Raw genomic sequence first — 288358 nt, 5'->3', positions numbered from 1 at the left:
ACAGTCTTTAACCTCTGCCTGTGGGAGAGAACACGCAGCATTTGCCTTGCTGTGCCCAACTCATTTCACACATTGTCTTCCAGTTCTATCCATTTGTACTACAAATGAGATTTCATTTTTAATGGCTGAATAATATTCCACTGTGCATACCTACCACATTTAGCTTATCCATTCATCTGTCAATAGAGACGTGTGTTAATTCTATATCTTGGCTCCTGTGAATAATGTAAGGATTGCAGGCACCTCTTGATACGCTTATTTTTCCCTTTGGATTCTACCCTGGGAGTGGAGGCAGGGGCATGCTTTTCTAAGAGTGGTGTTTTTGCCCTAGGAGCTGAGTCCTCTGAGAGGCGACGGTGTACTTACACCTTTTTGCCTCATTTCCTTGAAACTACACTTTACAGGCAGGGTCACAGGATCAGGGCCTAGAATCCTCAGTTTACCATACCCACATTCCATCCCCTGGTGATGGGGGGTCAGGGAATCTTTTTTTTTTTTTTTTTAAAGATTTATTTATTTTTTGGTGCAATAAGATATACAGAGAAGAGGAGAAAGGCAGAAAGCTCTTCTGTCTGCTGTTCATTCCCCAAGTGACTGCAATGGCTGGAGCTGAGCCAAACCGAAGCCAGGAGCCTCTTCCTAGGACTCCCACACGGGTGCAGGGTTTTAAGGCTTTGGGCCATCCTCAGTTGCTTTCCCAGGCCACAAGCAGGGAGCTGGATGGAAAGTGGGGCTGTTGGGATTAGAACCGGCACTCATATGGGATCCTGGTGTGTTCAAGGCAGGGACTTTAGCCGCTAGGCTACCATGCTGGCCAAGTCTGTTTTCAAACTATGTGTGTCAAAAAATTGAAAAAACAGTTCAATCTCCCATCTGCTGTTTCACTCTCCATATGCTCACAACAGCCAGAGCTGGGCCTGAAGCCAGGAATGTAATCCAGCTCTCCCGCATGCGTGTCAGGCCCCAAAGCACTTGGGTCATGGTCCTCACCTACTGCCTCACAGGTGCATTGGCAGGAAGCTGGGCTGAGACACTCTGCCACAGGGAGCAGGTATCCTGAGGAGTAGCACTCACTGCCCTTCCCAGAGCCTCTTCCACTGCAGTCACTGGGGTTGCTGGAGAAAGGATGTGAGACGTTAGTGGGGAGCTGCTCCTGGGCTCAGTGCAGACTGGAGAGGGAGCCCCATGTCCCCAGCTGCACCAGCTCAGGGGTTGGGGGAATGAATGTACATTCAGTACAAATACCACAGACTCTCATTTCTACCGAATTCCAGTAGATTCTGTGGTAAACATTTCTTCCTACAATATATGTCACTGGGGCCACTTCCAGAGACTTCAAATGCTTGCTTTAAAATGTAGATTTCATCTTAGTTTCATCTTGTTACTTAGGGTACAGGTTCATGGAGCTTCCGGTCATGTCTTGCCAGAAGCCCATGTCTTTTATTTTCATTGTTGATGTCATTCTAGCATCATATTTTTCTCTCCAGTCATTGCTATTTAAGTATCCCAGGAATTACATGAAATGGCATTATGAAACATATTACATTTCAGAATACCTGTTCACTTTTCCACTAAGAATTTGAGTACAAAGGCTTTCAGATTTTTACTTCATTCTTGTTATTATAGTTTGTTACACTGTAATCGGGTCATGTTGATAATATTTCTATCCAAAGAACTCAGATTTTTTGCGCCTTTGAATTGCTGATTTTCAGTAAATTCTCAATAAATGCTTGAAGGTTGGTTTCTGCTGTGGGGTTTGGTGAGTATTCCAAACAGCTACCTATTGCTTAGGCTGTTTGACTCTTTTACACCTTTGCTTCTCTTGGACTTTTTTTTTTTTGAGATATATGGCCTCTGTCATTTCTGTTCATTGTTTTGTAAGTAAATCTTCATAAATATTGTATCTTCACTGTGAAATAGACGATTTTGACCTAAATCCTGTCCAGTTAGCAATAATGCGCACATAAGTTTCTAATCAGTTCATTAACAATTATGTTAGGAGTACGAAAACAAACATTTGTCCTACATTCTACTCTAGTTCTTTTAAAAATCAAAAACCCTTTCCGGTTTTACTTTTACTCAACAGCTGCAAAAGAACTACCCACGGATTCCATGGAAGGAGAAGATTTTGAGAAGGAATTCTCCTTTCTGAACAGCCTCCCGAGTCCTGGTTCTCTGAGCCTGGGGGAACTCAGCCCGGAGTGCCAGGCTGCCTCTCTCGCCTCCCCGGAGTCCTCTGCGGGGTCTGAGCCGGTTGCCCACTCATCGCAGTTCCTTCCCTCACAGCTCTTCGATCTGGGCCTCCATGCTGCTGGGGCGTTGAGCAGTAAGTACCTATGAAACACTGGGAGGTACGAGTGTTACTTACCCTTGTGGGGCAGAAATGTGTGCTTGTTACTGCTGGCATCAACAAGATCAGTTTTAGCTTCAGTACTACTAGATAAAGTTGCTGTTACATCAATCGACTGGGAGAAAAAAAATCAAATGCCTGAAACGAGCGGTCTGTTGCCACCTCCCATGACCACCATGTTTTTCTCCCCAGTGTCAGGGGCAGAACATGTCTGCCTGCCTGATCATCCTGCCTCGAGCAAGCGAATCTGTGTTCCCTTCCTGTGGGTTCAGAGTTTGACCATCTCCTGACGCTGGCTCCAGGGAAGCCTGTGGGCAAGGACTGTGGGAGGCCACTGGGGTGGGAGTCTCTCCACTCTCACATCCTTGCTTACCAAGATACCGAGTTGATTGCAGACCTTCTCTGAGCGTGCCAGCAGCCTGATGTGCAGTTATCCTTGGCTTCTGTCACAGTGGCACACGGCTGGCTCCATACAAAGATCTCAGTTAAACCACCAGCCAGATTTGCTGGACAATTTAAAATAACGGACAGTACTATTTAATAAAGAAGTACCCCAGTTAGGATCAGGCAAGTGTTCAGCTATAAGTGAAACTTTAGAAAACTTACTTTAAAAAAAAAAAAAATTGGGCCCAGCGCCGTGGCCTAGCGGCTAAAGTCATCGCCTTGAACATGCCAGAATCCCATATGGGTGCTGGTTCTAATCACAGTAGCTCCACTTCCCATCCAGCTCCCTGCTTGTGGCCTGGGAAAGCAGTTGAGGACTGCCCAAAGCGTTGGGACCCTGCACCTGTGTGGGAGACACAGAAGAAGTTCCTGGATCCTGGCTTTGGATCGGCATAGCATCGGCTGTTGCGCTCACTTGGGGAGTGAATCATTGGATGGAACATCTTCCTCTCTATCTCTCTTCCTCTCTGTATATCTGACTTTCCAATAAATAAAAAAATCTAAAAAACAATTTAATAAATAAAAAGATTAATTTATATGACAGAGAAAGGGAGGAAGGGAAGGAGATCTCCCGTCCACGGACAGGAATCCAAGCACTTGAGCCACCTTCGGCTGCTTCCTCAGGACATTAGCATGAGTTGGGTCAGAAGCCAACTGAGTCAGAGCAGCTGGAGCTTGAACTGACGCCCACATGGGATGCTGATGTTGCAGGCAGTGGCTTAGTGTGCTGAACCACAGCCCTGGCCCTGAAAACATTTATTGTCAGATGGCATATCAATGATGCCATGGCTGAAAAGTTTTACAAATGGATTTACTGTCCACTTCTCTTTCTTCTGAATTTGCCACATGTCCAGTAGCACTGGACTTTTCTTAGTGTTTGGCAGTATAGTATCGATAGCATTGTGTCTCCACTTGGGTCCCTGTCTGAAGGATATTTCTTCCTAACTGCTGAGGCAAGTTGCAAGGCGGTATTGGAGTGCCTTGCTGAAGGCTGCCCGCCAGCCCAGCAGAGGAAACTGCAACCTGAGCCCCACCTCCTGCCACAGGACCATCTTTTGTCCTGGATACAGGCCAGAGGTGAGCTGCCCTTGAGTTAGGCTGTTTTGTCATGTGCACACCCAACTCTTCTTTCTTATTTCTATTTGTTCATTGTTACAAACAATGCTGCTTTTAAATTATTTTTATTGGAAACGCAGATTACAGAGAGAAAAAGAGACAGAGGAATCTCCCATCTGCTAACTCTAAGTGACTCTAAGTAACTCCCCAAGTGGCTGTAATAGCCAGAGTTGAGCCAGTCTGAAGCCAGAAGATAAGAGCTTCTTCTGGGTTTCCCATGCAGGGGCAGGGTCCCATGGCTTTGGGCTGGCCCCCACTGCTTTCCAAGGCCACAAGCAGGGAGCTGGAAGGGAAGTAGAGTAGGTGGGACATAAACTGGCATCCATATGGGATGCTGGCACATACAAGGCAGGGTTTAGCCACTGAGCCATCAAGCGGGGCCCTGCAAAATGCTGCTTTAATTGTAATCATGCATTGGCATTTTTACTTGGTTGAATTATTTCCTTGAGATAAATTTCCAGATCTAAGATTACACATGCTTACAGGTCTCCACACTTTCTCAGCTTTAGACCTTTTCCTTCTATATGTTTCCATTTGTAATTGTTTTGTTTTCCAAGATAGTTGAAGTTTCATTTTGTTTGAAAGGCCAAAACTTACAGAAAGAGACCTAGCTTCTGGTTCACTCCCCAGATGCCAGCAATAGCCAGGCTGAGCCAGGGCTGAGCCATGCCATAGCCAGATGCCATAGACTCATTCAGGGTCTCCCACATGGGTGGCAAGACCCAAATACTTGAGCCCTCATCTGCTGCTTCTCAGGGTGCACCTTGGAGGAAGCTAACTTAGCAGCAGAGGCGGGACTGGACCAATGTCTGTCTAATCTCTCACTGGGATAAGATACATAAATGGAGACAAGTTTACATTGTTTTATACCTGAATACTATAGAGACTCAACTTGGCACAGAGACTAAAGGACTTTGATACTTTTTACATTTTCTCGTTTTCCTGGTGCTGCTTCTTAACAATGGATAATCTTCCTCCCTCCACCAAGGCTGGCTCTCCCAAGAGGAATCAGAACTTCCTCCTCTGCACATGGATAACCAGCCAGTGCCTTCACAGAGTCCAAAGAAATCAGCAAAATGTAAGTATTTGTTTACTGCATCTATGTATGTATATATCTAAGAATTTATTTGAAAGGCAGAGCAACAGAGAAAGAAAGATCTTCCATCTGCTGGTTTACTCCCCAAATGTGTGCAACAGCAGAGGCTAGGCCAGGCCAAAGTCAGAAGCCTGGAATTCCATCTGGGTCTCCCACATGGGTAGTAGAGGCCCAAATACTTGGGCCATGTTCCACTGCTTTCACAGGCATGTTAGGGAGCTGGATCAGAAGTAGACCAGCCAGGATTCCAAATGGTGCTCATATGGGTTTCTGGCATTGCAAGCTGTGGCTTAACTAGCTGTACCACAACACTGGCCCCCATGTTTGTTCTTCCAATATTTACTTATTTGAAAGTTAGAGAAAAGGAGGGAGAGGGAGAAAAAGGCTAATCTTCCACCTACTGGTTCACTTCCCAGATGGCCCTAACTGCCAGGGCTGGGCCAGGCTGTGGCCAACAGTCTAGAGCTGCTCTGGGCTTCCCAAGTGGGTTTAGGGGCTCAAGCATTTAGGCCTCCTTCTGATTTCCCGGTACATTAACAGGGAGCTAGATCATAAAGTGGAGCAGCTGGGACTTGAACTGGGATGCCAGCACCATAGGTGGTGGCTTGACCTAGTATGTCACAATGCTAGCCCCCATATTTCTTTATAAAAGTCATTTAAAGTTAATTCTGAAGATCACTTTATAATGTTCACTTATATTGTCCAAAAATATTTTTAAAATGAGTTTTTACTAAAATGATACCTAGGGGCCAGAACTGTGATGTAGTGGGTAAAAGCTACCACCTGCAGTGCCAGCATCCCATATGGGTACCAGTCTAGGACCTAGCTCCCAGCTAATGCACCTGTGAAAGCACCAGAGGATGGCTCAGCTGCCTGCTTGAATCCTCAGGTACAAGGTTTCTCTCTATTAAAAAAGTTATGTCCGGCCATTTCTCACCATGGAAAGCACTGGATAGAAATTATGAGCTTGTCTTAGTACACTAAATTCTATGCTGCAATCTTCTTTGTTATTTTGTGTTAAGGTCTGTTGGTGATGGGTGCCATTTGAGATGGAAGATGTTTTTTTCAGGGTAGTATACCTGTTGTTAGAGTGCAGTAGACACTTAAGGATGGTTACTATTTTAGGCATACCATTCAGTAGTGGTTAGTATGTACACACTGCTATGACACACATCTTCAGAACCTTTTCATCTTGTAAATCCTAACTTCTGTACCCATTAAACCACTTCTTTTTATCCCCTCCTCTCAGCCATGTAGCCACTCTTCTACCTTCCCATCATCTTGATTACTTTAGATGCCTCATAATAATGAAGTGATGCAGCATCTGCTTTTTTGTCTGGCTTCTTTCATCTGGCGTAGTGTCCTCCAGGGCCACCTTATAGAATGACAGGTTTTTCTTAAGAGTGAATGATATTCCACCGAATGGGAATACCATTTTTTTTAAAATAAAGATTTATTTTTCTTGGAAAGTCAGATATACAGAGAAGAGGAGAGACAGAGAGGAAGATCTTCCATCCAATGATTCACTCCCCAAGTGAGCGCAACGGCTGGTGCTGTGCCAATCCGAAGCTGAGAACCAGGAACTTCTTCCAGGTCTCCCACACGGGTGCAGGGTCTCAAGGCTTTGGGCCATCCTTGACTGCTTTCCCAGGCCACAAGCAGGGAGCTGGATAGGAAGTGGACCTACTGGGATTAGAACCGGCGCCCATATGGGATCCCAGTGTATTCAAGGCGATGACTTTAGCTGCTAGGCCACGCTGCCGGGTCCAAGAATACCACTTTTTGTTATCCACACATAGACCTCATTTATGAAATATTCTTTACATTTTCTAGGCTGGCATGGCTCAGTGGGTATTTGGGCCACTGCACTCACAGGCAAGACACAGATGAAGCCCCTGGCTGTGACCTGGCTGTTGCAGCCATTTGTGGAGTGAACCAACTATATCTTCCTCTCTTACTCTGCCTTTCAAATAAATAAACCTTTTTAGAAAATAAACTTAACATAAAGTGAATAGATTTCATAGGTCAATTCTAAGAACATAACAATACTTTCCTTTTAAAATCTGTATGCACTTGAAGGCAGAGTTAGAGCAACAGAGCATGCTTTCATTAGCTCATTCACTCCCCAGATGACTACAACAGCCAGGGCTGGACCAAGCTGGAGCCAGGAGCTTCCTCTGGGTCCGCCATATGGGCGGCAGGGCCCCACCATTTACGTGACCTGGGGCTCATGTCGCCAGTGTCACAGGCAGCACCTTACTTTGCCATGCCACCGTGCCAGTCCTATGACACTTTACAAACACAGCTTCTCTACTTAAGAGTTCTACAATTAAGACCCCAAAATTACTGTTCCACAGGAATACGTAAAAGGGTTATAAATAATCATAAGTTGTCAATTTTGATCACATGGTAACTTTTTGTTTATAGTCCCTATATTAGCTACCATGAATCAGATCACACAATATTTGTCTTTGGGGGTCTGGATTATCTCATGGAGCCCAATGGTCTCCACTTGTATCCATTTTATTGTAAAAGGAAGAATTTTATTCTTTTCTGGCTGAGTAATATTCTATCCTGTAAATACCAGCTTCCTTATCCAGTCATTAGCTGCTGGACATCTGGGCTGATTCCATGTTAATGTGACTGTTTGCTCGAGGCATAGGGTACAGATAACTTTTACATTGATTTCATTTACTCTGGGTAAATCCCCAGGAGTGGGATAACTGAATCATATGGTAGGTCTGTATTCAGGTCTCTGAGCCCATGCTATCCTCTGTTACGGTTGTACTAGTTTATATTCCCCTCAGCAGTGGATTCGAGTACCTAGTTCCTCACATTCTGGCCAACAGAATGTTTTTTTTTTTTTTTTTGATTTTTGGGTGATAGCCATCCTATTGGGGGTGAAGTGAAACTTCATTGTGGTTTTTACTTGCATCCATCCTGAGCATTTTCTCACATGTCTATTGACCACTTAAATGTCATATGCCTGTAGGTATTTGGCCCATTTTTTTTAAAGATTTATTTTTATTGGAAAGTCAAATATACAGAGAAGGAGGACAGACAAAGATCTTCCATCTGATGATTCACTCCCAAAGTGGCCATAACAGCTGGAGCTGAGCTGAAGCCAGGAGCCCAGAGTTTCTTCTAGGTCTCCCATGTGGATGCATGGTCCCAAGGCTTTAGGCTGTCCTTGACTGCTATACCAGGCCTCAAGCAGGGAGCTAGAACTGGCACCATATGGGATCCCGGCACATGCAAGGCAAGGAGTTTAGCTGCCAGGCCACAATGCTGGGGCAGGGGGAGGGGTAGGTTGGGGAGAGGCCCATACCTGAATCTTGTGTGTGCCTTGCAATACAGGGTTCGACACAATCTGTTGCCCCAATCAGCTCATGCACGTGCTGGTGGTTCTAATTGCTGGGTCAGTTCTGCCTCCAACCCTTCCTGCGACCAATGGGTGTTGCGGCCCAGCCCAATTCTGCTCACCACACACCTGGTCTTCACATACGCCAGTGGGAGTGGCTGCCTAGTCAGTGACCCGCAATAGCCCCAACTAGGCCCCTCCCCTGGTTCCTGTGCTTGCCCGTATGTACAGCAGAATGCTCCAGTCTGTCCCACATCACATTCAGCTCTATTTGTCAATAGGCACTGATGCCTAGTACAGCCCAACCAACCCCATGGTCTAGCCCACACACACACGTGCCAGTGGGTATCACTCTGTCTAGCCATGCCTGCCCCAGTCCTGGTTCTCATGCTCACCAGTCAGAGTGGCAAACCAAGAGGGAGGTGCCCACTGTTTCCTTAATGGGCTTACTCCCAGATCTTGCATTCTACAGGTGGTTCTGCAGTTTGACAGAATTTGGCCCCTGTGCCAGCATCTGCCAGCTGATGCTGCGGCTAAGTCCAACCAACCCACACCCATTCTGACTTATGCATACACAAGAAGGAACAGTCAACCCAACCTAGCATTTCCCCAATCCAGCTCACATGAGGACAACAGGTATTGTAGCCCTGCCCCGCCTGGTTTGCCCCCATTCCAATTTATGCTTTCCAGTAGTAGTGATCCAGCAGGGGATCCCCTCATAGTCCTGCCCTCTGCCGGGTCTCACATGTGCCAGCTGGGCGCTGCAGCCCAGTCTAGCATGGCCTGCCTCACCTCAGCATTTGTCAGTGGGTGCTGTAGCTTGACCTACCCCGGCCCACCCTCAATTGCAGCTTATACTGATGGGGGCTACAGCCTAGCCTAGCCTAGCCCAGCCAGCCCCAGTCCTGGCCCTCATGTGACCTGGGTTGTTATGACCCAACCTGGATTCACCAGTGGGTGATATGAACTGGCCCAGCCTGGTTGGCCTCTGGCCTGTGCCAAATGTATGCTGGTGGGTACCATTCCCTGGCCTGGTCTGGTTCCCAATTGTGGTTCTCTCACTTACCTGCAAGGACTGTGTCCTGACCAGGGAGTTTCCCAAGCTCCTCTACCCAAACTCCCAATGCCAGATCTTGTGCATACTGGTGGGTCCATGGGCCAGCCCTACTTAGTCCACCTCCTTTCCTAGCAGGAACAATAACTTTTCCTGATTGGCCTTCACCCATTCCAAGTTTTACTGTTGGGTGTTACAGCTCTGCCAAGCCTGATCCACACCTGCTCACAAATGGCTCAGCAGAAGCCGAGACCTAGCCTAGCCTGTCTTATACCTACCTTGGTTCTCACGAACAGAAGTTGGTGCTGGATTCTAGCTCAGCCCAACACACCCTAGAACCAGTTCACATGTGTGCCTAGGGATGCTGCAGCCATGTCCAGACCAGACAGCAGCCCCCCCATTCTGGCCTTCATACTCACCAGTGGAACTCACAACCCAGCCAGGGCATCCCCTTAGCTCATCCCTGGAACATGCAAACCAGTGACAACCGAGCCCAGCATGACCTGCTCTTCAGTTTGGTTTCTGCACTTGCCAGTGACCTAAAGTTTGCTTGGCCCTGCCTGGTCTGCCACCTTCCAAAACCAACCCACTCATTTGCCATCAGGTGGAGCTACCCTGACCAGCTAGCCTGACCCCAAGGCCTGGACCACATATTCACCAGCGGGAGCTGTGACCCATAGGGGAGGTCAGTGTGGTGGTCAACATGTTCCATGCTAACAAGCCCTACTCAGGACTCCACGTGGGCTGGTGTATCAGTCTGTCCCATACAGATCTTCCAGTCTTTCCCTCCCAAACCACCAGGTATCATTCCCCTCACTTACCTGCAAGTACAGTGGCCCTGACATCCATGTACAGTGGCCTTATCCATGGATGTCCCTAGGCAGTAATATCCCTGCAAGAGCCTAGCACTTGCTGCTTGGGTGGCCACCTGGTAGAGCCCAGCGCTGCTTTGTGCTGGGCTGAATTTGACGACCACTTGGCAGCAGTGGCTGGGGTTAGGGCCCCAAGCATCGAGTCCAACCTGGCTCAGATGCCCCCTCAGCCGCCACACTGACAGGAGGTCCTACATCCAAGCCCTGAGGACAAACTCACCTGGCCCTCAAGATGGCAATGGTGGGTGGAGCCAGGGATCCCGGCTGCTGAGTTCCCCTCAGTGTATTTGCTGTGAAGGGAGAAAACTCTCAGGCCCAGGCAATCCCCAGATTTTCCCACCGTTTGGTAGCAGTGGCTGGGGCTAGGGCCTGAAGCATGGAGTCTGACCTGTCTTAGATGTCCCCAGCAGCTACCACACTGCTGGGAAGTCCGTCCATCCATGCCCTGAGGTCCAGGTTTAGATTCTTGTTCCACTGTGAGGTGGTTGTTGTAAGAGGAGTAAGGGTAGGGGTCTTGTTTCATACTTGTGTATATAGACATCCAATTTCCAACACTATTTGTTGAAGGGACTGTCTTTTCTCCAGGGTGTGACTGTAGCTCATCTATCAAAGATTAGGTGGTTGTAGATGAGAGAATTTCTGGAGTTTCTATTTTTTTAAGTCTTATTTATTATTGAAAGGCAGATTTACAGAGATGATTTGCAGTCAGAAAGGTCTCCTATCTGCTGGTTTACTCGCCAAGAGGCCACAATGGCCAGAGCTGAACCGATCCCAAGTCTAGAGTTTGTTCTAGATCTCCCATGTGGTTGCAGGGTCCCAAGGCTTTGGCCCATCCTCCAGTGCTTTCCCAGGTACATAAACAAGGAGCTGGATAAGAAGCAGAAGAGTTGGGGCACAAATTGGAGGCCATATGGGACTCTGGTGTTTGTAATGGGAGGATTAGCCAATTGAGTCATGCTGGGGCCCTCTGGAGTTTCTATTCTAGCCATTTAACCCACATGTTTGTTTTTGTGCCAGTATCACATTGTTTTGATTATAACAGCCCTGTAGTATGTGTTGAAATCTGACCTCAGATTTTGTTTGATTGCTTCAACATGGGGGTCTCATGTTTCCATGTAACTTTAGAATAATTTTTCCTCAATCTGAGAAAATATTTGCCACTTATGTATCGGACAAAGTCAACAGTGGGAAATATGCAGCCTTCCAAGTTCAGGGCTGCAAGCAATAGGGCTGACCCCCATGTTTGCTGTGGACCCCCTGCTACTGCCATGGACTTATACCCTCAGGCCACTGTAACCAAACACAGGCAGTGCTGGTGGGCATATGTACAATGAGCCAGGGCCACCAGTTTCCGCTTGGCATCGTAGCAAGTCTAGATGTTCCATCCACAGGCACAAGCCAGAGGGCATGGGCCATAAGGATTTGCTTAGTGATGTCTTACCAAGCTGGCCTTGAAAAGCAAAGCACAGTACTGTATTCACTTTGGCACCCTACTCTCCAATGGTTGTATACCTTATCCTGGCTGCCCTAGGGTCTGCTGGGAGCTCTGCAGGTGCCTTCCCCACTAGGCTCCAGCTCTGCGGCCTGTACCAGGTTTTTGGCTGTGCCCTTAGGCTCCCACGGACCTCGTGCTCACCCCGAAGAATTAATACACCCACTGTGGATCTGGGTCATGGTTGCCTGTGCACTAGGCTCCTGAGTTGGCACCCCCAGTCTGTTTTCTATAGGACTGTGCTGGCTCCACAGTTCTCTCAAGGGCACTCACCTCAATACGCAGCTGTTTTTGTTCTTCGCATTTTCACTATGGAGGAGGTGAACACTGGGCACCTCTATGTGGCTGGCTTCAAAGGTCCCTGTTTATTCTCCGGTATCCTGGTTTAATAGTCACATGGTCATTGCTCTACAGGCAAGGAAACAAGAGCCTCTGACCTTCAGTGACGTGTTCAGGATCACCCATTAGTATCACCCAGGACCCAAGGCCAGAACTTGTTGTGGGTTTCGGTTCCTCTATTTTCGGGCACCCACTAGCAACACTAGACACCAGCTCTGCCCTTTCACTTTGCCGTGGTCCTTGAGCCCAAACCTCAGCCTGCCCCTTGGAATTGAGGGATGTCTGGCTGAGGGCTGGAGCCAAGATAGCCTGGAATGTGGAGTTTACTCACAGAGACCCTGAGTTGTTGAACTCTTTAGGGTGGGCCTGCCTTCAGCTCCACCTGGTAAGTCCATCCCTCTAGTTCAGGTTGTCTTGTTTTAGTCCCAGACCCCAGTGGCCCCCTAGTCTCTGGGATGACTTACTCTGTGCCACAGCACAAGCTGATGCTGCTGAGCCTATGTGCTTGTCTGGTCACAGAGCAACACGTGGACTATTGCTACTGAAAGTTTTCCCACCTCCAGGGAAGGGTAAGAAGGGAGATGAGAAGGATCTGGCTACCAAGAAGTTGGGTGTTTGATGCAGTGGTTAAAGTGCTGCCCAGGATTACAGAAACCCCACACCAGGATGCCTTGTTTGAGTCCTGATTTCTCCACTGCAATTTAGCTTCCTGCTAGCACACACATCTGTCACTGTCACCCACGTGGGTGACTCCAATCGAGTTCCAGGCTCCTAACTTTGACATGGCATAGCCCTGGCTGATGCAGTCATTTGGGAAATAAACCAGATGAAAGATTTGTCACTTCTGCTCAAAAACATTAAAAAAAAAAAAAAAACACCATATGGGAAAGATGAGAGAAAAGTAAGCCAAACTAACAGTGAAATGGGATTGTAGTAAATACAGATTTTATCCACTGCATGTAGGAATGTAATTTGTTACTTGGTAGAAAGAGGTTATTTTTCATTTTTAAACATTAGCTGAAAGCCTTAATTTTTCTTTTTGAAGATTTTAAAGGCAGAATTGCGGAGAGGCGAGGATAGATCTTCCATCCACTGGTTCATTTCCCACTTGGCTGCAATGGTCAGAGCTGGGACAGTCTGGAACCAGGAACTTCTTCCAGGTCTCCCACTTGGGTGCAGAGATCCAACCACTTGGGCCATTTTCTGCTGCTTTCCCAAGCACATTAGCAGGGAGCTGGAACTCAAACCAGTACCCTCGTATGGGATGCTGGTGCTGCAGACAATGGCTTTGACTACTATGCCACAGCCCCAGTCCCACATTTCTAAGAAGACTGTATTACCTATCTTTTCATTTTCAATCCAGGTCCTTTCTCAGAGCTGTATGTAACAAAAACACAAGGTGGGCACATTAGCTTTTCAAAATTATCCTTAAAGGGGATTGTTTTATCCTAAATAGAATGTTAACTAACAGTTTATTACTTTTTTATTCAAAACATGTACTTCAAAATTACGACAAATTTTAAAAATGACTCCTTATTGTATTCCTTTCTTTTCTAATAGCTTCAAACAACGGGAACCAAGACATGTCAGCCTGGTTCAGTCTGTTTGCAGACTTGGATCCACTTTCAAACCCAGATGCTATTGGACACTCAGATGATGAACTCCTTAATGCTTGACTGAAATGATGCCATTTTCATGGCTGGAGACTTCACTTTTGCAACATTACTGCCTTTGTGGAAAGGAATTTCTATTGTTACTCCCCTCACACACAGTGTTTGTAAATGTGACACCTCCCAGGCAGCTTTAGACAGATGGTATGGACCACGTTGAATAGCTTAAGTGCTTCTCTAAAAGCCTAAATTTGAGGTGTTGATATGATGTGGAAAATATTAGAAATTATTGAGTGCAATACTTAAATGTTTGTGAAAATGACAGCTAGGAGTAATTCTGTCAACAAGGAGTTGAAGTTATTTCTTTGGAAAGTCTTTGTTTAGGGTGTCCAGCTGGTGTTGAGAATTCTATATGTGGATAAATAATAGCATGCAAACAGGGTTGCAGTTTAGGGGTTATTTTTTAAATAAGTAGGGTGGGAGGATTTTTCGTAGTTGAAAATAGCACTAGAACCAGACCAGCTTGTCTGCAGCTAGCAAAGTACAGTTAAGATTTGAGCACTCGGAGTGCTATGATGAATCACAAAGAACTTTGTAGTTTTCTCCAGCTGGAGGCTAATTGTAATGTTACCTCTCATTCTTGCAAAATCATGGACATTCCCCAATTCCATTATTAAATTTGTATGGGGAGACAGGATAATTTTCTAGCCTAGCCTCAGCAGAAATGAAAGGGGGGAAATATTGTTCTCATAAGCCACAGGAATTCCCAGTAATATTCAGGATACGTGCGACTGTCTCACGCCTGGTTTTTCATAGACTGCTACAGTCATATGCAGAACATGGTTCTTCCTGAAGTGGCTGACAAGAGTATTCCTGAAATTACCTAGCAGCTTCTCTTTGAATGGTGGCTGCCAACAACTTACCCTTCTAAGGTAAGGGTTTTGCATACATACTCCATATTCCTTGGGTTGACTGGACTCGGAACACTAGGCAGTAGAGATACAGTAAGCTGTACTTGGATCAACCAATGGGACTGTCTATGTGTGAGGGACCGCATATGGGGCTCTATTTGGTTACCCTTTCAGGATTGAGGATGGTAAAGGACCGTAAGGAAGGCTGTTTACTGGAGTTAGTAAAATTATCTACTGTTACACACAGACATCAATCATCCATTTCCCCCTTACCCACCTTTGATGTTTGAGCCAGTTTTCTAAGTTTACTTTTGTTATCCAGTACATTATTGTGATAAGATGGCATGTCAACTCAATTGTTCACAGGAGTTTCCTGTGTTCCTATTTCTACAAACTTCTAGAAGAGAATCTCTTGGAACATCCAAGTCACTGCATATAGAAAACTTGTTTTAAAAGGACCAGAGTAGATAAAATCTAGTCCATCTCCCATCCACAATTATCTGGCCCACAAACTCAGAAGTCATTTTTCTCAGAACTGTCTAAACCTGTCTAGTCCTGCATAGGCTAGAAAGACCTCATGTGAAGGCCAGAAGTATGGATTCAAGAAAAAATAATTTTTTAATTCTTACAGTATTCGTTTCTAAATTTTAACTATCATCCCCTCAGACGGCATTTTAAAAATCTTCATTTCTGTTTAGTGGTGTTTTCCCAGAATGCAATCTTGTCATTGTTCTGCCCAGATTCAATCATTAAGTTTATGATTATGGGTCATGATTGAAATTCCCACCACAAGTGACTCTAGTGTTTACCTTCAGGTGTCTCAGAATTGCTACCTTTATGTATTGAGTATAGGCTGTTTTTTCTTTGAATTAATGCATTGGAAAGGGTATCACTGCAAAGAGATTTGTTTGTCCTTCACATTAACATAAAGCAGTCCCTAGGACCTGGCAGTAGGACAACAGTGGTAGTTCCAAGCCAGGGATGTGAATACAGGGCTACGAATGGGAAGGAGTTCTACCCTCCTTTTCCTAAAACAAAGGTCTCCCCAAATTGAAACCTAGAGGGGATCATCCAGTTCTTAGTTTAACATGTCTCTTTCAACAGAATATGTAGTTTCCTATGTAACCCAGAAGTGATTCTAACTGCCTCAGCAAGTCTAATTATAACTTCAAGTCTAACAGCATTTTTGAAGAGCATACTGATAACTCATTAACAGTGAGGGTAACCATTTATATTTTTAGTTATCTGAGGCTCAGTGACAGCTTAGTGATCAGAAAAAAATTCTGCTCTATTATGCCCATGCTACTAACACGGGAAACTAAGCGTACATTCAGGAGGGGTAAAGAGAAAGAACAGGATTAGCATGTAAAAGGCACAAAGCAGCTGCAATTCATCTCAATCGAGATCATCCATTCAGTCAGAAGCAGATTAATTGTCCTGAACCAAGAAGAGGGAAGAACAACCCTTTCAAAGTACATAGGTGTTCCATCTTAACATAAAAACTACCATTGTCTTTATATTCAGGAAGAATGCGCTGAGGCTTAGTGAAACCTCAGAAGAACTAAAATTTGCCCTTTTCTACTGCCACTTATAGCAGGAATACCAAGGCAGAATAAGATTAGTGCACTACTGGTTTTCGAAATCTTTCTAATATCAGAGCTAAATTCTGCATTAAACTATTTCTAAAAAATTGATTTCAGTATTTGCACACTGCGAAGAGTTTCAACTGTGGATATTTACCTCTTCTTAGAGATCATTTAGAAATGTAGAGGTCTTACAGTGTTAGACCAAAGGAAATTTCAATGTGCTCTATTTTTGAGTCTTTTAATAAACATTGCAAGAGGGCATAACATTTGCTTCCTAATGTGTTCAATATAGATCTATTATTCTACTTTTCACAAACCTGTGTTTTGCCTAGGGCCACAGTAGCAGGAAGGTAGACTGACGATGCCTCAGGATGAAGGCAACGGGCATTTGATGTCCACTTCAGACTGACCTGTTCTCAAGGCCCTCCCAGAAGGGGACTGCGTAAGAATACAGCGAATAACCACATATGTGTTCTGTGTAAATAGTTTTCAGTAACTAATACAAATGATTAGCTACCACAGTTTTGAGGCAGCAGTAATCAGTGTAGCTGCATGTTCCAGAAGCAGGAGGAAGAGGAGCACCCACCTTGCCCTGTAGCACTGGCAGGACTCTGAGCTTCTTTACCCCATGCAACGAAGCAACCACAGAACATTGGATTCTAGAAATACTAAACAATAGGATTTCAGTCATCCTGCAAGCAAGATTTGCTCATTGAAAATACACAGCAGTCAGCTGTTTGCATAAGGCAAAGAAACCCCACAGAACAGTTGGCGAGCGTGGGTCACAGCCAGAGATCCCATGTAAAATGCCTTCTTCCATCTTTTATGTACCATGTTAGACTCTAAACACCTCAATAAAAATTTGGCATCTAAAGTTAAGACATGGGTAAGGAAGCCATTCATTGGCTGAAGAGCAAGTATAAAAAAAGTGCAAAAAGGATGTAAAGTTATGGTTGATCAATTTTACGATTCTGAGGCGCATGTGTTTACATTTGTCTTACCTTTTACTTTCAGACTGTCTGTTTCAAACTTCCGCCACCCCCCAAGGCTGTGAGCGCCTGGCCTGTGTGACAAAGGGACCCCGGCCATTAATCTCCCTCTAGACAGTCCCGGCCATGAGCTGTAGCATTTTACTGCACATTGGAACTCTGCTCACGCGTTGTGTGCTTCTCTCCATGTGGCTCACCGCTGAGCTCAGGGCCTCCCCTCAGGTCTCTCCCCTAGCAGGTAGTGACTTTTGTCTCTTCAGAACCTGGATGTGTAATAAATGTTTTCCCCCAGCGCTTCTGAGTCTCCCCTTGCGGCTGCATGTCCTTGACCATCATTCAAACATACCACAAAATACCATGTCTTTTCCCCAACTCCAAGTTAATAGCCTCTAGAACAAAAATCAGCCACAGCTTTAACATACAGGAACTGCTAGCATTACATATTTTTTTCTTATAGTACCTTTGGGTACACATGTGGAGTGTGGTCAAGGCAGTTTTTACTGTCCTCTCACTGACAAGGACATGCCAAGTTACTGAGAATTGTAAACATTACCTTAAGTTGTTCCCTTGGAACGTCAGCTAGAAGACTGGGTGCTTCATCTAATGGTGGAGATGTGCCCAGTGCACACTGGGGTTCCTGGGTTTGCCGGCTCCAGCTTCCTGCTGATGCAGATCCAGGGGGTAATGGCACTGAAGCTCCTGGCTTAGGTTGTGGTCTCAGCCCTGGTTGTTTGCAGCTACTTGGGGATTGAACCAGAAGATGACAGTGTTCAAGTCTCCAACACATGGCTTGGCGTGGGGAGGGAATAAAGATCCAGCAGAGGGTGGTGTGGGGCAGAGGATCAAGTTACTGTAGTGAATCGGTGTCCCAGCTCAGAGTGCCGCTGTGAATCCTGGCTGCTCCCCTTTCTAATCTCGCTTCCTTGGGAGCCTGTCACCAATGTGAATGTCCAGATGGACTCTTGGACTCCCGGGTTTGACCTGGCACAGCTCTAGCTGTTGCAGGCTTTAGGGGAGTGAGCCAACAGATGCAAGATTTCTGTTCTTTCACATAAGAAAGTACATAGAAACAGGATACTTTCCAAAAATCCACCAAAAGATGTCAACTCTAGCTTCTCTTAAAAGATATGCCTGCTAAATTAAAGATAAAATTTTTAATTAAGTTAAACTTAATTTTTGCAACTACAGCAACATTAAAAACAAGAAATTTTGGTGAGGAATGGTGTCTGACCAGCTTCCTGTCTTCTGTCCCTTTAAGCCAAACTACAGCCCTTGTGGAAATGAAGGGAACCAAACAGGGGAGGGGCAACAGTAGCCAAAAGATATGAGTTGTAATTATACTAATGCCTAATTTTTAATGGTCATTTGAAAAGCAGAGTAGGGAGGAGAGATGGCAAATCTTTCTTCCTTGTTTCACTCTTCACACGTCTGCAATCCAGATCTACCACCGGGGTGGGCAGCAGGACCTAAGCATTTGGGCCAACTGCTCCCCCTTCCCAGGTGGGTGCATCACCAGGAAGCAAATCAGCAGCAGAGCAGCCGGACTCAGGACTGTGCATGGGATGCCAGCATCACAAGTGGCAACTCAAACCCCTGTGCCACAGTGCCAGTCCCTGACAGCTGCATTTTAGCAGTGTTAGGGGAACAGGATTAATAGCAGTAAGGCTTAGTGGTTATGTGTGAGTTCTACTCAGACTTAGTTCAAACACATACTTTGATAATTCCCAAGAGAATTCCAATTTTGTTATCTTAAAACAGCAGCACTTGGATTCTAGATTTACTGTAAAGACAAGAATAGAAATGACATGTTGGGGCCCGGCACAGTAGCCTAGTGGTTAAGGTCCTTGCCTTGCACACGCCAGGATCACATATGGCTGCCAGTTCTAATCCTGGAGGACCCACTTCCCATCCAGCTCCCTGCTTGTGGCCTGGGAAAGCAGTCAAGGATGGTCCAAAGCCTTGGGATCCTGCACCCGCGTGGGAGACCTGGAGGAGCTCCTGGCTCCAGATTGGCTCAGCTCCAGTTATTGCGGCTGCGTGGGGAGTGAACCATCAGATGGAAGATCTTCCTCTCTGTCTCTCCTCCTCTGTATATCTGCCTTTCCAATAAAAATAAAATCTATAGTGACATGTTGGGGTTGCACAGTGGCTTAATGCGCTAATCCTCCACTGACAGTGGCAGCATCGCATATCAGCATCAGTTCTAGTCCTGGTTGCTCCACTCTGATCCAGCTTACCGACTGGGAAAGCAGTGGGGGATGGCTCAAGTCCTTGGGCCCTGTACACACACGGGAGACCTGGAAGAAGCTCCTGCCTCCAGATTGGTTCAGTTCGGGCACCGTGACCATCTGAAGAATGAACTAGCAGATGGACGATTCACTCTGCCTCTCTGTAAATCTTTCCAATAAGAAATAAACATTAAAAAAATAGTGACATGTGAAGCACTTGACATTTGTGTAAATAGTCAGTTTTCATTATGCTTTCAGCTTAACTCCTTGATTACAGGCCAGAACACATGCTGTGGGAACACATTTCCTGACTGAAACCTCTTGGCTTTCTGACAAAATGAATAAACTTACCTGGCAACACACAACGGAAGAAATGCTTACATTCAGTCAACTTGAAGTTCAAACAGGTGACTTTCTGCCCAAGGTATCATGACTGTTCAGCAGCAGAGCCAGAACTAGCAGCTAAATTGTGACCCTAACTCAAGACTTTTTCTCCACTGAATCATCCTAGTAATCTAAAACATGGGGGTAAAAATGAATTGCTATATTCCAACCTACATTTTAACCACCAGAGCTTTCCTGATGGTGTTCTACAAAAGAAAACGCGTTAGCAGGACTAACACAAATGAAGATATAAGATCAGAACTTACGGGCAGAAATTCTGTTTGAGAAAGGCTCCAATGCCAGAAATCTAGTTCTCTGGGTTTTCCTGCAGATACTACTTTTTTTTTTTTTTAAAGATTTATTTATTTATTGGAAAGTCAGATATACAGAGAGGAGGAGAGACAGAGAGGAAGATCTTCTGTCCATTGATTCACTCCCCAAGTGAGCGCAACGGCCGATGCTATACTGATCCTAAGCCAGGATCCAGGAACTTCCTCTGGGTCTCCATATGGGTGCAGGGTCCCAAAGCTTTGGGCCGTCCTCGACTGCTTTCCCAGGCCACAAGCAGGGAGTTTGATGGGGAGTGGAGCTGCCAGGATTAGAACTAGCGCCCATATGGGATCCTGGGGCATTCAAGGTGAGGACTTTAGGCCACGCTGCCAGGCCCCAGATACTTCTTGAAGGGAAGCAAAACTACCCTCTTTAAAGACTCCAGTCTTACTTATGTATTAAGATATCATACCAGGTGCTGGTTTGGGGGCACTGTGGTTAAGTTGCTACCAGACATGCTTGCTTCCTATATGGGCAACGGTTAGAGTCCTGGCTGCCTACCTTCTCATCCAGCTCCCTGCTAATGCGCCTGGGAAGCAGCAGAGGATGGCCCAAGTGCCAGGGTTCCTCTATCCACGTGGGAGACCCTTCTGCCTTTGGCTGGTATAAGCCTAGCTTCTGCAACTATTTGAGGAGTGAATCAAGTGGATGGAGTATCTCTCCCTCTTTTCTGAACTATGCCCTTTAAGTAAAGTACATCTTTAAGAAAAAGACACCAGCCCAACCTAAATATAGAATTTCTCATATTATTTGGTTATAGTCCTTCGAAATACTTTTACCTTAAAACTTGCACACTTGATAGGTCACAAATAATCTGCTTATATATGAATATGATTTCTATTCTGCCTAATTTTTATAAGAAAGTTGTTGCAACAAATTAATTCAAAACCCTAATTGTTTGAAAAAATATTAAAATTACAAAAGGAGGGCAGGCATTTGGCTTACCTGTTAACACTTCGCATTCCAAACCAGGGCACTGACTCTTCCAGCTCTGGCTCCTGATTCGAGCATCCTGCTAACACATTTTCTAGGAGGCAGTGTTGGTGACTGAAGTAACTCAGTTCTTGCTTCCACGGGAGAGATCCAGATGGTGTGCCAGCTCCAGCTCCAGCCTGGCCAAACCCCAGCCACTGGTCAGCATTTGAAAGTTACCCAGTGGATGGGAACTCACACTTTTGTTGTTCTCTGAACCTCAGCCTGTCAAACAAAAGTTTAATGGCGGGTGGGAGGGAAGGGAGGAGGAGGCAGCATTGCGGTGCAGCAAAGGCTGCAATGTGACACAACAGCATCCCATAGAGGTGCCAGTTCAAGTCCTGGCTGGCTCCCTTCTGGCCCAGCTCTCTAATGTGCTAAAGGCCCCTGCGCCCATGTGAGAGACCCAGGTGAAAAGCTGTGGCCATTTAAGGAGTGAGCTAGCAGATGGGACAGTCTCCCCCTCTCCCTATGTAACTTTGACTTCTAAATGAATAATTAATAATACAAAAAGATACTAAGACTAATGGTATGATCATACCGTGTTCTAATTTTAAAAAGATCTTTTAAAGCATTCCTCATCTTAGCAAGGAGAACTGGTATTTGAAATGCATTAGCAGGGAAGTACTATGAAGAGGACACCACAAGTATTTCACGTATTTGCTCCTCTCTACCTCCCGGCAGGAAGGAAGGAGCAAGGGAGAAAACCTTACGAGGCAATCAGTGCTTGATGGTATGTCAAACTGTAAATACATAAACATCTACACACGCAGACACACAGAAGTCATCTTTAAACTCTTGTTAACCTTTTCCTTCAGATTTCTTTTTTAAAATTTAACAAAGTAGTTTGAGGACCAAATTACTGGGGTTACTTTTCTACTCATCTTCAGATGTGTCTTTCCCTTTCTAAGTAATGACAGAACAGATGTCCTTGGGATCCACACCTAGCTCTGAGGTGTGGATTCAATGAAACCTTCAATGTGGACAACTGTCCTGCACCTAAGCCACTGAATGTCAGACAGGAAGACTATGGCTCGTAAGCAAGAATTAACAAGAGAAAAAATAATTCTCTTATGTACATTAAAATGAAGTGATGACATCAGCCAAACCATCTCTAGCTGTGAAGGACTATATATTCCTTGTAAACAGAGAGATTGCTCACTGTGCTACTTAGATTCTGTTTGCTTAGCATTTATCACACAACCACAAAGATCAATTATTTTCCATAATAGAGCAAGTAAGGGATGAGAAGCTTGGTGCTTAACACAAAAGATTTTTCTATGTATTTCTGAAAAATAACATAGGAGGGGTCTTCAGAAAGCTCACAGGAAAACACTAAGAAGAAACTATGTATGGGTCTGGATGTTTTTACACAAAAATAAACATTTTAAAAATTTCACTTTCCATAGACTATTTGACTCAACTTTATGCTACTTAAAAGTATTTTCAACTCAGAAATATCTAAAGAGAAATGCAATTTGAATATGAGACTAATCATTAAATCAACGAAGACTCAAACACAACATCCCAAAACTTGTGGGATACCACCAAGGCAGTACTAAGAGGTAAAGTTATTGCAATTGGTGCATATGTCAAGATAAACAAGTTAAGTATACACCTGAAGGAACTAGAAAAACAGCAAAATAAGGCCAAAAACAGAAAAAAATTAATGAAAATAAGAAACCAAATAGAAAGCAAAAGAACAATACACAAAATCAATGATTCATAAAGTTGGCTCTTTGAGAAAATAAACAAAATAGACACCCCACTGGCCCAACTGATCCCCCACCCCCTACCAAAGCAAGAGAAAACAAGAATAGCATCAAAGATAAAAGGAAACATAACAGACACTGCAGCCATGCAGAGAATTAGAAATTACTGCAAACAACTATCTGCCAATAAATTGGAAGACCTCCATGAAATGGATAGGACTCCCACCATCTACCAAAGGTTAGCCATGAAACAACAGAAAACCTAAACAAACCTATAATGGAGACAGAAATCAAATCAGTAATGAAAGCCCTCCCAACAAAGCAAGCCTGGGTCTAGATGGTTTCACAGAATTCTACAAAGCATTCCAAGCAGAGCTGATCCCAATCCTGCCTAAACTCTTCAAAACAATAGAAGGGGAGGCAATTCTTCCAAACTTGTTCTATGAGGCCAACATCACCTTGATACCAAAATCAGATAGAGAATCAACAGAGAAAGAAAACTACAGACTGATATCCCTGATGAATAGATGCTAAGATCGTCAACAAAATACCAGCTGACAGAATACAAAAACACATCAGATTATTCATCTGGACTAGGTGGGATTCATTCCTGGCATGCAGGAATGATTTAACATTTGTAAATTGATAAATGTGATACATCATGTAAAAAATCTGAGGAATAAGAATTATATGATAGATGCTTTCAGAAAAAGCTTTTGATAAAATTCAGCATCACTTCATGCTAAAAACTCTAAATAAGGCAGGCATAGAAGAACAATCCACAACATAATCAAAGGAATATAATGCCAGCATCATATTGAAAGGGAAAGACTGGAAGCCTTCCCACTAAGGTCTGGAACCAGACAAGTTTGTCCACTATTGCCACTACTTCTTAACATATTATTGGAAGTTCTCACAAATGCTATTAGATAAGAAAAAGAAATCAAAGGAATTCAAATTGGAAACGAGGAAGTCAAGCTATCTGTGTTTGCAGATAATATGATCCTATAGATAGGAGAACCAAGAGACTCAATAAAGTGCTGGAACTTTCACGAGTTTGGAAAAACTGGCAGGGTACAAAATAAATGATTAGAAATCAACAGCCATAGTGTATGCAAACAACTCCAAGGCAGAAAAAAAAACTAACCAGCGTTGTACCCTTCAAAATAACAGAGAAGAAAATGAAATACCTGCGAGATCTCTATGAGGCAAACTACAAAACAAAGAAAAGAAATACAAAATGACCTCAAAAAAGTAGAAAAACATATCATGCTCCTGGATGGACAGAGTCAATATCATCAAAACGCCCATATTATCAAAAGCAATATATACTACATTCAACATGATTCCAATTAAAATAACAAGAACATTCTTCACAGAGCTGGAAAAAAATGACAAAAAAGCTCATCTGGAAACATACACACACACAAAACAACCCCACCAATATCCAGAACTATCCTGAAGAATAAGAACCTAGTGGGAAGAATCACAATCCCAGACCTTCGGACATACTATAGGGCAGTAGTTATCAAAACAAACTGAAACTGGCATGAAAACAGAGGAAGACCAAAGAAGGAGAACAGAAACACCAGAAGGGAACCCACACATGCACAGCTATCTGACCTTCAACAAGAAAACAGAAAACAACCCAGGGACAAAGGAAGGACTCTTTAATAATGCTGTTGGGACAACTGGTTAACAGCCTGCAGAAATAAGAAGCAGGACCTGCACCTTTCACTATACACAAAGATCAAATCTAAGTGGATAAAAGATTTAAACCTACACCCAGAAGCTATCAAATTTCTGGAAGAAAAAGCTGGAAATACTCTGCAAGATATAGGTGTAGGCACTAACTTCCTAGAAAAATCACCAAAAGCAGAGGAAATCAAGACCAAAATATACAAACAGGACTACATTAGGCTAAGAAGCTTCTGCACAGCAAAGGAAATAATAAACAAAGCAAAACAGCAACCTACAGAATGGGAAAAGATCTTTGCACACTACAAGGGAGACAAGGAGTTAACTTCCAGATTATACAAAGAACTCCAGAACAGCCATAACAACAAAACAAACCAGTCAAGAAATGGGCAAGAGAAGTGGGCACTTTTCAGAGGAACAAATCCAAATGGCGAATAGGCATATAAAAAAAATGCTCAAGCTCCCTGACAATAAGAGAAATAAAAACAACACTGAGGTTCCACTTAACTCCAGTAAGAATGGGTCGGGTCACACACAGAAAACTACCAACACCACCTGCTGGAGAGGTTGCGGGAAAAAAGGAACTCTACTCCACTGCTGGTGGGATTGCAGGCTGGTGCAACCACTAAGGAAGAATACTTAGGAAACTGAAAATCCCACCTACCATATGACTCAGCAATACCATTATAGGAATATATCCAAAAGACACAATACATGAGAAAGCAAGCTGCACCCCTATGTTCATACAGCACAACCAAAAATCACAAAAACATGGAAGCAACCTAAATGCTCATTAACAGAGGACTGGATAAAGAAACTCGTTCATCTACTCTATAGAATACTACTCAGCTATTAAAAATAATGAAATACAATTGTTTGTGGCCAAATGGGCACCATGCTAAGGGAAAGGAGCCAATCCCAAAAGGTCAGATATCATACTTCTGCCCTACTGTAATATAATATGAGGTCAAATCTAAAGATTTTACATGTGAATTTTACCTTATTGCACTTCCTAGTTATTGTACCTTTCATAATAAGATCTTGTGATGTAATTCATTAATCAATCATCCATAAGAGACTGATTGTAATCACCTGAGATTATTCCTGTTATTGCTACTGCCCATAAGTATCAAAGGATCTGGTCCTTATTATATTTTCACTAGTACCACATGGGACACAGCTGGCATTTATTCCTACAGGAAGATGTTGGACACTCCTTTTCACCACCCTAGCATCACATTGACACCTTTGGTACATGTTCACCAACTTCATGGGGATGAAGGTTCATTTTTTCTCCCCAGGGTGGACTGTACCTAAGGGAATGCATAATGAGAGTGTGGCGGAAATGAATATGTTCATAAGTGGAAGCAGAGAGAAGTATGTCCCCACGCATGCAGTACAAGGATGGACCGACTCAACAGCGAAATGGCTGATAATCTCCTACACTGTTGGGAGACACCTCAGTGGCTGTTCGAAGGACTTGTGAAAATTCACAAAAGACATCCATTTTAAGACTGGAGAACAGTGAGGAGGGGAGAGAACGTGGGGAGGAGGAAGGGAGACCCCAGTGCCTATTAAATTGTGTCATAAAATAGTAAAAAGAAACAAACAAAAAACACAGAAAAAAACCCAAGAACAGACTTTATTTGTAACATAAAAGTTCTATATTCTTGTGAGGCAGCAACACGTGTTCAGATACAGGGAATACATAAGTACATAGTAACAATATCTATCACCATCAGAAATGCTGCTTTTTGGGAGAATTTTGTTAGAAAAACAAAATTTTAAAAAATTGCATTTAAAAAAGATTTATACAACTTCAACAGAGATGAAACATGCAGTTAAAAAACATAAATTATATTCAACAGGACTGTATAAACAAAATATTGTTTAGGACTGCTCTGCTTCTCATTAATTAGAGTAAAACTTAAACCTTAAAGTGCAGCGTTAAATATCCTTAGCTTTACTTGCAAATTCAGCGCTTCCATTGGTCTGGTTTTGAGAAGTCAAAATTTTAAGCATTAAGGAATGAGTTTTAATTTAAGAATAGTAAGTTTAAGAGTGGCAACTTAGATTTTCCTTAACTGTAGAAAATCTTGACAAACCAGTCCTAATCTTAGACATAAAGACTATAAATCTCCTTTTTTAATACTATCTAGTGAAAGCCAACCACTAAAAATGAAAACGGAAAAGAAAAAAAAAATAAAAAAGCTTTTCGTGTTGCCAGACACTCTACAGTTAGCAACAGCACCTTCTAAAAGACTGATTTGGTCTGCAGTCATAAGTATAAACATTTAAAATAAAATGAGGAATTCAGTTGGAAAATAATTTGGCATCTGTGCTCATATTTAACTAAAAAGGGAAAACTGGTATTTTAAAAAATGTAATTGTTCACAAAAATCCATGACAAGTAATAGACTTAGTCATGATCACAAACAGTTAATTTATTTAAGTTGTATCACTACAAGGAAGAAACAGTTTTAAGGGTAAAATATAAGTAAAATTGACAAAGTGAATAACCAGAGAATAGCTCCTTTTGCCAAGATACATGCCGGTATTTTTAAATTGTGATGAAAGTAATTTTATTCAAAATTTTTACAAATTTAAATTTTTTTTATCTCCTTACAATTTTCTACAGAATAGCAATATTATGGAGTATAATTTTAGAAAATATTATGCATTCTCTTGAGAAAAACATCTGGGGACTAAGGGTTCAGTAAAACTGCTCACTGGACCTATGACTACTCTCTTTTCAAGGCCATGGTAAAGCTTATACGCTTAGAACTTAGCCCTTCGGCACCGGCCAAGTTGTACCTTGTACCTTTCATTTTCTCAATTCTCAGGCTCAATCTCTCTGAACCCAAGGGATATATCTGGTTGCCATACAAGTTCACACATTCTCCTTATAACCACCTATCAGACTGCAAGATTGCACACAATAAGTCTGCAAGTTTTCTTTCATCCATTCTGATTTTAAATCACTTTAGCTTAAAGATACATAAATTTGACAAATGCAAAAACAAAACAAAATGGGAAAATCTGTTTCCAAAGCAGGATTCTAGTTCTAAAACATCCTGGTGACTATGGAGTCAGCAAAGGAAAGGAAACCCACACAGTCAGGAATACAACCCTGACTTAACAGAACTCAAGTAATCGAAACAAAACAAAACAAACAAAAAGCCCTGGGTTCTGAGCAACCTTCTCCACTCACACCAACTCACCTGACCTCAGTTTTACTTTTTCTTCTGTACTGGTGACGAAGGAGAAACTGGGAGGTGAAGTAGGAATTCCCGAAGGTAGAGCAAAGAAGGCCAAGAAGCCAGGCTCTCCAAATACCAATCAGAAACTGCAGACTCAAAGTAAGTGAGCTTTTAACTAGTTTAGATGCTATGTTAAACTAGTTCCAAGTAAACTGGCTTTGGATGGAAAAGTACAAAAATTTATCAGTCCTACCAACTAAAACCTGATGGGATTTTTGATATTTGAATTTACCTGATTTACCTAAATACACCATCAATTTTTAATTTTACAGGGTATGTTTAAAATTATTTTGCTGCTTTAAAGGTGCATCAATATAAGAAGTCCTTTCAAAAGATTTTTCTTCCACTAAATTTTCCTTAATGGAATATTTTTGGACAAGTTGATGCATTAATCTCCAAAACATGTCCCTTTACAAGGATTTAAAATTTTTTTCTGCCCATTATATGTATAGCAAATTATTGCATCATAGGTTAGAATATGGTGTTTAAAGGATGCCTTTTTAAATTAACACTTCTGAAACTCATTTCTTATAAGACCCACTCCTTAATTTCACTACTACCTATCCAGAAACAAACACTACTGTCACAAGATAATGGCAGTGATTTGCACTAGCCAAGAGTCCAAATCCAAAACTGTCTGGGTTTTCAAGTGTGTCTGTTGTTTTATACCCCAAACCTTTTCTCTCTTCCCCAGTGTGTGGACTATAACGGGGTAACTAGCAAAACCTGTAGGCAAGAAATTTTGGTGTCAATCACCATCAACAAAAAGTTTCAAGGTCTCTGGCTATGGATCACTATTCAATGGATTACACTCCTGGCGAACTACTAAACCTGACCGACCGTATCCACAAGACAAAGACATCACGAAAGCGAAGGAGCAAATCCATGCACAGCCATTGTAGGATCTCTGGGGCTATGATACAGTGATGAAGGGTGGAAGGATACCTGTGGCACAGGAGGGCAATCACGTGATTTTCTTCACACAAGGCCGAAGGGCTCCTTACTCCTAGCTAACAAGCAACACTAGATAGTTTCCTTTTTGGCTCATTGACTCTTAGGCCAATTCCAAAATGGGTGAGAACATATTAAAGCACTTGTCTTCAGACTATTATTTTTCTGGCCACATAGTGAAATGTGTACAGGAGTCATGAAGAAAATAGCAGTTTTACAAATATTTCACCCAGAGCACAAACTTTTGACATCAAAAACATAAATCACATAATGTACGAATATTGCTTTTCTTTTTTAAAACTCTTAATATATACTTGTTTGATGCATTTACCTATCAATTCTTGTTTGGGAGAACACAGCCATGAGATGAAGACTGCTGGGGGAAATGTCAACAATCCCTTTGGTCCCAAGCTGCACACATGTAGGAAGGGTTACAGGAAACAGAGGCCACCAAGGAATCGTTTGCATGTCTTGTTTGCTACGTTTCAGAAAATGTAACATTGGTATTATAAAATAGTCGTTTTCATATAAAAGATGGTTCTTGCAGCATCATTCACCTCTCCCTTCAGAAATCATGTTAACAGAGATCAGGTTCTGTGGGTTTATATTTTCTTTTTCTCCAAGAAGTCGAATTTGAAAACAAAAAAACAATGTGACACTGTCCCTCCAAAAGTAAAGGATGAGACACTCTTGTTTGATTTTGTGGAAGCTCAGGCTGAGCGCTGAGGGTTGGCCTTCATGGGTGGGACAGAGCTGTCAGAGGGGCTGCTTTTCTTCCAGGAGCCTCACCGTCACGTCACTGCTGACTGGGCGCTCACTATCCCATCAGTCAAGCCTTCTGAGGAGGTTCAGTTTCCAGATCAAACGGCCACCTGGCACCGAGTCCTACCCTTCAGCTTCCTCGATGGGTTCTGGTGGGGACAGCAGAGGTGCGGATGGCAGAACCGTACTTGTTCCTCGAGAGACCCGGTCTTGCTCTGTGTTTGTGGATAGGGAGGCCACAGCGATAGGCTGAAGCAGAGTGGTGGTCATGCCAGTGGTGACTGTCAGGCTGTGGCCAGAGCCCTTGAGGGTAAGATCCGGTGTGGGGAGGAGTGGCTTGAGGATGCTGACGAGGCAGAAAGCTGAGCCACTTTTAGGAATGAAATTCACCTTGTTTTTGTCAGGACAGTAAAAAGCTGGGATTTCGTGAAGTTGTTTTGGCCTAAACATAGAACAGACAACCCCATACTTTTAAATCACTCAACATTGGAAACACGCTTTTATTTTTAAAAACAGGTAACTTACAGAAACATAAAAGGAATAAAAAACACATACTATAGAAAAAAATAAGTATCTCCAAGTGCAGGGCACCACTCCCTGTTGCAGCATTCAGTTCCCTCAAGAATCCCAGTACCACACAAGTGAATCAGAGTTGAGATCTAAGACAGCCAATAGGAATTGAAACTTCCTAAAACAAAAGAAAATCTAGATACTTAAAGACAAAAATATGTTCCACTATCACGGTGTGTGCTATTCTGAAAGAAGACAAAGAAATCAAGGATATACGATGTCCGCCTTCTGCTAAATTCTACCATTACATGACTAAATGGGTAGGTGTGTAGGTGTGGGTTTTCTTTAGGGCTCTTGAAAGTCTCTTTGAACCAACTCTAACCATGACAGCTGAGTAACGTAATGTAAATGGAAAATCAAGATAAGATTGTTCAGTCACATGAGGGAGATACAAATTGTTCAGTCACATGAGGGAGACACTAAATTAAGTTAAGATAGGAAAACCTGAATAAATCAAGACTTAGCTTATATGAACATATGACAAGAAAAAATTATTGTTCTCATCTCTCTCAGTAACAATTCTGGTAAAATCTAAATGTGCCATGTCCATACTAGACTCTGAGGTACAAAGATGAAATAAACCACAATGGGGAGATGGACCGACTCTGTAACTCTTATAGGGGGTTACCTGGTGGAATACCTTTCGATAGAATTTGTCTCTTCTGTAATCATACCTATTCTATGCATTTAAGATCCATACGCTTTACCAGGCTGCCAGACCTGACCAGGGCATAACAGAGGATAAGGGTTCTGGTTGTGATGACAAAGCTTTGTGAGAGGTTCAGAGGCAGCAGCAGGGAGTGGGTAATCTGGCATAAGAGGAAGAATCTAAGAGAAAGTGGCTACCCCAAGACACCAATCTGTGAACCAAGTTGAAGGCTGAGTAACAACAGACTCAAGGAGTGGGCAGCAAAAGGACACCTTGCATGCAGACAGTGCTCCGGCTGCCAGCTTTTATTAATGTAAACACTACCCATGGACAGCTTTGGCAAACACAACTATTTAAGAACAAAGGAAAAGAGCATCTTTGAGTTATGTTTTCCTTGTCCCGTATTCTTTCTTGAATACAATGGGAACTTAACAGGCCAAGGACTTGTGGAGCCATGAGTACATGCAGGTAGACAACTGAGAGAGGAATACATGTCTATTTTTATCATCCAACAGGATGGTTTTCCACTCCTTAGAAAAGATAGGAAGCTGAGGTTATTTTCTATAAACAATGCATGAATTTTCCTTTTTAGATAGATTTACTGGAGACAATTTTTCTTTTTTAATTCTATTTTTTTTATAAAGGGAACAAATTGTATTTCTTTTTTTTTTTCTTGAACAAATTGTATTTCATATATATAGTTTTATGATACTTTTCATCCTTCCCCCACCCTCCGACCCTTCTCTCTCTTTTCTTATTTCTTAATGTTTTTATATTAGGGAGACAAAAACTCAAATTCTTATACACCCAAAGGGTGTGTTTTTAATGCAATAATGAATTCATTTGAGGTTATCTTACAAAAAAATGACTCTAGAAACTGGCTAATAGATTTTCAGGATGGTATGACATTTCTTGAACACAAAGAAACTCTCTCATTACAATAAAATTCTTGATATGGAAAACATTTTCCAATGACGGGATTCTAGAAACTGCTAAATTTCCTTGCTGTTTTTATGAAAGACTAGTAACATACCACATGCACAGTAATGTAAACAGTAATAGGCTGAGTAATGACCAGGAGCAAGAAACAGAACACCAGAAGTAAGTAACGCCAAAAACTGCCCCTGTGTCCTCTTACAGTTTCTATCCTAGCTGACCTAGAAGAGTCACTCTCCTAATCTTTCACAGCTGGCTTCTAGGAACATACTACCCAAGAACAACAGTATCTGGCCCTTCGAAGTATTCTGTACAGTTAATCACCTCAAAGTATTCTCCAAATTAAGAACCATACATACAAAGAGGGAAAAAAAATTCCTGAGAACTAGCTAATACTTTTGTCTTCTTTATGCAGTTATTCTGAAGGACTATGTCTCAAAAGAAATATACTACTACCAACAAAATCCCAATATTGCAAAAAAGGCCTTAAAAACCAGGAATTTAAGGTCAAGGAGCTCATCACCTGGGATCAAGGTGTCATTACAAAGGACTTAACCAAGTACAGATCATACGGCTATGTTGTGTGCTATCATCAAAAAGAACACAAAGACTGAAGCACAAAATCTGGTGTTGTCCTTCCTGAGTTTAAACCTAACTACTCCTCCTTCTCTCAGGTAAATAGTTCATCTTGAGAAAACAATAGATTGCCCTTCCCTCCCATCGCCCCCCCCCCCCCCCCCGGTGGCCCAGGTCAAAGTTATTTCTTCAAATCAAAAGACATAGAAAAATAAAAGATGATTAAACAGGGCAGGTGCCACAGCATAGCAGCCTAAACTATATCGTGCACCAGCTTCCCAAGGGGGGCACCAGATCAAGTCCTTTGACTACTGGATATGGCTCCCTGCTAACATGCCTAGGGAAACAATGGAGAAGGGCACAAATGCTTAGGCCTCTGCATCCATGTGGGAGACCTGGAAGAAGCCTCTTGTTCCTCGCTTCAGACCAACAACGATCTGCCCGTTGTGGTCATTTGGGAGGGTCAACCACTGGGTAAAAGATCAGATAAAAGATCTCTCTGTGTGTTTCTCTTTTTCCTCCATAACTCTCCCTTTCAAATAAACAAATCTTAAAAAAAGTGATGATTAAACAACAAAAATTTTAAGTTAGGACCAAGAGCTTCCGTTCTATTAATGCCAGTATGTCCAGTGGCTTTTGCTCCAATTTTGTCACAGTAGGGCTAAAAGAGAAACTAATATTTTTATGATTTTAAGCAATTTGTTTTATTGACAGAGGGCTATAGTTACCACTAAGAACAACTTTAAGGGTACTACTCCTGTTAATTAATTTTAGAATATAATTAAAACATTAATAGGCTTCTGTGTTAACATTTTATACACCAGCATAATTTATAATAAACATTGTATTAAAAAAGAATAGTTTGTCTTCTAATACACCAATGTGCCATAAAATGTGTTAAGGCTTACCTTATGTTCCTTTTACCTGTATCTGTTCATACACATGCCTGTCTTACCTTCCCTTCTTTTAGACACAACTAATGTGAAGTAGATAGCTCAGATTTAGTCCTGAGAAATTATCTAAATTCAGCAGTGTAAGCCAGACTGCAGGACACCAATCCATGTAACAAAACTACTTAATTCAAATTGCTTTGAGTCAATCAAATGACTGCATGACTTTATACCTAGGTAAATGTCACCTGCCAATGAGAAGATCAAAGCTCGATAAAGGGTCCATTGAACCAACTGATTTTCACTTCACAGAATGATCCCATTTCTTAAAAACAATCATGAAAAGACCTAAGTTACATTTTAAAATTAAGCCTAAGACTTTCATGAGGTATTTGTTAAAGGTGTGGAACCCAGGATTGATCTCCCTATCAAATCATTCACCAGGCCTGGAGTGATGCCAGGGAATCTGCACTTGCAATCACTTTCCCAGTTGATTACGATGCCAACGGTCCAGGGAACAAACTCACAGAAATACGGGCTCGAAGTTTGCGCTAGGTGGCACCAGCAGAAACTTACAGGCTGACATGGTGAACAAAACTAAAATAAGCAGTTGCTTAAACAGGAGCTTTCAACTGAAGCAGAGGAGAGACCAACAGTGAAAAGATAGCTAGAAGAGAAGCTGAAGAGATTCAAAGACAATGTTCTTTGTGTGGTAAGATTATGCAGAATTTAGGTTAAAGAAAAACTGATAAGACATGAAGGAAAAACAAGAGGCTGCCAGAGGCTGCCATCCCTGAATTCTCTTCAAAATGCTGACAGTGGAAGAAGACAAACTGTGTGACCTAGAGAGCAGGCTGGACAATATCCATTTCTATCTTAGGTTTCATAGTAAGAAGCAGTCATAAACATGGGTCTTACATTTCTAACCACCGTAGGTTGCACTGAAAACACTATTACCACTGTTCATCCCTTAATTTGCTCTATCTTACACATAGCTCCAACCTTGCGGTTATTGCTTGTAAAGCTGGGAGCTATTGTTGTTGAAAACAAGCTGGGTAGAGTCTGAGTGAACTGAGAGTCTACACTGAGTGCTGATTAGAGAGTACTAGCCAATGGAAAAATGTGAGTACAGAAGATCACATCCTAACAGCACCAGATACTTTAACAGTTATATAAAGTAATGGAAATGGTCCCTATATTTAAAGAAAAAATATAATTTTTAAGTCAATTAAAAAGGAGGCTGGGGGGAAGGAAACATTATTTTTAGAACTATATTTATGAACTATATTGAACCTCTTAAAAACAAAGATACAATTTAAATCTAAATCAAAATAAATAACTAAATAAGTGATTTGAAAAACTGGAGACCAAAAGCAGAGGCTGAAGGGGAAATGATTCTTGCCCGAGCGCACACAGATTAGGCTCTGAGGCCCATCTTCAGCAAACACACTGTGGAAATCAACATGTGACCCTGATAAGACAATGTTCAAAAATGACAGCCACAGGGATACTACGGGGACAGGTGAGGAAATTTAATAACAACTGGGTATTAGTAGATACTGTACTTAGTTTGGATTTTCTTAGGTATGACAATAGCGTTGTGGTTACCCAGGAGTACTATGGTTAACTTTTAGCAGTAGTGAAAAAATGCTAACAATGTAATCAGAGTGGCAACCTAAAGGGTGATACTACATTATGGTTCCAGCTTATTTTAAAATTCACACGTTTCCTTGGGTGGGGGAGGGATACTTACGAGCATTCTTCAAAGACTTTGACCCTTTCGCAACCTTCAGGAGGCTCCCTTTTGAACATGTAACTGTTGTTAGGTTTGGGTGAGGTTGCATATTTAGGCAAAGGAGAGTTGTTCCCATTCTCTGCAAGAAATAATACACTGGATTACTAAGAAACACTCCTCCACATCAATCACACTATATTTAACTGTTCCTGGCCTCTTCCCAAGAATTATTTGAGGGCAGGAAGATTGTTTTATTCAACATCCTCCAACAGCTAACACAATTCTTGGTAAAGAGGAGGTAACACGTCTTTGTTAAATAAGTCATGTGAACAAAATATTTTTAAATTCTTTTTCACTTAAAATTATCATTACCTCACTTAATCCTCGTACTGAACAATGATCTAGCGGCTGTCTCATTTTTATTTTTTGTTTTTAAGGTTTATTTGGAAGGCAGTGCTACATACAAGGAGAGGAAGAGAGATGGAGGGAGGAAGAGGTAGGTAAGCATGTAGGTCGGTCTGTCTTCCATGCTTTCATTTACTCTTCAGATGGCCAACAAACAGGGCTGACCCAGGCTGACGCCAGGAGCCCAGTCCCCTGTGCAGCTAAGTTTCCTACGTGGGTGGTAAGGGCCCAAGTACTTGAGCCGCCTTCTGCTGCTTTGCCAGATGCACTAACAGGGAGCTGGATAGACAGTGGAGACCCCAGCACTCAGATGGGATGTTGGAGGTGCAGGTGGCAGCTTAACCAGCTGCAGCACAAGCACACACAGTCATCCTTCACTTCAGTACAAGGGTTGAAATGGTTCTTCATTACTTACAATGAACGCTTGGCTTGGAATTTGTTCCTCTGGTTATAATCTATGCTCCAAGTAGTCAGAGCCCTGTATACCAAAGAATTCACTTTATGAATCTCCCCTTACTCAAGGGAGTGTGGGGGAGGATAATTCTGATTTTCTTAAACTTCTTCAAAGCCTGATACTTCCAAAATGTTTCCAAATGAACTCTACTCAAGGAACATTTATTTTAATACTTTGGTTCAACACTGATGTCATCAGTTTACACTATATTAACCTAAAATTCTTGTTATGTTATATAACTATCCTAGATTTTCAGTTATATCAAGCGACAAATTCTTTACTGCCAGCAGCGCTATGTTCAATTTTCTTACAACGTACATTAATAGAGGCCAGCCAGTCACTCATCTCCTAAAGTCATATGCAGCAGTCCACAAAATCTACTGAGTTCTAACAGTGTAAGTTCTAACAAGTATAAGGAATGGGAAACCAAGAGAGATTTTTAGTAGCCATGTTTCATCTGACAACAAAGGAAGGAGAGAGGGAAGAGAAGAGGACAGGGAAGGCAGGGAGGAGCCAGCACTGTGGTGCAGAGCGTGAAGCTGTTGTCCATAATGCAGCATCCCACAGGGGCTCTGGCTTGAGTTCCTGCTGCCCTGTTTCTGATCCAGTTCCCTGTCAATGTGCCTGGAAAGCAATGGACACTGGCCCAACCACTTGGGTCCCCTTGTAGGAGCTCTAGTTCCTGGCCTGAGCCTACCTCAGCTCCAGCTGTTATGGCAAGCTGGGAAGCCAACCAATGGCTAGAAGGGTTCTTTTCTCTCTGTCCCTTTCTTTATTGCTTGACCTTTCAAATAAATCAATACATCTTTTTTTTAGGAAAAAAACAAAAGGTCTGCTGTTTACAGCTGCTCAAAATCTGTAGTGACTTCAACAACTTCATTATTTCAGTGATTTAGGAGATTACAGTATCAGTCATCACCACAATGGGGCATTCTTGGACACTCAGCTGATCCACAGATAAGATTCTAAATAGATGACTGCTGAACCCAGCTCCACAAATCAGAAATAAAGGTTAATAAGGTACATAAATGCCCATCTTTTACATCAGGTTTCCTATGAACAGTAGTCTTGTATCAATGCAAATCAATAAATCCTATCAGAAATCTCAGAAATAGATCCCCAAAAACACTAACTTGAAGTCTTTGTGTTCAGTTAAATATTAAGGTAATAAGATACTTTTAAACAAGACTTAAAAAAACACACACAAAATGTTTTGCAGTACAAATATGCACATCATTTATAAAAAAATGTTTTTAATAAGGAAGCTGTATTAACAAGTGCAAAAAATATGGAAATAAAAGCCCATAAATCCACCCAACTAGACCACCACCTGAGTTTCACAGTAAAACCTACTATTCTGTACTCCAATTTTTGTAAACCTATGTTTCTAACACATTACCCTAGCAGCCCACTTCTGCCAGAATGAACGATACAATAGGTGGCAGTCATTCTTCTGAGAACAACCCCAGCACAGTACCTTTATCCCTGGGATCAACAAGCAGGTCATCAGCTGAACAAGGACTCTCCTCACTGCCTTCGTTAGAAATGGTGAGGAATGACGTGGGGGACACCGACTGAGAGCGGCTGCTGTTGTTGCTCCCCTTGTCCGCCCCGCCGGGAGTCTGGGTGTCGATGCTCCGGGTGCTGCTACTTCTCTGCACCAGTGGGGGAGGGGCACGGTGCCCATCTGGAATGTCTTGTGGCTGTAAGAGATGTTTCAAACATCAATCTACTCACCACTGATTTCAAAATTCACCAACAATGCACCCAGTCAACCTTCCCCTGTAGTGCCAGGGCCTCACAAATTAGAAATTGCTCTATACCTACGAGGTCTTTGTGCTTATTACTGACATACCGCTGTCTAAACTGATTCCTCTTTGTGTGGGAGTGAAGACCAAGCGAAGACTTTGTATTCTGCCCACTATCACTGAAAGTTTAAAAGAAACCTAAAAGGAGAGAAAGGTGAATCACAGCAGTGCTACGCGGAAATCGAGCAATGCCTGTGAGGCTCACTTAGCAGGGGAACCAGCTCCCTGCACACCTTGATGTACGTACCATGCTCACTCCATGGTGCAGAAGAAACAGTGCTGGGGAGCTATGTCTTCTCTAAGCTAATTCAAGCTTTTATCTTGAGGAGAAGGATCTTACACATCAGTAAAATACCACTTCAAACTCCCTAATTCCTCCCTCAGTGAATGGAGGCTTAAATAAATGTACTCTGAGTCTTTCAAGCCTGAAGTAGTTTTTCTCATTGTTTTAATGGGAATCACTGTTATGCATATTCAAATTAGGAGGAGGGATAGACTGAAGATAATTTCTAAATGCATTTCATGATTATACAGCCTGGCATGTCAAGTAAAACCATGAGTAACTGACAAACAACGAGGAACAAGTAGACTCATGGTTACAAGATGTCTGGTATCATACAATTTCCCTCCCATCAAAATGCACAAGCCAGCTCTGTTACACGTAGTCATAGCAAATGAGAAATACACCACCTAGAGTAACTTTTTTTAAAGCAAAGAATTTCTGTCTAAGAGCTGAGTACATGTTAGAACAGCTGCTTCACTGAGATGCAAAGGGATGAAAGCTTTTCAATCACTTGCCAAGGTCAAAGTTTTTCAAGACAGTTAAATTTTCATTTTCTTTTAACCAGAAGGAAGAAACCTAAGTAAATATGGAAAGCAGAATTGTGAATTAGAGTTCATGTGTGAAGCTGATTTTAAGGTGAGATTACTTACTATTAGCTGTTCTTCCTTTTCCCCAGTCTCTTTAATTATTATTTCTATCTCCTGGTTCAATCCTTCCACACTGTTCCGGAACCGGGAACCTGTTGATTTGGCGATGGGAATTACTGGAATAAGTGTACTCTTTGGAACAGGAGCCTTAAGACAACAGGATGGAGAAAAAGGAAAGAAGAGATTTAACATTGTCTTTTATTTCTCTAGATTGAAGCATACTTACAACTGGCTTAAACTCAGGGCCTGGCGCGGTGGCCTAGTGGCTAAAGTCCTCACCTTGAACAATCCCAGGATCCCATATGGGCGCCAGTTCTAATCCCAGCAGCTCCGCTTCCCATCCAGCTCCCTGTTTGTGGCCTGGGAAAGCAGTCGAGGACAGCCCAAAGCCTGGGGACCCTGTACCCATATGGGAGACCCAAAGGAAGTTCCTGGCTCCTGGCTTTGGATTGGCACAGCACCGACCACTGCACTCACTTGGGGAGTGAATCATCAGACAGGAAGATTTTCCTGTCTCTTCTCCTCTCTGTATATCTGATTTTGTAATAAAAATAAGTAAATCTTTAAAATAAAAATAAATAAAAACTCAAAGGGGCTGGTTCTAGCAGCAGGCTGTACACTGCCATCCGTGTGCACCAGTTCAAATCATAAACGTTCTGCTTCTGATTTATTCAGGAAAGGAAACTATAGCCTTTATTTTTTCCCTTTTTCCCAAGGCCTATCTACTAAAGCCCGATTATATAATACAGGAAATAACCTGATTTTCTAGCAAGATACTATAATAACAGGTAAAATATGCATTAATAGTTATCTGCTCATGTCTAAAGGTTCAGCATGCAAAAAAAAAATCTTACATACAGTCCTGTTGTCAGGCATTAAATGTGGCTAGCCCATACTTCAATTAGGGAGGTTTCTGTGAAAGACCTTGTACAGAAGAAGGTGGACAAGTGGATTAAGGCCTCTAGTTACTTATCACTAGTTTCCTTGAATGAATAATCTTGTCACCTGATAAAGAACTTAATGTTAAATTTGTGTTTCTCTGTTTTACTTTCTGCTCATCTGCACAACTTAAGGGGAAAAATTAAATAACACAACAGTGATGCTTAGAAAAGACAGGAAATGTGAGTCAAAAGCCCAGGGGAAGCCCTGCTTTGAAAGTCAGAGTACTTCTTGCCAGCTTATTCAGTGAGCGCACCTGTAATATGGGACAGGAAGTGGTGGTGGCAGGGGTCCGCCTCACAGTCCTGTGGATAAAATGAGAAGATCCCTGCCCTATCTTGTATAAGCTCAGAAAACAGTAGCTATAATTTTTATTTTCTACTTGCCACTATTTTTTTCTTAAAAACACTTTAGTATTTTTCTATTACTCTTGTATTTTAAGTTTTTTCCCCCAAATCCCACTTTTCTTTTACATATTGTGTCTCATAACTAACCTTTTTTCTTAATTTGAAGGGCAGAGTGTGTGGGAGAGCAACTGAGTATATGCAAACTAGCTCCAACCTGCTGGCTCATTCCCTATATGCCCATAATGGTTAGGACTGGATCCAGTTCCACAATCCAGGTATCCCACACTGGTGGCAGGAACCCAGTTCACTCTACCATCACTGCTGCCCTCCATGGTCTGAATTAGTACAACAGTGGAATCAGTGGCTATAGCAAGGAATCAAATCCAGATTCTCCAATATGGAAAACGGGCACCGTAAGTGCTAAGCTAAATGCCTGCCTCTCCTTCCCTTTTCTAAAATCCATGTCTCCTGAGATGTAACAGATTTAACCTGCTGCCTGCAATGCCAGGATCCTGATGGTTGAAGTCCCACAGATTCCCTGCTTCTGATCCAGCTCCCCTCTGATGCTTTTGGGAAAATAGAAGACCCTACACCCATGTTATAAAAAATTAAATTTCTATTATAATCTGTAATCAATAACCTATAAATTTTCAGCAATATGAAGTGGTATGCAAAATAAGAATGATGATGTTTTTAGAAGATAAATGTAGAATTAATTTACCAATTTACAAATAGAAAGTTATGGTACCTGTCCCATATATTTACAAAGCTCTGATCAGCCCTTGTGTTTCTTCTGGTTTTTCCTTTCCCAAAATGAAAATATAATTGTGTGTGTGTGTGAGAGAGAGAGAGAGAGAGACAGACAGAGAGCCCTCTCTCTCACCAGATACTGACCCCCACATCACCTTAATCATCGATGTCTGTTTTACAGAACTGGGTGGAAATGGCATACTGAGGACGCTAACATACCCACCCTTCATTTTACTTTTCCTTACAACCATTTAATAGGCTTAAGAAGCTATTTAAATATAATCCAGAAATGTGGCGACCCAGGAAAATTGAGTATGTCCATTACATTTTTACCCTGAAAATAATTTTTAACTACTACTATCTTCCTTAATGTAAAATTAAAAGTTTGCACTGAACAAAGAAAAACAGAGTTCAATCACCCAGTGCTAACAACTGTTAATCTAATAAATACTCTTCTATCCGGGTATTTTCCTCCAAAAACACACATTTCTAACCAGAAACAGACTGTACTGAGTGCTTCATATTTTCTGTTTTTTACTTCATATCAGATCTCTAGTATTTATCCTTTAACTCTTTTATTGATTATGTCATTTGTATAGCTGCATAGCATTTCTGCAACATGGGTACATTACAAAATAAATGCACCACAGAACAAACAATTTCCAACTTTTTTTCCCCAAAAAGTCACTATGGACATCTTACGTAAACAATTGTACATATAGGTAAACACACCTTTAGGGTAAATTTCTGGGTTAGATGAAAATCCTGGCCAAAAGAACAGGAAAGATTTCTCAAGACTTTCATAATTTCAAACTGAACAGTAAGATATTTCACTCCTCACTTTTTTTTTTTGCCAGATCTATATAAAAAACTTTAGCACTGACCATTAAATTTGCTTTTAATGTCTGCTTATTTTTACAGACTAAAAACCATCTCATCTCTAACTTCTGTAGTTGAGCATAAGTGAAGATGATTTTCCTCCTCTTTATTTTTGTTTTTAAAGATTTATTTATTTGAAAGGTCAGAGTTACAGAGAGGGAGAAACACAGACATCATCCATTGGTTTACTCCCACTATGACCAAACAGCTATGGCTGGGCCAGGCCAAAGCCAGGAACCAGGACTTTGGTCTGGATCTCCTATGTGGGTGGCAGACACCCAAACACCTGGGCCATCTTCCTTTAGTCTTATCAGGCCGTTAGGAGGGAGCTGGACTGGAAGTGGAGCAGCTGGGACTTGAACCTAAATGGAATGCCAAGGTCACAGGCAGTGGCTGTGTTACAACACCGGCCCTGATGGTGAATTTTTTACATAATTAGTATCATTTGTCCATTTTATAGCAGGGAAGGGGACAAGGAAGACTTGCTTTTCCCTTAATTGACTTGAAAGAGCTCTTTATAGTTTACATATGAATTCTTCATGTTGTACATATTGAAATTACATCTTAATTCTCATTATTCAAATTCTAACTGGCTTAAATGTTGTTCACAGTTATTTAAAGGGCATTTCTGGATCTTCTGTGAGGACAGTAAGATGAAGTATCTGCTCACCTTTTTCTTAGACATTCAGACATTTGCACCTCAAAATCCATTCAAAGGTGTGTCTCCACAGCTACATATCAGCTAAAGGTTAAACTGTTTCTAAATGAAGTAACAGGGGTGGGTATCAGAGCAGGGTAAGCCATCATCCACATGCCTACTGGAGTGCCCGACTGAATTCTGGCTCTTCTGCCTCACAGCTATACACCTGGGAAGAAGCGGATGGCTCCAGTTTAGGATTCCTGCCAGGCATCTGGGAAATCTGGCCTGAGTTCCAGGCTCCTGGCTCCAGCCTGAGCAGCCTTGAGTATTCTGGGCATTTGGGGAGTAAAGCAACAGATAGAAGATTTCTGTCTCTTATTCTCCTTTCAAGTAGACTAAAAGTAACATCATATTTGATTTTTAGTACTCAAGTATGACTTTGAATGATTAAACACTTAGTTTTAAATTTCTCATACTTTGATCTGAAAATCTGCTTGGTGTTGACAAGTTGTTCTCCATTATTCATGCTACTGACACATTAAATAAAAAGTCGGAAAACAGCTAGGATTAAAGAGAAAATACAGCATAAACAAGGCATAATATGATATACCATAGAATCATTATAAATCATGCTTTTATGACAAACTGAACAATGCAAACAAAATCTTAACACTGAATGTTAAAAACAACAAAAGAGGAACATAGTCTTACAAATAAATGCACAAACTTATTTTTATAAAATAAGCAGCAATTAATTAGTACCTAATATATGCTCTCTCTGCTCTTAGTATTTCACATTTTTTAATTTACTCTTACAGAAGATTTTTAAGATCTTCTGAATGACTATATATCCCAGTCCGGTTTTTCATTAAAAAAAAAAATAGCTCTGAAAATCCAACTAATCCAGTGTCCCAGATGGCAGCATATATACTAAGTCCCAACAACACTAGAACTATAAATGCTACCAATATTCAAACTAGTTAGTTTTTATATACAGGTAAAAGTGGAAAATCACATAATTTTACTATTTTTTATTTTCCCCAATTTTTTTGAGTACTTTCCTATCCTTTGATAATCAGGAATTCTCTACAGTGAATCAGTCACTAACTTCAATAATTCAGAATAATATTTAATATGGTCTTGAACTGATGTCTTTTTTGCCTTGATAACTGTCTAATTTCCCTTAAAGTAGTTCAGCCCCACAGACTTAAACCTGAAACAGAAAAAAAGATTTCTTCATTGTGATAAATGTAAGTAGACTACTTTGACTCAAGTCTGGGGGTAGCTCCGACTGGGCTGCATTTCCTGCTGATGTGCGAGAGGGCCAAGTGTGCGTTGGGTAGAGTTGGGCTAGGCTGCAACATCCATTGGTTTGTGTATGAGGTGGGGCTGGGGACAGAACTGACCCAGTAACTGCAACCAACATTTTGTGTGTAGGCTGATGTTGGTGATAGACTGAACCAGGCCCTGCACTGGCTGTCACACACAGGAGTCAGGCTGGGGTCACTTTGGAAAGGTTTCTTTGGCGATGCCCTCAACTGAATCGCTGGACTCAGAACCCCAACCACAGTGAAAAATCACAGGATCTGTGGTCTGACTGTGGAATGCATATGTCAAAACTGGGTCTCCACAGTTGTTGAGGCCTGTGCAGTGGATGGCATGACCATTTGCTCCTGGGGGACATGACAACCAGTTCATTGAGGCTTGCAGAGCATGTCTATTATCACTGAGGGCAGAACAAACTGGAAATATCTGTCAACCCAGCTTTAACAGTGAGTAACTGGGTAAGTGGAGACTCTAAGGTGGACTATGGTCAGCCAATGGACCTTGGAAGAATTTCCTCAATCTTGGAGGAATGAAATCAATAGCATCTCATAAGTATCAAAACTTCTTAAGCAGTACCCTTGGAACATGCTCCATATCGGGGACCCTAGCTAGGCTGACATCAGGTGGCCATCCCCAATTCCTGGGTACTGATGCAGTTAGGCTGCTGGACATGGCCCTCTTCTCTTCTCCCCCACTTTCCCAGGATACAGAAAGAAAAAGGAAATTGGAGTCAGTTGTCTCATTCACCTTTCTCCCATTCCTCGACCCTCCCCACCCAAATCGGTGGTTCACATGGGCATGCATCCCTTTTAACTATGTAAACATCAAAAAGAAAATGAAACAAAAAAATCATAAAACAAAAAACACAGTCTCAAAAGACTGTATGTTGCATTTTTCCATTTATAAGACAGTTTCAAAAAGACAAGACTAAAGTGATGGTTAGAAGATGTTAGGGATGGTGAAGAGGACAGCAAGAGGAAACCACAATGGAATTCTTCCTTGAGTGTGGATGGGGTAGCATAGTCTGCATACATGTTAAAATGGACAAAACTGCTTATTACACACACAAAAAGCTAATTTTACCTTATGACAAGAAGACATAACAAAAAAACTGATGGGATCATATTGGATCATATCTTATCTGCCTAAAATAATCTCTTTAGTTCTGTGCCTGGAAAGAAACTACTAAAAGGTCAGGTGTTACTGTTTTTTAAAATGGTCCACAAACAAGTTAGTACCCAGTAACCCTGACAATGTTATATACTTGTTACATATGGCAATCAACTGAGTACCAAGCAGTTTGAGCAACTTGCTTACTTTTGAAGTTCCTAGTCTTGACTTCTACTTTCACACTCAAAGCCAAATACTTATCTCACTCCCCACAAGAACCGACAGCATCCCGGCACTAGTTCATTCTGTGACAATTAACAAGATGAGAAGGACAATACCACCATTCTGGACCATTTCTCTTTCTGTATTCTTTGCCATGATCCTCACTTCCAGGTCCTCATGCCCCAATTTCACAAACATAGTGACATAATATCCAAGAAACTCACTGAACTGGCTAGCTGCCAGGAGTTCTCTATTTCCCAAAGATTTTCACTAACACCATTTCATCTTCACCATTTTATTTCTTTCTCAACGTGAGTAAAACCCCACTGTATAATCTAATGTGCATGGAAGCTAATGTTGGACTTTGGTTGCTGTTAGGAGTCCAAAGAAGAAAAGAGACTCAAGGTGGAGCAATAGAAAATGGAAGAGGCAATAGTGGGGAGACAGGGAAAAAGAAAGCTCTCTCTCCGACCAGTCTGGAGTGGACAACACATAACATTTCTGTCATGCAGCCATCCCAACTGTGTCAGAAAAAAATGAGATAACAAAAAGATGGCACAGTCTTAAAGATTTTGGAATTTTAAAAAATGATTGATGTGTTTGAAGGGTAGAGCTACAGAGGCAGAGAGAAAGGAGGAAGGAGACAGAAATGTCTCCCTAAATGGCCAATGGTCAGGGCTGGTCGGGAAGCCCAGAGTTCAATCCAGGCCTCCTACACTGTCAGCAGTGGTCCAAGTACTTCCCAAGCACATCAGCAGGGACCTCGACAGAAGGCTGAGCAGTGAGCACTTCGCTGTGATATGGGATGTCAGCACTACAAATGGTGGCTTAACCTGCCAATGCCAGCTGCTCTGCAGTTATCAGTACATGAACTACACAAAGAAGTTTTTTTTCTATTTCATACTGAGTGGTGATGCTTAGTTCTAAAAATGTTTTTTCTAAATTTTTAATAGAAAGGCAGAGAAGTAGTGACAGAGATCACCTATCTGCTGGCTCACCCCTCAAAAGGCTACAATGGCTATAGCTGAGCTGACCCAAAGCAGGGCTCAAGGACTTGAGTCATCCTCTGCTGCTTTCCCAGGTCATAAGCTGGGAGCTGGATCAGAAGCGGAAAAGCCAGGACACAAACTGGCACCCATATTGGATGTTGGTGATGCAGATGGTGCCACCTCATCAGCCCCTAACGCTCTCTTATAATGGTCACAAAGCAACACAAGAAGTAATAGCTTGCACTAGATGCTGTTCCCAGGCTGCTTTCAGCTTTACCTTTTCTAAAGGCTGAGTTACAGAGATGAGAGGGAGGAGCCTGTGAAAGGAATGCATCAGGGATAACTATCACTATTGCAAATGTTACACCTTTTTGGATTTTAAAATCGTAAGAATTAATAAATTTGTCTAATACAGAATACCTAAATTCTCCTGTCATGTTAAGACATACATACATAGGGCCCGGCGTGGTGGCGCAAGTGGTTAAGGTCCTCGCCTTGCACGCCTGGGATCCCATTTGGGAGCCGGTTCTATCCCGGCAGCCCCGCTTCCCTTCCAGCTCGCTGCCTGTGGCCCGGGAAAGCAGTCAAGGACGGCCCAAAGCTTTGGGAACCTGCACCCGCGTGGGAGACCCGGAGGAGGCTCCTGGCTTCGGATCGGCATAGTATCGGCCCGTTGCGCTCACTTGGGGAGTGAATCATTGGACGGAAGATCTTCCTCTCTGTCTCTCCTCTCTGTATATCCGCCTTTCCAATAATAAAAATAATAAAAATAAATCTTAAAAAAAAAGAAATACATACATAAACACAGCAGTATTTATAAATGTACATTGTTGATAATGTCTATTGTCTTTCAAGGTGGAGAAGACACAGCCTAACACTGGATTAGAAAATTGCTTTCCAATGTAATTTATAAGGCATCAAGTATTTACTGACACGTTTATCTGTTAAAGCAAAGAAAAAAGAAAGAAGGGGGTGAGGGAAAGGAAAAAAACCAAGCAATTTACTCAAGTCCAACACACCCTTTAGATAAGTGAAACAAAGGTTGAAGCACAGGTCATTTAGCAATAGTAGCATAATCAGGGGAAACGATCTATTAGGGTGCACTGGAAAGATGTTCACTAAATATAACATTATTATTTCAAAACTAGAACGTAGCCAGACTTAATGATTTCACTTCTGCAATCATTTTGCATTCTAAAATACCAGAAAACATCACAAATGATTATACTTAAACCCTTATCATTTACTGAATCATAAGGAATTGAACAGCAAGAGTTAATTTTTCCTATATAAGTTTCTGGAATAAAATGTATACTTCTAAATATAAATCACTATATGTAAATAACAGTGAGTCACCAGATTAACCATAAAAGATAGAAAATCTAATTGTGAAAAGGTAAAATCTGCTTATTTTCCTCTTAGAGTGGGCATTGTGGCAGACCACCATTTGGGAAGTTGATCCCACATGGCAGTATCTGGCTGGAATCCTGGCTATTCCACAATTCCAAACCACTTTCCTGATGATGCATCTGGATGGTAGTGGATGATGGCCCAACTAGTTGATTCTTGTCAGCTACATGAGACACTTGGATGAAGATCCTGGCTTCTGGCTTTGGTCTGGCCTAGTTCTGTCTGTTGTGGACATTTCGGGACTCTCTTTGTCTTTCAAATAAATAACTAGATCAGTTTTCAAAAGAAAGATGTGTGAATTCTTAATGGTTCTGCTGTTAAGCTTCCTTCTCAGGCCAGGCATCAGGGTATACTAAATTAGGCCACAACTTGGGACACCTGCATCCCATACAGAGTGCCAGCTGGTATTCCTGCTACTTTGCTTTTGACACAGCTTCCTGATGATGCATCCTGGGAGACAGTGGAACTTGGCAAATGCCTGGGTCTCCGTCTGCCATGTGGGAGACCCAGATGGAGATCCAGGCTTCTGGCTTTGGCCTGGCCCAGCGCTGGCTATTGCAAGCATTTGGAAACTGAACCAGCAGAGGGATTTCTCTTTGATGCTCTACCTTCCATAAATATGCAAACACTAAAAACCAGAGCAGACAAACAAAAATCCACCAAAACTCCGATAAAATTTCCCATTTGGAAAAATCAAGAAGGATTCCTGTTTTCCTAGTATTTGATCCCTTCCACCCATATTAAATCTTTGGTAGATTCAGCCAATTAAGGTTTCTAATTAAATGTGTCATCATTCAAAAGTTTTATTTTTCTATAAATTCCACATATTTCTATATATATTAAAGAACAAAGTCTGTACAAAAACAAAGAACACCCACAGAAGGTCTGGTGAACACTGACTCCCCTAAGATCAATCTACATTGTAACTTAAATGTCTGTTTCACTGTTTCAAAATGTATAGTTAAGACTGTAGTTTAATACATACTGAATCAGGAAAGACAGAGGATAATTACTGGAAAAGTGCCTGAGTAGAGAAAAGAAGTCTAAAGGTTGGTGAAGGATAAAACTCTCTCAATAGGCAAGTAGGATGGCAAAGGTTTGTTTAGCAATTCACCAAATTCCATGAGAGAAAAGTGAGCCAAAACCTCTATTATGACTAAAGGGAGGTGAAAATTTATGTTTAGAATGATTAAGAAGAAACTAGCAGCCTGGAAAAAAAAATCCAAGTACTTCCCAATCTTAGGGGCTTTTGAATTAGGCTAGGCCTGGCCTGCGCAGTACTGCCATGGTACTTCCTGTCCTGTCTCTGCCATTTCATTTCCTGCAATTCCTGTTCTCAGGAGCCACCTCCTCCATTATTTTAAACCACAGTTAAACAACTTTTTTTAAAAAAGATCTTTCTATTTTTATTGGAAAGGAAGGTTTACAGAGGAGAGACAGATCTTCTGTCTACTGACTCATTCCCCAAGCAGCTGCAACGGCCTAAGCTGAGACGATCTGAAGCCAGAACTTTCTCCAAGTCTCCCATGCGGGTGCAGGGTCCCAAGGCTTTGGGCCATCCTGGACTGCTTTCCCAGGCCACAAGCAGGGAGCCGGACGGGAAGTAGAGCAGCCAGGACACTAATTGGTGCCTATATGGGATCCTGACTCATGCAAGACAAGGATTTAGACACTAAGCTATCACACTAGGCCCACCTTTATCTATTTATTTATTTATTTTAAAGTAATAGCCTATGTGCCTATTCTTGTTTTCTAGATGGCAATATCAGGATCAGTATTTCCTGGACTACCAGACAAAGACTCCAGTACAAAGCAGCAATTTTAGTTTTTTAGAAGTTTTATATGAAACAGTAACACATGTACAGAATAATAGAGGGAATGAGGGAAAGAAGGAGCGGGGAGGGAAAAGGATAGAAAATTTTGGTCTACTGGTTTAGCCTCCAGATAGTCACAAAACTGAGGACTAGGCCAGGCATAGCCAGGACTCAGGACTCCATCTAGATCTCCATGTGAGTGGCAGGTGCCCAAGTACTGGTGCCATCTTTCACTGCTTTCCCGGACATATTAGCAGGGAGCTGAACCAAAGGTGGAAGAACTGGCACCTATATGGGGAAACTAGCACTATAGGTAGCACCATAATACTGATCTTCTAATTTTAATTTTTTACAGTGTAACTAATGTGGGACAGAAAGGCACGAAGTTAGTTTATGCAAGTTGGCATTCTTGCATCATTGCAGTGAAAAGATGTCTCTTTGACGTCAATTTGATAAGCCTACTTTCTCAGGATGCACCTGTGGCACCCAGGACCAGGGTTCAGGCTCAGGCTCAGGCTGAGACTCCATACTGTTTGCATATCCAAAGGTGCAAGGCAGGACAGAATTCTCCCTGCCTCAGATGCACCTTCCAGCTTGCACTTTCTGTGATGGGCCTCACTCAGAGGTACTGTTGTGGCTTGCACTCCTTCCACTGCTGGAAGGCATGTGGACATTCTGGTCTCGTATGCTCTTCCAGCACGGAGCTCACACAGACCTTAACCCACTCTCAGATATACCCATATACTGCTTTCAGTTTTTTCCAATTTATGGGCGATCCTCTGACTCACTTATGTTGCGTTTTTCTGTGTGGGTGGCACACACTCATGTATGAATGTACATTTGTTCATTTACTGCCAAATAAACTCTGTTCCTAACTGCATGTGATATCAATCTCCATTTAGTATTTCTACCTCTGCAGGAGGCAAGAACTTGGATTAAAAATTAACATATTCATTGCCAACACCACTATCAGCCTCTCCTTCCTCAGATGAAGATGGAAACTTTCCCTTCTAGCTCACGTCCCTTTGCTCTTACCCTTTCCTAAGCTACTATAAACTAAGCCATCATCAGGCTGGTTAAAGAAGTAAAATCCTGTGGCAAGGCTTTCTTGCCTGAGACTGAAAAATAGTCAGAAAACACCTGCAGGATCCTTTCTCACCTCCAAATTCTGCTTATCTGGTTATAAAAACGCTGGCACTTCCCACTCTTCTTTTAACTGACATCTGAACTTACTCCTCAGTCAATTCTGAAATGTACTGGCTCCATTTTCTAACCAGTCCATTTCCTGAAATACTCTTAAAACTAATACGTTTTAAGCATTTGAGACTGTCATTTTTGGAAAATCTTTCGGTAATCTGCAGTCTTTATGGCTCCCAATGGGCAGTTTCCCTAAACTTACAGGAAGAAAATGATGCAAATAAATTAAAAAGGGAATTCTTTTATACTGAAATAAATCCAGCATATAGCCAAGAAAAAGATCTTTTGTTAAATGGTGTCTGCATACTACTCCACTACCAATGGAGCAATACTGCTCCTCAAAAAATACCATAAATCTGATAGATTAAAAGATAACTTCCTATTGAGAAATAGAACCTAAATGCCTCTCTCTGGGCTGGCCATACTGATTTGACTGACCAAAAGAATACAGAAGTAAGGGCCCACTGCGGTAGCCTAGTGACCAAATACTCAATCCCATATGGGCAAAGGTTCGTATCCCTGCTGCTTCACTTCCTTTCCAGCTCCCTGCTTGTGGCCTGGGAAAGCAGTTGAGGGTGGCCTAAAGCCTTGGGACCCTGTAGCCATATGGGAGACCCTGAGGAAGCTCCTGGCTCCTGGCTTTGGATAGGCTTAGCTCCAGCCATTGCAGCCAGTTGGGGAGTGAACCAGTGAATGGAAGCTCTTTCTCTTTGCCTCTCCTCTCTGTAAATCTACCTTTCCAATGAAAATAAATAAATCTTTTTTTAAAAAAGTGTTTTTTCCCATTTAATCCTCAGGACAATACAATAAATAGGTATTGTCACAGAAACAACTGTAGAGTTTCATACTTCCAGCAGGTGGTCCCGAGACATGGAAGCAGAAAAAGCAGTTTAAGCTACTTGGACAAAGTTCCTATTAGTTCAAGATCTACAGGAGATAGGTTTGGTTACACTGGATCAAAAACAGACTTGTGCCTGGATCATGCTTGTATTACTGCTCACTGTAATATAACAGCATGCTAAAATGACACAGCTACTCGCTCTCATGAAAGGGAACAGATCACATATAGTTATTTAACTTGCTAATTCCAATCACATTTGTAATTTGGTTTTGGTAGACATTTTTAGTAACAGCTTTATTAAATGTAATTCACAATACCATATGATTCAATCCATTTATGTGTCAACTTTTCTTTTTCCGGTATTGAAGAGTTGTGCAGCTGTCACAATCTCTGAATTCTACCAAAGAAACCTATTTCACCACGAGTAGTCATTCCCTATTTCTAAACAACTTTCCAAGCCTCAGCAACCACCAGTCCACCCTGTCTCTGAGGGTTCGCCTATTCCAGACATTTCCTTTAAAAATGGAACCATACAGGGTGTGTCCTCTCACGTATAATTTCCTCCACTTAGCATGCTTTCAGGTTCATCCATGCTTCTCCATGTATCTACATCCCTTTCTTATTAATTCAAATAATATTCTATTATACAAATAAGCCACATTTTATTTACCCATTTGTCAGCTGATACATGTGTGGGCTGTTTCAAAGTTTGGCTACTGTGAATACTGTTACTATGAACGGCTGTGCCAAAGTTTTTACATGGGCACATAGTTTCAATCCTCTTGGATAAAACTAACACGAAAGTGCTAAATCACACGGCAGTTCTTCATTTAGTCTTTTGAGGAACTGTCAGATTTTTCCCCAAAACTACTGCTTCAATTTACATTTCTACCAGTAATAATTATACACAAAGGTTCCAATTCCTCCATCTCTCTCCTAATGCATGCTATTATCTGTCATTTAAATCACCATTCTAATGTGTGTGAAGTGGTATTTCATAGAAATGTGAGGAAAACTATACTGGCATTATGTGCTTTTTGTCTTAAAAAACTATTAAGATACTCAGTGCACTCAAACATTGAGTTGGCTTTGAGTTCCCAGAGCTCTTTTGTACAGTCCAGATAGAAATAAATACCTTATCAGATCCATAATTTCTAAGTATATAATCTTCTAGTCTGCAAGTTGCCTTTTTTACTTACCTGATTGTGTTTTGTGAAGCATAATTTAGATGAAGTCCAATTAATATTTTAAGCACCAGGGGGCAGATAGTCTGTCAGAACTACTCAGTTGCATTGTCGTAGGAAAGAAGCCGCAGATAGTACATTAAAAGTCAGAGTGTCGCACTGTAGTCAAACATTATTTACAAAAATAGGGTGGCCATGCTCGTTCCTGCCTTATGATCTTGATAAATAATCTGAAAGTTGTAACATTAAGCCCTCTATGTGCTGCCTGTATCTCTCAAGACCTTACTGTTGAAACAGAAAACCATCTAGACTTCTCCCTCAGCCAAAGCATCACAGCCAACTTCAATGTGGTTAGAGATATCCTCCCTACATGAGTCCTACTAGAGGACACAAAGGAGTTATAGGCTATTTCCTGCCAAATGATTTTTTTTTAAATATTTTTATTGTAAAGTCAGATATACAGAAAGGAGGAAAGAGAGAAGATCTTCTGTCCACTGATCTACTTCCCAAGTGGCCACAAAGGCTGGAGCTGAGCCGATCTGAAACCAGGAGTCAGGAGCTTCTTCCAGGTCTCCCAAGCGTGAGCTGGGCCATGATCAACTGCTTTCCCAGGCCACAAGCAGGGAGCTGGATGGGAAGCAGGGTATGAACCAGTGCCCATATGGGATCCCAGCACATGCAAGGTGAGGACTTCAGGCACTAGGCTATCATGCTGGGTCCCTGCCAAATTACTGTGAGAGACCAGTTTAATTATTCTCATTATCTTCAAGTAAGGACACTAAGACTTTGAAAGACTCTGAAACAGGCTCTGCTCCACAGCTAATATTTACATCTCTGTATTATTCAGACTCCAATATATTATTAAACTGATGAAGACAAAAATATGGCAAATCAAAATATACAATTAGCTATACCTGCTAGAATAAACAGAAGTATCATTCTGTAAATACTCTTTTTAACGAAGAAGATTGCAATTCAGTATATAATTCAGTACAGAATTTACAGTTTTAAATACTCTTTTGGACATTTTTTTGTGCTTAACAATTATCTATGAAATAAAAAATCCCTTTCTTTTCTGGATTTTGAGGAATCCCTGCTCCTACCTGACTCTGGTTAATGGCTGCATGGTTGCCATGGAACGGAGACTGTCTTTCTTTATCTCGATGATGTCGACTGCTGTGTTTACTTCTCTGCAACTGCTGACGTAATTTTGCAATCTGAAAAAAGAAAAAACGAATGTAACATTTTCACACTACATAAAAACACACTTCTTAATTAGAACCAGTACAATTTCAGCCTAATTCCTTTGATTTTAAGAATCAAATCACAAAATCTGATTCAAAATTTACACACATACACACGTATGCCTACCTCTTTTTTTTTTTTAGATTTATTTATTTTTATTGGAAAGTCAGATCTACAGAGAGGAGGAGAGACAGAGAGAAAGATCTGTCCGCAGACTTTAGCTGCTAGGCTACAGTGCCAGGTTCCATCTACGTTTTAAGAAGAAACAAAATTATGGGACTTGGTAGCCTAGTGGCTAATACCCTCACATTGCATGTACCGGGATTCCATATGGGTGATGATTCATATTCCAGCTGCTCCACTTCCCTTCCAACTCCCTGCTTGTGGCCTGGGAAGGGAGTGGAGTGTGGCCCAAAGCCTTGGGATCCTGCACCCATGTGGGAGACCAGAGGAAGTTCCTGGCTCAGCTTAGCTCTGATCGTTGCGGCTGCTTAGGGGGGTGTACCAGTAGACGGAAGAGCTTTGTCTTTCTGTAATCTGACTTTCCACTAAAAATAATAAATAAACCTTAAAAATTATGTCTCAACATTATAACATTATTGTCATTCTTGCAGCTTCCCAAGCACTAAACGTATTGGAAATTTTCAGCATTTAAAATAGACTACATTGGGCCCGGCGCAGTGGCGCAAGTGGTTAAAGGTCCTCGCCTTGCACGCCCGGGATCCCATATGGGCGCCGGTTCTTATCCCGGCAGCCCCGCTTCCCTTCCAGCTCCCTGCCTGTGGCCTGGGAAAGCAGTCGAGGACGGCCCAAAGCTTTGGGATCCTGCACCCGCGTGGGAGACCCGGAGGAGGCTCCTGGCTTCAGATCGGCATAGTATCGACCCTATCGGCCCGTTGCGCTCACTTGGGGAGTGAATCATCGGACGGAAGATCTTCCTCTCTGTCTCTCCTCTCTGTATATCCGCCTTTCCAATACAAAAATAATAAAAATAAATCTTTAAAATAGACTACATTACATCTTTCAGAGTTTGAAAATAGTAATTAGTCTCTCATTGCCCTTACTGTAAATTTTTTAGATTCCTTTGTCAAATATCCAATCTTTAGCAGCTCAAAATACTGAGTATTTATATATCAAGTCAAGCAATGAAATACATTCACAAATTCTTGACATACTAAACATAATTTAAAAGAATATCCCGTTATCATTCCTTTAAGGAAGAGTATGCATAAAATACAAATGGTTTAAATGAGGGGCAAGGAAAATTGTAATCAGAGTATAGAGCCAAAATCAACTTGGTTAAGCTAAATTACTGAATTTCAGAAACATTACTAAATACAGGAAAATAATAAGCATAAATATGTTGCATCACAACAATATTTTTAAGTCTAGTGTTTTATGTTGACAAAATATAAACTCTTCCAACAAAAATAGGACAAAGACACATTAAGTAATGCATGTTTTCCTACTCAAATCTTCATTACACCAAAAAAAAAAAAAAAAGGAGTGCTTTTCTGTTATTTTGCTGCCATCAACTTGAATGAATCAGCTAATTAAAGGATCAAATTCTGCACCCTTGGGCGTGCGTCTCTAACCTCCTTCAGCTGGTCTGTGCTGCCCCAGGATGCTGAGCGCTTGTGTGATCCTTTCTTCTTCTCGGCGTATTCTTCAGCCCATGCACTCTCTGTCTATAAAGGAAAAAAGAAGGGAGGAGACTTTTAATAAAATTCATTTAACAGTATTTACAGTATATTCTGCTATCATAGAGACATTCTCCCTTTTGGCTGGAATCTCCAACTTCCAGTAGTTCTCCAAGATGATGAACACCAAGGTAAAGAGGAGAGGTGCCTGCCACTTGTTGTCCAGGCCTTTCAGGAAACATGGAGTTGTTCCTTTGACCACATGCATGTGTGTTTACAAGAAAGGTGACATTGCAGATATCAAGGACATGGCTACTGTTCAAAAAGGAATGCCCCATTAAGTGTTAACCGTGGAAAACCTGGAAGAGTCCACAGTGTTACCAAGCATGCCGTTGGCATTGTTGTAAACAAACAAGGGCAAGATTCATGCCAAGAAAATAACTGTGCATACTGAGCATACTGAACACTCCAAGGGCTGAGACAGCTTCCTGAAAAGCATGAAGGAAAATGATTTGAAAAAGAGGGAAGCCAAAGAGAAAGGTCCCTGGGTTGAATCCCAGTCTGTCCCCCTAGAGCAGCCCACTGTGTCAGAACCCATGGAAAGGAGTCTGAGCTGTCAAAGCCGACTCCCTAGGAATTCATGACAAAGTAAGTGTGAAGGAAAAATAAAAGTCCTCTGGACCCAAAAAACAAAAACAAAATAACATTCTCATTGCAGAAAAATTAATCAAAATATTTAAAACACAAATTATAATTTTCCTAGTGTTAGTGAATTACAATGACCATTTCAGCATGTTTCTGTCATTTCTATTAATAATAAAATCAGCAATTATTATTAATACATAATCACATTCTACCATTTCTTGAACAAAGTTAAGTACTTGCATAGACATGCATGCCTACATGCAATAGCGGACATTCTTACATTCTTACTGAACACTGGACATTGTACTTTCATATATTTTCTCTGATTTAGTACATAAAATGTTGCACATCATCTGTAGATAAGGAAACCACAATGCAACACAAGCTGCCTCTTAAGTCTCTAAGTTACGAAGCAGCAAAAGCCAAGGAATAAACCTAACACTACAGAGTTCATCATTTTAACTTCTAAACTAAGTAGTCTTGTTTAAAGAATACAGAACATAGCCTTAAAAAATGCTAAGTTTTTAGCAGTTACACCATATCCAATATTTTAAAAGTTTATCAAGAGCGGGCATTGTGGCACAGCAAGTTTAGCTGCTGCCTGTGCTGTATTCCATACCAGAGCACCAGCTGAGTCCCAGCCACTCTGCCTCAGATCCAACCCCTAACATGCGGGGAAAGCAGCAGAAGATGGCCTAAGCACTTGGGGTTCCTGCCACCCACATGGAAGACTAATGGAATTATGAGCTCCTTGCCCGGCTCTGGTTATTTCAGCCATTTGGGAAGTGAACATCCTTCTCTCCCCCGATTCCTCTGTCACTCTGCCTTTCAAATAAACAAATACATCTTCAAAAAAAAAATGCTTACAATTAAAATAGTGTATCATAAAGAACATGTAACTGAATACTTGACCATGAAAATATGCTCATCCCTTAGCTATCAGAAGAGAAATGCAATTTAGCAATTTAGCAATTTAGTTTAGCAATTTACTAAATTTAGCAATTTAGTAACATAAACCCTCCTATATTATTGTTAAGAGTGTAAACTAGTAAGCTTTAATGGAGGAGGATGCCGTGCCTGCTGTTCAACTTGTAAAGGCACAGGCTATTTGATACGGCAGCCCCTCTTTTGGCAATTTGTCCTGTATTGCACAAAATATAATATTTAGATATCAAATGACAATACTCCTTTCAGCTCTTTTCCTACAAATAAGAGATTGAGACAATGTAAATAAATTGGATTTGTCTAGGTTTGAATATATACATTATGGCATATCTTTACAACAGAATCATTTGCAGCTATAAACAATGATTAACAAAATTTACAATGTACAGATAGAAATCATATCCACAATATGTTGCCAAGTAAAAAAACTTGAAGATATAGGTAGTAACTGCCTACTTACAGGGCCACTAGAAAAAAAATGCGAATCACCCCTGGGAGGATATACGTGGTAGCAAATGGAATTGCTGCTAAAAGTTGTCTCCTGTACCTCTTTTTCCAGATCTAGAAAGCAGCCAAGCTGGAAGGCAGCTCAGAAGTTAGTTCTGATTTTATTTTTTAAGGATTTATTTATTTTTATTGGAAAACCAGATACACAGAGAGGAGAAACAGAAAGATCTTCCATCCAATGATTCACTCCCCAAGTGGCCACGACGGTAGCATCTGAGCCAATCCAAAGCCAGGAGCCTCTTCCAGGTCTCCCACGCGGGTGCAGGGTCCCAGGCCTTTGGGCCATCCTCAACTGCTTTCCCAGACCACAAGCAGCAAGCTGGAAGGTGAGTGGAGCAGCTGGGATATGAACGGGTACCTACATGGGACCATGGCATGTGCAACGAAAGGATTTTAGCCACTAGGCTCTTCCGCCAGGCCTGCTTCTGTACCTCTTAATATCTTACACTACCTGAATACAGAGCACATTCAAAACAATACAAAGCACTGAACTATCTTTGACATAGTATAATTTTCATTCTTAACCTACCTATCACCAATTACTAAACGGTCTTGTGAAGTGAAAAAGAGGTTTTCCAGAATCAAGAAACTGAGAGCACAATAGATCGGTGCTCTAAGTCTGGATATCTATAGCTAAGACAACTCCATTCTTTAAGATTTGTTTATTTTACTTGAAAAGTTGGGCTTATATAGAGAGGATGGAGATTTTCCACCCTCTAGTTCACTTCCCAAATGGCCTCAACAGCCAGAGCAGGTCTAGTCCTGAGCCGGGAGTCAGAAGCTTCTGGGTCTCCCACAGGGTATTGGGGGGGTCCAAGACCTGGGTTGTGCTCTGCTGCCTTTCCAGGCCATTAGCAGGGAGCTCAATCAGAACCAGAGCAACTGAGACTAGAATCAGCATCTATATAGAATGCCGGCACTGCTTGTTACACCATCATACCAGCTTCCAGGAGATTCCATTCTAATAAAGATCCTTAAATTCCAAATCAGAGGCAGGATAATTCAATCAACGTCCCATCCCTCTATATCTTGTTAAATCCTAAACTCTAATTTCAGTTTAAGGCTACCATCTGATGTTGTATTAAGTCCCAGAGGTGACCCTTCTTGGTACTTACCATTTCCCATACCAAGGTCCATAGCTCTGTATATAACCTTAAAACATCTGTCACAAAAGCCAATATAAACAGGACCAGAGTGCATAAAGTATAAAACTAAAATCAAAATCAAACTAATGACTAAAATAATCATGTATTTATTTGAAAGAGCTATGTAGAGGGAGATCTTTCATCAGCTGGTTCACTTCCCAGACCATGTGGCCAACCCAAAACAAGGATCCAGGAGTCTCCTCCAGTCTCCCCAGTGGGTGTCAGGGGCCTAACACTTGGGCTATCCTCTGCTGCTTTTCCCAGATCAAGGACAGAGAGATGGATGGGAAGTGGAGCACTCACATGGATGTCAGCATCACAGGCAGTGGCTTTATTCACTGTGTCATGATGCTGCTCCACAAAGTAATGATCATTCTTTTTTTTAAAGGTTCACATATATATGTATTTTATTTGAAAGGCAAATTTGCAGGGAAAGGAGAGATACAGACAGAGATGTTCTATCCAATGGATCACTCCTCTCCCCAGATAGCTGCAACAATTGGAACTTGGCTGACCTGATACCAGGAACCCTCCATGTGGGGGCAGGGTCCCAAGGCTTTGGGCCATCCTCCACTGCCCTCCCAGGTCATACTCAGAGAGCTGGCTTGGAAATAGAGCAGTCAGGACATGAACCATCATCTATAGGGGGATGATGGCACTGCAGGTAGGGCATTAGCCTGTTACACCACCACCACACTGGTCCCAAAGTAATGACCTTAATGTAAAAAAAATTTAAATCTTAATGAACACGTTCTTGGAAATATGCAGCACAGTAAGCATGGTTCAGATCACATATGTTGGTGTTAAACACGTTTAAGTCACAGTTAAATCATGTAACATTTTTGTCATCTTAGAAAAGGTATTTATCTTATGTGAACTTTAGCTTCTTCATTGACAAAAAAGGAAAAACATTATCTACCTACTAATATTGTAAGATGAATCAAAAGACTTAGCATATATGAGATAATTTTAACCTATAACAGATTTCACAAACTTAGAAGACATATAAGCAATGATACAAAAATCAGATATAATTCTGTACAATAAAGATATCTGAAAAGGAAATAAGAAAAAGTCCCATTTAGAAAGTAACCAAAAGGAAATACTTATGAATAAAAAAGGAGTATAGAATATGTAGAATAAAAACTGCAAATTACTGATGAAATAAATTTAGGAAAACAAACATAGAAAGGAAACAGGTTCATTAATTGAAAAACTTATTGCTAAAGTATTCATATTATCCAAGTCATCCATATGACCTACAAGTTTAATGCAATCTCTATTTAAAAAATTGAATAGTATTTTTTATAAAATAGAAAAGCCAAGTCCAAAATTTTTATGTAGGACTACAAGAGATCAGGAACAGCCAAATCAATTCTAAGGAAGAACAAAGCTAGAGGCATCATACTCCTTGATTTAAAAATATATTACAAGTGGGCCCAGCGGCATGGCCTAGCAGCTGAAGCCCTCATCTTGAAAGCGCCAGGACCCCATATGGACGCTGGTTCTAATCCCGGCAGCTCCTCTTTCCATCCAGCTCCCTGCTTATGGCCTGGGAAAGCAGTAGAGGACAGCCCAAAGTCTTGGGACCCTGCACTCGTGTGGGAGACCTGGAAGAGGTTCCTGGATCCTGGCTTCGGATCAGCATAGCATCGGCCGTTGCGCTCCCTTGGGGAGTGAATCATCAGACGGAAGATCTTCCTCTCTGTCTCTCCTCTCTGTATATCTGACTTTGTAATAAAAATAAATAAATCTTTAAAATATATATATATACATATATATGTATGTATGTATATATATATATAACAAGGGATGGCACCATGGTGTAACAGGTTAATTCTCTCTACCTGTGATGCTAGCAGGTGTCAGTTGGAGTCCTAGATACTCCACTTCTTATCTATATAATATATATAATACTAATACTTTAAATATATATGCTTTAAAATATATGTAGTATATATATTACATATAGTTTCTATATTTAAATATTGTATTACATATATATCCAGGAACAAAAGAAAGAGATCAGAAAATAAACTTACACCTTTTTTGGGGAACTGGTCTTTGACAGGGGTGCTAATCAAGAAAGAACAGTCTTTTTTTATTTTGATTTATTTATTTTTATTAGAAAGGCAGATTTACAGAAAGAAGGAGAGAGATAAAAATCATCCCATCTGCTGGTTCATTCCCCAAATGGCAGCAACAGCCAGAGCTGAGCCAATCCGAAGCCACAAGCTAATTCCAGGTCTCCTACGTGGGTGCAGAAACCTAGGTACTTGGGATACCTTATGTTGCTTTTCCAAGCTACAAGCAGAGAGCTGAATGGGAAATGGAGTACCTTGGACATGAACTGGTGCCCTTATGGGATCCTGGCACTTGCAAGGGGAGGATTAGCCAACTGAGCCATTGTGCCAGGTCCAGAAAGAACAGCCTTTTTTTAACAAACAGAAAAACTGGATATTCATGTGCAAAAGAAATAATCTGGATCTTTATACACAGAAATCAATTTGAAATGCATGAAACACTTAAACATAAGACCTGAGTCTGTACACCTCTAGAAATAAATACAAGGTTTAAGGGTCATGTCATTGGTCTTTCAAATGAGTTCATAGACATATGAAAAACAAATACACCAAAAGCAAAAACAGACAAGACTGACTGCATCAAATTCTAAACTTCTGTACAGCAATACATAATATGGGGGCTAGCATTGTTGCATAGACATGCAATGCTGGTATCCCAAATGGGTACCAGTGTGACTCACAGCTACTCCACTTCCCATCAGCTCCTTGTTAATGTACTTTGGAAAACAAAGGGAATGGCCCAAAGCAGTTAGGCCTCTGCCACCTAAGTGGGATATCATGATGAAGTTCCTGACTTCGGCCTTGCCCAACCCTGACCACCTTGGCCATTTGAGGAGTAAACCAGAAGATGAAAGATATCTCCCTCTCTCCTCTCTGTTGCTGCCTCTCTTTCGAATAATGTATCTTTAAAAATGAATACTATGTCAAAACTATGCTTGGATTTCAAGATTTTTTGTGTGTGGAATGAAACTTTAAAAAAATGTATTTATTAATTTGAAAAGCAGAATTATAGACAGAAAGGGAGAGACAAAGCTTGCCATTCACTTATTTGCTTCCCAAATGGTCATAACAGCTGGTGTTGAGCAAGCGGGAGCAGGGAGCCTGGAACTCCCATGAGGTGCAAGACCCAACACTTGAGCCACACATGCTGCTTTCCCAGGCACGTCACTGGGGAGCTGGATTGGAAGTGGAGCAGCTAGATGTGAACTGGAGCCTATATGCGATGAAAGCATCACAAAAGGCACCATCTCACCAGGCTCCCAAACTTGTTTTAATTTTCCTACAAACTTTTTTTAAAAATCTCTAACCTTTATTCTTTTAAGGGAATGAACTGAGTGGGGAAAAAAACCAAGCATGAAATAAATACAAATACAAACTATTATTGGCTAATCGGTTTATAACCACAACTAGTACAGAATGCCCTGCACAAAACACAATAAAGGCTCAAACACTGAAGCATTCCTTGGCAAGGCAGTCTCTGATATTTGGAATGTAGGCTGCAGTTCTTGTTTTTGCATGGATCACTGGGTTTGTGGCTGAGTCCATGCTTTTAACCAGATTTGAATAGGAGAATGGCGACCTGGCCCAGGGAGAAGCAGATGAAGTGTTTGGTTTCATTTGTCACATAACTACCGAAGTTTTTTCCCACAATGCAGTGCCAAGTGGGGTTGTATTTCTTGTCAAACTCCTTATTGATGGGGGCCTCAATATCCTTCTCTATGTTATATTTCTCCAGTGTTTGAGTAGCGCACTCCACTGAATCCTATTGCTTCTCTTCAGGCATATCCGCATTTTGATCACTGCCTTACAGTCGCACATGGTTACCATGGAATTGGGGCTGGCTGACTAAACCTGTCTCCTGGGGAAGGTGCTGACACTGCTCAGCTCAGGTGAGATGCTGCATCCTCCCAAAGCCATGGCGCACTTAGGTCCCTACAAACGTTTTAAACGTACTTTGTACATTAAGCAGTTTCCACAACTCAATAGCTAAAAAGCGAACACTATAATTTAAAATTCATTAAGGATGACTAGATTTTTCTCTGAAGACATACAAATAGTAAAAGAGTGTATGGAAAAAGTGTTCAACACCACTAATCAAGGAAATGCAAAAGAAAACAAAGCAAATGTCAGCAAGGACATAGAGAGACTGAACACTATCAGTGAAGACACAAAATGGTGTAGCCACTACACAGAATCAGGTTGCACAAGAAAATAAAACCTGTGATTTCTGAAATTACTGCAGAGCTATAATAATTAGAGAACACAGTATTGGTATAAGGACTGACATGCAGACAGATGGACTAGAACTCAGACTAGAAATACACATTCACATTTGTGGTCATCAACTGATGAATGGACACATAAAATAAGTCATATTCATGCAATAAAATGTCATTCAGCCCTATAAAGAAATGAACTGATGATGCAAGCTATTACACAAATCATCACACTGACTCAAAAAAGCCAGAGAGAAAATCACACACTGTATGATGCAAGCTGTGTCTAAAATAGGCAAACGCATGAAGACCGCTGTAGAACAGTGGCAGCCAGGGACTGAACAGTGGAACAGAGAGTAGAAAGAAACTGCTAGTATGTTTTGGTTTTAGAGAGATGGAACTCAGGACTCCAATCAGCACCCAGATATGACACAGGGTGCTGGCATTGTAGGCAGCAGTTCGCCACTGGCCACAGTGGCAGCCTCACAAGTTTGAAGATTTATAAGAGTTACCTTCAGTAATTCATACCATTAGTCTCCAATTTATTAACATTTTTCCATGTCTGATTTTAATTGTAGATCATATCACAAAGTTTCTGATTCACCTTTTCCACAAACTGGAAAAGTACAAGCTCATAAAAGAGAAATCAAAATCTATCTATGGTGGTAAAAAAAAAAAAAGTATCAGAAAAATAGAGGTTCCAAGAGAAAAAAAATCAAGAATTCAAACAATAAAACATAACTGGCTTATGCCTAGGAAACACACAAAATAAGCATGAAGGAAAAGCAGACACTAATCCCAACTCAAAACTGAAGATACTACGGTAAGACCTCTCTTAGGGAAATAAAGCCTAGGAGATTAAGGAAGTTGAAAAGAGAATTCTTTTGGGTAGAGAATCCCAAACTACCCAACCACATAAGCATACTATACTTTTTTTTTTTAGCATGCTATACTTTCTCTCCCTAACTTTGCATAGTAAGCAATTACAAAATGTATCCTCTAGAAATGAGTTTAAATTAATTAACACTTCTATGTAGGAAGGTGATGCTGTACACAAAAATTTTTACAAAAACATTTTTGGAAGGCAAAAATAATAAACAGATTTAAAAAGTGAAGGCTGAGGATTTGTGGGGAGCAGGCAGTGGCTGATGACAATACAGTTCTGTAAAAACTATAAAGCAGAAATGGACAATCACTCCACAACCTGTTCCACAGATCACCCCTGCTCTGCGGGGTTGCACTTGTACAAGGACTCTCAGGCCTTGGACACGAGAACAAGGAATGGCTGCCAAAGACACAAGGGAAAAAAAACAATGCTACATTTTTGCAACCTTTGCATCAAATTATAATGATAATCACACATAGAAAAATATTAACTATTCACTTATTCTTTTTAATTTTTTATTTTATAATATAATTCCAATTCTATAGGTTCTGGGATTTTATTCACTCATTCTTACAGCCAAAGTAAATGGGGAGGTATGAGACAGGACAGGGGATAAGATTAGTATCTCTAAAAACGTATTCCCATATTCCTAACTTTTTTTTATATTCCTAGCATTTTTGATGTTGCCCTTGTGCTTTCCGAATCCTCCTCCTCCTATTCCCTTACATCCCCCCAGGAGCTGGCAAAGGGAGTGATACATAATTGTTTCAAAATGAAGATACCAGGGCTCAGAGTGGAGACAAGATGTAACTTGTCAAAGGCCTACAGCAACGTTTTAGAAGCAACATCTGTAAAACAGGACAAGGTTTCTGTATTTTTGTATGGCTGGACTGCCTGGACAAGTTCCAGGCCACACCCTAGGGCCAGAAACTGCTCATCAGTCTCAGTAATCCTTTTTCCTGAATGTTCTTAAGCACAATATTCCAGGAAATTAACAGCTATTGATTAAATTACACAGGAAACTGAACCCACCTCTCATTCTTTTTCTGACAATTATTTAAGGTAATTTTAAAAATAACACGCATTTTTAAAATACCATCATGTACCATACCCGGCTTCTTGTATATCTCCTTATTCAGTTGTCTAAAAACTCTTTAAAGAATAGGTACTATTAGCTCCTCATACTTTTAAATAGCAGAGTACACATATCTTCAAGTACCTGGAGTCTAAAGATCACAAACAAGCACACCATAAGCTCAACAGCATTAGGTAGGGAAACACAAATCAAATCACAACCATCTACTACTGCATATCTACCAAGATGATTACCAAAAAAAAAAAAAAAAAAAGGCGTCCATGTTATAGAACAGCAGGGTTGCCACCTGCTAGTGCACTTAGGAAAGCAGTGGACGATGTCCTGAATAGCTGGGCTCCTGCCATCCACATGGGAAACTTGGACAAAGTTTCTGACTGCTGGCTTTGGGCTGACCCAGACCTGGCCACTGCAGTCATTTGGGCAGTAGACCAGCAGATGGAAGATTTCATTCTGTCTCTCTGTATCACTCTTTCAAATGAGCAAGGTAAACATTTTTTAAAAATTAAAAAGGCAAAATGTGAAAGATTTATATTATCTGAAGAGAAACCAGGTAATTCATGAAAAACAGTGAGTACCTAGAACTGTGTCACTAATGAAAGGACATCTCGGCAAAGACGGTGCATTTCTTTACTAAGCTGTGTCATACCATTCTTTGGGCCCTCTGCTGGAAAAGCAGAATCAAGTCTCAAACAACGCCTCTGAATTGTTCCCTCTAGTAGTATAGCTGTAGGACAGTACTGTACCACGCCTCTGTGAATGTAAGATAACTTGTACTTGCTTTATGACATGTAGTAGTGACTGTGCTCTATCAGAACTCTTTAATGATGCTACTCTAGAGTGTATGCTTTCCAGATGATGACTGAGAAACTAATTTTAAAAAAATGGTGCCAGGTACCACAACCATAACAGAACTTTGTTGTTTTGGGGTGTTTTGTTTTTGTTAATGGAGTGTTATTTTGTTCAGACGACTGCAGAACCTGGAAAAGCTGTTGCTGACATTGATACATAACATACTGCTATTACTGATCTTTTTATATATATATATACATACATATAATTGAATTTTTGGAAACTAGCTGTGATGTCAACTTTGAGAAAAGTACCCAAGTTTACCATGTTGAGTTGGCATTGTACAGAAATTAACAGTCATATTGGTCTAGAAATGTTAAACTTAATTTTTTTTCCATTTGTACAGAGATAACACAATGTATTAAATATGTAAAGTCTTATCTACATGGGTTTGATTACAGAACTAATAAAGTATTCTCTAAATAATGAAAAAAATAAAAAAGTAACAAGGGTCAGCATGAAACTTCAAGCTGCTGATGAGGATATAACTGTGACAGCTTCTTTAGTCTAAATGCTAAAGGACCCAGCAATCTTACTCCAAATGTGTCACAAGGAACAGAGCACAGTGATTCGTACGGATACCTGCAGCACTGTTCACAAAACAGCCAGGAGGGTAGAAGCAGTAAATCAATGGGCAAATAAAAGCAGGCATGTCCATACAGTGGAATATTATTCAGCCATTAAAAAATAAAGTTATGGCAGATGAACTTTGAAAACATTACGCTAAAGCACAGGAACACATAAATTACATGATTCCACTTACATCAAATACCTACGCCAGAAAAATTCATGAAAACAGGAAGTAGAACAGATATAGGGGAGAGGGAAAATAGGTGGAGTTGGGTTTCTACTCATTTTAGAGAATGAAGATTTAGAAATAGTATCAATGGTTGCATAATAGTACTAACATAATGCAACTAAATTGTGTGTTTTTAAATGGTCAAAATGACAAATTTGAGTTATACATAGTTTACCATAATTTTTAAAGAGACTTGACTAGTATACATTGACACTGGGTAGGGAAACCCAACATCAGCCAGTAAGAAATTTGGATTTTTGACTAATCATGCTTATGACAAATTCAGTTAATAAAGAAGGAAGCCAGCACAATAATTGAAAGACTAGAATGCCCAGCTACCACTGCACTGTTCTTCAGAGATTCAACACATGGTCTTTACAAGATAGATCAACAACGTGCTCTTGGTATGTTTTCCCATTACCAAACTGGAAGACATTTAGAAAAAGGTGAAGAGCATGGGATTTATATTTTATCAATAGAGTCAGAACTAAGTCCAAGCAACTTGCTTAAAAAAGGCTTATTTATTGAACTGTTCCCACAGCTTAAAGGGCTCCCACTGGATTGCATGATAGTATATTCCTCTTAACATGACAAAGATCTGAGCCCACTGAGTCTGAAATTGCAGGGGAAAATTAAAGAGCATTGCACAAATATTCAAGGAAAAACTGCATACAAATTTAAAAGTGCCATGTGGATTAAACAGAAAACAAAAAGAGATTAAATTCATTTCCACACTCTTACAGTAAGGAGAGCAACACTACAGATTTTCAGTAATTGCAGAGCTTGAATTACTAAACAGTTTTGCAGAATTCTGGTTTAAAAAGTTGAACTTTGAGGAAAGATCCATTATCTCTGATAAGTCTACACACTTACATTTAAGTATTTGCCAGTGAAGTATAGACCACAAATTAATCTCAAATCCCACACATTGGTCTTAACCGAAGGACTTGGTTTCAAGACTATCAGTCAAAAAATAAGTTAAGATCACCAAGAACACCTGGAATTTTGGAAACCAACATGAAAATTCAAAACCACCCTAAACTGTATTTACTAAGCCCCAAATAAAGACATTCTTTCAAAACCTTCTGGGCTAAGAATCCACCAGCCCAAGAACATTTCCAAAAGTTCTCAAAAAAGGAAATAAAAGGTTTCTACTTTGGTGGGGGGAAAAAAAAGTAGGCATTGTATATATAGATTTGTACATTTGAAATATAAACCAAGCAGCACCCTAGCTGATTTCCAACAATCAAGAATCTTCTAAATCTGTAAGTGCTTTTCATTCTTCAATAGCAACAGAGACAATAAATATTCATTTATTCCTTTGCAAATATTCCTTGAGCACTTATTCCATCAGGTATAGTACCAACTCTTGAAATGGAAACACAACAACAGACAAGCCAGTCACAATTTCTTTTATAGGGTTCATTATCTAGTTAGTATAAAACACAATTATATTAATAATTCATTCCAACTGTTGTGGCAAATACTCTTAAAAAAACTACAACAAGCTAACATTTGTCTTCCACTGGTAGTACTAACGCAGACCTCAGCTTCCTTGCCTGTGAAACCAGGAATGAGATCTGAATGATTTCAAACATTGTTTAATTAAAAAATGCTAAAATTATAAAATCTTGCTTCTTGGGATCCTTTTCCAGGATATTGATAGAACCTCTTAGCAGTTTAATATACTCCCCACCTCCCAAGACTTCTGTAAGGTTGAATGGTAAGTAGTCCTTATTATTAGAAATCTAAAGTTCAAATTCTGCATGTTGGGGCCGGTGCCACAGCAGAGCAGGTTATAAGCCTCTGCCTGTAGCTCCAGCATCTCACATGGGTGCCAGTTCAAGACCGTGCTGCTCCATTTCCAATCATTAGCAGTTGTCTGATAACAATATAGGAAACTAGCTCAAACCCAGCTATTTTAGCCATGTGGTGAGTGACTCAGCAGATGCAAAATCTCTTTCTCTGTAATTCTGCCTTTCAAATAAAAATAACAATCTTTCAAAAAAATTCTGGATGTTAAGTACATTGTGATGTTTAAAACTGATAGAGAACAGCGGGGGAAAATCAGACTCATAAATTATCTCTGTATGTATCAAAACTACTTTGGGAATAGTTTAAAATGCACATTCCCATTCTCCAGCTGAGATCTATTTTAGAATATCTTAAGGTAATGAGGCCAGCGTTGTGGCATAGTGGGAAAGCCTGCAATACTAGCATCCCATACAGGTGTTGGTTCGTTATACCTTGATTACTTTTCATCAAACATCCTGGGAACCTAATGGAACATGGTCCAAGCACCCGGGTCCATGCTACACACATGGGAGATCCTGTCTTCAGTCTGGCCCAGCCCTGGCCACTGCAGCCATCTAGGGAGTGAAACCAGTGGATGAACGATCTGTCTCTTCATCCTCCCCTGCCCTCTCTCTCTGTAACTGACTTACAGATGGATATAGATGGATGGATGGATGGAAAGGAGAGGGAAGGGGAAGTAGAAAAGAAAAAAGGGGGAGAGGAGAGAACAGGAAGGGGAAGACAGGAGAGAAGAGGAGGCTGTAAAGAAAAGCAGACTGAGAGCAGACGGCAGGAAAAGGGAAGAGAGAGGAGGGGTAAGGCAAGGAGAAAGGAAAAAAGGAAGGAGGAAATCTGTTGTGTCATCCACGGAATCCGCATTTGGATAACTTCCCGGGAAATTCCAGTGTATACCAATGCTCTAAAAATCTGAACACAGAGTAGAAGAAATATCATGAGAAACAGTTTTAGGATAAAACACAGATCAGAACTGTAACAGACTTACCTGTGTGGCTTTGTCCCTCATGCAAGGTGTGACTTGCACGTGACTGTCACGAGGCCAGTGTCCAGCAAGGTATGGAGCAGCAAGTGTATCCAGGGAGGAAGTGCGCCGGATAATACTGGAGGGGCTTGACGAGGGTGGTCGTGTTTTGTCACCTGGATTTAAGACAAAGGCATTTATTTAGAAAAGTAGGTTAGGAAGAAAATAGAGTAGAAACTAAACTTTAAATCGTGTTTAAACTTTCTAACTTAAATATATAAAAAATAAGCAATAAAAAGAAACAGCCATTGACACAATTGAGAAGAAAATGAAAATTAAAAATGTTATTAATTTTTATGGGCAGGCCTTTAGCTCAGCACTTAAAATGCTGATTAGGTTGCCAGCATCTCTTATTGGAACGTGTGGATTGAATCCCAGCTCCACAGCTAATTCCAGCTTCCTGCTAATCGGCACACTGGGAGACAGCAAGTTATGGCCCAAACACTTGGGTTTCTGCCTGCTAAGGAGAGATGTGGAGTGAACTCCAGGTTGCTGGCTTTGTCCTGCTCTAGCCCCAGTTCTTGTGGGCATCAGATCTCTCAGTGTCTATCTTTGATAATATGCGTAATTCCAAGAAAGAAAAAAAATATTCAAAGAGAAATTATTTTCCAGAATTGATGAAAGAAAATAATCTTCAGAACAAAACAGAATATAGACACATCGTGGTGAAAACGTAGAACTCTTAATATAAAGTGCAAAAATCTTACAGAAGAGGACCAAAAACTAATTCTCATCAGTAATAATAAAGGACAAAACACACTGATGAGCTTCATGTAGCAATGATATTTTAACTATCAATCTAGAATTCTATACTGTTATTCAAGACTGAGGGTAGGGGCCAGCAAAGCAATGTGCCCAAGCAGGGTGAACCACCACCTGCTACATAGGGATCCCCTATGGGTGCCTGTTTAAGACCCAGCTGCTCACAATCAATCCAGCTCTCTGTGAATGAGCCTGAGAAGGAAACTGAAGAAGACCCAAGTACATGGGTGATACAGCAATGTTGGAGATGCAGATGAAGCTCCTGGCTCCAGTCTGGCCCAGTCCCAACTACTGCTGACATTTATGGAATGAACCAGTGTATGGAAGCTCGGTTATGCTCTCCCTCAAACTCTTTCAAATAAATAAATCTTAACAAGCAAACACTTTCATTCAATGTAAACTTTCATTCATAAAGACTAGAAGATTGATCAAGCAAACACATTCCACAGAAGTTACTTCAAAGAAGGTATCACAGGGGTCAGTGCTGTGACGTGGGACAGAAAGCTACCATGTATGGCAATGACATCACACATGAGCATTAGTTTGAGACCTGGCTGCTCCACTTCCAATTCAGCTCCTTACTAACGGCATGGAAAAACAGCAGATGGCCCAAATGCTTGGGCCCCTGTGTCCATGTGGGAAGACTCAGAACAAAATCCTGGCTTCGCACCCACCCTACTGCAGCCACAGCAGCAAAGTGGGAAATCAATCAGTGGATGAGTACACACACACACTGTAGCTCTGCCTTTCAAATAAATTGTAAAGAAAAAAAAGTACTACAAAAGGAAACTAATTTAAACCAAGCAAGAGTGAGGTGTAAGAAGTAGAACTGAGCAGCAAAGACAGGTATAAATAAACCAATAATTAAGTACTAATAAACAGTGAATACGAAAGTGACAATAGTAACAACTTAGAAATGAAAGTGGGGATGGCACAGTGATGCAACAATGCACTGATCCTCTATCTGTGGTGCTAGCATCCCATTTGGGCACCAGCTCATGCCTGCTACTCCACTTCCAATCCTGCTCCCTGCTTTTGGCCTGAGAATGCACCAGAGGACAGTCTAAGGCCATGTGGAAGATTTGGAAGAAGCTCCTGGCTCCTGATTTCAGATCAGCACAGCTCCAGTCATTGTGACCACTTGGGAAGTTGACCAGCAAATTGAAAAATCTGTGGAGGAACCTGCCTTTCAAAAAAAAAAAAAAGCCCCTGACTCTCCTAAAAACAGAAAATGAAAATACTAGTAACAGCAGGTTAATTGCAGAGGATGACCACAGCAAAGACTAAGAACCTCACGACTCTAGGAAGGATTTGGCTTTGACACTAGCTCTGAAAACACCGTGAACCTACACCAAAACTCAGCTTCCAATCACTCTTGGTCAACTTTACCCTAATGCTCTCCAGTCTCAGGAACTTTTCAGTTGTTTTCCGATCTTTCAAATGTCCTTAATCATGGTAACTCTATTATTAAAGGCGCTGTGTGTTGTGAGAAACACTGAAGCAAGGAAGAGAGGTCGAATCTTGAGAAGTGGACAGAAATGACCTTACAGAACACACCTGAAGAGATAGAAAAGCTCATGGAAAGAGGAGCCAATGATAAGAGAGAAAAAGAGGAGAGAATGTGTTTGATGTTATATGTAATCACATCAGAGGCACACTGTTTACATTCAATGCAACTTCAGAGCTTAGCTCCTAATCATCAAACCTCTTCATATTGGTGTGCCACTGGCTTCACAACTGTGCATTCTCTGAGACAGACTGCATTTCTAAAGCAGGGCACTGCAGATTTGGGTTGGTGGCAAGGGGTGAACAACATGGCAACATGGAGAAGTCATTTGTCTGCTGTGGCATAGCCAGTTAGTGGTACTACTAAAATGTTTCTCTGTTCTTCCCACTGTATTTGGTTGGTCTCTATCTGGTGCACACTCACATTACACCTACGAAAATTTTACCCATGCGAGAAGCAAAGTCCTACTTTCCATTCTCAGTTCAATAGGACATAGGTATTTATCTCAGAGCAGGCTCCAACATATAACATTTCTCAAGGTATGAGTCAGCACAATAAAATCATTCTGGCATCCTCGTTAAAAATGCATAGTTTGTAAGGCTTGCACTAGTGCATAGCAGGAAGCCTCTGCTTGCAGTACCAGCATCCCATACAGGCACCTGGTTTGAGTTCCAGTCACTCCATTTCCAACTCAGTTCCCTCCTATTAGCAGCATTAACATTTTAAAAGTAACAGAAACCTTCAACAGCGACAGAAAACTAACTAACACAACTGCCCCATGGTTACTTAGAACCAGCCCAAAAGATGGAAAGAGTAATTCAAAATATTCTTGGGAAAATGGTATTAAAGGATGACAGTGGAGAAAAGTGAGAAATGTATGCATACCCACAGCTCGAAGGAGCTCTAACAAGCTTTAAGCTTAACACACTACACCACATGGCCAACCCTCACTTAGTGGGGCCAGCATTATGGTAAATAGGGCCGCTGCCTGCAACACTGGGATACCATATGGATGTCAGTTTAAGTATCAGATGCTCTAATGGACCCATGTGGGAGATTCAGATAGAGCTCCTGGCTTTGGCCTGGCCCTCTCCCAGCTGTTAAAACCATCTAGGGAGTGATGCAGCTGAGGGAAGATCTCCCTCTCTCTGCCTTTCAAACAAATAAATCTTTTACAAATATATCTATATTGTGACACACACAAAAGTACATTAAGGTCAAATTTTAGTGTCCACAATAAAATTCTATTGGAATACAGATATAATATTACGTGTTATCCTTGACAGCTTTGTGTTATAAAAACAGAATTAAGCAAATGCAACAGAGACCACCTTTTCTGGTTGTTTCACAGTTTCACACAGCTGCTCAGCATGCTACAAATAATACTGACAGTTATGCCACATATAACTCACGTGAGTGCAAGTCACATTCAAAGATAATATGTAAAACTCTCATTACAAATCAGTATAACTGATGAATCTTTGCAATTGATTTGATAATGACATTAAACCAAAATTAGGCTAAAATTTTTTAAAGATTTATGTATTTTATTTGAAAAGCAGAGTTAAATAGGGACAGAGAAAGAAAAGGAGTTTTCATCTGCTGGTTCAACTGCTGGTTCAACCCCCAAACGGCCAAAACCACCAGGGCTGGTGCAGGCTAAAGCCAGTAATCAAGAACTTTTCCTGGGTCTCCCCACGTGGGTGCAGGGGCCCAAGCACCTGGGCCATCTTCCACTTCTTTCCCAGGCCATTACAGGGAACTGGATCATAAGTGGCACCCTCACGGGACACTGGCATTACAGACAACACTGGCCCCAGCAAAAGGCTTTTCTCTTCTCATTAGAACTGCATCACACACACAAAAAGGTTCAAAGTTATATTTTAAAATTTCACCAATTAAAAGTATGAAAATTGTTTCCTATGTCATATAGTATCTTTGTTTTGGTTTTTGGCCTACAAAATCTAAATTTTATTATCCAGGAAGTCTGCTGACTCCTACATTTTACATAGTATGCCTTTATGTCATGCTTTCTGTGGTGGAAGAATGGTTTCTCTTTTGAGGAGTAGGGCAGGGAACCCCCAGGGATGAGACCAGCTACTTTACACTTAATTCTGACAGAGGCTTTAAAATATAAAACAAATGTACTGCACTACAACCACTGTTGTCCATTTGACGGCAAATACCTTGGTTTTCATATATGCATATGAACACTTTTGATATTTCTTTTCTAATTGTATTATGTTATTGTCTTCTAAGAGTATTGCAAAGTTGCAAGCATAAAGGTCGAGTTGTAGCTATGTGAGCCACACAACCAAAGATCCAATTCTACCAACACAATAGTTCCAAGAGCAGAGGAGCTGATAATTAGTACCGCTGTTCAGATAGGTCTCTGACACAATATGCTTTCAAAACGGCACAACTATTTCACCAAAATAATGCTTATTTGTTATACATACTAATCATCTCTCCATCTAGTTTTCCTTTTATAGTGCAATGTGACTCAACAGAACACAAAATGCAGCACATACAGGTTTTAAAAAAATGTGCCCATATTAACTGGGCCACGTGAAAAGCAATAAATATATGTTTATGATTTTTCCTTTAACTAAAAAAAACCCGTTAATTCCTTCTGGAAGAACCTCAAGAAGACTGTTCTCAGCAAGGAGGGAAAATACACACATAACTTGGTAAACTATTCAACTAAAATCAAGTTGCCAAAAGCAATTCTGATACAGTACTTGCACTTCCCTTTCCTAAATACAAACAGTTGCTGCTTCAGTTGTCAGCCAGGGCACTCAGACAAAACTTCATAAAACCTCTAATGTTAAGGACTGTTTAAAAAAAAAAAAAGATTTATTTATTTGAAAAGCAAAGTAACAAGAAGACAAGAAAGATGTTTCATCCACTGGTTCACTCCCGAAAAGGCCCAAATAGATGCAGAACTCCATCTGGGCCTCCAATGTCAGTGGCAGAGGCTCAACTATGTAAGCTATTTTCTGTTTGTTTCTCAGACACTTTATCAGGCCAGGATATGCTGGCATTGCGAGCAGAGGCTTAACCGACCTGTGCCACACAACACTATCCCCAAATTTTGAAGACTTAATTATCCAAAATTTAACTTCTCAATCATACTTCCCCTGATTATCAGATTATTATTTACAAACTTAAATGGAAATTCAAGAGTGTTACATATGGTCAACATGGTCTCTTGTAAAAATACTGAATACTTTCGAGCCCGGTGGCATGGCCTAGTGGCTAAAGTCCTCGCCTTGAACATGCCGGGGGCCCATATGGGTGCCGATTCTAATCCCAGCAACTCCACTTCCCATCCAGCTTCCTGTTTGTGGCCTGGGAAAGCAGTTGAGGACGGCCCAATGCTTTGGGATCCTGCACCCAAATAGGAGACCTGGAGGAAGCTCGGGGATCCTGGCTTTGGATCTGCACAGCATTGGCAATTGCGCTCACTTGGGGAGTGAATCATCGGACAGAAGATCTTCCTCTCTCTCTCCTCCTCTCTGTATATCTCACTTTATAATAAAAATAAATAAATCTTTAAAAAAAATACTGAATACTTTTTCTTTTGAACTTCCTTCTGGTAACCTACTTATACATTACCAAGGTTTGTAAACCAGTGCTAAGTCCTAGAAACAAAAAGTCACAGCCTGCCAAAAGAACCTACAGTCTACACCGAATGTGGCATCATTCCACTTCAATCTAAAATTTTCAAACTGACAGAATTTGGTGTCTAATTGTGAGGGAAACTATAGGAGGGAAGGGAACCTTGAAGAAGCAAAGATGACTCAAAGTTTCCCAGCCCAAGTGAACAAAGGCTACATTTACAATGAAGCCTAGGGAAAGACAACAGCTGACAAGATCCTTCATGATCTGGCTTTCCAAGTCACCTCTCTGCCTAAATTACCTTCAGTTCCTAACAGTATGTGCCCTGCCCTTGTATCCCTCCGAGGTCCTTTGTCTCCGTCTAAATCTCTTTGATTTGGATAATTAATGCTTAAACTCTCAAAATTCGGTTCAGATATTATCGCATCCTGCAGAAAAACCTCCCCAAGCCCGAGAAACTCATTAACATTTGGGTCAAAAGCCCTCCTGGGGTCCGGCGCAATTGCATAGTGGTTAAAGTCCTCATCTTGAACACCTGGGATCCCATATGGCCACTGGTTCTAATCCCGACGGCCCTGCTTCCCATCCAGCTCCCTGCGGGTGGCCTGGAAATGCTGTCGAAGACTGCCCAAAACCTTGGGACCCTGCACCCGCATGGGAGACCTGGAAGAGGCTCCTGGCTTCAGATTGGCTCAGCTCCGGCTATTGTGCTCACTTGGGGAGTGAATCATCGGATGGAAGATCTTTCTGTCTCTCCTCCTCTCTGTATATTTACCTTTCCAATAAAAATAAATAAGCAAATATTTTTTTAAAAGCCCTCCTGTGTGCTGCTGCTGCTGCAGCCTGGCTTACTATGTTGGCAATAGTCCCTTGGCTGCTTCTACACTCTGTTACAGGGCAATTTTATACACTGGTAATTTTATTTTCCCCCATCCCATTGATTAAGACAACACCTGAAATATAGGAGGTATGTCTTAAATGGCCAGTGACAAAAAAAAATTAATTTTCTTGGTTAACTAAGATCATTTATATTCAACTGAGGAGAATGACAGGAGATACAGAAAATGATTTTGAATGTGTCTTCTATCAACAAGGATAGCTGTGTCTGATAGATTTTAAAAATTAATTCTAAGTAAAACAACAGTTACAATTTACTTGTTCAAAAACCAATTCTGTAGAGAGGCTAGGCTAACTATGTACAGCAGGGTGTGGCCCTGGGAACTTGAGTCAATGCCTTGGGCTCTGGAACACAGAGCTCTCCAGCCAACAGTACCAGTTCAACTGGTTCCCAGGTAACTTGAGCAGCACTACCACAGCGTCCAAACCATGGCCCCAGGTGTTACATTACAGAGGTTCTCCAAACATTGCTATCAAAGTGTCAGAAGCATTTGTAGAACTTGATTAGGTACTGGCTGCAAGGCTTTATTTTCTATTATCCATAAAACCAGCAAACTGGAGAGAGAAAAATTAGACATATTCATGAATTCAGAAGGAAAAAACTTTTTCACGGATAAAAATGATATTCAATATGAAGAAACATAATAGGACAAAAAATTCCCAATAAGCCACTATTCAAAGATAACACTCTGATGCATATTTATTTGGAGAAATCTGTCTGCGCTTACATACACAATTCCAGAAGAATAATGTCCCAAGAGGCATACATCACTTAGTGTTGAAAGGAAGAAAAGGGAGCATGTCAAGGACTTCTTTTTAAAGATATATTTATTCGTTTGAAGGGCAGAGTTAGAGTGAGAGACATCATCCATCTGCTGTTTCACTTCCTAACTGCTCACAAGAGCTAGGCCTAGGCCAGGCCAAAGCCTGCACCTCCCAGGTGGGTGCAGCAGCCCAAGCACATGGGCCATTCTCCACATCCTTTCCCAGGCACACTAGCAGACAGCTGGGTCAGAAGCTCAGTGGCCAAACTCAAATCCCTATTGGATGTCAGTGTTGAGAGTGGCCCCATCCACTAGTGGATAGGCATCACAATTCAGCCCCATATTGACCAGTATTTTTCAATGGTGGATACAAGCTATCTCTTCACACACACCTCCCATTTTTTTTTAAGATTTATTCTTATTGGAAAGATAGATTTTACATGCAAAAGGAGAGACAGGTCTTCCATCTGCTGATTCATTCTCCGAATGACAACAATGGCCAGAGCTAAGCCAACCCAAAGTCAGGATCCAGGAGCTTCTTCCAAGTCTCCCTTGTGGGTGCAGGGTCCCATGACTTTGGGCCGTCCTCAACTGCTTTCCCACGCCACAAGCAGGGAGCTGGATGGGAAGTGGAGCAGCCAGGATATGAACTAGTGCCCACATGGGATCCTGGCATGTACAAGGTGAGAATTTAGCCACTAGGTTATTGCACTGGATTCAAGTATCATTTTTTATACCTGTTTTAAACTGTTTTTGTGTTTATTCTGCTTGGAATTAAACTTACTGAATCAGTAGTTTTATAAAGCTGGAAAAATGTGCAGTCATTGTTGTCCTCAAGCTTTTTTTTTTTTCAGTCTTCTTTCCTTCCTTTGGGAATACGATACCCATATAATTCTGTAGATCCCAGTGGCATTAATTTTTTTTTTCAGTCATTCCATGTTTAATTTTCAGGTAATTTGTATTGCTATATCTTCAAGTTTACTGATATTTTCCCAACAGGTAAGAAGATGTTATTACCTGGTATAAATCCTACAGAAAATTTTTTAATATTACACTTTTTAGAAATTCTAGTTAGCTCTTAATACATTTCCTTTCTCTTCTCATCACATTCTCATTTTCCTTTAAATATGTAAACAATCTGAGTACTTAAAGAACTACTTTAAAGTTCGGGGGTTTTTTCCCTGATTTTAATATCTCAATTATTTTCTTGGCCTGTGACCTTTGCGTTACTTTCTTCTCACTATACTTTACAATTTTCTGCTTCTAGTAATTTTTTATTGGATTTTGGACACTGTTAAGTTTTTCAACACTTGGATTATTTAAAAATCTTCCTTTAAAGGTTGTCGGACTTTATTTCAAAAGTGAATTAAATAACCTGTGGACCAGCCTAATCTCGAAAAACTGTTTTAGTTTTTTTTTTTTTAAGACAATTTGAAGATGATCCTTAGTTTAGCCTGATTTGATGCTTCTACTGAGCCACTCGGTGTTTCTGCAATGTCTACTGCATATCCTGGGTAGTCGAAACATTTATTACTCTGGTAAGCTCTGCGAACTACTCGACTTAGAACTCCTCAGACATCCATCCTGTCCGGCCTCACAGAGTTTCACAGTACACATGCACGCTCTAACCACTCCTTAAAAAGGGCAGCTCCATGCAGATTCCTAAAGTGCTTCTAGTGAACAGATTTCTGCTCTCAAAATGAACAGTTCATTGCAGCCACTGCAATCTCCCTAAACAACAACTCAACATCGTGCCCTGAGATTGTTCCTGCTAGCACTGTGCTCTGAAATGTGATTTCTGGCAGAAATCCAGAACAATTAGAGGTCATCTTACTTTAGTTCCCCTTTCTCAGAAGTTACATTCCCATACTACTGGTTCAACATCCAAAAGTGGCTGTCTGGTCCATTGTTGTCCAATCTTTTCATTGTTTACTGTAGAAGGGACTATTTCTCTACCCTGGCCAAAAAGAGAAGTCTGAGCAATCAAGTAGTCATATTTTAAATCCAACCAATTCTTGATGTATCATCCAAAGTTATCAACAAATCTTTCTCAAGTTAACTTATTCATGGAACAATTTTCTAAGCACCAAGGGCTATATAAACAATGAAGAGAAAAATGAAATAGCTAAATATAGCTAACACTCACTAAGCAATTAATACTCCTTAGGAATAATGCTAATTCTTTTTTTTTAAAAGATTTATTTTTATTATTTTTTCATTGAAAAGGCAGATATACAGAGAGGAGAGACAGAGAGGAAGATCTTCCGTCCGATGATTCACTCCCCAAGTGAGCGCAACGGGCTGATACTATGCCGATCCGAAGCCAGGAGACTCTTTCGGGTCTCCCACGCGGGTGCAGGGTCCCAAAGCTTTGGGCCGTCCTCGACTGCCTTCCCAGGCCACAGGCAGGGAGCTGGAAGGGAAGCGGGGCTACCGGGATTAGAACCGGTGCCCATATGGGATCCCAGGCGTGCGAGGCGAGGACCTTTAACCACTTGCGCCACCGCGCCGGGCCCAATAATGCTAATTCTTTTAAATGCAGTACTTCATTTAAACCTTAGAACAACTTTTTTTCAGAGCTTACTTATTCTCATTTTATTTAAAAGGTAGTGAAGAAAAAAGGGGAAGATACCTTCCATCTGCTAATTCACTCCCCAAGTGCTCACAAAGCCAGGAGGCCAGAATTCAAACTGGAGCCCTCGACATGTTTTAGTTATCACCCAGTACATACTATACTATATGCAGCCCACAGTACATGCCAGCAGGAAGCTGGAACTGAACTGGAGCTGGGACTTGAAAACAGGCATCCCAACATCCCAACTCCAGATGAAAAAGGTGAGGCTTAGGAAAGTTAAGTTACCTGTCACATAATTCAACAAAGGCATGAGTATAAATCTCTTCTTAAAACTAGAATCTGACTGGGGCTAGTGTGGAGGTTTAACAAGCTAATCCTCAATTTGCATTCCATATGGGCAATGCTTCACGTCCTGGTTGCTCCACTTCTGTTCCAGCTTCCTGCTTACGGCCTGAGAAGGCAGCAAAGCATGGTTCAAGTCCTTGGGACCCTGCACCCATGAGAGAAACCCAAAAGAAGCTTCTGGCTTTGGATGGACTCAGCTCTGGCCATTGCAAGCAATTGGGATGTGAATCAGTGATGGAAGAATTCTGACCTTCTCTTTATTAACTGGCCTTTCAAATAAAAATTAATTTGGGGGGGCCCGGCATGGTGGACTAGTGGCTAAAGTCTTCACCTTGAACATGCCAGGATCCCATATGGGCGCTGGTTCTAATCCCAGCAGCTCCACTTCCCATCCAGCAACCTGCTTGTGGCCTGGGAAAGCAGTCGAGGACAGCCCAAAGCTTTGGGACTCTGCACCCGCGTGGGAGACCTGGAAGAAGTTCCTGGATCCTGGCTTCAGATCGGCACAGTACCGGCCGTTGCGCTCACTCAGGGAATGAATCATCAGACAGAAGATCTTCCTCTCTGTCTCTCCTCCTCTCTGTACATCTGACTTTCCAATAAATAAATAAATCTTTAAAGAAATTTCACAATAAAAATTAGCTTAGAAAGCTAAGAAAAGAGGAGCAAACACAGGGCACATTAATAATTTTAAAAATACATTATTATTTTATTGGAAAGCTTCATCTGAGGGTCTTCCACGTGGCTACAGGGCCCAAGCAATTGGGTATTTCCTGTTGTTTTACCAAGAACAGCAGCAGGGAGCTGGATTAGAAGTTTGAGCCAGGGCTCAAACTGCACAGCATTATATGGTATTACAAGCAACAGTTCAACCAGCTATACCATGAGGCAGGTACCTCAAAGAGGTTTTACGACTGATAAACTTCTCCCAGTTTCCACATGCTCCTGGGCTATTCTCATATTTCTACATACTTGTTATGGTAGCACCTCCCTTTTGGATACAAAGTCTGTGTTAGCTATTACTGCATGAAGTTACATCAAAATTTAGTCACTTAAAACACATGTACTTATTACCTCATAGATCTGTTGGAGGAGGCGGGGAATCAGGAACACCATGTCATTGAACTGGCTGTCTTTGACTCAGGTTCAACACAAGGACACAATCAAGGCATAAGCTGAACCACCGTTAACGATTTAAGTGAAAGAAGATCTGCTTCCAAGCTCACTTACAAGGCTGTGAGGACACTTCCAGTTCTTTCTGTTTTTGGCCAGACACTATCCCTAACAACAGGAGTAGGAAAAGCAAGTTGTTATGTTGACCCACAGAGTGGGAACCTGGGAACAAGCAAGAGAAAGGGATAGCAAAATACAAATAATGTTGGTAACCTCAAAAGTGACATCTAATCAAATTTTGCTACATTTTAAAAATTAGAATTGAATCACTACAGCCTGGCGTGACAGCCTAGTGGCTAGATCCTCACCTTGCACACACCAGGATCCCACATTTGGTGTTGGTTCGTATCCCGGCTGCTCCATTTCTCATCCAGCTCCCTGCTTGTGGCCTGGGAATGCAGTGGAGGATGGCCCAAGACCTTGGGACCCTGCTCCTGTGTGGGAAGACCTGGAATAGGCTTCTGGCTTTGGAATGGCTCAGCTCTGGCCATTGCAGCCACTTGGGTAGATCTCTCTGTCTATCCTTCTCTCTGTAAATCTGCCTTTCCAATAAAAAAGTTTAAAAATCTTAAAAAAAAAAAAAAAGAACTGAATCACTAGATTCTGGTCACAAAAAAGAAGGTACTACACAAGGGTATAAACACTGAGAAGTAGGACCTATTGGGAGCCATCACAAAAGCTGCCCACCAAAAGAGGTACAATCAAAGCACTGAATATCACAAATGAGGGGGCAACCTAAAGCTGAGGAAATACTCAACAGAGCCTCAAGGACACAGATGACTTAACTCTTAAAAATGGCAATCTAACCCTGATGGAACAAAAAAGGGCATGCTGGAGCAGCCATTTATTTAGCCCACCATTAAGATACCAACTGAGGTGCCTACATTCCATATAGAGGTACCTGAGTTCAATACCTTGGGTGCAACTCCTGACTCAAGCATCCTGATCATGTAAAGTTGAGGAGAATCCTGGGGGAAAGGCTTCCCATGTGGGAAACCTGATTTGAGTTCCCAGCTCCCCACTCAGGTCTAGCCTTTCTGAGCACTGGGGGACCAAATGAGCAGAAGAGTTCTTACTCTCTCAAACACAAAACTTTAAAACAAATGGTAAAATAGGACTCTAGAAACTGCATGTATCTTTATAATGCCTGAAACAAAAAGAACTACACAAAACGATCATGGCGTGGCCAGAGGGGGTTGTTGATGCTATGGCAAGAATTTTGAAGGCAGTAAGGGACAAGAGAGAAACTAAATCAAGCTCCTCCTGACCCAGCCATCCAACTCCAAGTCCAAACTCCAGCTCCAAATCAATCAAGAGCAAGGAGTCTCAGGATCCAAACCACAGAAGACCTTCCATTATCCTGTTAGGGAGGTCCAACACACACCCAGAACAGCCCTAAGTAATCCTTGGATGATCCTCCCAAGGTGGCAATATGGACACCACAATTTTGACTGTGTTGTGTGTAAAATGTCAAGAGCACCACACAGAACACCTAGCCAAGTTCACACTGAAATGTCATGTGCTGAGGGAGCAGAGCCAGAACTCCCGGCTGGGTATAAATCACAGTGCCATATGCTGAAAAGAACTGCTATGCTTGCCCAATCCCATCCGAGCACCTGTTTAGTTCCTGCCAGGGAGTCCGTCAGTAGGACCTCTGCCCACAGGGTCTCTTCTTGTGTTCAAGCATAAACTCCCAATAAAACTAATCTAAGTAGCATGTTCGTCTCTGACAGTTTCTATTTGCAAATGACCCAAAGAACAAAATGACAATCAGAGCTGTATTCAGAAGAGGTATAAATGGAGAAGAGAGTCAGGAAGATCTGTCAAATGCCTATTGCAATAAGCCAAGTCAGCAATGCAACCAGAACTAAGAACAGGAACTATTTCAGAGCAACTCACAGGTCCACAGTATTGGGGTTCTTTTTAGCGGTGTCTATACGTGCTGTGATCATGCTGAAGGGAGAAGGAACAGAGGTGCGGCAAAGTTAACAAGAGTGTGTAATTTGAAACCTCCAGACCTGGTTCAAATAGAACTCCATCAGTAATACTGTCACCTGCTTAAATTCCATAGTTGTTGTGAATTCCTTTCACAACGTATGTAACATAAGTGGGGTTATATGAGGATTAAATGGAAACATATACACACAAAGCCCAGACACTGTAAACAGTATTTAGCATATATATGTCTGTTAAGGCAATTAGGAGATAATCAGTTCAATTTCAAGCCCACAATTTTATATAGTTGCAGGATATCAAACTGAAGTGTATTGGGCAGTGTTATACAATTAGTATGTGTACCAGAGTGTGTCCAGGGTTTTATGCCAAAAGGACAGATTCAGAATTATTATACATATACAAGTTAAAGTCACAGTGTGTAGTTACTCAAGCTTAAGATAAGTAACTGAATAGACCCCTAGGAAACAAGAATACTTCCGGGACCTAAAAAGAAAATCACAAAAAAACGCTGTCTCACTGGATTGCTGAGAAGTTTAAACAGAAAACATCAAACACCTACCATGTTAAGAACACAACATGTCCTTTCAAGAGCTATTTCAATAAAGCCAAGTCATCATGCAGAAACCAGCCTGGGTAATCTTAAACATGAATACAAAGTTAAGTGTTAGATACAATCTGTCTAAGAAGGTTCTTTATAAAAGGGAAAACATCAAAGAAACGCTGTAAGATAGAACCAGGGAAGAAGGCATGACTAGCTTTTTAATTCATCACTCTGGAGCAGGCACTTTTTTCCCAGTAAAAAGTAACCTAGGAAAAAATGCTTTTCTTTAATCATTATTGCGAAGGCAGATATACAGAGAGGAGGAGGGGAGAGAGGAAGATCCTCTGTCCAATCATTCACTCCCCAAGTGAGCACAGCGGCCAGTGCTATGCCGATATGAAACCAAGAGCCAGGAACCTCTTCTGGGTCTCCCACACAGGGCTCTGGGCCGTCCTCAACTGCTTTCCCAGGTCACAGACAGGGAGCTGGATAGGAAGTGGAGCTACTGGGATTAGAACCGGCACCCATATGGGATCCTGGTGCGTTCAAGGCGAGGACTTTAGCCACTAGGTCACTACGCCGGGCCCAAAAATGCTTCTTGATGAAAAATTGAACATACACATTAACCAACTAAAAACAAAGTTCAGGAGCAAGTGTTATGGCTCAACAGACTGATCCTCCACCCTGTGGTGCCAGCATCAAATACAGGCACCGGATTGTGTGTCAGTTGCTCCACCTCCAATCTGCTTATGACCTAGGGAAGCAGTAGGGGATGGCCCAAGTCCTTGGGACCCTGCACTCACATGAGAAACCTGGAGAAACTGCTGGCTCCCAGACTTCAGTCAGCTCAGCTCTGGCTGCTACAGCCATTTGCGAAGTGAGCCAGCAGATGAAGGACCTTCTCTTTCTTTTTGTAAATCTGCTTTTCAAAAAACTGCAATCTTAATTAAAAAAGGTTTTTATTTTTTTTAAAGATTTATTTTTATTATTTTTTTTTATTGGAAAGGCGGATATAGAGAGGAGAGACAGAGAGGAAGATCTTCCATCCGATGATTCACTCCCCAAGTGAGCGCAACGGGTCGATACTATGCCGATCCGAAGCCAGGAGACTCTTCCGGGTCTCCCACGCGGGTGCAGGTTCCCAAAGCTTTGGGCCGTCCTCGACTGCTTTCCCAGGCCACAAGCAGGGAGCTGGAAGGGAAGCGGGGCTGCTGGGATTAGAACCGGCGCTCATATGGGATCCCAGGCATGCAAGGCGAGGACCTTTAACCACTTGCGCCACCGCGCCGGGCCCAATAAAAAAAGTTTGTACTCCCTCAGATCGTAAGTATGGAATTGCTCCTTTCTGTGCTTCTGCTCTTTTCTTGCCTGACTTTGTGGTACAGAGGGTAAAGCTGCCACCTGTGATGCCAGTGTTCCATGTGAGTACAAGTTCCTGGCTGCTCCACTTCTAATCTAGCGCCATAATAATGACCTAGAAAAGCGCCAGAAGATGGCCCAAGTGTTTGGGCCCCTGTCACCCATGGTGGAAACCCAAATGAAGTTCAAGTGGTGGCTTCTGCTTGGCCCAGCACTGGCCATTGTGGAAATGAATCAGCAGATGGAAGGTCTCTGTCTCCACGACTCTCCCTCTTTATAAGTCTTCCAAAATAATAACTTTAAAAAAAAATTTTATTTCTTCTTATTGCAAAGTCAGATATACAGAGAGGAGGAGAGAAAGTGAATCTGTTGATTCGCTCAAGCGGCTGCAATGGCTAGAGCCTCTTCCGGGTCTCCCACACAGGTGCAAGGTCCCAAGGCTTTGGGCCGTCCTCGACTGCTTTCCCAGGCCACAGGCAGGGAGCTGGATGGGAAGTGAGGCTTCCAGGATTAGAACCAGCGCCCATATGGGATCCCAGCGCATGCAAAGCAAGGACTTCAGTTGCTAGGCTATTGCGCCGGGCCCAATAGCTGTTTTTTTAAAACAAATTTACTTTCAATAGTAAATATGTTACTATAAGTCTTCAAAGACTGCCAGTAAAGGAAAAACAAAAAGTAAACAGAATTTGTTCATTTCAAAAGATACTTTAGAATCTTAATATCAGTCAATACATTTTTTTTTAAAAGATTTATTTATTCTATTGGAAAGGCAAATGTACAGAAAGGAGGAGAGAAAGAAAGGAAGGTCTTCGTCCAATGATTCACTCCCCAAGGGCTATAATGGCCGGTGCTGCACTGATCTGAAGTCAGGAACCAGGAATTTCTTTCCGGGTCTTGCACGCAGGTGCAAAATCCCAATGTTTGGGGCCGTCTTCCACTGCTCTCCTAGGCCACAAGCAGGGAGCTGGATGGGAAGTAGAGCAGCCGATTTTAGAACTGGTGCCCATATCAGATCCTGGCACATTCAGGGTGAGAATCTTAGCCATTAGGCTATCGCACCGGGCGCTCAGTACACTCTTCATTCTGTGTTTATTAACATCCACACCATTTGTTTCAACTTTTTCTCTCCCCTCTATCAGAAACTTACCTTTAGAACCACCTGCCGTGTATGTCCAGGGAGGTAAATTACAAACATTCTGAAACTACCTTCTCTATTCATCCTCCAGGGGTGACTATCTTCCACGACATTTCTTTCACTAAACATCCACTGAACAGCTACTACAGATACAGAAATGAACAAATGCGGACGGTCCCTTCCACTGGAGAACTTATATTTTAAAAGGGAAAGTGAGATCATCATAAAGATAGCAAATGATTCCACAGTAGACACTGAATAAACCTGGTATTTTTTCCCTGCTACAAAGTATATTTTCATTTTTTTAACTGACAAAAACTATGTGGTGTGCATCAGTGTTTTTCATATAGGTATACACTATGGAATAACCAAGTCAAGGTGATTAATACATGCATTACCTCTTCTACTAACACTTTTCTTAAATCTGTGATCTTGACCTAGCCATTTGAAAAGCACTACAGATTCCTCAGCCTACCTTTACAACCCTATTGCCCTTTCTGTTCTGTTTCCGGTCATCTCCTTTTTAAAATGTATCTCTGAAGCTTTAAATAAAAGCAAGCATAATTCAAAAAAGGCAATCACTAGGGCAGGTGTTGTGGTGCAGTGGGTTAATGAGGCATGTGAAACACCTGCATTTCACATGGGCTTCACTGAGTCTGAGTGCTGCCTCCCAATCCAACCTCCCAGTAACCCACAGCACGTCAGCCACCAGGCCACCTGGGAGAGCCCTGACTTGGAGGCACTTGGGGGATGAACCAGGATGTGGACAACGTTTGTCCCTAACTCTATGTCTCATTCTGTCACTGTGTTTTAAGCGGGTGAAAATAAACACTAAAAAAAACAAAACAGGGCCCGGCGGCATGGCCTAGTGGCTAAACTCACCTTCCACGCACCAGGATCCCATATGGGAGCCAGTTCTAATCCCGGCAGCTCCACTTCCCATCCAGCTCCCTGCTTGTGGCCTGGAAAAGCAGTTGAGGATGGCCCAAAGCTTTGGGACCCTGCAACCGCATGGGAGACCCAGAAGAGGTTCCTGGTTACCAGCTTCAGATTGGCACAGCACTAGCCATTGCGATCACTTGGGGAGTGAATCATCAGATGGAAGACCTTCCTCTCTGTCTCTCCTCCTCTCTGTATATCTGATTTTGTAATAAAAGTAAATAAATCTTAAACAAAACAGCCATGAAAAGTTACTCACTGACTAAGCAGCTTGCTGGCTGCTCTAATCTCTTCATAATAAACTCTGAAAAGTATGACACAGGTTTCAGACAAGAATAATGCAACCAGGCTTAGTAAAACACTCTGGCCTTTTGCAGGCAGTAACTGATTCTGGAACGGGCACACCACCCAAAAAAGACGCTCCCTAAAATGTATCTGGCTGGAATTGGTACAGAAGAAGCCCTCCTATTTCTGGAGTTTTGTAGATGAAAAATGGGAGTCAATAGGGCCCGCCATGATAGCCTAGTGGCTAAAGTCTTCACTTTGTCCACACTGGGATCCCATATGGGTTCAAGTTTGTGTACTGGCGCCACATCTCCCATCCAGCTCCCTTCTTGTAAACTGGGAAAGCAGTGGAAGATAGGCCAAGGCCTTGGGACCCTGTAACCATATGGGAGACCTGGAGAAAGCACCTGGCTCCTGGCTTCAAATCAGCTCAGTTCCAGTTGTTGCAGCCACTTGGGGAGTGAATCAGTGGATGGAAGGTCTTCTTTTCTGTCTCTCTCTGTATACCTGACTTTCCAATAAAAATAAGTAAGTCTTTAAAAAAAGGAAAAAAAAGGGGGAAAAAATGGGAGTCTGAACTAGCCTCCAGCACTACTTCCTGTTGTGTAGACAAAATCCCTGCACTAAAAAGTACATACCTGGAGGGCAGAAAATAAGCCTCACTTGTTTCCCAGCCAGTGAAACAGTTCCCACCATTGGAAACATACTCAACACCTGATATATAAAAAGGTCAGAATGAGGCTGACAGAGTCATATAAAAGATCAAGTAATTAAGAGCAAGTATCTTGGGCCCAGAATGGTGGCCTAGCAGCTAAAGTCCTCATCTTGAACGTGCCGGGATCCCATATGGGCGCCAGTCCTAATCCCGGCAGCTCCACTTCCCATCCAGCTCCCTGCTTGTGGCCTGGGAAAGCAGTTGAGAATGGTCCAAATCCTTGGGACCCTGCACCCACGTGAGAGACCTGTAGGAAGTTCCTGGATCCTGGCTTCGAATCAGCGCAAGCACTGACCATTGTGCTCACTTGGGGAGTGAGTGAGTAGACAGAAGATGTTCCTCTCTGTGTATCTGACTTTGCAATAAAAATAAATCTGAGTGAGAGAGGGAGAGAGAGAGGAAGTGTCTTGAAAGCATCCCTGTGGAGTCCAGCAGCGCCCGGGTCCTTAGGTCCACCTGCACAGTGGGTGCCAGGCCCATGAGCACCAGGGGAAGGGGATCTAACAGGGTCTGTGTCACCTGGCTCAGGTCCTTGGGTCCTCCCAGAGGGCTTGACGTCCTCAGCAGAGGAGACCAAGCAGTGGATACACATACAGAATATGGCAGTCCATTAGAGCTTGCAGAGAACATCTGGTATCATGGAAGAGGGAGAACAGAGCAAATCGGACATCTACCCCAGCCAAACACTGACAGCAAAAATTGGGGCAAATGGAGACTCTGAGGTCAACTATGTCAACCAATGGACATTGGAAGGATTCCCTCATCCTTCGATCAGCAAGATCAACAGCATTTCAGAACTATCAAAACACTTGGGCAGAACTCTTGCAGTGTGCACCACATCAGGACCCTGGATTGATGCCAGGTGGCCGTTCCCCATCCCTGGATAATGGGGTGGTCAGGAGGCTGGGTATGGCTTCTCCCCTCATCTTCCCATATCCCCCAGATACAGGAAGAAGAAATGAAAAAATTGGGAACAATGATCACACCCACTTTTCCTTCCCACCCTGATCAACAGTGTAAACATCACTAAAACTAAAAATTGAAATTAAAAAAGAAAGTATCCCTGTGGCTCCATTTGTCCATGTCTTATACAGACTTCCTCAATTCTGTCATTTTAGTTAGCTTAAATTGGACTGTCATTTGCAATCAAGAGTCTAGAAAAATATCATCTTGAACTTAAAAAGGAAGAATACAGTTAACTGGATAAAGCAAGCTGGTACTTCACCACTTTTTCATTTCTGACTCAATCCAGCGCTCAAGGCTAAGGATTTCAAAGAGCAAAAGGGAAGGTAATAGTCACCCAGCATTTTTTCAGGATGATTCAAGGAAATAACATGCCTAAAAACTTTATTTAAAACATGAGGCATATTTTTTCTTAATTGTGCTCTATTTTGACCAAAATATCTCTGAGGACAGTTTTCTATAATTCAAGTTTGACTCAGCTAACAAAAAGTTAACTTCCAGAAAACAATTGGGAAAGTTGGAGATGGGGAGCATTTCTGGCTCACCTCAAAATAAGCAAATTTATTCCTACTTTAATTTACAAAGCTAGTCTTTAACTGCACTTGTAACAATAAACAAATGCACAATTTCCACACTACATGGGACTGAAAAACCTGTATGATGTATATATACCCACCACACTCACTGCATGACTGATCTAGAGGAAATACGTTTTTTTAAAGATTTATACATGTGGCACATATTTATATGATGTGGCACACACTGCAAGAATTCTGCCCAAGTGATATATATATATATTTTTTGATAGACAGAGAGAGGAGGAGAGAGAGAAGAAGATGTTCTGTCCTCTGATTCACTCCCCAAGTGGCCGCAACAGCTGGAGCTGAGCTGATCAGAAGCCAGGAGCCTAGAGCTTCCTCCAGGTCTCCGACATGGCTATAGGGTCCCAAGGCTTTGGGGCCATCCTCAACTGCTTTCCCAGGCCACAAGCAGACAGCTAGATGGGAGGTGGGGCAGCCAGGACACAAACCTGCACCCCTATGGGATCCCGGTGCAGGCAAGGTGAAGACTTTATCCACTGGGCTACCATGCCAGGTCCAAAAATGTGTTTTTTAAAGATTGCAGCTTATTCTATAATTACCACTACTGTCTTTTTAAGATGTTTTGAAATTTCTTACTAAGTAATACGATAATATTTATGTTTACCAAATCAGGAAGTAAACTTAAGAGGCTTAAAATATTTCCATCTAAAATACCATTTTCCAATCAATTATACCAATTTTTCCAGATCATTGTATTAATTTTTCTTTTTAGATGTATTCATTTATGTGAAGGTTAGAGTTAGAGAAAGGAGAGAAGAAAGGGAGGGTAGAAAACAGAGAGGGGAGCAAAGAGAAAGAGAGGGAAAAAAAGAGAAGAGAGAGATCTTTCATGTACTAGTCTGCTCATTAAATGGCCACAATGGCCAAGGCTGGCCAGGCTGAATCCAGGAGCCAGGAACCTCATCTGTCTCCCAGCTGGGTAAGGCACTGAAGTACTAGGACCATCTTCCGTCTTCCCAGGTTCATCACTAGGGAGCTGCATTGAAAGTGGGACAGCCAGGACTTGAGCCAGCCCCTAAATGGGATGCCAGCACTACAGACACAGCTTAATCCTCTGTAAGAACACCAGCCCAGACCACTTATTTTCTATGCTTCTACCAGAAGTCATGAGTGCAAAAAAAGCATTAACTTCTAGATTGTAACAAGTCTAATTAGGTATTCTCTCAAACACCTTTCTTTCTGAACTAGTATAATACTTATTCATAAGAGGTATCTGATATTGGCTAAATTATATTACACAACACTGTCGACAAGATTTAAAAACATAAGCCTCAAAATTAGACAGATATAAATGAAAATCCTACATTTAGATCTTCACTGGAATAAATTACCTAATTCTAGTTGCCTAAGTGTGCTCATTCATTAAACAGAAATAGTCTGATTTAGAAGCATGCCCCCAGTACAAGAAGCATGCAAATACTACTTCCTTTCCTTTCTGATCCTTGACTGATTTTTAACATACAGAATTTGATCCAAAATTGGCCACAGATCGCACTTCAGAGAATATTTTTTTTTAAGATTTATTTATTTATTGGAAAGTCAGATATACAGAGAGGAGGAGAGACAGGAAGATCTTCCATCCGATGATTCACTCCCCAAGTGAGAGCAATGGCCGATGCTATGCCGATCTGAAGCCAGGATCCAGGAACTTCTTCGGGGTATCCCACACAGGTGCAGGGTCCCATGACTTTGGGCCATCCTCGTCTGCTTTCCCAGGCCACAAGCAAGGAGCTGGATGGGAAGTGGAGCTGCCGGGATTAGAACCGGCGCCCACATGGGATCCCGGGGCATTCAAGGCAAGGACTTTAGCTGCTAGGCCACGGCCACCAGGCCCGAGAATATTCTTTTATAAATAAATAATTATGGGGGCAGGTGTGGCACAGAGGGTTAAGCACTGCTTAGAACGCCGACATTTCCTATCACAGTGCCTGAATGGAGTCCTGTCTGCTTCTGATGTGGTTTCCTACTGATGTGTACCCTGGGCGACGGCAGGAGACAGCTCGAGCACTTGGATCCCCATCATCCATATGAGAGACCTGGATTGAGTTCCAGGCTCCCAGCCTCAGTCTGGTCTAGCCCCAGCTGCTGTGGGCATTTGGGACGTAAACCAACAGACAGATCAGTAGGCCTCTCTCAAGGCCTTTCAAATACATTAAAAAATAATAAAGTAAAATAAAATATATCCTTATGTCATAAGAGAATTATTACTGTATCTCCTTTAAAAAAAAGAACAGAATTCTTTTTAAAAAGACATTTGCTGGTATGGTTCGGAAAATAATTTATGTGTCCTCAAAAGACGCATGTGTTAAAGTCCTGATCCCCAGAGTCTCAAAGTGATGAATTAAGGATGGAAGTCAATCATGGTATCTAAAGGTGAGGCCCAAGAATGTGATTCGATTGCTCAGATGAGCCCCTATTATCTAGTTAACTGCTATACACACACACACACGGATGTGAACAATGTACTCCCTGTATCTGCTCCCTGTCTTGTACTTTCTTCCTCACATGCTCACACCCTCAGAGGTCCATGCAATCATGGACAATGAACCTTCAAACTAAAACAGAATAAACCTTTGCTTCCTATGCAGCTTCTCTCAGATATTTTAAAGTAACCAATGAAACCAATACACTTCCTAAATGTTTTGATTTTTTAAAACTAATTTTGAATGGCCGGAAAGTCAAAGCCCAGAGCATGCAGTTCCATATGGATCTCCCACGTGGATGTGAGGGGCCCAAGGACTTGGGCCATCTTCCACTGCTTTTCTATGTATGGTAGCAGGGAGCTGGATCAAAAGTAGACCAGCCAGGACTCTGGTCAGTAGCCAGATGAGATGTTAGCATTTCAGCCATCAGCTTGACAGGATATGCTAACAATAATAATTGCAACTCTTTGGTTCTTAATAAACCAAAGTTTACACATATATGGTAGTTCTATATAACAACATTAACAAATGTTCCTCAGTAGAATGCTTAGGACCTGTTTTGATCAGACAGTATGCTATGATTTAATAGAGATTTTACTTCTGTACTCTTATCTACCCCAACATTACCCTGTAGCTGCACTACTACTTTCTGTGGTTCAGCCACTCATCAACGCTTTCCTCACCAGCCAATATCCCTGAAACCTCAACAGACTCAAAGCTAACAGAAACAAGAACACCTATTCAATTACATAATTTTCTAACTTATAATGATCATGTTTAGACTAAATTATCTAATGGGGCCAAATGTCTAACATTCAATTTGAGAATTACATAAATATAAAACAGCATCTACTCAGCCACATGTAGAATAAAACCTTGACAACTGAAACAATATGTTCCCACCTGGAAACCTTTATGCTTAGTGAAGTAAGCCAGTCCCCAAAGAACAAATATGTTCTGATACACGACAGCCAATACACAAAGTGTAGGTATAGATACATGTACACACATATGCACATATATCCACATTCATGAACTGTGCAAGAGAGCAGCACATCAGGAAGCAAAGGTGCTATGGAGTACACATCTCTACTTCTGAACTAAGTAGGATTCCCAACGAAACTTATAAACACAACTCTATGTTATAACACCAGATGATTTTCCACCTTTGCCTGTACTTGCTACATCATGAAACCATTTAAATATCAGAAAGTTAAATTTGAAACTTGTATTAAGGGACAATACTATTGTGGTAATACAGGGGGAAAAAAACCACAGGATGGGAAAATGAGAAGGGGAGGGAGAGAGATGAATCCCGTACCTACAAAAATGTACATGGAAAACAATTTAAAAATAGAAGAAAAAATAATATCAGGGCAAACACTGCACCTAACAGTGAATATTTAAGATATCAATATCTCCCTATGTATCAGAGTACATGAGTTCAATTCCTGGTTCTGCCTGCAATTCCAATTTCCTGGTTAGGCACACCAGGGAGGTAGAGGTGGCTCACGTAATTGACCACCTGCCCCTCAGTTGGGAAACCAGAACTGAGTTTCCCAGCTCTGTAACTTAGGATGTAAGCCAAACAATGATTGATTCTCTCTCTTCCACGTACACACCTTCTCAAATAAATGAAGGATGTTTTGTTCAAAGATATTCTGACAAACCCTTCCTCTAGATAGAATTTTTCCTTTCACTATATAAAACTGGATTAAAGAACAGAATAACATCATTTATCTTATGAAAACAGAGAAAACAAATACACAAGGCTTTCTTGGAGCTACTTCCAAATTATTTACCAAAATAACCCAAATAAGGTTTGGAAGCAGTCCCATATACATTTTTACTCTATTTTTAAGTGACTTTTAAAAACATTTAACTCCACTTTAAATCACTGCCATAATAGAATCCTTATTAGCCTTTTTTAAATAACAGAAACAAAATACGCTATTTCAAAATAATCAAACCAGAAGTGAACAGAAAGTGAAAATTACATTACAGAATCTCCCAGTGGAAACTCAGCTAACAGAGTCCCGCAGACATTTCAGAATTTAAGTGTACACATGTACAGTCAAATACAATTCTTCTAGAAAACTGATGTAGCAAGCTAAGCTGTGACTTCAAGCCTTTTGTCCTTCCATTGTCACATGGGGTTACGTGCTTGTGATGGACATGTACATACATGTCTGTGATGTAGAACACCAATAATTTTTTACTAATAATATATTTTCCTTAAACCATACGTAAACCACTTCTATACTTTTTCAAATTTTCATGCTTAATTTGCTAAAAAAAATTTCTTTCCCTTCTGTTTCAATTATTTTTTAAAAGATTTATTTTTATTGCAAAGTCACATGTATATACAGAGCGGAGGAGAGAGAGAGGAAGGTCTTTCTGACGATTTACTCCCCAAGTGAGCACAACAGCTGGAGCTGTGCCAATCCGAAGCCAGTAGCCAGGAGCCAGGAGCTCTTCTGGGTCTCCCACATGGGTGCAGGGCTCCAAGATTTTGGGCTGTGCTCAACCGCCCTCCCAGGCTACAAGCAGGGAGCTGGATGGGAACTGGGGATGCTGGGATCAGAACTGGCACCCATATGGGATCCTGGCATGTTCAAGGTGAACTAGGTCACCTCACTGGGCCCTGTTTCAATTATTTTTAAAGTAGAGTTTGAACTAAAAACCTAATTCAAAACTGACTATATCAAATGCTTTCAACCTAACCATGGTCAAACGGTTTCCTTTATATCAACTGCTATTATGTTTATTATGGATATATGCTATTATAATAAAGTGGACAGATAATATATTAAACATGGAGCTGGTGTTGTGGCAGAAGAGGTTAAGCTACTGCCTGCAATGCCAGCATCCCATATAGATGTTCGAGTCCCATCTGCTCCATGTCTATGGCAGCTCCCTGATCATGCACCTAGGAAATCCTTGGGTCCCTGCACCCATAAGGGATACTGGATGAAGTTCCTGGCTTTTGCCTGACCCACCCTTGGCTGCTGTGGTGATCTGGGGAGTGAAATAGCAGGTGGAAAATTTCTTTCTAACTCTCTCCTTCAAATGAAAAATATAAATAAATCTTCAAAATGTATATGTTGTACAAAGACTTTTATTCTTCCATCAAATTTTATGCAATAACAAATTTTGCCTAATGCATTTAACAGCTTTGTTATTGTGATATTTCTATCAATAACAGTCACAATGAACAGGTAAATATGACACTTTCTACTGATTTCTTAGCTGAGAATTTCTAAATTGCCCTGGAAAACTTCCTGTTCTAAATCCTCAGGAATACATATTCAATATTATACCTATGGATATTTTATACGTCAAAAAGATTTTCAGATATAATTGCTACTAAGTATAACAGTTAACAGTGAGCTCATTGAAAAGGTGAACAGCCAGTGGGCATAATCTAACTACAAGTGTCCTTTTAAAATGTTTTCTTGGCTGGCGTGGAAGAACACATCAAGAGAGTGCATGTGTAATGTGGAGCTATTCCAGGTGCCAATGACATGGCAGAGTGAGTGACAGCACCATGTGCAATCCCAGCTGCTCCACTTCTGATCCAACTCCCTGCTGAAGGCCTGGGACAAGCAGCAGCAAACTGCCCAGGTACTTGGGCCTCTGTTACCTAAATGAAGATGCTCTTGACTCCTGGCTGCAGCCTGGCCCAGCTCTGGTCTTTGCAGTCATCTGTACAGTGAACCAGCAGACAGAAAATCTCCCTCTTTCTTTCTCAATCCTCTGTTACTCTTTCAGAGAAGTGAATGAATCTTTAAGTAAGTAGAGACTGATTTCATCACTGACTTTGAAGATCAGGGGTGAGGGCAGGTGGCGTATGGAAAAGACCTGAGAAGTTTCACAGTCAAGAATGACCCTTGACTAACAGCAAGAAAATGGGTACAAGCATCTCAGTCTCACAACTTAAAGGAACAGCATTCTGCCAACAACACTAATTAATGTGAAGGCACAGCCTCTTTAAAGGCTACAGAGAAGGGCTTAAGCCAGCTAACACATGCATTTTGACTTCTGAGAACCTAAGCCTGCTGACCTATGATGACAAGTTGATATGGAGGGTTTTTAATTCAGTTTATTTTACTTTTATTTAAGAAACCAAAGCTTTGAGACCTAAACTAAGATTTAGATACTGACTACTGCCTGAGTCCCAGACTACTGAGAGACACACATACAAGACAGATACAAAGGCTTTGAGAAACAAACTGACATTAGTACCACCACCCAGAGAAGGTAATGTAGTCTGGTGTGTGGCCTAGTGGCTAAACTCCCTCGCCTTGCACTCCCTGGGCTCCCATATGGGTGCTGGTGTCCCGGTGTCCTGCTTCCCATCCAGCTCCCTGCTTGTGGCCTGAGAGCAGCAGAGAACGGCCCAAAGCCTTGGGACCCTGCCCCTGTGTGGAGACCCAGGAGAAGCTCATGGCTCCTGGTTTCAGACTGGCTCAGCTCCGGCCATTGTGGCCACTTGGGGAGTGAGATAGTGAACAGAAGACCTTCCTCTCTGTATATATATCTGACTTTCCAATATAAATAAATAAGTATATGGTAATATAATACAACCTGAGCCTGACTGATTTGCTTGCTCACAAGAAGAAACTTCACATTTCCAGATTACTTTCAACAAGACTTGGATTCTCAAGTTCAATATTCAAAACATCCAAACAGCTATGATCACTTAAATTGGCAATTAGGATGCCCATATCCCATTATCATCGTGCCTGGGTTCAGTTCGTAAGGATGCCCGTATCCCATTATCATCATGCTTGGGTTCAGTTTGCAAGGATGCCCGCACCCCATTATCATCGTGCCTCGGTTCAATTCCTAGCTCTGGCTCCTGACTGTAGCTTTCTGCCAATGTAAAACCAAAAGAAAGCAGTGACGGCTCAAGCAGCCGGCTTCCCGACATCAAGCAGGAGATGAATATTGCATTCCAGTTTTTGGCTTCAGCTCTAGTCCTGCCCCAGTCAACTGGAAGAATGAACCTGTGCAGGGGAGTTTACTCTTAAATAAACAGAAAGTAAGTAAAACATGGTAACATTAACCAGATCTTTAAAAATTTCAAGTAAGAGACAATAACCCTAAGATGACTCAGATGTTAAAAATTTTTACCAAATTCTTTAAAGCAGTTCCCTAAGGTAAGGAAAGCACTGAAGAAATTAATGAAAAGACAAAAACTTTCCCAAGTAAGAACAGAAACCATAAAAAGCAAGAAGGGGCTAGTGTTGTGGAACACTAAGTTAAACCACTGCATGAGACACTGGAATCTCAGAGTGTCAGCACAAGTTTCAGCTGCTCCACTTTCAATCCAATTCCTGCTAATGCATCTGAGAAATCATCAGAAGATGTCCAAGTGCTTGGGCCCCCGTCACCCAGGTGGGAGATGAGGACAGAGCTCCTAGCTGCTGGCATCAGCCTGGTTCACGTCTAGTTATTGAGGCATCTGAGTAAACAGAAGGCATCTCACGGATGGCACAGTGGCATATTAGGTTAAGCTGCTATCTGCAGTATCAGCATCTAAAATGGGCAGTTCAAGGCCTCGCGGCTCTATTTCTACCACAGCTCCCTGATAACGTGCCTGAGAAAGCAGTAGCAGAAAGCCCAACTGCACTGAAGTGGGAACCCAGATGAAGCCCCTGGCTTTAACACCATCTGAGGTATGAAGCAGCAGGTGTTTTGTTTTGTTTTTATTTTTAATTATTTTTCAGGAAACGCACATTTCTAGGGAGCAGGAAAGACAAAGCTCTTCCATCTGCTGGTTCACTCCCCAAATGGCAGCAACAGCTGGAGCTGAGGTGATCTGAAGCTAGGAGCCAGGAGCCTCCTCTGGGTCTCCTACATGGGTGCATGGTCCCAAAGACTTGGGCCATCCACTGCAGCTTTCCCAGGCCATAAGTAGGGAGCCGGATGGGAAGTGGAACAGCCAGGACATGCACCGGCATAACGAAGGCTGAGGATTAGCCTGGAAAGCCATGGCGCCAGCCCCGGAAGACTTCTTTCCTTCTGCTTCTAACTCTGCTTTTCAAGAAAATGGGTCATTAAAAAAAGAGAGAAGATATTCCTCTCTCCTTTCTCTCCTTTCTCTCTCTCTCTCTCACACACACACACACACAAAACTTATTTCACCGTTAATCTTTCTTAAGATTTGAAAAATGTAACAAGAGTAAAAAATCGCTTGATGGATTCACTAACAGAATGGATATGACAGAAGAAATAGTAACAGGAGCCAGCTCTGTGGCACAGCAAGTGAAGCCCCTACCTGCAATACTGACATCACTTATGAGCACCAGTTAGAGTCCTGGCAGCTCCATTTCCAATCTGGCTCCCCACCATCACACCTGAGAAAACAGAAAACAGTCCAAGTACTTGGGCCCTACCGCCCACATGGGAGCATGAACAGAGCTCAGGTTCCCGACTTCCCCCTTGCCCAGTCCAGTTGTTGCAGTCACCTGGATAGTGAGCCAGAAAACCGGAAACTTTCTACCTTTCAGATAAATAAATTTTAAGACGCAAAAAGAACAGAAATCATTCAACATAAACAAGAGTGGAAAATGATTGGACAAGACAGAAAAAACCTCAGGAATCTAGAAATGAATATCAAAAAGTTCACGTCACTGGAGTACCATTAAGGAAAAAAAAAAACAGGCACAGGGACTAAAAAAGGGAGAAACAGCTGAAAACATTTCAATTTTCATGAAAAATATAAATTTATGGATTCAAGATGCTCAGTGAACTCCAACAGGATAAATTTATGCTTATAAATAATCAAACTGCTAAATACAATGGAATACCAAAATAGTTGAAGAAAACATCACATTTAAGAAAACAATGGGGCCCGGCGCGATGGCGCAGTGGTTAAGGTCCTCGCCTTGCACACCCGGAATCCCATGTGGGCACCGGTTAGCTCCCTGCCTGTGGCCCGGGAAAGCAGTCCAGGACGGCCCAAGGCTTTGGGACCCTGCACCCGCGTGGGAGACCCGGAAGAGGATCCTGGCTTCGGATCAGCATAGCATCGGCCATTGCGCTCACTTGGGGAGTGAATCATCAGACGGAAGATCTTCCTCTCTGTCTCTCCTCTCTGTATATCCAATGAAAAGATAATAAAAATAAATCTTTAAAAAAAAAAGAAAACAATGATTCCAATGACTAGATTCTACATCAGAAATTATAAAATTCACAAGATAATAAATGACATTTTGAAAAGTAAAGAATAAATCCAGAATTTTAGGGGACTAGTATTATGGTACAGGTTAAACCACCTACTTAAAATGCTAGTATCACCTACCAAAACCCCAGTTACACTTCGTGCAACTCCACGTCCAGTCCAGCTGCCTGCTCACACACCTGGGAAGGCAGCAGTTGGGCCCTGCCATGCGAAGGAGTCCTGGATGGAGCTCCAGGCTACTAGCTTCAAACCAAACCAGCCCTGGCAGTTCGGGAAGTGAACAAGCTAATGAAAAATCTGTCTTTTGCTTTCTGTCATTCTGTCTTTCAAATAAACAGAATTTCATGAAAAAAGAAAATATTCCTAAATGTTAGTGCACATTTTTAAAAGCTTCAAAATTAATGAATAAAATTAGAACAGAAAACCCCATTTGAAAATTTCAGCAACTCCTCCTCAATAACTAGATAGAAAGTCAGCAAAGACCCAAAAACTACCATCAATCGACTCAACCTGACATTTATCAATCACCATCCAATGACAGAATACAGAAGGGTATATAAAACATTTATCAAGTACATCATGTCCTAGGAAATAAAACAAGCCTTAACAAATTAAGAAGAAATTAAATTATACAAATATTGTGACTGCAATAAAAAATAAAAGCTACCTAGAAAAATCGTAAATACTTAAAAATTTAACAAAACTCTTCTAAATAAGCTGTAGATCAAATAGCCTTAAAGAAGTATTATCAACAGATTTTAAATGAACGTATTTAAAATGAAAACAACATGTCAAATTCTGGATCTAAGCTAAAAAACCTCCTAGAGAGGAATGTAGCATTAAATTCTTCTAATAGAAAACTACTCAAACCACTAATTTGAACTTCTATTTGAGAAACCAGAAAAAGCACAGGCTAAATTCAAAGTAAGTGGGAAGAAAAAATAATAAAAACATGAGCAGACATCAACAAAACAGAAAAATAATGTCATGAAGCCAAACACTATTTAAAAACAAAACAAGAATTGTACATGAGGAGTCAGGACCATGGCGGAGTAAGCTAAGTCTCTGTATACCATATGAGTGCCAATTTGTGTCCCAGCTTATAGTCTGGGAAAGCAGCAGAGGCCAGCTCAACTCCTGGGGACCCTTGCACCCACATGAGAGACCCAGGAAAGGCTCCTGGCTTTGGATCAGCTGAACTCTGACCACTGCGGCTACTTGGGGAGTGAACCGGTGTACAGAATAGCGCTGTTTCTTCCTTTGCTTTGTAACTGCCTTTCAAATAAAAAATAAATCTTTGAAAAAAATTGTACATGAGTATATTATATAATGTCCAAATCAGGATAAGTGTATCTCCTCAAGTGATTACTTTCCTTTATAGTGAAAATCATTTCTTCTGGTTTTAAAAATAGAATACACATTTATATAAATTTTTAAATCTCTTATATCATTCCAAGTTGAAAAAAATTTATCTGTGGTTCCCCTAGTGTGTAATAACACCAGAACTCCTTACTGCCATCTAATACAACTTAGTACCCATTAACTAACCTTTCCCCATCTCTCCCTCTCCTCTCTACATCCTCTGTTAACCACTGTTACACTCCCACCTTCCATGAGGTCAATGTATTTCGATTAAATGAGTGAAACCATGTGATACTCATCTTTGTGTAAAAGTTGGTTCTTTGACAGGTCTATAAAAATAATTAGCCTCTATCTAGACTAACAAAAAAGACAAATTTTAAAAAATGATTTCTTCATACTTATTTCAATTTTTTAAAATGACAGTGTTGGCCAGCGCAATGGCCTAGTGCCTGGAGTCCTGTACTTGAATGCACTGGGATCTCATGTGGACACCAGTTCTAATCCCAGTGGCCCCGCTTCCCATCCAGCTCCGTGCTTGTGGCCTGGGAAGGAAGTAGAGGATGGTCCACAGCCTTGGGACCCTGCACCCACATGGGAGACCCAGAAGAGGCTCCTGGCTCCTAGCTTCAGATCAGCTCAGCTCTGGCCACTGTGGCTACTTGGGGAGTGAATCATTGGACAGAAGATCTTCCCTCTGTCTCTCCTCCCCTCTGTATATCTGACTTTCCAATAAAAATAAATAAATCTTTTTAAAAAATGAGAATGTGTTATTTAAAAAATTGTCTGCTTAAAAGGGAAAGTTATAGGGAGGAAGAGAAGAGGCAGAGAAAAAGATCTACCCACTGGTTCACCTGTGAAAGGTTGCAATGGCCTGGCTGGACTGCTGGCCATGAGCCTGGAACTCCATTCAGGCAGAGACCTAAACATTTGGGACATCTTTTTTCACCAGGGGCATTAGCAGAGCTGGATCAGAACTGGAGGATGTCAGGACTAGAATCAGCACTCACAAAGCATATCTGCACTGCAAGCAATGGCTCAAGCCCCCTGCATTAAAATGCTGGCCAAGACAAATTTTGTCCCAGTAATTCGAAATTTGTCTTGACACCAGCTCTGCAGCACAGTGGATTGAGCTACTGCTTGAAATGTTGGCCCCAAGACAAACTGCCAAAAAAACTGAATAAAATAAAGGATGGATACTACAACAAATTCCACAGAAATTAAAGCAACAGCAAAGTGGGGCAGGGGTTGATGAAGAAAGAGAGAAAGAGCATTTTGAGTATTTTAGAATTTTACCTATAAAAAACCATGAAATTTGCTTTCTTTATGCCAATAAAAATTTTAAAGATATAATACTTGAAAGTTCTAAACTCTGGAACTTTGGGAATATGTGCTTAGCATAATATAAATAATGCATATGTACAACTGGACTGTCTGAACAATCCCCCAAAAATAACGGAGGCCAGAGTAATCCTGATTATGAATCCTGATAAAAGCAGAATTAAAAGAAAAATATTATTATTAAGTGATAATAGGGTTAAGACTTAACAACCTCCCAAACAAGGATAAGAAATACTGCGACTTTATGTCCATGAACATATCAATGCCTTAAAAGACACAATCCAGGGCCCGGCACAGTTAAAGTCTAGCAGTTAAAGTCCTCACCTTGAAAGCTCCCATGTTCCACATGGGCGCTGGTTCTAATCCCGGCAGCACCATTTCCCATCCAGCTCCCTGTTTGTGGCCTGGAAAAGCAGTGGATGACCACCCAAAGCCTTGGGACCTTGCACCCGCGTGGGAGACCCAAAAGAGGCTCCTGGCTCCTAGCTTCAGATCAGCTCAGCTCTGGCCACTGTGCTTACTTGGGGAATGAATCACTGGACAGAAGATCTTCCTCTCTCTCCTCTCAGCATATCTGACTTTGCAATAAAAATAAATAAATCTTAAAAAATTAAATCTATGGAAACACATTCCTCAAAAATTTGAAAACCTGAATAGTCCTGTATCTATTAAATAAACTGAATTTACATTTACGTATCTTCTGACAACGATACTACAGGTTAACATGGTTTCACTGAGGAGATTCTTGCAATAAAGGAAACAAAACTGTCAAGGTTATACAACCTCTTCTAGAAAATAGATAAAAAAGGGAACCCGTCCCAACTCATGTATGAGGCCAGTGTTACCTTCATGCCTAAACCAGAACACAATTATTACAACTCATGAAAATAGATGCAAAAAATGCTCAACAAAATATTAGCAAAAAGTCACTCTGAAAAGTTGTCAGTTTCTTATAAAAACAACCAGCCAGAAGATAGAAAATCTCTGTCTTGCCCCTCTCTCTGTACCTTAACTTTCAAGTAAAATAAATAAATCTTTTTTTAAAAAAAGTAACAAATCAAGGAAAAAAGTTACCAAGATTTATTTTTTTAAATAATTGAAAAGAAACTACACACACACACACACACACACAAAATATAACCATTATGAAATGATTTTACAGGAACAACTGGATACAGCCCAGAAGATCATAGTATAACAGCCAGTAAAATAAAAATATGGAAAAATAAAAACAAAAATATGAAGCTTTAAGAACACTATATTGAAGGGGAATAAAAATGATAATCCTTTCCATTCTCTTCTAAACTTCCAAAATACTATTATTTACTTACAAATATTAGGAGTTCTAGTATACTATGTCCCAAAAGTTTATGGCCTACTCAATATGCATGAGGAATATAACAGTATTTATGAAACTAATTAATAATATTAACAAGTACCTAAGGCAGTTCAAAATCTGTCATTATGATATTCTCTCATCTCCCTCATCCCTCAAATCTAATTAGTTAACAAGTCCTATCACCTGTTTCTCAAATAAGCCTCTATCATTTATATTACAACCATCCTACTTCAAAGAAATTAATCCTGAAAATAGTAAAAATGACAGTAAAGACATACTTTTCACAAATTTTTAATTCTAAAAGGTTAACCATCTAAAGCAAAAAAAAAAAAAAAGTAGCGCGGTTTTTATACGGTTTGTAACAGTGAATGCAAAGTCTTTGACAATGATAGTAGAAAGGATGACAGGCAACAAATAAAGTCTTAATATGAGGTTCTAATATGAAATATTAGATACTTTAGAGGTACAGAAAACCTATCATCCACAGAGCTCTACTTGACAGCACTGCTCTAGGACCATCACTAAGAGCTAACAATGAATAAAAACTAACAGTGGAGATAAAAAAGGAATTATAAAAAAATTAATTCCACAGGAAAAAAGGAACAGGCTTACTGAACTCAACTATGAACTGACAAATTATTTTTAATGTTATTTATTAATTCATTTTTTAAAGATACATTTACTTTTTATTGGAAAGGCAGACCCACAGAGGAGAGACAGAAAGATCTTCTACCCACTGGTTCACTCCCCAAGTGGCCTAATGACCAGAGCTGAGCTGATCCCAAGTCAAGAGCTAGGCGCCTACAGTGTGCCCCAGGTCTCCCACATGGGTGCAGGGTTCCAAGGACATGGGCCCATCCTCAACCACCCTCCCAAGTCACAATCAGGGAGCTGAATGGAAAGTAAAGCAGCCAGGACACAAATCTGCATCCATGTGGGATCTCGGCATGTGCAAGGCAAGGATTTAACCACTAGGCTACCACGCTGTGCCCAACATAAATTCTTAAACAATACCTGGCACTGGAAAGAAAAATACACAAGGTTCAACCAAAAAAATTACATCTTTAATACTCTGTCCTACAAATAAATTCATATTAAATGCAAAAAGTACATATAATATTCAACACAATAAAGATATCCAAACGCACAGCCCATAATCAACCCAGGTGCATAGTTACATATGTATGAGAGGCTTCAAATAATTAAGGAATAAATGAAAAGTTAATGCAAATTTCCCACCAACCTTTGACGTCTCCTATTTTTGTGCATTAACAGTTAACTGAAATAAAACAAACACTGAGCAGGATGTCTCAGAAAGACAAACAATGGAAGGATTGCTTGTATTCTCTATGATCTGCAATTTTAGCAGGTACTTTAAAAAAATTACCAGACTTGAAAGGCAGAGAGAAAGAGGAAGAGAAAATGCAGAGAAAGGGAACTTTCCATCTGTTGATTAACTTTCTAATGGCCACACTGGCAGGGGCTGGATCCGACTGAAGCCAAGAGCTTAAAACTTCAAGATTTCCCGTGTGAGCAACCAAGGCCCAAATATTTGGGCGATCTCCTGCTGTTTTTCTCAGTGCCTTATCAAGGAGTCAGACAGGAAATGGAGCAGCCAGGACTTGAACCGGTATCCATACAGGACACTGGTGCCACGGGAGGTGGCTTAACCTGCCCACAATACTGCTCCCAGCATGTATATATTTTACCTGCAAAGCTAAAAAGGGGGTGGGAAAGGAATAAAGAAAATGGGAGAGAGAAAGTGACATTCCAGCAGGCAGAATGATCTGTGTTGTTGGTCACTGGGGAATGAACTATCCAATGGAGTGTGTTCTCTTTCATACCCCAACTTTCAATAATACCTTTTCAAGTTTTCCAGAATGTTTTTTTCTCTAACAGGGAGATAAAATACCTCTTACAAGTTGTCTAATCAGCACATCAGTGTGCTGGGATCATCTCCACTTCAGCTCCAGCTTCTGGCTAGTGCACCTGACCAGCAGCAGATGACAGTCGCATATTTGGATCGCTACCACCCACGTCAAAGACCTGGTCGGAGTTCTGACTCCTTGGCTTCAGCCTGGCCCAACCAGGATGGAAGACTTCTCCCTCTCTTTCACTTTGCCTTTTCAAAACAACACTTAAATAAATGTAACAGAAAGGAGGAATGATCAAAGAAAAGTTCTCCAAAATGAAGAGTCTAGGCTGAAAAAACAGCCATAAAGTAATCAGCATGCTGAATAGGAGAACACCTCACACAGAACTTCCAGAGACAACATGCACACCTGCTCATTCTATTCAAACAGCTGAGAATCAGTGCACTGTCAGATTTTTGGAAAGCCATTCTAGAAGGTAGAAATTGAGGCTCTTTCAAAATTCAGCAGACAAATCATTTCTAACCTAGAGTTTTAATTCTATATTCAAACTGTCAAGAGTAGACATCCACAGACACTCAAGATCTAAAATTAAAACAGAAACCTATGTTCCCTCTCTCAAAGCATTGAGGACTATTTCAGCAAAACCAGGATATTCCAGAAATCAGTATATCTGAAACAGAAAAGAGGTGAAGGAGAGCCCAGCAAAGTTCAATGACCCCTACTAGGGTACAGATTTACAGATCAGGGGCTGGTTTGAAGTGGAATAAACAACTCCAGAAAGGATGCTTCTCTGAGTGGGAAAAACTGAAAAAAGATTCAGGATGTTTTTAACTTATTTATACATGTATTTGAGAGGCAAACACAGAGCAAGCTCGCACCTGATTTCCCCAATATCCAAAGTGCTAGGACTGAGCCAGGAGCACAAATGCAACCCAGGCCCCTCCTGTGGCAGGCCCAAAGGGCTCCATGAGCCATTACTGCTGTTGCCCAGGGTCTGTGTCTGAAGGAACAGAACTGGCACTCCAGGGTGGACACAGGCATCTTAATCACTAGCCTAAACACTGATAATGTTTTTGCCTAGGAAACTTTCCATTACCAAAAGTGTAAGTATGAAGTTGTCCTCCATAAAAAAAAATGAGGCAAACAACAACAACAACAAAAGAGCCATTTTAACTTCAAGGAGCATAAAAGTTAAAAAGGAAATTGAACTGTCTATTCTGCTGTAAATACTTAGCCATTATAATATTAATACTGATTATCAAAAGGAGATTATAACCACAATAGGACAGGATGATAGAGTTAACCCTACATGTTCCATAGTAGGAAGTCACAAAATAAATACACACAAACTGAAGGAAAACACTTCCTGAAGCAGTAACAGAAGTGTGTGGTTCAGAAATGTGTAGGCAAACACCAAAAGAAACCCCAAAGAGCTGAAGTGGTGGTCTCTAAGTAACAAGAAGTACAACTATAGGATGTGGCAGAAGAAAGTATCATTTGCTTACACATCCAGTGCCATCTGACACTCTCAGTTATGTGTATGTACCACAATAAAAATAAAATTTTAATGCAGAAATATGGTATTAACACAAGTATTTTAATTTTTTCAAATAACTTGGAGACGGAAGTAGCCGACTTTCTCAACTTCCTATCTTTCTACTGCTGAGTAACCTACCACACCCTGGCCACACCCTTACACCTTCCTCTACAAAGAGGAAAGAGTACTCTTAGCTGTCTTGGAGCTGTCTGAAGCTCCATCATGTACTCGAGCCTACGGCCTCTGGCATTTGCTTGCTCTATCTTCTCTTGCCATCTTCTCCTGACCTTGCTGTTCTCCTACAAAACTTACCCATATACCTAAAAATGTGAAGTGTCCCCCCATCTTAAAAACAGGAACCTCAGCACCCTTCATCCACTTTCATTTCTTCACTCATCACTTTGATTTGTGTCACCAACATGCTACTTAAACTGCTTTCTCTTAGAAATGATCAACTGACCCAAATGTGAAATTCAAAAGCCTATTTCTTCCAAGCCCAGCCTACTTGCTCTCTTTACAGCACTTTTACCATCTCCTCGATACACAACCTTACTTTTGACATTGTCAACATTTTCCCACCACTTCTACACTGACTTCTTCACTGACTTCTATCCATGAAACACTTGCTTACTGCCACAGTTCTTTAGTTTTCTCCCCATATTATCTATCCTAGTGATTAGGCATTTCAAGAAAAACTTTGTACACAAATGGCATGAAGCACATGTTAAACGAATGCTTGCTGGACTCTTTTTATTTTACCCCCAATTCAAATCATATCCCTAAGCCCTAAAACTAATTGCCAAAACTTACAACTGGATTTACTAATAGCAAAAAATAAATATTTCCAAGGCTGAACTCGTTTTCCTTTCCCAAATCTGCTCTTCCAGTATCATCATGCAAACTCCCATGCTTAATTAGGTCTCCCTTTCTAAGTCGCTGCATTCCTCAGGCTACCAAATCGGACTCTTCAATCTCTTAGCCATTTCCATCATCCCCAAATTCAGGTGCTCAATGTCTCCATGAATTACTCTCCTTCAGTATCTCCCACCTCAAACTCACACGCCAGTCATCCTAAATATGTTACATGTACATACATACACTCTTCTCATTCAAGAACATAAATACAGGCCCTGACACGGTGGCCTAGCTGCTAAAGTCCTTGCCTTGAACATGCCAGGATCCCTTTTGGCCACCAGTTCTAATCCCGGGAGCCCCACTTTCCCATCCAGCTCCCTGCTTGTGGCCTGGGAAAGCAGTAGAGGATGGCCCAAAGCCTTTGGATCCTACACCTGTGTGGGAGACCCGGATGAAGCTCCTGGCTCCTGGCTTCGGACTGGCGCAGCACCAGCTGTTGCACTCACTTGGGGAGTGAATCCTCAGACAGAAGATCTCCCTCTCTGTCTCTCCTCCTCTGTATATCTGACTTTGTAATAAAAATAAATGAATCTTTGGAAAAAAAAAAAGATAAATACAACTAATAATAAATCAGCTTTCAATGTCAAAATTCTTAGATGACAATGATAATATACAAAAATAGCTTTAAATGACAGAGTTCTTTCCCACACGTTATAAGAAACCTATCTTTGTTTTGGCACGCAGTTTCAGCAGCCACCAGTGCCACTGGCATCTCTCTAACATTAGTGTCAGTTTGAGTTCAGTGCTCCCCTTCTGATCCAGCTCCCTACTAATGTGCTTAGGAAAGCAGAAGAGGCCCAAGTGCGTGGGCCCTGCCACTCACGTGGGAGACACAGATGAAGTTTCAGACTCCTAGCTTGCACCTGATCCTGCCTTGGCCATTGCAGCCATCTGGGTAGTGAATTAGCATATAGAAGGTATCTATCACTTTACTCTCATTCTGCCTTTCAGAGGAAAAGCCATACAGGACTAATACGATATGTATGTTTTATACACCTCTAAGTTCCAACAACAAGTTATGTTCCTTCCTTTTCAACCCAAATCAAATGCTATTTCCTAGGAGAAATTCTATACCTTTCCTTACAGAATTATTCACTCTCAGGTGGGTTAAATCACTCCCAGTGTCACTCCAGTTTGTCCCTGGAGTTCCTAGTATTTGTTAACATCTTTGTACTGTAGAGTTAACCACAGACACAATAGTTCAATCAGAATTGAATATATTTAAATGTAGAACTTACAAGGATCTACTTTGCTCAGCACAATTCTGACAGACATTTGGACAATCACCAAGTAGGAGCTCACTATGACTTTGTCTCTCCAATAAATAAGAACTTAGAAGTGACTTAGTTGCAAAACAAATAAAACTAATTTTTTAAAAAAGAAAATTTCATATAATCAGCCAAATTGAGATCATACTGGCAATTTATTACACTAGTCACTAGGAACAGTAATAAGAATTAATAACCATTAGCTAAATTCCATACACAGCTACTATGTGCTGAATAATTTCTTGATTTTTTTTTTATCATTTGGCCCCTACCATCATTAAGTTTATCATCATCATCTACTTTTTTTAAAAAGATCTATCATATATTTATTTTTATCTGAAAAACAGAGAGAGAAAGGGAAGAAAAAAGGAAAAGAAAGGAAGGAAGAAAGGGAGGAAGGGATGGAGGAAAGGAAAGAAGGGGAGACAGAGAATCTTCCCGCTGGTTCACTCACTAAATGGCCACAACAGCCAGGTCTGGTCCAGTCCAAAGCCAGGAGCCTCTCCAGGTCTCACATGGGTGCTCGGACCCAAGGACTTAAGCCATCCTCTGTTGCTTTCCCAGGCCACAAGCAGGGAGCTGAATTGGAAGTAGAGCGGCTGGGACATAAACTGGTCCCCATATAGGCTGCCAGCAATGCAGGCAGAAGCTTAGACTACTATGCCATGGCACTGACCCTATCACTCAATTTATAGATAAGAAACATAAGAAAACTATTTGTCTCCCCACTCAGCATGACTTCTAAGTAGCAAAACATTGGTACTAAACAGACTGTCTACCAAAAACCTGTTCTCTTCACCTCTATGTGATTATATTTAGATCTCCATTTTAAATACATCTGACAATTTACTGAGGAAAGGAATAAAAGACACAGTCAAATAAAAGGATAAAAGGTCCAGTTTCCTTTTATAATGATTAACCACTTTGCTACGGAGAAATGGCAGGCCCTAATGATAGAGTGTTGAAAATATCAGAGGGGCTGGCACTGCATCTCACAAGCTAAGCCAATGCTGTCATCAGTTCAAGGCCTGACTGCTCCACTTTTGAGCCAGATCCCTACGAATGTGCCTGGTGAAGCAGCAGAAGACAGCCTAAGGGCTTGGTTCCCTGTGCCCATATGGGAGATCTGGAAGAAGCTGCTGGTTATTTCACTATTTGGGGAAGGATTCAACACATGAAAAATTTCTCTCTATGACTTTAAAATAAACAAATACATATATAATATTTAATATTTTTCCTATAGTTTTATTGGAAAGGTAGATCCACAGAGAAGAGAAGACAAGAGAGAAAGATCCTCCATCTGCTGGCCCACTCCCTGCAATGGTTGGAGCTGAGCTGAATCAAAGCCAGCAGACTCCTCCGGGTGTTCCACATGGGTGCAGGGTCCCAAGGCCTCAGGCCATCCTCCACTGCTCCCAAGACCATAAGCAGGGAACTGGATGGGAAGTGTAGCAGCGTGGACACAAACCAGTGCCTACACGGAATTCCGGTGCATGCAAAGTGAGGATTCAGTCACTGAGCCATTGCAACAGGTCCTAAAACAAATCTTTAAAAAAAAAAAAAGATCTGCCAGAAATGGTACTTGGACTACATTATACCAGCCAAAAAAAAAAAAAAAAAGTTGTAATCAGCCAATGACTAGCTAGCTCTAACCCCATAAATAGAAAGATACCAAGCCCTCCAATTTAAAGACTTTGAGATACCGGATTCCCTAACAAAGATGAAAGATCCAGCTTGCCCAATATGAAACCTAGAAGGGAGCACTTAGACGTAGGTGACACTTGAATCTGAGTCATGTGAAACTTACAAAACTGTATGAGGTAGATTCTTCTACACTACATAAGGATTTTAGATTTCACTAAGACTATAAACCGTGGGAGTCAAAAGAGGAATCCGGTGATTACAAACACTTTCACATTTAGTCGTACAAAACAGCAAATGATTTACTTCCAACATTGTGCATACAATCAAGAGTTGACATAAAAATACGTGTCCCACCCCTGCATGGATGGTCACTAGAGTGAAACAAGCAGACACTGCTGGCAAGAAGGCGAGCAGCTATTCACACACGAGTCAGATTTCATAACACGAGTTTAGAGAGCTGTATTGGTGGCTTTTTTCTATTATTTGTGGGAAAGGGAGAAAAAAAATCAAAGATGACAACTGATTTTATATCAAGAATATCTCATGAAAGGACGAATCTCAGAGGACAGAGCTTTGAAAAACATGCAAAGTAAGTGTATGAAAAGCTTGAGGTCTCAGTCAACAGAGACATTCTAGAGAAGAGCATCTTCCAGGTCAGCGCTGGGGTCAGCCCAAAGCCCAGCTGCTCTGCTTCTGATCCAGCTCCCTACTAACGTGCCAGCAAAGGCACTGGAAGCCAGACCAAGTCCTTGGGACCTTGCCATCATCTCAGTGGAAGACACGTGTGTCACTCCTGGCTTCAGTCTGGCCAATATCTGGCTCTTGTGGCCATTTGGCGAGTGAACCAGCAGGCTGAAGATTCACATTTATTTTTCTCTCATCAGCAGATGGAAGATTCATCCCCCCTTCCCTGTTAGCCTGCTTTTCAAATAACACATGCACACATCTGGAAACAGAACATCTTCCATTAAACTTTGTCAATATTCATTAACCCAGTTTGTACTGGGCTTCTCTGCTTTGTCTCACACAACTAACAGCAGAGCCAGAATCTGTCACCATCCTGGGAGCCCCACTTCAGCAGCACTTCCCTCCCTCCATCGGACACACTTTCCTGGCTCCAGAGCGTCAAACACAAACTGAAGCCATTTTGCTTAGATTAAAGAGTTGCTTCCAAAACTAAGCACACCTGGGCCCAGCACAGTAGCCTATGACTAACGTCCTCGCCTTGCCCACACCGGGATCCCATATGGGCACTGGTTTGTGTCCTGGAGGCCCCACTTCCCATCCAGCTCCTTGCTTGTGGCCTGGGAAAGCAGTCAAGGATGGCCCAAAGCTTTGGGACCCTGTACCCACGTGGGAGACCAGGAGAAGCTTCTGACTCCTGGCTTGGGTTGGCAGAGCACTAGCTGTTGCGGCCACTTGGGGTGTGAATCAGAGGACGGAAGATCTTCCTCCCTGTCTCTCTCCCCCCTCCTCTCTGTATATCCGACTTTCCAATAAAAATAAATAAATCTTTAAAGAAATAGAAACTGAGCACAACTAATTTCAGTGTGCTCTGTTATTTCTCAGGTTCTCCTAAACCTTCCTTGAAATAAGTTTCAAGTAACATCCATCCTCTCTCCATTTCTGAAATCACTGCACCTGATGTACTTTTCTGAAATCACTGCACCTGATGTACTTGGGAAGCAAGGACTGGGCTCACTGCCTGAGGTTCCCAATCACTCCACCTGCAAGACTAACAAACTCCCACAGGCAAACCTGTGTGTGGGTACAATTAATACATAAACTACTCGGTTCTTTCATTGGATTTGGACAAGACAAATTTTAGCCCCTTTTCTCACAATCAGAATTTCTGTCTAGGTACTCCTTTTTGCATGACTCCACTGGAAACAACACCTCCATTTAGAACCTGTCCCAAGAAAGCAGCCAGGCATACAGGAAAATAAAATATGTATCAGATCCCTACAAAGAGAGAGAAAAACTCTGGCTTTTGTTTTCTCACATTCGAAACAACAACAAAAAAAACAGTGAAAGAGAAATACTCCCAGGCCCTAGGCCAAATTTCACAAATCTTCCAAAGCAATCTTGCCCAACTTCTCACTTCTTGTACCATTGAGGAAACACAAACCCCTTCTTCAGTCTCCTCGGCGATCCGAAATCGGCCCCGAAAACAGTACTTTGTGGCCCAGAAATACTCGGCCGCTGACATGAGCTCTACCAGCATCAAGCATGTCATTAAAACAAAGTGACAGCCACTCCTGGCCTCACCACCCCCACCTGGACCAAGAGAGAGCAGGCAGCACCCTGGGTTCCTGAGTTTATACTTAACGCCGACCAGCTGCGTGTCCCCCACCCCACCCAGCACAAGGTTAGCGGTGGAACCTCCACGGTCAGGGCCACTGGTGGGGCTGCGGGCGAGGGGAGGGGAGGGGAGGACAGGGGTAGGGGAGGCTTGCCAAGGTTGGGCCACACCGCCCGGCCACGCTGCCTGGCCACACTGCCAGGCCACACTACCTGGCCACACCTCCGGCCACACTGCCTGGCCACACTGCCTGGCCACGCTGCCCGGCCACACCGCCCGGCCACACTGCCCAGCCACACTGTCCGGCCACGCCGCTGGCCACACTGCCCGGCCACACCACCTGGCTACACCGCCCGGCCACGCCGCCCGGCCACGCCGCCGGCCACACTGCCCAGCCACACTGCCCAGCCACACCGCCTGGCTACACCGCCCGGCCACGCCGCCGGCCACACTGCCCAGCCACACTGCCCGGCCACACCACCGGCTACACCGCCCGGCCACGCCGCCCGGCCACGCCGCCCGGCCACGCCGCCGGCCACACTGCCCAGCCACACTGTCCGGCCACACTGCCCGGCCACACCGCCTGGCCACCGCTCGCTCCCAGCCCCGCCCCCGGCCGCCCGGCTCCGCCGCAGTCCCCGCGCGGCCGCGACAGCGCACGCCCTGGACCCCTTCCCGCAGCCCTCGGCACGTACCAGCTTTGCAAACCGGGGCGCTCGGGCTCCTCTTCTCCGGGGACACTCGGCTCTGCTCCGGGGACCTCCTCCGGTGGCGGACCCGGGCTGGGGGTGGGGCCGCGCTCACCTCGCCGGTCCACAGGTGGGTGGGCGACGAGGAAGGCGGCGACGACGACGACACGGTACCCAGCAGCGGCGGCGGAGGCTGCGGCCGAGGGGGGCTCCCTCGGGCCCCCGGCGCGGCGCCGCGCGTGGGGCTGGTGCCTCGCGTGGACGTCACGGACGCGCCCGTCTGCGTGGCCACCGTGGGGCTGGTGCGCGCGGCCGTGCTCCCGCCGCCGCCGCGCGTGGGGCTGGTGCTGCGTGAAGCGGTTCGTGGGGCCCCGCCGCCGCCGCCGCCGCCTGAGGGGCCTGAGGCGCCGCCGCCACAGCAGCCGCCGTTGTTGTTGCCGCCGCCGCCGCCGCCGCCGTTGCTCCGCGTGGGGCTGCCATGTTGCTGCTGCTGCTTCAGCTGGAACGGAACCGTCGCCCTCATGGGCTGCAGGCGGCTGCCGGCTCCCCCGGCCGTGGCGACCGTACTGGCCCCGACAGAACCAGCCGGCGTGGGGGACCCATTGCGCCTCACTCGCTGGGACATGGTCCCCCTCCCCACCTCCCACTCCCCAGTGACTGGGCGAGACGGAAGGCGTTTGTTGTTGTTGGGTTGCGAGGGGAAGATTCTCGAAGCCGGAGGCAAGACCACCCCGGCCCCGCGATGGGGTGACGAAGCCAGACTCCGGGGTGCCGGGGGGTGGGGGTGGCGAGCAGCGGGCCGCGGCCAGCAGCAACGAGGTGGTGCAGCCGTCGCCGCCGCCGCCGCTCCTCATCAACAATAGTGTCTCCGCCGCTGCCCCCGCCCCTCGCGGGCGTCCATTGGTGCAGCGTCAGCCGCGCTCGAGCCGCTCCACCGCGCCCATTGGTTGCGAGCAGCTCGGGTCCCGGACCCCCGGGGCCTTAGAGAGCCAGGGTTTGCGCGGAGACCGTCTGCTCTTTAAAGAGAGAGACCCGCCCCCCGGGGGGGAGGGGGTGCGGAGAGGACGCGCCGTGCGTGTGTGTGCGTGTGTGCGTGTGTGTGTGCGCACGTGAGAGGGCGCGTACGCGCGGGGCTGACCACGCGCATCTCCTCCTGCATCCCGCACGGAACCCCGGGGGACCCAGACTCCAATGGGAATGTCTGAAACCTTGGCACCCATAACTCCTGGCATCCGCACACTACTGTTACCACGTACGCGCCTCGCCCTCTGCCTTTGCCCCCACCCCTTTTTGATCTTTTTGTTCTGTCCTATTCCATCTACCTGTGGGAAGGGCTCCAAAGAAGAAGAAACCTGAATCAGTCTTATTGACAGGTTACACCCCCTCTCTTCTTTTTCTTCTGCTTGAAGCTCTCAGCTCTCAAGCTTGAGAAACTCTCAGCTTCTCAAGCTTCTCTTGTGGAGAACTCGATTTTAGGCAACATCTGCAGAGCCCACCTACCAGTGCTATTGTCCACCCTCCTGTATGTAGCTCAGGTAATGGAGACTCTACTGCTTCACAATTCCCTGGCACCTTGTAAAGATGTCTACTACTACCTTATGAGTCGGCAGGCTGCTATAGTCTACAGACGGTTTTATTTGGTCCTCGTGATCACTGAGATATACCCAAGCAATTTCCCGCCCCCTCCCCAGCCCCTGTGTTTTTGTGTTGAGGAGGGAACAGGTCTTTTGTGTATGGGCAAGGACTCAGAAATGTAGGCGGTGACCCTAGTTCTAAAGGGCCACCCATCAAGACCAGAAGACAGACCCATACCGACACTCCTGCTGCTCTGCGATTAATTTCCTGTCCATGGTCTCTTCCCTTCACCCCTTTATTAGGTATGCATACTAGACGGATTCCATGCTGCACGAATGTGGGAGTGGTGGGCAAGGGATGACTCACCAGGGACCTACAACTCCTACTGAGTCACTGAGCACTGTGGCAGAAAGCCTAGGAGAGCAGGAAAGAGGCTGTGATCCCAGACCCACTACTGACTTACTCTTTGACCTTGGGTACGTCACTGGCCATTTTCCTTATCTGTAAAATGCAGTTAAGCATAGCATCCCCTACACAGTTGTGATTAATTAACCAAAGGTTAAACGAGAATGTGTGGAAGGCGCTCAGCAATTCCAGCATCTCCACGTGATTCAGAACCCACCATCTCTGCTCACCACCTGTGTGCTCTCTCCTCCTCCCTCCTACACAGAAAGAGGTTCCCAGCCTTTAGCCCTAGAGCTTGCTGTAAGTTGTCTGAAGTCTTACAAAGACTTGACATGGCCCATTCACCACAACCCAGAGGGCAAAACACCTTTTCACCAGATAGAAACCTACAGGAGGCCGCTGATACCATTCACACAGCTGGATCGGGTTTTAAACAGCGCCTAAGGGTCTGGCTTCCTTGTTGCTGAAGTCATCGCCTTGGATCCCGTTTGGGAACCGGTTTGTTTCCTGGCTGCTCTGCTTCTCATCCAGCTCCCTGCTTGTGGCCTGGTAAAACAGTCGAGGATGGCCCGAAGCCTTGGGACCTTGCACCCACGTGGGAGACCTGAAGAAGCTCCGGGGTTCAGATTAGCTCAGCTCTGGCCGTTGCAGGGCCTTGGGGAGTGAACCAGCAGATCTTTCTCTCTGTCCTTCTCTATATCTGCCTTGCCAATAAAAAATTAATAAATAGATTTTTAAAAAGAAAGAGAAAAACAGTGGGTTAGAGAGAAGAATTGCCTTTAAACAAAGACCTGGAAGTTGCTTGGGGCACTTTGGCTTGCACCACATAGGAACTCATTACATATTTACTGAGTTAAACCAAACTGAGTATGGTAGCTCTACTGACCCAGGCGCTCTGGTCAGTTAAAGGGCTTTCACATTTTCTCACTTGAAGAATGGGTTTTCATCAGAGAATTTTGTCCCATCAAACAGTTAAAATGTCTTTATTTCAATAAAGATGTATGGTGAAGATAGTTCACCTTTGGCCTCCAGTTGTGTTTCTAATAGAAACTCAAATGCTATAGTTTCAGCAAATACTTCTTTTTCATCCTACTTGACAACTGAATTCAGCTTAGAAACTAATGAGCCTAGTTCAATTGAAGCAGGTGTTAACCATTTCAGCTTTCCTTGTAACAGGTGATATTTGAGCTGACTTGTAAATTAAAAATTTGAAAGAATGAAATCATGAAAATATGCTTATTTAAAAAAAAAACCCTCTTGGACACCACATGACCCTTCAGTCTGCTTTATGATTTAGTGGTGCTGGGGAAAGCACCATTTACTCTTGCCCTTGACTTCATTATGTGGTATAGAATATCCAGAGTAAACAATGTGCATGAAAGTGATGCATTGGTCTTTAGCTTGCTAGTTTATCTATGAAGAGAGTCCCTGTATTTCAAGGATGAACAGAATAAACATGTCTCCCTCTGTTTTAACCATGCTTTTCTTAGGATATAATTCAAATTGTCCATTTCCTCTCCAGGGTTGGAATGCGACTTTAGGAAGTTGCAGACAAGAAGCAGCATTTCAGAAGTTGTTGCTGCATACTGAAACTCTGCAAGACAAAATGACAGATAGGCTTGTTTGTCTTGTGCTTCCTCAACCCTACATTGAGCCTGTGGGGATAAGGAATGAGGGGTTTATACAGCCAGTAAAATGAGACTTACTGAAATCTTACATTCCTTTCACTCTACAACAGAAAGAAATCAAATGATGCATCTGTTATAGCTACAACACAATACAAAAATTTTATGCATTGTCAGATATTAAAGGATAAAAATATTGACATGAAAATATGAGGATACATTTAAAAGTTCATGGAAAAATAGAATTCAAGGGTATGTTTATTTTGGTGCCAAAAAGTTTTAAAATAATATATCATTTCTGTGAACTTTCTGGAGACCTCTCCTTGTCTTTTCTTTTTCTTCCATTTTTATGGCTGGCAGACAGTGACAATAATGCAAAAAAAAAAAAAAAAAAACCATGAATCTCCTGGCTCACTCCACAAATGCCCACAACAGCTAGGATTGGGGCAGGCCCAGGCCAGGAGCCTGGAATTCCACTTAGGTCTCCCACACAGATAGCAGGCGTTGAAGTGCTCAAGCCATCAACTGCCACTCCCCCTCCACCCACAGGAATTCATAGGAAGCTGAGATCTGAAGCAAAGCAGCAACTCATCCCAGACACTCAGATGTGCGATGCAGCATCCCAAGTGATGATTAACCGCTTTTCCAACTGCCTATCCCTAATTCTCTCTCTCTCTCTCTCTCTCTTTTTAAAATATATTTATTTAAGCGTTATCAGAGAGGGAGAGAAAAGGAGATTCTTCCATCTACTGTCACTCCCCAAATAGCTGCAACAGCCAGGGCTGGGACAAGTTGAAACCAGACTGGAACCAGCAGCTTCATCCAGATTTCCCAAGGGCTTGCAGGGCCCCAAGTACCTGGGGCATCTTCTGCTGCTCTCCCAGACACTTTAGCAAGAAGCTGGATGGGAAAAGGAGCAGCAGGATTTGAACCAGAGCTTGCTCATATGTGATTCTGATGTCACGTGGGCAGCAGCTTAACTCACTGTGCTACAATGCCAACACCCCAAAATAGTCATTTTTTTTAAAGATTTATTTTATTTTTATTGGAAAGGCAGATATACAGAGAGGAGAGACAGAGAGGATGATCTTCCATCTGATGATTCACTCCCCAAGTGAGCGCAACGGCCGATGCCATGCTGATCCGAAGCCAGGAGCCTCTTCCTGGTCTCCCACGCGGGTGCAGGGTCCCAAAGCTTTGGGCCGTCCTCAACTGCTTTCCCGGGCCACAGGCAGGGAGCTGGATGGGAAGCGGGGCCGCCGGGATTAGAACCGGTGCCCATATGGGATCCCAGGCGGTGCAAGCTGAGGACCTCAACCACTGCGCTACCGTGCCGGGCCCCAAATAGTCATTTTTAACAAATGATTGGGGAGTTCCCCTCCCCTCAAGAAATTTTTATGTGAAATTTTCCAATAAAAAGTGGAGAATTACCAGAGTTTGAATTACTGAGTGGTATTTCATGTTACCTCACTGAGACTTTCGTCTTAGACCATTTGATTTAAACCTCCCAAGCACCATCCACTCTCTCTCTGGTTATGCCTGGGCCACTTCTGCTGGCTCCCTCTCAGTCTGAAACGGTGAGACTACTTCAGGATCCAGGTAAGCCCCTCACTCCACTCACTCCCTGAACTGATACCTGCATTTGTGTCCAGAATTCTTCTGACCTACAGACTGTCCTTCATTCACTGTTCTGCTTGGCATCGCCTCTGGTATATCTCACAGGTGCCACAAAGCTTACAGCCAAATTCATCAGGTCCTCATCATCCACTCACCAACACGCTCCTCCTGCAAGTGTCTTATCTCAGTGCATGGCTTCCATCTACACAGCCTTCTCTGAGCGCCCTATCTAAGCATCCCATTCCCCACCTGTAGACTGTTCTCCCCACACACCCCAAAACACAGTCACCTCAGCCAACTACCTAAGCATTCTCCTAGGATGAAGTCTTCAGTTCTAAGGCTTCCTGTACTTCTGATGGGTTCTTCTCCTCCTGCCCCCCACCCTGCTGCTCTTCCTTTGTTATCCCCAAATGCCTCACATTGCTATTCTTTCTTAGGCTTCACATTTGCTATTTCCTCTGTTTAGACTACTCGTTTCTTTTGTCACTAGGCCAACTTCTCATGAGATTTTAGATTAGGAAGACCTTTTTGTTTTGCTCACCACTAAGTTAGATTCTCCAGATATACTGTAACACTATACTCCTCTGTTTACAGCACAATTGTGTGCTCAGTGTCTGTGTCTCTTTTTTCGTTTGTTCTCTCACACTCTATCCTCATGGAGTCACATCTGCTGAAGACAATGAGTGAGTAAACAAAGCATGCATGTGTACACACAAATGAATACACCTATGAACAAATTACCTATTGAAAAGTTCCATAAAAAAAAAAACAAACAACAGAAGCCAGCACAGTGGTCTAGCAAGTTTATCCTCCACCCATGGCACCAGTTCCAGTTGGAGCCTTGGTTGTTCTACTTCCCATCCGCCTGCCTGTCAATGGCCTAGGAGAGCAGCGGGAGATGCTCAGAGGCCTTGGACCTCTGCACCCGTATGGGAGACCAGGAAGAAGCTCTAGACTTCCAGCTTTGGAGCCACTCATTTCTCACCATTGTGACCATTTTGGGAGTGAACCTGCGGATGAAAAAGCTCTATTTGTCTCTTGCTAACTCTGCCTTTGAAGTAAAACAAATAAATCTTAAGCAAATAATAAAGTGAGGGCTATGGATAAAAACAATGTAGATCTGGTTAAGCTGGGTGGAAGACCTTCCTGATGAGATGATAATTAAGTTGAGGCATATAAGAAAAAAATGAACCCTCATGAAAAGAACACTTTCAATACAGAATAGATATGTAGTACCTGAGAGAGGAAGCAGCTCTGGTGCTTAGAATCAGAAAGGCCAGTGTTGGCTAAGGTAAGAGTAATTCAGATACAAGACTGGAACTATATGGGGCACAGCACAATAGCCTAGTGGCTAAAGTCCTTGCTTTGTACACGCTGGGATCTCCTGGGCACCAGTTTAGGTCCTGACAGCCCTACTTCCCATCCAGCTCCCTGGTTGTAGCCTGGGAAAGCAGTCGAGGACAGCCCAAAGCCTTGGGACCCTGCATTCGTGTGAGAGACCCAGAAGAAGCTCCTGGCTCCTGGCTTCCAATCAGTGTAGCGCCACCCGTTGCAGCCACTTGGGGAGTGAATCAGCAGATGGAAGATCTTCCTCTCTGTCTCTCCTCCTCTCTGTATATCTGATTTTACAATACAAAAATTAATATATCTTTAAAAAAGACTGGAACCATATGTGCAAGTGAGATGATGCAGAGAATTTTAGACTCTGGCAGGCACTTAATATTTTAACTTAAATACAGTGCTGTATTTTGCATACAGCTGAGCTACCCATTGCCAGTATCAATAAGGTACCTCATTCAAAAGAAACAACAGACACCAGAAATAGAAATAAAAACAATCTAATATTTAATTAAATCTATGAATTAAGCACAAAAAGGGAATCTTTTTGGATGAGTCTCAAAAAAAAAATGATTTAGGAAATTGATCTGTGTCTCCAAGTTCTGCTCTTCATCACAGTGACAATTTCTAATCTCTCTTCTTCGTTGCCTCCCTGCCCTCTACAAGATAGGAAAAACCTGAACTTGGCTTTTCCTTCTTTGGCCTCATTCTTCTACCTTCTCGGCTCCATTCTTGCCCCCTTGCCTTTAATGAATTAACTGTATATCATTTTATCCTTTCTGATACCACCATGTTTGCATCTTTATCCATTTGTCTTAATCGGCACAATAGAAAGCCCAAAACCCAGAGGTAGTATCTTCCCAGAAAGGTATAGGAATAAAAATACTTGTATTTATGGTTTTATGTGCTTTTGACTGCTTTCAAACAGGGAATCTTCTCTGGCTATGGAAAATGGCTCAGAAGGGAGTAAGCGTCAGGAAGGAAATAGTCAGGAGCTTGTTGTAAAGTGTGAACCAAGAGGAAAAGAGTAGATTCCTTCTAAGTAGAACTCGTGTGACTTGTACGTGACAAGAAGTGAGAGAAATCTGTTGGGGACATCACCAGGTTTCTGGCTTGACACCTCAGTGGATGGTGGATATAGAATCAGGATAAAAGGGACAGTGCAGTGGCTTAACAGGCCAGTCTTTCACCTGCAAGTACTGGCATCCCATATGGGTGCTGGTTATGGTCCTGGCAACTCCTCTTCCAATCCAGCTCCCTGCTTATGGATTAGGAGCAAGGGTGGCTCAGATCCCTAGGTCCTGCACCCATGAGCAAACCCATGGGAGACCAAGAATAAGCTCTTGGCTTCTGGCTTTGGATTGACTCAGCCCTGGCCATTGTGGCCATTTGGGCAGTGAACCAGCAGGTGAAAGATCTCTTTCTGTCTTTCCTTCTCTCTGTAAATCTACCTTTCAAATAATGGGTGAAAAAAGGTAAAAAAGATAAATGGTGAGTAAGGGGCGTGCATTGTGGCACAGCATGGTAAGCCGCTGTTTGGGGCAGCCGCATGCCATGTCAGAATGCTGCTTTAGGTCCTGGCTACTCCATTTCCACAACGCCCTGCTCATGCACCTGGGAAGCAGCAGATGATGGCTTAAGTACTGGAGTTCCTGCCACTCATGTGGGAGTTCCAGTTCCTGATTTTTGGCTTCAACCTGGCCCAGCTTTGGCTGTTTTGTAGTCATTTAGGGAGTAAGCCAGCAGACGGAAGATCTTTCTCTGTCTCACCCTGCCTTTTAAATGCATAAATCTATCTGTTTTTGAAAAAAAAAAAATGGAATGAGGAAAAGCCTTGGTACTAAATTCACTTTAGTTTGGATGTTTAGTCATGTGATACATAATAACATCTTATCAACAATAAAACCTATAAACAGTGGTCCCCTAAGATATATCACCTGGTCCCATAACAATCTTAGTTTGTGTAAGTATACTCTATGATGTTCACACAATATCATTTATAGCTGCATTACAGCATTAGATATTATTTGCAGCCACCACTTCCCTGTCTTAGCACAATGCCTGGCACACACTAAGCTCAAAAATACAGTTTAAGTTCTGGTTTGTCTTATTTTTTAAAAAAGATTCATTTTTTTTTAAATTGAAAAGTCAAATATACAGAGAGGAAAGACAGAGAAGAAAATCTTCTGTCTGATGATTCACTCCCCAAGTGACCACAACAGTCGATGCTGTGTTGATGCAAAGCCAGGAGCTAGGGACTTCCTCCAGGTCTCCCACACAGGGGCAGGATCCAAAGGCTTTGGGCCATCCTTGACTGCTTTCCTGGGCCACAAGCAGAGAGCTGGATGGGAGGCAGGGCTGCTGGGATTAGAACCAGTGCCTATATGGGATCCCAGCCCGTTCAAGGTGAAGACTTTAGCAGTTAGGTCACCGTGCCAGGCCCCTGGTTTGTGTTATTAACTCTTGTATCTTCATGCCTAATATAGGATTTGTTATTTAATAGGCACTCAATTATTTCCAGCAAAAATAATGTGTGACTTAGCAACTGTGCCATTCAGAGCAGCAAAGCAAATCTATGACTTTTTGACTCTAAAAGCAATTTGATTTCATCATGAGATGATGCTCTAGTTTGACAGATCATCTCAAAATCCAGTAAAAAAGAGAAATTCAGGGGCCGGCATGGTGTCTCAATAGACTAACCCCCTGTAAGTAGCAGTTTGTGTCCTAGCTGCTCCACTCCCCATCCAGCTCTCTTCCTATGGCCTGGGAAGGCACTGAAGGAAGGCCCAAAACTTTGGGGCACCTGCATCCATGTGGAGACCTGGAAGAAGCTCCTGGCTCCCAGCTTTGGATCAGCTCAGCTCTGGCTGTTGAGGCCATTTGGGGAGTGAACAAGTGGATGGGAGATCTTTGTCTCATAACCTGCCTTTCCAATAAAAATAAATAGATCTCTAAAAAGAAAGACAAGTACAGATAATTTCTCCTCAGTGAAAAGTGCCATGGGTGGCTCATGTATTCAGTGGCCCTAACCCACTCAGCATTGCATCTTTCTGTAGAGGATCAGATGTTTGTTTTTGGGATCACACAGCTTACAGAGCTGGGGCTGCGTCTGTGGGAAAGTACCCTACCACACACTGCCAGCTCAGGAAAAGGTCAACACTCAAGACCATTTCCACTGAATGCTTATTGTGTTCCAGCAGCTTACAGTCAAGAAAGCATAATTCATCCTCTGAGCCTGTGGACAAGCATGATGTCCTCATGAGACACATGAGAACACAAAAGCTAACTCGGGCCTTCTGACTCATATTCCAGTGTGCATGGATGACTTTCAAGGTAATAGCAACTGTTCTGGATATTGTATACCTTTCAATTAACATATGCTATGATGAAGAAGAGAGAAAGAAGCAGAGTTCTCAGATATGGGCTTGGTAAAGTACTACCACTTAAAACAACATTGCAGAGCCCAGCGCAGTGGCCTACTCACTGATGTCCTCACTTTGCATGTATAGAATCTCATATCTTTCTAAAGATTTTTTTATTCCATTGGATGGTCAGATATACAGAGAGAAGAAGAGACAGAGGGAAAGATCTTCCATCCATTGGTTCACTTTCCAAGTGGCCTCAGTGGTCAGAGCTAAACTCTGATCTGAACCCAGGAGCCAGGAGCTTCTGGGTCTCCACATGGGTGCAGGGTCCCAAGGCTTTGGGCTGTCCTTGACTGCTTTCCAAGGCTGAAATCAAGAAGCTGGATGGGAAGTAGAGCAGCCGAGATATGCACCAGTGCAAGGCAAGGACTTTAGGCTGCCATGCTGGGTCCAAAATACATAACATTTTTTTTTAAGTTTTTTTTTTTTAATTGGAAAGGCAGATATACAGAGAGGAGAGACAGAGAGGAAGATCTTCTGTCCAATGATTCACTCCCCAGGTGGCTGCAACAGCTGGAGCTGAGCTGATCTGAAGCCAGAAGCCAGGAGCTTCTTCCAGACCTCCCACATGGATGCAGGGTCCCAAGGCTTTGTGTCATCCTCCACTGCTTTTCCAGGCCAAAAGCAGGGAGCTGGATGAGAAGCAGGGATGCTGGGATTAGAACCGGTAGCCATGTGGGATCCTGGCAAGTGTAAGATGAGGACTTTAGCCACTGCCAGGCACGTGGATATCATTATTGAAGCCTGTTTTTCTTTGTTTTTTTCTTAGCCATATATCTAGGACATCTTTTCATTCAGAGTCCATCTCATTCCTTTTTGGGATACATAGTATCATATCATTTGGCAGTACCAAAATTTTACCAATCTCCTACTAATTTAGGTCATTTTACTTTTTTACATTACATGCAGTGAAGTCATCATAGATCTATATGTAAATTAAATATATCTTTAAAATGTATTCATTTTTAAAAATATATTAATTTGCAAGGCCAACAGAGCATGAGATAGAAAGTAAGAAAGAGCTCCCATCCACTGGCTCACTCCTGAAATTTCCAAAACATGTGAGTTGGGCAGACCATACCAGGAGCCAGGAACTCAATCCTGGTCTCCCACAAGGGTGGCAGGAACTTAATTAGCGAGCTGTCCCCGTTATCTCCCAAGTCTGCGTTAGCAGAAAGCTGGAATTGGAAGTTAATTGGAAGTTAGGGGTGAGCATTGAACCCTAGCACTTCAACTTGAGATGTAGGCATCCTAACTTGTAGCTTAACCTCTAGGCTAATGCCCACCTTAATTAGTTTAAATGTTGTATAAAAGCAATATATGTTCACAACTTCAAAAAGGAAATATAAGGCCTGGCATGGTGGCTCAGTGATTAAATCCTCATCTTGCAAGTTCTGGAATCCCGTATGGGTGCCAGTTCATGTCCAGCTACCCTTGTGACCTGGGAAAGCAGTAAAGGATGGCCCAAAGCCTTGGGCCTTGCACCCACATGGGAGACTCAGAGGAAGCTCCTGATTTTGGATTGGCTAAGCTATGTCCATTGCAGCTATCTGAGGAATGAACCAGCAGATGGAAGACCTCTCTGTCTCTATTTCTCTATGAAGCAGCCTTTCCAAAAAAAAAAATAAATGAATCATAGATATAGATATAGATATAGATATAGATATAGATATAGATATAGATATAGATATATATGTGTTGTGGTGCAGAGTTGAGCTGCCACCTGTAAAAGTGGCACCCCATATTAGTGCAGGCTCAAGTGCCATTGTTCTATCTGATCCACCTCCTCGCTAATACTCCTGCATTAGCGAGCATTGACCCATGTGTGTGCACTCCAGCAGCTCAGCTGGGAAACCCAGGTATAATTCCAGATTCCTGGCATTGTTCTGGCCCAGTCTTAGCAGATGCAGCAATTTGGGAAGTGAGCTATAGGATGGAAGATTTCTACTCCCCCATCCCCACCTTCTCTCTTCTTCTGTAGTTTTGCCTTTCAAGTAAATATATCTTTTCTTTTTTCTTTCTTTTTTTTTTTTTCAAAAGAAAGCAAATACTACTCGAAGGCTGATTCTTTTAACAGTTCTTTGATTCATTTTATTGCCTTTCTTAAGCTCTCCCAAGAATTACTAAACTTTGGGCCCGGTGCCATGGCCTAGTGGCTCAAGTCCTTGCCTTGAACACACTGGGATCCCATATGGGCACCAGTTCTAATCCCAGCAGTTTGACTTCCCATCAAGCTCCCTGACTGTGGCCTGGGAAAGCAGTCAAAGACGGCCCAAGACTTTGGGACCCTGAACCCGTGTGGGAGACCCAGAAGAGGTTCCTGGTCCCCCGCTAAGGATTGGCACAGCACCGGCTGTTGCGCTCACTTGGGGAGTGAATCATTGGACAGAAGATCTTCCTCTCTGTCTCTCCTCCTCTCTGTACATCTGACTTTGTAATAAAAATAAATAAATCTTTAAAAACAAACAACAAAAAAAGAATTATTAAACTTTCCTAAAAATGATACATGGTTTATTTTTACCCTTTAAGCCACCTGCAATGGTTGGGACTATCTTAGCTGTTGCGTAGCTTACAAAGGCCAATGCACTAAAGGTTTGGTCCCAAAAGTCATACATTTACTGTCCTAAGAGGGTGAACACTTAACCCAATTGTGGTATCTGTGGGTGGGACCTTTGGGAGGAGATTCAGTTGGGTTGCTAGGGTGGAGCCCCCATAATGAAATCCTGGTCATTTTATAAGAGACTATATAGTCATACTCAAACACTCCCCTTTGACCTGTGAGGCCCTGTGCTGCTTCAGACTCTGACAACCAGAACACATTTGCCAGAGGCCAAAACACTGGAACCTGGCCAGTCGTGGTCTGAGAACCCCCAGTACCATGAGCCACCATAAACCTCTTTCCTTCATAACTAGTTTGCTTCAAGGATTTTGTAATGAAAAGCTGACTAATAAGCATCTTAATGGTGGCCCCCTTTCCCCTGCTATGTCTCAACCAGCTGTGTTCTAGAACTTCTGCACAGCTGTCAGCCTGGAATTTTCATTCAATTCTTAAATCCCTCAACCCAAAGCCTTTCTTTTTTATTAGCTTCATAGGAAAGGGCATAAAGAAGGTACATTTTTTGAGAGATTTTGTGCCTCTAAATGTTTTTCTTCCAGCCTTCTATTTGGAAATGCTTCTTCAGAACTTTGAAGACATCGCTTTGTGATCATCCAGCATTCCATGTTGCTGTTGATCGACCCAATGTCATTCCAGTTTCCTGCTCTGGAAATGGTCTCTTTCCTCTGTAGAAGCTTTAGTTAGGATCATCTGTTGGCTAATGGTTTTATGAAATTTTATTATGCCATGCCTTCTGTATTTTTTCAAATTCACTGTGATGGAAGCAGATGTTTTTCAGATGAGAAAATGTTATAATATTCTTTGGTAATTTATTCTCCTTCACATACTAGTCCTGCCCTGCCCTGGAAGAATGACTCCTGTGGACTTCAGACGCTAGTGCGTGATCTGCTTTGCCAGCTAGCTTCTGGTGAGGTTCAGCCAGGATGAGATCTGATCACAGGAGGAGAGAAAGGACAGTTTTTCTTTCCTGCTGTTTCCGTATTGTGAAGAGCCACAGCTTTCAGATACTAGTCACAGCTCCCGCTGAAAGCGCTATCTCACTGAACTCCAATTACACCTCCTCCTCCCAGTGATACTTTGGCCCTGGAAGAATAACTGCTCCTTGTTGTGGCTATTCTGTGGACACTGGGCCACCCTCGATGGTTCCCTTCTTGCTCACACTTTCATTGATAGCTCTTTCATAACATTTTCTTTACCTGATCCTTTTTGGGTGAATTAAGTTTGTTATTCAGGTTCTAAAACAATTTCTCTTCCCCTCTCCTTCCCATCCCCAGTGTTTATCCCTCTAAACCTTCTTCCCTCCCTCTGTAACTTCTAAAATACAATGGGCTTCCTGGATTAATCTTTTAACTTTATTTTCTATTTCCCATCTATGTATTATAATCTGTTGAATCTCCTAAAATATTTTTCTTTCAGAGAGAGAAAAAGAGACAGAAGGATCGTCTGCCCGCTGGTTCACTCCTCAAGGGGCTACAATGGCCAAACTGAGCTGATCCAAAACCAGGAACCAGAGGCTTCTGCCAGATCTCCCACATGGGTACAGGGTTCCAAGGCTTTGGACCATCCTCTACTGCCTGCCCAGGTCACAAGCAGGAGCTGGATGGGAAGTAGAGCAGCTGGGACATGAACTGGTTCCCATATGAGATCTGGCACTTGAAGGGGGAAGATTAACCAATCAAACCATTGTACCAGATATAGAACATTTCTCTTTTAAAAAATTGTTTAGTTGAAAGAGTTAAAGAGAGAAAGAGAGAAAGAGAGAATGAATGAATTTTTTTTATTCAATGGTTCATTCTTCAGATGGCTGCAATGGTCACGATTGGGCCAGGCTGAAACCAAGAACCTGGTCACCTGTGTGAGTGGCCATCATTGCTGCTTCCCAGAACATTAGAAGGAAGCTGTATAAAAGGAACAACTGGGATACTGACTGACACCCACGTGGAATGCATTGTATGTGGTAGCTTTACCTGTTATGCACAATGCTGGCCCCTGGAAATTTCCCTTTCATCATCTTCCTAATGTTTTATGAATTTCTTATTTCAGCAACCATATGTACATATATGGTTTTCCATATATAACTAATGTATATATACATATATATATATTTAATTTCCAAGAGCTCCCTTTATTTACATTATTCCCCATAAAATGTTTAATTGGGCCCGGCGCAGTAGCCTAGTGGCTAAAAGTCCTCACCTTGCATGCGCTGGGATCCCATATTGGCACCAATTCTAATCCTGGTGGCCCCACTTCCCATCCAGCTCCCTGCATGTGGCCTGGGAAAGCAGCTGAGGGTGGCCCAAAGCCTTGAGATTCTGCACCCGTGTAGGAGACCTGGAAGAGGCTCCGGCTTCAGATTGACTCTGGTCTGGCTGTTGCAGCCACTTGGGGAGTGAGTCTCTCTCCTCTCTGTATATCTTTCCAATAAAATAGATAAAATCTTTTTTTTTTTTTTAAGATAAAAAATGTTTTATTTTGGGACCCAGCACGTTGGATCAATTGGCTGAATCCTCTCCTTGCAAGCTCTAGGATCCCATATGGGTAGCAGTTCGTGTCTCAGCTGCTTCACCTCCCATACAGCTCCCAGCCTGTGGCCTGGGAAAGCAGCAACACCTTGGGATCTGCATCCACGTGAGCGACCTAGAGGAAGTTCCATGGTCCTGGCTTCAGATCGGCTCAGTTCTGGCTGTTGTGGCCACTTGGGGAATGAACCAGCAGATGGGAACTTTTTCTCTTGTTTCTTCTTCTCTCTGTGAATCGGCCTTCCATGAAAAATTGATAAATCTTAAAAAAAAAAGTCTCATTGTAGTAAATTATACACAGTAATTTAGTTATTATTATTATATTTTATATAGAGAAAGGGAGCGATAGAAAGAGAGAGAAGTCCTCTACCCAATGGTTCACCCTCGAAACAGCTCTAACAGCTGGGACTGGGACTAGACCAAGCCAAAGCCAAGGGCTTCCTCTGGGTTTTCCATGTGGTTAGCAGGGGTCCAAGAACTTGTGCCATTCTCTGCTGCTTTCCCAGGTTCATCAGCAGAGAGCTGGACTGGAAGCAGAACAGTGAGGACTGAACTTGTGCCCATGTGAGATACCAGCTTTGCAAGCAGGTGGTGGCTTTACTCACTAGGCCACAGGTTGCTGAAATCTATAATTTTTAAGTATATAGTTCAGTGCTATTAACTATATCAATATTTTTTTAAGATTTATTTTTATTATTTTATTTTTATTGGAAAGGCAGATATACAGAGGAGAGACAGAGAGGAAGATCTTCCGTCCGATGATTCACTCCCCAAGTGAGCACAACGGCCGATACTATGCCGATCCGAAGCCAGGAGCCTCTTGCGGGTCTCCCACGCGGGTGCAGGGTCCCAAAGCCTTGGGCCGTCCTCCACTGCTTTCCCGGGCCACAGGCAGGGAGCTGGATGGGGAAGCTGGGCTGCCGGGATTAGAACCGGCGCCCATATGGGATCCCGGGCGTGCAAGGCGAGGACCTTAACCACTTGCGCCACCGCGCCAGGCCCAACTATATCAATATTTTAAAGTGATATTGTGAAACCACTGTCACCATCCATCTCTAGAACTCTATCCATCTTGCCAAACTAAGACTATATCCATTACATACCTTTTTACCATTGTTCTTCCTTGTTCTTCCATTATACTTTCTATTTTGATGACCTGATTTCTGAGTACTAAATGGAATCATGTCGTATTTGTCTACTGATATCCTTGTCCATTAGAGCATTCCATTGTTTTTTATTCATGTTTCATGGAAGAAGAATATGAATGTGTTTTATTTATTTTCCCACATCATCTGTCTCCTGCCATATTCCTCTCCGGTGATCTTCCTCAAAAGTCAAGTGACTCACATAACAGTTGATTGTTGGGTGGTTCTCTGGTGGGCTTCCCTTAGGAGTTGTCAAATAGGGAATGAACCTACTTCACTGTAGAACCCCAGATGCCATTTGTGTGTGGGTTTTTTTTTTTAAGATTTATTATTATTTTTTAAAGGGACCCAGCTATGTGGGCAGCCACCTGCCCCATTCCAGGCTCTGCTGGAATTCCAGCAGGGATGCTGGAATCTGAAGACCAGAGCCCAGAACCCAGGCCCTCGGATCGGCTGTCTTCTTGTTTACTCCAAGTGGCCGCAACAGTCAGAGCTGAGCCAATCTGAAGCCAGGAGCCTCTTCCGGGTCTCCCACATGGATGCAGGGTCCCAAGGCTTTGGGCCATCCACTGCCTTCCCAGGCCACAGCAGGGAGCTGGATGGGAAGTAGGGCTGCCGGGACTAGAACCAGCGCTCATATGGGATCCCGGCGCATTCAAGATAAGGACTTTAGCCACTAGGCCACTGCGCTGGGCCCGAGATTTATTTATTTCTATTGCAAAGACAGATATACAGAGGAGGAGAGACAGAGAGGAAGAACTTCCGTCCAATGATTCACTCCCCAAGTGACTGCAACCACAATGGCCAGAGCTGAGCTGAGCTGAAGCCAGGCGCCAGGAACTTCCTCCAGGTCTCTTACAGGGTACAGGGTCTCGAGGCTTTGGGCCGTCCTTTGTGGCTTTCCCAGGCCACAAGCAGGGAGCTGGATGGGAAGTGGGGCTGTCGGGATTAGAACCAGAGCCCATATGAGATCCTGGTGCGTGTAAGATGAGGGCTTTAGTTGCTAGGCCACCGCACCAAGTCCCTGGATGCCATTTGTAAAGTTCTTAAAATTTTCAGGTGACATTCTGTCAGTCTCTTATCTAGCATTCTTGGAATCAAGAATAGCCATTAGTCTAAGTACCTCAAGTTCAGAATGCACTTACATTTAGTGAGAATTTTGGGGGGAAAAATATTTCTTGAAGTGAAATGATTATATCCAAAAATATTAGTTTTAAAATTTGATAGATTCTAGTATAGTTTTGGAAACCTCCAAAAAATGAATATGATTAAAAAGAACCATGAAAAGATACTTTGTTAAGTTTTAATGTCAGTAGAGGTTAATGAAGTGCTTTTATTATGGAATTATTATTCCAAGAGGTGAAATAGAAGTAAATTCTGCCTTTCTATGGGTCTGACTTGGCATTAGAAGTAGTGCTACCATCAGCTGTTTGAAAGATCGAGTTTCCAGAAAGTAGTACCAGATTCTCCATGGAATCTATGGAATTACTGTAGTAAAGGGGGAAAAGGAGCAGTATAGTTAGGTGCTCAGTCTTATTTATCTATTAGGACCTAAGGAAGTTACAAATAAAAAAGTTGCTTAAACCCAGTGATCTTTGGGGTCTGATATTTAAGTTTATGACTTAACTGTTTGCAGAAGATGTGATTGGCCCAAATAGTCTGATAATGGATAGGACAAGAAGCCATTCGGTCATACTCAAGAGAATGAAAATAAGTAACTTCCAGAGTACCTAAATTATATCCAAGTCATAATTACATGTCGGATTTATGCTAAACTATGTAAGATTTTCCCTCTTGAATGCTGCTGATCATCTGACCCCTTAAGGTTGTTCCATATTTTGTTTTAAGTTCCTCAGTACTTTCGTCTTAAGTTCCTAGCATACAGGGAAGGAACTCTTATAACTCCATTTCAAAAATGGCAAGCCTCATTCAGAAATAGACACTTCCTTTCCAAAGTGACTTTAAGGAAGTCTAGGTTTTCTGTCTCTATGGAGACTGCTTCATGGATATGGTTGAGAACTGGTCCGTGTCCTTTAAATGTCTGTAACAGTCACTCAACATGACTGTGACAGACACCACTCACTGCTGTGTCATAACAACTGCTTCTCCTCTGGGGAACTGGAGCTGAGATTTCTTAACAGTGGAGGCAGAAGAGAAAATTCATCCAAACTACTCTGTTTGGATGAACTACTCTAATTCTTCTCTCCCATTGTCTCACCGATAGATACAGTTGAATTTTACTCAAAGAATACAGCAAATGCAGCATATTGGCAAGGGTACAAATAATGATTCGCAGTCAACAAAACTCAAGCTTCTACTATGCACCAGACACTGTGTGCTTTACAGATAGTGTATCAACAATAAATATTTGCGAGTCAATGATTTTAAGAATACTAATGTTACCCATGATTAGTTCTATACTTTTCTCAATATCACATTAGCCATACCAGAATACAAAATGAATTCAAGGGACTGAGTACCAAATTACTATTTCCTGTTATACACAATAGGATGCAACTTGGTCTCTTGGTCAGTTGAGAAAATTAAGTGAGCTGTGGTACCCAATGGAACTACCTGGGCTTGTGAATCAACTTAATCCTTTACTTCTTCTAAGCAGTGAAAAGCATAGTTGACTCCTCCCATGTAGTAAAAACATGGGCCTGCCCAGACTGGTATTTAGAAAGCACAAATAAGAGTGTGTTGACTCAGCTCCTACGTGGTCATTGTAGACAAGTCACAAAGACTTTTTGAAGATTTCTGTAGGTACAAAAGAGCTTCACTAGACTAGCCGCTCTAGCCTGTGGCTGAGGACAGTCACCTACCATGCTACTGCTGTTGTTTTGTATTTGTAAAAAGCAATGTCCCTGTAAAATCTCTACAAAGTCCATCTGAAGTACATACAGTTCTGAAGGACAGGTGCAGCATAGACAAGCCCTCAATGTGTACATAAACTATTAATAGTGAGAATGAAAAATGGGAAATTAAAAGGGAAACTACATTCACTCTGTGTATGTCACTAATAAAAGGACAACTTCACCTTGCCAATAATCCGATAAATTCTGCATTAAACAAAGCCTTAACCTCTACTTTCTCTCGTTTTTAACATGATTTTTTTTTCTTCAAAGCTCTATAAGACTGATGTTTCAATTATTTCTTCTCTTAAAAACTTCCCCTAGTTTCTCATCACTTCCTTTCTTGCTGTTTTGTTGATCCCAATCTTTGTAGCTTAAGAGCAGATGTTTGGGTGCTAAATAGTCTTAGGCTTTGCTTACTTCTTACTCTGGCAATGTAAGTAACATACTGCCTGGACTCCAGGTTCTAAGACTGAGTCTAATACTAAGGATTTTATTGATAATTAATATTGATTGAACAATGATCATATGTCAGGCACTGGAAAAAGCACTGAACTCAATACTATATTTATGTCTTATAGTGACTCTATACACAGGGATTATTATCTCCATTTATTATGGATAAAGGAGTGGGGTCAGGTGCTAAGGCTCAATGCCTAAATCCTCACTTGCAAGCACCAGCATCCCATATGGGGCACCAGTTCATGTTTTCCTCTGTTTCCCATCCAGTTCCCTCCTTGTGACCTGGGAAAGCAGTCAAGGATGCCCAAGCAAATGAAGACTCTAAAAGGTGGACTATGACAGCCAGTGGATTTTGCAGCAATTTCATTGTGCTTGGAATGGCAAGATTGGTAGCAAATCAGAACTGATGAATTACCAAAACCACTTGAGCAGGACCCTTGGAGCATACCCCACATCGGGGATCTGGGGATGGGTGGGAGGGTATGTGGGGCTTCTCCCTTTATCTCCCCCTTTATCTCAGACACAGAAAAAAAGCAATAATGTGAAAACAACAGTCTCACCCACTTTCTTGTAACCCTTGACCCTTTGTGCCCTAGTCAAAATAAAGCACTTTTTTTTTAATCAAAATAAAGTAATTTTTAAAAATGGAAATAGCAAGTTTGGAAATAATGATTTCACCAACTTTTCCCTAACCCTCGATCCTTCACACCCTAACCAACCATGTAATTATCATGAAAAATATTTTAAAAATTAACCCCCCCCAAAAAAGGATGCCCAGGGCCTTGGGACCCTGCATCCATATGGAAGACCCAGAAGAAGTTCCTGCATCCTGACTTCAGATCAGCTTAGCTCTGGCTGTTGGGGACATTTGAGGAGTAAAACAGTGAATGGAAGAGCTTTCCCTCTGTGTCTTCTTTTCTCTGTAAATCTGATCTATCTTTCCAATAAAGATTTAAAAAGAAAGAGAGAAGTAGAATTTTAAGTGGACTGTCCATAGATATAGAGGAAATTCCAGAAGCGAGATGAAATCCCCCCGGAGTCTGAATATAGAGGTCGCACTCTCAACCATCGCACAAGGATAGTTTTCTTCTCTTGCTGTGGGACTTTAGAGGCAGGTTAGCATGGACGTTAGGTGGCTTAGCACCAAATTTTCCAACTCAAATTCCAGTTCCTGATTTACAGCTGCACCCTGAAGAGTACATTTCCTCATACAGTTCTGCTGAGATTTGAACTTTGTGGTTCCTTTGCCCTCTAAATGGCGTATGGGAAGCCGTCAGTGAACATTGACTATTACTGTCCCAGTGTTGGTCAAGCCTTTCCGTTGCCTAGTAACGCTTTCCAACTCATTCCCTCAGTTCGTCTCCACCACAGCAGCTCTAACCTCAGCTGAGTGCCACCAACTTTCCCACATTAATTTCCACACAGCAGGAAGATCAGTCTTCCTCAGACAATTCCTTGAGTCATTTCCATGCTCAAGAGCCCTTTGTGGCTCTCTATCATCAGTTTTTATCGGATCCAAATTCCTCAGCTTGGTTTTCAGTCGTGTGAGTACAGAGTTCCTTAGATTCTGCATTCTTTCCCTGTGCAAATCTTTTTACGCAGATTATCGTGCGATCATTTAGTCTCCATCTTCTCTGCTTTCAGGAATATGACATCGTGAAGTTTTCTTTAACCACTTAACCTTTTAAAATTGTCCCTGGGTTTTCTAGGTAACAATGTTTATTCGGTTACAGTTTCAATGACTGTTCTAAGACACCTTCTTTAACTCCACCTAGGTTTGATCATGCCAATTATCTCCTAAGCATGTCTAAAAGTACTGCACGTTAATTAGTACTTGTTTGTACTTTAATTAGTGTTTTTGTGAATTTATCCATTCTCCTCATAGCAATTTCTTTTTAGTTTTCTTTCTTTTTAGGTAAGGTTGGGGTTTAGGTGTGACTTAATTTGAAAGTGGAAAATCTTTAAAAGCATTATACTCCAAAAGGTAGAATCATAGTATTTCAAAGCCAAAAGTATTTTGGTGCCTATATAACCCAAATTCTGTATTTTACAGGTACAATGAAGATACTAGGGTTCAGAGAGGAAATGCAATCTTCTGCTATGAGAGTGATAACAAAGCCAAAATGAGAGCTCAGGTCTCCTGAGTTCCCAGTGCTTCCACCAAGCAGGAAAATGCCATAGGTAGAGGTCATGGTTTCTCTTCAATCTTTGTGACCAGCTTAAAGCAAATGCTTCACCAATGCTGTTGACTGACTAATGGCATGAAACAGTCAATAGCAGAGAAAGGTGTGTTAGGAGCAAACAAAGTCATGCAACACTGGGCCTGGGCTTCCTTTAAGTCCAGGTAGCAAATACTTATATGTTCTGCAGCTTTGCACTTCAGGGTAATTTTCAGAACAGGGCTGGTCTCTAACAAACAGGACATCCTTTCAACAGCAGCCAGAAAACTAATCTCTTGACTTTCCATTCCTGGGGTGCAGGCATGTAGACAGAAGGCAAAGCTTAGGCTGCCATGACATGTCCAGGGCGTTCTAAGGAACAGCACAAAACCAGTTACCCCACAGTTGGGGGAGGCAGGGGAAGATTCAGGTTGCAGCTTCTTCTTGTCATGTGCTAAGCAGAGTCAGCAAGCTGGCAGCTTTCCCTCCCTCTACTTTGATGACACGTTCCCCCTTGCAAGCACCTCCTTGAATCCCTAATCCTGAAGAGTTCCCATGACTTCTCTCCAATTCTACAAGGCGCCAAAAAGATTGGATGCCATGCTACCAGCCAACTCTAACTGAAGGATAAAAAGGATGAGATCTGGAGATTTTCAAACATTCAAAAAGAGACCCAAAGGAGCTGAGTCATAGATCTTCAACCACTGTGCCAAAGTTTTCTTTAGTAGAATAACAAAAAGGAGAACAATTGGACTCCTAATATGAAAACAAAGTCATTCTGGCTATATATACTGAATGGAGCAGAGACAGCCTGTCAGCACTCACATGAGGAGGCAAGGTTGATCAAATTCCTTGGGGTTTAGGTGTGACTTAATTTGAAAGTGGAAAATCTTTAAAAGCATTATAATCCAAAAGGTAGAATCATAGTATTTCAAAGCCAAAAGTATTTTGGTGCCTATATAACCCAAATTCTGTATTTTACAGGTACAATGAAGATACTAGGGTTCAGAGAGGAAATGCAATCTTTTGCTGTGAGAGTGATAACAAAGCCAAAATGAGAGCTCAGGTCTCCTGAGTTCCCAGTGCTTCCACCAAGCAGGAAAATGCCTGTATCTGTCAAGGCCATCACATTCACCTAAGGCCCAGACAATGTGAAAAAAAAAACATGCTTTATTAGCAGAAAGATGATCTATGAGGGCCCTACCCTCTCCACGCAGGTTACAACACAATAGTCCAGGTTTTACTGAAAAGTGCCATGTTCACTAACTTGAATATAACCTCAAACAAAACAAAACACAAACCACATAAAGAGAAAGGGAAAGGAGCAAATATAAACTATAACATAGAGCAGAAAGTCTTTGGCTGGTTCAGGAGTGTTTAGTAGCAAAGCAAGAGTCAAGAGGCCCTGGATCCCTGGCTCTAGCTCTGCCACTGACCAGCTTTGAAAGGTCTTTTAGCGTCTCTGGGACTCAGTTTTCCTATTCCAAAATGAAGCCACTCGGTATTAAATTTTTTAAAAGACATTTACTTATTTATGTGAGAGTTATATATAGATAGGGAGATGACAGAAAGGTCTTTAGGCCATCAGCTCACTCCCCAGATGACTACAGTAGCTGGGCTAGATAAGGCTGAGGTCAGGAACCCAGAGCTTCATTCGCGTCTCCCATGTATGTGTAGGGGCCCAAACACTTTGACTGTCTTCTGTTGCTTTTTGTAAGCCAGTATCAGGGAGCTGGACTGAAAGTGAAGCAACTGGGAAACCAACTGGTACCCATATGGATGTCAGCATTGCAGGAGGTGGCTTTATTCACTACATTTTATTTTATTTTCACTTACTTAAGAGGTAGAGTGAAAGAGAGACAGTAAAAGAAGAAAGGAATGATGGAAAGAAGGAAAGAAGGAAAGAAGGAAGGAAGAAAAGAAGGAAGGAAGGAATTCTTTTCTTTTGCTTCACTTTCCAAACGCCCACAGTAGCTAGAGATGGACAAGGCTGAAGCCAGGGACCCAAGATGCCAGAACTGCATTTGGGTCTCCCACATGGATGGCAGGGAACCAAGTACTTGAGCCATCATGTGCAACTTCCAGGATGTATTAGCAGGCAGCTTGATGGGAAGCAGAGTAACCAACACAAACCTGCACTGTGATATGGGATGGGAATGCACCAAGTAATGACTAAACCTGCTGCAGCCACAACACCTACCCTGTTTTCTAAGGTGTCTTTCACCTCTAACATTTTAGAATGTCCATGACATTAATAGAATTTTATCATATTCCAGATTTGTAGCATTTACATACATTTTTTAAAATTTAATTTTATTTTTATTGGAAAGGGGATATACAAAGAGGAGGAGAGACAGAGAGGAAGATCTTCCATCCAATGATTCACTCCCCAAGTGACCACAACATCTGAAACTGAGCCAATCTGAAGCCAAGAACAAGGAGCTCTTCCAGGTCTCTCACAGGGGTGCAGGGTCCCAAGGCTTTGGGTCATCCTCAACTGCTTTCCCGGGCCACAGGCAAGGAGCTGGATGGGAAGCAGGGCTGCCGGGATTAGAACCGGCACCCATATGGGATCCCAGCGTGTGCAAGGCGAGGACTTTAACCAATACGCTATCGTGCCGAGCCCCATTTATATACATTATATAATATATATACTATATATTATAATCATTCATTCCTATAATTTATATATGGGAGTGGTAAGCAGGCAGTGACTGATTGGGAATTCATCAGAACAAATGTTCACTGGATGTCTGTTTGCTTTGTGCTGGGCCTAGGACTCTCAGATAAAGAAGATATGGATCATAGTATCTGGGAGCTGCCAGCTTAGAGGAAAGAGCTGTGTTTCCAAGTAGTGAAGGGCCATCCAAGTCTCACCAGGGATTCAAACAAGATCCAGTCTGTTCAAAGGGCTTAACAGGGACACTTTAACAAGCATTATCCTGATTGTTCTTCCCTTTCTACATTTCCTGCAGCTCCCAAGTAAGTATTACAAGTAGTAGGGGCCAGTGTGATGGCTCAGTGGCTAAATCCTTGCCTTGCAAGTGCCAGGATACCGTATGGGCACCAGTTCGTGTCCTGGATGCTCCACTTTCCATCTAGCTCCCTGCCTGTGGCCTGGGAAAGCAGCAGAGGATTCCCAAACCTTGGGACCGACCCTGCACCCACATGGGAGATCGAAGCTCTTGGCTCCTGGCTTTAGATCAGCTCAGCTCCAGCCATTGTAGCCACTTGTGGAGTGAACCAACAAGCAAAAGATCTTTCTCTCTGTATCTCCTTCTCTTTCTAAATCTGCCTTTCCAATGAAAAATAAATCTTAAAAAAAGAATGTAAAGGGAAAAGATAAAAAAAAATTAGTATACTATTAAGAAAACCCATTAGAAAACTTGGAAAAATTTTAATCTGAACACAAAGTATAAAATTCAATTTTGTTTTAGTATACTTCACTATTATCCACCTTAATGTGACCAATTTCATGAACATTTTCTTCATTTTCTAAGAGTAACAGAAAGTGACTCTTAATTTCTGGTTTTTTATAACCGACTTTCCAAATATCCAAGTTTCTAAAAAGTTGCCTATGCCCCGTTGCCCTGTTCATTCCACTTGTGAGACTTCTGTTGCTGTTGTCCATGCCTTCTTTCTGTCACTTGTTCAACATTTCCAGCACTATGCTAGTTCTCCCCTCCTTTCCTGTGTTATGTCATCTGTGCCTCGACATAGATCTTGTCCTTGAACCTTTTCTCAACCTTAGTTATACACAGCAATCACTCCTAGGATCTCCTTGTATTTCCAGAGCATAACCTCATTTGCTTCTGTAAAGAATTCTTGGTTCTAGACCTGTTTTCAAGACTTGCCTGAGATGTAAACAAAGTGCTTTGTACAATATACCACCTCTACCCTGTCTTCAAGTTCAACTACTGCTCGATACTACCTGCTTACAAATGTATAACGAAACCAAATGCTCCATGTAACAGCAACCAGGGGAGTGTCTGTATTTCACTTCACTGACAGCAGTTTAAATGACTGTGTAGTTGTATTATGTAAAGTGAAAGCTTAGCTTGTAGATTAATGTATACACAGGCAATCTCGAATTACTTTATTGTCTCTTAGGTGTTGCCCCTTTATTCAAACAGTACCTATTTTGTGTTTAAATTGCTATGGAAGTGGAGGAAGACAGGCCTAGAAGAAAATAACTGGCATTGTAGTAGGTCCCGCCTCTGAAGAAATAACAGCTTCTGGAAGAATGCCTCTGGCCAATTCCCTTACGAATGAGACACAAACAGGCATCCTCTGCCTCCAAAGCTGGAAATCGCAGAGGTCTGAACAGAATCACCCTCTCTTCATTTTGAGAATTTACTCCACTTTTAAATTTTCTGCTCAAGTTTTAAAGTTCTGAGCCTGTCTGGTCCTAAGTCCTAAACTGAGATTGACCATTCAGGCCTAATGTTACTGACTTAAGTAAGGTCTTATGATTAAGAAAATCCCTTTCTGAATAGTTTTTGTGTGGTTAACTGCAGCTCATTTCTAGATAGGGATATAAACAACATTAAGTCAGCTTTCATATCTCACTGAAACTTAGCAGCTTCAGGGTAGAAACAGCACCAGAATGGGAGGGCATTTAGCACAGCAGTAAAGTTCCTGATGAGTATGCCCACATACCATATCACAATGTATTGCTTGCATCCTAGCTGTTCTACTTCCAGCACAGCTTTCTGGGAGGCAGCGGGTGATGGCTCAAATACTTGAATCCCTTAGAGCCATGTGGGACATCCAGATCGAGTTCCAGGCTCTTGGTTTGGTCTCATCTAACCCTGTGTGTTGCAGATGAAAGATCTCTCATTTATCTCTCTTTCCCTGACTGTCAAAAATAAAATAAAAATTAATAGAAAAAAATTTAAAGGAATACCTAAAGGAAAACTGTATGACTAGAAAAGTGTTCCCTAAATATGATTTATATATGGAGTCAGTTGTTCTTTATTTTGTGTGTGTGTGGGGGGGGTGGGGGGGTGGGTGTATGTGCACGTGAGCCTAGGGGTTGTGTGTGAAAATATTTCACAAAGTTAGTGTTAGGATATTAAAATGTAAAGTAATAAAAATGGAAAAGAAAAAAAAAAAGAAAGAAAGCAGGGCCCGTACAATGGATATCAGACTAATCCTCTGCCTGCGGTGCAAGCATCCCATTGAGCACCAGTTTGAACAGCTACTCTGCTTCCTATTTAGCTCCCTGATGGTGACCTGGGGAGGCAGTAGAAGATGACCCAAGGCCTTGGGATCCTGTACCTTGTGGGAGACCTGGAAGCAGCTCCTCACTCCCAGCTTCGGGTCAGCCCAGGCCTGGCAGTCATTTGGGCAGTGAGCCAGTGAACGGAAGACCTCTGTTTCTTTTTTCTTTCTCGCTCTCTCTCTCCTTCCCTCTCTGTAGCTCTGACTTTCAAGTAAAATAACAGAAATATTTTTTTGGGGGGTGGATATATTTATTTTTATTTGAAAAGTAGATTTTATTAAAAAGGGACAAACAGAGAGAGAAGGTCTTCCATTCACTGGTTCATTCCCCAAAATGGCTGCAATAGCCAGGGCTGAGCTATCTGAAGCTGGGAACCAGGAGCTTCTTCTGGGTCTCCCACATGGGTGCAGGGGCCCAAAGACTTGGTCCATACAGGAAGCTTTAAAATAAATAAATAAAAATAATTAAAGCAAATCATCCATATCACCCCTGATATAATTAATTTTTCTTTTTCTGTGCATTTTTGTATGTATTTCACACATTGAAAGTGCAAGAATCATCCCACCCATATGCTTTTTGTAACCTGTTCTTTTTATTGAAGACACATGTCATAAACTTCTTTTCATGTTGCATGTTATTCTAAGGTCATTTATAATTAAAAAATTTTTATTTGAAAAGTAGGAAGACAGAGAGAGAGAAATGTTTCATTTACTTGTTCACTCCCCCAGTGTCTACAACAGCTAAGGCAGGGCCAGGCCAAGTCAGGAGCCAGGAATTCAATCCAGGTCTCCCACATGGGCGGCAGGAGTGCAGTCCAGGTCTTCTGTGCAGGGACAGGGACACATTCATTTGACCCATTTCCCACTCTTTCACAGAATCAGGAGCCAGATCAGAACTTGAACATAGACACTCTGATATGGGATGTGGGTATCTTGTTCACTAAGCCAAACACCTGTCCCTAAAAATATACATATTAATATAAAATATAATGTACTAGAGTATATGAAGATTTTGGTATGTGGGAGGATCCTGAGGGAAAAAACTGTACATACCAAAGAACCACAACATTAAAGACTCAAACTAGATGTAAAATAAGTGACTGGATCATTGTGTGACAACATTGCGATTTAATTAGTTCCAAATTCTTGCATTAGGTTGCTTATGAGCTGAATTGTGCCTCTTTTCCCTAAAGTATATGTTCATATCCTAACCTCTAATACCTCAGTTATGACTGTATTTGGATATAGGGTTTTAAGCAAGTAATTGCGCTAAAGTGAAGTCATTAAAAGCTCTTATCCAATAATGACTGGTGTCATAAAAAGGATTGTGGACATAGACCTGCCACAGAGGATAGTCATATAATAGAACAGAACGTAGCATAGACAAGTCAGAGAGGCTTCTCAAGGAACCTCTGTTGCCAACACCTTGATCTCCAGAACTACGAGAAATACACTTCTGTTGTTGCAACTATTCAATCCTTGGTGCTTTGTAGTGGCAAGCCTAACAAACTCATAATACCATAAAGGCTGTTTCTAATTTTTTCCATTCAGAAACGTCTTTGTATTTAACTCTCTGGGAACATATCCAGTTATTTCCTTGGAATAAATTTCTAAACAAATATCGTTGGGTCAAAGGGTGAGTATCTTTTTTAGGCTCCTGGTACATATTGTCAAATTGTACAGGCTGAGGGTGCGGTTTCCAGATACTGTCAAGGCCACCGGTCTGCCTGGTGCCAGAGTTTCTTGTGAGCTTTTCCTCTTTTTTGCTAATTATGTGTTTTTCAAGTTTTCCATGATTTTAAAATAATACACATAAATCATTTAAAAATATTTGTCTATTTAGGAGACAGACATAGTTCCTACATGCTGGTTTACTCACTTAAATGCCTACAATAGCTGGGCCAGGGCCAGGGCTGGGGCATGGAGCCAGGAACCAGTCATGGAATGCAGGACAGGCTTCCATTCTGGTGGCAGGAACTCAACTACTTCAGGCATCACCACTGCTTCTCAGGGCAGGAAATTGCAGTCAAGAACCAGAGCCAAAAATCAAACCCAGGCAATTGCTGTGTTTGTTATACAAGTACCTTAACTGCTAGGCCCAAACCCCACTCTCATATCCATATTTGAGAAGGAGAAAAGTCTATACAACACAAAGGATTTCTACATTGTACTGAATTAAAATAAAAATGGTTATAGACCTTCTGTTTTATCAGGTGAAAAGCATTGTGGAGATGAATCTTGGTGATGGTTGTACAACATTGTGAAAAACACCCATGAACTAAAGATTTAAAAATGGTTTAATATGGTACATTTTGCTATGTGTATTTAAACACAATAGTGAAAAAGATGAAAATGTTTCATGAAACAATGGTTTAAAAGATAAATCTGAAAGCTTACCAAGAGATTAAACTCTATGAAACTGGCTGGGACTCCTGTAACCCAAATTGGAGTACATGGTTTGAGCCCTGCCTATTTTGTGCTTCTAATCCAACTTTCAGCTAGTGCATCTGGGAAATAGGGGATGGTGGTGTTAGTGCTTGGGGTCCTGCTACCAACATAGGAGACCAGGATGGAGTTCTTGCCTCCTGGTTTCAGCCTGCATAGCACTAACTGCTGCATACCTTTGGGAGGTGAACCTGTAGATGGAAAATTTGTTCAGGTCTGACCCAGTTCCCAGCTCCATTAGCTGGGAAAGCAGCAGAGGGCTGCCCAAAGGCTTTGGGTCCTGCACCCATGAGAAAGACCCAGACAAGTGTTTTGGTCTGTCCCCATGCTGGCCATTGTGAGCATTTGGGAAATAACCAGCAGACTGAAGTTCTCTGTCTCTCCCTCTCTTTCTGTAACTCTGTGTTTCAAATAAATAAATTGGCTTGTTTTGTCCAAAGATTTACTTAGGGAGAGTCAGAGTTATACTGACAGAGAGAGGAGAGATCGAGGAAAATAGAAAGAAAGGCATTCCAACCAATACTTGCGTTTCAAATGCCAGCAACAGCCAGGGCTGGGTCAGACAAAAGCCAAGAGCCAGAAACTTCATCCAGGTCTTCCACGTGGGTGACAGGGCCCCCAAGCACTTGGGCCAGCCTATACTGCTTTCCCAGGTCCTTTAGCAGGGAGCTCAATTGGAAGTGGAGCAGCCAGGATTCAAACATGTCCACATGGAATGCAGGCATTGTAGATAGCGGCCTAACCTACAACACCACAGCATCAGCCAGAATAAATAAATTCTTAAAAAAAAAAAAAAAAGGCAATGTGATTCTCATATCAAAACAGTTAGGTTTGAAACCTGGCTGCAGCTTCTGCTAATGCAGACCCAGAGGGGTAGCAGTCTTGGGTCAAGCAACTGGGAGACCTGGTTTTAGCTAAGTCCAACCCCAACTATTGTTTGCTTCAGAGAAAGAACCAGTGGATGGGGACAATACCTGTATCTCAAAGGAAAAAAAAAAATCCATTTGAGCCTGATGCAATGGCTAAATCCTCAACTTGCACACACTAGGACCCCTTATGGGTGCCGACTGCGGCCCAGCTACTCCACTTCCCATCTAGCTTCTTTTCTGTGGCCTGGGAAAGCAGTGGAGGATGGCCCAAACCTTGGGGCCCTGCACTCACTTGGGAGATCTAGAAGAGATTCCTGGTTCCTGGCTTTGGATTGGCTTACCTCTGGCTGTTGTTGCTTGGGGAGTGAAGTGATGGAAAATCTTTCTATCTTTATTTTCTTCTCTCTGTAAATCTGCCTTTCCAAAAAAAAAAAAAATCTTAAAAAAATCCATTCTATTTCAAATGTTAGTTATAACAAAAAAAGCATATGCTCAAGCATTTATGGAATATGTGAATTAGTCAATTTTATAAGATTTTAAAGGGTTAGTATATAATCTCTTCAAAGTAACCAGCCTACATACTAACCAAAGACACAGTTTTAATTATAGTTGATAAAACCTATTTACTCAGATGCAAAGCCAGAAAAATGACATTTTTTTTTCAAGAAGCAAAACATAGCTAGCTAGAATATGACAATGAGATCCATGTCTGGCCTACATCACAATCTAAATGCAACAACTTTAAATCCTGTGAAGCAAAGCCATCCATCTAAAAAATGTAAGTTGTTGAATTTCATGAAGGTATAGAACCGGTGAGTGTCCACAGGAGCACCTATCCTGTCTCCTTGTTCACTGGGAAAAGATGGAAAGAGGGTTTTTCCGGTGCTTCTTCAGCACCAAAGAGGAATTAGTCTACTTTAATCATCATTTCCTACTGCTGTCACAGGTGACAGTGGCCTGCAATGTTTCTGTGACACAAGGCTCCTGGTTCTCCCACTTCTAACCTGTGAATAATTATGTAAGAGTCCCCACTGCTCCAGGAGTTCTGACCTTTGAAGTTCTCCTATTCCAGTCACTTCCCGTTTTCTGAGTTTGTCGCTTTGTGTCTCCTCTCTCTGTTCATTACACACACACACAAACAAGACACAAAGAAGTGGAGCTTATCTGGATAACTCAAGAAACTGTTTGAATGAACTAATTTTAGTTGAAATGTAATCTTAAAAATGAATGAGCTCAGAGTCCAATTCATCTTAATTACTTCGAAACTTGAAATGGAAGATATATTAATTCATATAATGCCACCCCATTTTTTGGCTGAAGGAACATACTATTGTAAAAATAAAAGAGAAAACAGTGGGGTGGGGCTGGGGAGATGGGCAGGGTGAAAGGAAAAATTCCTGAGCCTGTGGAATTGTATCATGAAAAATAAAAATTAAAAAAAATTTCTTCCCACTTTTTTTTAGTTGGGAAGTTAATTTTTTTCCCCCAGCACCACTGCTTGGGAGTTTACTTAAGTTAATGGAGCCTAAGTGGATAGAGATTTATTTAAAAAGGTACAAGAAAAAGCTGTGGAGAATTAAATGCCACAAAGACAAATCGTTACTTTGCATAAAATTAGTGATTCTTATATTGCCCTAATTTGCACATGCTTTCCATCTAACCCCCATAAGTTATACAGATGCATGTTGATTTGCACATCAAATGTGTTACTCAAGGATTATTTGCCCTGGAGGAGAGCCTATTTAAAGAAAAGTATTGATGAATCCCCTTATTTGAAGAATCATTTTCTGTTCTAAAAACCTCGGTGTTTAGGCAGCAGACTTGCTTAAAGAGAGGCATTCCACCTGTATTCTATATTCTAGCCTAAATTTCACTCATGTTTTGGTCTAGAAAAGCCAGCCTAGCAGGATTACTGACATCAATAACCTCTCTCAAAACAAAATTGTAAATTATCCATTGCATACTAAAGTTAAAAATATCCATTGTGTACTAAATTTGTTTTTATAATATGTAAACATATATCCACTGTGTACTAAAACTCAAATTTGGGCCTTCAAAATTCAGGTGAAAATCAGAAAAACGTTAAATGAAAGGGAGCATTCCGAATATGATATATGAGGATGACGCTAAATGGAGGGTTGAGAGGGGATTTTGTAGTTTGCTAAAGAAAATCCTGTGTATGAGTTTTCTCCTTAACTTTTTAAATAGATTAAAGCACATCACTTAATGGTTTAACAGGAGCAACTGTAATAATGAATAACCAAGAATTATAACTAGAAACACTCGGTGAGAGATAATAGCAATAAGTCTTAATTGCAAGCGAGAGGGTCACTGGGGTCAATTTCCTAGGCTAACAGCACTCAGCTTCAGCTTTATTGCCGTTTCCCTTGCAGCAAGGGGCCCGACTGAGAGCACATGTTTTTGAATGTTCTTTTCTTTGTCCTGTGCTTCTAAAGGGCTGAACTGAAAATCCCTTTGTCTCACCTTGTTTTCCCAAGAGCAGTTCCCCTGTTCTACTTTTCCTTGACATTTCTTCAAGTGTAAAGACATGTACCAAGAAAGAGAAACAGCTATTTTTTTTTTAAAAAAAGTAGACTTTTAGTATAGAGTGACTTCTGAGCTTTTCATTTGTTTCATGATGTTTGTTTTAAGGAAAGCCATTTTGGGATAGGCTAACACAGCTTTCACCCCTCTTTAAGTAGTCATGCCCATGAATGAGCACTCAATCCTATTCCTGTTCAGGTTTTCAGAGAAAGGAATAAAGTAACAGTGGGCTTCCCAGGGAAGGAGAGATATGCCATGGATTTCCTTTACACCTTTGTTCATGTTGCCTAAAATGAAAGTTCGTGGAACAAACCAAAAGTTTATGAAGATTAGGAAAGTAATCCAAATACATAACCGTGTTGGGAATAAGGCAATTGGGAGTTGGTGGACTTGAGGAAAGCCAAGGTTCCACCTGAAAGACATTGAAATAAACACAACACACAACTGGGTGGCTAACTTCAGATAGACAAATGATGCGGACTATCAGCTTTTTTCTAGAACTGTAGTCAAACAGTGAATTGAAGAATCCAGGTTCTGATATTGTTTTGGACTGGGGAATGTATTTCAATGTAAATCTCTTGGAAAGTTTGGAGCGCCACACTCTCCCTCCTGCCCCTGCCCAGTGGTTAAAAGTCAAATGTTGAGTGAGGCAGGTGTGATCTCTGAAGAATCAACACTCTGAGATAGATGCTGGGATTCCTTCTTTCCTATTTCATTTTTTTCTTTATTTTTAAAAAGCATTATGTATTTAAAGGACTTCCAGAAAGAGGCAGAGACAGAGAGAGAATTGATCTTCTCTGCACTGGTTCACTCCCCAGATGATCACAATGGCCAGCCCTGGGCCAGGGAGCTTGGAGATTCTTCCAGGTCTCCCACATGGCGGCAGGCGTCCAAGTGCTTGGGTCTTCCTTTGCTGCGTTTCAGGCTATTAGCAAGGAGCTGGGTGGGAAGTGGAGCAGCCTGACATGAACTGGCACTCACATGGATGCCAGCATCTCAGGCAGCAGCTTCACCCACTTTACCACAACACTGGCCACTCATTTTTCATTTCCATCTTTAGTAAATGAGGTCTTAATATCTACTTTTATTACCCCAAATTTCCAAATAGGTTCTTATAATTGGAGACTTATTGTCAGTTTATATATCTGAATGCATCTTCATGGTAACTCAGAGACACACATGCTTCCCATTAATGGAAAAGCGGTGCTCTTTGTCCTAATGATGATACACAAATTAACATTAAAGGCTCTTCACTGATTCTGCATATTCGTAGCAATGCAGCTTTAGGGCACTAGAACCAAACTGTCCCTAATAAAGACAGGTGTCAATCCATCCTGGGTGATATGCATGCAGATGTCCTGGCCATCTGCAACAGTCTTGTATGATACTCCCTTCTTTTTTTTAATACATTCCTTCTCTACACCCAGATATGCTCTTCTTAAAATTAATCGGTTAATGATCTTTTCAGTAACTTCTTCTCAATACCCCTTTTGGAGGTTACTAAAACCAGTCACATTCTAAAGAAAGTAATTTCAAACTTGGGAGAAATGGACCTCCACTTTAAAGCTTCCCTTTGTGGGCCTGGTGCCATGGCCTAGGGGCTAAAGTCCTAGCCTTGAACACGTTGGGATCCCATATGGGTACCGGTTCTAATCCCAGCAGCTCCACTTCCCATCCAGCCGCCTGCAGTCAAGGATGGCCCAAAGCCTTGGGATCATGCACCCATGTGGGAGACCCGGAAGAAGTTCTTGGACCTTGTCTTTGTATCGGTGTAGCACCGGCCATTGTACTCACCTGGGGAGTGAATCAGGAATTGGGGAATGAATCATCGGACGGGAGATCTCCCTCTCTGTCTCCCCTCCTCTCTGTATATTTGACTTTGTGATAAAAATTTAAAAAAAAAAAGCTTCCCTTTTCTAGCCAAGCCAGTGTATGATCACTCTGTGACCAAAAACAATAAATTTACTCTCATGGAATACATAAACTCTGAATAGAATTTGACCACCTTGGAATACTCCCCAGAATTCATTAAACATCACTGAGCTTGTGTCTCCCACGCCTAGGTCATTCATATTCTGCCCTGAACAAACTATATCGACCTTTTCACAGAGCCTGTTTCTGTCAATAGGTAAAAAGTGATCAGGAGAGAGAAAAATGATCAGAAATGCTTTCCTAGAAACATTAAATATCAAGAAGGTCAAAGCCAATGATATTTTTATAATCTAAAACCCAGGTGGCACTGTGGCCTTCCTTACTGCAGTTGTTCTGTGACACTGGCATCCCATTTGAGTGCCAGTTTGTGCTCTGGCTGCTCGGTTTCCAATCCAGCTCCCTGCTTGATGGGCTGGGAAAAGAAACAGACAATCCAACTGTCTTGGCCTCTGCCACCCGTGTGGGTGACCCACAGGAAGCTCCTGACTTCTAACCTTCCTCTGGCCCAGTGTTGGCTATTGTGGCCACCTGGGGAGCATGCCAGCAATTAGATCCATCTCCTCTTTTTATTCTGCCTTTTCTTCTCTAATTCATTCTCTTTCGTTGTAACTCTTTCAAGAAAAATGATTAATCTTAAAATCTCAAATCTGAATTTGCTTTTAAAATGTCTTCATAAGGGCCAAAGCTGTGGCTTAGTGGCTAAAGTCCTTGCCTTGAAAGCGCTGGGATCCCATATGGGAGCTGGTTCTAATCCCGGCAGCTCTGCTTCCCATCCAGCTCCCTGCTCGTGGCCTGGGAAGGCAGTCAAGGATAGCTCAAAATCTTGAGACCCTGCACCCACTTGGGAGACTTGGAGGAAAATAAATCTTTTCTAAAAATGCCTTCATAAGGCCGGATATTTGGCTAAGAGGTTAAGTTGCCAGCCGGTATGCCTGCATCCCATACTGAAGTACGTGGGTTTCAGTTCTGACTCTCATTCTGGCTTCCAATTCTGGGTTCTGCTAATGCACGCCCTGGAAGGCAGCTGACACCTCAAGTCGTTGGATCCCCACTACCCAAGGGGAAGAACTGGATTCTGTTCCTGGCTCCCAGCTGCAGCGTGGCCCAGCCCCAACCATTGTGGCCATTTGAGGAGTAAGCCTGTAGCTGTCTCTCCCCCTTCTATAATAAATATTTAAAAGAGTAGATAAATAAAAATTAAAAATAGAATGCCTTCACGGGACTCATCTGACCTTTGGCAGAATTTTGCCAAATGTTAGGGTTCCATTAAGATGTCTGAATAACACTGGATTATTAGGTACTTCTTGTCAGTGTCTCAGAAACTATACATTTTATTGCAGGCTAAAATATAGGGTCATGAGGTCATTAAGGATGGCTTTGATATTTATGCTGTCATGGAGAGACTTTCTGCCCAACTCAAATCTTCTCACCCCCCCCAAAAAGCGCTAGATGTTTTAAATGTCAGAACCTGTCCTTCAGAGTATTCACAATACCTCAAGACGGCTAGGCAAAGTCGACAGCAGTCCATGAAAAGGGAGCGGCCGTCAGCCATAGAACCTGAAACAGGAGCGCCACCTCGTGGCTAGAGTGGAGCACAGACTAGCTGTAGAAGAGCCAAGAGCAATGCTTTGCGGTTTTACTATCATTACTTGAAAAAGGAATTTTAAAAAAACAAAACAAATCCAAAAAACCGAAATACAAAAAGTGTTCAACTGAAGGACCTAGTTTTCAAAATCATATACTCACATTCTTTCTGGTGCGGTGTGTAGGTGGTGGGTGCTAATGGTACTCGTTTATTTAAAGTTCTTGGTATGCCTGTTTATAATATAGCTCACCCACACATTTCTTCAGTGCCCATCATTTTGCCCATTTTGAATGCCGAAGATACATCACAAAACCCACAGAATAACTTACTGGGTGACTAGCAGGTAAGTTTCTTCCAATCGAAAGAATGACGTCCAGTAAGTAGCTGTAAACTGTGAAGATGGAAGGTGGTATGGCTTCTGCGTGGTAGACAACTTGGAATTTCAGCTTAAGGAACTTGAATCTGGTGACCTGATAAAATCAGTGAACAAGATAGTTTGAAGCAGGGAAAAAATTTTAAAAGGAATATTAATTACTTATGGATAACAGTTTTAAAACTCACTCAGTGCTTGGAGAATTCCATATAAACCTGCCATATGACCCAGCTATCCTGCTCCTAGGAATATAGCCAATAGAAGTGAAATCTGCATATGAGAAGGGGATCCGTATCCTATATTTGCAGCAGCACAATCTATACTAGCAAAGACATGGAAACAATCCAGATGTGTGTCCAAAGAAGAGTGGTTAAAGAAACTGTGGTACATCTACTCCATGCAACATTATTCAGTTATTAAGAATGAAATTATACCATTTACAACTAGGTGGTCCCAACTAGAGACCATCATGCTCAGCGAAATGAGTCAGTCACAAAAGAACAAATACCATATGTTCTCTCTTAGATAAGGAAACCAGCATGGAAAGTGTAACTTCGATAATCGGATCCATACTATATTTTAGTTGTTTGCTTTTTTGGCTGTATCCCATGCATTTTGATGTTTTTTTAAATTTGTTTTGTTTATTCCAAATAATTCCTTTTCTCTTGTCAAATTCATCACTGGCTCATGGATTATATGGTGGCATCATTTTTCCCAAGAGACTTTTGTGTTTCCTTTTTGTCACTCATGTGTTGGTTATTCAGTGGAGTTTTTTTTCATGGTGCTGTAATTTGTTGTTCATGTTGTTGCTGTGGCTGTTCTAACTCACACCAGTTTTTGACCTTGTTTCACGGCTTCTCAACTATGGAAATGTGTAGTGATGGAGTACTGGGGTCTATCATATACAGATGTGGGGGAATAATGGAACATGCATTCCTGCATCCAGACAAAAGATGGATTCCCAATGAACTGTTGGACATGTATAGACAATGGGATGCTGGACTGTCTGACATTGTCTGTACCAACAATGTCGGGGTACACTTAAGAGACTAATAGAATTATGATTCCTTATGAAGGACTACACCATTGTAGTAAAATGGGGGAAAATCTGTTAGGAATGGGAGTTTTGGGGGGCGGGAATCCCAGCCTACATGAAATTTTACAACATAATTCAGAATTCAAAATAAAAATATATTTTAAAAAACTCACTCAGCTAAGGAGAAGTGGGAACTATGAGAAGATACAGTAGTTTTTCTTGAAAGATCTACTTATTTATTTGAAAGGAAGAGTTAGAAAGGAAAAGACAAAGAGGCAGAGCTTCGGCCAATTTAGTCCTGAGTGGCAGCAGCAGTCAGGGCTGGGCCAGTCTGAAACCAGGAGCCTGTGACTCCTTTTGGGTCTCCCATGTGGATGGCAGGGATCCAAGTCCTCAGGCTATTTTACGTTGTTTCCCAGGCACTTTAACAGTGAGATTGATGGGAAAAAAGAACAGCCGGGTCTTGAACTGGCACTCATATGGGATGCCGGTGACCCACGTGGCAACTTAACCCACTGTGATACAACACCAACCCCAGTTTTGAATTTCCATCCAACTTACCTGCAAGTGAGAGGATGTGAGTACTAAAGAACATCAACAAGTGCTATAGATAAGCCAGTTTAATACAATTATTTACTTAAAAACAAAATATTAAAAAGTGGGTGGTTCTAAGGTCCTGTATGACATTGAAATCAATTCAACAGTCTCATCTTTTCACCACCCACAATTTTAGGACATTTTGTTGTTGCTATTCTTGAAGCCAACCTGTTTTTTTTTTTTTTTTTTAAGATTCATTTATTTTTATTGAAAGGCAAATTTTACAGAAAGAAGGTTCATCAAGATCTTCCATTCATTGATTCATTCCCCAAGTGACTGCAATGGCTGGAGCTGAGCTGATCTAATGCCAGGAGCCAGGAGCTTCTTCCAGGTATCCCACACAGGTGCAGGGTCCCAAGGCTTTGGGTTGGCTTCTACTGCTTTCCCAGGCCACAAGCAGGGAGCTGTATAGGAAGTGGAACAGCTGGAACATGAACCTGGTACATGCAAGGTGAGGACTTTAGCCACCCATAAAGGTACCAGTTCAAGTCCTGGCTTCTTCATTTCTAATCTAGCTCCCTGTTTATTGTTTGGGAAAAGCAGCTAAAGGTGGCCCAAGTGCTTGGCCCCCTGTCACCCATGTGGGAGACCTAGACGAAGCTCATGGCTCAGCTCAGGCTACTATGGCCACTTGGGGATTACAGCAGTGAATGAAAGCCTTCTCTTAATGTCTCTATAACTCTTTCAAATAAATGAAATTTCTAATAAGCAAAACAAAACGAAAAATCTTAGCTCAACACAAGTTAACCTAATGTGGTATTAATTCAAACATTAAAATGACTTTCTGCTACTTATTCTGGAAAGTCTGTACTTGATCAATTACTACAGAGAGAACAGATGAAAAAAGCATTTGCACATAATTTTGAAATAAAAAATTTGAACACATGATTTAACAGGACAGAATGTTAAAACTACTCTTTATAAAGGCAGGATCCTCTGTCAGCTGCCCAGTTTCTGAGATTTTTTTTAACTTCTCTGGGGGTTTATCACTCCCTTGCCAAAAAAGGAACCTGGAAGTTTGACTTACCTAATGCTTGTCTTAACGGTTTATTAGGTCTCTTTAACCCTCACCCCATGTGCTTCCTCTTCTCCACCATCACTTATTTAATTCTGCTTCAAGCTCACATACCTCTTGCCAGGGCCACACGGATTTACATATTACTACATCTGACTCCCTGTCTCACAATCCATTCTCTTACCAATAGAGTTGTTCCGCAAGTTTTTGCTTAAATTTGTTGATTTCCAAGGTAGGTCTAACTCCTAGCAAAGTATGATAGCTCTCTCTACATCCTTCCAGTTGACATTCCCAAACCTTTTCCTACTGAATGTCCTCTTACCCAGATAGCCTCCATTCTTGGGTTTCCAGGGCTTTGTGGATGCTGCAACTCTGCATGGGGATCTTTGCTCACCTCCTGACTAGTTAGCTCCTTCTCATACTTTAAGGCAGTTACAAAAGTTATCTCAAACGGGCTTATGCCTCTGATTCAACAAGACTTGATTAACTAGTCTTGCCATATGTCTCCACAGGAGTCTGGAGTTTCACACCCACACTTTTAACGTATTTCTGTAATTTTCTCCAAATCCAGTGAGCAACTAAAGAGTAAGCTGTTTCTTTTAGTTTCTGCCACACACTGGGTGCTTTTCTTTTAAAAAATGATTTAATTACCTTTATTAGAAAGATTTACAGATAGAAGGAAAAACAGAAAGATCTTCCATCTGCTGTTTCACTCCCATATGGGCGTAAGGTCCCAAGGCTTTGGGCCATCTCCACTGCTTTTCCAGACATAAGCAGAGAGCTGGATGGGAAGTGAAGCAGTTGAGACACAAACCAGTGCCCACATGGGACGCCGATCCATGAAGGCGAAGGCTTGCCCTGTTGAGCCACAGTGACAGCCCCTATACAATGGGTGTTTAAAAAAAGATTTTTGGGGATGTCCGTCCCATAAAAGGGACAGCAGTCCGTATGGTAATTGCATTTTACTTGCAGTTGTCCTCAAACCCACAGTCTAATCACTTACCTACATAACATTCTACTCACCTATCAGCCCAAACGTCTCCACTTGGCTTCTCTTCTGGTCTATCATCTTTGACAGCAGGTTCCAAAACCTGGATCCAGCTTTCAGATTCCAGCTATCTGTTGGATATTTACTAGGTCTGTTTTATTTCCAGTTTATTTAACCTTGCTCAGTTCAAATACTGTTTTAAATCTTTCTTACCAAATCCCACCCATCCTTTTAAGGCCTAATCAACCATCATTCTCACAGCTGAAGTCTTCCTTGGCTTTCAACACATATTGAGCATATACAATTAACTGCTTATTGATGCATTAGGACAATGTGGCCTTTAATCTGAAAAAACTTTGTTGAATAAAGGAGAGGGTAAATTATTGGCTTCAGTCAGTCCTTTGCAGAGAAGATGATAGACTGGGAAAAGGGGAGGCATGGATAAATGAGTGAACTGCTTGTGTAAGTCATTATTGTGTTTCCCCCATATAACCACATGTCCTCTAAGGTACTAGGTACCACCTGGAGTATTATATAGTGTGCTCTGTTGAGAACTGCAATTATAACAGATTGTAACGTTAGGCATGCAAGTCAAAACAAAAAAGGTACCTCAAGTCTACTATTCCTAAAATAAGTAGGGTTTAAGGTGACAGTAGATCCTGTGAAAGGCTCTAGTGAAAGTTCCCTTGGTATCTAGGAATAAAGAGCCCAGCACCCTATTAAATATTTTTCCACGGATTGTCCCACAATCTCACTTTAAGATACTTAGCTAACATGCTGAATTAATCTGGAGTCAAGAATGTGTCACCTTCATAAATCCATGTACCACGTTATGGATACATTGAGCTAATAAAAAGTTGATGAGAAGCACACAATATTTGCTACCCTAAATTGCTTCATGGGGACAAGCATTTGGCCCAGCAGTTAAAGCACCATGAGAGACAACTGCAGGTCATTTGGGAGTGCCTACATTTAAGTCCGGGATCTCTTCTCCATTGTAGCTACCTGTTCATACGCACCTGGGAAGCAGCAGGCAGATGGATCAGTTACTGGGATGCTTGCTGCCCACGGCATGACCAGGACTGAGTACCTCGCTCCTCGCTTTGGCCTATCCCAAACAGCCCCTGCTGTTGTGGGCATTTGGGAGTCATCAGTGGATCAGAGTATGTCTCTCAAATAAGAAATACATGCAAAAATATATTACTTCACTTGTTTCCAGCTACCTAGTTCATTACTAAAACATTTTCATTTAGTTTCCTTTGCCACAGTGAATGAAAGCTGCATAGATCAAGCAAAATGGAATATGTGATAGAATCTCACCACTTGCTACTTCTATAGTTTTGGGCAAAGTGTTTAATTTTCCTGACTCTCAGTTTCTTATAAAAGGGGGATATCAATACATATTTTACACTGCTAATTGTATTATTATATTATATCCCACAATGTGAGAATTATCTACAATGTATGTGAAATAACCGACAAAGGGCCTGGTATATAGTAGGGGATCAGAAGTAGCAACTAATAATTTTAGTTGATTTTATACTGAGTTATGAAAGTAATTAGAAGTTAGCCTTGCTTCTCTCCTTCTAAAGAAAGTAATTAGAAGTTATTATTCTTAGAACAAAAGACTTAAAATCTCCTACTAGTACTCAGTTTCTGGTTATCTAATAAAGTAAAAAACTACAATTAATTGTCATCATTAATATGATCTTTAATAAATGGAATAGTCACCATTTTACAGCAAGCCTTTTTGTTTTTAAACCTAAAGAACTGTCTTATAGGCTCCTTCTCCAATGTCTCTGTATCAATACAATCTTTTTATTTCGGTTTATATATATCAAAGCATTTACTTACACTTATTCATAGAAAACTCTTTAGTGGCTTAATGTCAGCTTTCATAGTGGCATCCATAGATAATACAAAAGAAATTTATTTCATACTCACACTGATCCATCAAACACAACTTACACAGCATAGCAAGGTCTCAGATGGATTATACAAAAGCAAAGTAACTGAAAGTAATTTTTCATAAATTTATATATGATAGTCTATCTGAAATGTAAGAGCAAAACACACCAACAAAAGATACCCGTTAACAACAAAGAGGGTTCTGAGGAAGTGCCAATATTTTTCAGCCTTTCTTTCTCCAGAAAAGCACCCTCAGAAATGAATACTCTGCAGCTTATGTTTCTCCTGTCCATTCAGAAAAAGCATAGCAGCTACAAAACTCCATGTTTCAGCTACCACAACACCCTAAAGCTTAGTGTATTTTACATTTATTCATGTATCTTCATTTGAAAACTTATCAACAGAAAACTAAAAATGATTCCAGCTTATACAAACACTTACACAATATAATCTCTATGGAAACAAAACAATAAAGGCATATAAAAATTGCTTAAATAAATAAATGTGACCAGAAAAAGAAAAGTCACACAAGTCAAACAATTTAATGTTAAAGTGGGACCTATCTTTGAATTGCATCTTTTAGTAATTTAGTTTTTCTTACCAATAAACTTGTTTTAAAATGTTTCTTTAACATTTTAGAGGATTGGTAGAGCGCCTGCGACACACTGTTTACAAATAACTTCAACACTAGAATTCTAAATATACAGCATACCAATTTAGAGCTTGAACTTGTCTTACTCAAAGAAAAATTCTATTTGGCTTACCATACCATACATCACCTTCTCAAAATCATCCAAGCCATTCCTGAAGCTATAAACTTAATAATTTACTTTTAGAAAAAGTTTTATCAATGATTTCTTGAGAAAATTTTACTTCACATGAAACTAGCTTAAGTCCTCTTACTAAAAAACAAAATAAAATGATTTGTCCCATCATGTATAATTATTTAAGCAAAATGGTTTCAAGTGAGTGCTGTAACTCTAAGGCCTAAATTTGCTGCAACATGTAACCAATTAGTTGAGTCATTCCCTATATTCAGTAATTATAAGAACTTGGCAAGCTATTATGATGAATGAAATCTGATATTATGTCTATGTGAATTAAGTAAAATCGTAAGATGAAACACTAAATGAACTGTGCAACCAACACTTAAAAATTTCAACCAGATCTAACTGCTCTCAGTTGAACTTTTTCAACGCACTAAGAGATGAAAGGGGCCCTGAGTTTTTAAGTAACATTGTATCTATAGAGTGAATATAAAACATTAAGATGTTTCTGAAATCTCAAAGTATACATAAAATGGAAAAAACTTCACATGTGGTGCTTTAAAATTTGGGGGAGAGAAAAATCAAGCTGTAGCTTTAAATTTAATAGTCTGCTTTAAAATTTCATCATAAACTGGATGCCCTGTTTATGTGATTTAGTTCTAAAGAGTCCTTCTATCTAAATTCGCACTTGCATTTCAAATTAAGTTTTAAAAATGAATGAGCATGTTTACAATGTTCAATAGTAATACTAACATCATAGTAAAAAAGAATTAGAATTTTTAAGATATCATAGGTTTATTTGGGGTGTAATTTTGTCATACAGCATAAATTCCTCTGAAATATTTCCTTTCAAAAGCATCTGTGATGATCCAAACTTCTAACTTCTCTTTATGTGGACATTCAACTTTTAACAGTCACTGAAAACTTAAAGTTGTTCTAGTCCAGGCTATGTTGCAAACAGTAAGTATTTCAAAAGTGGTCTACAAAATTGTTCATAGATAATTTTTCTTTATTATACAGCTTGCTTTTGATAATTAATCTTGCATTTAGTGTTAATATTGGTTACAAAGAAATATGTAAGACATTGTGGCTCAATCATAACACTAAGCTCCTGCAATATAGGTTAAAATTTCTAATGGTGATGATGTACAATCCTGTGTGCATGACTTTTTCATTATCATAAAACTCAACAATTTAATAGAAAATGTTAGATAATACAAAAATTAAATGCTGCTTGCCGGTAGTTTGATAGCTGAATCCAAGGTCAAACAATAACATCTTAACTCTCAATTCTATCAAACTATTGAACTATTACTTAACTGGAATAATGAATATAACATATTTTTAAGTTTTCTTAAATATAAATAAAGCCATTAAAATAGGACTGGGAAGAAAAAGATGGAAGGAACTAAAGTGTTTTTCTCTGTAGAACTGAGACTCAGACGTTAGCCAAGAACCCTGAAGAATGACAGACAGGGACAATGATTCCCCTTTTTTCCTACTAGGTAATAGGAACAGAACAAATATGAAAACTTCCTGACACACAAGACTGCAAGTCAGATAACTGAGGAGCAGTGCAGGTTAAGTCATAAACCATGAGGTGATTTAAGGAAAGTAATGGATAGGCACACTAGAGTACCCTGTGTTTTCTTTTTGACCTTGAAACTTGTAAAAATGGCTTCTTCTGATACTAACTTTTGTATAACTGTCTCAAACAATGATTTGCCAGATTTACTTAAGAATGAAAGATCGTTTTGGGTAAAATTTTGCATAGTTTGTAGCTAAAAGTTAAAATGCAATTTTGCTGAAGAGTGCACTGTCAGTAAATTGCACAGATCTTTATAAATATCCCACTCTGCAAGAGACTCCTGCAGTGTAAGGGAGTCACACAATTCTGAGAATGACTGGTCTAGATAATCAACTAACATGTGTGAACCAATTCTAACTTTAAGGAGTTATCTGGGAAGAGAAAATATTACATAAAGCAATCCATGAATAGCTACATAATAACCTGCTTATAACTGGCACTAAGTTCAACATAAATTTATAAAATGTTGTATAGAACTATAATGTAATATCAAGGATTAGGAGCTAATGGTCTCCAATGAAATATTCATGTCCATAAGTTCAAAAAAACATTGAAAAACTTTTCAAGAGGGAGATATGCTATAGCCAACTAGGTACTGCAGCTGGCATTAGAGCCAAAGTAAAAAAACACTGTAAAAATATCTGCTAAATTTTTAAATAATTTCCACTGAAACACTTATGTTTCTTCCTAATTATGTTTACATTAAAAACGAATGTACGTTTTCTGGAACAAGTGGGTACATGTAAGGAAGCTACACTAAAATGCTTTGGAAAATGGACATTATCCATGTCTTTCCTGCATCCTACATTTCTGGGTTAGTACATTTTCTAAAATTACTAAAACAAAAATTTGAAAATTGAGTCAAGGATGGATGAGAATGCAATTTAATGTTTATTCCTCTGACTCTAGTATGGAATCAAATCAGGGAAAAAAAAGTTTCTATTTCTAAAAGCTATCTTCCCTTCTCCCTTAAGACTTATTTTACCTTCATTTTTGCAATATAAAAATGTTAGAGGAATGAAGTGAGATGATTTTAAGGGCTATGATGATAAATGTAGGACTCAATTTTGTCTTGATTTAGTAATTGTATCTCAAGTAACAGTAAGTACAGCACACATCTTATGTTTGCCTAACTTAAAATATCATTAAGGTATCTGGTTTGGCTTACATACCAAATACAACTGTGGTAATGCATGACTGAATCGCTTACAGAATGCCAGTACATCACACATCCATCCTATCACGCAGTATGTCGGCAGTGTAGGGTGGATAAAAAAATGTGGAAAAGGGTGCATCTAGATTAAAATCCCAGGTTTGTTTATTACTAGATGTAGCCCTTGGCAAGTAACTTAGCCTCTCTTAATAATTTATAAACTGAGAGAATTAGCTGTAACTCCCATATGGCTGAAAGAAATAGCACATGCATAACCAAGCATTCAATATGTACCTTCCTACAACTTTCTACATAAAGTGTTCTTTTCCAATTATGCATTTATAAAAAGTTTTTAGAATTAACTATAATTGTTTTCAAAACATAATGCAAATTAAACCTGTTCAGTGATCGAAATGTACTTAATTAGGATTTTGTTAAGAAACTAATATTAGTCTTTGGTGACCTATTTTAAAGTTGGCTATATGAAGTTTACTACCCAGTGACATTAATTTCAGAATTTTTAGCTGACTAGCTTTTTATTCAGAAAAAATCAAATGCTTTTTTATATGTAAAATTTTATGATTAGTGGTTAGATATCACTTTTGGAAATATTTGTTTTCAGATGAATAAAGTTAGCATGTGAGTAATTCAAGTCATTAAAGCGATTTTGCTTGCACATAACACTTTAAAAGTCTTATGTGTATTAATTAAGATTATCAATAATTTTTTACTTTTCCCATTTTTCAGGGTCTACTTTCAAAAACTGGGGAAGGCAAATTATTTGTTTTAAATATGTTTGCATAAAACTGGAAACTACACAGGTTTTCTAATCCGGTATATTAATTTTTAAAGCATTATATTATGAAACATGTTAAAATGGTGGAAAACTTACAATCAACTGGCCCAAATACAAAATACAGCATAACATGTAACCTAATGCTTCTGGCAGGAAAAGATCAGTTAGACCTCAAATGCTGCAAACTGGAGAAAGAACAATTTATTTTGATTCAAAGTTGTCCTGTAAAGCCTTGAAAAGTGTATCGTGAAATGCATTTGAAAGACATCTTAAAAAGAGAGAACTAGGTGAATATTTACTGGAGGAAGAAGCAAACAATTTATTATATAGATAAAAAATGATAATTATATGAGAAGAAGCACATGGCAAGAATATAGTGAGGATATGAATCAAGAGAACGGTAATAAAACATAAAAGATGGAAATCCAGGGCATTAGTAAAATAATCTTAATTATAATGATTGAGAACCATGTTCAGCAATCCAGCTGGATAAATAAAAAGTGCTATCATACACTAATTCATAAGATAATAGAAGGCAGCACGTAAAGGAAGCATTTTTAGAACAATAAACTAGGAAATTTAGGAATAGCTGGAAATTTACCTTACTGGTAAAGTCACAGCAAAATGAGTGAGAAAACATTACTCATGATACAAAAATCTAAATCAAGAATTTGGGAGTGTGTGTCTTACTGCTAACTTTTTTTTCCTTCCCAAGAAATCTCTCATCAAAAAAATGTCTAGTAAGTATTCTGAGAAAAAAAGTGAGATGATCATATTTGCAAACTGACAGAAAATAATTTGTGCTTAGAGTTTAGGAAAGAAGCCTTATTTGAGAAAAAGTGCTTTATTATTTTTTTTAAAAAAGCATGCTGAGGTTGTTTTGGAGAAGATGATTAACAATGAAAGAAGCAAAACAAAGCTTTTAAAAACAATATGATTTCAAGGACATGTTATCACTAAAAAGTGTCCTCTAATATAAATAAGTGTTCTTCACATATCAAAGGTCATGTGAAGAACTGGCACAAAGGAGAAATTATGAAAACAAGATTAGCAAAGAAACACAGAACTTAGAAAAGTCAAGTCTCACTCTGCTGGATCAGGGCAGGTTTGGCAGCGATGCTTTCTCCCGGGGAGATCTGGCGGGCCAGTTGAGTGGTTTTTCCACAGTGTTTTAGGTCATGGGAAGAGGAGTCATCTTCCGACAAAGTCACTTTGTCTTAGGAACATCATAAAAGATACTGCAGGATGAATACTAGGAACTACTTCAGAAATGATAATAAACAAGAAATGTAATTTTATTTGAGTCAAAGATGGCCTATTCAGACAGCTGTAATACTACACTGCTTTAACCATCAACCTATTAAAAAATTTTATCAGTACAGCTTTGTTTTTGGATAAAAATGAATATGGAACATGAACATATATATATATAAATAAAATAAAATGGAAAATAAGACTGATAGTTTATTTCCTATATTTTGTTCTATGCTCTTACACACTTCTAAAACCAGAACCAAATATTAAAAAAAAAAAAAAAAAGCTTAGAATTTGGAAGGTAAAAAGAAATGGCATTTTCAAATTAGATTTTTGTAGTTCCTTTTTTCGAGCCCTTTGAAATTATATTTCTGCATTCTCCATGCTAAGGAGAGAGAAAGCAAGAAATAACGCTTTCTCCTGTGCAAAATTCACTGTCAAGAACTGACCCACAAAAAGTATGGGAGATGGGGAAGAAAGGCGTTCATCTTATGGAAGAATGTGTAACCCATTGGGAAGAGAGCTTACAAGAAAGCTTATTTGTGGCCTACAGACTATTGCACATTCAAACAAAACACAAGAGAAAAGAACATCCAACAGAGAGTATGTTCAGGAACATATCAACACACAGACTAGCTTGTGCCCAGAAATAAAACATGAATATCAGACACCACTGCAGTCAAACCTGTCTTAATTTGCTTCTGTTTTAATGACCTCTAGACACTGGTCCAAACTGATTATCAGCAATATGTTGTTTTTGCTTTTTTTTTCTTAAAAAAATATTTTGAGACCACTTTTGATACACACACATATAATTCTGTGGTCATAACAGACAAATATAACTTTAGCAAGACTAAACAAAAGTGCAAAAATTAAAAAAAAACAAAATTAAAAAATATGGAAGCATAAGCTAAATTTTTCTGCATAGCTGAAATCTATTTAAAGCAAGTCCTGGTTGCAGGATCAGGAAGGGGGTACTGACAAGGGGACAAAGCAGTTTTTTTTTTTTAAATATCTTCTGCATGTTTAAATGATGCAAAAAAATAATTTCACTCCGTAGGCTTGAGAACATTTCACAGACAGTTCATTCCTATATCTTTAGACACCATGGTTGTGGCAGTGCCTCCCTCTGCAAGGTAAACAGCAGTGCTGGATTTGGAATGAACTGCCCTGTCGTTGCCATTGTTGTTGACCTCACAGTCCAGTGGTTCAGTGGAGATGACCCAGGTGGAGGGACGCCACCGCTTCAGCGAATAGGGAGTTTTCACACGTTTCTTGATCTTTTCACCAGATCCTGATTTGCCATCTTGTGTTGACTCACCTATGAAAACAAAAGCACAGAAAAATGAATGATTTCTGAAGAAACTGGTGAAAAGTAAAGGGTTAGGGCTGCAACTCACAAACAGATCAAATCAAAGTGTTCATGGATGTTTCTTAAAGTCACGAAAACAGGCAATGTTTTTTTCTTGGCAACAACCACCTTATTTTTGAGATTTTTCTTTAGAATTTGTTTATCTTTTATGTAGGCAGTGAAAAGCTTTGAGATTCTTTAAGACAAATATTTTCATAACTTATTGAATTATTCCACAGGGTCAAGAAAGAGACAGAAAAAAAATTCAAAAGATAAAAATCACTGGAGAAAATTCTAAGCTTCCAACTATACTTTCAAATCCTTTGGTTTTGGTAGAAAACTTATTTTGGTAAAATGTATTGAATCATTCCAGCTAGCAGTGAATCAAACTTTAAATACATACAATATTTTTATGGGAGGGTAAGACAGCAATATTATAGTACAAATTTTCTAGTAATTCCTTCTTTTCATACAAAGCCTTGTAATAGGAGTAAGTTAACTACTAGTCCACAATACAAGCCACTCAAGCAAAGCCCCTCTCTTCAGGTCATCTTGTAAGTCCTTGACAACCAAACAACCTAACTTTCTCTCCTATGTACTATATAACATAGAGACTTTTATGTAATGATGACTGTTACAGATTTGGGGAGGCTTGATTTTCCTGTATTGTAACTCTCTTAGGGACAGAAATCAAACATCACTTTGTTTATGTTGCTAAGAGCCCATAGCACAATGCTATAGGTATGAGAGACTCAACATGTAACTCTCCCACTAAGAAACTGAGCACAACTTTGTAGTTTCTTTATAGAAACTTTGTTTTTGAAATTCCTCTGGTCTTCTAGACTTATTAAGGCTAATTTAATAAAAGCTAAATGCAGATATAATAGATGTTAATATTCACAAGCTATCTCAAGTTACACTAGCATGCTACTATTTTGAGTCTCAAACTGATTCAGTACTTAATCTCAACTATTCATTCCAAGTGTGAGAGCTGTATTATAAAACAGCAGGCATATAATGCACATATTAAGTTTTCTGATAACTATTAATATTGATTTAATTCTTTCATGATAAAATTCTAATTGCATTTTTCTTAAAAGTGCTGTAATTACTTCTAAGGCCCAGCCAAATGGTTTATTTTTCAAAAATGGTAAAGGTAAATAGTTGCTAATTGAAAACACAATCTGATCCTAAGTAAAGACACACAGGATGTCTGCACTTACTCTGCATACTGCTGCCATCCAGGATATTTGTGGCTGAAAGATCCAGAGAATTAGGCCTCTGTGCTCTTCTGGGTTTTGATGGCCCAGGATCTGTAACTGTGCTTGGAACACTTTGTGTAAGAACATCTTGTTCTGGACCCGGATTGCTGTTATTGTTATTGGAATTAGTTCGGCCACCTTCTAATGGCCGTTCCCTCCTGTCCACCAGGCGATCCAGAACACCTTCATCCTGGCCAGCCTGCTGCTCTCGTCGTAGTAAAGGCTCGTGCTCATCAGGACTGGAATTAATATTCAGTCTGGTGTCTTCACTGGTAAACTGATTCTGCAGCATTTCTTGGGCCCTATGTGCCCCTATGTTGGTTGTCTGGCCAGATGGTACTGTTCCATTGGCATACTGTGTTGTGGCAGCATGGGAATTAACATTGTGGCTTCTTCCCGCCACACCATTCATAGTAACTGTCACCACATGAGGTTCTGCTGCATTGATTGTGTTCATTTTGGCAACCCCAGTTTCTACTTGTTTCAAGTTTGATTTGTGCTTGCTGCCAAATTTTAGCCGGGGTTCCTTTGTTGAATTTTTGGTGTTCAAAGGCAAACTAGTAGGCCTCTTAGGAAGATTCTGTTGCTTGGGGAGAGGATAAATCTGAGCAGGTGGAACATCAGGAATTAGACATGCTTGGCCATTTGCAGCTTGTGTGAAGTCCTGCTGTCCAGTCACTTCTACTGCAAGCTTTATGAGTGGGTAAAGCAAGCTAGAACTGGTACTGCTTAATGGGTCTGGCCCACTGAACTGTTTAAGAGAATGTTCCATGAGATTCTCATCAGAGCTTTCTTTGAGGTTCTTATCAACTTCTTTTGGGTCTAGCTTGTTGGTCTCCAAGTCTTCTTCTGTCAGCTGTAAGCAGACAGGGGTTGGCCCGATTGACTGTACAACATTTGTGGCATGAAGATTGGTTTCCTCTGGGTATGGCATCTCAGAAATAGTAGTCATACCAGTACTTGGAGTGAGACCAGTGGTGTTTGTGGTCGTCGTATTGGTGGACAGGCTGGTGACACTGGTTTCAGGGCTGGGGATTCGAGCTTGTGCTTGCTGCCGTTCATAGTTAATTGAATTTCGGTTCTTCTCCCCTATCGTCAAAGGTGTGCTGGACATCGAATGCTCAGAGGAAATATTCTTCACAATGCTGTCAGTGTGATGGATAGAGTCCTCAATGTATGAGGAAGAAGAATAATCTGGGTAAGGGCCAATTTTTGGCATACGCCTGTTATGTGACAGGTTGCTTAAAAAAAAAAAAAAGGAAAAAAGTGTCACACTGAAAATGTATATACACGACAAATTCTCTCCAAGTTTAATATTTCTGAAATTAAAGTCCAACCTGTTTTTTAATTCCTAGCTCATACTATTTTAGAAATTACTTAAAATGTCTAATCAAGACTCAATAATTTGCTGTCAGCCACATAAGGATTAAGCATACTGAAAAATCTACACAAATTTAGATAACTTGCATAAAAATCAATTATTTTAATTTAAAAGAATAAATTTAATAATGTTTATGAACCATATATTCATACAGATAATATATCTTGTGAGCAAAGGAACCATAGTTTACTTCTTTTGTACTGCCTTAATTCTAAATACTTTGTGTCTTACTGAACAGTACACTACCAACTAAATACCAAAGGTCAAACCGTTTAAAGAAAAAAAAGACTTAAACGTTTAGATTGTTTCAAAGCCCTTCAGTAAGAGGAAAAGGCTAGCAACATGATCTTTCTGGGAGAGTCTTGAGCCATAGCCATGATAAGATTCAGAACTGTTCTCTAGTTATCCACTGCTCTTCACAGTCATCACATTATATTTACATTATTTTAAATCAGGTTAAAATAAAAACCAGATAAACTAAACAATTAAGGTGTAACACTGGGGACATTAAAATACACAACTGTTACTGGAGAAAAACAGCAACCAAAGAAACTGTGCTATATCAGACTGATGAAGTTTAAGAGCAATGACAGGAAAAGAAAGAAAAACTGTGACATAGCAAAAGAAAAGGAAGCTAAGGAGGCACAGAGGTTAATAATCAATAAAAGTAAAATGCACAATGAGAATGACTGTTGCATGAATTAGGATTTAGGGGAAACTTAGACTAGAAATGAACGTAGACTGTGAAGATGAATGACAAAAGAAAAAACACAGCCAAAAGCAAGGAGGCATCAAGGATTTCTTATTCCCATTCAAGAAATGTTCCAATACCTCTGAGGTCAAAACTTAGATTCTTGAGAGAGATATAAATAGAATACTAGAGCAAATGGAAAACACAGAGATGAAGGGAATCAGAGCAGAAGATTGTCCAAGAAGTATATGTAAAATGAGAAAATTGATGTTTAGATTTTCTACCTTCTTTGACTTGTTAGGAAATACTTTATATCTGAAGCTAATTCAAACTATTCATTATTTAGTAGTAAAGCTAATTTATGGCCCAAAGTGCATAACAGAAATTGCTCTTGGATAAAAATAATGGAATAGAGAAAGGACTGAACAAATCAAGAGAGACAGAGAGAAGCAGATCAAGATGAAGTTGGGAGTTGAGAACTCCAACCATGTCTTCCATATCAGTGGTAGGGCCCCAACTTCTTGGGTCATTTATTGTTGCTTCCCAAGAGTTGCAATGGAAACTGGAGGCAGGTATTAAACCCAGGTACTCTAACATGGAACTCAGGCATTCTAACTGGCATTTTAAGCACTAGCTAAAACACCAGCCCCATCATTTGTTTCCTCTTCAATTGCAAAAAACAGATTCCATCTTGCATTGATATAAAAACATTTTCAGAAGAATGAGAACGTAGAATGAAAAATTACAACTTTAGAGGCTAGTGTTGTGGAACAGCAAGTTAAGCCAATGCCTGCAATGGTGGCATCAAATACTAGCTTGAGCCAGCTCCCTGGGAAGATAGTGGAAGATGGTCCAACTGTGTGGCCTCCCTGTCTCCCACAAGTGAGACCACGATGGAGTTCTTGGCTCCTGGTTTTCAGCTTGACCCAAACTGGGCTATTGCAGCCATTTGGCCTCTTGCTCTCCCTCTGTCGCCTCTCCATCTCTTGGTGGTGCTCTGTTTCAAACAAACAATCCCTAAGTAATCACCTGAGATTGTTAATGTCCTTTTTTTGCCATTGTTATTGCTACTGCTCATAAATAATGAGGATCTAGTCCTCATTGTACCTTCATTAGTGCCTTGGGACACACACTGGCATTTATTCCTGCATGAAGATGCTAGACACTCTTTTCACCACCCTAGTGTCACACTGATACCTTTGTTATATGTTCGTTAACTTCATGTGGTTGAAGGTTCACTATTCTTTTTTTCCCCCCACAGTGGATTGTACACAAGGGGATACATTATGGAATGCAGCAGAAATTATTATGTTCGTAAGTGGAAAGAGAGAAGTCCTCATACATACATGTACTACAAGGATGGACTCACAACAAAATGGCTGATAACCTAAATTGTTGGGAGATAACTCAGGGGTAACATGATGAATTTGTGAAAATTCACAAAAGACACCCATTATAAGACTGGAGGGGAGACCAGGGGAGAGGAAAGGGAGCTTGGGGAGGGAGAGGGGAAACCCCAGTGCCTATTAAACTGTATCATAAACCAATAAAAAGAATTCTCATTTCCTTAGAAGAAAAATTACAGCATTAGATCATATCAGTTAATGACTGCAATATTGGACTGGTTTAACATAATTTATTTGCTATTATTTGTTCAGTATCAGATTCCAATACTGACTGCTAGATGCTAAATCCCACAGGTTCTTACCGCTCATTCTGCATAGCAGTAGACATTGGATTGACTGTTGGGCTCACAGATTTGTTCCTTTCCCATATCATCATAAGTTCAGCCATCCTCTCCTCAGCACACTGTGCGGTGAGCCGGGCCTCTGCATCCTGGTCCCAGCAGTCTTCTATAGTCTCCTTGAGTGATCTCACTGCCTAGGATACAAAGTACATAAAAGTGTGTTTTCAAAAAAAAGTAGTGAATATTTTTGTTTACAAGATGAAGTCTTTTCATTTTTTTAAAATTAGGCATCAAGCTTTGTACCTGCTCTGACATTCATAGTTCATGTACCTTTAAACATTTTTTTTTCTTTAAAGATTAATGTGAAAGGCAGTTACCTAGACAGAGAAGAAACAACAAAAATCTTCCAGCTACTGATTCACTACCTAACTAGCTGTAATGGCTGGGACTGGGCCAGGCCAAAACAGGAGCCAGGAGTTTCATCCAGGCCCAAACACTCGGGCCATCTTCCGCTCTTCTGTGGCTTTCTCAAGCCATTGGCAGAGAGCTGGACTGGAAGTGAGGACTCAAAACCATGGATGGGCCCAGCGCATCCTTGCCTTGAATGCACCAGGATCCCATATGGGCCTCAGTTCTAATCCTGGCAGCTCCACTTTCCATCCAACTCCTTGCTTGTGGCCTGGGAATGAAGCCGAGGACGGCCCAAAGCCTTGGAACACTGCACCCATGTGGGAGACCCAAAAAGAGGTTCTGGGTTCCTGGCTTTGGACTGACTCAGCTCCAGTCTTTGCAGCTGCTTGGGGAGTGAATCATGTAAGATCTTCCTCTCTGTATTTCCTCCTCTCTGTATATCTGACTTTGCAATGAAAACAAATAAATCTTTAAAAAAACCAAACAAACCATGGGATGCCAGTATTGCAGAAGAGCCAAATCCAATGTACCAAATGCCAGCCTGGAAACATTTATTTTAAAATGACGGTTTTATGTTAGGGCTGCTACATTCAGAAAAATAAAAATGTTAATATACCAATTTAAACTTGAATTTCAGAGAAACAACAAATACATTTTTATTATAAGTATAAGCAGAATCCTATTTTAGGACAATATCCTTTTCAGCATTCTTTGAAACATTTTCAGTATTTCCAAATAATCTAGGTTATGCAATCAAAATTCAACTTTTAACCTGAAAGGTATTTAATAGTGTTCTTCTTGGACATGGGTTACTGCATCCGGGGGAGACTCAGCTGGAGTTCCTGGCTCCTGTTTTCAATGTGCCCAGAGCTGACTGTTGTGCTGTTTGAACAGTGAATGGAACATCTCGATCTGTGTGCGATGCTGGTGCTTGAAGGTGGAAGGTTAGCTTGTTAGCCATAGCGCTGACCCCTAAACATATTTCTTAGAAGTGTACCAACTATTACAAATCCCTTACTTAGCAACCAAATCTAAATTGGAAGAAAAAGAGCTTTACAGATTCATGTATATATAATGCCTATTACATATTGACAGGATTGCTGAGATAGTTCAAAATAATAGATTATATTTTCTCTAATAAAATAACCTAAGAAGATTGAAGCTGTATTTCAGCTGAATAAGAGGCACTGTACTATATTGTTGGTACTTTATTTTTTAATATTTCTTTTTAATTTTTGTAATTTTTTTTTATTGGAAAGACAGATATACAGAGGAGGAAAGAAAGATCTTCCATTTGCTGGCTCACTCCCCAGATGACTGCAATGGCCAGAGCTGAGCTGATCGGAAGCCAGGAGCCAAGATGTTCCTCCAGGTCTCCTACATGGGTGTCCTCGACTGCTTTCCCAGGCCACAAACAGGGAGCTGGATGGGAAATGGAGCATCTGGGATATGAACTGCTACCCATAAGGGATCCTGGCGCATGCAAGGCTAGGATTTAGTCACCAGGTAATCACAGTGGGCTGAGGTTGGTACTTCTGATCAATCCTGGTACAGCATTTGGCCTCTCTCCTGCTGTCAGGGACCTCTTAAACATCTGTCTCAGCTCCCACAGCAGGGACTACACTTTGGAGGCAATTTTGGCCATATGTGCTTGCAACAGGCTCTTCAACTGCCTTCCACTTAAAAAAGATTTCAATCTTTAAAGGACACAGAAGCCAGTGTTGAAGATAATGTACTGATAAAACTAGATCAATGTAGACAATGGGCAATCAAAATTTGTATGAAAATAGGTAATGTGTATGTAGCCCTTCTCTGAAATGAAAACAACTGTCAGGATCCAGAATAAATATATTCTAATCTTTCCAAGACAATCTAAAATTGAAATGTGAAAATATATAACAAAATTGCTTAATTGCTTAATTACTTTTTTCATTTCTTTTTCACTGTCAAGAAATTTATGGATGATGCATAAAAAGTATACAGTACACTGTTGATGGGGAATGTAAACTAGTAAAGCCATAATGGAAGACAGAATGAATATTCCTCAGGAATCTGAAAATACAGCTGCCATATGACTTAGCTTTTCCTCCCCGCTCCCCCGCACCAGAAACTTACCCAGAGGGAATGAAACCAGCAATATGAAAGAGTGATCTTAATCCCCATGTTCTTAGTAGCTCATGTCACCATTGCTAAGATATGGAATCAACCCAGATACTTGATAAGGAGATTGTGTTAAATATACATAATGCAATACTATTCAGCCATGTAAAAGAATGAAAGCCTGTCTTTGTAACAATATGGATGCAACTGAAGATCATGATGCTCAGTGAAATGGCCAATCCCCAAAAGACAAATACCTATGCTTTCCTTGATTTGTGGTAATTTTAATATACAGAGTACAAAAAACATATATGCATGAAATCTGCACTTTGAGATTGGACTATTGTTTATAGCCCTTTATCTACTCCTGAGGAATGGGTTTGTTTTTCACTCACTACTGTGGAAGCTGAAATTAGGGGAGGGCTGAGCTGTGTTAGCAAATTAAAAGCACATCATTGTAAAATTAAAAGAAAAATATGGAACAAGGAGTGAGGATGACAGCAAGGGATGGAGGGTAAAGTGGGAAATATCATTATGTTATTAGCACTGTACTTGTGAAACACATGAAATTGTTCCTTTTTAATTAAAAAAAGAAAAACCAAAAACAATTTATTTATATACTAAAAATCTTGGTTTGTGGTTCAATAGGTTAAGCCAGCCCTTTGAAAGCCAGCATCACATGTGAGCATGATGGAATCCTATGTAAGAATGATACCATATTCCATTTTCATGCTAATGTGCCTAGCAAAGCAGGTGATGAGGGCCAAAGTAGGGCCCTTTTAATCCCTATGGGAGACATGGATGGAGTCCCTGACTCTTGGCTTCCAGCTGGCCCAAGTCCAGCCACTTCAGCTATTTGGGGAGAAAACCAGCAGGTGAAACCTCTCTCTTTATCCTTTTCAATCTCTCTGTCTCCCTCCCCATGTGTTACTCTGGTAAATAAATAAATACTTCGAAAATTATCTGAGGGGCACATGTTGTAATGGTTTAAGCTACTGTCTGCAATGCTGGCATCCTATAAGGGTGCCAGGTCAACCCCAGTTGTTCCATTTCTGATGTAGCTTCCTGCTAACACACCTGGGAAAAGATGAAAGACAGCTCAAGTTTCGGGGTCTCTACTGTCACCTGGCAGACCCACAGAAGCTCCTGATCCAGCCCCAGCTATTTAAGCCATTTGGGGAGTGAATGAGAGGATGAAAGATCACTCCAATTTAAAATTTAAAAACTCTTCAAAAAATTATATGAATGTTTATGTGTGCAAATGTATGTAAGATATTTTCAGTGGTGTAAAAAAGATGTATTCAAATGGCAGGAAGCTTTACAGATATTTCATCATTTGAACTCTTATTTCTAATGAGCAGAATTCACAGATTGCAGCATGGCCTCTTTTAGGTGTAGCCTAAATTTTTGTCACTGAATATGTAAGCCTGAACTGCTTAACAATATTATTATCAATATTATAAAAAGGACAAGATGGAATTGGAATAACATATAAACTATCAATATGTTAAAGTCAGCTGCTATTCAATCTGGCAACCCTTAGACATATCATGAGTCTCTCTAAATGGTGTTTGATATTTGTGGACAATTATTAGCATTATGAAGTTTACTTTGTGCATCAAACATTAAGCCATGTTCAGTCCTGAAGCCCTCTTTTGAATCATTTTGTTTCCTTCTTACCAGGCTGTTTTCTTTCCAGGCTTCTGGGAACTTGGGTCTCTGTTTTTCCCTAGAAACAAGAACCTGCATATCTTCAAAAGTGGGATGGTTTCCAACTTCTGTCTGAAAAGCCATCTGGTACTCTGGTACAGATTCACCTGTATATTTGTAAAAACAGAATATAATTTCCAATCATCATAAATAATAGAGTAAAAGTGGATAATTCTGATGTGCACATATTAAACCCTTTCAGGCACACTTTGAAATCCCAGAGACCCTGATACATTATTAGTAAATGCTTTCCTTAGGTGAGTCTCAATAATTTATTGATAGATCCAAGGTTAGTTTCAATGAGAGGTAGGCATTTTAAAAAGACTTCTAGCTGAGGGAAAAGAAAAGTTATCATGTTTATAATGTATATTTAATATTTAAAAATTGTCTCAACTCTGAAGCTACACAGGGCGTAGATGATGGGCAAATCTAAGATCAGGTTAAACAAACACCCATATAAATAAGTGGCATGAATAGTTATCATGTCTTATGTCATCATACAGCCAGACCGTAACAAATGTCACAGAATTTCTATGATAATGACCACTTGACAAAAATCAACATGTTGGGCCCAGCATGGTAGCCTAGCAGCTGAAGTCCTTGCCTTGCATGTGCTGGGATCCCATATGGGTACTGATTCTAATTCCGGCAGCCCCACTTCCCATCTAGCTCCCTGGCTGTAACCTGGAAAAGCAGTCCAGGATGGTCCAAAACCTTGGGATCCTGCACCCATGTGGGAGACCCAAAAGAGGTTCCAGGCTACTGGCTTCAGATTGGCTCAACTCCGGCCATTGCAGCCACTTGGGGAGTGAATCAGCAGATGGAAGATCTTCCCCTCTGTATTTCCGCCTCTCAGTATATCTGACCTTCCAATAAAAATGAAATCTTTTTAAAAAATTAACATGTTGATTTTTCAAAAAATTCCTCTTCCCAAGTGGTATATAGGCTAAGAATTTAAAAAAATCTCTAATTATTCTATTACTGCCTAATATCTTGCTTATTGTTAAACAATCAACTGTGATGAGAGCTTCTGATACTTATAAAATATAATGGAAGAATTTTATATTTATGCTACTCTGTACATTTAGCAATATGAGTTCTGTGTTTATTTTTTTCAACATGCTTATTTTTATTTGAAAGACTAGAGAGAAAGGAAAGATAGAGGTTGTCCTTCTGCTAGTTTACTCCTCAAATAGCCACAACCACCAGAGTTAAAGTGATCCAAAGCCAGGAGCCAGGAGCCAGAAGCCAGAAATCAGGAGCCAGGAGCCAGGAGCCAGGAGCTTCTGCCAAGACTTCCTTGTGGGTGCAGAAACCCAAGGACTTGGAACATCCTCTGCTGCTTTCCCAGGCCAAAAGCAGGGACCGGGATCAGAGGTAAAGCAGTCAGGACACGAACTGGCACTATATGGGATGCCAGTGCCTCAGCAGGAATGCTGACCTACATTCTTGAATTCTTTTCAGCTTCTAAACACATCATTGTTAGAATATAAGAATGCATTATATGGGCCCGGCGCGGTGGCGCAAGTGGTTAAGTCCTCGCCTAGCACGCCCGGGATCCCATATGGGCGCCGGTTCTAATCCCGGCAGCCCCGCTTCCCTTCCAGCTCCCTGCCTGTGGCCTGGGAAAGTAGTCGAGGACGGCCCAAAGCTTTGGGACCCTGCACCCGCGTGGGAGACCCGGAAGAGGCTCCTGGCTTCGGATCGGCATAGTATCGGCCCGTTGCGCTCACTTGGGGAGTGAATCATCGGATGGAAGATCTTCCTCTCTGTCTCTCCTCTCTGTATATCCGCCTTTCCAATGAAAAAATAATAAAAATAAATCTTTAAAAAAAAAAAAAAAAAAAAAAGAATGCATTATATCCCCAGCTTGGGCTTTCTCAATACTTTTTCTTCCTATACCTCAGTAATATGATTTCTATCTTCTCTATTCCATAGAAACTACTCTGTTGCTTCTCAGGGAGTCCATTAGCAGGCGTCTGGAATCAAAAGTGGAGCTGGAAGTGAACTCAGGTATTCTGATATCACCTGTTCTAAGCAGTGTCTTAATGGCCACATCTAACTATGATTCCTCTATTTTATTTTTTATTTAAGGATGTGCTTATTTATTTGAAAGGCAAGGCAGCAGAGAGGGGGAGACATATAGGGAAATTATTCCCAAAACAGCCAGATCTGTATCAGAGTGAAATCGGGAGCACTTCCTGGTCACCCTTGTTGGTGACAGGGATCCAAGTACTCAGGCCATCTTCTCCTGCCTTCCCAAGTGCATTAGCATGTAGCTGGACAGGATGCAGAGTGGCCAAGATGTACATGAGCGCTCCAGTACTGGATGTCAATGCTGTTAGAGACAGCTTAACCTACTGGTCCTTTGCCCTTCTATTTTGATTCTATTCTCCACATCTACTGAAGCAATCTCTGCAAACAAGATTTAATTATTTTCTGTTATTCAGACATCTGACACTGCTTTTTGTTTAACAAATTAAAAGCAAGTCACTTTTTAAATAGAATTTTCTAAAATGCTGCTGACATGCACTAAAGCAGATGAAAGAATCCTTTTAGTCAGACATGCTTATACAACAAACATCCTGGGTGCTCAAATTAAAAAAAAAACTCGTGATCAAAGTTCTAACCATAGGATATTTGTGATATTATGGCAATTATTAGTGGCATTTTTTAAAAATTTATTTTTATTTTATTTGGGATTCTCCCCCAAACTCCCACCCCTCGACACAGAATGGCATTTTTAATATTCTAGAAAACATTTACTTCTAAATAACAAGTGATTTATCTTATTAATCTCAATAATCATTTTAAAAATTTTTTTAAAGATTTATTTTTATTTTTATTGGAAAGGCGGATATACAGAGAGGAGAGACAGAGAGGAAGATCTTCCGTCCGATCATTTACTCCCCAAATGAGCGCAACGGGCCGATACTATGCCGATCCGAAGCCGGGAACCAGGAACTTCTTCGGGTCTCCCACGCGGGTGCAGGGTCCCAAAGCTTTGGGCCGTCCTCAACTGCTTTCCCGAGCCACAGGCAGGGAGCTGGATGGGAAGCGGGGCTGCTGGGATTAGAACCAGCGCCCATATGGGATCCCGGGTGTGCAAGGCGAGGACCCTAACCACTGCGCCATCGCGCCGGGCTCTCAATAATCATATTTTTAAAAAAACATTTATTCATTTTACTTGAAAGCTGAATCAGAGAAAGGAAGCTGTCCTCCACATGCTGGTTCACTACCCAAACGGCCATGACAGCCAGGGTTGAGCCAGTTTCTAGTCAGGATCTAGGAACTTCATCCAGGTCATCCACACGCATGTACAAGCACAAACCGTTAGGGCCAAGTCCCACTGCTTTCCTAATCAGCAGACAGCTGGACTGGAAGCGAAGCAACAACTCAAACTCACACCCATACAGGAAGCTGGCATAGCAAGCACTGTCCTAACCTGCCCACCACAATGTAGTCCCCAATAATCGCTATCCTACTTAATTATACTTTAGAATTATAAATTAATGTTTAATGTCTTTAAGGTAAAACAGTCCAATACCACTATTAATATTTTCATTAACTAGCTTAATTTCATAAATTTTCCCAAAGCTGATTCCTTTCATTGATATTCCTATAAGAGACTACATGTCGAACCATTTTGTACAGCAAGAGCACCACAAAAAAAAATGTAATCCACTTGTAGTTAAAGCTTTAAATAAGGTGGTATAATCCAAACAATGAAAAATATCCTATAAATCCATTTGATTATTTCAAGTAAGCCTCATCAAACAAGCATTCATAAATGTTGAATATTCTTGAAAAGGAATACACGAAGAATAGGAAAGAAAGTAAGCAGGAAGTAAAAAGTGTTCACTGATAGGGCCTAGTGCAGTAGCCTAGCGGCTAAAGTCCTCGCCTCGCACGCACTGGGATCCCATATGAGTGCCAGTTCTAATCCTGGTAGCCCCACTTCCGATCCAGTTTCCTGCTTGTTGTCTGGGAAGGCAATCAAGAATGATTCAGGGCCTTGGGACTCTGAACCTGCATGGGAGACTCAGGCAAGGCTCCTGGCTTCAGATTAGCTCAGCTCCAGCTGTTTTGGCCACTTGGGGAGTGAACCAGTTGCTGGAGGCTCTTTCTCTCTCTTTCCTTCTCTCTGTAAATCTGACTTTCCAATGGAAAAAAAAAATCTTTACAAAAGAAACAAAAAAACAACAATACAAAAAGCAACTTTCTGACTTACATCCTTCAGCATATGTTTCTGAACACTAGATGGCAATAAACTAAAGGTTTAAGTGAAAGTACAAAGATTATTGCATAGAAATTATATTAACATAAATAGAAAAATAAAATTGCTACACTCCAAAATCTGTGAACTTCTGAGAGCAATTCTTACCTGGGAAGAGGTCTGTACATCTCATGAATATCTCCCAATAGATTAGTCCAAGCGCATACATGTCTACTTGTTTCAAAGCCGACTCACAGTCCCTTAGGTTCACAGCTCCTTCTAGCACTTCTGGTGCCATGTATCTGATTGTACCAACCTAATAATCAGTGATATTTTTCAGAATCAAAATAGAGCATGTTATAAAGGGTAGTAGACATTAGATCAGAAGTTACATATATAAACTTTAGTCATGGACCCTAAGCATGTCAATGAGCCTTCGTACTTGATTTTTTTCTATAAATGCCTTCTCTGAATAATTAAACTGTGGTAAATCTATTTTAGTGAATACTATAAATTAAAATGAGTAAGATAGACATCCTTATGTGTACCAATATGTAAAATGGTTAAGAGGGGTAAGGGTTTGGGATAGCATTTAAGATGCCCCTTGGAATGTTTGCGTAACTTATCAGAGTGCCTGGATTTAAGTTCCAGCCACACTCCTGACTCCAGTTTCAGGCTAACGCCCAACAAGGGAACTAGCAGGTGAAAGCTCAGATCGCTGGCTCCCTGCTACCCATGTAAGAGCCCTGGATTAAGTTCCTGGCTGTTGCAAGCATCTGGAGAGTGAACCAGTCATCTATTTCTGTTCATCTGTTTTTCTCTAAGATGATTTATTTATTCATTTGGAAGACTAAATGACAAACAGAGAGATAAACAGTTGGAAAGGGTATGTTTTTTTGTCAGACTTAAAAAAACATTTATTATTTATTTGTATTTGAAAATTTGAATGGCAAATTTTACAGGGAGAGCACTTCCTTCTGTTGTTTCACTCGCCAAATGCCCACAATGACCAGAGCAGAGCTGATACAAAGCTGAGAGCCAGGAGCTTCTGCCAAATCACCCACATGGATGCAGGCCCCCAAGGACTAGAGAAACACGCTCTGCTGCCTTCCCAGGCCATAACAGGGAGCTGGGTGGGAAGTGCAGCAACTGCGACACAAACCAGCACCCATACAGGATGCCGACACTGCAGGTGGAGGATCAGCTTGATGCACCACGGCACCAACCCTGGGAAGGATATGTTCTACACTAATGGTGGAAGATGTACTGCCTTACCTTAAACTTAATAATTTTATGTGTTTTTAAAAAGATTAATTTATTTATTTGAAAGGCAGAGTTATTTATACACACACACAAACACACAGAGTATGAGGCTCTTCTGTTTTCCAATTCACTCCCCAGGAGCAGGCCAAGTTAAAGTGAGGAACCAGAAACTCCATCAGGGTTTCCTATGTGAGTGACAGGAGCCTAAGCACTTGGACCATGTTCTGTTGATTTCCTAGGCAAGCTAACAGTGAGCTTGATTGGAAGTGGAACAGCTGAACCAGCTGAACAACTTGAACCAGCATTCACAGGGCACGCCAAATGTTGCAACTGACAGTTTAACCTGCGTGTCACAAGGTGGGCACTGGTTACTTTTCTCTTGCTTTAAAAAAGAGAGTTGGCATTGTAGCACAACACTTTAAGCTACCACTTCTGAAGCTGGTGCACTGGCTCAACTGGCTAATCCTCCACGCCAAGTGCTGGAATTCCATATGGGTACCAGTTTGTGTCATGGTTGCTCCACTTCTCATCCAGCTCCCTATTTATGGCCTGGAAAACAACAGAAATTGATTGTAAGCCTGGAGACCCTGCACCTGTATGGGAGACCTGGAAAAACCTCCTGGCTCCTGGTTTCAGCTTAGCTCAGCTAATCTGGCTAGCTCTGGCTGTTGTGGCCATTTGGGGAGTAAGCCAGTGGTAGAAGGTCTTTCTGCAAATCTACCTTCCAATAACAACAACAACAAAATGTTTGTTTTTTTTTTTTTAAAGCTTCTGTTTCTGACACCAACATCCCAAGTCAAGTCCCGTCTGCTCTGCAAAGCTGAGTTCCAGGTTCCTGTGTTTGGTTTGGGCCATCCTTTCTTACTGAGGCCACTGAACAGTGAGCCAGCAGATGAAGATTCACTGATTCATTCTCCCTCTCTTGTTCTGCCTTTCAAATAACCTTAAGAGTGAATTGGCAAAAACTGGCATTGTGGCACTGTGGGTGAAGTGCCTTCTTATGGTGCCAACATCATGAATTAGAATAGTTTGAGCCTAGTCACTCAACTTCCTATCCAGCTCCCTGCTAACATGCCAGAGAAAGCAGTGGAAGTATCTGAGCCCCGGCATCCTCTGTGGGAGACCAGGACAGAGTTCCTGGCTCCTGGCTTCAAAATGGCTCAGATCTAGCCACTGAGGTCATTCATAGGGTAAACAAAACATGAAAAAAACTGGTATTCCTCTCCCCTTCTTGACACTCTGCTTTTTCTAATAATAATAATACTAATAAAAACTTTGAAAAAAGAAAAAAAGGAGGTGACAGTGATTTCCAAAATAAACAGATGAAATTTACTAAGGCCTTTATGCAAGAGTTTTGGTATTCACAAATTTTACAAGTTCCAATATTCCATAGCTGGAATATAGAGATAAATGTCCTGAGCAGTGGATTCTTTTAAATGTAGTTAATTCATAATTTCAAAGCATGTCAGTATGCTACATTTTGCATACACCTACCTCACTTATGGCTGCATTATCTTCCTCCCCTGGGCGTACGAGCCTGTTTCCAGTCAGCCTCATGGACAAGCCAAAGTCACTAATAACACAGGTACCATCATTTTTCACCAGGACATTTCTGCTGTTTAAGTCTCTATGGGAAATTGCAGGTTTATAATGATCTGTTTGGGGAATAATAAAAATATTAGATAATAGGAAATACATGAACACAGTAAAATACTTGAATATAGAAGAAATGTTAGTTTTCTTCCCGTTAATTTTCTAATAACAAAAAAGACACAAAAATCAAAACTTCAAAGTGGTCATTACTACTTTCTAATATATTTTACAACATAATTCCCACTACCTATACAGTTAATAAAGCATTAGGCATTCAGCTGAAACTAACAGCAAACAATCTGCTGCTTTGGACTCTAACACCAACCTATTTTTCCTATTAACTTCAGGGCAGCAATAGGAGATAATACAGAGAGCAGTATGTGGCATAAACACCAAAAAGTCATCCCGTTTAAAACAAATCAATGGAAAACTTTTCTATAAATCTTATACTGTTCTCCCATAGCTTTGCAAATCAAGCCTGTTACAGTACATCACGGTTCTGCCCTATGGTTTGGCCATGTTTCTTAGCTCCTCAGTTCATTGCATCTAACTAGAAATGGTTTCACAATTAATTGGGAGAACACAAGTATTTTGTTTTTTCAGAACCAGAACAGCATTACGCTTCACATGAATTTAAAAGACCTGAAACATAATAGATAATAAACACTTGCTGAATGAAAGAATGAATCTAACTTAAGCTCTCATAAAGAAACACCATGTTGCTTCCCCTCTCTATAAGGAGACTGTATCAGTGTAACATTAAATGAAACCCCACCTCTGGAAACAAATAAAAACTCCATAGCACAAGTAGACTCAGTATTTAGATGTTACTCAATTACTGGACATTAAACTGCAATTTAACAAACTGTAACACAGGAAAGAAATTCCTCTGATACTAAAAAAATCAATGAACAGTATAATTTGCAGAAAAATAATGGTTAACAAGTTTCTTCATGTGAAAGTTCACTTGTTTCTTGCTTTTCTCCCTTATCCATTTCCTGTTCCAGTCTTCAAACCCTGTTATATCAAGCAGGCTCCTACCAAGCTCCTCTAAGAACCGTATTTCTTCTTCTGATAAAACCAGATGTAAGTATAGGTGGCATAATCTTAGGCTAACATTTATATACAAAACTGTAAGGAAACAATAGAAAATGTACAATGTAAAATACCAAATCAACATTTAAAGTAAAAGATTTTATACTTTAGCGTAAATCTAGCTAATAATGAGAAGAATGTGCAAAAAGTCTGTGAGACAGGAAGCAGGGAACATAAGGTAATATATTTTCTGCTATTACAAACCAGGGAAAATAAATGAGAAAGAGAGACTACCATTTAGAGATGACTTTTCCCCCTTAAGTTCCTTTGGATTCACTATAATCTTTCTAATCTTGGTAAGTGTATGTGTTTACTCTCTGTACACACACACACACACACACACACACACACACACACACACACACACACAGAAAGAGAAATAGAGAGAGAGAGAGGAAGGACCTGGATCTGCACAAACTACTGAACATTAATTTTCAGGTGAAGTTTGAATAACCTTTTTTATTACATTTCTCTTTGGCAATAGCATGCACTATTGTTATTGCAAGAAAAAGTTTATAGGGAGAACTAATTATAGATAAGTAAATAGGCTCAACTCATTATTATTATTAATAGATAATAATTTTATTCCTTACTACCAACTTATAGTCTTCACAAAAAAGTTACATCTGAACACACTGGGAAAAATCTAATTTTCTGGATAAATACTTTTTAGTATTTTAAGACACTGTACATGGGCCCAGTGCTAAGCCTCTACCTGTGGTGCCTGCATCCCATATGGCACTAGTTCAAGTTCAGAGGCTCTATTCCTATCCAGTGTGCTGCTAACTGTCTGGAAAGGCAGTGGAGGATAGCTCAAGTCCTTGGGGCCCTGCAGCCACATGGCAAGAATCTTTAGCCCCCTGGTTCCAAACCAGCCCAACTCTTGGCTATTATAGTCACTTGGGGAGTTAACTAGCAGATAGATCTCTGTCTCTCTTCTCTCTGTAACTCTGCCTTCCAAATAAAAATAAGTCTTAAAAAAGTGTACAAGAAAATACTTTTAAGTACACAAAATCATAAATGTAAACAGCTACTATACATATTTTATATGCAGTGGTCTTTAGATAGTTTTGAAAAGATAACTGATGATTACATGAGCTAATTTAGCCAAAAAAGAGTGATTCCTTTGATAAAAAGAAATCAAGTGACAGTACAATCTGAAAAAACAATTAACAGCTCTGTTTAAAAGAAATGCATGTTTTTGATGACAACCATACTTTCAGCCAATTTTGACTTGAAACCTTGTTGAATCCTGCAAGCCTCAAAAAGAAAGACTGGGATATTTTAAGTTCTGTGCTAAGCCAGCTTTCTAAAGGAAGGAGAAAAGGGACACAGTCCAGTGGTTAATGTACAAAGCACTAAAGAAAATGCATCAACTTGCTGACAAAGACAGTAACACAGGTCAATTTTATATTCAGGAAAAGCAAGATAAATGAACTGTTAAATTATTCAGGTGAAATAACTTATATATGAAGCATCAGCTAGAAAAGCTGATCCATGTTATAACACAGCGGAACAAAGACCTAAGAAATTGCACATGAATGTTCTCGTAACTAAAGAAATGCCGGAGAGACTAAAAAAGATGACAGGATGACAGGGCTTCAGTATGACAGGAAAATGTGGTATGGGGTGAAGGCTTAAGAAGATACAGGGACAGATTATCACAGAAGAGCTAATTTAGGGCTCACCTGTGATATGAAGTATATACTGATATAAAGTGAGAAAGCAAATGTTTGATAAAGAGATTTAGAACAAGCAGCAAAAATGTGCAAGAACACTGAGGAAGACTACAGTTTTGACAAGCAATAACAATTGCCATTTCTAAACACTGGCAAACACTGACTCCCTACCATGCATTCTCTTTCCTACCTAGCAACTGGACCTAGTAATGTTGAGGTGTCCAGACACTCAGCCAAATAAATCCATATTCTCAGCTTCTGTTGAAGCCGAGTGTGGCCCAAGATCTGGAAAGTAAAACACAAGCAAAGCAGTGGAACTGCTGCAGGTACAAGGGAACAAGTCTTTTACTTCCTCTTCCTTCTTCCCGCTGCCTAGAATTCAACATGATGGATGATAAGGTAATTTTTTAAATGAAAGCTTTATAAAGGATGGTGGAAAAGAAACATAGGAGCCTCAGGTCCTGGTAATGCCACAGCATGGTCAACCCAACCCTACACTGTCTCCCTAGGTTCCTGCACAAAAACCAAAATCCTTCTTACTGAAGTTACTGTCAATTCTTCCTCCCCACATCAACAGGCTGCGCCAAACATAATTCCATTTAATTAGCCTATACAAAAATACATTTGGGTTTTAATTTTAAAGACACATGGAATAAAGATGTGATATCAAAACAGAAGAATATTCCATTATAATTCATTTAAATAAGATAAATATAAGGAAAGAACTGCCTACATAGAGCTTCTGAACCTAAGGTCCATGATGGGCTATAAAATGCAAAGACAGCAATTAGAATCAAGAGAATTATTCCCTAAGTTTGCTCACATACATATCTTTGAAAGGAGAATACTCAGAATTGACAGTCTTAAAGTTCTTCTTAACATTTCTGCTACATTTCAGATACTTTTCTTCCTCATGTTGGTTTTATCAAACAGTTGGCCTTAATAAATATCTAATATCAATTATACCTTATTTTGGAGACATAATTCAAGCTTCCCTTTGTGATTTTTGAACCTATTCATGTCCTATTCACTGTCTTACCTCCTCGTGGTAATTCCGTGTGAAGATAAGCCAGTCCTCTAGTCACAGAATGAGCCAGACGGCAAGAGCTTACCCAGTCACTTGTATGGAGACTCAAATACTTGCATAGAGATCCCTAGACAGAGGGAAAAAATGCCCCCCCACCAAAAGTGGAATTAACTTACTTTCACATAAAGAGGTTAAATTAGAAATCTTATAAAGGATTTGCATTAGTTAGAATTCCATAAAAAACTAATGAATTATTATATTACAGAATCCTGAAATACTTTTAGTAAGGCATTTCTGTATACAGAGGAGAGGATGGAAAGGAAAATTTTAACATCAATTTTTATATTTACAACATTAAAAATTTTGCATGATTATTTTCTTTTCAGTACTTCAGTGATCTAGCAAGCCAACAGAATGGGAACTGTGGCACAGTGGGTTACATTGCCACTTGGGATGCTTGTATCCCATATTGGAATGCTAGCTGGAGTGTTTTCCTGCTCAGGAGCAGCAGATGAGGGTTTAAGCACTTCAGCATTTGTCATTACTTGGGAGGGCCAAATGAAGTTCCCACCTCTTGTCTTGAAACCTGGTCTAACCCTGGCTGTTGCAGTCATCCGGGGTGTAACCAGCAAGTGGAAGACTCTCTTTTAGTCTCTTTTGCCCCCTACGCACCCTTTCTCTTCCTCTTATCTGATAAGTAAATATGTTTTTGAAAAGATAGAAAAACTACATCTTTTATCAGTGTGAATACAAACTACCCTGTTTTGTTTTACAGGTAGGAAACAGAAGGCTTTTGTAAACACTTGTATACACACAGTTCACCCTCTGCGTATCAGAGTTCTGCATCCCTGGATCCAACATCTGGATTGATGCTGAATATGTATGACATGTACAGGCTTTTTTCCCTGTCATTATTACCTAAACAATACTATACAACATCTAGTTACAAAGCATTCACATAGTATTAGGTATTCTAGGTGCCCTAGAGATAATTTAAAGTATATGGAAGGATATGCAAAGTTCATATACAAATATTATCTCATTTAATTTAAGACTTATGTATGCCCAGTATTGGTAGGGGTTGTCCTGAAGCCAATCATCCCTGTGGATACCAAGGAAGGACTATGTCCATTTGTAGTACTCAAAATGCTTATCTGCAAACTATTATTGATTTCTAACAACATAGCTCACATTACAAATTCCAATCAGAGAACTAATTCCTTATGTAGAAAGTTTTGCTGCAAAGGAAAGGGAAGTGGGGACAGAGGAGGATAATTAGTATATGATGCAGTTAATTCTCATTCTGGCATGAGCTTCTTAGCTCACTACAAACCCATTAATAACCAGTTTGCAAGCCAGCAGTATTCTATGTTAAAGTAGTCAACTTGAAAGTCTGATTGGGCCTGGCGCGGTAGCCTAGTGGCAGAAGTCCTTACTTGCAGATGCCAGGATCCCATACGGGTGCCAGTTCTAATCCCAGTAGGCCCGCTTCCCACTCAGCTCTCTGCTTGTGCCCTGGGAAAGCAATCGAGGATGGCCCAAAGCCTTGGGACTCTGCACCCATGCGGGAGACCCAAAAGAAGCTTCTGGCTCCTCGCTTCAGATCAGCGCAGCACTGGACATTGTGCTTACTTGGGGAGTGAATGAACAGACAGAAGATCTTTCTCTCTGTCTCTCCTCTTCTCTGTATATCTGATTTTCCAATAGAAATTAAAGAAAAGAAAGTATGATCAACAAATATTTACCAATTTAGTTTCTACAAAGAACTTACATTGGGATAGTACTCCATCACAAGCAAATACTCCATGCGTCCATCTGCTGTGACCCTCTCATCGCCAACTATAAAGCGAGCGATGTTGTCATGTTCCATCAAAGGCACTCTGTAAATGTTCTTCTCATTGATGAAATTTTGACGATTTGCAAAGGAAAACACTTTCACAGCAACTGGATGCTCATCTAAGGAACCTTTATAAACTGCTCCATAACGACCCCGGCCAATTAGCTGTAAGTTTGTTTTAAAGAAAGCAAGGTATTAATAGATGAGCATATGAAACTTATTAAATAATGAAGTACAAATAAATAGAGTATGCTTCAGCTCTTTATTGCTTATAGTTTACTAAACCATTAAATAAAGTCTGTTTCTGTTATGATTTAGGAAGTAATGAATGACTGGGCCCAGCAGCCCCCTGCACCTAACTATAAATTTTGCATGTGCGCGCACACACACACAAACTAAAGGCATTGGAAAATAAACAACAGCAGATTTTAAAAGGCAATATGGTTTGGAAGAAAAGAATGACATGGGGCAAACCATCTATTTCTAAGGCGTTTAGCTTGAGGATGGCTGAAATCAGCTCTCTTCAGAACAGCTAAAACTATGACAGAAAATCCATAATGTTTCTGGCCCTAGGAACCAGAGAACCTAATTTGGAGTGGCCACAGCTGCTGGAAAGTGAGACAGAAAATCCTGAAAAGTACAAAGTCAGAATGAGGAAACAGTGTATGCATGGAACACTTTAGCAGACGATAAAATATCTGAACTGAGATTTGAACTTGTGTCCTAGAGACCAGTGTGCAGAAAGGTTCCAGTCAAGTTAACTGTTTTCTAAGAAAACAAACACTTCAAGAATTCATGTTTTTCACAATACACTATTCACAAATGATAAAATAAAAATTACTCAATATGCAAATAATCAACAAAACTGATTTATTCTCTTCATTTCTCTTTTTTATTCAAACAGACTTATTACTTACTTAAGGATGTTTGTTACATTTCATTCACTAAGTCTAGGTTAAAATTTAACTTACAGACTGTCCTTTTAAAAAGCTGTAGTATAATACAGTTACATTGAAATACCTGTTCCAAATTTGTCTTTTATCTGTTTATTTTACTTTTCTTTCAAAGCAAAAAAGTACATAACATGTTTTATACAGTGAAGTCTATCATATCTATTATTTGTTGGTATATGTTTTTGGAATCATACTATAAAAACATGGTAAGACTCTTGGTTTTAAAGATTTATTATTAATTGAAAGTCAAATTTATACAGTGAGAAGGGCAGAGAGAGAAAGATCTTCTAACTGCGGGTTCACTCCCCAAATGTTGGTAATGGCTGCAGCCGGGCCAGTCCAAAGAGGAGTCTGGAGCTTCTTCTGGGTCACCCACATAAGTGCACGGTCCAAAGGACAAGTTATCTTTCACTGTGTTCCTAGCCACATCAGCAGGGAGCTGGATCAGAAGTAGAGCAACTCCTGGCTTTAGTTTGGCTCAGCTCCGGCCATTGCAGCCACTTGGGGAGTGAACCAGCAAATGTAAGATCTTTCTTTCTGTATCTCCTTCTTTCTGTAAATACGCTTTTTCAACAACAACAACAAAAAATCTTAAAAAGGTGGGGTGGGCCTGGCACCATGATCTAGTGGCTAAAGTCCTAGCCTCAAATGCACCAGGATCCCATGTGGGTGCCAGTTCTAATCCCGGCAGCCCCGCTTCCCATCCAGCTCCATGCTTGTGGCCTGGGAAAGCAGTCAAGGATGGCCCAAAGCCTTGGGACCCTACACCTGTGTGGGACACCTGGAAGAAGTTCCTGGATCCTGGCTTCGGATCAGCGCAGCACTGGACATTGCACTCACTTGGGGAGTGAATCATCAGAGGGAAGATCTTCCTCTCTGTCTCTCCTCCTCTCTGTATATCTGACTTTGTAATGAAAAATAAAATAAACCTTTAAAAAAAAAAGTGGGGCAGCTAAAGTCCTTGCCTGCCTGGGATCCCATATGGGCACCAGTTATTTTTTCCGTTGTTGTTAAATTTTTATTTTGGATTTTTCAGTTTTATGGTACAATTTTGTAGAGACTGGAATCCCGCCCACACCCGCCCTCCAAATTCCCACCCTCCAACAGATTTTCTCCACGTTGCTACAGTAGCATAGTTCCTTCACAAGGAATCATGATTCCATCAGTCAAGGATGCCAGTTCTAATCCCAGAGGCCTCACTTCCCATCCAACCCTCTGCTTGTGGCCTGGGAAAGCAGTCAAGCACGGTCCAAACCTTGGGACCCTGCCAACTGTGTAGGAGACTCAGAAGAAGCTCCAGGCTCTTGGCTTCAGATCAGCTCAACTCTGGCTGTTGTGGCCACTTGGGAAGTGAATTAGCGGACAGAAGATCTTTCTCTTTGTTTCTCTTCCTCTCTGTATATCTGACTTTCCAATAAAAATAAATCTTAAGAAGGGGAGGAAGGGGAGCAGAGCAACTAGGACTCAAACCAGTGCCAACATGGGATGCCAGAACTATAGGCAGAGACTTAACGTACTAAGCCATGACACTGTCCCCATAAGACTTCTATTTTTTAATTTTTAAAATTTTTATTTGAAACTCAGATTTTACAGAGAGGAAAGGAAAGACAAAGCGAGAGAAGTCCTCCATTCACTGGTTTACTCCTTAAATAGTTGTAATGGCCAGAGCTAAGTCAATGCAAAGCAAGGAGCTTTACCCAGGTTTCCCATGTGGGTGCAGGAGCCCAAAGACTTGAGCCACCCAGTACTACTTTCCCAGGCCATAAACAAGGAACTTATCAGAAGTCAGGACGTGAATTACATCCAAATGGGATGTAAGTACAACAAGCCGGATGCTAGTCCTGCCCCATGGTAAGACTTTTAACATAGCTTATGTTACAAAAAAAAATTACATGAAATAAATATGTAATATCCATATGTATCAACAAAATATATTACATATGCTCAGATAAGGAATATTTATTGGGCATTTACCATGGACTTACTATTGGCACATTTTTCCTCATAATTTCATGTCTTTATCCCCATACTCTTTAGATCTGCATGTAATGGTCATTTCTTTCTGTAAATTAATTTTGTTTAATAACTTTGTTTTTTTCATCCATGGTTCTTACTACTACTTGAAACTACATTATCTATTTGTTTACCTCCCTCTTTGGAATACGAGCTGCAGGAGTGTAATTGTGGGGCTGCTCACATTCCCAGTACCTAGAACAGTCCTCAGAACAAAACTGATAATAAATACAGATAGGATAAATAAATGGGTTAATGAAAGCCTTGTCTCAAATAGGCTGTACGAGCAGAAGCAACAATCTGCAGTCCAAGAGCAGTCTTACCTCCAAAAGTTTCAAATTATCTAGGTCAAGAGAGGGCTCTGACGCTGCTGCCTCCATCATATTCATACTGTGAAGACCTTGTTTTCGGTCTCCTGTAGAAATGGGACAAAGAAGTCACATATGTGTGGCTTTTGTAAAATTAAGATCTTTTTTATACTATCTATTATAGTACAGGGAAGGGCTGTAGAAGGCTCTCGGCAAGACTTATGCCTAATAAAAAATAGAAGGAAAATTACTAACTAGTCATCATCATCTATAAAGATAAATAATGGATTGCATGAAGGTAAGAATTTTAGCAGATGCTTCCTAAAATTGTTTTAGTTTAAAACGAGGATTGGCATTTATTCTGCCTTTTGAGAAACTTGCCTCCCATATCAGAGCACCTAGGTGTAAACACCTGGCTTTGGTTCTGACTTCATTTTCCTGCTACTGGAGACCCTTGGAGACGGTAGATAATAGTTCAAGTAATGGAGTTACTGCAATCCAGGTGAGAGAATTGGATAGTGTTTGTGGCTTCCAGATCTGGATTTGGTCCAGTCCTGGTCACCGAGGGCATTTGGGAAATGAACCATGATTCAATAGATAGGAGTCAGCTCACTGGCCTGTGCTCTCACTTTGTCTTTCTGTCTCTTCTTCTGTCTCCCAAATAAGTGAACTAAAAAATTTTGTGAAAAATTGCAAAATTTTATTTTGAGACATCAAAAAAAAAATACTTTCATCCACTGGTCATTTTCCAAATGTCCACAATGGTCCTAAGTATAAGGATCAAAGTCAGGAACCAGAAACTCAATCCAGGTCATTCACATACTTGGCAGAAAACCAGTGACCAGAGGCATTGCATGCTACCTTCCTGCGGCTGCAATCAGAAGTAAGAATTAAGCACTGCATATTGAATTTAATGACTCTGATATGGGATACAAGCCTAAGAGCCTGCCCCTAAAAATCCTTTAAAGAAGGTTTTCTAAAACTTACCCAAGTGAGTAAAAGGGTTGTAGGATCTTAAATGGGCCATAATACCTATTTTATGAAAACAAATTGGACATGTGATGATTCTGAGGAATACTGCTTTATTTTTAGGATATAAAAATGGCATTAAGTTTATGTATTTTTGTAAGTTCTTACATTACAAAGAAGACAGTAAATTATTTATTGATAGTAACTGTGATATTCTTCAAATTAACTGGCACAGGAGACAGTGACTGAAGATGTTAATGGAAAAATATCGTAATGACTGTTGAAGTTCAGTGGTTGGTATTTTGTGAAAGTCTGAAACTTTTCATTAAAAATGTTTGTTAGCAATAAGGATGGGAGCTAATATAGCAAGAGATTTTTTTTTCTTTATGTGTTAGTTTAACTGTTTGTTTATCCAGAGGGCCTGGTGGGAGGAGGGAGAGAGAGAGAAGGAAAGGGAGAGTTAGAACCTATCAATCAGTTCACTTCCCAAAGCCCTTGAGAGGTGGTGTGGAAGGGCAGCAGGAACAATCCAAGCCTCAAACCCGAGTGCCAAGAACCCAGGTGGAGTCGGATGCCAGAGTTGGGTATCAAACCCAAGTATTACATACAAAAGTTCGCTGACATCGGACAGTGGCATCTTAAGCATAAAGCCAAACACTAACCCCAGCCTGGCAATTTTTAAAGGAGAAATAAATTGATTAGACAGCATAATGCTGGGGTCTGTGGGATGGGTGTGGAAGACAGGAAGGTGTGAAGAGTATGGTTCTATTGCAGGGAAGGTCGCAAGGAACTTCCCGCTGTGTGGCAAGGCCCGGTGGATGTCTCTATAACACCTGAATGCAGCTCTGCCTCCCTTTGCATGGACACCGGACAACCCCGCTGAGTATTCTGTAATCTATTTAGGCATTGTCTGCCTTTGCGGGAGTTACTGTTAAATATCAATAGGAACTTAGAAGCTAATGTTGCTGGTGCCGTTTTTTAGCCAAAGAGCTGTTATTGCTGTTAGGGCTGCATCCTGTAGCAATGTTAATCAAGAGTGTTACATCCCCCTTTTGATCCTATGCTAATCAAGGGTGCTAACCCCCACTTTTGATCCTATGCTAATCAAGGTCTTCAGGTGTAGTGGGAATCTATTCTTTCCCTCTTTCTTTGATCTTTTAGGCCCCTTCCTTCCTTGACTGTCTCAAGACCTAGCTGTAAAGTAATTGTGGTAGGAATGTGCTACTGACTGATATGCATCATCTATTGAAAACCTTTTCCTAGCCAGGTGCCAGATGAATAGCAACCTAGCCTTAGGTGAAACTAATGGCAGAGTTATCTTTAGAAACCCCCCACTTGAGTGTGACCTAAAAAAGCCTGAGCAAGAGTTTGACTGATTTTGTATAAATAAAGCGGACAGCTTTTGTGCATCGTCCACGATGGTCAAGAGTTCCTAGTGGTCCGTCTCTTTCTTTCTTTGCGCCTCATCCACGCACCCTTCGCAAGTTCCGAACTCAGCTGGAGCTGGACTCCGGCAGTATAGTAAGCAAATGATAGGACAAACTGTGGCAATTTTTTTTTCTTTTACCTGTTAACATTCTGTATCCAAAGCATAAGATAACTATCAAAACAGCTAACACGGAGACCGATGCCAAAGCAATGATTATCGTCTCATCTCGATGAAATGAATGAGGTGGACCTAAAAGCAAATTAAAAAAAAAATATTAATCTTAAAAACATTTTGTTAAATACCAACAGACTACCTTTTAGAACAGCTGTATCAATATGTAATACAATCAGTAACATTTTTTGCACTAAGCAAATGAAAAAATAATCAATTTGTGATGATTGCAAATTATATGTACCTTACCTGTGACCTTAACCAGAAGGCTAAAAGCAATTTACTTATACGTGTGATAGCACAGCATTTAAGACCACAGACTTTAGAATCACATTTTTAAGAAGATTTATTTATTTCAAAGGCAAAATTAAAGATAGAGGAGAGGCAGAGACAGAGAGAGGGGTCACAAATGCTGGCTCACTCCACAAATGGCCATGGAGGGACTAAGCTGATTCCTGAGGAGGAAGAGATTTCAAACAAAATCAAAGAACTTCCAATGAGGTAAGAGGAAACCAAACAGAATGACCAAATAATCTTCCAGAGAAGCAGTTCCAGCAGTGCAAGCTTCTTGCATTCACTGCATCAAGACTGTACCAGAGGGTACAGCTATGTGACAGAGGGCAAATTCTAGCTTAGGAAACTTAGAGTCTGGAAAGGTAAATAAATCCTCCTTCATGCAACGAAGATGCTGACTGTTCAATGCCCTATCGGAGACAGGACAAGACTTCTATGGAGTATTCATAGGATTACTACTCACCATAGCAAGGGGAGGCAACACCAATGTTCGTCAAGTGTTGAATGGACAAATAAAACACAGATACAGACATCCATACAAAAGATATAGGAAAGACTATAGATTCAATAACTATTCACTATCCTGAATAGACAAATCTATTGAGACAGAAAGCACACAAGTAGTTGCCAGGGATCATACACGAAGAATAAAGACAGTAACTATTTGATACAAAATTTCCCCTGTGGAGCCAGCTTTGTATCATAACCAGTCAGCTAACTATAATGTTGGTAGCCCAAATGGATGCCAGCTTGAGTCCCAGTTATTCTACTTCTGATTCAGTTAATGTGCCTGGAAAAGCAGCAGAAAATGGCCCAAGTGCTTGGTTCCCTGCACCCAACACAGGAAACCAGAAAGAAGCTCCTGGCTTTGGCCAGTTCTGGCTGCTATGGCCATTTAGAGAGTGAATCAGCACATAGAACATCTCTATTGCTCTAAGTAATTCTGCCTTTCAAATAAATAAAACAAATCTTTAAATAAAATTTTTCCCTGTGCAATGATGAACATGTTTGGGACTAGATACAGATGATATTTACACACAGTGTAAATACACTAACTATTATTTTAACCTGATTAATTCCATGTCATTTTACCTCATTAAAAACACACAATCCATTTTATAATTTGATAAGCCATAAAAAATTCATTTTCAACATGGATATACAAAATTAAACATAGATTATCTAAGATATGTACAAATATTTCATAATGCTCCCTAATCTTCCTTTAACATTATTGTCAAAATTAGTAGTCCTCACACGTAGGGGATAGGTTCCAAGATCCCTAGTAGATGCCTGACCCATAAATAGTACCAAAACCTATAAAGTCAGCTCTCTGTTCCCACAGGCTCTTCACTAGTGGGCTACACATCAGATTGGAAATATTCAGTTGTATTTTAAAAAGCAAAACTTGAATTTACCACATTGAACACCATTCTGAGTCTCCATTAGTCATTTCACAAACCCTCATTCCTTCGTCCAGCACTTGTTTGATCATAGTTCACTTCTCCTCTCATTTGTACACTACACAGTTAAGCCTACAATAGTTGTAGCTATACTCAGCATGGTACAGCATGGTACTTTGTCATTATCCCCTACTCAATACAGTATAAAACAGTGATTTGCATAGTATTTACATGTACTAGGTATTAGAAGTGTATTCTAGAGATGATTTAAAGTATATGGAAAGATATACAGGGGTTATAAGCAAATATTATTTTATATAGGGAACTTGAGCATCTGAGGGGAAGTCTTAGAGTGAAGGCCACAAGCAGGGGGCTGGGTGGGAAGTGGGGCTGCCACAATTAGAACAGGCGCCCATATGGAATCCCAGCGTGTGCTAGGCTACCATGCCAGGCCCAAGATTCTAACTTTTCAAAAGGTATTTTCAAATTACTTATTTACTTAATGGATAGAGAGAGCCCCTGCCTGTGATTTCTACTTACCAAATGTCCACAAGACAAGGGCCAGAAACTCAAACCAGGTCTCCCCTCTGGGAGTCATCACCACAACCTCCTGAAGTTGCATTAAGAGAAGCTGGAGTCAGGAGCCAAGGCCTGGACAAGCAATCTAGGCACTCTGATATGGAACTGTGCCCCAACCAGCAAGCTACATACTTGTCTCCAGATCCTTGCTTCTGTATCCCTAAAATAAACCAACAGCATCTCCTCTAGTTTGCTGAGCCTCAAAGCAAAAGGGAAAGAAGGAGATCCCTGTATCATGGCTCACAGGAAACACACTGCCTCAAGATCAGTGGATGGTCTAGCACCCAAAATCCAACTGCTTACAGCAATCACTCGTAAGAGTATGTTCTTCAAGAAAGTTCAAGAAACCTCATCACTACAGGTCTAGTAAGCAGTATTCTGGAAAATTAGATCTTATCGGTAGTTTACTGATTGGCAAACTTCCCTTTTGGCATCTAGTATGAGAAACTGCCCAGGACTTCAAAACAGATCATGTCCAGGGTTCAGTCATGTTTGCGGAAGGCAAGAGAACACTACCTGATTAGCCTCTCTGCAGATAGCAAGTCATGTAGTAGCTAAGCCAAACATACAGTAATTATACCAGAAGGAATCCAGCTAGTATACTACATTTCTAGAGAAAATGTTTAAGAATCCACTGTGATGGGCCCGGCGCGATGGCACAGTGGTTGAGGTCCTTGTCTTGCACGCCCGGGATCCTATATGGGTGCCGGTTCTAATCCCGGCAGCCCCGCTTCCCATCCAGCTCCCTGCCTGTGGCCCAGGAAAGCAATCGAGGACGGCCCAAAGCTTTGGGATCCTGCACCCATGTGGGAGACCCGGAAGAGGCTCCTGGCTTCGGATCGGCATAGTATCGACCATTGAGCTCACTTGGGGAGTGAATCATTGGAAGGAAGATCTTCCTCTCTGTCTCTCCTCTCTGTATATCTGCCTTTCCAATAAAAATAAAATAAATCTTTAAAAAAAAAAAAAAAAAGAACCCACTGTGATGGGAAGTATTTCATTCTCTTCCATTTCATTATTCTCATTTCATTCCTTTGGGGAGAAAAAATTCTGTCCTGCTAAGAGTAGTTGCGACCATTAATTCTCCCCAATCCCCCAATAGGATCAAAATGTAACTAAAGTATAGTTGTAAGTAGGAAAAAAAAAACAGCACACAGAAGTTAACAGGTGGCTGTTTTCTCATTTTCATGTGAATTTTCAGTATAAATTCAGGGAAACACAGCATTAATGCAAGTTAAAATACTTCAGTGAACAAGTTTCAACAGTTCAACTTCATAACTATAAATAAACCTGCTACATTTTCCTAAACAGTACCAGCATTTAGATTTTTTTTGAAGTACATTTCTTATTGACAGCAACTAAATGGTATTTGAAGGATTTTATCATGCAGTAAATCCCATTCACCCATTATGCTTTCTTGAGTGCCTACAATGAGTACATTTTTTATGTTGTCTGCTGTCCTGTTTCTATAGGTCTATTATTAAAATACATTAGACTGCAGAAAGTAGTTGTACTAAATGGCTTTTAAGATTCTTCTATTTCCAAAATTCAGAATACATCTTTTATGTGTTTTAGAAGCTCAGAATTCATTGCTTTCATTCCCAAATTCATCCCCAAAAGCCAACAGTCTTACATTAACTCATTCTGAAATGAGTTATTAAGACATGTAATCAAGAGGATAAAAATATTAAAATAGACTTTTTCAGTATGTTAAAAATCATACCTAGGATTAAACATTATGAATTTAAAACTTTCTAGGCTATGTCATGTGGTCTAAAAATATGAGATCCCCTAAAATTGCCAGGAAAAAATATTTCTATGTGTATTCACATATGTATGTAACACAAGAGGCCTTGAAACTAAAACAAAACAAAAACCTCCTAATTTTTGTTGTTGTTTCTTTTAAATAATCTTTTTAAAAATTTTACATATGCTATATTTGGGTATATACGATACTTGAAATATTTTACTCCTCCTGCACTAATAAAACTCTTTTCATTCCCTATTAGTTCTTTCTCTCGGTTAAATTCTCAGCCAAATGTAAACACTGTTATGTAGGCCTGTGTGCAATGGCTGGGCTTGTACAAGCAAGCACATCCTGAATGCAGATCAGACCGGGGCGGCTGTCTGCCTTGTAGGAGCCTGGGATGTTACTGTTTACAAAGCCTGGAGCCAGGCGGGGGCCACTACTGGAGGCGTGCTGTCTGCTTCCTTGCTACCCTCAGCCTTTGTCTGGGTCTGTGTCAAAGAAAGAACAACATTGTTATATGTGCAGCAAGCAGCAAAGGGAAGCTTAAATACAACACACTAGTCATGTCAGTTCTTTAATCTACCACTCAGTGTAGAAAGGTAAATTAGGAAATAGTGTGTGTGTTTTAAATCTAATGCACTTTTTATAAACACAGAGAAAAACTTAAAAGTCAAAATAACAAATACTATCAGAGTTAAGTAAATTCCTTAGAAAAATAATCCACATTGCTAAATACTATTTTTGTAACTAGATACATTATTCAGCTCAATATTTTTAATAAATATTTTCATAAGGAATAATAATGCTGACTTATGTTAATTAATATGTTTAGAATGGCAACTATACAGTACCATAATTAGATTAATGTTTATGTTTAACATCATAAAAACAAATGGGGGGGGAGATTTCTTGTTCTTGTTTTTCAAGCAAAATTTAATACCAAGTATTAAAGAGTAGTTTAAATTTAACTTATCTAACTAATCATTCTGCATAGATTTAAATAATAAGTAAAACCAATGCATACTTTGCTGAGTCAAAGCATTTTATGGCTGAATTATAACAGTGGAAAACTGCAGAACAGAATGAAAGTCTAAAGCTAAACAAATCCTTGAAAAGGATTAGGAAAAACAAAAATATTCAATATCTATCTTTAAGAATATTTTTGTTTCATAAGTATTTATAATGTTAACTCCTTTGAATCTATTTAAAATAGTTGTTTTATGATTAAGAGACTGAATCTCAGCATTTTACTTCTGTTGTTAAAAAATTAAAACAGTTTTTCATGTTTGATTGGAATAAAATTTTTAAAACTGTAACATTTGTAAGTAAATATATTACTCAATTTGAACTTAGAGTAACACGAGGGAAATGGAAATCAAATGTTGTAATAATCATCACTGGAAATAAAAATAAAATTCCCAACATAGAAAATACATCAAAACTCACAATATAGGACCAAATCTAAGAGTACATCACTAAAAGGCCCTAGTCAATTTCCGAAAGTGGTCTACAAATCTACTTTCTAAATCAAGAATTCATACTGAAGACTTTGGCTCTCAGAAAATAAATATGAACTAATCTGTAACTGAGTATAATATTAGATATATAAATATATGATGGGACAAAAAATATGATCATATTGTGCAAATAATTCCCTTCACCCATTTCAGATTCTTTTAATTATTACAGTAACTTTTGTTCGGCCTTTTAAGCAGTAAGTTTAGAGAAAAATCCTGTTTATTTCTTAGCTTTTTCCTTTGCTCTAGCTTTCTCACATGTAAATTTTTAAACTAAAAACTACAACTCACCTATACAAAAATGTTTATAATGCAAATGTGCAGTTTAGAGAATGGTTATGAAGCTAACATCACAGAAAGTCCAGGATCAGCAGGCCTCCCACCTGCAGTCCGCGGTCTGCCTCTCTCCTGCCTTTTGTGGTAATCATTTCCTTACCGTTGTTAATAGTATTCAACTCCTATCCTTAGTTTTGCCTGTTTCTAAATTTTATATAATGAATTTTCTGTGCCTTGCTTTTTTTTTTTTCTTCAATAATATGCTTTGAAGATTTAACCATACTGCTGTGCAGTGGCTGAAATGCTTTGTCACTTTTATTCAGCAAAAGCTGTTGTTCCCTTGCAATGAGTCTTGGGATTTATTAGAATGACAAAAGATTACTGTATGTAGTCTCTATTGTGTTCCACAAATGCATACATTTGGCTTTTCAGTCATATTTAGTAGTTCAAGATAAACAGTTTTGTTGCCAAGAGAAAAATACTAACCAAAACCAACAAATGAACAGGCTGCACACCCTCTTGCTGTTTCTAAGATTTAGGCAGCAGAGGCAAGAGCTAGCAATCCTTACTCGTCTAGAGTTAAGAGACACATCCAGGGTAGAAAAGACAGAAAAACCTCGGCATTCACAGATGGTGCGGGGCATATGCTATAAGCATCAATTGAAGAGAACTTCACAGGATTATCACTGCTCAGAACACCATTCTTCATCCATTTCTAAAACCACTGGATTCTTAATCCATCTTTTCTACAATTCCTACATTATTCCATCATCTCTAAATCACCTATTATAACACATCTGACAATTTCTAAAGAATTGTGCTAAAATGCACATCAGGTCTTCTATGACGATATTCAAAGAAATTGTGTCTCCACCAGATAACTGATTATTTTGCTACACTTGATCTTAGCCAAAAGGCCAAGAAACGATTAACTGATTATTTTAACCAAAGCTTTCCATAAGTGTTTAACTCAGTTCCAACAAGTCAGTCCTTAGACAATGAGGGTAGGGAAGAAAAGTGGCAGAATATCTAGGGTATAGAAAAAGCCAAAAAGCATTCACAATCTTGCTGTTACTTTATCATTGTCTAACACAGTTACTAACTCTCCTTAATTCCTCTGTTTTTATCCTTTCTCCCCTTTTACTTTATTCCTTTTCTCTCTGTAGACTCCTGTTGAAACTCTGAATCACATGTCTTGTTTAGAAGCAGGGGAGAAAATCTGATATATGCAGGAAGTTCTATTTTTAGCTTAACTCTATGTTGAGCTTAACCCTATGCTAAAATAAAAATACAACAAAACAATTAAAAAACCATAATAAAAAACATTTGTAGCAAAAGCTAGCAATCAGAAATATTTTATTTATTATGATTATGAGCACATTTTGAATGTCCAGTTTATATACATATATAAATATAGACATATTTACATATAAACATACTTTAAAAGTAAGCAATTGATAACATGCACACAAAAGTTGTAATACTAAATATACAGCTGCAAAGATACATAATATAGCACCTATAGCTATGTATATGCTGACTGGATATATAAATTATATCTACCTCATTCTTAAATCTATGCAACCTTTTTCAAAGTATTCATTTTCTGTGAACTTTCTGAAGATTGTGCATATGTGTGTATATGAATTTTAAAAGGTAATTTTTTGTATCACTTCCTTACAAAGAAAACACCTCTACATTCTTGTCAAGGCCTCATGGTAGCCACAGTGTTTTGGCTTTAAATTCAGTTTTGTGAATTTATCAGGCAAAATGGAAGCAAAGTGAGCAGAAATGTGAAATATGCTTTGGTTGTGGGGATTATACAACTTGGGAGCAGGTAATCCCCTTTAACAGGAACTTGGCTTTGAGTAGATCTTGTACCTTGATCTGTACCTTAACCCAGAGTCTAGCTTCTGCACCAGACTCGAGTTGATGTATGGATCTGTGATTGTGAGAATAAACGCATACTTGTCTGAGTTTAGGGGTGACCGTGATGAACCATTACTGGCAACAGCTGAGTAATGCATGAGTATCCACTGTTAGCATGTGACATTTTACATGCTGTCATGTAATTATATATGATTATCAATTTTATGAAACTCAGACATTTAGAACAACTCAGAATATTTTAGTTCTGCCTATATTTTTCTCATAATTATAGACATAACAAAATCCAAAGGGGTAAATAAAATAATGCCTAGGAATCAACCATTAGCTAAAGCATAAATTTTTAACAATCAAAAACCTAGTCACACTTGTTTCTATAAAAGAAATGTTGTTTTGTAATATATACTACTTACCAAAAAGCAACATTTTTTTACTTTTTCTGAGATGTTTAAAAATTAAGCTACAAGTTAAAATATACCTCTATCTTTACAGCATTTTCTTTTAGTGTAATTATACTCCAATTTTCTCTCCAGCTCAAGTTCTAGAAATCCCATGTACCATGACTTCATTTCTTAATTACCACTGTAGTTTACTTTTGAAATTACCTTATTCTTTGTCTTCCCCCCCTTAATTATGTTTTTCTTCTTTTTCTTAACTTTAAAATCTGAGATGAAATAATTTACGAAATGTGTAAGAGTAACAAAACGCCAAATACTGTATGACTTTACATACATGAAGTGCCAAAGTAGTTACATCCATAGCAGGCAGAAAGTAGGACATCTGTCAGAGGGTGGAGGTTGGGAGGAAGGCGCACACAGAGTTTCAGTTTTGGAAAACAAAGAGTTCTGGTGATTACACTTAAAACTGCACACCCATACACATAGAAATGGTTAAGAAATATTGGGCTTCTACTGTCTTTCCAGGCACATTCTCAGAGAGTTGGATCAGAAGTAGAGCAGCTGGATATAAAGTGCCCATAAGGGATGCCAATTTTGCAGGCAACTACTTAACTAGATGGGCCACAATATATCTTGTTATTGTTAAGAAAATACTAAGGATGCACAAAGATACTTCAAAAAGTTCATAAAATATGGAATCAAAAGATAACATTATCTTGGTATAACTATTTTTTTTTAATTTAGCTAGATGTACAGAGAGGAGAAGAGACAGAGAGGAAGATCTTTCATCTGCTGATTCACTCTCCAAGTGGCCCCAACGGCTGGAGCTGAGCCAATTTGAAGGCAGGAGCCAGGAGCTTCTTCCAGGTCTCCCACACGGGTGCAGGGTCCCAAAGCCTTGGGTCATCCTCGACTCCTTTCCCAGGCTACAAGCAGAGAGCTGGATGGGAAGTAGAGCTGCCGGATTAGAACCAGCGCCCATATGAGATCCCAGCATGTGCAAAGCAAGGACTTTAACCACTACGCTATCACAACGGGCCCTAAATTAGTTTGATTTCATACTGATAAAAATTCTGATTAGGCAGACATATTTCTTAACATGGGGAAATTAATTATGATAACTATAATTTTTAGAGTATCTATATCCTCTCAAAATACAAAAGCCATGCCAAGGTAGGCATTGTAGTATATCAGGTTAAGCAACCCCTGCAGTGCCGGTATCTATATGGCCACTAATTTGAGTTCTGGCTGCTCCACTTCCAATCCAGCTTCCTGCTAACATGCTTGGGAAAGCAACTGACAATGGTCCAAGTGTTTATTAGGCTTTTACACCCATGTGGGAGGTCTGGAAGAATCTCGTGGATATGGACCAATCCAGCTCTGGCCATTGCAACCATTTAGGGAGTGAACCAGCAGATGAAGAACCTCTCTTTCTCTGGCTGCCCTTCTCTCCAATTCTGCCTTTGAAATAAATAAACATATCTTTCAAACAAAGGCAACACTGAAAACATTCTTTGGACTATTATATATTACACCATCAGCTTTTTAAGAAAACACTGATACTGCAATTTTAGCATAAATTGAGCAATAAGCCCCCAAAATATTTTTAAGCTTAGTCGTATTTCCTCCCAGATTCAGGTACTCTAAAAAGCACAGCAAGATGTTCAACAACTTATGTACTGTGAACCTTTTTGTGTGGTGGAAGAAGAAGAAAGGAAAAAAGTTGTTGCTACATATAATGATATATGTAAAAACAGCAATAAAAAATCTTCATGATGATTACTTCCTGGGTGTGGGATAGATGGAGCTACAGAGGAAAATCACTTCTTGGTCTTTTGGCTAAGATCAAGTGTGAAATAACAATGTACTTTTGTTTAAATTTTGTAAGTTGGTATCACTTACATAGTAATTATGAACTTGGAACAGTATGAAGCTGTACCAATTGTTGAACCCATCACATGAAACAGCAATTATTGCAAGTACTTTATATGTTATTTTTTATCTTCACAATTCTGAAGAAATGTAGATCTAGATTGAACTCTAAAGTATATATTTTCCCACTCTCTAGCCATAGCTATCTCATGTTTATACTTGATAGAGTTTTCAGATCTTGCTTATCAAACTAACACATTCAATGTCATGATACATGTAATACAAGGTATAATCAACTAAATGCTAATCAGTGATGGGTGCCAGTCTTCTACTTTAACAGACATTTATACACCCACACAACACTACACACTGAACCCACATATTTAAGAAGTTAGGTGTAGGCCTTATGCTTTCACTCAAGTGACAATTTTATGTCAAATGATTCTTCCCAATCACATAAAACACGTTGACCAAGTTGCAAAATTCCACATGGAAGAATCTGTACCATGAGCACATTGAAATTAACCAGATAGATAGATAGATAGATAGTGTCATACACCTATTCACACACACATATCGACATTGTTACATCACAGATTGCTTTGGTTTTAAAGTTCAGGCACTGCTAAGACAGGAATGGGGTCTAGTGGTTATGGCACTAGAAAGGATGCCTGTGTTTACCAATAGTGCTGGGATCGACAACCCTGTTCTGGCTCCTGACTCCAGCTTCCTGATGCTATATATACACTTATAGCTAGATTGATAGATAGATAGATACACTTATATATCTTTATATATATGTTTCTATATTATATGATATTTTATATCTGAAAAAAAGAAAAAATTTATATATATATATATATAACCCACAGACATATATAAAGAAAAAGGATAGAAATGGCTCAGCATGACGGTTCAGTTGGCTAATCCTCTCTTTGCAACATGCCAGGATCCCATGTGGGCTGCTCTACTTCCCATCCAATTCCCTGCTTGTGGCCTGGGAAAGCAGTACAGGATGGGTCAAAAGCCTTGGGACCCTGCACCTGCATGGGAAAACTCAAAGAAGCTCCTGGTTTCTGGCTTTGGATGGGCTCAGCTCCAGCCATTGCAGCTGCTAGGGGAATGAACCAACAGATAGAAGATACTTTTTTCTGTCTCTCCTCTGTCTGTAAATCTACCTTTCTAATAAAAATTAATAAATCTTGAAAAAACAGGATAGAAATTAGAAGATAAGACTGTGAATGATGTCACCATAAGGGAACAACAAACGGTTGAGGAGATAGCTATGTTTATTTTTAATTGTTTATTATGCTATGTAAACATGTGTCAAAATATCACATGGCATTCTTTATTTCCTTGACAGAAAAGAAACAGAGAGGGAGAGACAGTGCTCCTCCCTCCACTGGTTCACTCTTCAGATGCTCACAATGGCTAGAGCCGAAGACGGAGCCAGGGGCAAAATCCAGATCATCCCATGTGTGGTAGGAACCGAATTACTCAAGCCTTCATTGCTGCCTCCCATAGTTTACACAGGTAAGGAAGTTGGAGTCAAGAACTGGGTACTGAATCCAGGTAATTTTGATGTATTAACTGCTAGGCCAAAGCTTGCTCTAAATATAATGCAATTGTTACATATCAGTTTTTAAAAAATTTTAGGGCCCGGCGCCATGGCCTAGCGGCTAAAGTCCTCACCTTCTATACACCCAGGATCCCATCTGAGCGCCGGTTCTAATCCCAGCAACTCCACTTCCCATCCAGCTCCCTGCTTGTAGCCTGGGAAAGCAGTCGAGACGGCCCAAAGCCTTGGGACTCTGCACCCATGTGGGAGACCCGGAAGAAGTTCCTGGATCCTGGCTTTGGATCTGCACTGGCCGTTGCACTCACTTGGTGAGTGAATCATCGGATGGAATATCTTCCTCTCTATCTCTCTTCCTCTCTATACATCTGACTTTGTAATAAAAATAAATAAAAGTTTGAAAGATTTTTTAAATTATTATCAAAATAACAATAATCAAGAGAATGTGGGCCTGGGATAAGAACCGACACACTGATTATGGAAATAAATTTGAGTTCAGACAATAACCTTACAAAGATAATCAACTGACTTCAGAAGTGTGCTGAACTAAGACAATTCAGCAGAAAAAGAACAGCCTTTTCAAGAAATAATACTGGGTAAATGTAACACCGATATCAAACACAAGGATGAAGTCAGAATCTTTATCATACATAATATACAAACATTAACTCGTGGATCTAAACATAAGAGCTAAAACTACAAAACCCTGAGAACAAATCAAGGCAATAAATCTTTGTAATTTTCTACTAGGGAATAATTTCTTAAATATGACTTCAAAAGCACAACTGACACTCCTCTTGCAGGACGCAGACCCGGCAGGTAAGCGCAAGAAACATGATAGGAAACAGCCCAGAAAAGGCCAGGGAAAGCTACACACTGGCATACAATTGGCAGTCGTGGGGGCAAGACCAGGCTGAATCTGTCCACGTCATCCACTGGCAAATCCAGGCACCAGTGTGGGTCGACCCAGGTTCGGTTGCAACAAAGACTAGTGCACAATACGGAATGCCAAGGTGAGGTTGCCTATACTGGAAAGGATTGCAGTGCCCAACTAGCCTGAGAACAAGAAAGGAAGTGGACAGAGCCGGCAGGGGAATAAGGGAGGGTTCCTTTGCAGGACAGCTACTTCCACAGGAGAGCATAGGCTGGGATGGGGGCAGATCAAGACTAGGCAGAGCTACCACACCTGTGCACCTCATGTGGACTAGATCAGGGAAAAGCCGGGCTGGGCGGATTATTCCTACTGGTGCAAACAAAATTAGAGTGGGCGAGGGTTGTTTGGGCTTAGCCACAGCATCAGCTGGAATCTGGGAGTGGGAGAGGCCTGGGAGGGAAATAGTGGGCTCATCCCTCTTGGGTTACCACTTCCACGGGAGGACATAAAACTAAGATAGCGGCTGGGGTGGAATGGGGTGTGGGACAGACTGGATTACTGCTACACTTACTGGCAAACCAGGGTAGGGGGCGGGCCTGGTGGGGGTTATTGTGGGTCGCTCCAACTAGGCTGCAGCTCCCACTGGCTTATGTGAGGGCCACGTATGTGCTGGGCAGAACCAGGCTGGACTGCAACACCCATTGATTCCAGTGGAAGTTGGGAGTGAAAACAGAACCAACCCAGCAATTGCAACCACCAGCTGATTGGAGCAATGGACGGTGCCAGGCCCTGTACTTGTTAGCACATACAAGAAGTTTCTTTGGAGATCTTCCTAATCTAAATGCTGGACTCAGAACCCTAACAAAGAAAAGAGAGAAGACAGAACAGGTCAACCAACCATCTCAGCTATGATGAACTATGTCAATCAGTGAATTTTTCAAAGACCTCATAGTGCTTGGAGTGGCAAGATTGACAGCGATTCATAACTGTTGCAATATCAAAACCACTTGAGCAAGAACCTCAGAGCATGCCCTACATCCGGGACCTGGGGAGGGTGAGAAATTGGGTGGGCCTTCTCCCTTAATACCCCCCTTTAAACATGAAGGTAACAATATGGAAAACATACTAGTATTATCCACTTTCCTGTAGCCCTTGAACCTTCTTACCCTAATTAACTATGTAAAGATTGTCAAAATAAAAATAAAATTTTACATAAAAAAACACAACTGACAAAAGAAAATAATGGATAAATTAGACATCATCAAAACGTAAAATCTTTGTACTTCAAATAACAAGAGCTGAATGACAAGCCAAAGAAAGAAAAAAAATTTACCAGTTATATGTCCAATAAGATACTTTTATTCAGGTTGTAAAAATTACTCCTCCAACTCAACAACATAACGTGATTCAATCATGGGTTTCATTGTAGCACCTGATACAGTCCCATCACCTCCTAAAGGTTCCAGTTTTAGGGAACCTAACTGAATCAAGCATCCACCCTAATCTATCAACCATTAGTTTTCTAACTGTTAATATAAGACTTTGGGGATATAAAAGCATGAGTTTAGCTAACCAAGTCCTATATATTATTGATTTATCGCCACTTAATTAACTAACAACAGCAAAATACCTCATGCCTTCATGAAGCTTAACCAGCACATGTACCTTTTCTTTAGAGTATAGTGTAGCTTAGGAATACTAGCCAGCACTGCATCAACATTATTGCAGGCTATTTTAAATTTTAAAGTAATACTAAACTACAAAAAAGAAAGTCTTTAGATAGACTGTAGAGAAGATATTTTACAGTATAAGAACTGAAACAAGAAGGCTTAGCATGGCCTTGTTCAACCTCAACTGGGAATGTGCACTTGAGATGACGCAAAATTTTGTGTCACTCTGCACAGGTCTTTGAATAATCACACTGGTTTTGGGTTACAAATAAATGTTAGCAAGTGAGAGATGGGGCAAATATGTAATGCAAAATAATAAGGATCAATTGTATCCTATTACTAAATAGCTTTGCAAGTATACACTAGGGAAATCAAAAGCAGAATGTACAGTGTGCGTTGTTTCAGGAATAAATAAGTCTTTCTGTTTTTCTGGATATGAAAAAACAGGAAATAGAATCTTTATTCTGTTTTTCAACCACATGGAACATTTAGAAAACAATATATTTCGTAGGAAATACAATAATTATCCTTTCTTCAAATAAAAAAATCACAGAATGTAAGTTCTTGTATACAAGTAATAAAATTAGAAAATGAATCCTTCATGGTAAAAGGAAAATGAAACTATGGAGGCTGTTTATTATAGTTTCTAAAAGGATTTAAAGACAATTATCTCCTAAAAAGTATTACTTACAGGTGGGAATTATACAGGCAGAATCACATTTAATCTGCCACTAACTACACAGATTAGATACTATTTGCACACAAAATAATTGATGCACAGAGGCAAATAATCTGCTCAAAGTTAAGTTTGGTGAGTACAGCACCAAATTTTTTTTTGGTGGGGCTGTATGTTTAGAAGTTAGTGTTTATTTTTCATCAACCTTAATTCCATTTTATTCAAGAGGCTGTGGAAGAACTATTTAAGATTCCTCAGTGGTTGTTCACACCCCTTTGTAGTCTAAGCAATGGGAGACACAGCTCAGTTGTGGACTAAAAACTACACACTGCAGTAGGGAACGGCTGGATAGGACAGAAGGTCCCGGCATGCCTTCATACCAGTCTGGAACCCCAGGTTGAGAAGCAATAAACTCAGAAGATGGAACACTCTATTCACTCTGAAATCCCTCCTTGTCAACACTAAGGTTTATAACCCAGGGACTGAGACTGACAGCATAATGAGATTGATGGCTTGTGGCTACATAGCCTCCCAAAAAGCATCAATGAAAACTTATGCTTCCTACCCTCAGATGATCTTTTTTTTTTCAGCACTTGATTAGGATACTTTCACATCCTAACTAGTACAAGCTACATTTTTTGGTAAAGGGACAATTTGACAAGTATACGGAAGTTGTTAGTATAGTCTCAGCCAAAGTTGTGTCTGTTCAACTAGTGTTTAACATTATCTTAAAGGCTGTTCTTACTTAAATCATAGTTGGTTTCAAGTTGTTTCTGAAGATATTTGTACCCATGTCTTCACTTTTGTATAGTATGTTCCCATCTGAAATCACCACTTCCTAGATGGATATTTACTATCACATCTACAATCACTATTTACTACATGGACAATGATTTTTTGATGCAAAAAATAGCTGTTAATTAGAGAGCATGTTGCAAGGGAATAAGGCACAATTAAGGCAAGAAGAGAGGACTACATGGGATTGGAAATCCTAAAACAAAAGTTGTAGTTCTTGGAAAAAAAGACATGGAACTTATTTCTGTAAATACATCCAATTTTGCTCATATTTCACATGATATTTAGGTTGAAATAGTAGTCATTTCTAACATTTACACTTTGTACCAGCCTTTTATTAAAACAAAACAAAACAACAACAACAACAAAAACACCTTCCACTGAGTTTGTCAGTTAAAAGCAGGCTAGTTAAGCAGGTCTTATTTTGTCAGAAAAATAATGCCAACTTTCAAAACACCAATGTGAAGAAAATGGTTATTTTCTGAGAAGAGAGGTTCAAGACAGCTAAGAAAGTAGATATATATGGGCTATAGGATTGGCATTCAACAGTGTAGAGCCAGCAAAATTCTAGAATGACAACTATCTGATCAATGTGACATAAATGCAATCTTATTACTAGGTTATCAAAGAGTTAACATTCTCCTAAAGGATATGTACTTTCCTGTATTTTTCTTATCCTCCTAATATTTTTAACAAGCCTCTCCCAGCAAATTACTTAATTTGCTTCTAAATAAGCACAGACTTAGCCATCCACATTTCTGTCCATCCAATCATTTTAATGTTCTCATAGAAGTAGTAAAACCTGAAAAATTACTACAAATTCGCAAGAATTCATAACTTATTTTTGGTTCTATGCCAATGTCAGCTTCTTTGAAGGTAGGCTTTCTTTTCTAGCTTGGTATGAGATAAAAGACATTTGTTGCCAGACACTGGAAATTAGAATTTCTAATCTTAACCACACTGAACAAACTAGAACATGACTTCTAAAACCTGGGTTTAGATGTAATTCAATCTTTGTTCCTCATCGATTTGACCCAACCAACAAATTAATGAATAATAGAAACTAAAGTAGTCTAGGAGTAAGTGACTGGCAAAGTGATGAAGCCACATCAGAAGCACTGGGATTGAGTCCTGGGTCTGTTTATGATTTCTGCTTCCAGCTGATGCTCACCATAGGAGGCAGCAGGATAACAGCTCAAGTAATCAGGCCCTGACAAGGCCAGAGAGAATTCCTGGCTCCCAGCTTCAGCTTGTGGCTTAGCCCCAGCTGCTGCAGGTCTGTAGGGAGTAAGCCACAGACAGAAGACCTGCGTGTATGCATACATTTGCAAAATGTGTGTGACATTCAAAAAAGTGATAATTTTTCAAGTATAAGAAGTATTCTATATTTATAGCCTTTCTTTCTTCTTTCTTATTTTTTGTGGGTTTTTTTTTAGCCTTACTTTCATCTAAGAACCTCCAACATTCAATAAATGCATGAAGTTTATTTAATTAAAACTGCTCACTCTTCTATTTTCTCAATTAACTCTGCCTTCAGCGGGGACCAGTGTTTTTGGCCCAGCTGCTGAGCTGCCGAAGACAACCATGACATTACATATAAGCCATGAGTTGACACACAACCTCTCCACTTCTGATCCAGCTTCCTGATAATGTGCCTGGGAAAGCAGCAGAGGATGTCTCAAGCATCTGGGTCTCTGTCACCACATGGGAAACCGATATGGAGTTCCAGGCTCCAAGCTTTGGCCTACCTCAGCCCCAGCAGCTATTCATTTGGGGAGGAATCAGCAGATAGAAGAATTTTCTTTCTCTGTGACTCTTTCAAACAATAAATAATTAAAAATAAAAATCACAGAGATTTTTGCCTGCTGTGCTGACTTAATTATCTCATTCCCTTTATAATTAGTTTACGTGCGTAACTCCATAAATATCATTATAAATCTTTTTTAAAAGATTCATTTTATTTTCACTTGAAAGGCAGATTTATACAGGAGAGAAAAAGAATCTTCCATCTGTTAATATAAGGAATCCATCATACAAATTGGAATGTATAGTGGTGGAGTAATGGAGACTACCATATCCAGAAGTGAAGACACGATGCAACATGCATTTTTGCTTCCAAACAAAAAATGGACTCCCAATGAAAGTGTTGGATATATCCAAACAACGGGATGCTGGACTGTCTGACATTGTCTGTACCAGAATTGTCAGGGTATACTTAAATAGCAGACGGATGGAATTGTAATCAGAGGGGTAAAAATTAAAGAAGGGCAATCCCAGAATATTCAGACCTGTATGATAAATTTCAGAAATAAAAATTAAAAAAAAAAAAGAATCTTCCATCTGCTGGCTTGCTCCTCAAATGGCTGCAATATCCAGAGCTGACCTGAACTGATCGAAGTCAGGAGCCAAAAGCTTCATCTGGGTTTCACACCTGGGTGGAATGAACACAGACACATGGGCCATCTTCTGCTGGCCATTAACAGGGAGCTTGGTGGGAACTGAAACAGCTGTTACATAAACAGCACCTGTATGGCATGACAGGCAGGTGGTGACTTTACCAGTTTTGCCACAATGTCAGCCCTGTGGCTTTTTTAACATTGCCAAATTCCCCTCCACAGAAGTTGGAAAGTCCTATATCCTGATACAAACTAACCTGGTAATTATTGCTACCTTGCATATCCTGGTGTATAGCCCTTCTGTATTTTAAGTGTTAACTATTCATTATTCATGACACTGGAACTCTCCCTCTCACTCCTACCAACTTTGAATGCTTCAGATTTTACAAATCTTTGGGGAAAAGAATTATAAGAAAAAAAGTTGCTTACTGAGTGGTGTTGTGTCAGGAGGTGGAAAATTCTCGGTGAAGTTGACATTACACAAATCTGTGCTACAGCAGCAGAAACGGTATGTTCCATTCTGAATTGAGGGAGGGGTAGTAGTTACTACACATTCTTCAAAATGACACTCTTGAGGATCTCCAATGTGAGACCAACATCCTACAAATCAGCATGAATACAAAAAAGTCAGGGAAAAACAGGAAAAAACTAAAAACACAACAAACAACTGCAATAACGTGACACAGTGAACACATTTAAGAGAGTCTTGCAAATCAATTTATAAAACAGAAAAAACTGCAAAGGATATAATAGGTACATTATAGGGCAAAAAAACGCATTAATAAAACACTTAACTGCATCATTAAGATTAAAGCAACAGTAAGGTTTCATTTTTGCCCAAGCCAATTAAATTGTTCTAGTTTTTAAAAATAATAATATATAATCATAGCAAGGATTCTGTAACAGAGACATTTTCATACAATACTGGAATAGATGTAAATGAATAGTATTTGTAGAAAATCATATGGTAATTTTTAATAAAATTTTTTTTTAATTCATGTTCTATTAAGCCAATAAGTCTATATCAAGGAATTATGTTAAGGAAACAATCAGATCAACTACAGATTCATATTCAAAGTTGTCCACCAAAGCACTATGTATTAGAATAAAAATCTAAGATGCTAGGATGTAAAAACAAATTAATGTGTAAATAAACTGATATATGTATAAAATGAAATACTATGCAAAGGTTAAAAATGAGTTCATGGAATGTCTAAAGAAATGATAAAATGCTCATGATATAATTAAAGCTGGGAAAAAATAAAATACCTACACATGTTAACATGGAAGTAATGTAGAAAACACACCTGAAGGAGATTAAACTAATGCAGAAAAAAATACTTTTTTAGGAGTATATAATTGAAGACTTCTGTTTTCTTCATTACAATCTTCCAGATTGTCCAAACTTCGTATAATGCGTATGTATTAGCATTATAATAATAAATGTTATTAAAATAATCCACAAATAAATTTTCCTTTACAAAGCTAGGGTATGCATAGGTACATGTGGGTTTGTGTATATATGTAAATATTTACTTTTAAATTTACAACTTTTCTGAAGAGAATCTTATCATATTTCCATGTCATTTTCCAGATAAACTTCAATTGTATGAAACACAAAGACATATAAAGTAAGGAAAGTATTACTTACCTTGTTTCACAAGGTTTATGTCCCCTTTTGACTTCTCCCAAAGACCATAGCAAGTGCTGCCCTTCGAGCACAGTATTGTCCCATTTTCATGAGAGATACGACTCTCTCCTATCCCAAGGTCCTGCTGATATGGATCTTTAAATGCACACAGCCGTTCTTGATTCTGGGAAGCTGTAAATACAGGAAATAAGACAATGATAAATTTTAGGATAATCTTTGTAAAACATAATGTAAAATCATGTTCTTACCTGAATAACACTAAAATTTTCCTACTAAATTCTCCAAACTCAATGTAGTGCATATCCTGAAAATCAATATTTATTTGCTTTCATGAGAGAGAGAAGAAATGAAGAAAACAGATATCATGGGGATGGGCCCATATGAGCATACTTGGGTTCCAGTCTCAGTTCCCCTCTCAATTCCAGCATTCAGACAATACAGGTGATGACTCAAGGAGTTGGGTTTCTGCTACCCACTTAGGTCTAAGGACCCAAGCAGTTGACCCATCCTCCACTGCTTTCTGAGGTGCATTTGCAGGCAGCTGGATCAGAAGTGGAGCCGTTGAGAGTAGAACTGGCACCCGTATGGGATGCTGGCACTGCAGATGGAGGCTTAGGATGCTAAACCATGATGCCAGCCCCTAACTTTCACCCTTTGATGGTCATTTAAGTACTTTCTAATTTCTGATTATTAAAAATAAAGCCATAAAAAAGCCATAATGAACACCAGCATTGTAGAACAGTAAGTTAGGGTGCCTGTAATTAAAGCACCCCATAGAGGGTCAGTTCTAGTCCTATCTCCTCTGCTTCTGATCTAGTGTCCTGCTAATGTGCCTTGTAAGCCAGTGGATGATGATTCAAGAACTTGGGCCCCTGCCACACACACACACAGAAGATCAGAATAGAGTCTCTGCCTTCTGCTTTCAGCCTCACACTCAACTGGCTTCTGCAGCCATTTAGGAAGTGAACCAGTGTATGGAAGATTCTCTCTCTTTCCATCTCTCCTTCCTGTTACTCTGCCTTTCAAGTTGACTTGTACTATGGAATCATGGCCTAAGGAATCATACACATACACACACACACACACACACAAAATCACTGCCAAAAACATGATCAGCCAATATGGAAGAGTTTGATAGCTTCTTATAAACATACTTTATCATTTATAAAATAAACTTTACTGGGCCCGATGGCATGGCCTAGCAGCTAAAGTCCTCACCTTGAACGCGTAGGGATCCTATATGGGCGTTTCTAATCCCAGCAGTCCCTCTTCCCATCCAGCTCCCTGCTTGTGGCCTGGGAAGGCAGTTAAGGACGGCCCAAGGCTTTGGGATCCTGCACCCACGTGGGAGACCAGGAAGAGGTTCCTGGTTCCCGGCTTCGGATAGGCACAGCACCAGCCATTGTGGTCACTTGGGGAGTGAATCATCAGACAGAAGATCTCCCTGTCTCTCCTTCTCTCTGTGTATCTGACTTTGTAATAAAAATAAATAAATCTTTTTAAAAAACGCTTTATCACTTAGCCCAGTAATCCCAACCTACGTATTGACCCAAATCTAATCATCTATGTCCACAGTTATACCATTATAAACATGTTTCTGATGGCTCTTTCTGTAATGACTCAATCTTGAAATTTCTCAATTGTCCCTCTAAAAATTTGTCCAACTAAAAAAGTGAATAATCAAATACAACTTGCAATAAAAACTAATGAACTACTGACACATGTGCAACAACATGGATGAACCTAACACATTACACCAAATTAAAAAGCAAGACCCAAAAAGTTACCCAACATTTTTAGAAAAGTAAAAATACAGGGATAGTAAACAGATCAGTGGTTGCCAGGGGTTTACTGGGCATGAAAGAAAGGAGACAATTACAATACAGTAAAAGGGAACTTGTAGGTGGTAGAATCATTCTTTAGTTCCACTGGGGTGTTAGCTACATAACTGCACATTTGTCAAAACTCACAGAATTGTTTTCTGGAAAAAGTGGATTTTATATATTTAATTTTAAACTAAATTGTAAAATCTCAAGATGTCAATAGTCATTGAACAAGTACTAATGAGTTAATTAATCCTATCCTGTATGTCTAAATTTCAAAGAGACTTCATTATTATGAAACAGAGAAAGAAGAGCCAATCTAATTCAAAGTAAGCAGAAGAAAAGAAGGCAGACAAATTAAGGAATAGAAATCCTTATCATTTAGACTAAGTATTGTTTTTCTGGATTTGATATATATATATATATTTAAATGGTTTTTTTCATCCATATTTAATTAGAACTATACTTTTTAATTATTTTTTATATTAGCTGATATATTAAAATTTATTTATTTGAAAAGCAGAACTAGAGAGGGAGAGAAAGAATGAGATTTTTCCTTTTGATAGATCACTCCCCAAATGGTTGCTATCACCAGAGCTAGGCAGGTCCAAAAAGTCGAGCATATATATATATATATATATATATATACATATATATATATAGACACAGACCTTATACCCTTCATGAACATTAATTCAAATGGACCACAGACTTAAATCATGCAAAACCACAAAATTCCTAAATGATAAGCAAAATCTAGGTAATCTTGAGTGTAATATTTCTTTTTAAAATCATGGTATATGAATAAAATGGTAAATCACTTACATTAAAATTAAAATTTCTGAGCTGGCATAGTGACATAACAGGCTAATCCCCCACTTGCTCCACTTTGTATCCAGCTCCCTGCTAAATAAGTCATGGGAAAAAAGTAGAGGATGGCTCAAGGCCTTGGATCCCTACACACACGGGAAATCAACGAGAAGCTCTTGGTTTTAGATCGGCCCAATTCTAGCTATTGAGACAAATGGGAAATGAACTAGCAGAAAGAGAATTTCTCTCTGTCTCTCCTCCTCTCTATATATAACATGCCATTCAAATAAAAATACAAAAATCTGTGCCCAGCACGATGGTTCAGTGACTAAATCCTTGTCTTGCGTGTGTCAGGATCCCACATGGATGCAGGTTTGTGTCTCAGCTGCTTTACCTGCCTTCCAGCTTCCCTGCTTGTGGCCTGGGGAAGCAGCTGAGGATGGCCCAAAGCTTTGAGACCTTGCACCTACATGGGAGACCTGGAAGAAACTCCTGGCTCCTGACGTTGGAACAGCTCAGCTTCAGCCACTGCAGCCACTTGGGGAGTGAACTACTGGACAGATCTTTCTCTGTGTACCCACTTCTCTCTGAAAATTTGCCTTTTTGATAAAAATAAACAAATCTTTAAGAAGATGTTAATAAATGAAAAGAAGGGACTTCTGAGAACACGTTATGAAACAAATGAATTTCAGAGTAAGAAAACTCAGGTATAAAATAGCTGGGTAAAGAGGGAGGGCATTGTAGCACACCAGGTTAAACCACTGCTTGGAACACCCATGTTCTATGTTGGAATGTCAAGTTCAAGTCCTGGCACTCAGCTTCTGATTCAGCTCCCCGATTATGTGCAAAGGAAGCAGCAGATGAGGACTCAAGTATCTGAGATTCTATTACCCATGTAGGAGACCTGAAAGGAGTTCCCAGCTCCTGATCTCAACTTGGCTCAGAGCCAACTGTTGTGATCATTTAGGGAGTAAACCCCAGCAGGTGAAAAAAATCTTTCTGTCTCTCCATCTCAATATGCTACTCTGCTTTCACACAAATAATGATTTTTTTTTTTAAAGACAAACTTGGTAGGGATGTTTCTGAGGGATATAGGTGGAGAGAGTAAGTTCTTACAGCTATATCATTCAAATAACTTCAAGGAGATAAACAGTATAGTATAGTCAAGTATTAAAGAAAAAGGATTTATTCTTTTGTAGCACACCAAAATCCACATTCTATGTCCAGGAAGACATGGACTGATATTTCTTACTAATTTGCCAATAATTTATGTATAGACAAAAGCACAAATGCCATCATTATTCAATGCCTATTCCACTCACTAGATGTAGATTTATAAGCATTCTATACCTTTAAAATTGCAATATGCAGTGACAGAAATGAGACAAAAACATCTAATCATTTACTTTATCCTCACAATCTATTTCTCTCCTTTATTTCTCTCTCTAACCACAAATATTCAGCAAAGCCAACTTCCCCTAAAGAAATGTAGGGATACAACTATTTAATCTCGCTCTACAAGCCCTATACTGTATAATATGTTAATTTAATTTACCATTCAAAATAAAACCTGGGGAATGTATGAAAAAAATCCTCTATAAAATCTGTTACAATTAAATCAAACTTACTCATATTTATGTCTTTAAAAATGACATAATTTTGTGATTGTTTTAATTCATTTGAAATAAGCCTCTGAAATCTAGCTGGCCAACCAATTTTCTGAGAATGCCTATAAACACAAAATAAATCAGTTATAAAGTTTTTAATCATGTTAAAAATGCCTACATTAAAATAAAATCCTTAAAAAAAATGTCTACAGAGGTGCCAGACGCTGAGAACCAGGCAATACACCAATGATGATCTTTGTAATTTTCAATGATATTCAATAGTCATCACTACTGCTAATAGTGAGCATTTAATAATATTGATTCAATTTCTACTATATCTGTACTATAACACTAAGCATTGTGCAAGATTTAACAATATGCATAAGAGATTGTCATAAGCTCAAACTTGATTCCACAAATAATAAAAGAATTCCATTTTTGACATAAATTATGTAAGATATGGAGATTAGGGGCCAGTGCCATGGAGTAGTAGGTTAAGCCACTGCCTACAGCACTGGCATCCCAGAACAGATGGAAGACCTATCTCTGTTGCCTCCTCCCCCAAAGCTCTGCTTTGCCAATAAATAGAGTAAATCTGAGAGAGAGAGATGGAAAGAGAGAAAGAGAGAGGGACTGGAGATTAAAACAGAAACAAAACATTTGATTCCAAGCCTATGGAAAACAGTATACTAAGTATATGGAATCCTTGAAAGATGATGAAAATCTACTGTAATACTTACTATGTTGAGCATGTACAATTACAAAATCCCATCAAATTGCACAGTTTATAAACATATGAAATACCTCAATAAGTCAACTTTTGAAAGGGCAGGACACAGTATAAAGTGAACAGAACACTACAATTCAGAGAAATTTAAATATTTTTCATTCATGTTATAGAAGTGCTTTACTGAGTCATATCCCTAATTTATCTCTTAAAACCAGTTTCTTTAGGTGAATACGAATTTCCCTGAATTTTATTCACAAGAATTTCTACAACCTTCACTACCATTCTGTATCTAAACAATCCAACAGCCACACAACTTATTTTTCAGTAGTTTTTAATTTTATCTTTACTGTAGAAGTCTAAATGCCTTATCTTCACCCTGGAATAAAGTTCAGGGACTATTTCTGGCTATACTTGTGTGTTTGGCTTCTGTTTATCCAAGTGTCAAAATGAGCTATCTAAAATAAACAAAACAGGAACCTTGCAGTAATGGGGCAAATAACTGAATTACTGAAGAAACAATCTCCTTTTCCCAGGCAACAAATTTCTCAGGACACATCTCCCAGTTCTGAATATCACTACAAGTTTGTTATAAAAAAAAAAAAAAAACACCAAGGAAAGAGTGTCAAATCTAACAGAAATATCCCTTAAAATCTGATGTAAATTCATATTTCTCATTTCAATCATAATAAATTGATTAAGGAAATCCCTTTTGTTTCCAACATTTTAGCAAATCCTTTATCAAAAGTAAATATAAATACTTTATCAAAAGTAAATAATCTTCAAAAATCATTATTCCTTGAACATATTGTTTTTGGTATCCAGATCACAACAGAGCAAGTTGTAATTCTGTTGAGCCTTCCTATATCAAAAGATACGACAGTGGGAAAATGATTAAAATTTTCAAAAAGTCCTCTTTTAGATGTTCCTGAATCTGAGGCTACACTTGGAGTCCCCAAGACTAACAGAATTCAACACAAATTAATAAATCAGAAATACAATTCATTAAAGGAAAATAATACAAATCAAACTCAGCAAAGGTAGAAGCTACAACAAACTGTGAATAAAACCAAGTTTAGGTTTCCAAGAGTCTTCTCATGACGTCACAAGATGCAATTAATGCTCCTAGTAAAGAAACTGTGACAACACATGTGAAATGTTATCTAAGAAACTCAGTACCCAAAGTTTTATTGGAGGAGGTGGAGGGGTAACGCTGGTATCGTCAGCAATCTCTCTCCCTGACATGATCCAAAGTTCCAGACTCACTGAAGGACTATTTCAACATAAATTATATTGTTTGCACAAAGAGTAAACTACTGTTACCAATTAGGGAATGGTAGTAACACTCAAAACAAAAATTTCCAAATACCAGTAGAGGACCAACCTTGCAAGTAGCCTTTCTAAGAATAACAGTCTCTTTTTCTCCACAAATGCCTTTAGAAAAAGGCAACCAAAAGCCAAAACACACACACACACCTTCTCCTATGATGAACAAAATACAAGGATACTTTAAACAATTCGTGGGAAAATGGAAATTAAAAGGTAAGTTTGTTCCTGCTTCCTACTAATTAGCACCCTGGGAAGCAACAGTGGCAGTCAAATACTTGGGTCCCTGCAATCTATGTGGAGACGAGGACTGTCTTCCAGGTTCCTGGCATCAGCCTGGCACAGTTCCAGCTGTGGTGAATGAACTAGCAGTTATCTGGGAGTGAACCAACAGACAGAAGATCCCCCTGCATCCGCCTTGTCTGTTTCTCTTTCATGTATATTAAAAATAGGGGCAGGCTGTATGATACAGTGGTTAAGCTGCCTTTGGGATGCCTCTATTCTATTATCTAGTTATAAGTTCTGCTCTTGTTTATGATCTGACTTCCTTCTAATGCACAAGCTCTGGACAGTTCTTCAGTCACTTCTACCCATGTAGAAGATCTAGTTCTTGGCTGCTGCCTTTGGCTGGACCCACCCCCGGCTACTGTGGACATTCGGGAAGGAGGCCAGCAGATAGAAAATACCTCTCTCTTTGTCTCCCTCTCCCTCTCTGTTGTTCTGCCTTTCAAATATAAGTAAAAGATGTTTTTTTTTAATAAAGATAAATTTCTTTTGGTACAAACTTTTTAAAATCCATGCTTTTTTTTCTCATTAAACCCATTTCTACAAACTTTTTGAAGTAATCTTAGTGCAGATGATCTCAGCTCTCCCAAACAGCAGTAACATATCAGAACTGTTCTGCCTTAATTCAAAGCAACAGCTAAAGCACAGAAAAAGAAAGAAGCCAGGCCTAAGCCTCTAAGACACCTACATAACAATATTTATTAAGTGCTTCTAATGGGACGGACAATATATATAATTCTGGTGATTTGGTGGAAGTAAAATCCTACATTGAGGTGCTTAGTTTAGGGAAAGAAACAGACAAGTCAAAAACCTGCAAGTAAACAAACAGAATTTTATAGGAACGCACTGGATGACAGTTTTTCTACTTATGCTGCAGTGGTTGTCATTTTTACTAAAAACTTTTGAAAAAGAAGTGAATTTTATATCAAAGAAATATTCCCTATCTATATAAGTTGTAAATTTTCTGGAGAACATTTAATGGAAAATTTAAACATACAACTCTTAGGATCCCTATGAACTTAATGCAGTATTATTTACAACAGTGAAACTTGGCTATCAATTACGTTTTCATAAACTTTTGTTATCAAACTATGATAAAACCAAAATAAAATGCTATGCAATCATGTAAAGCGGTTTAGCTTTAATTCTTGATGTGGGAGATGGGGCTACAATATGTTTTTTGTTTGAATGGCAGAAATTAAGGTTGGGGGTGGGTAAGTGTAAGAAGAAACTTTATTCAGTCTCCTGATTTTCTACCTAAATGCCCACAATGGCCAGGCCTGGCTGAGGTTCAAGCTGGCCATCAGGAATTTCATGCACAACCCCCACCTTCGTGGCAGAAATCCAACCTTATGATGAAAAAGCAATCTTAGGATGAAAAAGATATACTTGTAAAAAAGGGGGTTAATTCTATGTTAGCTTATATGAATTAGTAACTTACTTAAAGAAGGAAATGCTAAAGTAAAAATGAAAAACACCTTGATGTTTGAAGTGAGCAATGATGAAGATACTCCTGCTGATTGGGCTGCTGGTTACACATCTGTACACATCTGCCAAAACGTACAAGCTGGAAAGAGCGAATGTAAATTCACTGCAATAATGCTATCTCCCCACAAAATAAATCACAATCCAACCATCTCCTATCCTCCAAAGCAAATTTCATTAAAAACATCTCAAAAGCCCTATTCAAAATATACGTGCAAAATAAAAATTGGGTCAAATGTCTTCTGACTTATACACATATGCTCATTCATATCCGCAGACATCTAATAGTAAAAGTCCCAAATTTACAATCATATCCAGATATTCATTCATTTATAAATTCCTAACAAAACACTCATATTTTTAAGAGGTATAATGTGATCCACTGCAGAAGGAACAGAACAAATTAGATTAGAAGGAAGGCATTTATTACTTTCATAAAACATGGTGCAGTGGAGAAAGCAGTGTACTAGGACTCAAAAGAACAAGTCTTTCAAATGACTCAACTGAAAACAGAGTCTGTTTTATTAAATGCAAGAGCTCCAATAATTTTATATTGCCAGTCAATCAAGATTTCCCTTGTTGTTTATTTCCCCATCAAACTAAACACAGAAGGACCTCTTGCTTCTGGATTTGACAACTTTACTTCTATTTTACTGTATTTTCTCACTATCTGATTTTGTTAAACTTTTTTTTTAAAGTTTTAATTATTTTTATTGGAAAGGCAGATTTACAGACAGAGAAAGGTCTTCCATTTGCTGGTTCACTCCCCAAGTTACTGCAATGACCAGAGCTGAGCCAATCTGAAGCCAGGAGCCAGAAACTTCTTAGTAGTCTCCCATGCAGGTATGGGATCCCAATGCTTTGGGTCATCCCCCACTGTTTTCCCAGACCATAAGCATGGAACTAGATTGAAACTGGAGCAGGTAGGACACAAACTGGTATCTATATGGGATGCCAGCCTTTGGAAGTAGAGGATTAGGCAATTAACCCATTGCAAAGGCCTGATTTGACTGTTAATCATTATGACCCATCTTTAATTTAAATGTAAGCATGATGCTAAATCAAAGTATAACTTAAGTTTCCCACTCTATGCAAGAAATACTTTCACCACTAAAACAAATCTGTCTCCGTAGATCACCAATCAGGTTATGAATTTACTTGAAACATGCTACATAATTTCTCTAATATAACCAATAATGCAGGATCAGATTACCAAAAGCAAGGAAAGGCACAGATACAAGCCTAGGTTATATTTAAGGACCCTATAGCTCCATCTTTTCTACATCCTGGGCACTCCCTACTCTGGATACTAAAAAAACAAAACAAAACAAAACAAAAAAGCCCTTGACCTGCCTTAGGAAACTGCATTTTTCCCTTTCTCTCCTTCTCTCTATAAAATCTGCCTTTCACATAAAAATAAATAAATGTTTCAAAAAGTTAAAAAAAAAAGTACATGTACTCCCCAAAAACCTTTATTTCAAAATAAATTTTGAGAAAAACAAATAAAACATATTTATTTCACTCTATCTCTATTCTATGAATGAATCTATTATAATCTAATTTATCCTATTATCCAAGCTCAAATTCACCAAAGAAAAATGCCCCTAAACATAATTTAGCAAGCATTTCAGACCACTGGGTGAGTGTCATGGCACAGTGAGTAAAGATGCTGGCTGCAATGCTTGCATCCCAAATGAGCAACAGTTCAAATCCCAGCTGCTCCCATATCAATCCAGTTCCTTGGTAATGACCTTGGAAAAGCAGTGGATACAAGCCCAAGTGTTTGGGTCCCTGCTCCCCATGATGAAGCTCCTGCTTCAGCTTCACCCAGCCCAATGTGGCCATCTGTAGAATGAAACATGAACGAGAGATATCTCTGTCTCTGTCTCTCTTACCTTCTCCCTGAAACTGACTTTCAAGTTTATAAATAAATCTTTTTTAAAGCAATTTTTTAAAAAAGAATTTAAGGAGCTAGTGCTTTTTCTATTTGAAAGATCAAAATTGTGTTGAGCACTGATACAAGTAGAAAAATGTAATTTTAGCAGAAAAGAATATAAAAAAGAATAAAACAGCATATTTTTACAGCAGTATATTCTCAACTATAGGTAATTTTACTTCCCACAAAACATCTGGTGGTATCTGGAGAAATTTTGGTTGCCAAAACAGAAGTTGAGAAATCACTGAAATTTGTAGGGAGTTGCCAGAGATTCCTGCTTCCAAAAAAAAAAAAAATGTCAGTGAAACAAAGACATACAGAGACACAGGAGATCTTCCATTCCAAATGCCCCATATCAGCCAAGACTGGATCAGATCCATAGAGTCATTCATGTGAGGGGCAGGGGTGTAAGTTAACTGACATATCATCTACCTCCCAACGTTCACATTAGTAAGAAGCTAAATTGGAAGGATGGAGCAGCCGAGACTCAAACCAGGCACTCAATTATAGGATGCCAACATCCCTAGTGGCAACTTAATCATCGTATCAAATATTAACCTGTGGCTTCTCTCTCTCTCTCTCTCTCTCTCTCTCTCTCTCTCTCTCTCTCTCTCTCTCTCTCTGATGCTTTCATTTACTTGAAAAGCACAGTGACAGAGCAGATAGAAACAAATCTCCTGTCCACTGGTTCACTCCCCAAATGCGGTAACAGCCTCAAGGACCACATAAAGCCACCAGCCAGAAACCCCATCTGGGTATTCTATGTTGATGGAAGGAAGTGAAGTTCTTAGACAGTCATCCCAGGCTTCCCAAGCACATCAACAGGAAGCTGCATCACAAGAAGTATACATGGGATAGCTAAGACCAAGTAACTGATAGAAGTTGTTGACATGCCAAGCAATGGCTTAATACACATGCTCATATAATACATACAAAAGGCACTATGAAACTAACAAAAAAGGTAAGCAACACAAAAGGGAGTTAATGTAAAACATACAAGTATTTCTTATCATACAGAGGGCTACTGGATATAATACCAGATCACAGACAATTTTCTGTAACCTGATAATGCTTAAAAATCTCAGTTTTTCCTCTGTTATGAATCCAGGTGAATCTAAAGACATTACCAGATTTAGGCAGCATCATCAGATAATATAGTCTAAAACATTCCATATTTTTAATAAAATTCAGTGTTCTTTAATCTTGTTGAAAATCCCTATTCATTAAAGATAATGATGTGTACAACTATACTAGTTTCGTAAGGCTACTATAATAAAGTATTACAATTGGGAAGCTTACAACACTGGAAATATTTTACCTCACAGTTCCAGAAGATAGACATTCAAAATTAAACACCAGCAGGGGCATAAGCCCTCTGAAACCTGAATAGAGAATCCTTCCTTTGGATCTTTTAACTTCTAAGATGAATCTTTCCAAATCCTGCCTCTGTCAGCATATCGCATTCCTTCAATTCATTTGTCTTGACTTCTTTTAAGGACACCAGTCATATTGGGTTAGGGACAATCCAGATTCAATAGAACTCATCATAATTTGTCTATTTCTATAAAGGCAGGGTTTCCAAATAAGGTCATGCTCACAGGTAACAAGGATTTAGAGACTTCAAGAAACCATTCTGTGGGATACACTTCAACCCGTACCAATGATCATTCGTCCAATAATGGTCATCTACAAACTTATCTGGGTTATAAACAGATGTCCATATACCCATTTTCTTGCCAAGATGACTATTAAGAAAAAAATATATACTGCTATACAAAGTCATTCTATTTTTAACAAAATCAAGTACTTTACAGAAAGTTAAACAGATTGGGAACCTAAAAAGATTCTTGAATTAATCAATTGGAAGAGCAATTAATATATTTCTAATTGGAAGTCTCTCTACACTTACCTTTAATACAAACTGTACTTCAGTAAAAGTGTAGAGTGACTTTCTGGGCCATGCCCTGTAGCATAGCATGCTCAGCTGCTGCTTGGGATACACACATCACATGGCAGAGTATTGTCAGCTTCCCAGCCAGTTTCATCACAGGCACTTGGGAGTACTTGCACTCCTGCCATTACATGGGAGACTTCATGTAGTTTCTGGCTCCTGGCTTCAGGTTGGCCCAGACCTGGCTATTTTGGTATTTTGGTATTTAGGTAGTGAACCAGCAGATCAAATATTTGTCTCCCTCTCCACCCCATGTCACTTTGTCCTTCAAATAAATAAGCACAGAAATATTTTTTCTAAGGAGTGATTTTCAGAACTATTGGGCCTTTTTGTTAAGATCAAATGTCATATCTTTTCTTGTCAGTTTAGAATATAACTTTCTAATATGTCAAGGCACATGTTTTAATCTTAACTTCTATTAATTATCCTTAATACAGTGGCATTAAAAATATTAACAAATCATGAATTTCTGAAGCATAGGCAATCTCCAGAGTTGTTTGTTGTTGTTTTGTTTTTGTTTTTGTTTTTCAGCGAATGTCTTCCATCCGATGATTCACTTCCCAAGAGGCTGCAATGGTTGGAGCTGAGTCAAAAGAAGCCAAAAAGCCAGACGCCTCTTCTGGGTTTCCCACATGGGTGCAGGGTCCCAAGGCTTTGGGCCATCCTTGACTGCTTTCCCGGGCCATGGGCAGGGAGGTGGATGGGAAGTAGAGCAGCCAGGGTTAAGAACTGGCGCCCATATGGGATCCTGGCATATGCAAGGCAAGGGCTTTAGTTGCTAGCCTACTACCCCAGGTCCACATCCAGGGTTCTACAACAAATTCTGTTCTATTCACTTAATAATCCACCCCTAGTAAAAGCTACTATCTTCACAAACCAACTATTCTCTAATTACTTGAGAATATCAAACTTAGAACTTTCCCCCGAGCTGCAAAACATGTGCAAGAGCATATTATATTATACATAATACTTCACAGTTATTTCAACTTATAATAGTTATTTCACACTTGCCATTTCCTAAAATGAATTCACTATTTCCCCTTTCTCCTTATTATTCAACCTACTCAACTCTCACCAAGGGGCTGAAGGCTGTGGAGAGGTAAGCGGGAGGATGATACACAGAGACAATAAAATATGAAGGTCAAGATCATGTATCGCACTTTTTAAAAAGATTTATTTATTTTTATTTGAAAGACAGATTTGCACAGAGATAAGGAAAGACATGGAAAGAGAGAGATCTTCCATCCACTGGTTTACTCTCCACATAGTTGCAATGGGCAGAACTGAGTGATCCAAAAGCAGGAGCCAGGAGCTTCCTCTGGGTCTCCCACATGTGTGCAGGAACCCATGGACATTCTCTGCTGTTTCCCCAGGTCATAAGCAGAGAGCTGGATCAGACGTGGAGCTGGTTCTGCCTGTGGCCTGGGAAAGCCTTGGAATCCTGCACCAGCAAGGGAAACCCAGAAGAAGCCCTTGGCTTTGGATCAACTCAACTCTGGCCATTGCAGCCACTTAGTGAGTGAGCCAGTGGATGGACGATACATCTATGTGTCTCTCCTCTCTGTAAATCCGACTTTCCAATAAAAATAAATAAACCTTTTAAAAAAAAAGTGGCACTGTTGCCAACATGGGATGCCATTACCACAGACAGAGGATTTACCTGACTAGACTACTATAACAGCCCCAAGATCGTGGACTACAGAGCTAACTATACAGATCTGACTCTTATGCTTATTGATCAGTTGAATGACCTGGTGGTTTTAGCAATTTATGTTTCCATAAGCAAAATGTAAATTTAATATTACAATATGGCAACACTAGCTCTTATCCATATCTGTTCTCTCATCTTTCCTAAGACATTCTTCATGCAACCCAACAGAGACTTGCACAGAACAAAAGCACAGAGAGGGGTGAATTCTTTCTTTTTATCTCAGGTATTTGGACTTTGACTACACTGTACCACCAGTTATTTGGGTTCTCCAACTCAGACAGGTAGATCACGGAATTTCTTGGTCTCCCTAATCACATGAAGTATTCCCTTAATAAATTTCCTCTTATGTATGTATATGTCATTTGCATAGATGTGTCAAAATGTTCATGGGAAAATAAAAATTAATTTTCGGTGCCAAATTCTGAAATTCACATATAGGCTTTTCATTAACACACTTTTCCCATGGAGTTTTTGAAAATCCCTCTCATATGCTGTTGTCTGCTTCTCTGGATAGTCCTGACTATCAGAAAATCCAAAGATTTAGTGCAGAAGAAATTTAAACAGAGGACTTCCTTGCCTCTAGAGCTGGCAAAGCAACAGTTTTGTGAATCCTCCACAGATGCTACTTCACCAACTGGCAGATGGAGCGATGATTTTCAGCCTTAAAGGGCTATGGAAGCTGGCCAAGTCAAACTTCAAAGGAGTAAGTAGATTAATCAGTTGAGAATTAGTTTATCATTTTAGTTTAAGAAAAACAGATCTCTGCTGCTTTTGGCAAATTTTTAATTAGGGAGAAAAATTGTGAAACAAATGCCAATACTATATGATACACTAACTTTAAATATTTTAACTCTGAAATCTGAGAAATAACAGATGTATACATCCATTGTATATTGGACTACATCTAATGCTAGAATCATTTTAGATTTAAAAATGAAATCATAAAATGAGGTGCCAACACAGACTATATAATTTTTAAAAGTATGAGACAGACCATGAGTCACATTCAATTCATTATTCTTCATGCTAATTCAAATTTTAAATTTTATCACTACTTTCAGTTTAAACTAAGTAATTCTTTGTGGTGGTGGCTGTTGTGTGCGTTGCAGGATTTTTTTTTTAAAGACTTATTCTAGCCAGCACAATGACCTAATGGCTAAATCTTGGCCTTGCACGTACCAGGATACCCCCATGGCAGCAGTTTGTATCCTAGCTGCTCCATTTCCCAACTATCTTCCTGCCTGTGGCCTGAGAAAGCACTAGAGGATGACCCAAAGCCTTGGGACCCTGTTTCCATTTGGGAGACCCAGAAGAAACTCCTGGTTCCTGGCTTTGGATTGGCTAAACTCCAGCCACTGCTGCCACTTGAGGAGTAAACCGGAAGATGTTTCTGTCTCTCCTTCTCTCTGTAAATCTGCCCATCCAATAAAAATAAATAAATCTCTAAGAATTAATTATTAATTAATAGGTTTTTAAAAAGGGGATCATTCATTTACTTCAAAGGATGAATTACAGAGAGAAATGGGGAGACAGAATGAGAGGTCTTCCATCTAGTGGCTCATTCTCCAAACGGCTGCAATGGCCAGGACTGGGTCAATCTGAAGCCACAAGCTTCTTCCAGGTTTCTCATGTGGGTGTAGGGGTCCAAGGACTTGGACCATGTTCCACAACCTTCCCAGGCACATTAGCAGGGAGCTAGAATAGAAATACAGCAGCTATGGGCCTGGCGCGGTGGCACAAGTGGTTAAGGTCCTCGCCTTGCATGCGCCTGGGTCCCATAATATGGGCACCAATTCTAATCCCAGCAGCCCCACTTCCCATCCAGCTCCCTGCCTGTGGCCCGGGAAAGCAGTCGAGGACAGCCCAAAGCTTTGGACCCTGCACCCGTGTGGGAGACCCGGAAGAGGCTCCTGGCTTCGGATCGGCATAGCATTGGCTGTTGCGCTCACTTGGGGAGTGAATCATCAGACGGAAGATCTTCCTCTCTGTCTCTCCTCTCTGTATATCCGCCTTTCCAATAAACCTTTGAAAAAAAAAAAAAGAAATACAGCAGCTAGAACACAATCCAATCTCCATATGGGGTGCAAGTGCCACAGGTAGCAGCTTTTACCCATCACAACACAGTCCTGCCTTGCAATGTGTGATGTTTCTTAAAAGGTTTACTTAGGGCTAGGCATTGAGACATAGTACATTAAACCACTGCCTGGCTTGCCATCATTCCAAAAAAGTGCCAGTTCAAGTTCTAGCTATCCCACTTCCGAATCAAGCTCACAATTAATGTGCCTTGGAAAGCAACGGAGGCTGGCCTAAATGTGTGGGCCCCTGTTACCCAGAAGGCATATGTGAATTTCCTGGATTTAGACTGGCCCATCCACTGCTATTGCAGCCATCTGGGAAGTGAACCAGTGGATGAAAAATCTGCCTTTCCTTTTCTTTCCGTAACTCTACTTAATTTAAAAAGTTTATTCTCATTTACTTGAAAGACAGAGTGACAAGAGAGACAGACAAAAGGGTTATCATTGATCTACCAGCTTCTGCTTTAAATACCCTTAACAGCCAGGGTTAAAGGTTAAGCCAGGGTTAAGCCAGGCTAAAGCCAGAGCCAGAAACTCAACTCATGTCTGTCCATGGGTGGCAAAAGCCTAAGCCCAGCAGTCATCATCTATTACCTCCCAAGATGCATTCACAGGAGGCTGATAGGAAGTTGAGCAGCAAGACTTGAATTAGCACTCTGATAATGGGATGCCTTACAAACAGCAGCCTAACTCGATACGCCACAGGACCTCTTCTGTACTGTAGGATTTTGTAGCAGCACCTTGTCTTCTGTTCACTAAATGTTAAAACTATCCTCTAATTGGGGCCAGTGGCGTAGTCTAGCGGCTAAAGTCCTCGCCTTGAACAAGCCTGGATCCCATATGGGCACAGATTCTAATCCCAGAAGCTCCACTTCCCATCCAGCTCTCTGCTTGTGGCCTGGGAAAGCAGTCGAGGACGGACCAAGGCTTTGGGACCCTGCACCCACATGGGAGACCTGGAAGAAGTTCCTGGTTCTCAGCTTCAGATCGGCGCAACACTGACCGCTGAGGTCACTTGGGGAGTGAACCATCAGATGGAAGATCTTCCTCTCTGTCTCTCCTTCTCTCTGTATATCTGACTTTGCAATAAAAATAAATAAATCTTTTAAAAAAAAAAAGTATCCTCTAATTGTCACAATCACTCTACCTCTATCTCTCCTTCTCTAGGTTTTGAAATAAACAAATCTTTCAAAATAATTAAAATAAAACAAATCTCTTAAAAAATATCTCTCTCTACACTCTTTCAAAATAAATGTCTTTTATTCAAAAAAGGAACAGGTGGACTTTGCAGGACCAAGGGTTAAGCTGCCATTTTTAAGACACTTGCATATCATATCAGAATGCCAGTTTGAGTTCTGGCCACTCCACTTCCTGTTTGAGCTTCCTGCAAATGTATCTGGGAGATAGCAGATGATGAACCAAGTAATTGGGTCCCTGTCAGACTATGGAAGATCCAGATAGCCAAACGTTGAATATAGGGGCCACCTGAGGAGTAAGCCAGCAGTTTCATCCTGATTTTCCACATGAGTGCAGGGGTCCAAGTATTTAGGCAGTTTTCTGCTGCTTTTCCAGTCAACTCAGTAGGAAGCTGGACTGGAAACAGAGAACCCAGAACTTGAACTGGTGCCCATATGGGATGCTGACATAGCAGCTGGCAAATTAACACACTATGCCAAGTTGCTGGCCCCCTTGGATTTATTATTTTAAAGATTAATGAACTGAGACTCAAGGACATTCAAGTGAATTGACAGAAGTCACTGAGAAGCAACATAAACAAAGTTCATATCTATGTTCAAATCATTCTAAAGACTTGTTGATAACATCAGAACATTGAAAATATTGTATAAAGTTATTAATTTCATAAAACGCTTTCAATTCAAGTGTACATTAGTAAAGAGTCCATCAACTGGGAATGTGAACAAAAAGAATGTGTTAAATTGCTTCATGAGAAATGTCAGTCAAAATTAGCCTTACTTAGACATCTATTGACTTAAATACACATTGAATTATCCAATTAACTCAGCTCAGTCAACAACCCCTGAAAACAACATATTCAAAACCCAAGAAATATTTTTTTTAAAAAGTAAAGGACCCCTATCTCAAGAAGTTTTTAATCTAATCACATATACAGCAAATAACCAACCAAAAAGAACTTAAAAATTCAACAAATATAGCGTACTGCCCAAGCCAAAATTGTGTTCCTCAAAATCTCCTATGTTGAAACCACATCTCCCAATCTGACTACATGTGGAGCTGGGTATTAGGTTAAATAATGTCATTAATGGTAAAGTCAAAATGCAATAGTTACTAACGATCTTTTACATGTTCCTGAGGAAAGGCCTTGGTAGTAGGCAGCCAAAAGTCAGCCAATTCAAGTCAGATGAGCCACCGCAAGCTCACCATAATGTGGCACTCAGTCTCAGATGCCAGTCTCCAGAGCTGTGTGAAAACAAGATTTCTGTTGCGGGCCCAGCGGCGTGGCCTAGTAGCTAAAGTCCTCGCCTTGAACGCGCCAGGATCCCATATGGGCGCCGGTTCTAATCCCAGCAGCTCCACTTCCCATCCAGCTCCCTGCCTGTGGCCTGGGAAAGCAGTCAAGGATGGCCCAGAGCCTTGGGACCCTGCACCCGTGTGGGAGACCCGGAAGAAGTTCCTGGATCCTGGCTTCGGATCGGCATAGCATTGGCTGTTGCGCTCACTTGGGGAGTGAATCATCGGATGGAAGATCTTCCTCTCTGTCTCTCCTCCTCTCTGTATATCTGACTTTTGAATAAATAAATAAATCTTAAAAAAAAAAAAGATTTCTGTTGCTTAAATCCTTAGCCTTCGCTATTCACTATGGCAGCTCACACAGGTAACTGAGCTATTGTGACTGTCCATGCTGGTGATCAGAGATGAAAAGATGTTTATCAAAAATTCAAGAAAAACTGCCCTTAAGGTTCCCACTGTTTTTGCAGGTGCGAAAAAGAATAAAGTGGTTAAATGTTCTAATGGAAACACAAAAAGAGAACTGTGACAAGCTTAACACTGTCCCAGCCATACAGGAAACATTAAAGAACAGTAAGAAATGTCTACACCACAGAAACATAGCTCGAGCTGAACTGTAATGCGTAAGAAAGGATTGATAAGGCAGACCAAGACAGAAGGAAATTCTAAGCAAGAGAAATATCAGTTAAAGTTTGGAGAGAATGTGTTAAGCTCCAGTAACCATAAATAGTTCAGCTGGAATGCAGAGCAGGGGGAGGGGAGTGGAGGAAAAGATGCTGAAAATGTAAGCAGGAACCAGATGATGGATGTGTCATGATAAGGACTTTTAACTTCATTTTATAGGACACAGGGAACCATGGAAGAGTCTTAAGCAGGAAAATAAAATGAATTGATTTGTATTTCAGAAAAGCTCCCTGGCAGAGAATGAAAACGAGACTATGGAAAGGAGACACTGTTGGAATGCTATTACAGAAGAAAACTGATAAAAAGCAGCAATAGAAGGAAATAAGAGGAGGGCGGATTATAAAAACAATTATAGAGCCAAACTAACTAGCATAAGCCGTGAAATCACATTTTAAAAATTACCATCTGACCCTATGAAAGTTACTTCATCTCTCTGAACAACACCTAATTTATAAAACAGGATAAGAAAAAGTCCTCAGGGGCTGGCATGACGGCTCACTAACTAATCCTTCACCTTCAAGTGCTATCATTCACTTAGGTACTACAGGTACCAGTTCATGCCCAGGCTGCTTTACTTCCCACCCATCTCCCTGCTTGTGGCCATGGAAAGCAGTAGAGGATGGCCCTATGCCTTGGGATCCTTTGTCCATGTGGGAGCCCAGGAAGAAGTTCCTGGCTCTTGGCTCCTGGCTTCAGTTTCAGCCACTGCAATCATTTGGGGAGTAAACCAGTGAATGGGAAATCTTATTTTCTATCTCTCCTTTTCTTTGTAAACCTGCCTTTCTAATGAAAAGAAATAAATCTTTAACAAAAGTCTTTAAAATTACATTGAAAATTAAGCTCAGTGAAGGAGCCAATGGGCATTGGGAGGGTGACATCGTCCTCGGATCGGTGAAAGCAGCAGCATTTCAGAACTATCCAAGCCACTTGGACAGAACCCTTGGGAGATGTTCACATTTAGAGCCGGGGTTGGTATGAGGTGGCAATTCCTTTTCCCTGGGACTGGGATGTGTGGAAAGTTGTGAGTGGTTTCCCCCTTTGTTTGTCCCCTTCCCCCAGGAACAAGACAAAAAGCAAATTTGAAAGCAATGAAATCATCCAATTTACCCTAAACCTCGATCCTTCCAACCCTGATCAACCAATTTAATTATAAAATTTAAAAATAAATTATATTGAGGATTAAAAATAATTTCTGCATGTTATAGTTGTTTCTAGGTAATATTAGATAATTCCCTTAAAAAGAATAGGATTATCTTGGTGTCTTCCTTGATGCTCTGGTATGTACAGGTGCAGGAATTACAGGAATAATTAAGAATCCAAGCATCCCTCTATCTGTGAACTAGGAAATAAGGTGAATAGTATTGATAACTCAGCTAGGAAATAAAGGAAGCAAGATCTGGAAGAGAAAAATGCTGCAGCACAAACAAAATTCTATGGACACATAGGAAAGCCTTTCTGCAGGAGGCATGCAAAAAGATGGAGAGTTTGTGATGGACCTTAAAAGGTCAGGAAGGGTATCAAGAGATAGCAATGTATTCAGGAACAATAGGAACATTCTTCCAATTCTGATTACTCTTTTAAAAAGTATGTGTATACAAACACATGGGAGAGAAAGTGTAGGGGTAAGGTTGTAAGGCAGAATGTTATGAGTATTCACAGACCTCAGCATTTCTTGCAGCAACATAAACTTTTAACTCCGTCTTCCATAAACTTTTGAAGTATCCTCATATACTCTGTCCTACATGGCATTGGTCTGCGGATAAGACAGGCCTACTGCTCTTTGAGCATATAATAAGCTATACTGCAATTATATCTGGGAAAAAGATTAGAACACTGAAAATATGGAAGAATAGGTAGGAGTAAGGTGAAGCTATAGAAGTTATTTCTTAAATGGTAGAGGTATAATATAGTTCTTAAGAGAAGAGCTGTGAGAATGGGAGGAATAAGGCACAAAAATGAAGAAATAGATCTAGCTTAGAGAAACAGAAGAATGGAAAAATTTTAAGGCTCGGAAGATAATGAAATCTGGCTAGAGACCTGCTTTATTTTTTACTTAATTTTTGGCATGCAGAAATATTGCATGTTCACTGTAAAAATTCCACTGCAGAAACACACAACACATCCAGTTAATCACAAAATCTTATCTGCAGCCTATCTCTATACTTCATGTACATATACCATTCTTTACCCAAGGAACCATACTACTCTTGACTGCCGTCAACTGTCTGGACAACTTAATTAACCTCTTTACAGGTCTTCTCACATATTCTCTTTGTATCAAACCTCCATATAAAGCAATTTTAATTTCTAAAAGTAATATAGGGAGTGATAGCCCAGTGACTAAATCCTCACCTTGCATGCGCTGGGATCCCATATGGGCACCAGTTTGCTGCTCCACTTTCCTTCCAGATCCCTGCTCATGACCTGGAAAAGCAGTGGAGGATGGCCCAAAGCATTGAGATTCTGTACCCACATGGAAGACCTGGAAGAAATTCCTGGCTTTTGGCTTCGGATAAACTCAGCTCCAGACATTGTAGCTACGGGGGGAGTGAGCCAGCAGATGGAAGATGTTTCTCTCTGTGTCTCTCCGTCTCTCTATAAATCTGACTTTCCAATAAAAATAAATAAATCATAAAAAAGTAATACAGGTCCATAGTAAGAAAATTATATTATGTAATTTTTATATAAATTTGATATTATATCAAAATACTAATTCCAAAGCCTCCTCCTTCAGTCCAGTTCCCTAGCCATTTAATTAACTTTCTGGATCAGCCAAAATAAACTAGATTATATACAGTAACAACTACAAAATTCCAAAGATTAAACAACAGAGGTTTATTTCCATGTCCTACAGGAAGGCATAACTTCTGGCCATGGCATTTAATTGCTAATGTGAGACACTCTAGAATTTTTTCAGTCCCTCTTTTAAGCATTCCCATGATTAAAAATGCATTTTCAGATGATTATTAGTCATCCAAGTTTCTTATTTTGTGAATGTCCTATTTAAATCATTTTCCATTCTCCCTCTGGATTACTACTTTTCTAAAAATTATTTTTATATGTTGAATAATTCTTATTTAATATTTTCTCAATCTGTAATTTTTTTCCTTTTTAAAAATTTATTATATTTGAAAGTCAGAGTTATAGAAAGAGAAGAGACAGTGAGAAATCTTTCATTCACTGGTTCACTCCCCAAAGGTCTACAAACCCCACAGATGCGCTCCTGAAGCCATCTGTCAGGTACTCTGATGTGGTTACAGGGGCTCAAGGACTTGGGCCCCTTCTGCAGTTTATCCAGGAACATTAGCAGGGAGCTGAGTTGGATGTATAGCAGCCAGGATCCAACCAAATCCATAATAGACTGCCAACACTGCAGTTTAACTCACCTTGCCACAATGCTAGTCCCTCTTTCTCACTTTTTGATGCTTTCTGTGGTATGAAATTCTAAAATGCAATTAAATTAGCTATTTTTCTTTTACCTTTTTTTTTTTAATGTGTGCCCTTTAAGGAAACTCTGTAAAGACACTGAGGATATTATAGAACATCAGAGTATCTTGACTAAGTTCCTAGTCATAGTGAATGTCTTTATTCTCTTAATTCCTTAGGTATATAGTTTATGAACAAAGTTTTTAACCCTAAAAGGCATATGCTGCTTTTTTTTGGTATAATTTCAAATAGAGTCCCTGCTAACACAAACCGAATTCTAAGTTTCCCAAATGGAGATTTTTGGACCAATCCAGTTGGGCTAATCCAGTTCCTGCCTAACACACACCATGGGAGGCAACAGGTGGGTTCTTGCATCCACCAGGGAGATTCAGATGAAGTTCCTGGCTCCTGGCTCCTGGCTCCTGGCTCCGGGCTCGGGGCTCCGGGCTCTGGTCTGCCTAAGATCTGGAAGCAACTTGAAGATCTCTGACGCTCTCTGTTACTCATTCTACCTTTCGAATCAATAAAGGTAAACTTTCTAAAAGTCAGCACTGCATAGTTGTTGATATTAATAAAAGGTCAATCACAGACATTCCAGACATATGCAGACACAGAATACTCCATGTCCAGTATCTTAAAATGATAATACAAAGCAGATAATGAGATAAGCACAAGTGAAAGAAATACTTATACAACTATTGTTTGTGTTTTTCCTTGTATTTCCAAGATAGTTCAAGTGGAATGTGAAATAAAAACACGGGTAATCTTCCTGTTTCCCTGTAGGTCCTACGCCCTGCTTCCTGCTTCTTTCAAATCTCAAAGATAGAAGTCTGATTACAGTGCCTGGAAATCCTTCACATTATTAATACTAATGTTTACATGAACCTGAATTTTTCTTTACTTTGGAAACAACTATTACACATATTCTCTGTACTTAGCAAGTGCTAAGTGCTTTATGTTCATTTATCTAAGTAAATAAATGAGAGCTATGGGAAAAACACATTAACTTTGCTATGGTTCACAAGGATTTATTTTTTCAATTTCATACATTATTGTCCGTAGACAGGAAACATTTAGTCATAATGAAAAGCTATAAGCAAAATTTGTAAAGGATAACTTTTTATGGAAAGTAATTTAAGCCAGTATTGGAGTTAAGTGAATCTTTGACAGAGAGAACTAAGAAACAACGAAGATAAAGGTTTTTTGAGGAAAATATAAAATTAACAATCATCGGGCGAGTGGCCTAGTGGCTAAAGTTCTCACCTTGAATGCGCCAGGACCCCATATGGTCACCGGTTCTAATCCGGTGACCCAGCTTCCCATCCAGCACCCTGCTTGTGGCCTGGGAAAGCAATCAAAGAAAGCCCAAAGCCTTGGGACCCTGCACCTGTGTGGGAGACCTAGAAGAACTCCTGGCTCTTGGCTTCAGATCGGCGCAGTACCGGCTGTTGCGCTCACTTGGGGAGTGAATCACTGGATGGAAGACCTTTCTCTCTGTCTCTCCTCTCTGTGTATCTGACTTTCCAATAAAAATAAATAAATCTTTTCTAAAAATTTGTAATAAAGACAGTTTTTAAAAAAACAAAATAAAAAAATAAAATTAACAGCCATCTAAAAAAAGCAAGAGTAAAAAGCACTTTATAGAAGGCATAATTCTTTTAGTATTTTATTCATCATTCTAGATATACAGTCAAAACTATACATTATCTGCATACAATAGACTTGATTTTCTCAATTATTTCCTGTTTTCTTTAAAACATATATATATGCATATATATTTATGCAGAATATGATGTGGATACAACATTATTAAGGAGAAGTACCTGAACTATAGGGATCACATCAACACTCACAATAACCAACAAGGTAACCCAAATGGACAGAACAAACATAAGCAGGAAAATACATGAACAGCTCTGCTTCAAGCATACTAACTGGTGTTAATATCCCAGACAACTACAATATCACCAGTTTTAAGTTATTAAATCATTCTTGCTATCCCTGAATAGCAGCCAGGGCACAGCCATGAAAAAATGAGACACTAAATTACCAAGTTACAACCCTAACTTGGAACAATACCACAACCCAAGAAGTCTGCCAGTCTCTGGCACAGAGGTTTATTTATTCACTGATGCTCAGCCCGGCATGCTTTTCGCTTAAAACAGGGTAAAGCCATAATGGGTAAATTAACTGTACCTAGAGAGCAATTTTAATTTACTAAAAATATTCCACATTCAAAAAATTACATGCACTTCCCAGAAAACAGAACAGTAGGGCTTCTGTTCTGAGCTGGTTCTTAAATTCCTATTAAACAATTTATTACTGTGCAAATGCTTAACAGCAATAATCAATTTCCTTAAGCCCAGGTTACAACCTGAGTTCCTTCTGACAAAAATCTACAAAAGGTCTAGCAGGGATCCTTAGAAAAGTCAGTCTCTTCCCCAACCATGGGTTGTGAAGAAAATTATATTCTTATCACAAGGGGTTGTTCACAGTACCAAATGGCCAAAAGCTGCCTCAAACACTAAAAGGCAACTGTGTTGTATGAAATATGAACACTCAAAAAAAAAAAACACATCTTTTCTTACTCCCTGTACTCGTCAGCTAAGACAACGACTTAGAGTGAATAGGAAATAAACGTAAAGACTGGGACATTCATACATTTTTTCCTCTTCAATCCTTTCTTATTCATCTGCAGCCAAAGGTGGAATATTCATAGAATATGTGTATATCAAGAAGTAAAATAGGGCTTGGCACAATGCCTTAGCAGCTAAAGTCCTCTCTTTGAACCCACCAGGATCCCATACGGGTGGCCGGTTCTAATTCCGGCAGCTCTACTTCCCATCCAGCTCCCTGCTCATGGCCTGGGAGAGCCTTGGGACCCTGTACCCGCGTGGGAGACCTAGAAGAAGCCCCTGGCTCCTGGCTTTGGATTGGCACAACACTGACTGTTGTGGTCACTTGAGGAGTCAAACACCAGACGGACGATCTTCCTCTCTGTCTCTCTTCTCTATATATCTGACTTTACAATATGAAAAAAATAGGTAAAATAAAAAGTGGGGTTATTTTTGTAAGGGTTTTCCAATGCTCTAATAACAAATTACACATCCAAGCACAAGATGCAAAATATTATTATGCAATTCATTCCACAAATGAACTAAATAGTCCTATATTTGCATTTCAAATGGGCACTACAAAATAAAAAGATGAATGGTAAAATTCAGGCTTAATGATTTACAATTCTAATTTTTCTCTACTTAGAACGACATTAAATTATTAAATAAATATATGACAAGAGATTGACAGGCAATCTAACATGGGAAGTGAGCATCAGAAGCAGAAGTTTAATCCAATGTACAACACCTGCCCCTCATACTGAATCTTTCAAATGATAAAAAGCAAGACCTAGCATCATGGTGCAGTGGGTTAAGCTGCCACCTGTGACATTAACATCCCACCCTCCACTGTTCCACTTCCATTCCACTTCTTGATTATGAGCCTGGGAAAGCAGCAGAAAACGGTTCCTGCATTCTGGAGCAGCCCAACTGTTGTAGCTATTTGGGGAGTGAATCTGTGGATGAAAAAAATCTGTCTCTCAAATAAATCTTAAAAATGTTAAAAAGCAAAACATTTTAAGTGTTTCACAACAAATACATTTGGGTGAAATAGTCTTACATGAACAAAAAAAAAATTAAGAAAATACAATTACATTTCCTGATATATAATTATAATTCCTGATCCTCTGAAGTGTAAACTCTAAATAAGAATACAATTATCTAGTTTATCACTTTATCACCAGTGTCTGTGGGGTTCATTAACTTTTTTTTTAATTGCAAAGGCAGACTTACAGAGAGAAGAAGAGACAGATCTTCTATCTGCTGGTTCACTTCACAAATGGCTGCAATGACCAGAGCTAATCAATCCAAAGCTAGGAGTCAGAAGCTTCTTCTATGCCAGCCAGTGGATTCTGAAGAGAGTTCATCGCACTTGGAGCAGTGAGAGTGGCAACAATTCAGAACTGTTGAACTACCAAAACTGCATGAGCAGGACCCTCGGAGCATGCCCTAAGTCATGGACCTGGGATGGGTGGGAGGCTAGGTGGGGTTTTTCCCTTTATCTCTTCTCTTACTCAGGATACAGAAAAAAATCCTACTAAAGTGGAAATAATGGTCTTATCCACTTTCCTGTGGCCCTTGACCTTTTGTGTCCGAATCAACTATGTAAAGATTACCAAAATAAAAGAATTTTTAAAATAAACAAATAAAATACAAAATACTAAAGGGGCAGGCCTTGTTGCATAAGAGACTATGCCGCCCCTTGGGATCCTCGCATCCTGCATCAGTGTCTGGTAAGAGTTTTACTAGCTGCTTCCAATCCAGCTTCAAGCCAATGCATCCTGGGAGGCAGAAGATGATGGCTCAAGACCTTGGGCCCCTGTAACCCATGTGGATGAAGTTCTTGACTCCTGGCTTTGGTGGCTTTGGCCTGGTCTAGTCCTGGGTGACGCAGCCATTTGGGGAGTAGACCAGCAGGTGGAAGGTTTCTCTCAATAGCTATACCTCCTCTCTCACTCTGTCTTCAGGAACAGCATTGTTGTACAGTGGGTATAGCTGCCACCAATGACTGGCATCACATATGGGCACTGATTTGTGTCCCAGCTATTCTGTTTCCAATCCAGTTCCCTGCTAATGGTTGGGAAAAGCAACTGAAGATGGCTCAAGTGCTTGGGCCTCTGCCACCCACTTGGGGGATCTGGAAGCAGTTCCTGGCTCCTGGCTATGGCCTGGCCCAGTCCCAGTCATTGCAGCCACTTAGAAAGTGAATGAAAGATTCCCTCTCTCTCTTTACTTCTGACTTTCAAATAAATAAGTCTTTTTTTTTATAAAAACCATTTAAAAATAAAAAATTTACAATTCTGATATAATACAACCATTGTACTCATTAACTATGCAGACAGCAATGTATGCTATTGTCACCTTTTACTAAAATCTAAGACCCGCTTCCGCTGTCAGCATTCATTCAAAAAGAACCTACTTTCCTATCGAGGCACAGTTCAAAATGTCTTTGTTTCACTAAATTTGAATCGAATTCTGCAATCAAACAATACTGCATTAAACATTAAATTAATTGAGCAGTTGAGGAAAGAAAGGCAATTCTATACTCCAGAGCTGCACTGAAGTATCCTTTGAAGCTGTCTAAGTGAGCAGAAAGCAGGAAGGCACCACACAACAGCCGACTCAGCAGTAGCAGAGTGAAAACGGACCCGGGAATTTGATCTCCATAACTGTATTTGAAACAGCGCAATAAAATGGACATGGTAGCAAATAAAAGTGCTGGGCTTTCTCTTTCTTCTTAGCTTTTTGAGAAAATGCTGATGTCAAAGCTTTTGACTATCACAATTAATAATTCAGAACCAATTTTATCAACTAGTGACAGATAATTTATAACATCTTCACAAATACAGTTTGTGTTATAAAGATCCTCAATAAAAATAAACACATATCAACAAATAATATAAAGGTCTTCAAACTTTTATATGAAACTCTTATAATCCAACATATTTTAAATTCTGAATTTTGGGGAAAGCATACTGCTCATCAGGTTAAGCTGCCAGGAGCAATACTAACATCCTATATCAGACACAGGTTCAGGTCTTGGCTGCTCCACTTATAACCCAGCTCTCAGGTGGGAGAACCTAGTGAAGTCCCTGACTCAGCTTCAGCCTGGCCCAGCCCAGGCCAGTGCAATAATCTGGGGAGTTGGAGGACTAAAGATCCCTGCCTTTCCCTCTTCCTCTGTAACCTTGCCTTCCAAATAAATAAACAAAAATATTAAAAAAAAAAAAAAAAGACTCAGCATCTGTGAGACTGCTACATATACAATGATATTAAGAAACATTTCTGAATTTTTTTCATATTTTAAGAATGAACTATGTACATGGTCACATATATTACGGAATATTCTCAGCAGTCTGGGAAAGAGCCCATTAATTAAATTGGTATTTCTTTAGCAAAAAGTATGTATATTTACTCTTACAAAAATTGTAAATAAGGCCCGGCGCAGTGGCCTAGCAGCTACTGTCCTCACCTTGAATACAGCAGGATCCCATATGGGCACCGGTTCTAATCCTGGCAGCCCTGCTTCCATCTAGCTCCCTGCTTTGTGGCCTGGGAAAGCAGTCGAGGACAACCCAAAGCCTTGGGATCCTGCACCCGTGTGGGAGACCCTAAGGAGGCTCCTGGCTCCTGGCTTCAGATCAGCTCAGCTCTGGCCACTGCAGCCGCTTGGAAAGTAAACCAGTGGTCAGAGGATCCTTTTCTCTGTCTCTCCTCTCTATGGTTGTGACTTTTCAATAAAAAAAATAAAAATCTTGAAAAAATATATATGTATTGGGTTGTTGCTGTTAGTGAGTTAAACCTCCACCCACCGCACTGATTCAAGTCTCAGCTGCTCCATTACCAATTCAGTTCCCTGCCAATACCCTATGAAAACAGCAGAGGTTGGCCTAACTTGGGCCCCTGAACCCATTACGGAAACTTGAAGGAAGCTCCTGGCTTCCTGCTTTGGATTGGCCCAACTCTAGCTACTGAAGCCATTTGAGGAGTAAATCAGCACATGAAAGATTCTTGCTCTCTCTCTCGCTCTCTCTCTCTCTCTCCAACTCTGCCTTTAAAGTAAATAAAATAAACCTTGGAAACAAAAAAAAAACTCTCTATATGTATTACACAGGTGTATGGCCAGCTACAAGTAAGATAATAATTTTAGGACCTGGCACAATGGCTCAATGGCTAAATCCTTGCCTTGCACCCACCAGGATTCAATCTGCAAGCTGATACATGTCCTGGCTGCTCCGCTTCCCATCCAGCTCCCTTCCTGTTGTGGGGAAAACATTAGAAGATGGCTCAAGAGCCTTGGGAACCTGCACCCACATGGGAGACCCAGAAGCAGCTCCTAGCTCTGCGCTTCTGATCAGCTCAGCTCTGGCCATTGCAGCCACTTGGGGAATGAACCGGGGGACAGATGTTTCTCTGTGCCTCTTCTTCTCTCTGTAAATCTGCCTTTCAATAAAAATAAATAACTCTTTAAAAAAAACAATTCCAGATTTCTCGTTGACAGGGAACAAAAGAAAATCATTTAGGGACTGCCACTTTGATGCAGTGAGTTAAGCCACAGCCCACAACCTACAACGCAAGCATCCCAGGGCACCAGTTCAAGTCCCACTTACTCTACTTTTGTTCCAGCTCCCTGCTGAAGGTGCGCAGGAAAGTAGCAGATGATTGGCCTACTGCTCGGGCCCCTGCCATTCCCATGGAGGCCCAGATAGGGTTCCAGGCTAGAGGTTCCAGCCTGGACCACCTACCACTGTTGCAGTCATTTGAAGAATGAAATAGATCGCTTTCTCTTATCCTCTGTCTGCAGTTGAAATAAATAAATCTTTCAAAAATCGACGATTGATAAGCGTTGTAGTACACATTTCGAAAAGACCAGAAGGAACATGGCAAACCGAATGGCCAATACGTTAGAGAACAGGCAGACAAGCAACGCAGTTCTCCACACGGTATTTCAAGCTTTTGAAACCACATTAAACCAAGTTGCCTACAAACACAACAGATACGCTTCTCCAGAGAACTGTCGCTAACTGGAGAGCTTTGCAGCGATCACACCTCAGGGAGTTCTCCCTAACTGAATCCAGAAGTTGTGTGGTAGAGTGTGTGCACTACGGAGGGCCTTCACAAGCTGTGTGCACCATAATGAAACGGCTCGGGAGGACTGTTGCACCTTGGAGTTTGAAGCCTTTCTGAAAAGCAGAGAACTAGGGAAAAAAGTCATCTGAATAAAGAAAAAAAATAACAGAAAGCAGATACAAAGGGAAAAATCTGTGCAGCAAAGCTGAGGTTCTACACCTGGTGGAAAAGTCTGAAAATGCTGTGACTGCTAAACTCACAGCTTGCTTACATGCATCTGCACTATTGCTGTCTTCCTTCACTTCCCCTAAATGTCTTCCCTAAGTGCAGATCCCCAAGAACAGTAAAAAAAGAAGAAGAAATTTAAGAAACCGGATTTTTCTTCCCTTTGGTACTGTTTTGAATTACTTACTATTTTTCTTTTATTATTATTTGAGAGGTAGAGACAGACAGAGTTCCCATCTGTTGATTCAGTCTCCAAATGATTACAACGGCCAAGTTTAGGCTGGTACCAGAGTCAGAAGACAAAGATTCAATCCAGATTCCCCCATAAAGGTTGCCATCACTTGCTAGAACGAGGAGTTGGAACCAAGAATTGAAGACAGGCTTTCCAAAATGGGACACAAGCATCTTAACCACTAGGCTAGATGCCCAGCTTTAGCCTCTGATTGTGCTTATTACCCTCAGAAGCCAATTATCTCCATTTATTTAACTAAAATTGGTCCATATTTGCAACCTATGTTCCCTACCCTAAGAGGCAAATGATATATTCAACCTTTAAGTAGGCACAAAATGGGTTCAGCATGGTAGCCTATCAGCTAAAGTCCTCACCTTGCACACATCGGGATCCCATATGGGTGCCAGTTCTAATCCCAGTGGCCACACTTCCCATCCAGCTCCCTGCTTGTGTCCTGGGAAAACAGTTGAGGACAGCCCTAAGCCTTGGGACCCTGCACGCGCGTGGAAGACCCAGAGATGGCTCCTGGCTCCTGTCCTCAGATTGGCTCAGCTCCAGCCATTGCAGCCACTTGGGGAATGAATCATCAAACGGAAGATATTCCTCTCTATATATCTGACTTTCCAATAAAAATAAAATAAATCTTAAAAAAAAAAAAAAGTAGACACAAAAAAATATGGAGGAGGGGGAGGCTGCATGATAATCCTCTGCTTGTGGCACCATTAACCCACATGGGCGTCAGTTCTCGTCCTGGCTGCTCCATTTCCAATACAGCTTCCTGACAATGGCCTGGGGAGGGAGCAGACAATGGCCCCCAAGGACTGGGGTCCTTGTACTCATGTGGGAGACCCAGAGGAAGTTCCTGGCTCCCAGCTTCAGTGAGATCCAGGTCTGGCCACTGCAGCCATTTGGAGAATGAACCAGTAGATGGAAGATTTCTCTGATTCTTCCTCTCTTCTTTCTCTGTAGCTCACATTTCAACTAAAATAAATACATCTTTTTTTAAAAAATAACTTAGGGATTGAAATACTAGTAGAAAATAAACAAAGGGGTTATAAGAAAAAGAACATTATTAGCTAGTCAAAAGCACTTCAAATAATGGGGAAAAAGTAATTGTGTCTCCATGTTAAGACAATTCATACAACTTCAATTGTTGAATGAAATTAGTTTAAAAAAAAAAGGTGCACAGTGATACTTCAAGAAGCACAATCCAATATGACAAATACCAACTTAACAATTAATGTCTCGGCCCTGCACGATGGCGCAGTGGTTAAGGTCCTCGCCTTGCATGCCTGGATCCCATTTGGACGCTGGTTCTAATCCCAGCAGCCCCGCTTCCCATCCAGCTCCCCCCCTGTGGCCTGGGAAAGCAGTCAAGGACAGCACAAAGCTTTGGGACCCTGCACCCGCGTGGGAGACCCGAAAGAGGCTCCTGGCTTTGGATTGGCTCAGCTCCAGCCGTTGCAGCCGCCTGGGGAGTGAATCATCGGACGGAAGATCTTCCTCTCTGTCTCTGCTCTCTGTATATCTGCCTTTCCAATAAAAATAAAAATAAAAAATAAATCTTAAAAAAAAAATTTTGCACACGCTGTTCTCTGTAATTGGCTAAACCATGATCATGGTGTATAATTCTCTTTAAAAAAAAAAACTATTAATGTCTGGGGCCGGGGTTATGGCAAAGCCGGTAAAGCCAGCACCAGCATACTATACAGATCCAGTTTGAGTCCCAGCTGCTTCAATTCAATCCAGCTCTCTGCTCATGTTCCTCAAAAAGCAACAGAGGATGGTCCCAGTGCTTGGGTCCCTGCAACCACATGGGAGACCAGGGAGAAGCTCCTGCCTCCAGACTGGCCCAGATCCGGCCATTGCAGCTATTTGGGGAGTGAACCAGTGAATGAAAAATCAATCTCTCTCTAGCTTCGCTTTTCAAATAAATATCTTTAAATAAAATGAACCAGTGAATAACTTATATTTAATACTAATCTATAATATCAGAAGTCAAGAGTAGCACCAAAAATAGGGTTTTCACAGTTCCATTAACATACTAACATAAATCACATGGGTTTTTTACTCTGTAAAAATTATTATGCTATATTTAGTACAAATGCACCTATGCTAACAAGTCACATGTGGGGGCTAGTATTGTGACACAGTGGCTTAAGCCGTCACTCCCAACGTCAGAATCTCATACAAGAACACCAGTTCCAATTCTGACAACCACACTTCCGTCCAACTTCTTGCTAATGTGCCTAAGAAGGCATTAGATGATGGCCCAAATGCTTAAACCCCTACAACTCCAAAAGCCACATGGGAGACCAGGATGGAGCCACTGGTTCCTGGATCTGACCTTGCCCGGACCTGGCAGTTGCTGTGATTTAGTGAGTGAATCAGTGGGTATAAGGTCTATCTCCCCTCCCCCTGCTCTCCCTCTTTCTGCTGCTGCTGTTTGGCCTTTCAAATAAATAAATGTCTTTAAAAAACCAAAAAAGGAAAATGTGATGGGCAGACATCAGCCCAGGGCTAAGCCACCACTAGGAACACCCACTCGCTACATATCAGAATTCTTTCCAAACTAGCTTCCTAATAATATACCTTTAAAGCACCAGATGATGATTCAAATATGGAGTCTCTGCCATTCACAGGGGAGACCTGAAAGAATTCTTAGCTCTTGGTTTTGGTATGCCCCTGTCCCTGTTATTACAAGGTATTTAGGGAATGAACCAGTAGATCAAAAATCTCTCTCCATTTTTCTAGCCTTTCAAATAAGCATTATTAGAAGCTCAGGTAGAGTTAAAATTTGGTTCTTAAAAATCTAATTTCTGCATGTTTTTCTTTATTAATTTTCAATAATTAACCAAAAAAAAAACCACTTACTTTTAAAGCTAAAGCAATGGGAAATGGAAAAATACACTAACTCAGAAATAATTATTGGGATGGCGCAGTAGCCTAGAAGCTAAAGTCTTCACCTTGCATGCGCCAGGATCTCATAAGGGTGTCAGTTCATATCCTGGCTACTCCAGTTCCCTTCCAGCTCCCTGCTTCTGGTCTGGGAAAGCAGTCGAGGACAACCCAAAGCTTTGGGACCCTGCACCCATGTGGGAGACCTGGAAGAAGTTCCTGGCTCCTGGCTTCAGATCAGCTCAGCTCTGGCCACTGCAGCCACTTGGGGAGTGAATCAGCAGATGGAAGATCTTTCTCTGTATCTCTCCTTCTCTGTAAATCTGACTTTCCAATTAAAAAAATTTTTAGATAGAAAAAAGAAAGAATTCCTTTAAGTCAAGAGTCAAAGACAGAAACTGCTTTAATTCAAGAGTCAAAGAAAGAAAAAGATAGAAAATTTCCTATAGAGAAAACAATTTTTAAAAAATATTTCAATAAATTATGAAGCCACAGATAAGAAAGCTTCTAAAAGACTAACAGAAAAATGATAGAAATTCCTTAATTTATATTCTGTACATGCAGTAGTTTGAAATAATGGGTGAAAGCAAAACATCTAAAGCTACAGCTCTCATGAATGCTTAAAGATCTACAAATTAAGACAGCAAACTACATGTAAACTACTATAAAGGTATCAGATAAGAAAAACAGACTCATTTAGCTGAGACTGCTGGCAGCAAAACCTTCATTTCACTAATATTCTACCTCCAAATTATCACACTAAAGTTCATTCATCTAAAAAATTTTTTAATTAATTAATTAAACTAATATAGCTCATAATGCAAGGTCTAGTTAGAAGAATTTTTATGAGACATTAGAGACTCTGCAATCATAAATTTATCCTAAAATCTAAGTATGAAAACAGCATCTTCAGGGATCTGACACAGTACCTAATTTCTAAAACCCTCGCCTTGCATACGCCAGGATCCCATTTGGGAGCCAGTTCATGTCCCAGCTGCTCCATTTATCTCCCACCTCCCTGCTTGTGGACTGGGAAAGTAATTGAGAACAGCCCAAAGACTTGGGACCTGCACCTGCACGGGACACCTGGAAGGGACTCCTGGCTCCTAACTCTGGATTGGTTCAGCTCTGGCCAACCATTGCAGCCTCTTGGGGAGTGAACCAGCAGATGAACGATCTTTCTCACTCTCTCTCCTTAAAGAATATAGCATCTCCAAACAACTCCAATATTATCTGACAGTAACTAAGGGTAAGGAAAAAGTTGATAGCTAATCCTCGGCCCATGACTCCTCAACCCCTGTGGGTACAGGTTTGTGTCCCAGCTATTTTGCTTCCTATCCATCTCCCTGCTGGTGGCCTGGGAAAGCAACAGAGGATGTTTCAAGTTTGTGAACCCCTGCATACATGTAGGAGACACAGAGCAAGCTTCTAACTCCTGGCTTTTGATTGGCTCAACTTTGGCTGTTGCAGCCTTGTTGGGGAATGAACTGTGGATGGAAGATATCTTTCCCTCTCGCTCTGCAAATCTGCTCTGAAGTTAAAAAATAAATAAATAAATCTTTTTTAAAAATTGGCGCCTTTTTTTTCCCTCAGGACACATGGAACTCCCTCATGCCACTATGGCAAGAACTCTTTTTCTCTAAATAAGTCCTGCTTTGTAAAAAAAAAAAAAAATAAATAAAAGGAATTTTAAAAGACTAAAAACTATGCTAGAGATAGAATCACTCATGGGTGTAGGGGTAAGATGAAGGAGACGATGGAAGACTAGCAACAAAAACAACAACAAAAATCTGAGACACATATACCTAAGTGGGGGAAATAAAAAGATTACATATTCTCTAAATGAGAATACAAATGAGGTAGGGCCCCAGACTTCAAACACTGCAGTAACAGCCAATTAAGAACAGGACAAACAGGAAAGTCCTCAACTACAAAGAGCCATATGAGTAGGAATTATTGTGCAGTCTGTAATCTCTGCATAATAAATAGTCACTCAGTCAGGGAGATGGACTCTATACCTTTCCATTGAATTACTGCTTGATATGAACTTCTCATGTTTATATTTTTCTAATGAACAAAACTACAAAAAAAATTAATACAAACTTGTAGTATATACTGACACTTTTAAATAACAGACTTCTAAAGCAAGCATGAATTTTTTTTTTAAATTGCACACACTAAATCCAAGAGCCCACGTCATCTAGACTAACTACAACATCTGTCTACCCAATCTCCTGCTTCTTCTCTGACTAATCCTTTTCCAAACACAAACCAGAGTAAACCTTGAAAATGAAAATCAGATAATTATCTTGCTCTGATTCTTTCAGAACAAATCTAAACTTCACATTTTTAAAAATTACTTCCATTTTATTTGAAAGATAAAGATTTCCCACCGGTTTCATTATCCAAGTGCCCACTATAGTTGGAGGCACTGACACAAAGCCAAAGGAGACTGGATCAGAACTCAGTCAGGATCTCCCCCATGGGAGGTAGGGACCTACGTTATTGAGCCATCATCTGCTATCTCTTATCAGGAAGCTGAACTGGCATTGCAATAAGGGATGCAGGTGTCCTATGTGGTGTCCCATCTTGGGATGCATGCATCCATACTGCAACGCCTGACTGAAGCCTCAGATAATCTGCTTCCAATGCAGCTTTCTGCTAATCATGACTCACTTACATAGCTCCTTGCCATGCATGTGAAAAATCTAGACTGACTTCTGTGCTCCTGACTTCAGCCGGACCCATCCCTTGTTGTTGCAGAAGCTTGCAGAATGAACCAGTAGACAGAAGATTCTCTACCTTTGAAAATAGAAATATATTTTTTACAAAAATTATAAAGTCTTAAAAATTAAAATGTATACCAATAAACTGCTAATATCTTATAAAATGTATATATTATTCAGATGTAACAACTGCAAACATTACACTGCAAAATTTTAATAACTGAAATTGGAATTAATTTCACATTCATTAGCTTCATTCTTTTTTGTAGTGCCTCTTAACATCAATACTATATCTTACATCAGTGAAACATACATTTCAGTACAAGTTTGGTCAAACTTTCAGAGGAAAAAAATACCTGTTGATCCTGCTCAAACTTTATTATATTAAAGATGTAGTATATCAATAAAAAAAAATTTGCCCTAGAAAACTGACATTCACATTAAGAAAATATATTGCTAGGCCTAATATGATGGCTCAGTGTCTAAAGTACGCCTTGCATGCACTAGGATTCCATATGGGTGCCAATCTGTGCCCTGGCTGATCCATTTCCTCTCCAATCCCCTGCTTTGGCTTGGGAAAGCAAAGCCTTGGGACCCTGCATCCGCACTGAAGACTCAAAGGAACTGCCTGGCTCCTGGTTTCCGGCTTCAGATCAGCTCATCTCTAGCCATGCAGCCATTTGGGCAGTGAACCAGCAAATGAAAAATATTTCTGCCTCTCCTTCTCTCTGTAAATCAGCCTTTCTGATAAAAATAAATAAACCTTAAAATATACATATATATTGCTGCTCCATCTGCAAAATACTGAAGCATACAGATGTCTCTGATGAACCATATCTCTACCTCCATAACCATCTCTATTCCCTTTATAACACCTATCCCACACAGCATGGTCCCCATTAGCCAGATCTCCAGGATTAAAGTCTTATTAGAGTACATTAGCTGAGCAAATAATAAGTAAAATAGAATATATAAATCAATTAACCTCACCCTTGACCAGCAACTCAATCTCCTACCATAAAAAAATTGTTAATTAGGGGCTGGGGCAATGGCGCAAATGGTTAAGGTCCTCACCTTGCACGCCCAGGATCCCATATGGGCGCCAGTTCTAATCCCAGCAGCCCCCTCTTCCCATCGAGCTCCCTGCCTGTGGCCCGGGAAAGCAGTCAAGGACTGCCCAAGGCTTTGGGACCCTGCACCTGCATGGGAGACCCGGAAGAGGCTCCTGGCTTCGGATCGGCAGAGTATCGGCCATTGCGCTCACTTGGGGAGTGAATCATCGGACGGAAGATCTTCCTCTCTGTCTCTCCTCTCTGTATATCCGCCTTTCCAATAAAAATAAAATAAATCTTTAAAAAAAATTGTTAATTAGATCTAAAATTTAGCAGCCTTAGGGATAACAAAGGACTGCTCAAGTTAAATGCATTTTTCCCTTCTCTGTTCTTGTGCAGTCTACCACCTTGCATAGTCCACTCTCTCAGCCTGTGTTCATGTTTAAAGTTCAGTCATACTTTTAGTCACTGTGCTTTAACCACCTGGCAGTTCTTCCAAACAATACCTGCATAACTGCCGAAATTCCCTTCACCTAACTTCAAGGGATTTTAAGTCCTTTTCCATGCCAGTCAAGCCACATAATGCATCCATTCCTAAACAGTATCTTTGTTAGTGTGTCCAGATATTCTATATCTTTTGACTCCTGCCTCCTGGCTCCTGGCTTCAGACTGGCTCAGCTCCAGCCATTGTAAACACTTGGAGAGTGAACCAGCAGATGGAATATCTTCAGATCTTTCTCTCAACAGAGGATGGTCAACAGAACAAATCAGTGAACTACCCCAGCAAAAAACTGGCAGGGAACACCTGGGCAAAAGGAGATTCTAACGTGGACTGCGTCAGCCAGTGGAGTCTGGAAAGATTTCATCATGATTGGAATGGCAAGATCAGCAGCAATAAGAACTGTTGAACTATCAAAACAACTTAAGCAGGACCCTCAGAGCCTGCCCCACATTGAGGACCCAGGAATGATTGGGAGGCTGGATGTGGCTTCTCCCCTTACCTCTCCCTTACCCCCAGACACAGGGAGGAAAAAAGAGAATGTCAAAACAATGGTCTTACCAACTTTCCTCTAACCCTTGATGCTTCGCACCCTAATCAAATATGTAAAAGTTATCAAAAATAAAATTTATGCAAATAAATTTTAAATTGTAAAAACAAACACAAAAAAATCTCTCTCTAGCTTCTCTCTGTAAATCTCCCTTTCCAAGAAAATTAATCATTAGAAGAAAAATTAATTCTGGTACATCTACTGTATGAAATATTACCCAGCCACTAAAAAGAATGAGATTCCGGGCCTGGTGTGGTAGCCTAGTGGCTAAAGTCCTCACCTTGAATGCGCAGGGATCCCATATGGGCATCGGTTCTAATCCTGGCAGCTCCAGTTCCCTACCAGCTCCCTGCTTGTGGCCTGGAAAAGCAACAGAAGATGGCCCAAAGCCTTGTACCTCCACAGGAGATCTAGAAGAAGCTTCTGGCTCCTGGCTTCAGATAAGTTCAGCTCCAGCTGTTGTAGCCACTTGGAAAGTGAGCCAGTGAATGGAAGATCTTTCTCTGTTTCTTCTCTCTGTAAATCTGACTTTCCAATAAAGATAAGTAGATCTTAAAAAAAAAAATTACCATGATACCACTTGAGACAAATATATTGCCTGAATTCAAATCCCAGCTCTGCTTCCAATTCCAGCTTCCAACTTCCAAGACACACTACAAGGCAACAGCTGACGGCCCATGTACTTGAAAAACTGCAACTAAATGGAAGATCAGGACTGAGTTCCAAGCTCCTAATTTCAACTTGGCACAGTCCTTGCTATTGCAGGCAATTTGGAAGTAAATCAGCAAATGAAAGATTCCTCTCCCTCAACTAATGTTTTTAAAGTAATTAATTTATTTATTTGGAAAACAGAATGACAGGGGAAAAAGGAAGAAGACAGGCAAGATCTTCCATCTACTAGTTCACTCCCCAAATTACTGCAATGGTTGGTGTAGGCCAGGCCAAAGTCAGAAGGCAGGAACTCCATCCAGAATTCCATGTAGGTGGCAGGAGCCCACTGAATTGGGCCAGCTTTTGCTGGAGTATCTGGAACTGAAACTGCACTCTGATATAGGATGCCAGCAGCACAAGCAGTGTCTTAACCCTCTATGCCAAGTTCTTCAAGTAAATTTTTTAAAGTTTTTAACATTCACCATTTAACAAAGTACTAACCTCTGTTAGTCTCTTTCCCTAGCTCTAATGTATGAAAAACATTTATCTTTCAGGTACTCCAAGAATTAGAAAAAAAATATAAATAAAATTAATTTTTACTTGGGCTAGGTAATATGATATAGTGGGTATAGCTACTACCTGCAATTAAATTTTCAAATTAAATTAAGACTCCACTTAAGAACCAAAATGTCTGGGTTCTAAATGTTTAGTCATTAAAAAATATATATATATATATATATATATATATTTGTTTCATTTAAAATACAAAGAGACAGAGACAGATAGATTCATTTTCTACCCACCGATTTGCCAGGGTTTGGGGTCAGGCAAGACAGGAGCCCTAAGTTTAACCTGAATGACAAGGACCCAAGTAATTGATCCATCATTTGCTGCCTCCCGGAGAGCACACAGAAAGGAAGCAGAAATCAGAAGTGGAACTGAGAACCCAGGCACCCAGTATGAAACCCTGGGGTCCCCAGAAGCTACTCAACAGCTGTGCCAAACGCCCACCCCTACTCAGGCACTTTAACCTATTGACGTTAGTCATCCATTTATCATGATAAGCATAAAATCCATTGTGACATGTCAGCAAAAATATATTTTATGCATTTCAAATAAACTGTCCCAAAACAGTGCTGAATCCAAATGACACACACTCTCCGTGGCTGGAATTCAGTGTTGAAAAGACCTGTGCGCCCAGCATAGTGGCGTAGTGGCTAACGTCCTCTCCTGCTCTCTGTAAATCTGACATTCCAATAAGTAAAATAAATAAATAAATAAAGTCTTACAACAACTACAAAGAAAAGACAACCTGCATATGGAAGTGGTATAGAATACAGAAGGTAAGAGTATAGAATGGGAAGGACATGCAATGCAGCAGGTTAAACAGCACAAGGGGTTCCTGGAGTGCCTGATTCAAGTGTTGGCCACCTCAACACGTCTGATCCAGGTTCCTACCTGTGCCCGGGAGGCAGCACATAATGGCCCAAGTGCCTGGGTTCCTTCTAGCTACAATGGCAGACCCAGATGAACTGGCTCCTGGCTGTGGCATGGCCTAGCCATGGCTGCTGCAGACACTTGGAAAATGAAACCAGAGGACAGAAGACATTTCTTCCCATTTCCCTCACTCTGCTGTTCTGCCTTTCAAGTAAACAGAATTTAAAAATAAATAAACTATAGAATTTACTATAATTTTTGGTAATTGTGGATTTGGTAAAGGTATTGTCTAAGATAATGCAAAATAAGATTCATAAAGGGAAAAATTAGCAGTACTAATTGAATAGCATCATTTATATCATACACCTTCATGCAAATGAGAAAAAGAAATTATTAGAAAAACTAACCTGATCTATGAACAGGCAAGTCAGAGAAACAAGAAGTTTAGCTCCCTTAATAAATAAAGCATCACAAATTGAAACAAAATATATTAATTTGCTTAGGTAAAAATGAAAAACACCAATATTTGGAAAAGGTCTAAGAAGTAGAAATTCTGAGAGACTACTAATGGAAAACAGATACAACCTTTATTTGAAGAAATTTAGCACTTTATATCAAAATGTTCACTGTACGACAGTTTAAGCAAGCAACCTTACTTGTACTGTTCTCCATGAATAATCACAAAAATGTATGTATGATATACATAACGCAATTCCACCTTATACAAAGCAAACACAAATCATACACAGATATTTATATGTAGTGTTTACAACAGGTATGAAACATTTTACTCTGAAATGAATCTAAGGAATGGGATTAAAGAAAAACTAAAGAGAGAATGGGTCTTTTTAATTTGTATACTTCATTATAATTCACAAACTATTACAACGATCTTCTAATTTTAGAATTTTAAAAGCCAAAACAATATTTAGCAAAATAAGATGAAAATCTAAAAGCAGATATAAAACACACAAACCATATCAACGCGAAGAAGTTCATCTTCCTGAAGACTTTGGTCCTACTGCCCAGATTCCCTTCTAGACACATATCCCACAGGTTGGGGAAAGTATGAAACTGAACACCAAATTGCAGGAGAAAGTGACACCCACCCATCATCCTGTCTGCTGGTTTACTGCCGTGCCCACAGCTGACAAGGACTACAAGGTCTGTAAAGTGTCCTGTGTGGCAGCTTTACCTGCCGCAGCACCACAAAGTCTGCGCAACCTGAGCATTTGAACCGACATCTTAACCGCTATGCATGCCGGTCTCTAATGCCCTGCTTTTAAAAGAGAGCTTTAGCTGCAAGGAATCAATAAAACTGAATTATTCACAAAACTAAGTGGCCAAAATAATGATTCCTACAGAACAGCTGAATAAATGAATAAAAGTGCTAAAAGTTAAACTGAATTTACACTTTAACATCGTTGATAATATTTCATCAAGCTAACACATTGGTTTGGCAAAAAGAAAAAGTAAGCATCCAGAAGAATTATATCACACACAAAATTTTATTTCAATAATAACAAGAATAAATTCATCTCGCAGTATCGGCTGACAGTTTTTAACCTGACCTCTTGTAATATCACTATATAAGGCCTATGTATAGTAACTAAAAAAAAAAGACTCTTCTCACTACACTGGCCCCTGAGGATTCTAATCACCAAAACAACACATGGAAACATTAAAATCTATCATCAACTAACTACGTCATCAAGCCTCTTCTAATCTAACTTGTGCTCTTTAACAAAACTGAAACTTGAATCATGAATGAAATTTACTCACCAACAAACATTATACTAAGACCAAAATTTAAGGTGCGTGCTATCATTTACAGCAAAATAAGAGATAATAACTAAGACATAGCTCAGTTGGGACAATTATCCCTAAATGATTAAAACACAAGAAACATGTTCTGAGGCCTGAAATCCCTGATGCATTCCCCACCTCAGGCAATGCTCTATGCTCCACATGCTCTGTACGCTTATGAACGCTGTGCTGTGCAGTCACAGGGATCTCTACTTGAACACCAAGTCTCAAGATTACTCAGTTTACTCAACTGCAGAATAAAGAAAATCAATAGCAGTATTCGGTATGTTTAGACAACATACTGATGGACTTATGACTGCTTATGAGGGACTATACTATTGTAATAATACGAAGGAAATCAGTTGGGGGAAGGGAATTTGGGGAGAGGGCAAGCGAAATCCCAAAGCCTATAGAATTGTACCAGAAAATAGAAGGGAAAAAAACAATGAGATAATACACTTGGTGGATATACCAAGGTCTCAAAAAATAATCATGCAACTTCTCTCCTTTTTCCCCCAAATATATTGTCACCAATATACTATATACAATAAAGTATCTTAAAAGTAACCTACTTCATTTTCTGAATTTTAATTTATTTATAAAGGTAAATGTGAAATGAAAGTTGAGCTATGCAGAGTTTAGCACATGTAGCTGGGATATCTTAAGTGACTATGGCCATTATTCTGAGTAAGATGGACAGGGACACTCCAAGCAAAGAAATGTCACAATTTGACTTATGTTGAAGAGTTATTCAGGGGGCCCAGCACATTAGCTCAGTGAGTAAAGTCTTTACCTTGTATGTGCAGGAATCCAATATAGGCGCTGGTTGTAATCCCGGCAGCCCCGCTTCCCATCCAGCTCCCTGATTGTGGCCTGGGAAAGCAGTCGAGGACTGCTTTGGGACCCTGCACCCATCTGGGAGACCTGGAAGAGAATCCAGGCTCCCAGCTTCGGATCAGCACAGCTCCAGCCATTATGGCCGCTTGGGGAGTGAATCAGCGGACAGATCTTCGTCTCTCCTTTTCTGTATGCCTGACTTTCCAATATAAAAAAATAAGTCTTTAAAAAAGACATTAACTTTGGGCCCGGAGCGGTGGCGCAAGTGGTTAAGGTCCTCGCCTTGCACGCCCGGGATCCCACAGCCCAAAGCTTTGGGACCCTGCACCCAAGTGGGAGACCCAGAAGAGGCTCCTGGCTTCGGATTGGCATAGTATCGGCCGTTGTGCTCACTTGGGGAGTGAATCATCGGATGGAAGATCTTCCTCTCTGTCTCTCCTCTCTGTATATCCGCCTTTCCAATGAGAAAATAATAAAAATAAATCTTTAAAAAAAAATTTTAAAAAAGACATTAACTTTAAAAAGATTCATTAATTTGTTTCAATTAAGAATTTACAGATAGGGGCCCGGCACGGTAGCCTAGTGGCTAAAGTCCTCAAAAGCGCCTGGATCCCATAAGGGCACCAATTCTAATCCCGGTGGCTCCACTTCCCATCCAGCTCCCTGCTTGTAACCTTGGAAAGCAGTAGAGTACATCTCAAAGCCTTGGGACGCTGCACCCATATGGGAGATCTGGAGGAGGCTCCTGGCTCCTGATCAGCACAGCACTGACCACTGCGGTCACCTGGGGAGTGAATCATCAGACGGAGGATCTTCCTCTCTGTCTCTCCTCCTCTCCTTATATATGAATTTGCAATAAAAATAAATAAACCTTTTTTAAAAAAAAAAAAAAAGTTATTCAGGCAACTATGGTGAAACTGCAATAAAGCAAAAATACTGTCTAAAGAAAAATGACAAGTTAGAAAAAAATTATGGCCTTTACAGTAAGGCAGCAGAGATGGAGATTGTAAGAAACAGATGCTAGATACAGGTTGTGCCAAGTTTTCACTATCAGTGCGAATGTGAACAGGAAGAAAAGAGGACAAAACCACTATTAGCTGAACTGATGAAAGGGACATGCCTGCAGAGCCAACTCAGGAGTTCTGTTGGTAACACGTGAATGTGAAATATCCAAGCAGAGGTAGTGGATGCACTGTTGACTAAATACAGCATGGTTTAAAAAAAATGGTTTGGGACAGAAATAAATTTTAACCTTGTCAGCCTCTAGACACTATTTAAAATCACAAGACTAAGAACTCACCAAGGGAACGAGTGTATATAAAGAAAACTTCAAAGGACAGACTCCAGGAACAACAAAATGTTTAAGGTCAGGAATATAAAAAGGAACTATTAAGGGAGATAGAAAGTAGGAAGAAAACTGAGACAGGAGAGTATCTTGGAATTCAAAGTATTTAAAGTAAGAGGGGCCAGCATAGTAGCACAAAGGATAGCCCTCTGCCTGCAGCACCACATCCCATGGGGCAGCTGGTCTGAGTCCTCGCTGCTCCACTTCTGATGGCCTGGGAAAGCAGTACAGGAAAGCTCAAGTCACAGGGCTCTGGACTTGGGAGACCCAGAAGCAGCTCCTGGCTGCCAGCTTCAGACAACCCAACATTTAAAAGATGTTAAAGGGACTTTGAAGTCTACGTCTGCTGCAATCCAGTTTTCAATTTCCATTCCCCAGTGTACCAATGCTAGCAAATTTCTTAATTGTCAAAAAATGTACTTCAAGTTAGGATTTAAAGATGATGAACATATGCTGAAAATACAGTCTGGTCTAGGTAGCAGTAATTTAGGGGTATCTTATCCGCCAAAGTTCCAATACAGAAAAAATTGTGTATCTTCAAAATACTTCCGTCTCGGGCCTGGCACGTTGGCCTAGCAGCTTAAGTCCCCACCTTGAACGCACCAGGATCCCATGTGGACTCCAGTTCTAGACCCGTCAGCTCCACTTCCCATCCAGCTCATTGCTTGTGACCTGGGAAAGCAGTCAAGGACGGCCCAATGGGACCCTGCGCCTACACAGGAGACCCAAAAGAGGATCTGGGCTCCTGGGTTCGGATTGGCACAGCACCAGCCATTGCAGTCACCTGGGGGATGAATCAGACGGAGGAACTTCCTCTCTGTCTTTCCTCCTCTCTGTCTATCTGACTTTACAAATCTTTAAAAAATAAATAAATAAATCTTTTCAGAAAATACTTCTGTCTCTGCTCTAGTATACACACAAAAATACATTTTATATTTTTTACATAAGGTGAGTTGCAATAAGAAATTCAATAGGAGAATTCAAATAAATGGTTTAAATTACTTGAGCTATCCTAGCAACCCCAAAATGGGATGCACAGTTTTAACATTTCATAAGCACCAAAACAACGGTTTGGTTTCAACAAATTAGTTATTACAATCAACTGAGTAATCTTTTAAGTCATATATCCCAACACTACAAGGCCTAAAAAAACCGTATCATTCCTTAACAGGAGAAAGCAAACCTAGCACACCTTTGTTGAAAAAAATGCCTAAATATGACTGCAATAACAATATCCAGGTTATAGGCTTTGGATGGCTATGTGGCCTAGTGGTTAGGATGCCAGTTAGAAAACCCACATTCATATCAGAGTGGCTATATTTCAGTGCCACATTTGTCCTCAATACCAGCTTACTGGTCATGTGCCTGCTGGGAGGTAGCAGGTAATGAACAGCTTAGGAAGTTGGGTACCTGACACCTGTGTGGGAGACCCAGGACTAGGTTCCTAGCTCCAGTCGGGAAAGGCATTTGGGAAGTGAGCTGATGGAGAGGACCTTGATCTTAATCTCTTTCTCTTCCTCTCGAAGAAAGAATGAGAACTGCACATTAACCATATATATCCATATTTCTCATGTTTTAGCTCCTGTCAGAATCACCTAGAGGGCTTCTTAAAATATATTTGCTGTGCTCCACCATCAGTTTTTTGATCAAAAGTTTGAGATTTGAATAATTTCCACTTTTTTCAAGTTCCCAGTCAAGAGTTTCTTTACCTTGTATTTGGCCTGGCCCACCACCAGCTGTAACTACCATTTGTGTAGTGAACCAGCAAACAAAAGATCTTTGTTTCTGTCATCCTGCCATTTAAATAAACAAATATTTTAATAAAACAATAATAATATAGGGACCGATGCTGTTACATAGCAAGCTCTCTCCATCATGTTGGCACCCTATATGACCACAGGTTTGTGTCTCAGATCCTCCACTTCCAATTCAGCTCCCTTACAACAACCCGGGGAAAGCAGAAAGATGTCCCAACTGCTTGGGCCCCTCAACCCATACAGAAAACTCAGAAGAAGCTGCTGGTGCCTGGCTTCAGGTTAGCCCATCTCCGGCCATTGTGATCACTTGGGGAGTGAAGCAGAGATGGAAAATCTCTCTATGTATCTGTCTCTACTTGCTGCCCCTCCTCTCTCTATCCTTCAACATAATAATAATATCAGCAAAGTGAAAGGAACTCTACAAAATAAAAGAAAACATTAGAAAAATCTCAAAGGCAGTTGATACCCAGAATATAATTCCCTAGGGTGAAATTCTTGGAATGTACATTATGGCATAACAGGTTAAGCCACTCTCTGGAATGCTCACATCGCCTATCTGAGTGCTAGTTTCAGTCCCTACTACACTGCTTCTGCTCCAGCTTCCTGCTAATGCACCATGGGACGCAACAAATGATGACTGAAGCGCTTTGGCTCTGCATCCATGTGGGAGACGCAGATGAAGCTCCAGACTTATTTTTATCAGAAAGGCAGATTTACAGAGAGAAGGAGAGGCAGAAAGATTTTCCATCCACTAATTCATTCCTCCAAGTGGCAGCAATGACAGGAGCTGAGCCAATCCGAAGCCAGAAGCCAGGAGCTTCTTCCGGGTATCCCATGGGAGTGCAGGGTCCCGAGGTTTTGGGCCAGCTTCCACTGCTTTCCCAGGCCACAAGCAGGGAGCTAGATGAAAATGGAGCAACTGGGATATGAACCGGCGCCCTCATGGGATCCCTCTGTATGCAAGGCAAGGACTTTAACCACTAGGCTACTGTGCCAGGCTCAGACATAAACCTTTAAACATACACACACACAAATGAAATACCACTTTATAGACATTATAATAGCCAGAATAAGAATGTTTTAAATAAGATAAAATAAAAGCTGTTACAGCAGAACAAGTCAAGTCACCACTTGGTATGCCATTATCTCACACCAGAGTTTCTTTTTTCAGTCTTGGCTACTCACGTTTCAGATCCAGCTTCCTTCTAAGGTGCATGGAGGCAGCAAATAATGACCCAAGTGCTTGAATTCCTGCCATCCAGGTGGGACACCTAGTTGGAGCTCAGGGTTCCTAAGCTTCAGTCTGGTCCAGCCTTACTGTTTCACGGATTTAGGCAATAAACCCGAAAATCAGAGGTGTTTCTCTCTCTCTCCCTCTTTCTTTATCACTCTGCTTTCAAATAAATAAATAACCCCTGTTTAAAAATTTAAAAATAGGGCCCAGCGCAGTGGCCTAGCAGCTAAAGTCCTCACCTTGCACACACCAGGATCCCATATGGACACCAGTTCTAATCCCAGGAGCCCTGCTTCCTATCCAGTTCCCTGCTTGTAGCCAGGGAGAGCAGTCGAGGACAGCCCAAAGCCTTGGAACCCTCCACCTGTGTGGGAGACCTGGAAGAAGCTCCTGGCTCCTGGCTTGGGATCAACCCAGCTCCAGCCATTGCAGCCACCTGGGGAGGGAACCAGCGGATGAAACATCTTCCTGTCTCTCCTCCTCTCTGTATATCTGACATCCAATAAAAACAAATGAATCTAAAACAAAGAATTTAAAATAACAAGTGCTGGTGAGAATATGAAGAAATTAGAGGTGCCAAGACTGTTACAGCAGGATACACTGCTCCTTGCAACACAAGAACACCATTCACAACACCCAAATGTGGAAACAATTCAAGAGTATATATAAATATATGGTGCTCACTTTGGCAGCACATATATTAAATTAGAAGGACAGAGAGTCTATATATATTATAGTATATACAAATAATCAAATAGTATTTAGCCTTAAAAAGTACTGACATTCTGATAGCTGCTACAGTACAACCTTGAAAACATTAAACAAAATGAGAGCCTGTTACAAAAGGACACATATTACACGATTCTACATGATAAGATACTTAGTAGACAAAAGTATGAAATCTGAGAGCAGATCAGAGGCCACCTGCCAGCCATGTCCCGAGGAGGAGGAGGGAATAGGTAGTCGGCTTCATGGCTACACAGTTTCCCTTAGGGAGGTGACCAACAGGTTTTTTTCATGGGTGCACCACACAGTAAATGTAACTGGTGCCACTGAGTTGACCACTTGAGGATATTTAAAATGGTAAAGCTTCACATGTGATTATAATTTTTAAAAGTTAATAATACACAGAGTAGTAGGTTAAATATTGTGGCACAGTGGCTTCAGCAATCACCTGCAACACTGGCACTCCAAATGGGTGCCAGCTGGAATGTCAGTGGCTCTAACTAGCAGATGGAAGACTTTTCTCTCTTTCTCTGCCCCATCTCTTTGTATCTCTTCTTTCAAGTAAATGAACAAATATTTTTAAGTATTACAAAGTTAATAATGTAACATACCAAAACAGTGCATTGCATACTTCTAATGTGTGAACTATATGATACATGAATTACATTTCAATATTTTTCTTTAAAAAACTTAAGTTAAAATGTTATTATTTATATTCTACTGATTTAGAAAACATAACTGGTCAAAGACTGAACTGAAATTCACCTTAACATTATTAAGATTGTAAAGAAGTCTAGTCTTCCTAACTGAATTTTTTTTATTCATACTTTTTTATTATTTATTTTTATTACAAAATCATATATACAGAGAGGAGGAGACAGAGAGGATGACCCTCCGTCGGATAATTCACTCCCCAAGTGATCACAACGGCCAGTGCTGTGCCGATCCAAAGCCAGGAACCAAGAACCTCTTCTGGGTCTCCCACACGGGTGCAGGGTCCCAAAGCATTGGGCCGTCCTTGACTGCTTTTCCAGGCCACAAGCAGGGAGCTGGATGGGAAGTGGAGCTGCCGGGATTAGAACCGGTGCCCATATGGGATCCAGGCGCGTTCAAGGCAAGGATTTTAGCCACTGGGCCCTGAATTTCTAATTATTAAAAATCCATTTTTTAGTTCATCAACTCTAAAATTCTAGAGTTCTATTTCAAAAGCATTGTTTGCATTTGGTTGATATTATTATTATTATTTTATTTAAGTATAACCTAAAGAGCCCTTCTTTATATTTTTATCAAAGCAACTGAGCATATATACTCAAGATAAAAAACATATTTGCAAAAAAAATTTTTTTACTCCTTCCAAAACAGCACTTTTACAATTTCAGGATACCAGATATTTTTCCTTAATTTCAAAGCACTCACCAAGTATATCATTCAAAAAGCTACACACATTTCCTAGTACGTAAGTATTACCACTGGCTTTTCTCATATGACAAGCAAAAATATTGTTTGAGTACAAGTGCTTAAATGTCATCCAGCCCAATCCCTTCATTTTACAAATAAGGATACTGAAGCCAAAACAGGTAACCTGATCAAAGTAAACAGCTAATAGGAACATAGATTGCCCAGCTTCCAATCCTGGTTGTCTGTCTGACTTCTCTACTTTCACGAATAATTTCCTGGAAGATAAGTAGCAATAAAAGAAAATCAACAGAGAATAACAGGAAGAAAAGCATATTCAGGACAACCTTAGGAAAAATTAAACTATTTAGGGAGAAGAGAGGATGGAGAAATATAAAAGCAGGGAAATTTGGTCTTCTAAAGTTAGAAAATGAAAGTCTCAAAAAAGGGGTGACTGCAACCGCCACATTCAGTAGAAAAGTCAAAAGAAAGAAGGTCAAAAAGAGACTGACCTGCTAACCAGGAGCAACCAAGAAACTCGAAATAGGTGAATAAATACTACTCTTTCAAGAATACTAACAGGGAAATGATCAAGAAAACAGAATTATCTTTCTGAGTTGCAGAATACCTACAGGAATCTCTCATCGTGTGGCAGAAAACAAAATAATGCTAAAAGTTTGCAAAATAACTACCCTACAGTATGAGATATAGCTTCTGTTTCAAGCTTACAGCTTAAGATGAGGGTTGGGGGAGGGGTAGAGAGTGGAGAGGAAGGACGGCCACTCTACAAACGCTCACAAAGGAACCTAACACAAAAGAAGTTCAACTGACAGTAGTTAGTGTGGTTCAGGAGGTAAAACTGTCAACCGCGATACCAGCATTCCATGTGTCCCAGCTGTTCCACTTGCATCCAGCTCCTGGCTAACAGCTTGGGAAAGTAGCAGGAAATGACTTAGGTACTGAAGACCCTGAACTCAAGTGGATGAGGCTCCTGGCTCCCGGTTTCCACTTGGTTCAGCCGTGGCATTAGTAGCCACTTGGGGAGTGAACCAGTGAATAAAAGATTCTCTAATTTCTTCAAATAATTTTTTTAAAGACCTAATAAATGTTTCTGACTGGACAGTCCAGTTCTCCTTCCACATGTTATAGTACTCTTTTAAAGTTCCCACTATCTTTCTAACTACTCTCACCTGAGTATGTTTGATTAGCAACTGTCTAAAAGCTGAAACACTCTTGCCAAGCACTTAACTGTATTAAGTTCAAAGTAAAGAACATGCAACAGATAACATAGCCTTTTAGTTCTGATGTTTATAAATGGTAAAATGTTTTTATTATAGACTTATTTCTACACCATTTGCATAAATTATATGTACTCTTGCAATGCAATTGTCTTGGCTGCCATATTCAACTAAAAAACAAAAGGGCCCAGCAAAGTAGCTTGGCAGCTAAAGTCCTCACCTTGCATGCGCCAAGATCCCATATGGGTGCCAGTTCGTATCCCGGCAGCGCTGCTTCCCATTCAGCTCCACTTCCCATTCAGCTCCCTGCTTGTGGCCCAGGGAAAGCAGTGGAGAATGGCCCAGAGCCTTGGGACCCTAAACCTGCATGGGAGACCCAGAAGGGACTCAAGACTCCTGGCTTCGGATCAGATCGGCTCAGCTCTGGCCGTTTCAGCTGCTTGGGGAGTGAGTCAACAGACAGAAGATGTTCCTCTCTGTCTCTCCTCCTCTCTGTATATCTGACTTTCCAATAAAAATAAATAGATCTTTTCTTAAAAAAAAAAAAAAAAAAGTTAAGAAAAAGCTTTAAGTCTATTATTGCACTCAAAATTCCATAGGGATCTTCACTGTTTCTGGAAAGAACTTAAGTCTAGACCACTTAGAGCTGGTGCAGTGGCAAAACAGGCCAATCCTCTCCCTACGACACTGGTAGCCCATATGGACATCAGTTCAAGTCCCAGTTACTCCACTTCTGACCCAGCCTGCAGGTTATGGCCTAAGAAAGCAGCAGAGGATAGCCCAGTACCCAGGTGGGAGATCCAGAAGAAGCTCATGGTTCTTGACCTCAGACCTGCCCAGCTTCTAGCCACTGTGGCAATTCCAGGAATAAATCAGCAGATGGAAGCTTCTATTTCTCCCTCTCTCTAATTCTTTCAAGTAAAATAAACAAATCTTTTTTAAAAAGACTAGACCATTAAATTAGGAGAAGGCAGCTTGGTAATATGCTAAATGTTACAAAATGACAGGAGTCATGAATTCTTAGTATGATATCATTCATATTTATTCTTTTCTAGCAGGTATTGGTCAAACTAAAATACAATTTTTCTTTGGTAGATTAAAATTTAATATATGCAATGTGTATCTGGAGGGCTCCACATAATATTAATGTATTATTAAAGCCAAAACATTATCTAGTCTAAATTAGTTTAGCACTAACATACTTCTATACTTTACCAACAAATTCTCATCAAAATCTGCTAAAGTAAAATTTACCTATTTCTAATAAGAAACTTGGGAACTAGTGTCATGGCATAATACACTGAGCATCTATCTGAGGTGCCAGTACCCAATATGGATGACAGTTTGAGTCCAAGCTGCTGCACTTCCCATCAAACTCCCTGCTAGTGCACCTGGCAAAGTAGCAAAAAAAAAAAAAAACGGCAAACACTTGTACCCTGCACCCAAATGGGAGACCTAAAAGAAGCTCTAGGCCGCTGGCTTCAGATGAGTGAATAGAAAATCTCTTTTCTCTCTCTCTCTCTCTCCTTCTCTCTCTCTCTCTCTCTCTCTCGCTCTTCTTTCTTGGTAACTCCACTCTTCGAAAAACTAACTTGTTAAATCTGCACATTTCGAATATGACCTAGTCCAAACTCATATTATTAGACCTGACAAAACTATGTTAACTAACCTATGTGTCCAGAATTACATAGAACCCATCGCTTCTCGGCCTTTTGGCTAAGATCAAGTGCAAAATTACACAGAATCCAGGATTCCTTAACTTACGGACGATGTCTTCCCATTACACCACTTAAAGCACATTACAGTTGAAGAAATTGGACACAGAAAGATTAAGTTACCAGCACGTCATTTGAGGCAGTAAGCAATCCTAGAATATTTCCTGGCTACAAGTTCTTTTTATTATTCACTCAGTAGGTATGTTTTAAACACCTACACACCTATATAGATTGGAATATAACCCATCACAAAACAACTAAAGGTATAAATCCTACCCTCTTTATCAGCAAAGGGGCCTAGACAAATATAAAACTAATATTCAATAGCAAGGTTATTTCTGAGTAGATATGAAAATCAAAAGGATGACCAATTATTTATTGACTTCACTCATTACCTTTCACCATTTGATTTTATACATCAGAGATCAATATTCACTTTCTTCTTTTTCACTGTTAAAATGTTGGTCTTTAAGGGTGGGCTTTGGCCTTGAAGTTAAGACATGGCTTGGAACACCTACAGCCCATTATCAGAGTGGATTAAAGTCCTCACTCCACTCTAAATTCCAGCTTCCTGCTGATATGCACCCGAGAAGGCAAAAGCTCATGAATCAAGTGGTTGGGTCCCTGATACTCATAAAATGGTCTTCCAGCTCCCAGTTTATGCCTGGCCCAACCTTCACCAATGTGAATCTTTGGGTAAAAATTAGCAGATGGGAGATCTCCGCTCTTCTCTAGATTTTAAATAAAATAATTTTTTAGAAAATCATTTGGGGCTGCTGTTATGATAAACCACATTAGCCCATAGCTTCAGATCAGCCCAGCTTCAGCCACGGTAGTCATTTGGGGAGTAAACCAGCAGACAGAAGAGATCTCTTGGGCCTAGCGCAATGGCTCACTGGCTAAAATGCTCAACTTGAACGTGCCAGTATCCTGTATGAGTGGCAGTTCACTCCACTTCCCATCCAGCTCCCTAATTGGGGCCTGAGAAAGCACTCGAGGATGGCCCAAAGCCTTGGGACTCTGTACCCTCATGTAAGACCTGGAAAAAGTTTCTGGCTCCTGGCTTCTAATCAGCTCAGCTTTGGCCATTATTGCTATTTGTGGAGTGAACCAGCGGACAGAAGATTTTTGTGGTTCCTTCTTCCATAAAGCTGATCTGCTTTACCAATAAAAATAATAAATCATCAAGAAAAAAAGAGTCTGACACAGTAGCCTAGTGGCTAAATCCTCACCTTGCATGTGCTAGGCTCCTATATAGGTGCCAGTTCATGTCCTGGCTGCTCCATTTCATATCCAGCTCTCTGCTGATGGCCTGAGAAAGCAGTAGAGGATGACCCAAAGCCTTGGGATCCTGCAACCACATGGGAGACCTGGAAGAAACTCCGGGCTCCTGGCCTTTGGATCAGCTCAGCTCTGGCCATGGTGGCCACTTGGGGAGTGAACATATAGATGGAAGATCTTTCTCTGTGTCTTTCCTTCTCGCTGTAAGTCTGCCTTTTCAATAAAAAAATGAAACATCTCTAAAAAATAAATGAATCTTTAAAAAAAATAAAGAAGTATCTCTCTCCCTCTTTCTCTCTGTCCCCTTCTCTCTAACTCTGCCTTTCAAACAAATAAATATTAAGGATCTGATACCATGTTGTACCAGGCTAAATTTCCACCTGTGGTGCCATATCCTTCTGTTGGTGCTTGTTCAAGTTCCAGTTGGTCCATTTCCCATTTAGCTCCCTGCTAATGGCCTGGGAAGACAGTGGAAGCTAGCCCAAAGCCTTGGAACCCTGCACTTATATGGCAGACCCAGATGAAGCTCCTAGTTCCTGGCTTCAGATTGATCCAGCAGTAGCTGTTAAAGCCATCTGGGGAGTAAACCAGCAGGGGGAACTGCTCTCTCCCCAGCCTCTCTCGTGCCCTCCTTCCCTTCTTGCCTCCTTCCCTACCTCACTCTCTTTTTGCCTCTCCTTCTCTATCAGTAACTCTTTCTTTCAAATAAAAAGTCTTTAAAAAAATATTTTCAAAAAAATTGATCTTTGGGCTCTGCATGGCAGCCTAGCAGCTAATGTCCTCACCTTGCAGACACCAGGATCCCATATGGGTGCCAATTCACGGCTCTGCTTCCCATCCAACTCCCTTCTTGTGGCCTGGGAAAGCAGTTGAGCACCACCCAGAGCCTTAGGACCCTGCACACACTTGGGAGACCTGGAAGAAGCGCCTGGTTCCTGGTGGGCTCAGTTCCGGCCGTTGTGGCCATGTGGGAAGTGAGCAAGCAGATGAATGATCTTCTCTCTAAATAAATCTTTAAAAAAAAAAAAGGTGAAAATGACTAAATTTGTAGTTATTCAACAATGTTCCCTAACTGCTCAAGAGCACTAACTAAACAAATGAATCTCCCTTCATGGACAATGTTGTTTTGAAAGAGATACCTGTAAAACTGAAACTCCAACAAGTAGATTATTTCAAATGCATTATAAATGTTAATGTTTAAATATTTGTGCTTACTCTATTACAAAAATTAAGAACTCACCTATCAGCCAAACCAGCACGTCTCTTTTCTCATGAGTTTTAAGAATCTGCCTATCAACTCTTTTTAGAATGAAGGAATCCAGAGTTAATGGAAAAGAATCAAAAGACATGATTTATCCATGACTCCACAGTGGGATTTAGCATCATTCAGTCTTCCAGTACTGTTTTTTTCTTGTTCGGTCGCTCAATTTGCACCTGTCTGGTTACATCACTCCATCAAAAAGTACTGTACATCTACACAGGTCCTTTCTAGTCACCTATCACCAAATGAGACTGCATTAGCCACTCCCACATTAAACAAAGTTTTTTACGCATTCCAAATTATGATATTTGCATAACAAGTGCTGTACCAATATCCACTAAGTACCCATGCTTGTTTTTAAAGGCTGGTCTGGCGAAGGCATTTCCATCTCAAGTTCCCAATTACAGTGAAAAGTTGTCTGTTGCTGTCTCTGTGCTGTTGTTATCATTAATACACTAGGCAAGGGTGCAGACTATAATCCTAGCTCCAAAATTCGGCGTGTGATTATTTAAGTTCTCTGTACTTTAACCTCCCTCTTGTAAAACAAGAACCCTCAGCACAGAACCATCACAATGATCAAGAGAGAAAATATATCGAAAGTTATTCAAATATTTTGTTGTTGGTACATAACTTGCATTCAATAAAATTATCAATTAGTATTGTAGTTACAATCCTGAAATTTAGATTTCAGATGCTATGTAACACTAAACAAACAAGGAAACCACTTTTAAGCAATGATTCTTTTCATCTATTCCTTTCAAGGGACATTATTCTAAGGATATCTGTCAAATAGAAATAATTTATTCAAAAATCATTAGTTCTTTTGTCTTCTTTGTAGTTCTGACCTCAAAATGATAAGCATTTCACTATAAATGGAAATATATGCTCTAAAAAGGTCAAAAACAAAGAACAAAAACATTCTGAGATTTCTGCTAAGAAAGGGCTGCTAAGCTTAAGGCCTTTTTCACTGGTTGTATTTCACAATACAGCAACATGGCATAAGGCTAGAAAATTTTGAAGAGCTAATGTAATACAAACTTAGGGGAATAAACACATTCGTTTTTGTTCCTAAAGGAATTGTAATGATTTAAGAATATATACTAAAATGTCACTTTCAAAATACATTTCATTCAAAAGTTCAAATCATTTTAGAGCAACTATATAGATTTATCATAAACAGTAGGTATTACTTAATAAGATATTAATAATATCAAAAGAACAAAAGGAAAACTTCAGTTGTTTTTTTTAGTATTTTCCCAGTGCAGACTTATAAATGGAATTAAGTACATTCTGTGTTATCACAGCAATGAGAAACTTACTGAACGTGAAAATTATTCACAAGAAGAAAACAAAAGTCATGGAGAAGCCATCATCTGGCCCTTCTCTTATGTTGAAGTGCATACTCCATTTGGCCACCCTAGAGCACATTTAAGAAGTGTAAGGAGAGTTCGCTCCTGAAAATTCCTAAAAATCAATCACCAAAGGCTCCTCAGAAAGTAACTGCAAACGGATCATGAGGGTTTTCTGTCCTCAGGTGTCTGGGAACTAACAAGAAAACATCTAGAGGAAAGCACGGTACCATTTCCCTTCAGGATGAGCCACAGTGCAAGGCACTCTCAAGTCTCCTAGAAGCCCCGTGTCAGGTCAAAGTTTTCGCAATGACAGGAAAGCCAACCGATGCCAGGTGACTAATAGTGAAGTTATCACAACACTTGTATGCCCAAGAGTAACTCCCGAAGCATAGCACATGTGAGCGTCCAGACGGCTGTGTGACCGCTAAAATACTTGGCAACAAAATAATCCTGGTGATCATAATAAACAGTGTTATACAATATATCAAGAATCTCTATTATTCTGGCGTCCTCAACATTTATTCTAGGCATTGAGTCACGTTTCTGAATAATGAGAGTAACATGGATTACCCAAGAGCGATCTAAATCTAAAAATAAGATTCGAGAGACAGTTGATTTCCTTTCGCTGTAAACCAAAACTGTTTCTTTATATTAAAAAAAAAAAAAATACAAGCTCTGCTCCAAAGATCTCATAATAGACGCCGTTCACTGCTGATTAAAACATTATTTTTAATTCTGGCATTACCTCACAGCTAAAAATGTCAAGATACCACACCCAATATGTCCCTTTTTCTCTCCCCACGGCCGGCTTGGGGGGAATATGGGAGTGGGTTGCAAATTACACACACACACACACACACACACACACACACACACAACCCCAAGGTGATTTCCCCGGCAGGAGTGGGAAAGGCGCGCGGGGGTCCTCCGGGGTGCCCCCCACCCACGCCGCTCCAGCCCCCACGCGCGCGGGGACGGAGGGCGAGCAGCGCAGGCCTCGGCCTCCGCGCGCTCCGTCCCTCGCCAGGCGGCAGGGGAAGTGGCCGCGCCACCGCCACTACTCACCGGCCGCGGTGCTGACCAGCAGGACGGCCCCCAGCAGCCAGGGCACCCGCAGGGGCCGCGGCCGCGAGGGAGGCATCCCGGGCTCGGCCGAGCGCAGGCAGGCAGGCGGTCGGCGAGTAGGCAAGACGGGCGTGGGGGGCTCGGCTGGTCTCCCCCGTCGTCGGACGGCTCCGGCACCCGCCCCCGATCACAATGCAGTCTCAAAGGACGAATGGCAGAGGAGAGGACGGACGGGCAGAGCTTTCATTCCGCGGCAGCGATTCGCTTCCCTCGGCTCCCCGAAGCCTGGGGGGTGCTCGATCGCCTAGGACCCGGTGCGTGCGCTCCCCAAACCGAAGGCATGTCCGTGGGGGGTGGGGGTGGGGAGGACAGAGAGAAGCAGGCAGCCGACAAGAAAGCCCCGCAGTTACTTCCCTCGTAGTTTCACGATATCAAAAAAATATCCAGGTTTGGGAGCAAACATATCCAAGGTGCAGAGAGGTGGGGCGCGGGGATCCGAAGGCGGCGGGGGGAGGAAGGGGAGCGCCGCCGATCAGAACAAGTTCTGGACAGCCGGGAAGGGCGACGCTCGGCGGGCGGAGGCGGCGGCCGGCGGCCCGAGTCGCATCGCCCGCGGCTCCCGGAGGGCAGGAGTCCCTTTTGAAAGTTTCGCTTCGGTGCTTCCCTCACTCGGATTCCGCGAGCAAATCCTCTCCGTCCACTGGATGGGAAAGGGTGCCTGCTTCCACGAACCAGCTCCCACACAGCCTTCACGCCTTGGACCCAGCAGTCGTGGGAGGGTCGGGCAGGCCCGGGCCGAGGGGCGCCGGGGAGCGGGGGAGGGGACGAGACGAGTGGGCAGACGGGGCAGGGAGGGCCGGGGCGCCCCGAGACGGCTCGCGGAGGGGAGGTGCGGGAGGCGGCCCCTCTGCAGCCCTCCTGCGTGCGCGCCTCTCCCGTTCGCTTTTATTCCAGAAGCTCGAGCTTGCCTGAGGTCAGTTCCAGCATGAAAGCCTCGTCTTCTCCCGTCAATGGCTCCGGCGAGCGAATCACGACCCCCCCGCCCCTTCCCGGGGACGACGACGCCGCCGCCGCCGCCGCCACCGCCGCCTCGCTTTCCCCGCAGCTCTGGGCTCCGGGCGGAGCTCGGGCGTCGCGGGCCGAGGGCGGGGGGCGGCGGGAGGGTGGATGTCGGTGGCCGGGGTGGAGGGGTGAGCGAGCGAGGCGGCTAGACACCCGCGGCACCCCTCCGGGAAGCACTCCCGGTGGCTCCAAGCGGACCAGACACAAAGGGGGGAGTCGCCGCAGCTGCCCGTCTGCGGCACTCCCGGTCACCGGAGTCGCCCCGCCTCCGCCGCCGCCGCCGCCGCCGCCTCAGTCTCCGGCTCTTCCCGGCCTGTCTGTCTCCGGCCTGTGGTGCAGCGCGGGCGGCGGCGCGACGGGGCCCACACTGCGCGTGCGCGCTCGCCGCCCCGCCCTGCCCCGCCCCTCGCCCGGGGCTGGCGGAGCGCTGGGAGGCCCTGGCGCGGCGTGGCTGTCCTCCCTGCAGCCGCCCAGGGCAGGGTGGGGCTGGCGAGCCGCCGGACAGCCGCGGCCTTTTACCCTCACGCACACGTACGCGCATCCCGTCCCTGCGTGAATACATGGCTCGGGGTGTATGTGTAAGAGAAGGCGACCTCCTCTTTTGTCCGAGCATTCAGCCAGACTCTCCGATCCCCGTGATTTTAGCCCAGCTGAGGTGTCTCGCGGAGACTCTTGGAGGGGAAGCCTGGCAGAGATATCCGCCCCCCACCACACACACACACACACACACACACACACACACACACAACACACACCCCTGCTTTCTGGGGCCGGACCCTCCCTCTCCGTTGGCCAAAGCATCCGGTTGGACCCGTCGTTCCCAGAACCTGAGACCTTGGCCTCCTCTGAGCTCCCCTCACTAACAAAAGCCGGAATTGGGATAGCCACCCTTAGGCGTGCACTGCAGGGCGTCCTGCAACCTTAAGCATCCAGACTCAGAGCCCCTCTCAGCCGACTGGGGGTAGTTGATTTTCTCAAGGAAGCGAGGCCAGGAAGAACACTCCCTGAGAAGGATAGAGCCTGCCCTGCGTGTGTGCACGTCTGTGTGTGTGCGTGTGTGCGACGTGGTTTCCACTTCTCCAAGAAGAGCCTTTACCCACAAAGGCCGGGGCATGAGGGGCCTCTTAGGACCTGGGAAAGGGAAATTGAGGGAGAGAGTGACCTAGGGTCTTCTTCGCATCCCCAACACAGAGCAGGTTCGGTCGCTATTGCCGCTTTCTAGGATCTCCTGCGTACGCGTGGGGTTTTTTTCTTTTTTTCTTTTTTTTTTTCTTTCTTTTTTTTTTTTTTTTTTTTTGCCATTTGCAAGTCTGGTCTGTCTCCAAGCAACCAGGATAGGGGAGGGGAGCCCTGCGGGATCCGCCAACTTGGGTGGGATTTTGCTGGGGGAGAGGGAAGAAGGTGAGGTCTGTGGCGCCATGATCGGAAGTCTGGGTTTAATTCTCTACTGCGAGGTGGAAAATTTGCGTGGGAGGGCGATCTTCGGAGGTGAAGATCTCCCAGGAGGTTATTCTGAAGACTACTTTAGCTGGTCTTTCTTTGTGGTGAGGGGCCATTCTAAAGATACATTCATAAACCCACTCCAAAAGCCATATTCTTTGCTTGCTTGGTCAAGCCCCCTTTTATCTCTTTATCCGAGCTTGCTGTACATAAATCTCCACATTCCTAAGACTGGTTTTTGTTATCCTGCTAAATATTTTCCATAATTAGGGGTTGTCATAATACCAACCCAGGATTCTAGGACTCTTGAGTTGAAATATTTTTATGCCGCTTACCCTCAGGCAGAAAAAAAAATGTTCCATATAGTAAAATCCTTTTTTAAAAAAATAAGAGTATGCTTTGATTCATTAGCTTTTTTTTTTTTTTTACTATATTTTGTTTTGCCTGTAAGATCTGAAGTAACAAATAAATTGTTTTTATCATTTGGCTTTAAAGGAGAGCTAGCACTCCAACAAAAGGGCTGTATAGGTTACCAATACAGAAATGTATTGTTTGATCGTCTACTGTTTACCAAATTAGGAATTGAGTACTTAATTATTATCATAAAAATTTCCTAACACTAAATACTCTCATATATGTCATGAATGTGTGATAAAGATATCAAAAAGAAGGAAAAGGTCTTGGAAAACACATGAGAAAAGACACATGACAGTGACAGCAACTAGGCAGTCAGCCCTTTTCTTTTTCTGTTGTCCTTGTAATGTCTCAGCTGGCTCATGATTGTCCACTCACAGTGAGAAAGAATATCAAAGAAGAGTTGGAACTGGCTACTATTTATAGACTACACAAGAAAGACAATACAAGTTCTGCTCACATGAAAACAAAGAATTTGCAGAGCAGGTGAGGTCTGCAACTAACTGGTCAGAATGGGTTAGGTTACTAATAACATCCCCCAAGTAGCAGCCTATTGCCAAAAAAAAAAAAAAAAAAATTGCTTTCCTACATGTTACAATGTTGGTTACATGTTGGTGGTTATCAAGGGGTCTGTCCCCCTTGGGGTCCACCAGGAAACAGACTCTGAAACGCTGGAGATCTATGTGCAGGAGGGTATTGGTAAACTCTTCAAAATCCATGTCTGTGGGAACTGCCTGAAGAACCCAGGGCTGAGGGAATGCAGGAGATGCAAGTGAGGTTTCAGCCAGTCCTGCAGGGAGTTCTGGAACTGAGATGGATCTTCAGTACCGTCCTATAATTAGGAGCTCCGGATGTTTTAAACTCATATCAACAGTGACTACATGTGGGCTGCAAGCAGGGAAGAGAAGGTGAGCTTGAGCAAGATGATTCTTTCTCACCAGGAGTGACCCCTGGAGAGGAACACATCAGGGAGCTGGCAACCACCAGTGTTACCTCAATTAGGAGAGACTATGTTTGACCTACAAGGTGGATCTGGGCAGTCAGAATAACTCCATAGCATGAACTCTGTTCATTGCAGTCACAGAGGCCCCCAAATTACTGGAGACACATCCTCTCAAGATTGCTATGCAGCAAGTTAAGACATGGTTTGGAATGCCAGCACCCCTATTGGAATGCCTGGTGTTGAGTCCTGGCTCTGCTTCTCATTAAAGCTTCCTACTAATATGCACCCTAAAAGGCAGCAGATGATTTGTTCAAATGGTTGGGTCCAGGCAGAGACCAGGTTCAGTTCCCAGGTCCTAGCTCTAGCCTGCCTTGCCCCAGTGTCTTTTTCTGTCTGCATCTCAAAAAAAAAAAAAAAAAGAAAGAAAGAAGTAATTTTAAAGGATTGCCACAGAGGAGATTATAACATCTACTTACTGGTGCTGCAGTATCTTTCTGTAGCAATTGAAAATCTCCCACCCAGAAACAATGTGCTTTACTTCAACTCATATGTCATTGGCCAACAAAGTCACATGGCCAAGCCTAACTTTAAAGAACAGGAAATATCCAACGCTGCTACTAGAAAAAAAAATCTGCATATTTGTTCAATAGACTTCAAGACTACCAAAGCAACCAAGCATAAAATAACCCCCACTATTCTAAATGCCAAAAGCCCAAGAATAGGGGGTCTTCTAACTTGGGAAAACCCCTGGAGTTACCAACCAGAGAATGGAGGAAACAACACACAAATCAGGTGGACAGAATAACTGCATATCAGAGAATAATGGATATTCACTTATATTCAACGATACTGCAAGAAGTTTGTGGAAAAGGCCAACGTCATGGCTCAGTGAGTAAAGTTGCTGCCCGTAATGTCATCATCCTGGTTCATGTTCTGGCCGCTTCACTTGGATCCAACTCCCTGCTAATATGAAAATGGATTTTATAAATGAGTTCATTTGGGTGAAAAAATTACTAATCTATTGTCATTTTTTCATAATACACATTTTCTAGGAACTTTCTGAAGCCTCCTTATACATGGATTTAAAAATTTTTGATCCAAATATACTTATCTTCCAATTTCATTTTTCTATGAACTTTTTTTGAGTACTATGATTTTTAATGGGCTGTGTCTTTCCTTTGAATTCAAAGACTGACAATGCATGGCCCTTGGATTAGAAAGAGACAAGGGATCGTATGCAGATTATTAAGTAATAATTAGGATAAAGGTGTTGTAGCACGGTACAATTCTCATATTCTGTATTAGAATGCCAGAATTACACCTACTCTACTTCCAATTCAATTTTCTGCAAAGGCACCTTGCAAGCAACAGACAACTACTCAAGTGTTTGGTCACTGCCACCCATGTGGGAGACTAAACGAAATTTCTGATTCCTGCCTTTTGGATTGCCCACCCCTGGCTCTTGTGGGCGTTTGGGTAGTGAACCAGTAGATAAATGATCTCTTTCTGGCATGGTGGCACATCAGACTAATCTTCTGACTGTCATGCAAGTATTCAATATAGGTGTTGATTCATGTCTTGACTGCTCCACTTCCATCCAGCTCCATGCTTATGACCCAGGAAAGTAGAAGAAGATGGCCCAATCCCTTGGAACCCTGCACTCATGTGGGAGATGGCAATAAAGCTCCTGGCTCCTGGCTCCAGCCTGACCTAGTCCTGGCCATTGTGGCCATTTGGGGAGTGAATCAGTGCTTGGCAGATCTGTCTCTATATATCTCCTTCTCTCTGTGTATCTGCCTTTCCAATAAAAATAAACAAAAAGACTTTTAAAAAAATCATAGATAGCCAATTTAGTACTGTGTGACATCTTTCCAGGTTGAAATAACAAAGTTATTTTAGTGTTTAATCTTTAGGCTTACACTGAGAAATGGGATGTAATATAGTCTCCTTTGGGAAGATCGAGGGATCCTTGTGAAGAGAAAGAAAAACCCAAAACTGGCTGATAGCCTGCAGACACAAAAAGATAGACCCACACCTGTTACCATACACTAAGCTCCAATCTACATGGATAAAAGACCTAAACCTACATCCAGAAACCTTCAAACTCTTGGAAGAAAATGTTGGAAATACCCTGCAAGACCTAGGAGTAGGTCCTGACTTTCTAAGAAGGAAGCCAAAAGCAATAGCAGTTAAGAACAGAATAAACAAATGGGACCTCATCAAACTAAGAAGCTTCTGCACAGCAAGGGAAACAATCAGCAAAGTAAAAAAGCAACTCACAGAATGGGAGAAGATCTTCACGCACTATGTAGGAGATAGTGGGCTAATCTCCAGAATATACAAAGAACTCCAAAACAACCAAAAAACCAAAACAAACAAGCCACTCAAGAAATGGGCTCGGGAACATTTCACAAAGGAACAAGCCCAAATGGCAAACAAACATATGAAAAAATGCTCCAGTTCCCTGGCAATAAGGGAAATCCAAATTAAGACATCAATGAGGTACCACCTAACACCAGTAAGATTGGCCCACATAAACAAGAACACCAACGACACTTGTTGGCAAGGATGCGGGGAAAAGGGAACCCTACTCCACTGCTGCTGGAGCTGCAAGTTGGTACAGCCTTTATGGAAATCAGTCTGGAGAACACTCAAACAACTCAAAATCTGCATACCATATGACCCAGCAATAGCACTCCTAGGAATATATCCAAAACACCCATTTCACGACAAACCAACATGCATCCCTATGTTCATAGCAGCACAATCAGTAATTGCAAAAACATGGAAGCAAACGAAATGCCCATCAGCAGAAGATTGGATAAGAAAGCTTTGGTTCATCTACTCCATGGAATACTACTCAGCTATTAAAAAAGAAACAAAATGCAGTTCTTTGTGGCTAAATGGGCCCAACTGGAAAATATAATGCTAAGGGAAATGAGCAAATCCCAAAAGGTTAGATACCACATGTTTGCCTTGATTTAACCTGTAATTTTTGCTTGATTGTTATTTTTTGAACCTGTCATTGATACTGTCTCAACCCAGATGTTTTAAAGAATTGAACTTGCATTATTTTTAACATATTGTTTACTCAATACTATGTCAATTAATTCCATAACATTGTATATTGATGCTGATGTTTTGTTAGGGATTTTAACTGACCGGAACTTTACTCTGTTAGCTCTACCTTCAGACCAGAGAAGGTCTCCCCAAGAGGCTACTGAACTTATCTGGACAATAAGATGCTGGACTTTATGCTAGGTATATGCTTGCAATGAAAGAATCTCAACTGAACTTGAACTGAGGTTATGCAGCAAGGTGGAGGAATCCACTATGGGGGGAAGGGTGTGGGAGGGGTGGAGGGAATCCCCAGTGCCTATAAAACTGTATCACATAAAATAAATTTTAAAAATGAATAAATAAATTCATGAAGAAGAAAAAAAAACCCAGCCATGAAGCACAAAGAAAATGAAATTGGGCACCCACCTCCCTGACATCCTATGGACCTGAATGCAGCCTTAAGTCTGCCTCCTTAAAGCAAGCAAAACTTAAATAAATAAAAAGAGCTTTGTATTTGGAACTTGGATCTATTGAGCCATCTTTTACCTCATTTTTGAAATTTTTGCTAACCTGTGTTTGGGCAAACTCTTTCCAGAACAAGAAAAAATAAATCACCTGTGCCTTCCATCCTGATTGTGCCGTGGCTTCTCCATGAACCCCAGCTTCTCCCCAAAGCACGGAGAGCTCAAAAAAGGACTGACATGGTTCATACATTAATTGGATTCACTCTAGACTTTTCTATCCGTGTCTTCTAAGAACTCTTCATTGCGTATGTGCACCACTGAGCCCTGCTTCCTTCCAGTGAGTACATACAAGATCATATCATTTGTTCTCTAAGCTCTGTTTCTCCATATGTGTCTAAAATTTTTATGAAGGGGGTCAACATTGTGGCACAGTGGGTTATATATTTAAAAGAGCACCTGTCATTTCATTCTATACTGGAGTATAGCCATTTCAAGGCAAAATCACTGTTGCTAAATCCTATTAAGACTTAATATTGGAGGCAGCATTGTGGCAGAGAGGGTAAAGCCACCATCTGTAATACCAGATCTTCAGATGCATACCCATTCAAGACTGGAATGCTCCACTTCCAATCTAGCTCCCTGTTAATGTGGGAGAAAAGGCAAAAGAGGAAGATTGATACAAGTGTTTGGGCCCCTGCCATCCACTTGAAAGACCTAGATGAAGCTCCTGCCTTTGGTCTGGCCCAGCCCTAACTATTGTGTCCCTTTAGAGGATGAACTAGTTGGCGCAAGATTTTTCTCTGCTTCTCTTTTTCCGTCTCTCCCTCTCTCTCTCCTTAATTCTGATTTTATACACAAACATATATGTACATGTATATATGTGTTTGTGTGTACACATATATATGCATATATATATATATATTAAAGGCTTATAAGACAGGCACTGTGGCATAGTGTAGTAAGACTCCACATGTGAGGTCTGCATCTGATATGGGTGCTGGTTCAAGTCCCAATTGTGCCACTTCCAATCCAGTTCCCTGCTGACACACCTGAGAAAGCAATGAAGACGGCCCAGCCTCTTGGACTCCTGCACACAAATGGGAAAGCTCACAGCCTTGAACTGGCCTGGCCCCAGCCACTGCAGCTGTTTGGGGAACGGACAAATAAATACAAGATGATCTCTCTGTGTGTCTGTCCTTTTCTATATATAAAATCTGCCTTTCAAATAAGATAATAAATTAATCTTTAACAAAAAGTATGTTAATAGCATTAGTTCTTTGGAGTTAAAAAGCAAGAGATACTATGGCAAACATTCACTAATATTGATTAAATCAGGTAAAGGACACATAAGTAGATAAAGTGAGGACTGATCTGTAGAACATAAATATTTGTTTTAAAGAAACACAGGGGGCCCAGCACAGTAGCTTAGTGGCTAAAGTTCTCGCCTTGCACATGCCAAGATCCCATATGAGCATCAGTTCCTGTCTCAATGGCCCCACTTCCCATCCAGCTCCTTGCCTGTGGCCTGGGAAAGCAGTTGAGGATGGTCCAAAGCCTTGGGACCCTGCACACGCATGGGAGACGTGAAAGAAGCTCCAAGCTCCTGACTTCAGATCAGCTCAACTCCAGCCGTTGTGACCACTTGGGGAGTGAATTAATGGACGGAAGATCTTTCTCTCTGTCTCTCTTCCTCTCTGTATATCTGACTTTCCAATAAAAACAAAATAAATCTTTTTTAAAAAAAGTAAAACAAAAGAAACAGTGGCATGGACTCCTGGCCTAGAGGTAGTGCTTAGGTTTGATTCCTAGCTTCAGCTCCCATTGCTGCCTTGCTGCCAGTGCAGACCGGGGAGGCTAACTAGTGCTCACCCAAGTATTTGGATCCCTGCCATCCACATGAAATGCCCAGAATGAGTTTCCAGTTGCCAGGTTTGATTTGGCTTAGCCCCAGTGTTGGCTGTTAGGGAATGAACCAAGAAATGTATTGTGGGCTAAGGAGTTGATTAGCGCTCCGTTGAGCTGGGCAGGATGGCTAAGAACTGGGCTTGTGGCTAATTGGACTTATCTGTTTCCAATATCCTGCCTAAATTAGGATGTGGGAGGGAAGAGTATATGAGGAGAGGTGAAGGAGCAATGAAGAGAGACTTGGCAGAAACTTCTACCATCACTGGTCTCCTGTGGGTGCTTCATCCCCAGACCCTCTCCCTGTCCACGTTGCTGGGTTCTACTGGTCGGAGCACAAGTGGAAGCCACGTGAGTAGACGTTGAACAATAGGCTTAAAGATGTATTCTTTTATAGGATAAATGAGTGAAAATTCTTAAAAAATAATACTCTAAGACTAGCTAGGGAATTCTAGGATTCTGCCCTAAGGAAATATTCACAAAGATAGGCAACGATGTCCATCATAGCATTATGTATAGTACTGGAAAACTGAAAATTATTAAAATATCTGAAAATAAAGCAGCAGGGGTCTGTGTTGTTACTCAGTAAGCTGCTGCTGGGAAGATGGGCAACTTGCATCAGAGTACAAGTTTCACTCCTTCTGGTCCATCTCCTATCCAACTCTCCCCTACCCCCCCGCCCCCCCCATGTACCAGGAAAAGGAGTGGCTGATGGCTCAAATGCTTCGGGTCCTGCCGCCAGCAGGGAAGGCCATGATAAGGTTTCTGGCCCATAACTGGCTATTTAGATAGTGACCAACAAGTGAAACATAAATACGTCAATTTGACAACCTCTCGCTCCCTCTCTCTCTCTGCACATAAAAAAAAAGAAAGAAAGAAAAAGGAATGGTTATGGGCCAGCAATATGGTAGAATGGGTAAAGCTGCTGCCTGAGATGCCTTTGTGTTCCAGTTGCACCAAAATCATATCAAATCATACATGTTTTCTTTTGTCTTCAACAGAGGAACTTCCAGGGTCTAACGCAATAGCTCAGTGGCTAAATTCTCACCTTGCCAGCGCTAGGATCCTATATAGGTACTGGTTCATGTCCCGGCTGCACTACTTCCCATCCAGTTTGCTGCTTATGTCCTGGGAAAGCAGTTGAGAATGGCCCAAAGCCTTGGGAATCTGCACCTACGTGGGAGACCTGGAAGAAGTTCCTGGCTCCTGGCTTTGGATCAGGTCAGCTCAGGCCATTGATACTATTTGGGGAGTGAACCAGCAGATGGAGAATTTTTCTCTGTTTCTCCTTCTCTCTTTAAATCTGCCTTTCCAAGAAAAATAAATATATCCTTAAGAAGAAAAGAGGAATTTTTCCCTTATCAAATTATAGGCACCTCCATTCTCCTCACATTAATCTGATGGTCATTTCTATCTTTTTTTTTAAGATTTATTTATTTTTATTGAAAAGACAAACATACAGAGGGAAGGAGATAGAAAGGAAGATTTTCTGTCCATTGATTCACTCCCCAAGTGGCCACAATGGCTGGAGCTGAGCTGACCCAAAGCCAGGAGCCAGGAGTTTCTTCCAGGACTCCTGTGCAGTTGCAGGGTCCCAAGGCTTCGGGCCATCCTTGACTGCTTTCCCAGGTCACAGGCAGGGAGCTGGATGGGAGGTGGGGAGGCCCAGGATTAGGCCCGCATCCATATGGGACCCTGACACGTGCAAAGTGAGGACTTTAGCCACTAAGCTGCAGCACCAGGCCCCATTTACAAATTCAGTAGGAGTTTGCTAGTAACCTATTTGCTAACAGTTAACCTAGTAACCATTTGTTAGTGAAAGAGAAACAATGTGAAGGGATAGCTTATCTGGCTTGGGGAGTTATCCAAAAGGAAAGTAGATACTGAAAAAGAGGAGGAAATACAGAGAAATTTGATCATAAATTTTCCTGGGAAAACCAGGAAATATTTTTAAATTTTATTTAAATTATTTATTTAAATAAATTTTTTTTTAAATTTAGCTCATATTTGTACGAAAGTATTAACTCAAGTGTATACTCTAAAGGTTCAAACTACTGAACTCACGTCCCCTAACCCAGTCCAACATTTATATCCTTAATCTTATCGCCCTGTGAACAGCTTTATTGTTAGTCAACTCTTGATTGTCAGAATTGCAATGTCTGCTACATTCAAATCTGTACTGAAAATGTCTTCATTTATTCAACTAATAATTTATAAAATATTTCCCATGTGCCCATTAGTGATTAAAGCACAAAGATCTTGGAACTTCATTCTACCTTCTAGCAGAAGATAGAGAATAAATAAAACACATTTAAAAATCAGGTAGAGTCATCCTCTGATAACCTTGCAGGAATGACTCCCAGACCACCACCCTCCAGGCTCAAGTCTGTGGATGCTCAAGCTTCTTACGTCATCTGGAGTAGTATTTGCTTATAACCTCTACACCAATGCACTTGAATAGTATCTCCTAGAAGATAAATACATCATCAGTAATAGTTACGCTGTATTGCTTAGGGGAAAATGACAAGGAGAAGTCCACACATACTACCTACAGTTGCAACTTTTTGAAATATTTTTGATCTCTGATTGATTGTATCCACAGGTGTGAAACCCACAAATATATAAGGACAGCAAAATCTGGTATGTGGAGTTGCAAAATATGACACATAGGAAAAGAAATACAGTTTAAGTGTTTGAACAATTTGCAGTGAGGAAGCCAAGACGCTAACAGTATAAAATAAAGGAGGATAAATCCTTTGGAAAAATATAAAACTTGAGAAACATGGAAGAAACTGACGTCTATGGCAGAGCTAAAAGGACTCCATTGCCAGATCCTGAGACTTGTGAGGACAATGACAAGAGCCAGGCAGTAGCTCCTGTGTTAGGTATTTTGGGTCTCATCCAGAAGAACTGAGCAGCCATAGAATAATGTTAAGGAGAGGGCACAGCATGATCAGATTTAAAGTTTGAATAAATCATTCACACTGATAAATGGGGACTGATTCAGAAAAAGGCATGAGAGAAACGAGATTCAGTTGAGAGGCCTCTAGCCCAACAGAAGAAAAAACAGGCTCGATGTGAAAACGGTAACCACTGGCACCAAGCTGGTTATGGATGCAGAAGCCAATGGAAGCAATAACTCATGGCAAGAGCTAATTATTATTTTTTAAAATATTTTATTATCTATTTGTATCAGAAAATCAGATTTGCACAGAGAAGAGATCAAGACCTCTGCATCTCCCATGAGGCGCGGGGTTCCCAAGGCTTTGGCCTATCCTCAACGGCTTTCCCATCCCACAAGCAGGGAGCTGGAAGTGGGGCCGTCTGGACACAAACCGGTGCCCATATGTAATCCTGGCACATGCAAGTCAAGGACTTTAACCACTAGGCTATTGCACTGGGCTCAGCAATAGTTAATTATTAATAACTAATATTCCCAGGTAGTCTTCAGTTCAACCTCAGTCTACTTCTTTGCACCAATCTTAAAGCACTAAATTTCAAAAGTAGTAGTAGTAAAACTGCATCAGGCATGAGGTGTAAAATGAAGAGAAACAAGAGCACAAAACTGGAAACTGCTACAATGGAATATCGTTTATAGCCCCCTTATCTATAGTCTCATTAAACTAGGATCTTTTGGGTTTTTATCCATTAAACTGATTTAGTTGAGCACTAAGCTTTTTTTTTTACTGTTATGTAAATTTAGAAGATGTTATCTCAAAAACTAAAAAAGAAAAAAAATGAAAGGGAGACGGGGAGGGAGAAAGAAATATAATGGTAAGAATTGCACTGAGGCCAGCACAGTAGCTCAACAGGCTAATCTCCCACCTGTAAGCACTAGCGTCCCATGGAGGTGCTGGTTTGTGTACTGATTGTTCTACTTCCCCCTCCAACTCTCTGCTTGTGACCTGGGAAAGCAGCAGAGCTTGGCCAAAACAGTCCTTGGGCCCCTGCATTCACATGAGAGACCCAGAAGAGGCTCCTAGCAGATGGAGGATCATTCATTCTCTCGCCTCTGAAAATCTGCCTTTCCAATAAAAAATAAATGAATCTTTAAAAAGAAAAACTCTATCTAACGACTACATTAAATTTGTTAAAAACTCATTAAAATTAAAATTTTAAAAAAAGAAAAGCTGAGCTAAAAGGAATAGTACCAATGTTTAAAATGCTGAGCTCCAGGCCCAGTACAATAGTCTAGTGGCTAAATACTCACCTTGCACGTGCTAGGATCCCATATGGGTGCCAGTTCATGTCCTGGCTGCTCCGCTTCCCATCCAGCTCCCTGTTTACAGCCTGGGAAAGCAGTGGAGGACGGCCCAAAGCCTTCGGACCCTGCACCTATGTGGAAGACCCAGAAAAAGCTCCTGGCTCCTGGCTTTGAATTAGCTCAGCTGCAGCCATTGTGGCCACCTGGAGAGTGAACCAGCGGATGGAAGATCTTTGTCTCTCCTTCTCTCTGCAAACCTGCTTCTCCAATAAAAATTAAAGATTAAGAATATTTTTAAAAATACTAAGCTCCAGAACTATCATGGTATGTCATCCCTTCCTATCTATGACTCTGGTAGGTCCTTGAGAAGGTGAGACTAGACATGTAGCTGGGACACAGGTGAACCACGGGGAGAAGAAGAAAGGAGCAGTCAGCAGGCAGGTGTCTGACAAAACGTTTGGCGACTTGGACATGCGTGGCAGAGACACGAGTGATCCGCAAATGTCAAACATTATCATTTGTTCCCACAGATTCCTGGCTCCTTTGCCTTAAGTTCTGGCCAATGGGCTGTACATGAAGTAATGTGTATCATTTCCAGACCAAAGCACAGAAAAGCCACTAGTATAACGCAGCTGCCTTTTCCCTGCCAAAGCCAGTAGAAAGGCCAAATGCTCAAGACATTGTAGTTACCAGTGTGGTTCAGTCTTCATTAGCTTGTGTTCCTGATAACTGAACATATTCCTCACTGACCTGCACTGATGTAGCTTGGGAGAGAAAAGGAAAATTTTACATTAAGCTATGTAGATTCCAGGATTATTATTCAGGATCTCTTAGCCTATGTAGACTGGATAGCTATTATCAGTAAACAGATAAGATATAAAATAACAATTAACTATCATCGTACAAATATAGTCTTACAAAACTGGCCACACCTCACAAATGAGAATTATGAAGAATAGCTATGCATTTGTAAAATTTATCAGTCTGCGGGACTAATTCAATCACTGGAACTCCTTTTAAATAATGTAAATGTTTCCCTGAAGTTCACCCTAAGAGTTTGGAGCACATATGCTCAGTTCTGATTACCAAAAATGACAACAGGTAGCAGACAAATTACAAACACTGACCACTAGAAGAAAATTAGCTAAAACTATGGGAGTTAATAATGTTTACACAAGAACTGGAAGATATATATATATATATATATATAATTTGCGTTTATTTATTTGAGAGGCAGAGAGGGAGGGAGGGAGAGAGAAAAGGAGTTCGTACCTGCTGGTTCACACACAGGTGCCTACAATGGCTGGAGCTAGACCAGGTAAAGCCAGTAGTTGGAAACTCTGCCCAGATCCCCCACAAAGGTAGCGGGGACCCAGTACTTGACCCATCGCCTGCTGCCTCCCAGGCGCTGCATTAGCAGAAACTTGGAATCAGGGTCAGGGTCAGGATTTGAACTTAGGTACTCTGATATGGAATTTATCCTAATCAGGGTCTTAAACACTACTCAAAAGGCCCAGGTCCCCCAGAATGGAAATACTCAAATGTGGATGTTTTGAGAAGTTTTTAAGCTTTGGGATTTGTTTCTTCTTATATTAAGAGGACAAGGTTAATTTATTGAATCAATTCAAGTTATATATATATATATTTTATTCATAACCGATTTTCAAAATTCAGCTTCCATCGAGTAGCTACGTTGTCAACAATCTACCTAAATCTGTCTCACTCATAGTTTAAGAGAATGAATTAGATGTTCTGGGGAGAACCCAGGAAACTGACTTTGAGCAAATCATTTCACTTCCCACTTATGTAACAGACCTCACTTCCTCATGTGCAAAAGCAGCCTGGCGTCCCATGGGAACATTTTTTCTCACGTAGAGGCTGAGGCTGTTAGTGAAGCATCTGAAATGTAGTGAAGTTTTGAAAAAACAAGACCTTCTTATGACCTTGCTTTCTAGTTTTTCTGGCTTCTGATAAAATGCTTATCTGGCCCTTTCTAATGACCTCCAAATAACTGAACTGGACTATCTGTTTTCGAAAATTACACAAATAATTTCAAGAGCATCATTTGTGTTGCAATAAAGCTACTGTAATCTTCACCCTCACAACCTCTACCCTGCGCAAGATAAGTGTAGGTCCCTTCTTACAGAGGCTCCTGAGCACAAAAACTTCCATATCAAAATTTATTCTCGGCTCTCTTAATCCAGACATTCTTAGTTAAAATTGGTTAAAAATGGATAGCTAAGGGAAAGGGAATATGGGGAAGGGGTAGGGGAAATCCTGAGCCTACGGAATTGTACCAAAAAATTAAAAATAAAATAGAAGGGAAAAACAAGCGAATAGCAATTTGGAGCTGAAATGTGATTGTTTTATTTTACAAATGTACAACAAATTACTCTGTAATATTTGAGCCTCTTTTACATGAATGAAAGCATTTCTCTTTAAGAATTGCTGATTAAAATATACATATTTGTATTTTAAAGATTTATTTATTTTTATTGCAAAGTCTGACATACAGAGAGAAGAAGAGACAGAGAGGAAGATCTTCCTCCGGTGCCCATCTAGGATCCTGGCACTTTAAGGGTGAGGACTGAAGCTGCTAGGCCACCGTGCAGTGCCCTGTTTATATATTTATTTGAAAGCAGAGTTAACAGAGAGAAAAAGAGACAGAAAGAGATTTTCCATTTGTTCTTTCATTCCCCAAATACCGCAACAGCCAGAGTTTTCCCTGGTCAAAGCCAAGAACTCTCTTGTGGGTGACCAAGGCCCAAACACATGGGTTATCTTGCACTGATTTTCACAGATGCTTAGCAAGGAGCTGGATCAGAAGTGGATCAGCAAGGACTCAAACTGTCGCTCATGTAGAATGTCAAAGTCACGGTCTGGTGAACTACAATATTGGTGGCCCCAAAAGACTGATTTTTTTTTTTAAGATTTATTTTTATTATTTTTTCATTGGAAAGGCAGATATACAGAGAGGAGAGACAGAGAGGAAGATCTTCCGTCCGATGATTCACTCCCCAAGTGAGCGCAACGGGCCGATACTATGCCGATCCGAAGCCAGGAGCCTCTTCCGGGTCTCCCACGCAGGTGCAGGTTCCCAAAGCTTTGGGCCGTCCTCTGCTGCTTTCCCAGGCCACAGGCAGGGAGCTGGAAGGGAAGCGGGGCTGCCGGGATTAGAACCAGCGCCCATATGGGATCCCGGGCGGCAAGGTGAGGACCTTTAACCACTTGCGCCACCGCGCCGGGCCCAAAAGACTGATTTTTAAAACCCCCTTTGCAGGGGCCCTGTGCAGTAGCCTAGCAGTTAAAGTCCTCGCCTTGAACACACTGAGATCCCATATGGGCGCTGGTTCTAATCCTGACACCCATGCTTCCCAACCAGCTCCCTGCTTGTGACCTGAGAAAACAATGAGGACAGCCCAAAGCCCTTGGGACCCAGCACCCACGTGGGAGACCCAGAAGCTGCTCCTGGCTCCTGGCTTTGGACTGGCTCAGCTGCAGCCATTGTGGCTGCTTGGGGAGTGAACCATCGGACTTTCCTCTCTGTCTCTCCTCCTCTCTTTATATATGCCTTTCCAATAAAAAGGAATAAATCTTTAAGAAAATAACAATGATAGGGCCCGGCATTGTGGCCTAAGCGGCTGAATTCGCCTTGAACGCACCAGGATCCCATATGGGCACTGGTTCTAATCCCGGCAGCTCCATTTCCCATCCAGCTTCCTGCCTGTGGCCTGGGAAAGCAATTGAGGATGGCCCAAAGCCTTGGGACCCTGCACCCACGGGGAGACCTGGAGGAAGTTCCTGGCTTTGGATCGGCGGATCGGCACAGCACTGGCCATTGTGGTCACTTGGAGAGTGAATCATCAGATGGAAGATCTTTCTCTCTGTCTCTCCTCCTCTCTGTATATATCTGATTTTGCAATAAAAATAAATAAATCTTAAAAAAACAAAATAGCAATGATAAAATAGGCTCATTGTGAGGCTTTGTCTTGGGACTTGTCTCTAATTAAGCTAGGAGACCTACAGCAACTCTGCCATCTTTGATTTCCGTTGCTTTAGCACTATTAATGCCTTCTGCTGAATCTCCCGCTTTGTTTTCCAGTTTAGTTATCATATCAATGTGGTTTATCAGTATATTTCTCCTATCCTACAGACATAGGCATCACAGATTTAGTCTTCTTAAAACACAAAGTAGAAAATGGAGCTACCACATTTGTGGGATTTTTCCCCCTGTCTTTCTTTTTTTTTTTTTTTTTTAAAGATTTATTTTTATTATTTTTTTATTGGAAAGGTAGATATACAGAGAGGAGGAGAGACAGAGAGGAAGATCTTCCATCCAATGATTCACTCCCCAAGTGAGCGCAACGGTCGATGCTATGCCAATCCGAAGCCAGGAGCCTCTTCCGGGTCTACCACGCGGGTGCAGGGTCCCAAAGCTTTGGGCCGTCCTCGACTGCTTTCCCAGGCCACAGGCAGGGAGCTGGAAGGGAAGCTGGGCTGCCGGGATTAGAACCGGCGCCCATATGGGATCCCGGGCGTGCAAGGTGAGGACCTTAACCACTTGCACCACCGCGCCAGCCTACACCCCCCCCCCAGTCTTTCAAATATTATGGATTAATCTTCCCGTATACCAAAAATAAATGCTGTTAGGAAAATGCACTAAATACAGGCTATTACTAGCATGATTTCACAGCTAAGAATTAGTCATATGCATGCTGTGTGCCAAAGATTGATGTGGGACAACTATACAGAATTTATTTGCCTTATCTTGGTCTCTTACATCTCCCTATAAGGATTTTTTCTCTCTTGACCACAAAACTTTAGTAATAGGAAAATAGGGAAGCAGGGGAATTTTTGTTGGAGTGATGAAGCTAGGTAACAATTTTCTAATTAAAGATTTAATGTGGGTCCAGCACAGTAGCCTAGTGGCTGAAGTCCTTGCCTTGCATGCGCTGGAATCCCATATGGGCATTAGTTTTTATCCCAGCTGCTCCACCTCCTATCCAGCTTCCTGCCTGTAGCCTGGGAAAGCAATAGAGGAAGGCCCAAACCTTGGGCCTGCACGTGCGTGGGAGACCCAGAAGAAGCTCCCGGTTCCTGGCTCCTGGCTTTGGATCAGCTCAGCTCCAGCCATTGCATCCACCTGGAAAGTGAACCAGTGGATAGAAGATCTTTCTCTCTGGCTTTCCTTCTCTCTGTAGATCTGATTTTCCAATTAATTAATTGATTAAAAAGGTTTAATGAGTAAGCTTACATTTCTGGGGATCGGTACTTTACCAGTCTACTGTATATATGTATATACACATACATGCATGTATACACATATTATCACACAGTTGGCACCCTACAGCCTCAGTTTATAAATAGAAGTCTTCATAATCTTTCCAAGCATATCATCATTTTGTTCCTTAGAGGCAAGAGTCACTTGACTCTCGGGCCTGGTGGCATGGCCTAGTGGCCAAAGTTTTTGCCTTGAACGTGCCACGATCCCACATGGACGCCGGTTCTAATCCTGGCAGCTCCACATCCTATCCAGCTCCCTGCTTGTGGCCTGGGAAAGCAGTTGAGGACAGCCCAAAACCTTGCGTCTCTGCACCCGTGTGGGAGACCTGGATAAGTTCCTGGCTCCTGGCTTCGGATTGGCGCAGCACCGACCATTGCGCTCACTTGGGGAGTGAAACATCGGGCAGAAGATCTTTTTCTCTGTCTCTCCTCCTCTCTGTATGTCTGACTTTCCAACAAAAATTAAAAATAATAATAAAAAAAAGAGTCACTTGACTCTTGAACAATCCGGCTGTTTCTCTCTCTCTCTCTAAGATTTATTTTTTATTTTCTTATTGGAAAATGAGACATACAGAAAGGAGAGGCAGAGAGATCTTTCATCTGTTGGTTCACTCTCAAAGTGGCTGCAACAGTCAGAGCTGAGCTGAGCTGATCTGTAGCCAAGAACCAGCTGCTTCCTCCAGGTCTCCAATGTTGGTACAAGGTCCCAAGGCTTTGGGCCGTCCTCGACTGCTTTCCCAGGCCACAAGTAGGGAGCTGGCTGGGAAGCAAGGCCGCCAGGATTAGAACTTGCAGCCTTATGGGATCCCGTTGGGTGCAAGGCAAGGACTTTAACTGCTAGGCTTCCACATTGGGCCCAGTCTGTTTCTTGAATTTTACCATCTTCGTAATTGAAGAAAGAGGAGAGGTGAGGTGGTCTATTACTTTTTATAAACTATTCTGTTGCTTCTATGACTTTCCCCTTCTCGTCTCCAAAAAAAAAAATTTACTTTTTTTTTAAGATTTCAGTTTTTATTTATTTGAAAGGCAGAATTACAGAGAAGGCAAAAGAGACACAAAAAATAAAGTTCCATCTGTGTTTCATTCCCCAAGCAGTTGAAACGGCTGGAGGTGGGCCAAGACAACGCCAGGGAGCAGGAGCTTCTTCTGGTATCACATGTGGGTGCAGGGGTGCAGATACTTGAGCCACCTTCTGCTGTTTTCCAGGCACGTTAGCACATGGTTTGGAAGAGGCAGGTCCAATGATCCAGTGCTGCAGGCAGAAGCTTAACTTGTTATGCCACAATGCCACCATTTCAGCACCTCACCCCTGAACATTCTTTTTCTTTTATTTTATTATGATTTACTTATTTTTATTGAAAAGGCAGATTTACAGAGAGAAGGAGAGACAGAGAAAAATATCTTCCATCTGCTGGTTCATTTCCCAAACATCTGCAATGGCCGAAGTTAAATTAATCCTATGCCAGGAGCCAGGAACTTCTAAACTAATCCTATGCCAGGAGCCAAGTCTCCACATGGACACAGAGTCCCAAGGCTTTGGACCTTCCTCTACTGTTTTCCCAGACCTCAAGCAGGAAGCAGGATGTGAAGTGGAGTAGCTGGGACATGATCTGGCAGCCATATGGGACGCCAGCACATGAAAGGCAAGGGTGTAACCACTAGGCTACTGTGCTGAGCCCTTCGGTTTTTTCTTTTTTTTCTTTCTTTCCTTTTCTAAAAATTTTATTGCAAAGTCATATATAGAGAGAGGAGGAGAGACAGAGAGGAAGATCTTCCCTCCGATGCTTCACTCCACAAGTAACCGCTATGGCTGGTGCTACATTGATCTAAATCAAGGAGCCCAGAGTTTCTTCCAGGTCTCCCACGCGGGTGCAGGGTCCCAAAGCTTTGGGCCGTCCTCGACAGCTTTCCCAGGTCACAAGCAGGGAGCCTATGTTAATATTCTATAGAACTCTCTGGTTTATTATAGGTTAGGTTATCTTTTCAAGTCTCTCTCTCTTTTTTTTTTTTTTTTTGTATCATCGTATCATATCATTCTTGGAAGCCTCCCCAAGTGCCTGGTAGAACAGAAAAGGTACAAATATGCTGTTTTAGGTGCCAGAATTTTGATTATCTTTGGTAGGTTCCATCAGATCTATCTGTTTAGCTGTAGTGGAAATGCTTCCTTAGAGCAAGGGACCTGATGAAGATAGTAAAATAAGACCTCTCACAAGCAGCCAACACAGCATGTCTATACGTAATAAACCATACGTGATGCATGGAAGGTTCTGGTATTTATTTCTACCTTTTCATTATAGAAATGACAAAAATCCTTAGTAATTCACAGATGACCTCTCTTTCTCTTTCTTCCTTATCTTCCTTTTTTCCTCCTTTTTCTTCTCTCTTTCCTTCCTTCCCTCCTCTGTCCTTTCAGTCTTCCCTTTTTTTTTTCTTTCAATTTAAGAGACGAGAGAGAGAGATTGAGAGAGAGAGATCTATCCACTCTATTCTTCTCCCAGGGCTGGGCCAGAGTGAAGATGAGACCTGGAACTCAATCCAAGTCTCCCACCTGGATGTCCAAGCCCCAAGTGTTTGAACCATCACCTGCCACTTCCTTGGGAGAATATTAGCAAGAAAGCAGAATCAAGAGCAAAGCAGGACAGGGAGTCAAACCCAAGGACTCTTAACCACAAGGCCAGATGTTC

The 288358-nt window shown here is 40.9% G+C and overlaps 3 protein-coding genes across 3 annotated transcripts; all 3 read right to left on the bottom strand.

Annotated features, from left to right (window-relative positions):
- Positions 1 to 26168: 26168 nt before the first annotated feature.
- Positions 26169 to 113741, bottom strand: FAM117B (family with sequence similarity 117 member B). The gene is made up of 8 exons (XM_040984456.1): positions 113034 to 113741; positions 68973 to 69124; positions 54959 to 55051; positions 53222 to 53335; positions 38474 to 38617; positions 37210 to 37435; positions 34892 to 35012; positions 26169 to 29959 (listed from the first exon to the last, which is right to left on the bottom strand). Exons 1-8 carry the CDS (start codon positions 113650 to 113652, stop codon positions 29641 to 29643), a joined length of 1788 nt encoding a protein of 595 aa, XP_040840390.1. The 5' UTR covers positions 113653 to 113741; the 3' UTR covers positions 26169 to 29640.
- Positions 61476 to 63591, bottom strand: LOC121159411 (dynein light chain 1, cytoplasmic-like). The gene is given in 2 exon segments (XM_040984457.1): positions 61476 to 62120; positions 62123 to 63591. Coding segments are annotated over 2 exon segments (276 nt in total). The 5' UTR covers positions 62157 to 63591; the 3' UTR covers positions 61476 to 61878.
- A 41331-nt stretch (positions 113742 to 155072) lies between the features above and the next one.
- On the bottom strand, positions 155073 to 267904 carry BMPR2 (bone morphogenetic protein receptor type 2). The gene is made up of 13 exons (XM_040984455.1): positions 266903 to 267904; positions 209603 to 209773; positions 208381 to 208551; positions 189956 to 190066; positions 187435 to 187526; positions 184080 to 184310; positions 182321 to 182435; positions 178409 to 178569; positions 175820 to 175967; positions 171406 to 171542; positions 167236 to 167408; positions 163417 to 164696; positions 155073 to 162163 (listed from the first exon to the last, which is right to left on the bottom strand). Exons 1-13 carry the CDS (start codon positions 266976 to 266978, stop codon positions 161916 to 161918), a joined length of 3114 nt encoding a protein of 1037 aa, XP_040840389.1. The 5' UTR covers positions 266979 to 267904; the 3' UTR covers positions 155073 to 161915.
- Between the last annotated feature and the right edge of the window lie 20454 nt (positions 267905 to 288358).

The sequence above is a fragment of the Ochotona curzoniae genome, unplaced genomic scaffold (assembly GCF_017591425.1).
Source record: "Ochotona curzoniae isolate NIBS_2020 unplaced genomic scaffold, NIBS_Ocur_1.0 contig_4148, whole genome shotgun sequence".
NCBI classification, from domain to species: domain Eukaryota; kingdom Metazoa; phylum Chordata; class Mammalia; order Lagomorpha; family Ochotonidae; genus Ochotona; species Ochotona curzoniae.
Note: the sequence above shows the minus strand (reverse complement) of the source record. Positions and strands in the feature narration are given on the sequence as shown.

What these genes read in the sequence shown, in the direction of transcription:
- FAM117B (XM_040984456.1), bottom strand. Translation starts at nt 113,652, where the DNA reads ATGTCCCAGCGAGTGAGGCGCAATGGGTCCCCCACGCCGGCTGGTTCT. An exon ending in TGAGGGACAAAGCCACACAG is followed by an intron (nt 55,052 to 68,972) that starts GTAAGTCTGTTA and finishes TTTCCTTTATAG; the next exon opens with ACAGAGAGTGCATGGGCTGA. An exon ending in GCACAGACCAGCTGAAGGAG is followed by an intron (nt 53,336 to 54,958) that starts GTTAGAGACGCA and finishes TTCTTTTTTCAG; the next exon opens with ATTGCAAAATTACGTCAGCA.
- BMPR2 (XM_040984455.1), bottom strand. Translation starts at nt 266,978, where the DNA reads ATGCCTCCCTCGCGGCCGCGGCCCCTGCGGGTGCCCTGGCTGCTGGGG. An exon ending in CATAAACCTTGTGAAACAAG is followed by an intron (nt 208,552 to 209,602) that starts GTAAGTAATACT and finishes GCTGATTTGTAG; the next exon opens with GATGTTGGTCTCACATTGGA. An exon ending in TCCTGACACAACACCACTCA is followed by an intron (nt 190,067 to 208,380) that starts GTAAGCAACTTT and finishes ATTTGCTTTTAG; the next exon opens with GTCCACCTCATTCATTTCAT.